We start from the raw sequence: 240,784 nt of genomic DNA, 5'->3' as shown, positions 1-240,784 counted from the left end.
GGAAATTAACTTGCTTTTACAAACTTCTATAGTCGTACGTTATTAACAAACCAAGACAGAGCAGGATCATATTTTACACAAACTTCAGAAACTTAGAATCTGATTTAAATTTTGCTCTCTACCTGCCAGGATATATTAACCCCATATATTTTGACCTATACTAACAAGAGATTAATTGAGATTAATCATGTTAGTTAATAGTTATTGGGTATTTACTATATGGCAGCCCTGTGCTGAGCAGTTTACTTTCATTATTTGGTTAATCCTCACAACAACTCTCTGAGCAAATTACTATTATTATCCCCATTTAACAGATGAAGAGAATAGTTTGAGTAACGGTGTAAATGGTAGGGCTGGGTAAGAGTATGGCCAGTCTGATTCTCCATCTTGTTCTTTTCACTAATATTTCAATACCATTTCCTACACTGAACAGTGAATATTTAAATTTACATTTTTTAAGCACACAAGGCTATACTAGCATTGCTACATGAATTATTCTTTCAAGACTTAGGACCATAAAATTAACCAAAAAAATCAGGGTCCCATGAGGAGGGGGGCAAGAATTAACTGCAAATTAATGAACACAAGACAACTTTTTGAAGCAATGGTTATAAAACTTTATAAATTTAATAAAAATCATTAGATTGCACAATTATAATGGGTGGATTTATGGTATGTAAATTATACCTCAATAAAGCTATTACATAAAAAATCAGGGCACCAATTTTTTAACCAGGCTTAAAAAATGAAGTCTAAAAATATCATACTTGTATATATATCAAAGAACAAGCAAAATCATTATTAATTGCTGCATTTCTCTTCCTTTCCTGACCCATTTCTAAAAGGATGATTCATTTTTAAATATCATTCATTAATTCATTCAGCAATTTTTTTTTAGTACCAACCATGTACCAATCGCTACTCTTAAGGCACTTGGAATATATCAGTGAATAAAACAAAGATCCCTGTCCTCATAGAGCTTGGAGTCTGGTGAGGGGAAAGGGGAAGACAACACAAGTCAGGGAAGCAACTGGCATGTTAGGAAATGGTGTTATGGAAATAGAAAAAGCAGGGCAGGGTGAAGAGAGTGAGAAATGTGGGGATGGTGGAGGGGTGTAATCTGCAGTAAATAGGGTGCTCAGGGAAGGCCTAGTTGAGAACTGAGATTTGAACAAAAGACTAGGGGGTGTGGGAACGTCCGGATGGAAGTAGTAACTACAGCAAAGGCCAATATGTACCTGGTATGTTCCAGGAACTACGGCCCTTGCAGCTTTGGCAAAAGGCTGGGGCTGAGCAGGAGAGGGGAGTGCAGATCACAATGGGCCTTTTAGGATATCCTAAGGCCTTTCACTTTGAGTGAAATGAGGAGACACTGCAAAAGAGTGACACAATCCGACTTATGTTTTCCAAAGACCACTTTGGCTGCTGGTTGAGAACACTCTACACGGGTCAAAGATGAAAAGGGGGCAACTATTTAGCAGGATATTACAATAATTCACTAAGAGATGACAGTGGCTTAGGGAGGATAGTTGCAGTGGAGGTGATGAAAACTGGCTGGGTTCTGGACATTTTGAAGATACAGCCAACGAGATCTGTTGAAACAACCATATGACATGTCAAAGAAAGTCAGAATGACTCCAAGTCTTTTGGCCTGAACAAGAGAAAGGACTGAGTTTCTGTTCATTGAGATGAAGAAGGCTGCAGGTGGAAACTGTTTGAGATAGGCAGAGATCAAGAGCTGTTTTTATACATGTTGGTTTTAAAACATCAGACATCCAAGTGAAGGCATCAAATCACCAGATAAATATTGGAGTCTAGAGTTGGAGAGAAAAGTTTAGCTGGAGGCAGAAATGTGGGAATCACTGGTTACATGGATGGTACATGAAGCCATGAAACAGGTACTCAACATGAATATAACCTCTAAAATTAAGCAAACCCCAAACCTTTACCTCTCACTTAACTAGTTATTCCTAATATATATGTATATATATCTCACATCTATAGTTTTAGACATTATGCATCATTTTCTGTTCTGCTTCTGAATGAGAAGCCACAGCCTCCCAAGTAGCTAGGATTACAGGCACACCATGCCTAGCTAATTTTTGTATTTGTAGTAGAGACGGGATTTCGCCATGTTGGCCAGGCTGGTCTTGAACTTGCAACCTCAGGTGATCTGCCCACTTCGGCCTCCCAAAGTGCTGGGATTACAGCACTTTTCCTACCCAGTAGGAAAGATGTCTGGGCTGGATCTCTAAATTTTAGAGACATATGGTTTGAACATTAAGACATGAGAATGAAAAAGATGATCGAGGTAGATTGTATGGAATAAAAAGTGATTTAAAGATGCAATTCCAACATTTAAGGTATCTGTCAGTTAAGGAAAAGTTGCTTATGGAAGAGCCTGAAAAGAAGTATCCAGAGAAGAGGAATGTCAAGAAAGAAAAAAGTCAGCAAAAGAAAAGGAGAAATTAAAAAGAAGAAGAAGAAGAAGAAGAGTCAATGGTATGCAATGCTACAATGACATAAAATAAGGGCCAAGATGTGCACTGGGTTTGGCAACTAAAAATTCATCTATGACCTTAGTGAGTAGTTTCAGTGGACTGGTGAATATGAAAGCCATGTTGCAGTAGATTGAGGTATTAATGAAGGATAAGCATGTGAAGACAAAAAGTACAAATTATTTTTTCAAGAAGCCTGGCTACAAAGAGAAGGAGAAAGATTGAGTAGGTTCTAGAAATGTCAACAGAATTTAGGTATCTTTATGTCTTATAATGGGAGAGACTTGATCGTCTTCACATCCCACCTCATCCAAATAAGCAAATAAATAAAAAAGAAAGAGAGGGTGATAGGAAGAAACAGGGAGAAAAAAAAAAAACTTTACATGTGACACACTATTGCAATTTCAAGCCTTGCTTTCCCTTGACTGAAACTGTGTCTATTTTTCTGTTTATAATGTGGCACAGTGCCTAGACCATAGGAGGAATTAAAATACACATTGAAAGAGTAAGTGGGTTGACATGGTTTGATGTTGTCCCCACCCAAATCTCATGTTGAAATGTAATCCCCAATGTTGGAGGTTGGGCCTGGTGGGAGGTGATTGGCTCAAGGGGGCAGATTTCTCATGAATGGTTTACCATTCCGTTGGTACTGTACTCGCAATGGTGAGTTTTCACGAGATCTGGTCATTTAAAAGTATGTGGCACCTTCCCCCTCTCGCTTGCTTTTGCCATGTGATGTGCCAGCTCCCCCTTTGCCTTCCACCATGATCGGAAGCTTCCTGAGGCCTCCCCAGAAGCACATGCCACCATGCTTCCTGTATAGCCTGCATAATCATGAGCAAATTAAACCTCTTTTCTTTATAAATTACCCAGTCTCAGGTATTTCTTTATAGCAATGCAAAAACAACCTCATACGTGAGTGTAACAATTAATAGGAGTAAAGAAAGTAATAGTAGGTAACTTTGTAATTGAGAAGGCATAAATTGAGGGAATTGTTTGATGGTTTCTTTCCTCTGTGAAGTAATGTGCAGGTTGTCTGCTGAGGGCAAAGGTAAAAGGCTACAGGAGGGTGACTAAAGGCACAGCCATTGTCGCAAATGTGGAGGAAGCTGATTGAAATACACAGAAGTCATTCCAGGGAGTGCTGATAATTACTCTAAGACTAGAAACCATGCATGCCTAATAGCACCTAGGTCAGTGCAGGAAAAAGTGAGAGAGTTTTAAAATTGGAAACAGGATATCAATTGAATAAAGAATTTAAACAAACAGGAGGGGGCTTTAACTTGAGAGGAAATAGAGGCAACAACTAAGAAAATTTCTCTCCCAGCCAATAACTAATGTGCAGAATAAAATAAAGGAGCTGAGAGCATGGAAAGTTGTGGTCAGAGTGGCATGTTAAATACAACAGAAGGAGCAGCTTTAATGATGACAGATCACAGGACACAGCCCTGGATGTAAGTAGATAAAGCATAAAAGAAGTAAAGGTCATTAGATATGAGGGGGTTAAGGAGCTGTGAAGCCAGACTGACAAGTGGCTTATCCACATGGACTTTGAGGTCACCCAGGATGATGGCAGGACACAGATGATGGTGAGCCAAGTACCAAGATTTTCAGTGATAGATGGTAGATGATAATGCTAGAGGGAGTGGATGGTAGATAACAATGATGAAGTAGGCTGGACCACAGCCAAATGGGAGTGGTCTCAGAAAACAATATTTTGTTTTGAAAAAGGCAGAAACATAATGGTTTGGTTGTGGCAGTAGGGAGCTGTGATAATGCAAATCCATCTTTTTCTACCTGTGGTATGAGGGGCATAGGAGATGAACAACCTCTTATCTACATTGCTTGAAAGTGGCTCATCATTTCTGGGATAAACCCAGACTAAGAAGGAGTCATAAATTCTTCATGCAAGATCATTCAATGGACACATTAATCTTCTAAAATGGCTGTTTTCTTAGGCTGTTTTGTTATTAATGAGAATTAGCAAGCCACACTCACCACTCTATGGTAGACATTCTCCTGCACACTGCTGTACATTTATAATCTCTTTGAAAGAAAACCAACCAGTCATCCCAGATACAAAATCTAAAACCTAATTAAATAGGTCATAATATTTCTAAAATTTAGAGGCTAATCATTAAAACAGAATGAAATAAGCTTTGTCGGCAAACTTCAGAATTCTCTCTCATTCCCCATTCACTGCTAGGGATTTGACAGTAACCTTAAGACTTTCCTGTTACTCCTTCTATCTGTCCCTCAAATCCTTCTCTCATATATTTCTGATAGAGACCTCTATTTTTTGACATATAAAAAGCTAAACAACTTAAGATCAAAAAATAGGATACATAAATTCTGAGATGATTAGAATATGCCTTAAAATGCTATTTCACAATAAGGATATATAAAGAATAATACTCTACAAAAACACTCCCTTCTATTATACAATGGGGTAAAAGGATTTTTGTGATCTCTAAAACATTATTCCTTTGAGATGAGATTTTAACATCCTATTGCCCTTGCTAATGATGTCGCTGGGCTTCATGATAACAATATTCCTTTGGTTATCATGAATCAGCTGTTCTTGTCTTTTATGAGCTACTCTGAGACCTTTAGAAGGTCATTACACCTGGGAGAAGAAGGGTTGCCTGACTCACTCTTGATAGTTCGAGGCAAGAATCTTTGAGCAATCAGCATCCAAGCTGAGACCTGAAGCAACAGAGGCATGGACATTCAGGGGATTGGGGACTGCAAGAAGTTTAATAGATCTAGATCTTGCAGTACACAGTAGGGAATGGAAAAATCAACTGGAGATTTAAGTAGTGGCTTTGTAAACCATGCTAAGGATTGTGGTTTGTACTTTCCCTTGGAGGAATGGAATAGGGATCCACAGGAGTTTCTGCTGATTTCCACTTCTTCCAGACCACTCCGTGGGTGATGTTGACTGTAGAGCCCAGAGAGAGAGGGTACAGCTATAGCTCTACCTCCATAGCATCTGCATCCACATGCACACATATACTTAGTCCACTCACGACCCCCAAACTGCAATACTCAAGTCTTTTAATATTATCAAAATGGAAAAGAAAGGGCTGGGTCTGCCCTTAGCTGGTTGGCTCAATCATATCATCAGTAGAAAAGGTCTGTAGAGAAATTGGTCCCTAAGTTCCGTATATTATTTTCTAGATGGACTACAGATAAGTGATAAAAACCGAGGGGCTACAGAATTGGGTAGCTGGAGAAGGAAAAGTGTAATGTTAAAAATGTAATCTGAGCATTAATAAAAAAAAAAACTAATGATGCTACTTAACAGAGATAACAGGATGTCCTACCTAAGGTTAAATTAGGTCACTGCCACTGATAAATTTAAGACTGAAAGTTTAACATGCTTATTTTGTTACCAGCCTTCTGTGAGCCCAAGGGCTATTTGCTTTATATTTATCCTATTTGGATCCTTCTGCGAAGCTTAAAATGGCCATGAGACACGGGTTAGGTCATGGTGAAAATGGTAAGAAGCCACTTTAGTTTCTTCCTGCCAACCTTCCTTCTTGAATCAGACACTTTAATTTCAATTGCTATGAGATCACATAGTGGAAACATGTATTCCCAGAGGGTGATACAGTGCAATACTATCCTTAACAGGCAAATCCAAGGCATAGCCAGTCCCAAGTTGATCACTAGTGCAAATCATAAAATACCTAAGTAACTTTTAGGTGACTTTCTCATAAACACCAGAATGACATGGGTTTTCTTAACAAAATATCACTGGTTTGAGACCTAGGATGCTTCTAAAACATTGTTATTGCTCCCAGATTTCCTTTCTCAGAGAATTAGGAGAGAAACAAAGGTTTGTTGAGGACCTGTTATCTATAAGTTGTTTCAGGTGGGTGCTTTATGTAATTTGTTCATAAAATATACATATCAGGTATTATTATTGTCTTCATTTTATTGATGAGAAAACTGAGGCTCAGAGAGATTGAGTAAGTAATGTGACGAAGATTCTGCAGAGTAATGTATGTTTAGTCAGCACTGAAACCCAAGTCAATGGGTCTTGTTTCTAAAACACATGTTCTTTTCACTCTACCATACGTTTATTTCAGTGACCAGATACATGTAGTTTTCTGACCTAGAAATAAAGATTGGATTCATTATCCATAGGCTTCTGAGTTCACAAATCACCACAGCCAGTCAACTACCTGAGAGACTGTTGAGTCCTCAGCTTTAAACAAAGTTTTCTACTTCCCTCCAAGTTGAAAGTGTAATAGAGACATAAAAAACCCTTCAAAAAATCAATGAATTCTGGAGCTGGTTTTTTGAAAAGATCAACAAAATTGATGGACCACTAGCAAGACTAATAAAGAAGAAAAGAGAGAAGAATCAAATGGATGCAATAAAAAATGATAAAGGGGATACCACCACCAATCCCACAGAAATACAAACTACCATCAGAGAATACTATAAACACCTCTACGCAAATAAACTAGAAAATCTAGAAGAAATGGATAAATTCCTCGGCACATGCATCCTCCCAAGACTAAACCAGGAAGAAGTTGAATCTCTGAATAGACCAGTAACAGGCTCCTAAATTGAGGCAATAATTAATAGCTTACCAACCAAAAAAAGTCCAGGACCAGATGGATTCACAGCCAAATTCTACCAGAGGTACAAGGAGGAGCTGGTACCATTCCTTCTGAAACTATTCCAAACAATAGAAAAAGAGGGAATCCTCCCTAACTCATTTCATGAGGCCAGCATCATCCTGATACCAAAGCCTGTCAGAGACACAACAAAAAAAGAGATTTTAGACCAATATCCCTGATGAACATCGATGCAAAAATCCTCAATAAAATACTGGCAAACCAACTCCAGCAGCACATCAAAAAGTTTATCCACCATGATCAAGTGGGCTTCATCCCTGGGATGCAAGGCTGGTTCAACATACACAAATCAATAAATGTAATCCAGCATATAAACAGAACCAACAACAAAAACCACATGATTATCTCAATAGATGCAGAAAAGGCCTTTGACAAAATTCAACAACCTTCATGCTAAAAACTCTCAATATATTAGGTATTGATGGGACATATCTCAAAATAATAAGAGCTATCTATGATAAACCCACAGCCAATATCATACTGAATGGGCAAAAACTGGAAGCATTCCCTTTCAAAACTGGCACAAGACAGGGATGCCCTCTCTCACCACTCCTATTCAACATAGTGTTGGAAGTTCTGGCCAGGGCAATCAGGCAGGAGAAGGAAATAAAGGACATTCAACTAGGAAAAGAGGAAGTCAAATTGTCCCTGTTTGCAGATGACATGATTGTATATCTAGAAAACCCCATCGTCTCAGCCCAAAATCTCCTTAAGCTGATAGGCAACTTCAGCAAAGTCTCAGGATACAAAATCAATGTGCAAAAATCACAAACATTCTTATACACCAATAACAGACAAACAGAGAGCCAAATCATGAGTGAAGTCCCATTCACAATTGCTTCAAAGAGAATAAAATACCCAGAAATCCAACTTACATGGGATATGAAGGACGTCTTCAAGGAGAACTACAAACCACTGCTCAATGAAATAAAAGAGGATACAAACAAATGGAAGAACATTCCATGCTCATGGGTAGGAAGAATCAATATCGTGAAAATGGCCATCCTCCCAAAGTAATTTATAGATTCAATGCCATCCCCATCAAGCTACCAATGACTTTCTTCACAGAATTGGAAAAAACTACTTGAAAGTTCATATGGAACCAAAAAAGCCCACATTGCCAAGTCAATCCTAAGCCAAAAGAACAAAGCTGGAGGCATCACGCTACCTGACTTCAAACTATACTACAAGGCTACAGTAACCAAAACAGCATAGTACTGGTACCAAAATAGAGATATAGACCAATGGAACAGAACAGAGCCCTCAGAAATAATGCTGCTTATCTACAACGATCTGATCTTTGACAAACCTGACAAAAACAAGAAATGGAGAAAGGATTCCCTGTTTAATAAATGGTGCTGGGAAAACTGGCTAGCCATATGTAGAAAGCTGAAACTGGATCCCTTCCTTACACCTTATACAAAAATTAATTCAAGATAGATTAAAGACTTAAATGTTAGACCTAAAACCACAAAAACCCTAGAAGAAAACCTAGGCAATACCATTCAGGACATAGGCATGGGCAAGTACTTCATGACTAAAAACACCAAAAGCAATGGCAACAAAAGCCAAAATTGACAAATGAGATCTAATTAAACTAAAGAGCTTCTGCACAGCAAAAGAAACTACCATCAGGGTGAACAGGCAACCTACAGAATGGGCGAAAATTTTTGCAATCTACTCATCTGACAAAGGGCTAATATCCAGAATCTACAATGAACTCAAACAAATTTACAGGAAAAAAATAAACAACCACATCAACAAGTGGGCGAAGGATATGAACAGACACTTCTCAAAAGAAGACATTTATGCAGCCAAAAGACACATGAAAAAATGCTCATCATCACTGGCCATCAGAGAAATGCAAATCAAAACCACAATGAGATACCATCTCACACCAGTTAGAATGGCAATCATTAAAAAGTCAGGAAACAACAGGTGCTGGAGAGGATGTGGAGAAATAGGAACACTTTTACACTGTTGAGGGGACTGTAAACTAGTTCAACCCTTGTGGAAGTCAGTGTGGCGATTCCTCAGGGATCTAGAACTAGAAATACCATTTGACCCAGCCATCCCATTACTGGGTATATAACCAAAGGATTATAAAACATGCTGCTATAAAGACACATGCACACATATGTTTATAGGGGCACTATTCACAATAGCAAAGACTTGGAACCAACCCAAATGTCCAACAATGATAGACTGGATTAAGAAAATGTGGCACATATACACCATGGAATACTATGCAGCCATAAAAAATGATGAGTCCATGTCCTTTGTAGGGACATGGATGAAGCTGGAAGCCATCATTCTCAGCAAACTATCGCAAGGACAAAAAACCAAAGACCGCATGTTCTCACTTATAGGTGGGAATTGAACAATGAGAACACTTAGACACAGGAAGGGGAACATCACACACCGGGGCCTGTTATGGGGTGGGGGGAGGGGGTAGGGATAGCATTAGGAGGTATACCTAATGTTAAATGACGAGTTAATGGGTGCAGCACACCAACATGGCACATGTGTACATATGTAACAAACCTGCACGTTGTGCACATGTGCCCTAAAACTTAAAGTGTAATAAAAAAAGAAAGAAAGTGTATTAGGTTGATAGCTCCCAAGTGATACAGTTTTAATTCTTTGAAAAAAGATTAAAAAATCACAATGTACCTAATTTTGAAAGTAAAGCTAAATTATGAATGTAAAGGACTTCCCATTATGACCTTTGTCCCCAACTCATGAGTGTGTATATGTGTTTTCTTTCCTTTTTTGACATTTAAAAAATTATTTATTTTTTAGAGATGGGATCTCTCTGTTGCCCAGGCTGGAGTGTACTGGCATGATCACAACTCATTGCAATCTCCAACTCCTGGGATCAAGAGATCTTCCCGCCTTAGCCTCCCAAGTAGCTGGGACTACAGGCATGTGCCATTACACCTGGCTAATTTATTTTATTATAATTGTTACAGCCAGGCTCTCCCTATGTTGCTTAGGCTGGCCTCAAACTGCTGGTTTCGAACTCCTGGCCTGAAGTGATTCTCCTGCCTCAGCCTCTCTAATAGCTGGGATTACAGGCAAGAACCACTGCACCAGGCAACTCTTTTTCTTTTTTGTTTTTTTTTGTTTTTTGTTTTTTTGTTTTTTTGTTTTTTTGTTTTTTGAGACGGAGTCTCGCTCTGTCGCCCAGGCTGGAGTGCAGTGGCACGATCTCGGCTCACTGCAAGCTCCGCCTCCCGGGTTCACGCCATTCTCCTGCCTCAGCCTCCCGAGCAGCTGGGACTACAGGCGCCCACCACCACGCCCGGCTAATTTTTTTTGCATTTTTAGTAGAGACGGGGTTTCACCGTGTTAGCCAGGATGGTCTCGATCTCCTGACCTCGTGATCCGCCCGCCTCGGCCTCCCAAAGTGCTGGGATTACAGGCGCGAGCCACCGCGCCCGGCCTCTTTTTCTTTTTTAATGAAATAATAGAGCTAGTAGAAAATAGTTTGCTTTTTAAAGTGCTTACTTAATAAAATAAAAAGTGGGCAACTCGAAATAAAAAATCAAACAATATCTAACATGTTTAAAAGATTTTTAAAAATCAAAATATAAAATAATATCAAAATTTAAAAACTGGGATTCTGTTCCCCAAAGTTCTGTTCAAATCTGTTAGATTTATCTTCCCTTGACCCTAAGTAATATCTTGGGCAAGCCCTAGAGCTTCTTTCCTGACCCTTAGTTAATAAGATGTTATCTGGTCACATTCAGTCACAATAATAGACTCATTTTAGTAATAAACATCTTAAGACTAGTAATTAAAACTCTTTACTTCACACCAAGTTTCCTCCCCAAGCTTGGCCTGTTCCTGGCTGGCAGCCTGAAGTAGGGAAAGGAGAGATATGGTGACCTTTTCTTTGTACCTTTCTAGCTACCCTCTATACCCTGACCCTACATACATAATTGAGCTGTGGCTTCTGACTCTACTGGGTTTGGGGATGAGAGGCATTGAGAGTAAAATGAAGGAGTGGTTTTAATTAATGGCACAGCTAAAACTGGATTTTGTTCTCTCTGCACATGGCAGATGTTTAAAGCTCATTCTTTCTTTTATGCAAGTTTTTACACCATCCAGCCTCATTTGTACCTCTTGAATTTTTGCTCAGTGGCCTATCACCATTCAGGATCAAGACAAAAATCAATGAGCACTTATTGTGTGTCATGCACCCTACAAAGTGCCAGGATATTTATCCAAACTCCTGGCAATGCTAAACACAATGCAAAAAGACATATTAGAAAACGAATCTTATTAACTTTAACTTTTCAACTGTATTTCATCATAAAGTCTTACTTTACAAGATAATTGCTGTTGTGAAAAAGGGAAAGGTCATGGTCTCATTTCCCAGATGTTATTTGATATATGCTATAAATTATATTACCTCCAACATAGTCTGCACTTTGAACTTAGAAAAACAATCTTCAGACGGCATGCATTCTAATTCTTGAAATAAGTATGCCCACAAACTGTAATTTAAGACAGAATAGGTATGCTTCTCATGTTTTAATTCAGTTGAATTTCAGAAGATCTCAGGAATGTACAGAACGAGAATTAAGAATTAATTAATAAGAATTAATTAATTGCTTGACATAGTTAGGTGATTTCCTGAACTTTAAGCTTCCACATCACAGTATGAAGTTGGTTCTAAGATAAGAAATATAATAAATTCTCGCCCAAGGACAGACCTGAATCTCTAGCTGCCTAGAGGCTGACTCAACTGAAATCATGGCGTTTGACAGCACTTGGAAGGTAGACCGGAGTGAAAACTATGACAAGTTCATGGAAAAAATGGGTAAAGACTTTATTTCTTTGTGGCTCATTCTTTGCTTTCTTACAAACATTTTTCTTTCTAACTCCTAAATCTCTAGGAGATTACAGATAGCTTACAGATAGCTCCTGATGTGGTAGAGAGGATCCAGAAGATGTTCAGAGGAGGGAAACCATATTCTCCCTTCTTACATTAGGAAGAATCCACTATCTCACTAATGGAAGAAAAGATTCTTTGAGTGCTGTTCTCTGAAACACACCAAAAAGATCCAGAAATGTTTCCTTCCCTCTTTAACTGAAAAATGACTTTTTTTGTTGTTTACAGTAAGAAAATGGCAGCGTGTAATGATAACTTCCAGATCTGAAAATGTTAAATTCTAGGAGATGGAAAAACAAAGACCATATAAGAAAGTAATGGAAAAGGTTCTCTTAAAATTTATAGCGCTGAATAAGTTAGATTTAATTCTGATTTCTTCTAACTTAAAAAAGTTTTGGAATAATCTTGAGAAGCTGTGTAGTTTTCTCCAGGGCGTTTAATTTAACTGATTTATAATTTGATACCAATACTCTGGCAGCCCATATACTATACAAGATAGGCAAACAAATTTGTGTCATTCCCCTAAAAGAAAAATCTGCATCAATTATAGCTTACAGTTTAGGAACTCTAAGTTTAAATTTATAAAAGTTGTAGATTCTTATAGTGATTTTGGCTTAATATTTGCTAATTTTCTCATTTTTGTGTCAGAAAGAAATGCCACAAGAAGCAAATAGAACTATAAAGTTCAAAATGTTAAAGCCACTAAGAAAAACAAAGGGGCATTTAAGAAAAAAGAATACTGTATATGTGGAATTAAAGATGTGCTTCCTTATAAATATATGAATATACATTTTAATCCTTCATTTGATATTTCTAGAATTTGATTTACTTAACACTGAAATGAACAGTTTGTTAATCTTATTAAGGTTGCTCAGCTCTAAGATTCTATAATTCTGTACTCTACTTAATTTTTCTCAAGTTATGGAAAAACAACTTTAATCAGTTCTCTTGATCTGATTGAACCTGAACTTCTGTAGAAGCAATCTGAATGTTCTTGTGCAAAGGCAATGCTACCGAGTTTTCTTCCCACCCTCAAAATAAACAAACAAAACATAACTTGGAAAAATAAACACTTCCTATGGGATTTGACTTTATTTTCTCCATTGTCTTACCTTTTACAGGTGTTAATATAGTGAAAAGGAAGCTTGCAGCTCATGACAATTTGAAGCTGACAATTACACAAGAAGGAAATAAATTCACAGTCAAAGAATCAAGCACTTTTCGAAACATTGAAGTTGTTTTTGAACTTGGTGTCACCTTTAATTACAATCTAGCAGACGGAACTGAACTCAGGGTAAGAATTTTTTTTTTTATGAGCAATGCATTCTTGATTTTTCTACCCAATATTAAAATGATTTCTGCTCTATTTCATTGGATGGTTTAATTAATGCAGGTCTCCTTCACTAACTGAAGAAGCCAATGAAGTTTGTCTACATTATATATTGCACAAATTGGCAGGATATTTAAATATGTTTTTATTTTTATACGCATCTGTGAAGAATCTGAATTGAACAGTAAGAATTAGAAAACTATCTTTTGAATGACTGAATATAGACCTATTCATAAAGAAATTTAAAACTGTGTTTTTAAACAGTACAGCAAAAGAAGCCTTTAGAGTTAATATGTAACTTAACTGTAATAGCAATTTAACATGTTGAAATAATAAAAGAAATGAATAGATGAACAAATGAGTGAGTTACCAAATGGAAAGATTTGATGTATTGTAGGTCATTGGGAGTGTACCTTTTCATGTTTAAGATAACACATTTTAGGAAGTCATCATTTTCAACAAATTTTTTAAAAACTTTTTTTAGCCTCAACATTTTTCTATTTAAATTACATGTTTGTAATGACAATTTAACTACTGAATGTTTTATCATAAGTTATGTCTTTCTTTAATTAGTACCACAATCACACAAATTAAAACAAGCACAGAGTTGTTAACATCTCCATGAAACTAATTTTAACCATGACTATATTTCTGGACACGTAACATGAAAGATTCAGAAAGAAGTGCTGCTCATCTGCCTTAAAATTCAGCGTATGGAAATTATTGAAGAGAACAAGCATAATGGTTATCAACACATACTCTGTAGCCCAATGGCCTAGGTTCAATCCTCACTCTGTGACTTTAGGTGAATCACTGTGCCATTTTACAGTCTCCTCTTCTGCAAAGTAGAGATAATAGTATCAGTTTCATAGGGTCACCATGAAGATTAAATGAAAAAGTGTGTCTACAGAACTCAGAACAGTGCCTGACATGTGTAAGACCCTAATAAATGCCATTATTATTATTATTATTATTATTATTATTATGTAGGGGACCTGGAGCCTTGAGGGAAATAAACTTATTGGAAAATTCAAACGGACAGACAATGGAAACGAACTGAATACTGTCCGAGAAATTATAGGTGATGAACTAGTCCAGGTGAGTTGTCAAATTTATAGCTATTTTCAAAAGGCAAAAATTACTACAAAACAATAATTTTTGTCACTGCTGAGCCAGATCTTCAGTAAACTGACTACTTCTTTTCTCATAAATCTTACTGATTTTAAAAATATTGTATAGCTATTTTCTGATGCCTATTTACTAAAGACAACTTATATATGTCAAATAATCAATGCCTATTTTAACTGAAAATATAAATGACTACAAACCAACATGTGTTTTAAAATGGCTGTATCCCATATCTGTATAAATCTTGCTATCAAGTACAAGAAAAAATTGTATAAACTCATACTCATATAATATATATGAATATATAATATAAAAATAGTATAAACTCATATAGTATAAAACTATAATACTACTTTTTCTTAACTTAGATGTAAACCTTAAAGATAAATTCTTCTGTTTGTTAACACCTTTCAGACTTATGTATATGAAGGAGTAGAAGCCAAAAGGATCTTTAAAAAGGATTGAGCATTATTCTTGGCGCACAGTCCAAAATACAAATTGGACAGAAGATCTATATTGTACCAGAACTATTTATTTCACCCCATCAAGTATAAGGTTACTGATTGATTGGTCCTTTTATAAACATTGGTATATTTCCATTCATGCCAAAGCAAAAGAAGTAAAAGCTAATTAGGATTTAATTTGTTTTATATTCTCTAAGATATATATTTACTAAAAGAATTTGTGACATTTTAAAAAACAAAAATAAATATTGCGTCCATGTTGCTTTATATGTAGCCTTGCCTTTTAAAAGAAAAAGTATGTGAATATGAATTGACAGACTGTTTTCGTAGAGAGAGGGTCTTACTCTTTCACTCAGGCTGGAATGTAGTGGAGAGATCATAGCTCACTGTAACCTCAAACTCCTGGACTCATGCAATCTTCCTGCCTCAGGCTTCTGAGTAGCTAGGACTATGGGTACATTCCACAGTGCCCAGCTAATTTTTGTTTTGTTTTCTTTTTATTTTTTTTAGAGATGGGGTCTTGCTATATTGCCCAGGCTGGTCTTGAACCCCTGGCCTCAAGCAATCCTCCTGCCTCAGCCTCTCAAGTTGTTTTTTTTCTTTACATTTGATAAACTAAAAGCATAGGCTGCATATGAGTCTTTAACATCTTGAACTGGTTGTGAATAATTTTCTGGCACTGGTTGTAAGTAATATCTATTATTATAAAAATAATATATGCTCAACCAGAAAACTTAGAAATAAGAAACACAAATGTAAAATAAGTATTTCCATAACTCATAATCCAGAGATAATTGCCATTCTGATTTTGATAGATATCCTCTCAGCTCTCTTCCCTGGGGGCAGATATTTCCCAATACATACCACTTTGAATAGGATGATAGGAAATAAATGATGTACTACATTAAATTAAATTATTGTATTACATTTTTGTACACATCAGTCATTCCCACGCTTGGCTGAAAATCAGGATCATCTGAGAAACTTAAACAATTTCTGCATTCTTAATCTCCACTGTTATTCTATTATATCAGAATCGCTAATAGAACCAAGAATTCTAGAAAATTTCCTGGTGATTCTGATGCAGCCTGTCCACTAACTTGTCTTTGAGAACAATGGAGATATCAGTTATCAATGTTATTTTTAACCACCCCCTTCTTTTTTGTTGTTGTGGGTTTTTTCACATAAACACATACATTGCCAATTTTCCAGGGCTCAAAAAGTTTCCTTTTATTCATATTTTCACATGACGTAAAATTTTATGTGCTTCACATAATTGTATTTTAGCAGGGTACATATTAGGGGATGGAGAGGGGGTACAATTTTTAAGCATTTGCAGCTGCAACTCTATAGACTTTTGACAAATTCTTTTTCACACTGATGTAGATAACAGCTTAACATTTACATAGTTCTTACTACTTGCCACACACTGTTCTAAGTGGTATATACATATGACATATATATTAAAATGTAGGAAGAAAAATGTTTGAGTACCTGATGAAAATGAATAGAGAGTATGTAATCTTTGAAAGCTGAATACTGCGTGTTCTCACTTATAAGTGGGAGCTAAATAATGTATACACATGGACACACCAGAGTGTAGAATAATAGACACTGGAGACTTGGAAGAGTTGGAGGGTTGGCAGGGGGCGATGATAATTTACTTAATGGGTACAATGTACATTATTCAGGGGGTGATGGTTACAGCCCAGACTTTACCACTATGCAATATATCAATGTAACAAAACTATACTTGTACTCCTTAAATTTATATAAAAATACCTTAAATCTATGTTCATTTTATAATTTCATAAAAATCTTCACATAGGAAATAGTAATTATTTAGATTTTCACATGCTTCTCTTCATAAAAGCTCAATGTATTTTTATCCCTCTAATCTTATGTGTCTACCATATATGAATCAGGAAAAGGCAGGTATTAATCTCAATACAAAAACTGAGAGAGACAAAGGCACAAAGAAGTTTATTAGCTTGTCTAATATTGTACAAAGTCCATGATGAACAGAAGAATTAAATGTAGGTCTTGACTTTCAGCCTAGATCATTATGATCTATGCTATTACTCAGCCTGTTATAAACAAAAATATATTAAGAAAAAAAATGTCCTTAATTCCTCAGTGGCACCCAAGAATAGCACTCTAAATGAGTCAGGTCAGACTGTAAAATAATGGTGTTGAGTGATTAGACACTTATCTATTTCTAGTCTCATTGCAGGCTGACTTTTTTCACCATTTATATCCTTTCTAGAATTAAATTTCCACTATTTATTAGTATTGGAGAACAGCCTATTATTTGTTAAGTGACTTCCATTTCAACAACCGTTTTTCGGGAAAACCAACCTTGTCATTACACCACCCTGCTTGGCCAAAAGAGGGTCCCTGACCCAAGAGCAGCCAATCTACCACAATTTGGCCAGATCATGAGCTCTGTGTAGAAGGAAAAATGACAACTAACTGAACCTGCAAGAACCTCTTTCTAGGGAGTTTGAATTTGAGAAGTACACAGTTAGTAGTTGATAGCAAGGAAAAAGGCTTAAAGAGGACAAATAGAGCAGACAATAAGTAGAAGTCATGAGTACCTGAAACTATGAACAAGCAGTAACCATAGGGTAGATAGCAGAATGTCGGGGCAGTCAGAAGCAGTTGGAGTAGTAGAAGCTGAAATATTTACACATGCAATATGGTATCTGGGATTTGCTTCAAATTGCTTTCTCCCCAATCTAGGGTTGGGGAGGAAGATTGATACAAGTTGGCAATTCTTGCAGCTGTTGCAAAGTGCCTGACACATAATAACATATGATAGGTTCACTGAATAGGAACACAGGAATTCATTATATTCATCTCTGTACTTCTGTATGTATTTGAGATTTTCCATAACAAGAAGTTAAAAATATAGTACTTACATACACATATAACTCCAGAATCCAACCACTTCCCATCACTTCCACTGCTATCACCTTAGTATGAGCCACCATTATCTTTTTCCTGGATTACTGTTACAACTCTCTAAAAAGCCCAAGAACTTCTACCTTCCCTACTCCACCCCTTTAGTCTCTTTTTCTACACAGCAGCCAGAAGGATCCTTTAAAAATCTAAATCTGATCACATCGCTTATCTGCTCAAACTGCTGCAATGGCTTCCATTTTCACTCAGAGGAAAAAGCCAATGTTCTTACAATGACCTGTAAGACCCTATATGATCAGATGCCCTGTTACCTCTCCAACACGTGGTCCTGTTTTTCATGAAATATCTGGGGGAAGAGTGTTTCAAGCAGAGGAAACACCCTGGAGCAAAGACACCAAGGCAGTAGCAAACCTGGTAAATTTGAAGAACATAGCCTGGAAAGAGTCCCCAAATCACCCAGAGCTGACCAAAAACAAGACCAATGTTCAGGAAACACAGGCTGACTCAGCTTTCCTAAAATTTAGGAATGATGTGGTGAAAAAGAATGGGTTTTAGAATCACAGACTTGCCCAAATTCTTGTCTGCCCATTTACTGACTAAAATTCAAGTTCTGATTCTCTATTTTTCTCATTTGAAAAATGGGGAAAATGTAATGATTTTCTGAGCTTGTTGCAATTGAGGTATTATGTATAAAACATCGAGTGTAATGCCTGGCATATACCTGGTACTCAAATGTAACATAAACATGTACCCTTCTCCTCTAGAGAAAATGGGGCAAAGTATATCCTGAGTAGATGGGAAAACTCTTTTCTTAAAATACCTCTCATGGAGTCTGCGTGAGAGAGTGAGCCTTGGCCTGGTAGATGAGAATACTTAGTTCCAGTCCAGTCTGTGACATAACTAGCTGGGGACTTTGGGAGAGTCTCTTCATCTCTTTGGAATGTAGTTTAATCATCTTTAAAATGAGAGGATTGAACTAGATCTCCAAATTTTCTTTCAGTGCTAAGATTCTATGATGTCTGAATGACATTTAGTGATTCCTTCCTTTCTTAAGCAGCCTTTTTGGTGTGGGTCACAGGGGACAGGACATTAGAACAATGGAAGGTAGGATGGGAAGAGGGAAATATTTACATTATAAAGTATGGCTGGTTTCATGGGTGTATGGCTTGTGTGGGCTCAGAGGGCCCTGTGCTTGGTTTAATGCTCTTTTCTTACTGTCCTAAAATTCTCAATACTTTTTGAACAACTTCTGCATTTTCATTTTACACAGGGCCCTGAAAATTATGTGGCTTGTCCTATTTCTATGGATTGACTATTAATAAGTACAAAAGATATTTTCCTATGAGCAACTAGAGAGAATGGTAGCAAGACATCTCTAGGCACCTAAAGAAGGGTGAATGGATGGATGGAAAAGATAGTTGCCTGGGATAAAATGGAAGTGAGATAAGGTTATGTGGTGATGGGGAAGGGAAAAAGGAGGTAGATGGTCACTTCATCATTAAGAAGTGCTTCTTTACCTTTTGCTACTTGCTTTCTCTAAACTATAGTATAAGAATGCCATCTGCTGGCCAAGGATACAGACTCTTTCGGAGGTTTCCAATGCAGTGTCTTTGCCGCATTTCAGTGTCTAGGGAGTGTTCCAGAAAGGTCTGATATACCGTAGTCTACACTTTAAAATGTTAATTATTAAATGCTTCTTCAGTTCCAAACTCCACACTAAACAAAGCTAATACAAAGACTCCTCTTGAACCGATCCACTAAAACTGCTTTCATTTATTGAACAAAAAATAATTTTAAAAAAGCACTATGTGCCAGACAGCAAGTATTTAATGATGAACACTATTGGTAGAGATATTTAGGTGATTAAGAATTTCCTCAAATGGATACAAACTCTCAGGCTCATCTTGGGTCTGAATCGAAATACCAAGAATAGCATCATCATCTTCAGCATTGGATGGTCATCTAGAGTAGGGTTATACTCTCACTCAGTGGGTGCTAATATGCAGGGTGGTGTATATTGCCTTCAGGCCCGATGACCAACCTTCAAGCTATTGTCTGGAACAGATTTTACTGGAGAATTGACTGGAAAAGAAGAGTATGCAAGACAGTGGCAGAAGATGAAAGTTTGAAGCAAATGGTGGAAATCAATAGTCATGGATAAAGCATAGTGTTCCAGAGGGCTTCTCTCATCCATATATATCCTCATTGAAGATTCCATTAGAATGATGGATTGCGAGAAGTCCTCCCTGCCATGTAATCAAGATTTCCAGGAATGAAAGAGGGAGCTTAAACAATTAGTAGTTAGGACTGCTGTGAAATGAAGGAGTAGTAGAACTCTGAAGGAGGACAGGCAAGGAAGTGCTCCCTAAATGTCAGCCCAGTTTCAAAGCCACATCTCTCAGATTACAGGTAGTGTAACTGTTCTTATCAAATGATTCTGGCACACTCACTATATTCACTGGAGAAAACACCTGAAAGTCAAAGAACAGTACTCTTCCTAAACTTGAAAACAAAATGTCTTTTAGGTAAAGGAGTATATGCTCAATGCCTTCACTGGGTTTTAATTTAGAAACTTTTAAACAAGATTTTTTTTAAAAAAAGGATACTGAAGGGCATCATTGTGACACAGAACTTCCTCTCTTTAACATATACTTGGAACAGAGAAACCTCAGTAAAGATGGAGGTTATTTCACAATCCCAGTCCAGACTGAGTGTTTGTCCTGCATGTTCCCATGGCACAAAGTGTTCAACTCCAGCAATACCATTACTCTATATTCAATCTGCTTGCCTGCCTCCTCTAGTTTGTGAGCTATATGAGGGCAAGGATAGGGTCTTATATCTATACCCCACACTGTATCCCTCTAACACATAGCAAATATTAATGATTGTAATTTGGGGCATGCTGGGCAGCCCCAGCCTCAGAAAGCCAGCTTTCCCCATTCTTTCTTAAACCCAGAAGATCTACTGAGGGAATAAGTCCTTGTTGTTCTTTACAAACAGATAAACTTATTCTGAACCAGATCACCCTAGCCATATCTGATTAGGTCAAAAATGGCCACCTGACCCAAGGGCAGTCAATTTCTATACTTGAGAGCAGCCAATGATAGGAGAACTCTGTCCAAGACCAATAATTCTCATTAATTAAAACCAGGTAGGGTCTCTGTTGAGAATTTGACTTCAATACACAGAGAAAGTCATTAGCTAGTAATGATGGGCAAAAGTTAAGATACAGATGGAAAAGCAAACAACAGATGCCATGAGGTAAAAGCAGTCATGATGAGTTCTAGTAAACAAAAACCGGATAGAAGAAAAGAGGGGTGAGATAACATTTTTAGATGTGGAAGTAATGAATTCTTGCTTCTGGTGGATAAAAAGATAACTTGTTCAGTATAGGCTCCTCGTATTCTGAGTAGCCAAGAATACATATTCCTTTAACCAAATATGAACCAAGCACCTACCATGTGCTAAATATGACATGAGTTTTAGTGGTGAACAAGACAAATCTATTTTGTTCCCATGGAACTTTGAATCTGCTTAGCTTAGAATCTAGACATAGAAGACATATTGAATAAGTAAAAATTATTGCGATAAGTATTATAAAGGAGTAACGGTAGGCTTTCATAGAAATATATGCAATCTTGAATTATACTTTCCATTGAACTATTTTTCATAAGATGCTTAATTGTACAGACTTTCTTGAATTATTAAAGGGCCTAACTCACACATCAGACTCCTGTCATCCTTATTTTCATACAAATTGGCTCCTACACACAAGGGGGATATCATAAAATCTAAATAAATGCTTTATTTATAAAACATAGCACTAACTCAGATACAGTTAAATGCAACTCCTTCTACCACTACAAGTTAACATTTATTAATACATGGTGTTTCCAATGTGCCAGGTATTTTTCAAAGTGCTTTATAATACCAATTCATGTTCATCATCACAACAAAGTCTATATAATAAGAACAATTATTATTAGTCTCATTTTACACATGAGAAAACTGAGGCAGAGAGAGGTTATATAACTTGCCCAAGGTCAACAGCCATAAGTCGCTGAACCAGGATTTGGACCCAAGCAGTTGTCCTAGAGTCCAAATTCAATTTTACTTGATGTGGTTATGTAGGTAAATTTTCATTCGAAATATCGTCCATCAAAATATATATTAAGCATGTCTTATATGCAGGCACTATGTGCCAGGTGCTGATCTAGGTGTTACAGCTACAACAAAGAACAAGACAGACAAAAATCCCTGTCATCATGGAAGGGATACAGATAATAAACAAGAGAATGAAGTAAAATATATAGTACATTAGATGATATAAGCGCTATTGAGAAAAATAAAACCAGAAAGAGGGATGTGGAGTGTCAGAGGTGAGATCATGGGTGCAGTTTTAAATAGGGAGTAAGATAGCACTGAATAGGTAACATTTGAGCAACACTTGAAGGGAGTGAGAGAATGAGCCATTCTAAGTATGTTTTAGTCAGAGGCCTGGATTTGGATCCTTGAGCCAGTGACAGTCTTAAAGAGCCTTGGAATTACACTGAGTGTTTCTGGGCTCTGTAATATAGTGAGCCTAGGGCTGGATACAGTAGCTCACACCTGCAATCCCAGCTACTCAGGAGGTTGAGGCAGGAGGATCCCTTGAGCCCAGGAGGTCAAGGCTGCAGTGAGCCATGATCACGCCACTGCACTCCAGGCTGGAAGAGACTGTGTCTCAAAAAAATAAATAAAGAGCCTAATTAGCATAGCCTATGGGGGCTCAAAGTTGCTAGCTAAGGAAGAACAGAGTAATGTAACAAAATAAGCATTATGAAACAAACAATAGACTCCTTCTATGTTTTGAATTGGAATTTCTGAAGGATTATTTTGTGAGGTAACAATACTGAAAACCTTATGAACTCTATTCTTCCCAGTTTCTAGCTGTTATAAAAACAACACATGATTGATATATTTAGTCGGCCTGGGTTACAAATTGATGAAGTCATTCTCACACCAGGGAGAGTAGCCCTGTCTTCCTGTGGGGGTCATTTTACTCATTCCCTTAGGTTCCTAGGGAGTACCCTTAATCCCCAGGCAAGAGTCACTCTATGAAAATAAAGTTGTTTATGAAATTTAGTGTGCCTGGGAATGATGAAGAAACAGAGAGAAACACCACAGCTGCACTATGCCTACATTCTATAACTCTGACCACTAACAAACCATGAGCCTGTATCCCTCTTAAGTTGATTTAGGTTAGCTTTTTGGTGTCATCTTTTACCTCCTATGCCTCATGCTTTTCAAAATCAAGTAACATTTCCCCAACTTTGAGGTACCTGTTGCAATACTCCAAAAGCTTAAATGAACAGAACTGCACCTTTATGTGGCCCATTTGCCAACATAGAAAATAGGGGGAAAATAAACTTTTTCTTTTGAACTCTGAGAATACTCTAAATTTGTCATTTATTTTTTAAGCAGGGAACATCTTTTCAAAAGAAATCCTCATGGAAGCCTAACAATGCCTACACTGTCAACTCTACTTTCTGCACCTAGAAGAGGGTACACTAGCTCATTCTTAATGCAATACTACTTGAGGTTTTCCACTTTAATATTCCTTTCAGGGAGTAAAGAATGGCACAACCTGAAGTTGTCACAAGAAGCGATTATCTGAAGCACCTGGACTTGTTCAATCAGATCTGAGAACAAAGTACTGGACTAGATGGTGTCCTCAAAGTCTTACCATAGGTCCTGGAATATTGGGGTTTAGCTGGCAGCAGAACCTCCTCCTTTCACATCTATCGCTACCTTTTGGCTATCAGCTGGAACATGGGGGCCAAAAGGGCTTAGGTGTCCTCTACCTCACAGACCCAGTGTCTTCTAAGCTTTTCTACTTTAATTTTCTCAGCACTTGAAAAATTCACCTTTTAAGACCTTAAAGAGCCCCACTTAAGACATAAAGGCAAGGGCCAGGTGTGGTGGCTCACACCTGAAATCCCAGTGCTTTGGGAGGCCAGGTGAAAGGATCACATGAGGCCAAGAGTTTGAGACCAGCCTGGGCAACAGTGAGACTCTGTCTCTCCCTCTCTCTATACATAAAAATACATAAAGAGAATTATTTACTTAAGAACTGCTACCCTGACTGCTTCCAGAGAGTCCAACTTAATAAACTACAGGAATTATCTGTAATTTATTCTACAGATTTAGTCCCCTAATGAAGACCAATGTGACTTTTTGTTGTGGGGAAGGTGAAGACTGTCAAGTATTAATATTCTTTTTGAGGGGGGTTCTTTTAAGGTGGTTAAGATACATATAATATACAATTTGCCATTTTAACTATGTTATATATACAATTCAGTGACTATTAATTATATTCACAATATTGTGTAATCATCACTACCATCTATTTCCAAAACTTTTTCATAACCACAATCAGAAACTTTCCATTAAGCAGTAACACCTAATTCCCCCATCTCCCAAGCCCCTGAAAAATCAAATATTTTCTCCCATTCTATAGATTGTCTTTTTACTTGTGTCTGGCTTATTTCATTTAGTGTTTTTTCAAACATTATTTTAAAACACTTAGCATTATTTCAAGAATCATCATGTTGTAGCACATATCAGAACTTCATTCCTTTTCATAGCTGAGTAATAATTAAAGATATGTATAACTACATTTTGTTTATCCATTTATGGACAATTGAGTTGTTTCTACTTTTTGGCTATGGTTAATAGCGCTACGATGAAACAGCACACTTGGTGTATACTTGGTGTACAAGTATCTGAGTCTTTAAATTATTTGGGATATATACCTAGAAGCAGGATTGCTAGGTCATATGGTTCTTCTTTAACTTTTTGAGGAATCTCTAAACTACCTTCCATAATGGCTCCATTATTTTACATTCCCACTAGCAATGTTAAAGGATTTAAGTTTTTCCATATCCTTGCCAACACTTGTTATTTTCTGTATTATTATTATATTATTATTGCCATCCTAGTAGATGTGAAATGGTATCTCATTGTGATTTTGATTTGCATTTCCCTAATAACTAATGGTGTAGAGCATATTTTCAACTGCATGTTGGCTATTTGTATATCTTCTTTTGAGAAATGTCTGTTCAAGTCCTTTGATCAGTACTTTTTTTAACTGGGTTCTTTTTGTTGTGGGGTTGTAGAAGTTCTTTATATATTCTGTATGTTAAATCTTTATCAGATATATGATTTACAAATATTTTCTTCCATTCTGTAAATTGTCTTTTTACTTTCTTTACAATGTTCTTTGATGCCCAAAAGTTTTTAATTTTGATGAAATCCAATTTATCTATTTTGTTGTTGTTGCTTGATGTTAGCTGTGGGTTTTTCATTATACCCTTTATCAAGTTGAGGAAGTTCCCTTCTATTCCCAGTTTTCTGCTGGTTTTTATTAGGGAATAAAATGCCTATTCTGCTCAATTGAAATGAAATGTTTGTCTTTTTCCCTTGTTTTACTAATGTGGCATATTATACTAATTGACTTTCTTATGTTGAGCTACCCTTGCATTCCTGGGATAAACCTCATGTGGTAATGGTATATAATCCTTTTAATATGCTGTTGGTTTGGGTTTACTAGTAGTTTTTGAGAATTTTTTTTTTTGAGACGGATTCTTTTTTTTTGAGATGGAGTGTCACTTTGTCACCCAGGCTGGAGTGCAGTTGCATGATCTCAATTCACTGCAAACTCTGCTACCCCGGCTCAGGCAATTATCTTGCCTCAGCCTCCCAAGTAGCTGGGATTACAGATGCCTGCCACTGCACCTGGCTAATTTTTGTAGTTTTAGTAGAGACGGGGTTTCACCATCTGGGCCAGGATGGTCTTGAACTCCTGACCTCATGATCCACCCACCTCGGCCTCCCAAAGTGCTGGGATTACAGGCATGAGTCACGGTGCCCGGCCCTTTTTGAGAACTTTTGTATCTATATTCGTAAGGGATACTGGTCTGCAATTTTTTTATAGTGGTAAAAGCATATAACATAAAACTTACCATATTAACCATTTTCAAAAGTACAGTTTAGTAGTGTGAAACATATTCAAATAGTTGTGAAACAGATCTCCAAAACGTTTTCACCTTGCAAAACTATAACTCTATGCCCATTAAACAATTGGCCTTTTCCCTCTGTCCCCAGCCCCTGGTAAACACCACTCTACTTTCTGTTTCTAGGAATTTGACTCCTTAATATACCTCATGTAAGTGGAATCATACAGTATTTGTCTGTCACTGGCTTATTTCATTTAGGATAATGACCTCAAGGTTCATCCACATTGTAGCATTTGACAGGATTTCCTTCCTCTTAAGGCTGAATGATATTCCATTGTATGTAGATAACACATTTTTTTTATCCATTCACCTGTTGATAGATATTTGGGTTGCTTCCACCTCTTGGCTATTGTGAAAAGTGCTGCTATAAACATGGGTGTGCAATATCTGTAATTTGCTTTTCTTGTGATGTCATTATCTGCCTTGGTATCAGAGTACTAGCTTAATAGAATGAGTTAGAGAGTGTTCTCTCAGGTCTATTTATTGAGAGTTTGAAAAGGAACAGTGTTAATTCTTTAAATGTTGGATATTATTCACCAGAGAAGTGATCTACTCCTGGACTTTTCTTTGTTGGAATGTTTTGATTACTGATTGAATCTCTTTACTTGTTATAGGTCTGTTCAGCTTTTCTATTCATCTAAGTTATCTAATTTGTTGACATACAATTGTTCACAGTATTATAATCCTTTTTATTTCTGTAAGTTTGGTGGTAATATGTACACTTTCCTTTATGATTTTAGTTATTTGTGTCTTCTCACCTTTTTCTTCCTGTAGCTAAAGGTTTGCCAATTTGGTTCATCTTTTCAAAGAACCAATTTTGGTTTCATTGATTCCTTCTATGGGTTTTGTATTCAATATTTCATTTATCTCTGCTCTAATCTTTATTATTTCCTGTCTTCTGATAGCTTTGTTATTTTGCTCTCCTTTTTCTATTTCCTCATGTTATAAAGTTAGGTTGATTTGAGATCTTTCTTTGTTAACGTAGGCATTTATAGCTATAGATTGTCTTCACTGCAATCTACAAGTTTTCCTATGTTGCATTTTCATTTTTGTTTGTCTCTAAGTATTTTCTAATTTCCCTTATGATATCCTTTTTGAACCACTGGTGGTTTAAGAGTGTGTTAAATTTCCACATGTTTGTGAATTTTCCAGTTTTCCTTCTGTTATTAACTTCTAACTTCACTTCATTGTTGTCAGAGATCTTTCTGACTTCAATTTTTAAAACTTCACTGAAACTTGTTTTATGCCTTAGTATATAATATATCCTGGAGAATGTTTCATGTATACTTGATAAGACTTGATATTTTGCTGCTGTTGGGTGGAGTTCTGTATGTGTCTGTCAGGTATAGCTGGTTTATACTGTTGTTCAAGTCCCCTATTTTCTTATTGCTCTTCTGTCTAAATGTTCTACCCATTATTAAAAGTAAAGTATTAAAGTTTCCAAAGACTTTTGTAAAACTGTCTATTTCCCCCTTCAATTCTGTCAATGTCTGCTTCATATATTTTGATTCAGTATCTTCTTGGTTGCTGTAAACTTTTGACTGTTTTCCAGCATTCTGAAAAAGTTATTTCAGACAGCTTTTGCTTGTTTTTCAATGCTGCTGTGGAGGGACAGGAACTTGGAGTTGCTATTCCACCATTTTGAACATGGGTCACCCAAGGTGACTTTTTGACACTAGCTTTCACTAGAACAGAAAAACAACAACAACAACAACAACAATAAATCTGTTCTCCAACAGGCATATTTATAGATATGAACAAGAAAGCTGAGCTTTTCCAGTAGATGCCTTAAGCCACATTCCCTGCATCTATCTCTTCCATTCCATGTTGGTCCTTGAGTAAACTCCGAGGAATCATAGCATTCCATGAAATTTAGTTTAAAAAGCACTATTATAAATCATTAAAGCCCCTTGATACTTATGTGTCTACTGTCTGTGATCTGATGCCATAAACAGTTAAATAATAATTTTGGACTAGACTTTGTCTTGTTTATTTTCTAATTTACTTTTTTTCAACAAACTTTCCAACTTCTAGTTAATAAAATGCATTTTCATTGAGAAAATTTGAAAAATATGGAAAAACACAAAGAATGAAACTATCTGTGATCCCATCTTCCAAGAATAACTTCTGTTAACACGGTTACATTTGTCACACTTATAAGTCTAATTCTGGTCAATATTTTATATATAGCAATGATCACCTTAGCATCCATTTATTTATTCTAAATTAACAACTGTTTAATTCCAAGCATAGGTTTTAATTCCAAGCACAGGTTTCCTATGCTTGGAAACCTATAATCTTATGAGATAAAAACATGTCATGTATTGACTAACTTTTGAGACTCCATCCTCAATGACTGCCTCTCTAACACCTTTCAATAAAACAAATAACAGGTTGATTGCTGATGATTAGCTTAATGAAATTTCAAAGTTGTAGGTTTCAACATCTTTGTCATTTGTGCCTACTAAACTCTGCTCTACCGAAGTTTTTAAACTTTTAAAAGCAGAAGGATGCTTTGTTTTGAAATAAAATCTTGTATGAAACTCTAAAATATAAACAAAACTAAGTTTTTATGGTTGAAGTCTGTCTTTACATGTATAAGTACAGACATGTACATGTATAATACATGTACATGTATAAGCAGAAAGAGGTTTAATTGTATCTGACTAGTATGTTCACAGCCAGTTCTGTTCAGCCTTTCAAAACCCAAATCATTATGCAGAACCCCAGGCTCTGTGATACTGTTCGAAAACTTCATTGCTCTGTTATATGTCCTCAGTCAGTATTTTTAATGAATCGGTTGGTATTGCTTCCATAACTCTTATGGCTCCTTGGACAATGCCTGACACACAGCAGGTAATAAAAAGTATTTACTGAAATTAAAGAAGGAAAATCCACAAAGGGGAAAGGATTGGCACATATCCATTACTAGTACTTCAAAACATCTCAGAAAGTATCCCTGCTAAGAGTATAGATCAATAGTGTTAGATCCCACTGGTATCATACACTATTATGTTCTAAAACACACAATTTTACAAGTATTTTTTTGACTAGGATTGTGTTAGTGGTTGCAGAATATAACAAAATATTGTTGAATACATATTAAATTTCTTCCATGAGGAAGACACTGTTTAAAGAGCTGTGGAGATTGCAAAGATGGCAAAAATACTGTCTCTCCTTTAAAGAACACTTAATAATTGCTAGGTTCAGTGGCTCATGCCTGTAATCCTGGCAGTTTGAGAGGCTGAAGCAGGAGGATCACTTGAAAACAGGAGTTTCACTGGGCAACATAGTGAAAACCCATTTCTACAAAAATAAACATTAATAAAAAGCAAGCCTGGCATGGTGGTGTGTGCCTGTAGTCCTAACAACTGGGAAAGCTGAGGTGGAAGGATTGCTTGAGCCCAGGGGTTCAAGGTTGCCATGAGCTCTGATTGCACCACTGCACTCCAGCATGTGTGACAGACCAATACCCTGTCTCAAAACAAATGAACATAACTTAATACTCTAACAGGGGAGAAAATTTACATAAAATTGCTACAAAGCAAGCCAATGTGCCAGACAATATCAAGAAAATTTCAGTGTTTTTTGAGTCAGAGGTAGGGAAATTTTGAAAGATGACCAGTCTAATAAATAGCCCCATTAATAGGAGACCATTACAGAATGTAGAGGGAAATAATAGGTGCCAAAGGAAGGCAAAAAACTATGGAAACAAATACTTCATTCACTGCCTTGATCTTGAGAAAATAACCCTCTCCCCAAGAAGAAAACATGACATAGAAGGTGGAGACAAGTTAAATGTGAAGTTTTCACAATTGGTATGTTAGAAATACCAAGAATGGAGAGATCAATGTGAATTGTAGTGAAGGAAATTTTATGAAGTTGGCACTTAAGTGGGGCCCTGAAGGATGAGTAGGATTTGGACAGGTGAGAAAGCATTCCAGTTTAACAGGAAAAACATGCACCAAAGCCCAGAGGCCAAGAGAATAGTTTCCATGAGGAAGATGGAAGAAAGCACTCTGACTGGAGCAAAGAATGTTTCCTGGGTACCAGGTTGGCTGAGTAGAGTAGAGCCAGATTAATAGTGGGTATAAAGGTGGGAACTGCTAAGGCCAAGATGAAGATAAAAGAGAAGCTGCAACCTAGTTATGATGATAGTACAACTCTTTCTTTGTTAGAGCATGGAGGGAACATGGTCTGGCTCTGTCATCAAGGCTGAAGTGCAGTGGCACAATAACAGTTCACTGCAGCCTCGACCTCAAGTGATCCTCCCAATTCAGCCTCCTGAGTAGCTAGGACTACAGGTGTGTGCCACCACACTTAGCTAACTTTTCTATTTTTTGTAGAGATGGGATTTCGCCATGTTGCTCAGGCTTGTCTCGAACACCTAGGCTCAAGCAATCCACCCACCTTGGCCTCCCGAAGTGCTGGGATTACAGGTGTGAACAACAGCGCCCAGCAGATAGTACAACTCTTAAACAAAGAAAACTATTGAAGATATACAAAGGAGTAAGAATGAAAGAGAACAGCCTGGGTGCAGTGGCTCATGCCTGCAATCCCAGCACTTTGGCAGGCCGAGGCGGGCGGATCACCTGAGGTCAGGAGTTCAAGACCAGCCTGGCCAACATGGCGAAACTCTGTCTCTACTAAAAATACAAAAATTAGCCAGGCGTGCTGGCAGACGCCTGAAATCCCAGCTACTCAGGAGGCTGAGGCAGGGAGAATCGCTTGACCCCATGAGGTGGAGGTTGCAGTGAGCCAAGATCGCACCATTGCACTCCAGCCTGGGCGACAGAGCAAGACTCCGTCTCCAAAAAAAAAAAAAAAAAAAGAATTGAAGAGAACAATAACAACAAAATGAATAAATAAAATGACCCAGAAGATGGAGAAATAACCTGTGGTACCAATCAACAGGGTTGTTGCTAGGACAGGTACTCAACTTGAAAAGGAGGAAAAGACAAAGTTAAGATGAGAAAGAATAATTTAAGATAAACACATATATTTCCAGATGAAAATTACAGTAACCAAATTCTCCACTGTTGGAGAGGTTATTCTATAAAATTAATTTAATTCCTAGGATGATCATGAGGATGCTTTATCACATGGATATACTGGCTTGAGAGCTGCATACGAAAAATTTGCATTATCCCTTAGGTTAAAGCAAAATTCATCATCATCTCCCTCCTGAAAACTTATTGCACTTGAAGTTCAGAAGATCTGTAACGTCTTCTTAAAAACACTTAGCTGTCTTTGGCCTGATGGTTATAGCATTTTCATACACCACCTTCTCCACCCCAGCTCAATCAGATTAATTGTGCTGACAGAATTATGGAAGTGTTGGATCATGGTTGCAGTGCAATGATTCAATCTGTAGTCCCTGGTGCATATTTTTCAGTTGAACATGTGAAGTAGAAAGTTCAAGGTGGTTGGACAAGTGCCGAGGTATTGCATGACTGACAGTGAACCTGGATTTCAGTACAGTACTTTTTAAAATTTAAATTGCTTTGATAATGGCAAATGCCAACTGAGCAAGGTGGCTCATGCCTGTAATCCCAGTACTTTGGGAAGTCGAGGCAGAAGGATCACTTGAGGCCAGTAGTTCAAAATCAGCCATAACACACTCTAAACTCATTTCTGTAATGTGGAATAATCAACAATCAGTGGGACTTTTACAAGGGTAAAGTCGGAAATAGAATCTTTCAACTGAATTTAGTTTAAATAACCCCTCCTTATTTGCACTAGTTGCTCTTCCAAGTCTGGCAGACGTTCCTGACTCTAGAACAGATCATACTGTCAACATCCCCTCATGATGAGCATGTGACTCTGGGCCAAAGACAAGTTTAAAACCATTTCAAGACCTGTTCAGTTTATGTCATGCTTCTTCAACACTAATAATCTCAATAATTTTTTATCAATCCTACTTCAATAACTAGGAGTAATTGATCCTACCTTGTCAGCGAGAAGAATGCTTCCATCTCTGGTAGAGGCAATTGTTTATTTGCCTTTCCTAATTTTTGTAAAGATTCAATGCCACTTAAGCCCAGGGTCTTTTTGTCTACTACCATCAGACAATCTGTATTACAGCACACAATCTAATTAATTCTCAGGTAATGGCCCTCTCATCCCAGAATCTACAAAGCATTTTTCTTGAAAGGTCGTATACTATCTTTGTCTCTAAAACCTGGCAATTGATTTGGAGGCAAATTGGAGCAAGGTTAGGAAGCTATGGAACAGCTTTAAGAGTGCTGGATTTGGAGTTAATTTTAGGCTTTATAATTTTTTTAGTAACCTTAGACAATTCACTCCTTTTGTGTCTCATTTCCTAATTCTATAAGATGGAGTACTGCCCCTTCAAAGAGGTTTTACGACGATTTAATGACTTTGTAAAAACACAACTACAGTCTTATCTCCATTTACTATGCACCAAGAGAACCACTTATATGTCTGGGTGCCCGTTATTTTCTGAACAATTCAGGAATCATAATGTGACAAGAAAGAGAATATTTGAAATTGGACCCACGAGGTAAAATCCAGGCAGTATAGGTCATTTTCTTCCTGCTAGCATTCTGTTCTTGCTGAGGCTCACACTCAAAGTCAAATAACCTTTGGGTTATTCTTCCCACCCCCATTTCCCCCCAGATGGAGTCTCGCTCTGTTGCCCAGGCTGGAGTGCAATAGTGGCACGATCTCAGCTCACTGCAACCTCCGCCTCCCGGGTTCAAGCGATTCTCCTGCCTCAGCCTCCCGAGTAACTGGGATTACAGGCGCCTGCCACCACGCCCGGCTAATTTTTGGATTTTTTTTTTTTTTTTTTTTTTTTTAGTAGAGACGGGATTTCAGCATGTTGGCCAGGCTGGTCTCGAACTCCTTACCTCAGGTGATCCGCCCGCCTCGGCCTCTCAAAGTGCTGGGATTACAGGGGGGCGCGGCCAGGTTATTCTTAAACCCACTCCCTTGAAGTACCTGCAAAATGCTCACGTGCTGCTCTCTGGCCCGTTTGGAAACTCAGTCCCGTGAGTAGGACGTCCACCTCATTGGTGGTGTTTAAATATTAAGTGTCAAATGCTAGAGACAGTACAAAACCCACCAGAGGGGGCCTTCCTAACACGTTGGCATAAGGATCCAAACGGAATACGGGGATAGGAGAGGTGACCTCGTGCAGTTTCAGGGAGGAGTCCATCACCTGACTGGACTGGGCCTTTCAGGGGGACGAGAACGTATTTCTTCCAACGAAACCTGAATAACCAGCTATCTGCCTGGGACGCCGCGAGGCAGAAGTAGGCGGGCCCATTGACTTAGTGTCAAGGCGGAGGCCGCGCTTCATGCCAGCGGTCACGGAGGCAGCGGAAAGCCGAGCCAGGCGCCTGCGCGCTGGGAAGAGTAGGTTCAGAGTGCATTCCGGAACCCGGGGCGCGGCGCACTGCGCAGGCGGCCGGACTCCGCTCAGTTTCCGGTGCGGCGAACACCAAAGTCCGGGAACTTAAGCATTTTCGGTTTCTAGGGTTGTTACGAAGCTGCAGGAGCGAGATGGAGGTGGACGCACCGGGTGTTGATGGTCGAGATGGTCTCCGGGAGCGGCGAGGCTTTAGCGAGGGAGGGAGGCAGAACTTCGATGTGAGGCCTCAGTCTGGGGCAAATGGGCTTCCCAAACACTCCTACTGGTTGGACCTCTGGCTTTTCATCCTTTTCGATGTGGTGGTGTTTCTCTTTGTGTATTTTTTGCCATGGTGAGTATCTCGAATGCAAAATTGGGGTGGTAAGGAGCTTAGAGATCATTTGCTCGCTTTTGGGCGGGGAGGGGACTGAATTCCAGAGAGTTTATATATGTCCAAGATCACACAGCTGGTGAGTGGCGCAGTCGGGTGGGTGGGGGAGAAGGACTAGGAGTAAAATGTCCTTCTTTAGCACGTCCGTGGGAGTCTCCAAAGAAGTGTGGAGAAAACTTGGCGTCATATTTTCTCATGATTTGGAATGAAACCAGCTAGGCTTGAGTTCCTGCAGCACCATGAAGCGACCGGAGAAGTTATTTCGCCTTTTGGAGCTTTATTTTTTCATCTGCCATTTGGGACCATTAGTAACCCAGGTCATAGGGGTGTAGTGAAGATTGAGATCGTAGTGATTTGCATGTTGCCTGGCAGTAGTAAGTGCTCAACGAAAGCTATTTTTACTATACAGCTGTTTAACCATGAGCAGACCACGCAGCTGTCTCAAACTAAACATGTCCAAAACTGAACTCTTAACAGCTTCTTACCCAAATTTACTTGCCTTGCAGCGTTACCATTTCAGTAAACGCCAACTTTATCCACCGTTACCTCCCAGAAACCTGAGACACTTTGCCCTTTTCTTACACACATCCACATATCCTAAAACACCAAGTTACAAAATTCTGTAGAGTTTACTTGTAAAACCCATGCTCTCCATTTTCATCGCCACTCGCTCTGAAAAGACAATTCTGGCAGAGGGTAAAGGAAGGGAACTTAAGAGAATAGGGCAGGAGGAAGCAGACACCAAATGGAGATGGTGTTAAGAGACAAGCTAAGGAGAAGCAGTGAGATGAAACAGGGCTCCTATGGGAGAAGAGCAGTGTAGCCCATCTAGACAGCTCTCCTGGACTTTGGAGTTGATTGTTCACTCACTGTTAACTCCTTAGTCACCATGCCTATGAGTTACTTCTGAAATTCTCACTTCTTGATAGGCAGTCACTTCTTCTACACCCCCAACCCCCATCCTATATTTTCACCAAGATTTGGGTGTCTTAAGCCTCACTGTCTCATTTCTTGGATGGTGTAGTAAGTTAGAGAAGACAGAGAGGGCCAGGCACAGTGGCTCACGCCTGTAGTCCCAGCTACTTGGGAAGCTGAAATAGGAGGATTGCTTGAGCTGGGGAGGTCGAGGCTTCAGTGAGCTGTGAACGTGCCACTATACTCCAGTCTGGGAGACAAAGCAAACCCTGTCTCAAAAAAAGGGGTGGCAGGGGAGCGAGAGGGATTAATGGGAGGATGGCAAAAGGGATAGGGATTTCTATAAAATTCTCTGTCAAGCCATTTGTAAAGGGAGAGTTTTACTCTCCCTCCCTGTTTTGGTAGAGACTGATAATCTCAAATACAGTGGGTTTTGTGTGTGTGTGTGTTTTTATGACCTGAACTTTCAGCTCTGGATAGAAAATAGAGGCCTTACAAGAAATGTTCTAGGCTTTTCTTTTTATCAATATGTAAATAGGCATAAAGTGTTAAAAACTGGGAAGATAAAGCACATATTGCTGACAAATACTTGCTTTTTACAGACTTGTTCGCTGATATCTAAATTAAGAAGTTGGTTCTTGAGTGAATTCTGAAAATGGCTACAAACTTCTTGAATAAAGAAGACAGGACTCTCAATAGAAGAATTTCACATCTCCAAGGGACCCTTCCTTTCATTTTACACTTTGTTACTAATTTGCAGAACTCTATTAATTGGGTAGGATTTCACCCATTCCTAGCTAAGTTCTTAAAATTAAACCCTTTGGTTCGTGTTTAAAAACTTTCAAACATCTGATGGCTTTACAGGGGCTGAATATAAAAGCATTTGTACTTAAAGGTCTTGTGTATTCATTAAGAAATATAGTAATGTCTTTTAATGTTTTAAGAGTTGATCAGGGTTTACTATGATGCAAGTAATAGGATGATTAATAAGGGAAGGTTTTTATGAATTCAAAAGTCAATTATTCAAAAGCAGGGAAAGATTTTGAGAGAGGGAACAAAGTATTCTTAGATTGCGTAGAAGCTGCTAGGTTCCAGTTTTAATTTTTAGGTTTAGTTGGACTCTGTTATGAAAAGATAGGTTATGGGTGGGCGACAGGTTGATACAGTCTTAGAAAAAGCAGGTAATATCAAAGTATTGGAAAGCTAGCATGCATGCCCTCTTACCTGGGTATCTTCCCCCTTTTTTCCTTTTAAACTCTTGAGCCTCCTATAACGAAGGATTATGTGTTTCAAACCTATTTTTTTTTTACTGTTTCATTAAGTGTGCTTGTGCCCAAAATATTTACTTGTATAATATCTGTAACTTGCTTAAATACTTCAGCAAAGTCAGCATATTTACTCATTCAACAAATATTTGAGCCAGGCATTATTTTAGACACAGCAGTGAACAAAACAAAAAGGCATTCTTGCCTTCATGGAGCTTACATTCTTATTGTTATTTAAATCTAAATGTTATAAAACAAGAATTTATATTCTAGGGTTGATCAGCTAGTATTTAATCAAAAAGGCCACACTCCCATAGCAGCTACTCTAAGCTGTAGTAGCTAATAAAAAATATTAATGTTGGCCGGGCACAGTGGCTCACGCCTATAATCCCAGCACTTTGGGAGGCCAAGGGTGGTAGATCACTTGAGGTCAAGAGTTGTGACACCAGCCTGGCCAACCTGGTGAAACCCTATCTCTATTAAAAAATACAAAAAAATACAAAAAAATTAGCTGGGCATGTTGGCATGCACCTGTAGTCCCAGCTATTTGGGAGGCTGAGGCACGAGAATTGCTTGAATCCGGGAGGTGGAGGTTGCAGTGAGCCAAGATGGGGCCACTGCACTCTAACGTGGGCAACAGAGACCCTGTCTCAAAAAGAAAATATTCCTGTTAGCCCTAAAGGCTTTACATGAGGAATGGTAGAAGTGGTCTTTTGTTTAAATTAGTTGCATTCAGCATATATGAATTGTCTTAAATATTTTGGGGATACTCCCCCGCCTTTTAAACAGGGCATAAGATCTGGTAAACTCTCTGTATATCTTCCTACCTTTCAAAATCGTTCTTAGGGTTAGTCAAGTCTGGAATATAATTGCTGACTATAAAGTTAGCAATTATGCTTTTAAGGTGTTGTCACATCAACCTAAAGAGAACCATCTATGGAAGGTATGGTTGAAACATCTGTAGGAACACAGAACTGGGATTTCACTGAGTTTACCAAATCAACTGTGTGAACTGTTTCTGCACTGCTTGCTAATGGTTTCATCTAATAAATGTTTACTTATATAGCTGAGTTTGGTTTTATTCTAACAAATTACCTGGTGGTGTGATTGTGAGGTGATTAACAGTTCTCACATAGTTTACTGTTAGGTCACACACAGACTTCCGATCATAATCCATACTGCCTTTTTGAGCCTAAAATCAGCCTACTACCACAATTACCAAATATTCTGAAAATTTCTAGTATGGTGAAGATGGAGAGATCTTGGTGTGAAGGTTAATTTTATATGTCATCTTGATTATGCTAGGAGATGCCCAGATTTCTGGGTTTGTCCATGAGGGTGTTTCCAGAAGAGATTAGCATTTGAATCAGTAGACTGAATAAAAAAGAGCCACCCACTCCACTGCGGGTGGGCCAACCCCTTGAGGGCCTAGCTGGAATAAAAAGGCAGAGGAAGGGCAAATTCTGTCTTCTCTCTGCTTGAACAGGGACATCCATGTTCTATCCTTGGACATTGGTTCTCCTGATTCTCTGGCTTTCAGACATGGACCAGGGCCCCTGGTTCTCAGACCTTTGGGTTTGGACTGGAACTACACCATTGGCTTTCCTGGGCTTACTGTCTGCGGAAAGCAGATTGTGGGACTTCTCAGCCTCCATAATCACAAGAGCCAATCCCTCATAATAAATTTATTTCTATATATATCCTGTTGATTCTCTTTCTATGGCAAACCCTGACTTAGTAATATGACATGACTGTAATTGGCATTTTCAAAATGGTGGCAGTATGAAGGCTGAATCTTTCCTATAGGTAAGAAATTGTACCTACCATTAAACTGTGCCATAGCAAGTATAGTGACTGCTTACATTGCCCTCAGTTTGAAGGCTTTTAAGAAGTGGATAAATGGAACGCCAAGAAAAGTTGCAAACTTGCTAAGATAACAAAACAAAAAAGACATCAAAAGAAAATGTGACTTTACTCTGATAAATTCTTTTGTAAATTTCACACCATTTTATATAAAGTGAAATGATTGTTTTAGTAGTTCCTTTTGAAATGAACTGGCTTGTTAGCAGTTGCAAGGGATAGTTTTTAGGGAGCTTAACCTGAACGTTTTAGGATGTAAAGAGCTGCAAATACTCAGTCCGTAAGTGGCATGGGAGTACATTTGGAGACTTCAGCCTGTGAGCTAAGAATATTTTTTACATTTTAAAATGGAGAAAAAAAAAACTTTCATGACATGAAAGTTATATGCAATCTGGATTTCTATGTTGACAAAGTTTTACTGGAAAACAGCCATGCTCATTCATTTACATATTGTTTATGGCTGCTTTCACATTACAAAGGCAGAGTTGAGTAGTTATTACAGAAATATTATGGTCCACAAAGCCTAAATTATTTTCTATCTTTATAGAAAGTTTGCCAACTCCTTTTCTAAGGAGCTGTGCTTTAGACCTTGCTGGAGTTTAACTCCTAGGATCTCCTGTGATAACCGTTTATGATCAGTGAAATTCCAAGTACCCGCGACTTAACATGTCCCAAAATAATCCACGTTGGTGGGAGGGTGACACACAGTTCATGAATGCAAAGAGAAGTCCAATCATATAAACTTAAAAATCAGTTTATCTTAAAATTTTTTTGAATTAGAAGAAATTGATTTCACATGAAAATATAACATTCTGAAGGTAAGTATTTTAAACATTACAACTGTTGGCTGAAATATTTACAAAGTTATAATAAGCTTATAACTGGATGAAAGCATCTATAAAAATAAATAGGCACCCTAGATGTAAAACTTTTACATGAAATAAAATGATTAGTATATATGTATCAATCTGTATCTGGAGTGTTGAATCAACAAAAATAAATGGGCATTTTCTAGTTTGTGTAGTAGTACATGAGTCAGGAGGTTTCAACTGGACAGTACTTAAAAGAGGCAAAACTGGACATTTCTATTTGATATCTACAACTCAACTGAGTTGAAAAGACAAATGTCTGAGACTGCTGTTAAATACAAAAATTAGTTTAAATGTTTCAAATAATACATTTCCAACTCACATCTTAACCAAATAGAAAAAAAAAACTACACAAACTGTGAAAGCTATTAAAAAACTTGAAGCCCATTTTTCTAGTATCTTACAATGTTATAAAAGAAGAAAAACTTTGGTATTTTAAATACAGGTTTACAAACTTTACATTATTTACAAACCCTCCACACTAAAAAATTATGTTAAAAATAAGCTTTCTTAAAACAAAATTAATTTGGCATTCAAGTATTTCTAACTTACGAGAATATAAAGTAATGATCACTCACTATTATAGTTTAAAAAGGCTAGTAAAAACTATAGGCAGAAGATAAAATTTGGCCAAGACTTGGTAACTGGGTGAAGTTAGACTTTTATAAGCAATTATTTTCTGTTTAACAGTATTCACATTAAATTAGTTACAACATTTTAGAATGTTTTAACACGATTTACGCAATCAGTCAAGTGGCTACATTTACTAGTTTATTGAATATGAGGTTTATCCATTTAGCAATGTAAGGAAAACTTTAGTTCTGTTTCTCAGTTATCAGGAGTGAACATAAAACTATTCTAAACCACAATTAGTTTACCAGCATAGTACAAAATAAAATGACAACTAACGAAATAAAGCAATTAAAGTAACTTATTTTTACTCATAAGGTTACCATAATAATAAAAATTCCTTTAATTTTCAAAGCACTCTTCATGAAAAGTAGTTGGGGTAAAATTACTATTTGTTCAAAGTAGAATAAAAGGGAAGGATGCTCTAATTAAACATTTTATTAAAATTAAACTCTCTATATGAAAGGTAGAAATTTAATCTGGAAACCTAGATAGATTTTCAAATTCAGATAAAATGGGTTGACAACCTATAAGCAGGTAATATTACAGCAAAGAAAATGTAGGCAATTACAGTGACATTCCCAATAAGAGGGTGCCCTACATTAATTCCTAACACTGGTGGTTAGCAGCCCAAAGTAAACCAAACCAAAATAAAGACCTTTCACATTTCATATAAAATTAGAAAAAAAGTAACGAGATAAATAAATACACTAAAGTTTAAGTATTTTAACTTTTTAACTTACATGGCTAAAGTAGCATTTATGAATACCTATAATAGTCAAAGGCCTAATTTATCTTAACTAGATATTCTGAAGACAAAAATTCTAGGAGCAAAATTAAATTCCATCCGATCTTGAAAACTTACAAATTGTTAATCATATAAGGCTTTTTTTCCCCAAATGCTATCAAATTCATAAGTCATTTTTTTTAAAGACACTTAAAGGGATCATATGCAGTGACTATCATAGAAGTCAAAAACAAATGGGTGAAGCCCTTTTCTGGTTACCCATTAGAAAGTGCTTCTTCATAAAGCAATTCTTTGACAAAAAAGTACCAGGCTATGTATCACCTGGTACTTTTCAATTAGCATAGTTTATAATCTCCATACATGAGTACTGGTTAGTTTAATACTTCCCAGTCTACTGGCCACAAAATAGGGGGACAAATTTAATTTTTATTCAACTGTAGCATATGACAAATGAATTATTATATCTCCCTGATTTTCTATTTTTCACGGCACGCCAAGACTATTCAAAGGGAATTTCTAAAATATCTAAGATATTGATCATAAAATTATATATGTGTATACACATATACACATACATATGTATAGTGATTAACAACTTTAAAAATGCCACAGGCTTTAATTTTATGTATCACTAGGTTTGGTCAGTAGGTTCCTATTATATTTAAATGGCCTCTGAGAAGTAAAAGTTGGTCAGTTTTACCAGTTATCTATTACAATGTATGCTAGGTTTATATCTTTGTTCAGAAGGGCAGCTTGAACCAAGATTATTATGTAACACAGGTCTAGTCCTTTTTCACTCTAAGATAGTGAATTATTACAAAAGCCACTGCTCTCTGGAAAAGAGAGCTTGGGCCTCTGATGGTATTTCAATCTATATGTATCCGTCATGCAGCTATCAACTGAAAAATAGGTAGTTAATGAAACTGTCTCATTTGGACAGGTAGAAATAGAGTCTAGTTCTGGTTGGCAAAATGCATCAATGGCACCTGAGTTTGCCTGAAAATCGTTAGTTGAGGAGCTGGATGGACAGTTTGGTGTGTTGCCAAAACATTCTCTCACTTGAAATGTTTCTTTATGTCTTTCATCATTCATATGTGTACTCACTTCTAAACTTGGTTCTGAAGCTGTACTTAAACTGTGCTTCGGAAGATGAGAGGTAGCTTTAAACACCTCTGTAAGTTTGACATCAGGTGTAGATTCGCTTTTCTCTGACTGTGGCACACTGGTTATAGCATATTTCTTTGGTGGCAAAGGGGGTGGTAGATTCTGGCAAAAAAGTTTTGGCATCTGACACCCATCAGATCTGCTGGCTGACCGAATTATACATTCTGTGGATAGAGAGTTCTCAAAGTAACATTGATCCATGATATTTTGTTGCTGGATGAGAGGAGCAGTTTCTGGCTTTAACCCAACAGTTCTTAGGTGTGAAGACCATAATGAAGATGGTTCATTACTGTTCACTCTCTTCCCAGAAGCAGAGTTATCAACGTGAAAAGGCAAACCTGTTCTCTCAGAATTTTCTATATTAAGCCACTCAGAAAATTTGCATTCATTCGGTTTTTCAAGTTTCTGTTCATCTGACTGGTGGATATGTTCTCTTGCATTATGGTCCTTGGGTATTTGTAGACTGGATGAAGGAAATAACTTTCCATTGTCTTCATGTACATGTGATCTGAAATATGAAAATAAAAACAAAGCTAGAACACCCTATGCAAATATATGAAACTAGGGGAAAATAAACATTTGTTTTGTAGTTTGATTTTCCCAAAATACAGTTTATATTATTTTTACAACAAAACCACAAAAATGGAAAGATATTTGCAACCATTAACATTTTCAACTCTCTCCAAATCCAAACTCTTTATGTCAGAATATGTGAGTGTTTACCAGAAACACCCATCATTACCAGAATCCCATTTCTAATAATTAGAAATATAATTTTAAAAACTCACTTCAACTCAAAACACTAAAATTACATTTATTTGTAACAATATATAGAACTTGAGGAAAGTGTTAACAGTCAAACAGTACTCTAAAACATCTCCCCACCAACATTCCAAACTTTAAAGGCAATAGAGGTAGAAGTACTTAAATTTTGATATATAGCAGTATAGTATATTAATTACTTTATTATATTTTGCAAATATATTTATATTATATTTGAGGGTCTTGCTATGTTGCCTAGGCTGGCTTTAAACTGGCCTCAAGTGATCCTGCTGCCTCAGCCTCCTCAGTAGCTAGGATTACAGACATGTACCACCACATCACACCTGGCTGTATAATAGTTTAAAATAATGTAATCAAGATTATCTTTAGGTAATAGTTATTTTCTAAGGTGAGGGTAAATGATGCCATATTGCAAATTATTTTTCTTATATGAATTATGTGGAATTGAATTAGAATGCAATGGTTAAAGAGAGTTGAGGATTTGCTAGGTAGATGGAGCTATAATCAAATCTCAGCTCGATAGTTTTGGTCACATTACTTAACCTAAGCTTCAAATTTTCTCTTGTAAAATATCACCTACCTCATAAGAATGCTGTGAGGATTGAAACAGACAATCAGATACTGTACCTGGTACTTTGTAAGCTCTCTATCCTTAGATCCACATTGTATTAATGATTCCCAATAAGAAAGGCATCTCAATACTATAGACCCATTGCTTTCAAAGTAATAATATGTATTTATGCCCTTCTGATAAACAACGTGCCTATAATACATGTATTTAGGGAAAAAAAATATGGTTACCTTTTTATCAAATGATTTTTTATTTGTAAATGTGATTCTGGGTGGAATTCATGAGATTTATAGCCTGCTTCCAAATTCCTGAGTTCTTTTCTAAAGCCTAGGGTTGGGTGGGGTGGGGAGAAGAGATGAGGAAAACAAAATTATTTAAATTATGTTACAGAATTTATTTCATTTATACTTTTCTATATTTACATAAAGCTTTCTATAAAAGGTAATCTCTTCCAATTTAAAAAAATGAATTCTTTAAGACCCAACTCAAAATAACAGTTCTTTTTGGAATGCTTTATGCAAAATTTCTTCAGTTTATTATCACTTGAGGGTGTCATCCATGATGGAATAGTGCTGTTCCTGCTGGGTCATGCAGATCTGTGTATGTGTTTTCCCTGTTACTTAAGACAAGATCTTTACTGACCAAGTGTTAACAGTGAAAAAAACCCTGCATTTGAAGATCGCTGGCTTGAGTTGAAGTTTGGACTCACTAATTATGGGTAGGTAAACAAGCCTTTTAACCTCTTAAAATCTCAGTTCCCTCACTTATATAATGGGATAATGATAATCCATTTTACCTACCTCATGGGAATATTAGGAATTTAAACTGAATTAAAATTGGTAGGAGGTTATTATGATAGCATATAAAATATACCACTACTAATTAGCTACCATTTATTGACTGCTTACTCAAGTTGTGAGAAGTGGATATTTCATTTAATCTTTACAATAACCTTATAAAGAAATGACTAGCAACTTGATGTTACAGATGAGAAAACAGTGGCTTAGAAAGGTTAAGTATATATATCGATATACTACAGAATTAGATCTTTATGACTCAAAAGTCCGTGCTCTTAACCATGATGCCATAATGCTTCCTAATAATTGATACTTAACTTCTCTCCTGGTTCTGACATTTAATAGGCACCAAATAGTTTTTTAATTTAATTTTAATGAAGTCTTATGAAAAAAGTTATACTAATTTACAGTGTGACTTTTGTTACTTCCAAGTGTCTTCCAAGCCTGCTACATGAGATTTCAGATACCAAATTAATCATTTTTTCTCTCTCTCTAATTATAGCTAGCTATTGATTAGAACCTAAAGGTCAATATGGCACCACATAAAATACAGCAGGTCTATTTCCCTCTGAACAACGATTCTAGGAGAATTCACTGGAGAGCCTTTAACAATATTAATGTTCAGAGTAAAACATTATCTACATTTGGATTTCTCTCTACAAAACATGACCTTAACTAAAACAGCTCTAATAAAAATGACTATTGCCCTCTAATCTTTAATACAATTAAATTAAATTAATGTCCAGACTACAGATAAAGTAGGCCCAACTGAACAAACAAAACCCTGAAAACTAAAAATTATTTTAAAAGGTAGAGATGAAGAAAAGGGAACTAAGACATTTGGATTTGTACAGGAGTTTACCTAACACCATCTCAGTTTTTGATTCCCCCTTATGGGAGAACAAGTGCTTTATATCTGAGAACCTGAAGGTCTACAGGGAGCTTTTTCCTTTACTAAGGCACAAGGGTCCTGGGGCACCAATATACTGATAGAAAAGTCACAACCACCAATGTATCAACAAAGCACAAAAGTATCTTTAATTACTTTGTGAACATCATCACCCACTTATCGTAGAAATGAGAAGCAGAAAACTGTATAAAATTATTTTAGTCATGTACCACCACAATAATGATAGCTACAGTTTATGGAATACCCAATATGTACCAAGTCTTAAGATTATGCTTGTTCAGCAATTCTCGAAGTGTGGCCTTGGACCCCGGGAGGTCTCCGAGACCCTTTCAGAGGGTCTATGAAGTCAAACTATTTTCATGATAATATTAAGATGTTACTTTACTTTTTGACTGTGTTGCCATTTACACTGATGACGCAAAAACAATAATGGGTAAAAATGTTAGCATAATTCAAGGCAGTAACACTAAACTGTACTAATTGTATTCTTCATTGCCATATACTTGTGTTTTTTAAGCCAGTTTTACTTAAAGAATGCTTGATGAAACAGTAACAATTATTTTATTAATTTACTTCATTTGCACATCTTTTTGTTATTCTATATGAGGAAATGGGAAATATGCATAAAGCACTTTTGCTGTGGTAATACTAAGCATGACACCTGTTTGAAGAAAACTTGTATCCACCACAAGTTTTGCAACTTCCCAATACTTATAAAGACTTTCTGCTAGTATCTATGGTGATAGTAACAAAAATAGTTTTTAGAAAGATATTAGTGAAATGTATCAACACTTGGAAGCCCTGCATAACTCAGCAAACCAGTATTTTTTTTTTTTTTTTTTTTTTGAGACAGAGTTTCGCTCTTGTTGCCCAGGCTGTAGTGCAATGGCACGATCTCGGCTCACTGCAACCTCCGCCTCCCAGGCTCAAGCAATTGTCCTGCCTCAGCCTCCTGAGTAGCTGGGATTTCAGGCATGCGCCACCACGCCTGGCTAATTTTTTATATTTTTAGTAGAGACGGGGTTTCTTCATATTGGTCAGGCTGGTCTCGAACTCCAAACCTCAGGTGATCCGCCAGCGTCGGCCTCCCAAAGTGCTGGGATTACAGGTGTCAGCCACCGTGCCCGGCTGCAAACCAGTATTTTTTAAATGACCCTACATGGATGTTACAAAATCATGCATGAGTAAAGTATCCATTCAAAGTGCAAGACAGACTGATGTATTTTAATGTAATGGAGGACGAAAAGTTAAATACTATGGTTTCAGATTTCACACTGCATTAAAGAAACTACTACTTGGTGTAGTGTCAAAGAATAATATCCACAATTTTTAGGAAAAGCTATTAAAATATTCCTATTTCCAACTGTATTATCTGTGTGTAAATGGGCTTTCTTCATACATGAAAACATCACAACAGTCTGATGCAAAAACAAGAATCCAGCCATCTTACATGAAGCCAAGCATTAACTGAGATTTGAAAGCATAAAACAATGCCATTCATCTCACTAAATTTTTGTTTTCAATAGTTAATTTTCATTTAAAAATGTTATTTGTGTTAGCATGTACTGGGTTTATTTCTTTAAATGAATAAATATTTTGAAAGTTTCAGTTTTAGTGCCTAATCTAGCAAATGTTGATAGACATAACCTATATAAGACATAACCTATATAAGACATAACCATAACAAAAGCTCTTTTAGGTCATAAATCCTTTTCTAAGATTATAAAGATATCTGAGGCCCAAAAGTTTGACAACTACTGTTCTAGTTGGTAATAGTTGTCTTTTAAAACATCAGTCACAACTGTTCTGTGAAACAATTCCCCTTTTTACACTTGAGGAAACTTAGGCTCAGTGAAGTTAAGTGACCTAATCTATATTCTATATATCTGGTAAGTAGGAGCATTTAAACCAATCCAGGGTTCACTCCAAAGCTAGTGCTCATGCCACTGCACTATGCCATTAACATACAAAGACATTATACTAAATCTCCTTCTGATGAAACTAGGCCACTAGTGTGAACATCAAATAACATGCTGATGCCCATAGAAGATAGCAAAATATATGGCATTAGCATGAACTGTCAATTAATCGTCTACACTTCTGTAACATTTCTAGTAAGTTTTTCTGCATTCTCCCGTATTTTTAGTTGACATTTTCATCATGTTCATTTATCTCATTTTCCTCTCATTCTCCTGTTTCTACTTTACTGTACACCAAATCTATGAAGACTGCAAAGAAAACAAAGTTATTAAAGCAGTGATTTTATTTTTTAAACAATAAGTGTTCTTTATCTTAGATATTTTTTAGGTATTGCCCTATAGGGGAAAAATAATCTATATTTGATTATGATCAGGCTCTGCAAGTTAAATCTTGGAAGCAATTTCCAAGAAAGAGTCATGTAATATACATGAGAATTTAATACCCTCTATGCCAACATCGCTCCATATAGTAAATAATAAAAACTTAAGATGGTAGAATGAGAGGAACTATAAATCTGGCATTCATTTAAGATTTAACACGTTTACTTCCACTAAATTGCTGTAAGCGCTCTGATTATATACGTGCCTTTAAAAAAAAAAATTTGCCCAGAAGTTAACACAGTATCTAGCATACAAAAGACATTCAAATGAAGGTCTGCAGAATAAACAATTGCCTCAAAAACACAGTTTTACTTCTTTTAAGTCACCTCCACCCTGCCCATCATGTTCCCAACTCAGTGGTGCAAGACAAGTTAAGTATGAATTGAGACAAATCTTATCTTTCCCTCCCACTTAAGTCTATAAGTGCTATACTCATAACACTTTTAAAAAGCAGTAAAATTTATCCCAGAGTCTCTCTAGAAGGAATATATTATTTTTCATGTTTAAGAAAATCACTGTGGGTAAGCCTGACACACTGCCTGAGGCTCGAAAACTTTGCCAATCTTTTCAACAGCTATTTTATGATTAAAAAAAGATGTGACAAGAAATAAGATGTCAAAAAGAACTTCAATAATTTGTCAATGTTCACAGCTTAATTTTTAAGTTGAAATGTAATTTGCTACCCAGTGTGATTTTTAACTTCATATTATTAGCCAATTCATAATTTATTCACCAATTCATAATTTCAAGTTTAATATTCACAAACAAGAAACAAGTAAATATTTAGTTCTTAAGTAATTCTTTACTTTTATAAATTATTCACACAATGGGCAGCAGGAGGCAGCATAGGTTTTATGAGCATGTTTGAAATTTTAATATCACTGTGGCAGGCATTCAACCAAGTGGTTTGACTTCAGAATTCCAACTAACTTAAAAATAGATATGTTATTTTTCTCTTCTGCTGACATAGACATCCATGTGTCTTTGTGAGGAATTTTGGCTCCAGGTTATTCGCAAATCTAAGTCCAATTTTAACGCTTTGACACAGAAAAAAAAAACTCAGTATCAAGGCAAGAAACTTTAATAATGCCCATTTTGATTCTGTATACAAAAAAACCCAAAGCAGAGTATTCAAGAAATCAAAATATATATTTCATCTAAAAAAAAGACCTATGTTTAAAATAGACATATATATATATTTACAAACCCTAAACATTAAACAGCAATAATCAAATCAATGACTGAATTTACAATAAAAATACATTTGAAATAAATTTGAATATTTTAGAAAAATCAGAAAACTTTAACTAGATAAATATTTATGGATAAATTTACTACATACTAAAAGGAGTAGAGAGATACTTTAATATGTAGTAATAATCTATACTATCTGAAACCTAAATTTGGGGATTTTACAAAATAATAAAGCAGGAGTCAATAAATGCTTTTTGCACTTGGATTATAATTTAAAGGAAAAGCAAATATTGCTATTTTGCTACAAAGCAAATTTCAATCCCAGAAGTTTAGTTTTAAAAAAGTACATAGGTAGCCATTTGGTGGTCCTGGGTAGGCCACAGCAAGAGAAGAGATTATGTGTTACCAGTTTGTGAAATTCTTAGAGAAAAAATGTTTAAAATGCATAGAAAAAAAATCGGCTGACAAAAGTACTTCTCTAAATATACTTTCTAATGTATTTATCTTAAATGAACAAACTTGGTAGTTTGCCAAAAACATCTTAGAGAAAACTTATGTATATGTATAAACACTTCTGACAAAATTTTTTATTGACTTAATTCTAGGATGTAACAACATTAAGGACAGTATATTTCACTTAAGAAAGTGGAGGTACAGACTATTTGTACAAGAAGAAATAAGGGACTTAACAGATTTTTAAACCACTGATTAACTTCTTTCACTCTTATTTGTTATGTCCCAGATCATGACTCTCAGCATTAACTAATCCTGACTTCTAGGATCAACTGAGATTAAGCCAAGTATTGCAGACTCTGGAAGCAAATGGCAAAAGTTCTTGAAAGACCTAATAATTCTTTTGTGATCTGTTACATATGATCTATAAATATCCTAACCTACTATGTACTTACCTCAGTAGATAACCGTACCTCATAAAAAAAAGAAAGTCCATTAGGTATAAACACTTCAGCTGTTCTACCTAACACAAATACACACTAATCAGTATCTGCTCTCATCTTTCTCTCCTTCATCACAGAAAAGCTGCCATCCTTTTCATTCAAATTCTGTCTTTACCTTGTTTCCTTCTCACTCTGCCTAAAGGGTCTTACTCCATCAATTACTGTTCTGTTCTATTCTTCATGCCTTTCTCTCCCTCTGTACAACATTAGTTCCTTATCTTCTGCAATATAAATACCAAGCATGTCCACTTGAAAACAAACAAAACAAAACGCAAACTAAGCATTTAGTTTCATTTTCTCCTCTAGGTATGCTATTCACAGCAAACGTTTGGAAAGACAGACAAAAATTCATTTCTTTACTTCTCTTGCTTCCTGCTGTAAAAACATAAAGTCTTAGAGATTTTCATGGTCAAAAGCACATTGCTCTAAGAACTTTGCAATAGGTGTCCTCAGTTAATATGAAAAAGTACATAATGTACTTCAAGGGTTTTTTATTGTGGTAAAATATACATAACAAAATTTATTATTCTAACTATTTTTAAGTGTACAGTTCAGTGGCATTAAGTACATTCACACTGCTGTGCAACCATTAGTCTACTGTAATCTTTTAACTTTTTACTTGGAAATAAATTTTCAAAATTCAGAAAAGTTGAAAGATTTAAAAAGTATAAAACATACTTTTTATAAGAAGAAATCATTTCTTCTGTCTCGAATGTAATTTAAGGCATGTGAAATCCCTCCGCTACAATTCCATTTTAAAAAGGGGGCTAAAACATTCCAAATGGCATTGTGGCAATTTAAACAATGTTCCCAAATATAATGGCTTTAGGCAGTTTAGGGATGGATATTTGCAGCAGAATTCATCATGACATAGGCAGACAAGCCTATATAATATCTCTATTAATGGAAAAAAAGCAGTATATTATATCCTTTCTCCAGATTCAGCTATTATTAACATTTTAATAATAGGGTTTTTTTTTTTCTGGACCATTTGAGATTAAGTTACAAACATGGCCCTTTACTTCTAAATACCTCAATTCTACTTCAATCTTGCGTCTATGTCTAATGTTCCTCAAACACTGCTTTTACTATACCACTAATAAATGCTAAATCAAACTGGCACTTTTTAATCCTTATTCTGCTTAATCTATGGACACTCTTCCCCTGAAAGATCTACACTTCTCTGTTTTTCCTTTGATAACCCCATCTCCAATATTTTCTCATATCTTTCCAGCTCCCCCTTCTCATTCCTTTCTACAGTTGCTCCTTCTCTCTAGCTTTAGCTCACTTCTCTTCCTCAGCAAAGCCAATGTTCCTTACTTTGTCTATTTCTTGCCCTTCGATCTCCAATTTTCCTGAAGGATCCTGTCTGTGTCTGTGGCATTCAATTCCTATATAGGTGGATGGTTATTAAATATATAATATTTCCTGAGTTTTAGACTTATATTCCTAACTGCCTAATAATGCTGTTTACCTAGATGATAAACTCAACAAATTAAAATATAAACTTGGCATCCTTCCACCCCCAAAATCTGTTCCTTCTTCCTATATTCCCCATTTTGCTAAATAGTAAATCTAGTTGTATACATCCCAAATACATCTATCCCTGCTTCCCTTTCTCTCATTTGGTACGTGTCACAAAAGCTAACTAATTATCCTGCCCACATACGCTTATCATCTCTCAAATATTTCTTGACATTGGTACTGCCCCCAACTTTTCTCTCCTAGGCTATTACAATCATCATCTAACTAATTTTTCTCCCACTGTCCCAAATTTATCCTCTATACTACCACCACCACAGTCTTTTCCAAAATGCAAATTACAGTATACCATTTTTCTTATCCTTTGGTGCCTCTCCATTTCCTCTATGATTAAAAAATAGCACAAATTTTCAGCATAATTTCGCTTCTATCCCTGTTGCCATTATCCCATAATTCCATGCATGCACTTCTGCCCTGCATATACCAAACTACTTGTGTTCTTCAAATATGTGATGCTTTCTCCTGACAATGTTTTAAACATATCATTTCTTCTGTCTTGAATATAATTTAAGGCGTGTGAAATCCCTCCACTACAATTCCATTTTAAAACAGGGGCTAAAACATTACAAATGGCATTGTGGCAATTTAAACAATGTTCCCAAATATAACAACTTTAGGCAGTGTAGGGATGAATTTTTGCAGCAGAATTCATCATGACATAGGCAGACAAGCCTATATAATATCTCTATTAATGGAATAAAAAAAGAAATAACGGTGGCATTATTATAGATTTTGGTCCTCTACCATTAAATATACTTGCATAGACTAATATTAAAAATTGACAAAATGTCAAGAAAATATGAAAGTAAGAAATTTCTAAGGCTCTTTAAATTTTAAGTCTTTTAGCTATTGATATAAAATGATTCTATAGGTCAGTAATGTAAGTGTGCCCTCATTTTATAAATAAGAAATAGGAATGACCAAGAAAATCATATATAGTCACAAAATTATAATAAATTGTCCCTTATTGGGGGAAAAAACCATGCACAGCAAGTTTTTAATTTGGGAAAAAATTCCTATATCACTTTTCCACATATTCTCAGTCCCAGACTGGGGGAAGGGAATACATAATACCACAAGGCACAACACAAACAGATGTTCTGAAGTCAAAGACTGGCTTAGAGAACCGTAGTAGGCTTTGAAGTAGAAAGTTTATGAAATCAGAAATAACTTTAAAATAGTATAATTTATTTAGTTAAATAAAGAGTGGGTTACACAAAACCACAATATGATACCTATTAAAACAGAAAATAACAAGTGCTAGTGAGGATATGGAGAGACTGGAGTCCTTATGCACTGCTGGTGGGAATGTAAAATGGTGCAGCTGCTGTAAAAATAGTACAGCAGTTCTTGAAAACATTAAACATATAACCACCACAGGACCCAGCAACTGCACTTTTGGGTATATATTCAAAAGATTTCAAAGTAGGAACTCAAACAGACATTTGCACACTAATATTCATTGCAGCATTATTCACAATAGCCAAAGGATAATAACAACCCACATGTCCACTTACAGATGAAAGCATAAACAAGATGTGGTATATAATACAATAGAATGTTACTCAGTCTTAAAAAGGAATGAGATTCTGATACATCTACAACATGGAGGAACCCTGAAGTCATCATGCTAAGTGAAATAACTCACACACAAGAGGACAAATATCATATGGTTCCACCTATATGAGGTACCTAAAATAGTCCAATTCACAGAGACAAAAAGTAGAATGGTGATTGCCAAGGGCTGGGAGGAGGGGAGAATGGGGAGCTGTTTAATGGGTAGAGAACTTCAGTTTGAGAAGATAGAAAAGTTCTGGAGATGGATGGTAGTAATCGTTGCACAACAGTGTGAATATACTTAATGCCACTGAACTGTACACTTAAAAATAGTTAGAATGGCAAATTTGGCTATACATATTTTACCACAAAAAAGCATTTTTAAGTGCATCACACACACACTTTCATATTAAATGAGGAAACCTCCTGCAAAGTTCTTACAGCAATGCACTTCTGACCATCAAAATCTCTACGATCTTGTGTTTTTATAACTATCAGGAAGCAAGCATCATTTTGTAACAAGTACTGAACTTGCAGTTATTGTTCAATCTCACTGACTTTTGCTATGATTTCTGGCCAACCCTTTACTGTTTCCTGTAATACTTGGTTACCAAACTTATCAGATTTTATCAGGCGAGACATTCTAATATGGGAAAGGAAGGTTATTTCCTTAATATAAGTGTTTCCTTCTGATAGTATACCATTTGATGAAAACAAAATAATTTAACATTTAATCACATTCTTTGTCTGCAAACTGAAAAATAATCCCCACAAAAGCCTTAAGCATAACAAAGACTAAAAAACTTTAAAATTTGCTGTTCATTGCTCTTTTATATTGTGAAAAATTATATCCCTTCTACTCCTCTGAATTATAAAATTTGAAAACATTGTCTTTGATTGCAACATAATAATCCCTTTGCTAATCATCTTCCTTGACTTCTCTCGCCCAAATTCTTCAGGTATGTACTCCCAATAGGAACCCTGAATCCTGTATACGTTCAAATATCTAACTTTCTTTGCTTCTGGGCTGTTATGTGTTGCTAACAAATCGCCTATAATAATCCCACACCATTGCATAGTTATTGGTGCCAAATTGAACTTTTCCAGAAGGCTCTTTATCAATCTTTCTATGTGTTCTTAACTACTATGGCAGTCATTAGAGTTGTTCACACATACTTCCATTCAATTCCAAGCACCTGTAAAATTGCACTTTTCTACCTTCTCTGAAATCAGGCCTGGTTAGAAGACTAGCTCTGGTCAATGATACAGAAGTGGAAGTGCATGTGTCACTTCGGGTTTGAAGTTTTAAGAGTTGGCACGTGATTCTCCACAATATATCTTCCTTTATGTCCTCCTCACCCATATCCCCTTAGCCTGGGATCCTGAGTGACTCCTAAGAAGAGACTACACTGACCACCTCTGGACTTGTATTGTCAGCAAGAAACAAACTTGAGTTAACACCTTGAGATTTTGAAGATACTACCATTGCATAATCTAAAACCTACCTATCCTGATAGAGTTTCCCCTTTTCTCATAGCTTTCCCATCTTTTAAAAGCCTTCAAGTATGAATGCTCTCAACTTCCCTCATCATTACTCATAAACTTATCAGTAACAGGACCATTCTTATTTTCTTTACGCTTACCTCAATGGACCATTCTCTTTTTATGCCTATTTCCCATAGACATAAAAGGTAGGAGGTAAATAAAGTCAGAAAGACCAACAGTCTACAGCCAGTTTCTAAGCTATCAGAATATGACATTTTTCTTTGCAAATATAGAAATATACCTTCTGTTAAGTAAAAGTAAAGTGTTAACAAGCCACCATAGACAGATACTCCTGCCTATCTGGGTCTCAAATCACAGTTTTAAGGGCTAGTATCAAAAGCAATGTGTTCAAGGGTCCCTAATGTGGACACTTAAAATGCAAACTGCTACCAAAAAAAAAAAAACATTGAAAGACTTCATCATCTAAATCAAAAAAGGAAGCAATCTAATGCTATCTTTAATAAGAGACATATCCAAACAGCACATGAAAAAAGGCTGCAAACGGGGGAGGAGCCAAGATGGCCGAATAGGAACAGCTCCAGTCTACAGCTCCCAGCGTGAGCGACGCAGAAGACGGGTGATTTCTGCATTTCCATCTGAGGTACCGGGTTCATCTCACTAGGGAGTACCAGACAGTGGGCGCAGGCCAGTGGGTGTGCGCACCGTGTGCGAGCCAAAGCAGGGCGAGGCATTGCCTCACCTGGGAAGCACGAGGGGTCAGGGAGTCCCCTTTCCGAGTCAAAGAAAGGGGTGACGGACGCACCTGGAAAATCGGGTCACTCCCACCCGAATATTGCGCTTTTCGGACCGGCTTAAAAAGCGGCGAACCACGAGATTATATCCCACACCTGGCTCAGAGGGTCCTACGCCCATGGAATCTCGCTGACTGCTAGCACAGCAGTCTGAGATCAAACTGCAAGGCGACAGCGAGGCTGGGGGAGGGGCGCCCGCCATTGCCCAGGCTTGCTTAGGTAAACAAAGCAGCCAGGAAGCTCGAACTGGGTGGAGCCCACCACAGCTCAAGGAGGCCTGCCTGCCTCTGTAGGCTCCACCTCTGGGGGCAGGGCACAGACAAACAAAAAGACAGCAGTAACCTCTGCAGACTTAAGTGTCCCTGTCTGACAGCTTTGAAGAGAGCAGTGGTTCTCCCAGCACGCAGCTGGAGATCTGAGAACCGGCAGACTGCCTCCTCAAGTGGGTCCCTGACCCCTGACCCCCGAGCAGCCTAACTGGGAGGCACCCCCCAGCAGGGGCACACTGACACCTCACACGGCAGGGTACTCCAACAGACATGCAGCTGAGGGTCCTGTCTGTTAGAAGGAAAACTAACAAACAGAAAGGACATCCACACCAAAAACCCATCTGTACATCACCATCATCAAAGACCAAAAGTAGATAAAACCACAAAGATGGGGAAAAAACAGAACAGAAAAACTGGAAACTCTAAAACGCAGAGCGCCTCTCCTCCTTCAAAGGAACGCAGTTCCTCACCAGCAACAGAACAAAGCTGGATGGAGAATGACTTTGACGAGCTGAGAGAAGAAGGCTTCAGACGATCAAATTACTCTGAGCTACGGGAGGACATTCAAACCAAAGGCAAAGAAGTTGAAAACTTTGAAAAAAGTTTAGAAGAATGTATAACTAGAATAACCAATACAGAGAAGTGCTTAAAGGAGCTGATGGAGCTGAAAACCAAGGCTCGAGAACTACGTGAAGAATGCAGAAGCCTCAGGAGCCGATGTGATCAACTGGAAGAAAGGGTATCAGCAATGGAAGATGAAATGAATGAAATGAAGCGAGAAGGGAAGGTTAGAGAAAAAAGAATAAAAAGAAATGAGCAAAGCCTCCAAGAAATATGGGACTATGTGAAAAGACCAAATCTACGTCTAATTGGTGTACCTGAAAGTGATGGGGAGAATGGAACCAAGTTGGAAAACACTCTGCAGGATATTATCCAGGAGAACTTCCCCAATCTAGCAAGGCAGGCCAACGTTCAGATTCAGGAAATACAGAGAACGCCACAAAGATACTCCTCAAGAAGAGCAACTCCAAGACACATAATTGTCAGATTCACCAAAGTTGAAATGAAGGAAAAAATGTTAAGGGCAGCCAGAGAGAAAGGTCGGGTTACTCTCAAAGGGAAGCCCATCAGACTAACAGTGGATCTCTCGGCAGAAACCCTACAAGCCAGAAGAGAGTGGGGGCCAATATTCAACATTCTTAAAGAAAAGAATTTTCAACCCAGAATTTCATATCCAGCCAAACTAAGCTTCATAAGTGAAGGAGAAATAAAATACTTCACAGACAAGCAAATGCTGACCGATTTTGTCACCACTAGGCCTGCCCTAAAAGAGCTCCTGAAGGAAGCGCTAAACATGGAAAGGAACAACCGGTACCAGCCGCTGCAAAATCATGCCAAAATGTAAAGACCATCGAGACTAGGAAGAAACTGCATCAACTAACGAGCAAAATCACCAGCTAACATCATAATGACAGGATCAAATTCACACATAACAATAGTAACTTTAAATGTAAATGGACTAAATTCTCCAATTAAAAGACACAGACTGGCAAATTGGATAAAGAGTCAAGACCCATCAGTGTGCTGTATTCAGGAAACCCATCTCACGTGCAGAGACACACATAGGCTCAAAATAAAAGGATGGAGGAAGATCTACCAAGCCAATGGAAAACAAAAAAAGGCAGGGGTTGCAATCCTAGTCTCTGATAAAACAGACTTTAAACCAACAAAGATCAAAAGAGACAAAGAAGGCCATTACATAATGGTAAAGGGATAAATTCAACAAGAAGAGCTAACTATCCTAAATATATATGCACCCAATACAGGAGCACCCAGATTCATAAAGCAAGTCCTGAGTGACCTACAAAGAGACTTAGACTCCCACACATTAATAATGGGAGACTTTAACCCCCCACTGTCAACATTAGACAGATCAACGAGACAGAAAGTCAACCAGGATACCCAGGAATTGAACTCAGCTCTGCACCAAGCAGACCTAATAGACATCTACAGAACTCTCCACCCCAAATCAACAGAATATACATTTTTTTCAGCACCACACCACACCTATTCCAAAATTGACCACATAGTTGGAAGTAAAGCTCTCCTCAGCAAATGTAAAAGAACAGAAATTATAACAAACTATCTCTCAGACCACAGTGCAATCAAACTAGAACTCAGGATTAAGAATCTCACTCAAAGCCGCTCAACTACATGGAAACTGAACAACCTGCTCCTGAATGACTACTGGGTACATAACGAAATGAAGGCAGAAATAAAGATGTTCTTTGAAACCAACGAGAACAAAGACACAACATACCAGAATCTCTGGGACGCATTCAAAGCAGTGTGTAGAGGGAAATTTATAGCACTAAATGCCCACAAGAGAAAGCAGGAAAGATCCAAAATTGACACCCTAACATCACAATTAAAAGAACTAGAAAAGCAAGAGCAAACACATTCAAAAGCTAGCAGAAGGCAAGAAATAACTAAAATCAGAGCAGAACTGAAGGAAATAGAGACACAAAAAAACCTTCAAAAAATCAATGAATCCAGGAGCTGGTTTTTTGAAAGGATCAACAAAATTGATAGACCACTAGCAAGACTAATAAAGAAAAAAAGAGAGAAGAATCAAATAGACACAATAAAAAATGATAAAGGGGATATCACCACCGATCCCACAGAAATACAAACTACCATCAGAGAATACTACAAACACCTCTACGCAAATAAACTAGAAAATCTAGAAGAAATGGATAAATTCCTCAACACATACACTCTCCCAAGACTAAACCAGGAAGAAGTTGAATCTCTGAATAGACCAATAACAGGAGCTGAAATTGTGGCAATAATCGATAGTTTACCAACCAAAAAGAGTCCAGGACCAGATGGATTCACAGCTGAATTCTACCAGAGGTACAAGGAGGAACTGGTACCATTCCTTCTGAAACTATTCCAATCAATAGAAAAAGAGGGAATCCTCCCTAACTCATTTTATGAGGCCAGCATCATTCTGATACCAAAGCCGGGCAGAGACACAACCAAAAAAGAGAATTTTAGACCAATATCCTTGATGAACATTGATGCTAAAATCCTCAATAAAATACTGGCAAAACAAATCCAGCAGCACATCAAAAAGCTTATCCACCATGATCAAGTGGGCTTCATCCCTGGGATGCAAGGCTGGTTCAATACACGCAAATCAATAAATGTAATCCAGCATATAAACAGAGCCAAAGACAAAAACCACATGATTATCTCAATAGATGCAGAAAAAGCCTTTGACAAAATTCAACAATGCTTCATGCTAAAAACTCTCAATAAATTAGGTATTGATGGGACGTATTTCAAAATAATAAGAGCTATCTATGACAAACCCACAGCCAATATCATACTGAATGGGCAAAAACTGGAAGCATTCCCTTTGAAAACTGGCACAAGACAGGGATGCCCTCTCTCACCACTCCTATTCAACATAGTGTTGGAAGTTCTGGCCAGGACAATTAGGCAGGAGAAGGAAATAAAGGGTATTCAATTAGGAAACGAGGAAGTCAAATTGTCCCTGTTTGCAGACGACATGATTGTATATCTAGAAAACCCCATTGTCTCAGCCCAAAATCTCCTTAAGCTGATAAGCAACTTCAGCAAAGTCTCAGGATACAAAATCAATGTACAAAAATCACAAGCATTCTTATACACCAACAACAGACAAACAGAGAGCCAAATCGTGAGTGAACTCCCATTCACAACTGCTTCAAAGAGAATAAAATACCTAGGAATCCAACTTACAAGGGATGTGAAGGACCTCTTCAAGAAGAACTACAAACCGCTGCTCAAGGAAATAAAAGAGGATACAAACAAATGAAAGAACATTCCATGCTCATGGGTAGGAAGAATCAATATCGTGAAAATGGCCATACTGCCCAAGGTAATTTACAGATTCAATGCTATCCCCATCAAGCTACCAATGACTTTCTTCACAGAATTGGAAAAAACTACTTGAAAGTTCATATGGAACCAAAAAAGAGCCCGCATCGCCAAGTCAATCCTAAGCCAAAAGAACAAAGCTGGAGGCATCACACTACCTGACTTCAAACTATACTACAAGGCTACAGTAACCAAAACAGCATGGTACTGGTACCAAAACAGAGATATAGATCAATGGAACAGAACAGAGCCCTCAGAAATAACGCCACATATCTAGAACTATCTGATCTTTGACAAACCTGAGAAAAACAAGCAATGGGGAAAGGATTCCCTATTTAACAAATGGTGCTGGGAAAACTGGCTAGCCATATGGAGAAAGCTGAAACTGGATCCCTTCCTTACACCTTATACAAAAATCAATTCAAGATGGATTAAAGATTTAAACGTTAGACCTAAAACCATAAAAACCCTAGAAGAAAACCTAGGCATTACCATTCAGGACATAGGCATGGGCAAGGACTTCATGTCCAAAACACCAAAAGCAATGGCAACAAAAGCCAAAATTGACAAATGGGATCTAATTAAACTAAAGAGCTTCTGCACAGCAAAAGAAACTACCATCAGAGTGAACAGGCAACCTACAAAATGGGAGAAAATTTTCGCAACCTACTCATCTGACAAAGGGCTAATATCCAGAATCTACAATGAACTCAAACAAATTTACAAGAAAAAAACAAACAACCCCATCAAAAAGTGGGCAAAGGACATGAACAGACACTTCTCAAAAGAAGACATTTATGCAGCCAAAAAACACATGAAAAAATGCTCATCATCACTGGCCATCAGAGAAATGCAAATCAAAACCACAATGAGATACCATCTCACACCAGTTAGAATGGTGATCATTAAAAAGTCAGGAAACAACAGGTGCTGGAGAGGATGTGGAGAAATAGGAACACTTTTACACTGTTGGTGGGACTGTAAACTAGTTCAACCCTTGTGGAAGTCAGTGTGGCGATTCCTCAGGGATCTAGAACTAGAAATACCATTTGACCCAGCCATCCCATTACTGGGTATATACCCAAATGACTATAAATCATGCTGCTATAAAGACACATGTACACGTATGTTTATTGCGGCATTATTCACAATAGCAAAGACTTGGAACCAACCCAATGTCCAACAATGATAGACTGGATTAAGAAAATGTGGCACATATACACCATGGAATACTATGCAGCCATAAAAAATGATGAGTTCGTGTCCTTTGTAGGGACATGGATGAAATTGGAAATCATCATTCTCAGTAAACTATCTCAAGAACAGAAAACCAAACACGGCATATTCTCACTCATAGGTGGGAATTGAACAATGAGATCACATGGACACAGGAAAGGGAATATCACACTCTGGGGACTGCGGTGGGGTGGGGGGAGGGGGGAGGGATAGCACTGGGAGATATACCTAATGCTAGATGACGAGTTAGTGGTGCAGCGCACCAGCATGGCACATGTATACATATGTAACTAACCTGCACAATGTGCACATGTACCCTAAAACTTAAAGTATAATAAAAAAATAAATAAATAAATAAAAAATAATAATAAAAAAATAAAACAAGAGGACCAAGAAAAAAAAAAAAGGCTGCAAACTTCAAAAGCAATAGTTATCCAATCAAATAAAAAGTAAGATACAAAACCATTATTAACACTTTGTGAAGTCAATGTGGAAAGTATAGCATGCTTTCTTTTGTATGACAATACAATACAAAAAAGAATGCTGATTTCCTTCTTTCCACATGTACTTCATTAAAACATATATTAACTTAATAAAACTTGTTTATTGATATTTTAGGGTTATTTAAAAATAATTTTTATAGTCATATAGGATTTTCTCTCAGATACATAATAGCAAACAATAAATTACTATAATTCATTTTTTACAGCAACTATTATATTCAAATAAGTTTTTTACCTTCTAAGTGATGTTGGCTCTGAAGGGAGGTACAGTCCCCACGTTCTTTATTTAGGTTGCTTGTCGTAATCTGGTCACTAGAAAATAAAATACACACTAAACACATCAGGTATTATGGACTGCCTTTGTTTAGTCTAAAAAAAAACAACATTTGTTAAACATTTATTATATGCCATGTGCTGTTCTAGGGCTTAATGTACATTATTTAATACTTAAAAGTAGTTGTTATCTTCATTTTACAGAAGATAAAGACTGTAAAAGTCAAATTAATTTGCCCAATAATTAAAATCTAAGTCTATCTGGTTATAAAGTCCTGATCTTTCTACTACCCTAGGCTACTCCATTCCAAGAAGAATTATAAAATTACCTTGTCAAGTCTTTTTTTTTTTTTTTGAGCCAGGACCTTTTGCTCTTTTGCCCAGGATGGAGTGCAGTGGTACAAACATGGTTCACTGCAGCCTCGACCTCCTGGGCTCAAAAATCCTCCCACCTCAGCCTCCCAAGTAGCTGGGACCACAGGCATATGCCACAATACCTGGCTAATATTTTAAAACTGTTTCCTAGAGATGATGAGATCTTTCCATGTTGCTCAGGCTAGTATTGAACTCCTGGGCTCAAGCAATCCTCCTGCCTCAGCCTCCCAAGGTGCTGTGATTACAGGTGTGTAAACACTACACCTGGCCCTTTCCTTAAGTCTTTATTGAAACAAGCATTTTCATAAAACATGAGCAGTTGATTTTTGCAAATCTACCTTTTAATAACAAATGTGGTCAAATATCAGCTAATATCAAACAAACACATTGTTAGAAGGATTAAACAGTAATATAATAAATGTATTTAGAATTAATCGAACACAAAGTTATTTGGCTGATTTTTTTTATATTTGCTAAAGGGAAAATATCTCTTCCATGAGAATGAGTGTGACAGTAAAAACTAGCTTCAGTTCTGAGTTACAAATGTTAGAGATGGGATTATAAACATTATATAGATTGAAGAATTAAACAACAGCCTGGGCATAGTGGCTCAGGCCTGTAATCCCAGCACTTTGGGAGGCCAAGGCAGGTGGATCACCTGAGGTTGGGAGTTCAAGAGTAGCCTGGGGAAACCCCGTCTCTAAAAATACAAAAATTAGCCAGGCGTGGTGGTGCGTGTCTGTAGTCCCAGCTACTTGGGAAGTTAAGGCAGGAGAATCGCTTGAACCTGGGAGGCGGAGGTTGCAGTGACCCGTAATTGCGCCACTGCACTCCAGCCTGGGCAACAGAGTGAGACTCCTTCCCCTCCCACCAAAAAAAGAAGAATTAAACAACCACCTTAATGACTTAGATGATACCAATTGAAGTCTGTGCTTTAAAACCAATCAATTGTTGACAGTGACACAACAATGATAATAAACTTCTGTACTTTCCAAATTTTCTAAAAATAAAAAGCTGCTATTTTTGGAATCAGGAAATAACTATTCAAAATGGAAATCTAAAATATCAAATAAACTACAATATCCTAGGTTTCTTTACAGAAACATACTTGTGTTTAAAAGAAACAAACTTTTTAAAGCTCTTTAAAACAGCTCATGCTGTTTCTGTTCTATTTAATTGACCCCAAACTTCAAAAATTACTTCATGCAATTAACAAAAAAGAAGAGTGATGGAAAAATGATTCACTCAACTTTTACATTACCTGAAGCATACTGTTTCTTTAACACCACTGATATCCATTACTGTACCATTTCCATCGATAACAGGTGAGTCCAAATTAGTAGAACCATTACTGATGTGATCACTGCTTTCATATCCAGACTCAGTCCTTTGCATCTGCCAATTATCACCATGCACTTTACCCTCTACAAGGCCTTTATTTTTCTCTGCTCCTTTTCCATTAGATTCAAGGGAACTTCTGCTTCCTATTTCCTGCTTCATTTCATCTTCATATATGGTCATTAAACCTTTTTGCTTTGGATTCTCTTTTGGCCAATTACTAAAACTCGGATCCTTGCTAGATTTAGGCTTATTACTGATATTTGGTTTATGTCTTGGACTATGCTGTCTTTTTTCACTTTCACTAAAAATACTATCAACATTTAATGTTTCTCTCATAGGTTTCCAACCTCGGTTCCGGCTTTTACTGCTGCTATCACAGCTGTTTCCTCTATCCCTAGAATCTTGGCTGCTGTCTGTGTCATATCCAGTGCCATTGTCACTCTTAACTTTGCCAGTTATTTTCTCTCCTGGAGCAAGAATCTGGGATTTACTTGAACTTATTATTTGTGCAGAAGCTCGACTCTGAGGTACAACTCGGTCATGTTTATATGATCCTTTTCCTTGACTATGATATAGATGTGGATTCCCATGTTGTTTAAAACCATTTGGGGCAGGAGGTGATCCAGATTGGAAATGTGAAAGGTCTTCATCAACCAAATCTTAAAAAAAAAAATTAAAGATACACATGAATTACTCCTCAGAGCCACCTTGTAGTCACAAGGCAAATACCTGTTAGAGATAAAATGTTAAAGAGTTTTAGGTAAATAGTAATTACAAGTACATATCACATACTGCTTTGAGATTAAAAAGTGATTTTCCAGTCCTTGTGTATGCTTAATGAGGGGTATTTGTAAAAGAAACTTCAAAAAATGATCTCTAAGGTAGATCATAATTGAGGCAGTTTTTAAAAAAATAAGCACTCTATCTCACTCATAACAAAAATCATAAAAATATTTTCCACTTCTTATATTGGTAAAGATTTAAAAGTTTGTTAAACCAATTGTTGCTGAGAGTGTGAACAAACAGACATCCAATCATTGTTGGTGGGAGTGCAGACTAGTTCAGTCTTTCAAGAGGGCAACTGAGCCACATCTGTCAAAATTAAAAGTAAACATATCCTGACCCAGAAATTCCTCTGAAGGAATTTTATGCTATGGCTCTAGGCAAAAACGTATAAAGGTATGTGTGAAAAAAGATGTTGCTGAAGCAAAAATCTTAAATCAGCCTGTAAAGTCTATCACTATCAGTTAAATTATGCTCTGTCCATAAAGAAAAAAGCATAGAACCATAAAGAGACATGCTTATAATGTGGAAATGGAAATACTAAGTAAAGAGGGGGAAGGTCAGGGATTGCCAGAAAAGGAGTCCCTTCACTTAATTTTATAAACTTCCTTATTACTTGAATGTGCCATGAGTGAATTATATCTGTAAGTAAGTTAAAACATCGAAACACATATATACAAGTATCCCAGGTTAGAATTAAGAACAAACCAGGATATTTTGCATATTTAGATTTAGTATAGGTGTATTAAAGAACTCATATTAATAAATATATAAAATATAATAGGTCTGGGTACCCCTGTAATCCCAGCACTTTGGGAGGCTGAGGTAAGAGGATCGTTTGAGGCCAGCAGTTCAAGACCACTCTGAGCAACATGGCAAGACCCTATCTCTACAAATAACTTTTTAAAATTTAGCCAGGTGTGGTGGCATGTGCCTGTAGTCCTAGCTACTCAGGAGGCTAAGACGTGAGGAGAGCTTGAACCCAGGAGTTCAAGACTGCAGAGAGCTATGATTGTGTCACTGCACTCTAGGCTGGACAAGAGTGAACTCTCACCTCTTCAAAATAAAGTTATTAAAAATAACTTTAATATAATTTAATTTCTATATATAAACTATATAAATTATATATAATTTATATATTTATACATATACAGAAATATATGTAATTTATATATTTCTATATTAGATATAGGTATATATATTTAACTTATATATTTATGTATTTTTAATATATATTATTTAACATATACAGAAATTAAAGTTATAAAATTCAGTTTTAAAATAAGATTTTTAGAAGTTCCTTTTAAAATCAATAGTACAAGATCTTAACTTACCTCTATGTCGTCCTAAATCTTTTCTTTGTCCCTTCTCTAAATCTTTCCTTTGTGAAGAAAGTAAGTTTTTCTGTTCAATAGCTTTCAGAGCACATTCTCTGGAAATGTCTTTTATCTTTTCCCTTTGATCAATGTGACTTAACTTAGCTGTAAAAGAAATCATTCTTACTATGATACAGATCATTTTTCAAATTGCCCAATAAAAATAAAAATTGATCTATATAAAAATGTTAAGATATATTTAAAAAGAGCATAGATATGTAGATATATAGTATACAATGGTATTTTTATGATTAAAAACTAGATGTGATTTTTCTTGACACTGGAGATGCATGTTGTATTTTAAAACTCCTTGTATAGCCCCTAAAACAAGTATAAAAAAAGAAAGAGATCTGCCATTAAAATAATAAGAGCTAAAGGTAACTGAATGGTCACTATTTGCCAGTTGTCTTACTCATTTACTTCTTTGAGGTACAATTACTGTCTCTATTTTGGGTAAGGAAACTGAGGCAGAGAGAAATTAGAAATTTGCCCAAGTTCACAAAGTTTGTAAGTCTAGAACCAGGAATATGAACCCAAGTTGTCTTGTTCCAATGCTTCTATTCTTACACACATATATACTATTTCTGGGCTTAAAACTAGGTGTCTTTTGAAAAACATAAAATGTCTGAATCTAAGAGTATCAATAATCTGTGAAAGGAAAAGAGATACAGCTTCATTAAGAATTTTTAAAAAGCCTTTATTTTAGTTTTTTGTGGATAACTGTTAATTCTCAATCTTACTACCCTTGATTAAATGAGTTACTTTTATGATTACACATTATTTCATTAATATGTTTAAAGGTTGCTAACAAAATCATCCTGAACATCCACACAAGAGTTAGATGTATTTCTAAACTGTAATGGTACACAGTATTGTGAGGTTTCATTCTGGACCCAAGTTACAGAACCTGGCTTGTAAAAATTAGTTATGGGATAACAGTAACAAGACAGAGTTGAATAAAAACGAGGTTAAGAACAAACTACAGCAATAGTAACTTTGAACTGCTGTTGCATTCACTACCAGTAAATTTAATTTTGGCATTTATGCCAAATTACTAACTCATGTTTTTCTGCTCCAAGCTGATAATTAACTCCTTGAATGAAATGCCACATTATTGCTTTATTTGGTAACTGTCCAGATTGCCTCAGGCCTACCACAGTCTGAGTGCATGAAGAAACTCAAACAACTCATGGAATCAAACTGGTCAGGTAAAACTACAGCTCTCAGAGAAATGCATAAATCAAAAGACGAATTTTGTTATCTATTTGTTATTATCTTTTCACAGCCAAGGAAAGCTAGGTAAGCATCCTCCGATAAGTGAAGAAAGGAGGACACTCACTTGGAACTATGTAAAAATGACAATTTAAACACATACCTGGTCCTTTCCCTACACCTGTGTGACTGTGGCTCCGATTAGATGATGAAATATTATCAGTTGGAAATTTCTGATTTTCTCTCTGCTTTGCCTGATCACCAAATCCATTTTCTTTTAAATTATCTGACTTATGAATTACAGGCTTTTCACATCCTTAAAAAGAGAAGCAAAAATGTATCATTCCTTTCCTTCCCATGAGAAGAGATGTTTGAATCATTTTTTTCAGATTTTTTTTTTTTTTTTTTTTGAGACGGAGTCTCGCTCTGTCGCCCAGGCCGGACTGCGGACTGCAGTGGCGCAATCTCGGCTCACTGCAAGCTCCGCCTCCCGGGTTCACGCCATTCTGCTGCCTCAGCCTCCCGAGTAGCTGGGACTACAGGCGCCCGCCACCGCGCCCGGCCAATTTTTTGTATTTTTAGTAGAGACGGGGTTTCACCTTGTTAGCCAGGATGGTCTCGATCTCCTGACCTCATGATCCACCCGCCTCGGCCTCCCAAAGCATTGGGATTACAGGCGTGAGCCACCGCGCCCGGCCCAGATTATTTTTAACTGTAAAAAAAGTTACTTAAAACTTAAGCGGATTGACATCATTTAAGAATTTTGAATTGCTTTATAATGCATCCAAAAATGACCTAGCTGTTTCGGACTTTTCCAGTTTACTAAATCACTTAAAATGTACTTCTAGAAAGAGCTACTAATGAAGCCTCTTCTGTGATTGTGTGACCATAATAGTGGGTAACTCCTGAAGGTGCTTCTGAGGCCACCGATGAGAAAAGGTTCATTCCAAAATACTAACAAAAATTACTAAAATTTCCTCAGCTCTACTGAAAGTCAAATTTGAAATTATCCTCTATATTCATTTTATATTCAGAGTACTAGTATTCCTAGTTGACTGTGATAATAGAAAAACATTGAGAATTTTTAAAAGAAAGAATTACCCATATTTTCTGCAACAGATTTGTAATGTGACCAGCTGATGACCTGCCTGAGTGCATCCTCAGTAGAAACTGCTGTGCCATCTGGGTTTGCATAAAACAAAAGTAGTGGCTGAAAGTGGCATCGAATGCATTTGGAGACAACATCTTTCCATCTAGTTCCAATCTTTTAAAAAAACACAATGAATAAAGACAAAACAAAACCTTGTAATCAATGTGTTACATGAAAAGACAGACTCTGAGTTACTTTATATTTTTAAAAAATTTAGATATGCAGCTGCTAGTAGTTCAAGTATGTATCATATAATTAACTGTATTTAGTAACTAGTCTAAATAAAAATATTTTAAACATTATCTTTTAAAAATTTGACGGGCAAAGATTATAAACTTCAAGGTGATTAAATTTTAAAAAGCTTTCCAAATATGTGGTTGACTGACATTTGACAAAGACTTCAAGACAATTCAATGGAGAAATATAAGAGTCAGCTCAACAAATGGTGCTACAACTGGAGAAAAAGAACTTTTACCATGAGAAAAATAACTTTAACCTGACTTCATATAAAACAACAACAAAAAAATGAACTCAGAATGGCTCACACAAAAACTAAAACTTACAGAAGAAAACAAAAGAGAAAATCTTTGCAACCTTGGGGAAGGGCAGATTTCTTAGCATACCAAACCATAGAAGAAAAATATTTTTAAAATGGACTTAATCTAAATTAATTAATAACTTTTGCTCTTGGAAAGACACCATTAAGAAATTGAAAAAAAATAAGCAACATACAGCTAATAAAGGACTGGTATGCAGAATAAAGAATTCCTACAACACATTAATAAGAAGATAATCCAATGCGAAATACTGGCAAAAAATTGGACATTTCACCAAAAGAAAGATGTAAGAATGGTCAAACAAGCACATGAAAAGATGCTCAAAATATTACCAATGACAAGGGAAATGCAAATGAAAACCACAGTGAGATAATATTATACATACACGAGAAGGGCTAACATTAAAAAGAATACCAACACGAAGTGCTGCTGAGAATGTGGAACAACAGGAACTCTCATACATTGCTCTCATAAAATGCAAATTGGTATAACCACTTTGGAAATCAATTTGACAGTTTCTTGTAAAGTTAAACAGACACTTACCACACAACCCAGAAATCCCACTTCAAGGTATTATCTAACAGCAACGGAAAAAAATATGTTCACAGATTACTCATACTTCAACAGGTAAACGGATAAATTGTTGTACAGCCATAAAACACACAATAAAAATAAAGTGTGAATCCAAACAACATGAATGAATCTTAAAGACATTATGCTAAAGGAAGGGAGGCAGATACACAGTAGTACATACTGTAAGAGACCATTTATATAAAATTGTAGAATGAGTGAAACTAATCTATAATGAGACCAGTGATTTCCTCATCCTGGGGTGGTGTGGGGAGTATGACAACAAAGAAGCCTGACAGAATTTTTCTAGCAGATGAACATGTTCTGTGTACTGATTATGGTAGTTACATAGGTAAATACATTTATCAAAACTCCAACTGTACACTTAAAATGGGTGTATTTTAATGTTTGTGCACTATACCTCTATAAAATTGATTTAAAAGCAAAACAAAACCAACCAAACAAAAACACCACAAAGCATTCTAGAATATTTTTGCAGGCAAGGGGACTTTTAAGAACAATTCTGATGAGCTTTTTTGAACTACACATATTCAGCTGTTTACCCTCCTCACTGGGGATTCCAAGAGACTTGAGGAGTCCATTTGTTTTGTTGTTGTTGTTGTTGTTGTTGTTGTTTTGAGAAAAGGTCTCACAGTCGCCCAGGCTGGAGTTCAGTGGCACGGTCTCGGCTCACTGCAACCTCCACCTCCCAGGTTCAGGGGATTCTCATGACTCCATCTCCTGAGTAGCTGGGATTACAGGCATGTGCCACCACACCTGGCTAATTTTGGTATTTTTAGTAGAGACAGAGTTTCACCATGTTGGCCAGGCTTTGAGGAGTCAATGTGAATATAAAATAAAAAACTTCACAGGGTGATTAATACAGCCAGTTCTTCCTCCAAATTTTGAACAATTTAAACTATGTAAAAGCAAAGTAGAAGCTGCAAATGTTGTTACACATCAACTCAAGATGAAACTTAATAAACTCCTACATCAAAGTACTAAGTAATTCAAGCAAAGTGCTGATTTTAAATATAAATACCAAAAAATTTTAATAGCTTTATTGAGTTGTACTATATGAAGTAAAATTATCTAGTTACAGTGTACAAGTCATTGAGTTTTGACAATACAATTGTGTAATCCTCACCCCAAAATCTTACCTTGTACCCCATTTTGCAGTCCCTGGAAATGAGTGATCTACCCTCCACACCTTTGTTTTTCCTTCTAGAATTTCATATAAATGGAATCATAGCATGTAGTCATTTATATCTCACTTCTTAGCATAATGCTTCTGAGATTTTTTCACATTATTGCATGTGTCAGTTCAATAGTTCAGTCCTTCTTGCTGAGTATTATATTCCACTGTATAGCTATACCACAATTTGTTCATCCATTCACCAATTGCTGACATTTGAGTCATTTCTAGTTTGGGCATTATGAAAACTACCATGAACATTCAAGTACACGTTTTACATGGACTTACATTTTCACAGGAGTGGATTTGCTGGGTTATATGGAAAATATATGTTTAAATTTATAAGAAACTGACAGTTTTGAAAGTGAATGTTCAATTTTGTGGTTCCATCAACCTTGTGTGAGAGATCCAGCTGTTCCTATCCTCACCAACTACTGGTCTTTTTAATTTTGGCCATTACAACAGATGAGTACTAGAATCTCATTATGAATTAAATTTGTATTTCCATTGTGGCTAATGATGTACTGAATATCATTTCAAGGGCCATTCATGTATATTCATTGGTGAACTGTCAACATTTTTTGCTGATTTTTTAATTGGATTTTAAGAGTTCTTTCAATATTCTGGATACAGTCTTTATTAGATAAATGCTTCACAAATATTTTCTCTCAGTATACGGTTTGTCATTTTATTCTCCTAATAGTATCTTACTGAAGAACAAAAATTTTAACTTTCAATGAAGTCTAATTTACCAGCTATTTTTATGGTTCATGCTTATTAAATGTTATCTAAGAAATCCCTATATATAAATAGTAGTTTTACTATCCTCCCCTGATAGTCCCATCTCAGTCATTTCTGGTCTGTTTTTATTAATTTTTCTTCAGGTTCTTTGAATATTTGGTAATTTTTTATTGAATGCTATTTTGAAGTGGCATATTGAATTTCATTGAACTTTGTAGTCTTGGGTATTGAATTTTGTTCTGTTATTTTAAAAGTGGGATTAGCTTTGAACTTTCAAGACTTTAAGCTTTTTTTGTTTGTTTGTTTTGAGACGGAGTCTCACTCTGTCACCAGGCTGAAGTGCAGTGGCGCGATCTCGGCTCACTGCAACCTCTGCCTCCTAGGTTCAAGCAATTCTCCTGCCTCAGCCTCCTGAGTAGCTGGGACTACAGGTGGGTGCCACTATGCTAAATTTTGTATTTTTAGAAGAGACGGGGTTTCACCATGTTGGGCAGGATGCTCTTGATCTCTTGACCTCGTGATCTGCCCACTTTGGCCTCCCAAAGTGCTGGGATTATAGGCATGAGCCCCCGTGACCAGCCCGGCCTTGTTTTAAGCTTTTTAATATCAGGTCCAGAGCAACCTTCAGCCTAGGAATAACTTAGCCCCATTATCAAGGTAATACTTTTCTGAAGGTTCCAGCTAATGCCTACATGTTATATCATCTCTCCACTCTTTATGGTGGGGATACAAACTATTACTAACCTTGTATGATTTTTGAGAATTGTTTTACCTTTTGTTTTCCAGTGATGCTTCCCATCTTTCCCAACTAACCCCAAACTTGTGTGGGTTCACCCCTCACATGCACAAATCACAATTTAGCCAAAAATTCCAAGGAACCCTTCTGTCAATTTCCAGAACTTTTTCCCTGTACAGTTTTCTTTCTAGTATTCTGTCCTGCAAATTTTAGCCATCTAGGCCTCCCTGAACTCCAGTTTCAGTCTCCAGAACTCAGTGACACTACTAGGCTTTGTTTGGGCTCCCACTGCCTGCACTGCAACCCAGAAACTACCTCTAGGCAGTAAGCAGGGGGTAATTATAGAGCTGAACTCATTTGTTTCCCTTTTCTCTGTTCAACTGCATGTTGTTCAATGTCTTGAGTTGTTTCACCTATGTCCTAGTTTTAAACAGTGAAATGGCTATTTCTATAGCAGTTAATCCTTCATGGGTAGAATCAGAAGTCCACTAAATACCAAACATTTGAATTTGTATTGTCTTAATCACAGTGCTGATAAATGGCCTTTTGTTATATATTAATAAAATGGAACTAAATAGAATTCTACATCATTTGCTTATAACAACCAAAGAACTTGTATTTTTAAATGAGTTTACTACTTAATAAAGATTGCCAAAGCCAGTAAGCCTTGACAAGACCAATAATTTTCAACTGTGTTATGTCTGAATTTCCTGTAGAACTTAAAATTTCAGATACCTGGCTTTACACCACTGAATCAAAACTTTAGGAATCCAGGAATATATGTTTTTTTAAAAGCTCCTCGTGATTCCAATACTCCTTATTAAGAACTACTATTCACTACTTTTCTAGACAATATTATTACTATTTGAGTAAACAAATTACAGTTGGCCCTTGAACAACACAGGTTTGAACTGCACAGGTTCACTTATATGTGAATTTTCTTCTGCCTCTGTCACCCAAGACAGCAAAAGCAATCTTCCTTTTCCTCCTCTTCAGTCTACTCAGCGTGAAGACAGCAAGGATGAAGACCTTTATGATGATCCATTTCCACTTAGTGAGTGGTAAATATATTTTCTTTTGCTTATAATTTTCTAAGTAACTTTTTTTCTTGCTTACTTTACTGTAAGAGTACAGTATATAATATATAGAACATACAGAATATGTGTTAATTGACTGTTTATGTTTTTGGTAAGGCTGCCTGTCAATAGTAGGCTGTTGGCAGTTAAGTTTTGAGGGAGTCGAAAGTGGTATGTGGGTTTTCAACTGCACAGAGGGCTTGGCACTCCTATGTTGTTCAAGGGTCAACTGTAATTACCAAAAGATATAACTGATATATCTATTTCTGTATTCTACACACAAAATTTGAAAAAAATTGTCATAATAAAAATAAAGGCAAGCATATTTTCATCACTAGTTATACAAAACTACTGTGAATCATCCACAAAAAAGTAAATATAGCAAGTATGCGTCAGGCAAAAAGGATCATCACTGACACACAGATCACTGATAGTTACATATTTGTATACTAATATTCATTAGTTTACTTATTATTATTCTGGAAATGGACTGGTTTAAAAGCTGGCTTCAAAATAAGCCAATTTCAAGAATAACAAAAGAAAGTTTGAACTTACTGATGCTATCATCATGTTCATTTATTACTATTTTACATATTAATTATATCATCCTTTTGAATATTAATATCAATATATCATTTATTAACAAAAAGTAAAAATCACAGTAATTATTTCAATTAAAGAAAGTGTCACTTACCTCTTTCACATTTGCATCATCAAAAAATACCCATTTGGAACTTTTGGTGTGAAATGCAAAGGCACAATAATGTTGGCTGGTGTAGCAGATCATACCAACAAGGTTAAGTTCACTATTTTTGGCATTTTCATCAGTAACTCTATAAAAAAGCTGTTTAAAAAAATTGGTAATGTACACTTAACACTACATCTTTTGTAAAATGAGGAATAATTAGATGAATCATGTCTTTGACACATAATGAAATATTTCTCATGCATACTGCCCCAATCTAATATTATATTATTACTTGAAGGCACCACTGACATCACATTGTTAACAGAATTACCACTTTTAATTCATTCATAAAACTTTAAGTCCAATAAAACGAATTCACTACAAATTAGTTTAGCAATAATAGAGTATCTCTAATGACACATGACTGACACTTTTCATAAAGAAATTCAAAATATGAGATAAATTCCACATTTCTGGTAATTCTTGACTGAATCACATATTTGAATGTTCATTAAACATATTATCTAAAAGATAATTATCCAAAACTTTAATTGTAACATGAACCAAATCAAAATATACCAAGAAAGTAACAAGCATAACAAGAGATCATGGCGGGGTGTGGTGGCTCACGCCTGTAATCCCAGCACTTTGGGAAGCCAAGGCAGGTGGATCTACTTGAGGCCAGGAGTTCGAGAGCAGCCTGGCTAACATGGTGAAACCCATCTCTACTAAAAATACAAAAAATTAGCTGGGTATGGTGGTGCATGCCTGTAATCCCAGCTACTAGGGAGGCTGAAGCATGAAAATTGCTTGAGCCTGGGAGGCAGAGGTTGTAGTGAGCCAAGATTGCACCACTGCACTGCAGCCTGAGTGACAGAGCAAGACTCTGCCGCAAAAAAAAAAAAAAAAAAAAAAAAAAAGAGAGAGATCAGTGCTTTAGATGAATTTTAAATATTAAACCTTTCTAAGTTAACAATATTTATATTTACAATCATGGCCATACATAAAAAATCATCAATCATCATGATTTTAGAGTGAAAGAAGCAAAAGCCATGAGACAGTTTAGTTTGTAATTGAAAGCCATTCCTAGTCTATGTAGTAAAGGCATTCCAGTTAGCCTGATTTGATTAAACTTGTCGTTATCAGATAAAACATCAGGATGATGTTTTAGAAGAATTTGAAAATAAAAGGGAAGGGAATGAAAATAGATAAGATACCCCAGGAAGATAAAGATGTGTTGCTAGATTCCGAACAACAGCTTCGGTCAAGTCAGAATGCTCGGAGTCCCAGACTAAACCAATTGTAACAATCTCTGGGCAATTCATTAAAACACGGCGAATTTTTATTTTTTGGCCACAGTTACTCTACAGAAAAACATAAAAGTTTTAAAATTATGAAAACAGATAAACCAGGCAGCCTTACACAGTTTGCATTATATAATGACAATTTTAACACATATCTGCAATTTATTCAGTATACTAAAAATTGACTTCTAACAAGCTGTTTGTCTTAATTATTGATTAAAAAAGAAGTTTATTTTAAATAAAAGTATTCTTTGATAATTTTGTAAATCTGTTAAAGTAAGAATTCAACCTAAAAAAAAGCAGAAATAAAACTCTTGAAGTCAGTAACAAATATATTAGATGAGAAAAGAGTATCATTCATCATTCATCAAGTTTACTGAAAAGAAACTTTCTCTGTAATCAAATGATAAATTTCAGAACTTTGAAAAAATTTAATCAATATATGCTTCACAAACTTAGGAGTTTTTAAACAATTTATGCTAAGATAAATGATACACATGGTATAATCTAAAATAATATTTTTTAAAAATTCTTAAAGCTAATTCTAGATATAGAATCAATATTTACATGATAATATCTGAATGCCTATTTTCAAATCTACAAAACAAGAAGCATACTAATATTCTCCAAACTATACTTACAGGACATTTCCTATAGTCATCTGTTGTATTTGCTGCTTGTAGCAATTCTGCAAACATTTCAGGTTTAAAGCGTTCATGCCTTTCCAACATTCTTTCAACCTCATTGCTACAAAAAAAGAAGCAATCCCAAATCTGGCCTATGAACTTAAAACTTTAATAAATTACACATGAAAAATATTGTCAGTTTAGATGTGCATCACTTTTTCTATCTAAAACATGACCATGACTGAAAAATTAACCATAAAGTACATTTCCATAAAGTGAAAAATTATTAAATTTGGCAAGTATATAATGAAAAAAATTAGCTCAAATAAAGAAAACAAAGTAACACAAAATTATATGTTTGGAACTAGATAAATGAGGCTAACATGCTCTGTCTGGAGGTAATTCTAAGGCAAATGTTTTATTTGTATTATTACTTAATGAGTAGAAACTTAAGTTTAAACCCTACCCTAACAAGAACAACAAACTGTAGGAAAGGCTCCCTCTCTAGCCCAAAGTTCCTAGGAGCAATGTTATCAATTTCAGCTAGGAGAAGGTCCTTTGCTGATTAAATGCAGAAGTCACAACCAAAGATTTTAAAGCCAGACTTACTCCTTTTGTTCTTATTTTGAATATTACTCCCCCCCCTTTTTTTTTTTTTTTGAGATGGGGTCTCACTCTATCGCCCAGGCTGGAGTGCAATGGTGCAATCTTGGCTCACCGCAACCTCCACCTCCCAGGTTAAAGTGATTCTCATGCCTCAGCCTCTTGAGGAGCTGGGATTACAGGCACGTGCCACCACATCTGGCTAATTTTTGTATTTCTAGTAGAGATGGAGTTTCACCATGTTCCTCAGGCTGGTCTTGAACTCCTGACCTCAAGTGATCCAACCACCTCGGACTCTCAAAGTGCTGGGATTACAGGCGTGAGCCACTGAGCTCAGCCAGGATACTAATCATTTTATTAGAGCCCAGGCAGGCCTTTTAATACACTACAGGGTAACTGTGATACTTTTTATTCAACCTCCTTAAAAGACATATTTTTATGTATCAGGGTATTAAGTAACTAATATGGTTTGGCTGTGTCCCCACTCAAATCTCATCTTGAATTGTAGCTCCCAAAATTCCTTCGTGTTGTGGGAGGGACCCAGCTGGAGACAACTGAATCATGGGAGCAGTTTCCCCGATACTGTTCTGGTGGTAGTGAATAAGTCTCACAAGATCTGATGGTTTCATAAGGATAAACACCTTTTGCTTGACTCTCATTCTCTTCTCTTGCCTGCCACCATGTAAGATGTGACTTTGCTCCTCCTTGCCTTCTGCCATGACTGTGAGGCCTACTTAGCCACATAGAACTGTGAGTCAATTAAACCTCTCTGTTTTATAAATTACCCAGTCTTGAGTATGTCTTTATTAGCAGCATGAGAACAGACTAATACTTAAACAACTATTTAAATATTTCCAAAAAGGAATGTAATGTAAGCTGAAACACTAACTAGTTTCCATTCTAGATGTTCTGATTGTACTTAACAGTAATATAACTATTCTAGAGCTGGATATATTTTACAGTTCAATAGTTTAAATAATCTCCAAGTATTTGGTAACAACTAAATGTACCCATCCAAACACTTCAAGAGTACACTAGAAAGCCCTAAATCTGATAAGCTCATTCAAATTGCATATACTGCTTTTACAAAACTGACAGCATTAGAGTAGTGGTTAGCCAGAAAAATTTTGAAGTCAGACCGATCTGGGTTTCAATCTTAATTCATCCACTTACTAGATTAACCTCATTAAACCTATTTCTTCATCAACAAAATAGAATTTTGGTTAAGATTAAAAGCAACAACTTAACATAAAGCCTGGAACATGGTAAGCATTCAGTAACTGGTATTCAACACTGATTACCAATACAAATAAGGATATTATAATTAGAATTCAAAGCGTGCACTCCTGCAACTTGCAGTGTTTACCAAGCAGAGAATGATGGGGCTGTAATTCTTATTATCTAACATTCTGCCTCAGAACACTGTCATTTCATTCAAGAGTTTTAAAGTAGAATTAAAATTTTAGTTTTTAACTTATTGTCTATCTTTGAACACCATCCTACTTTTCATAGAAATTTAAAAAAATGACTGACGACTGACTACAATTTGACTGAAGTTTAGGAATGTTTCTCTAAATCAGTGTTTTTCACTTGTCTGTAAATGTAAGAAAGATAGTAAACACACCCAAATAACGAAATTGTTATTATTCAATAATCTTTATGAAATAACATTTTATACTCAATAAAGCCAGGAAGATAAATAATATGAAATGAATAAACATGATATTTACTTTGCACACTGACACAAATATTGGCAGCATTTATCAACTGTTGCACTAACATATTCTGACTGATAATTATTGATCCATATTATGTATTTTGTATTAAAATGTATGCAAATGTTTATGATCTTACTCAATGTTTACCACATGCCAACTTTTTTGTTGTTGCTGTTTTGTGAGACGTAATCTTGCTCTATCACCCAGGCTGGAGTGCAGTGGCGCAATCTCAGCTCACTGCAACCTCCACCTCCCAGGATCAAGCAATTCTCTGCCTCAGCCTCCGGAAGAGCTGGGATTACAGGTGCCCGCCACCACACCCAGCTAATTTTTTATTTTTAGTAGAGACGGGGTTACACCATCTTGGCCAGGCTGGTCTTGAACTCCTGACCTCAGGTGATCCACCTGCCTTGGCCTCCCAATGTACTAGGATTACAGGCATGAGCCACTGTGCCCAGCCACATGCCAAATATTTATACTTTCAAATACCTGTTGGAAAATATTCAAAGAACATTATGTAAGGTCTAGGGATAACTTTTAGATCCTTAACGAGCTAATCTTTCATGGACAGAAAGGGAGAGAGTGAGTGGGCAGCTGAGCAGGCAAGCATGGCAAATTTTTTATTTAAAGTGAATGATGAGTCCTCAAATGCAATAACCTGAGAATTACGCTCACATTTTTCTTTCTTCTCCGCTTACCCTAGCTTTTATCACCAGAAAGGGACATAGTGGAGCTGACTGAAAATATGGCCATTACAAACAGAACATCTCATAAATGAAGCAACCATGTATAGTTCCATTTAACATTCAGTTTATCATTTCATGCTCCCCTTCACAGTTCTAAAATTTGTTATAAATTAAATAGATATAAAATTTAACTAGTATTATGTACACTTCACTAAGTAACACATATATTAGGCCAAATTACAAACATCCAACTTTGATAGACATCACTTAATACATCTCACAGCAGCATACTTGGTAGCCTCAGACAGAGAGGGGAAATTCATGTATGCTATGATTTTATAAAATAAGTGCTCAATGTGCTTAAATATGTTATTAATATCGTTGATAATTAAGCTTTAATAGGTTCTTACCATAAGGCTGTTGTAGAAATGTACCGCACAAATTCTGTAAAAGGTAGAGGATCTGACGATGCTCCACAGCTACGACACACACACTATATAGGTAAAAACATATGTTTAATCTATCAATCATAAAACAGAACTACAATATCTAAATAATAATCAAGCCATCTCACCTGTTCATACAGAGTCATAGCAAACTTCTGGTGAGTGATACAAGATTTAGAGGTACACATGTCTGCATCTCTGCTTGGCACTATGTGAAAATGAATCCTCTCCAACATATTTTCCTAATTTAAAAATAAAATAGATAAATGAGTTGTTGATCTTGCAGGGAACACAGCAAAATATAACTCTTTACCTGCAGATTATCCAAAGTATAAATTTAAGAGTGTCATACATATTGTTAGCTTTTCAGCTTTCCTCTCTAATCAACACTTTGATCGAATGTTCAATTATTCACCTTTTATAGCACTAGCTTGAAAGAAAATGTTGTTTAATTAAACAAACATTATAACATGATCTTTAATAAAGTTATTTTTAATCCTTCTAAAAACCCATGGTGACTGACATCTACAATTTAATATTAGAAAACAGTTTCCTGTGTTCCCAACATTCTCAAATGAAGAAAAAACAGATAGCTTTAAAAAAAATCCTGGATGGCTGAATAGGAACAGCTCCGGTCTACAGCTCCCAGTGAGACTGACACAGAACACAGGTAATTTCTGCATTTCCAATTGAGGTACCTGGTTCATCTCATTGGGACTGGTTGGACAGTGAGTGCAGCCCACGGAGGGCGAGCCAAAGCAGGGCAGGACATCACCTCACCCAGGAAGCACAAGGGGTCAGGGGATTTCCCTTTCCTAGCCAAGGGAAGCTGTGAGTGAATGTACCTGGAGGAGCCATACACTCCTGCCGAAATACTGAGCTTCTCCCACGGTCTTACCAACCAGCAGACCAGGAGTTCCCCTCCCGTGCCTGGCTCAGCGGGTCCGACACCCACGGAGCCTTGCTCACTGCTAGCACAGCAGTCTGAGATCAACCTGGGATGCGGGAGGTTGGTTGAGGGGAGGGGTGTCTGCCCTTGCTGAGGAGTGAGTAGCTGGTTCTCTGCTCACGGTGTAAACAAAGCAGCAGGGAAGCTTGAACTGGGCAGAGCCCACCACAGCTCAGCAAGGCCTACTGCCTCCCTAGATTCCACCTCTAGGGGCAGGGCGTATCTGAACAAAAGGCAGCAGACAGCTTCTGCAGACTTAAATGTCCCTGCCTGACAGCTCTGAAGAGAGCAGTGGTTCTCCTAGCATGGCGTTTGAGCTCCGATAACGAACAGACTGCCTCCTCAAGTGGATTCCTGACCCCTGTGTAGCCTGACTGGGAGACACCTCCCATTAGGGGCCAACAGACACCTCATACAGGCGGGTGCCCCTCTGGGACAAAGCTTCCAGAGGAAGGATCAGGCAGCAATATTTGCTGTTGTGCAGCCTCCACTGGTGAAAACCAGGCAAACAGGGTCTGGAGTGGACCTCCAGCAAACCCCAACAGACCTGCAGCTGAGGGGCCTGTCTGTTAGAAGGAAAACTAACAAACAGAAAGGAATAGCATCAACATCAACAAAAAGGACATCCACACCAAAACACCATCTGTAGGTCACCAACATCAAATACCAAAGGTAGATAAAACCACAAAGATGGGGAGAAAGCAGAGCAGAAAGGCTGAAAATTACAAAAACCAGAATGTCTCTTCTCCTTCAAGGAATACAACCCCTCACCTGCAAGGTAACAAAACTGGTCGGAGAACGAGTTTGAAGAGTTGACAGAAGTAGGCTTCAGAAGGTCAGTAATAACAAACTTCTCCGAGCTAAAGGAGCATGTTCTAACCCATCGCAAGGGAGCTAAAAACCTTGAAAAAAGGTTAGACAAATGGCTAACTAGAATAAACAGTGTAGAGAAGACCTTAAATAACCTGATGGAGCTGAAAAACATAGTACGAGAACTTCGTGAAGCATACACAAGCTTCAGTAGCCGATTCAATCATGCAGAAGAAAGTATATCAGTGATTGGAGATCTAATTAATGAAATAAAGCAAGAAGACAAGATTAGACAAAAAAGACTGAAAAGAAACTAACGAAGCCTCCAAGAAATATGGGACTATGTGAAAAGACCAAATCTATGTTTGATTGGTGTACCTGAAAGTGATGGGGAGAATGGAACCAAGTTAGAAAACACTCTGCAGGATATTATCCAGGAGAACTTCCCCAACCTCTAACAAGGCAGGCCAACATTCAAATTCAGGAAATACAGAGAACACCACAAAGATACTCCTTGAGAAGAGCAACCAAAAGACACATAATTGTCAGATTCACCAAGATTGAAATGCAGGAAAAAATGTTAAGGGCAGCCAGAGAGGAAGGTCAGGTTACCCACAAAGAGAAGCCCATCAGACTAACGGTGGATTTCTCTGCAGAAACTCTACAAGCCAGAAGAGAGTGGGGGCCAATATTCAACATTCTTAAAGAAAAGAATTTTCAACCCAGAATTTTATATCCAGCCAAACTAAGCTTCCTAAGTGAAGGAGAAATAAAATCCTTTACAGACAAGCAAATGCTGAGATACTTTGTCACCACCAGGCCTGCCTTTCAAGAGCTCCTGAAGGAAGCACTAAACATGGATAGGAACAACCGGTACCTGCCACTGTAAAAACATGCCAAATTTAAAGACCATTGACGCTATGAAGAAACTGCATCAACTAACAGGCAAATTAACCAGCTAACATCATAATGACAGGATCAAATTCACACATAACAATATTAACCTTAAATGTAAATGGGCTAAAGGCCCCAATTAAAAGACATAGACTGGCAAATTGGATAAAGAGTCAAGACCCATCAGTGTGCTGTATTCAGGAGACCCATCTCATGTGCAGAGACACACATAGACTCAAAATAAAGGGATGGAGGAAGATCTACCAAGCAAATGGAAAGCAAAAAAAAAGCAGGGGTTGCAATCCTGGTCTCTGATAAAACAGGCTTTAAACCAACAAAGATCAAAAGAGACAAAGAAGACCATTACATAATGGTAAAGGGATCAATTCAATAAGAAGAGCTAACTATCCTAAATATACATGCACCCAATACAGGAGCACCCAGATTCATGAAGCAAGTCCTTAGATTTCTACAAAGGGACTTAGACTCCCACGCAATAATAATGGGAGACTTTAACACCCCACTGTCAATATTAGGCAGATCAACAAGACAGAAAATTAACAAGGATATCCAGGACTTGAACCCAGTTCTGGACCAAGCAGACCTAATAGACATCTACAGAACTCTACACCCCAAATCAACAGAATATATATTCTTCGCAGCACCTAATCTAAAACCGACCACATAATTGGAAGTAAAACGCTCCCGAGCAAATGTAAAAGAACAGAAATAACTGCCTCTCAGACCACAGTGCAACCAAATTAGAAATCAGGATTAAGAATCTCATTCAAATACGCACAACTAGATGGAAAATGAACAACCTGCTCAAGAATGACTACTGGGTAACTAACAAAATGAAGGCAGAAATAAAGATGTTCTTTAAAACCAATGAGAACAAAGACACAATGTACCCAAATCTCTGGGACACATTTAAGGCAGTGTGTGGAAGGAAATTTATAGCATGAAATGCCCACGAGAGAAAGCAGGAGATACCTAAAATTGACACCCTAACATCATAATTAAAGGAACAAGAGAAGCAAGAGCAAATAAATTCAAAAACTAGCAGAAGACAAGAAATAACTAGGTTCAGAGCAAAACTGAAGGAGATAGAGACACAAAAAAACCCTTCAAAACAATCACTGGTTCCAGGAGCTGGTTTTTGAAAAGATCAAGAAAATAGACAGACCACTAGCAAAACTAATAAAGAAGAAAAGAGAGCAGAATCAAATAAATGCAATAAAAAATCATAAAGGGATATCACCACCGATCCCACAGGAATATAAACTACCATCACAGAATACTATAAATACCTCTACACAAATAAACTAGAAAACGTAGAAGAAATGGATAAATTTCTGGACACATACACCCTCCCAAGACTAAACCAGAAAGAAGTTGAATCTCTGAGTAGACCAATAACAGGTTCTGAAATTGAGGCAATAATCAATAGCCTACCAACCAAAAAAAGTCCAGGACCAGATGGATTCACAGCCAAATTCTACCAGAGGTACAAAGAGGAGCTGGTACCATTCCTTCTGAAACTATTCCAATCAATAGAAAAAGAGGGAATCCTCCCTAACTCATTTTATGAGGCCAGCATCATCCTGATACCAAAGCCTCGCAGAGACACAACAAAAAAAGAGAATTTTAGGCCAATATCCCTGATGAACATTAAAGTGAAAATCCTCAATAAAATTCTGGCAAACCGAATCCAGCAGCACATCAAAAAGCTTATCCGCCATGATCAAGTGGGCTTCATCCCTCTGATGCAAGGCTGGTTCAACATACACAAATCAATAAATGTAATCCATCACATAAACAGAACCAATGACAAAAACCACATGATTATTTCAATAGATACAGAAAAGGCCTTCAACAAAATTCAACAGCCTTTCATGCTAAAAACTCTCAATAAACTAGGTATCAATAGAATGTATCTCAACATAATAAGAGAGATTTATGACAAACTCACAGCCAATATTATACTGAATGGACAAAAACTGGAAGCATTCCCTTTGAAAACCGGCACAAGACAAGGATGCCCTCTCTCACCACTCCTACTCAACATAGTATTGGAAGTTCTGGCCAGGGCAATCAGGCAAGAGAAAGCAATAAAGGGTATTCAAATAGGAAGAGATGAAGTCAAATCAGGCAAGAGAAAGTGATGAAGGGTATTCAAAATGGAAGAGACGAAGTCAAATTGTCTCTGTTTGCAGATGACATGATTGTATATTTAGAAAACTCTATCATTAAAAAGTCAAGAAACAACAGATGCTGGAGAGGTTGCAGAAAAATAGGAATGCTTTTACACTGTCGATGGGAGTGTAAATTAGTTCAACCATTGTGGAAGACAGTGTGGAGATTCCTCAAGGACCTAGAACTGGAAATACCATTTGACCCACCAATCCCATTACTGGGTATATACCCAAAGGATTATAAATCATTCTAGGATAAAGACACATACACAGGTATGTTTATTGTGGCACTATTCACAATAGCAAAGACGTGGAACCAACCCAAATGTTCATCGATGATAGACTGGATTAAGAAAATGTGGCACATATACACCTTGGAATACTATGCAGCCACAAAAAAGGATGAGTTCATGTCCTTTGCAGTGACATGGATGAAGCTGGAAACCATCATTCTCAGCAAACTGTCACAAGATCAGAAAACCAAACACCACATGTTCTCACTCATAAGTGGGAGTTGAACAATGAGAACACATGGACACAGGGAGGGGAATATCACACACTGAGGCCTGTGGGGGGTGGGGGGCTAGGGGAGGGATAACATTAGGAGAAATACCTAATGTAGGTGACAGGTTGATGGGTGCAGCAAACCATCATGCCACGTGTATACCTATGTAACAAAACTGCAAGTTCTGCACATGTAACCCAGAACTTAAAGTATAATTAAAAAAAAAAATCCTACTTGAATCATCTAGGTAGTCTGTATAAATAACAGCAAAACAAAGGCTCTATATCTACACTAACACCATAATGCAGGCAATGCAATCTGCAGTGAATTTCATATAAATATTGATTTACAATATAGATCAATAAGGGGCATTTATTTCTTTAACATAATTCTTTTTACCAAAGCTTAACCAATGGATTCTATTCATTAGCTAACTTCTCTCTCCTCTGCCCCAGGATATTTAAGACCATTTAATAATTTAAGCCTAGACTTCTAGACATTTTGTGAATTATCATATCATGTATTAGAATAATTCATTTAAGTGAAAGTAAAACTATAAAGTTTAGCATTGTTCAAAATATATTTGTTTTAAGCAAAAAATCAATTATAAACAGAAGAAATATGGAAAGTATATTTCATTACTGTGTGTGCCATTATTGACATTTTAATCAACATGCAAGTGTGCTAGGCAAGATGCTAGTCAATGAGCTTTCCATCTAAGGAAACCATGAAGATGCTCATTTTTAAAAAGGTGATTAATAATATAAAAATGCCAAATGAATTCTACAGAGTAAATTCTACAGAGAATGGATTGGGTGGTTTGGTCATGTGTTATCTGGTAGGCATAGACTTAGTCTGAACCTTGACAAAATGATAGATTTTTAAAGTTTTGAGTATTTCAGGAACTTGAGCAAAGGCTGCTAGTAGAACAGCCTTATAAATAAGGACTATAAACAAGAATATAAAAATATATGTGAGGAACAGAATGGAATAATCTCACTAGGAAGAAAAATCTAGGGATGAAGCACTGAGGGAAGGTGGAGTTTAATCTAAAGGGCCTTAAATATCAGAATAAAAAGTCTAGATTTAAATCACAGAAATATTTGAAGAGTAAGCGTTAACCTGAATAAAATCATATTGATATGGTGGTTATTTAAAAAATAGGACATAAGGCCAGTCGCAGTGGCTCACGCCTGTAATCCCAGCACTTTGGGAGGCTGAGGCAGGCAGATCACGAGGTCAGGAGATCGAGACCATCCTGGCTAACACAGTGAAACCCTGTCTCCACTAAAAATACAAAAAATTAGCCGGGCATGGTGGCGGGCACCTGTAGTCCCAGCTACTCAGGAGGCTAAGGCAGGAGAATGGTGTGAACCCAGGAGGTGGAGCTTGCAGTGAGCCGAGATCACACCACTGCACCCCAGCCTGGGTGACAGACCGAGACTCTGTCTCAAAAAAAAAAAAAAAAAAAAAATAGGACATAAATAAACAGGTTGAATGGACACCAATAGGAGGCTTAAATATACTGAACTGGAAGAAGTTGTGGTAGGGAATTAATACGGAAAGAAAAAACTTCTGAAAGGGTTTCTGATGAAAGAATTTACAAACTTTGCTGACTAGAAACAGAAAGAAGAGAGAAGAAATGGTTACAACTTAATTATAGGTGACATCAATATTAATGAGACATTTAATAATTAACATACCTATTTTACATGTATAAAGTATGTACCTGATCAAAGGAATGCTCTACTTACTAATATGGTGGTAACACAGAGCCTGAGAACATCAACCTCAGTGATTTTCAACCTGGAATGTGTGTAACAGGCTGTTGCCCCTGTTACCCACCAAAATCCCACCAAAATCCCCTTCTCTCCCAGTGAGAATCATTGCATGCAATGATAACTATTACTGCTGGGAATGTGCTGCATATGTGGTCCCTATAGTGGCAGAACACTGATTTAAGTGATATCATTTATATTCAGCAAAGCTTATTGCTCCAACTAAGTTTTAAAACATTTTAGTAGCCTAAGAGTAAAAATTAGAGCAACAAAAATAATCAAAACCAAAAGTACAACACAAAACACAGATGGATTGAAGTTGAGGCTTGAAGGATGGGTAAGATATGGATCTACTGGACAGTTTTGACATTTTTCTATTGTTCTAAATTTTTGTTTCATTTGTCTCAACACTTGTACCATCTAAGGAATGAAAACTACTATCCTGACTTCTTAAGGAATATCAGAAACACTTACAAAGCACTCCGCAGCATCATCCATAAGGCCAAGTTGAAATCGCTGCTCATCTTTGAAACTTTCTGCAAGAGCATGCCTTATGTTATCTGAGGGAAGTGCTTTTTCTCGACTGTGTTGGAACTGTGCAAATATCGTCTGGGAATCGACAAGAAAATCAGTAAGTTTAATGCCAGCTTTAACGACATTTCAGTAATTTCATTACAACACAGAGAAACTCAAAACACTATACTTGGAAAATAATACAGAAGTCTTTTGCTCTAAAATTTCATACAAAAATTAATTATTTGTATCATCAAGTGTAGAAATGTTTGCACCAGCCTCTAAATCAAATGTTAGCAGACACAAGAATTAAACATGTAGGGTTCCCAGGTCCCACCCTCAGAGGACACTGCTGGTCCTGAGCATTTCAGACAAGAGATACCCAACCTGTATTTCGGAAAATAATACAGAAGTCTTTTGCTCTAAAATTTCATACAAAAATTAATTATTTGTATCATCAAGTGTAGAAATGTTTGCACCAGCCTCTAAATCAAATGTTAGCAGACACAAGAATTAAACATATAGGGTTCCCAGGTCCCACCCTCAGAGGACACTGCTGGTCCTGAGCATTTCAGACAAGAGATACCCAACCTGTATTTCTAATCTAAATTAAGAAACTGGAAACATCATTCAGTTTCTAATCTAAACCTAAGAAACTGGAAATATGAGATTATAGTTGTTAATATGATTTTCAATTTTCCTTATTAAACTTAAGCAAGAAAAAACATTTTAATAAATTCCAATTTTATGACAATCATCTTACATGGAAGAAAGAAAAGTTTTCAATGACAGCCCACCAAAGTAGTATTGGTCACATTCAGTCCCATGTTAGCTCAAAGGGTCATGTCATCTCAAAAAAAAAATATTTTTTTAAGATCAACATACAAAGAAAACATTTCACAAATCTGTTTCACTACAGCAAAAAAATACAATTTATAAATAAAATAAGAAATAAAAAAACAGATGTCATCTGATATTAGATACCCAGAACTATAATTATTTTAGCCATTATAGTAGCTAAAATTATGAATAGTAAAAGATGAAAAATAACTTTCAGATTTTATCTCTTATTTAGGCAATTAACTTCCAGGTAATGTTTAAGATTTTTAATCCTATGCGAGACTGTCACTCATTGATTCAACATATATTTTTTGCCTCCCTCGTATATGTTAGGCATTGTTCTACCCTAGAAAAATGGATGACAACCCTGCCCACATGGAGCCTATATTCTAGTTATAGTAATGAGAAGGCAAAGAAGTAATTATATAACATCAGAATGTGATAAGTACAGTAGAGAAAAATAGATACAAGAGAGAAAAATAAAGCAGTGTAACGGGGATAGGAATGCCAGGGATATTACAGATGGAAGCAGCTTACCTTTTACCTAGGGTAGTCGGGGAAGGCCTCACTAATGGAAAAGTAACATTTGAGGAGAGGCATAAAGGAAATAAGGGTGTTAGCCATGAGGACATCTGGAAGAAAAGCATTCCAGACAAAAGGAATAACAATGAGAAGACTTTGAGGTGGGGATCAGCTCTGAGAAATAGAGCCCAGTTTGGCTAAAATGCAATGTGTTTATGTGTGTTTTTGACAGGGGAGGAGAGGAAGGCAAGCACAGGAAAGAGGCAGGTGACTGTGCAGGGCTACAAGAGAGTTGGTCTAGGAAATTAATAATCCTAGGTTTTACAATTAGACAAAACATTCAAAATTTACTGTGGAATAAATAAAATGTGATACTGTAATGTGATCTAGGTTCATTCTTCATGTCCTAACAATAACCCTATTTGGCCATGTTCTTAAAAAAAGAGAATATAAAATTTCTTCCTTTGGTGATTTACTCAAACAGCCTTTTCAGGAACATAATGAAATTAAGGCACATACATTAAAAAAAAAAAATTCTGTGTGTCTATGTGTATGTGTTCATTATGAATATTCAAGAATGTAAAAAAATGAAACATTTATCTCTAAAATGTATAACAAAATCTTAAGTTCTCTGGCAAAACATTTCAGTGACACGAATGAGTTGCTAATATATACTGGATGCTCTGTTTCTTTGTCTTCCTTCTATTTTCCTCAGCAGAGCAGCCACAGGGATCTAGTTCAAATATTATATCTGGTTAAAACAGACTGTATCACTCTTCCACTCAAAACAATGCCCCATCTCCCTAAATCACTCAGAGAAAAAGCCACGATCCTTACAGAGGCCTATAAGGCCCTACACAATCTAAACCCCTGTTATAGTTATTTATTGCTCTGTAAATAAACCACCCCCAAAATTTAGTTACATAAATCTGCAATTTGGGTGGGGACAGCATGTCTCTGCTCCACTCGAAGTCATTTTGGACAGTTTGAATGCTGGGACCTGGAATATCTGAGGGTCGCTCTTTCATGTCTGGCAGTTGATGCTGGCTGTGGGCTGGGAACTCAGCTCTAGCTGTGTCCAGAATGTCTCCACGTGGTCTTGCCGCATGGCCACCTGGCTTCCTCATCATGGTGGCTCACTTCCAAGAATGAGCAACTCAAGAGACAGAGGTGGGTGAGAGTTATATCACCTTTTCTAAACTAACCTAACCTCAGATATCTTGCTTGCAGCCTCAGTTCTGCCATAGTCTATTTGACAGAAATCAGTCATTAAGGCCAGCCTATATTCAAGGAATTAGATTTTGGATAAGGAAGCATGCAAAAGCATCCACAGACATGTTTTAAAGCCACCTCGGCTACCCTCACCTCAGAGCTCACCTTCTACCACTCTCTTCCTTGCTCATAAAGCTCCTGCCATCGCCACCCATATTTCCTTGGTGTTCCTTAAATATATCAGGTATACTCATACCTCAAGGCCTTTGCAGTTGCTGTTTCTTTGTCTACCTGGAAGGCTCTTCAAGGTGTCATTTCAAATATCAGTTTCTCAGTGAGGCTTTCCTGCCTATACAACACTCCCTATTTTCTTTCCCTGATGTATTTTTCCAATGTTACAACTATTACCATCTAACATACTCTATAATATTTTGCTTTCTTATTATTGTCTCCTCCTCTATAAGAATACAAGCTCTATGAGAAGAGGGATTTTTATCAGTTTTGTTCACTGCTGTATCCTCAGTAACTACACTGGTACCCAGAACTCAGTAGTAGCTCCAAAAACATTTGTTAAAATGAATAAGAATAATTGCAAAATAATGAAAAAGATAATGTTCCTAACAATTTTATACTACTTAGAATATTAATTTTTAACTGTCCTTATATAAAAGAGGAAAATGAAAACACAAACCTGAATAAGTCATACTGTTAAGAATTCATCTTCAAAACTGTTAATCACCTGACAGTGAACTTTAGTTACAACAAACTGACCCAATATATCAAACTTAAATTTTTGAAGGAACAATTGATAGTAGTTTTTCAGAGCTATTAAAAGGTTACCTTCAATGCACAAAATATACAGGCATCTCCCTGACAAACATGTCCAGTCAAAACCCGCAAGCTTCGTCGGAATATATCCAATTGCCATAAAACCTAAAAAACAGGGAGATGTTAAGGAAAAAGAAATAAACAAATTTTTCTTACTGTAACAAAAGACAGATTTAGATATTTTACAAATTGCAAAAGGCGAACAAGTAACTTCTTTTAATTGCCTGTACATAATCAGACACACATAACCACTGGAAATAACAGCAAGTATAAAATTGCTACATGCATGTTGTGCATATATAAAAGTTGGATTCAGAAGATACTCTTAATGGTGCACATGAAAAACTATGACAAGCATGGAGCAGGGAAAAACCAACTCCTCATTAAGGATTTGGTCTGAACAGGAAACAAGGAATACTAAATAGAGAAGTTGGCAGAGACATGAAAGAGGAAGTGATTATAATACTTGGAACAAACTGAAATTTTGAAAGGAAATATAATTAGACTTTAAAGCCAGAGTGTACTAAATTGGGGTCTGCACATTATGGCAAGAAAAAGGGGTGAGCAGAGGTGTATGTGGTCACTGTACATGGAACAAGAAAGGGGGCCTGTGTGGTAATGGGGGTACAGCATAGTAAGCAGCAGCCATTAATAAATTACCTAAGTATATACTTGATGCAATTATCCACTTATCTTCTGCTACTAAAAGACAAAGACAAAGCAAAGACAAAGACAAACCAAACCCAAAGACGGCAACTGTCAAAACAAATCAGTCCAATACTTAAAATCATTCTGAAAAACCTGAATTCTAGACAATGAGGATAAGAATAGTACTTGTGTCTCATAGAGTTCTTGTAAGGATTAAATAATATGTAATGTTTCTAGAGCAGGGTATGGTACTCAACTGGCATGCAATGAGTACCAGCTGCTATTTGTGGCTGTTACTACTATTACAACAAACAAATAAGATCTTCAAATTTCTCTTTTAGTCGTGTCCTCAGATAACGTAACTAAGAAAATCTATTCATGATCTCTCCTTTCTCCCAAATAAAAACAAAAAGTTAATAAAAACAAACTGGCTTTAATATTTCCTATATTTTCAACTACTCCACAACTAAAGGTCATTTCAAAATTTCTCTTTAAACGTTGCCTTTTATTAAAGCATAATGAATAGGATCCATTTTTCTGTCACAGATAACTCAGTGTTTTTGCAAAGCACTTGATGATGTTTAATAACTTTCTTGAGTATCATATCCTAGCATATTTTAAAAAATACACGGAAATCCATTTTACCAAGAAAGAAGATGATTAATGACAGCACAACTTTAGAAGCAATGTACCACTGAGGTTAATAAAAAACATCTGAAGGCAGGTGTCTGGTTTCTAATTCTGGGTTTACTATTTACCAAATCCTGGACTGACTCAGGCAAAATATTTTCTGGGACTCAGTTTTCTCAACAGTAAAATAAAGACAAATGTAGTACTTACCTCTTAGGGCTGTTGTAAGGATTAAATTAGGTGACATATGCAATGTTGAAACAAGCAGTAAGAACACAATAAATGTGAGCTATTAAATAGTATAGTATTAAATAACTTTCCTTCTCAGACATTAAAATCACACTAATGTTATACCTAATTGTACTGTTTTTGCATTAGGTAAAAGTTTAAAATATTCAGCTAAAATACCCTCTATAATCTGTTTATAAAGTTTAGTGAAGTCTTCCAAATGTAACCAGAATGTTTTCTATGATTACGAAAACTCTGAGTTACACTGGATCAAACTACAGATAAAATGTTTTATGTGATTTATTTCAAGTTCCCTGTACATTATTGTCTTTAACACAATACTGTAAAGGCTACTTTAACAAATCGCTATCACAAAATAATTATCCTAATTATAGTTAATCTTCATCCATTTTATTTTATTTTTATTTATTTATTTTTTAGATGGAGTCTTGCTTTGTTGCCCAAGCTGGAGTGTGATGGTGCTATCTTGGCTCACTGCAACCTCCACCTCCTGGGTTCAAGCAATTCTTGTGTCTCAGCCTCCTGAGTAGCTGGAACTACAGGTGCCTGCCACCACGCCCAGCTAATTTTTTTATTTTTGGTAGAGACGGGGTTTCACCATGTTCGCTAAGCTGGTCTCAAACTCCTGGCCTCAAGTGATCCACCCACCTTGGCCTCCCAAAGTGCTAGGATTACAGGTGTAAGCCACTGTTCCTGGTCCCATTTCATTTTAAAATGTTGATTATATTCTATCACTTATTTTAAAAAATTAAGGTTTAAGATAGTTATTGAACTAATTAGTTTCTAGCAATATACACTTTTTCGTTATTTGCATGTAGCAATTTAAATGGTGCCTAACAAAATTAATGTAGTTATTTTTGAATATTTATACATATTTCTTATATTATTCCCAAAAGATCAATACATATCTATACACACATTAAATACAAACCTTTCATCATACATTCTTTACTTGAAAATAATGTAAGAAATAGCTTAAATATTAATAAGAAATGGCATGTAAATTCATTTTTGTGTCTTATATCAGATCTAAACATTTTAATGTCTGTGTTTAGTAAATTCTTACAAGACATATTCTACAATTTATTTCTCAGCATTTTTGAAAATGTATTCATCGAATTGCAAATCAACATTTGTATTCTGAATTTTCAAAAAGAAAGGTCTTATCTCATAGAAAATCTATTTGAATAGTTGTTTTGTCAGGGAGAATTAGCCATGTAAATGAGTTTATATGGCAGACAACAGAGACCAACAGATCCCCCAAAGCTGCTAGAGTTGGCAGGGCAGAGTACTGCAGAGAGCTGCACAGAGAGTTAACATCAGGGATCAGTAGAGGATCCTCCTCCAGTATTTGGGGGTGTACTATGAGGAAACTGTCTGAGGCCTGGGAAAGAAACACCCAAAAGGATTAGAGGGAATAGTGCCCAGAGCTCACAGGCCCAAGATGGTGCCTATTCCTGCAGCCAAAGTAGAAAACTTCATAATTCACAGAGCAATGGTTGAAAAAGGAGTCTCAATAGCAGAGAAATTAACCAAAGAATAAGCATAGCTCTGTCCCGCCTAACAAAGTTTAAAAGTAAAATGATCAAACTGCTTCCAAATAAATAAACTCTGTCCCAGAACAAACTTCTAGATTATTTTTAGGGAATATAAAAATATCCATAACCTGACAAGGTAAACCTTGTCTGACATCCAACAACAACAACAAAAAAAGTAACTGAAATGTACCCAGTATTTATACAAATAACAGAATTAGCAGACAAGTACATAAAAACAATTATTACAACTATACTTCACATGTTCAACAGACTAGCAAATGCTAAGTAAAGACATGAAAGAGATTTTAAGAAGACCAAGATAAAACTTCTCAAAGTGAAAACTACAATGTCTAAGACAAAAAATACACTGGATGGGATTAATAGCAGATAGGCAATGCAAAGGAAAAGATTAATGAACTTGAAAATGGAGTAACAGAAACCACACAAAGTAAAACACAAAGAGAAAAAAAGACTGAGAAAGAAAATAAAGAGAGCATCAGTAAGCTGTGGAACAACTGGAAAACTTCAGGCAACTCACTACATATGTAACTGGAAAACCCCAAAGGAGGGAAGAGACAGAAAAATTATTTGAAGAAATAACAAAGTGTTTCCAAATTTGATTTAAATCCAAAACGCACAGACCCAAGACACTCAACAAACCCAAACACAAGAAACATGAAGAAACCTATATCAAGAAACATCATTAAATTGCTTCAAGCCAATGATAAGGAGAAAATCTTAAAAGCACCCAGAGAAAAAGAACAAATTACATACAGAGAAACAAAGATCAGAATATTAGATTTTTCATTAGAATAATGCAAGCTAAAACAGAGAAGCAAAATCTTTAAAGTACTGAAAGAAAAAATGTCAACTTGGACCATCTTTAATGAGTGAAAATATCTTTCAAAAATAAAGGTGAAATACAGATCTTTTTCAGACATACAAAAGCTGAAAGAATTCATCACCAATAAACCTGTATTACAAGAAAGATCCTTCAAGCAATAGAAAAGGATATCAGATGGAATGTGGATCTATGCAAAAAAGTGATGAGCACCAGAAATGGCAAATATGCAGATATGTATAAGTAAACAGTCTTCATGGTAAATGTCAGCAGAATGTTCATTCTTAAAAAAAATACATCACCATAGGAATACTTCTCAATGTTTTGATCCATGTAAGTTTCCTTACTCAAAATTTTCACCCGTTCTAATATGCGTTTTGTTTCTCTGAACTATACATAGTATTTTGGGTGCTAATGAAAAGGACAGAAACAGAGGGGAAAACATAAAAGGTAAAAAGAATAGGAAAAAGGGTAAACAGAAAAATATCTGAAATGCCAGAAACGCTTTCTCACAGCCTGATTCTATCAAAAGCATTTAATTCCAGGTCTTTTGGTATCTAATATTTCACTATATCCAGTGCCACTGAATAAATATTTTTCTGCATTTGTCACAGTAATGTCAGTGGGATCTTTGAGCCAGGGCAGAACACTAGCATTTAAGTGTCCTAAAGTAAATTAGAATAAATGCTTTCTTAATACCAACTGCTTCTCTTTCGCTGGGTGAGTTAGAGAACGTTCAAGTTTGGCATCTGTCTCAGGTAGAAGGCAACTGAGAATACAGCTCTGAGTCAGATATCTGTGCACTTGACACATTCTACATGTGTTTATTTGTCAGATGAGCTAATCAACACAATATTTTTCTCTATTAGTTTTCAAAAGAAAAAACAATGCATATGAAAAGTGAATCATTATATATGAATTCTTTTAAGGTATATTCTAAGGTCAATAGAAAAAGTTATCAGTATTCTAAATCTTCCTCATCTTTAGTACTCTACAATGGTCAGAAGGACACAGGATCTATAAAATCTATAACTGCTGAATAAAAACTTTATTAAGCATAAGAAAGTATAGTTATCTAAGGCAGAAAAGCAGGTTAATTAAGATTTTCAACAAGGATTGAGGCAAAATGGATTATCCTTCAATTTAACCAAAACAGTGGAGCCCAAATGATGATTCCGCAGAGGTAATTTAAACACCACAGTGGGAGGTGAAGGGAGTTTGAGTACTGAAATCAAAAACTCTGCATTCTTATCTCAATACAAGCAGCTTATGTCTTTTTATTCTATCTACAGGGATCCATATACTGGATGTTTTTTCAAAGGGAGGGGTGTTAGCTGATTAAAACCAAAACATTTGTGTATGTTAGAAAAATGTCCTTAATTTACTAAATAAACCTTTTAAATAAGATTATTTATATCATAGTGATACATCAGTCTGTTGAAAAAAACCATTTTCATTTATTATAAAAACCAAAATGACCAGCCAAAACACTTTTGCTCCCATTTAAAGTTATATTAAAAAGTCATTCTAGTCTATAGTAACTTTATTTTTAATTTATGAGCTAAAGAAGCATTAAACAAAGGATTTTCTGAAAAGTATTTTTTTTAATGTAATAAGTAATTATGGTCTCACCTGTACAGCGCTATTAAGAAAGCAGCTGTTTTGTCCTGGTTCATTTAACAAGCCTTTGGTAGGGGCTAGTGATAGCATACTTCCAGGCTGATAAACTTTTCCAAGATTGCCACCAGGTTTCCGTAAGAATTTTACCCATGCCATTTTCAAGCAACTTTGTTTGCATTTAGGCTAAAAACTGTACACTTTTATGTAATATTTTGGACAATAAAATGGATGTCTTGAATTGTCCAATTAAATCCACTGCAGTCTATTTTAATAATGTAAGTTTCCAAGTCCATATCTTTCCTGATGTTATAAACTCTTAAAGACTCTGACAAGTAACAATAGGGTGCATAAACATTGAAGTTCTAAGCACTAAAAAAGAAAGCTATTTTAAACAAGGCGTTAAAGATGTTTATATGTGTTAAATTTTATGGGAGCTGTATAAGGTTAATATGAAAACGATTTTTTTTAATGGCTAAAAATACTGATGAACGAATCATCCCCTTTAATGCATAAGCCATTTGTCTTGATGCATAAAATATGTTAATAATACAAAAAGATGTAGAGTTGGCATTTGGCATGATTCCTTTGGTTGTTTGTTTTCCTTATGTTTTTTTAACAAGAAAGTTTTCTCTCTCTTTCCCAGGTGAAGTTATAAAAGGTGACTCCATATTTCATATCAATGTGACCTCAAAGCAAATCTACAAAAAAGAAAAAAAAGTTTAAATAAAAGCAAATGCAAATAAGAAAATTCTTAACTTTACCATTTGAACACAAATATTGAATATAGAATTAAAACTCGTCATAAAAAGGATTAGAACTGATAGCATTCTAATATAAATTTTTAAAAATTTCATCATTTACATTTTTAAAATATCAATGTGACATCAATCCCTACCTACCTTAAGCTCAATGTTCAAAAGATGGTTTCCTAAGGAAAATATTATCCAAAAATCTAGAATAAATTATATTTCAGCTGGTATGCTGTATCTGTCAACACTAAATTGCTCTAGAATATATTGTTATCCTTCTTACATAGAATCATATTTTTCCAAAAAAAGACAGATTTTATGTAAATGGATATGTATAATTATTCAAAAGAAACCTTTAAGTCATAAATAAATCTTGGTGAATTAAATTTCCATGGTATCAACAAACGCACACTCCTGATTAAAAGGACTTTAAATGTTAAACCTATGAATTAAAAACAAACAAATGCAAGAATACTTTGTTTTATAGCATTTTACTTTATCGCTCTTTGCAGATATACTGCCTTTTTAACAAACTGAAGGTGTGTGTCAACCCTGTAGCAAGCCAATCTACCAGCACCATTTTCCCAACAGCATATGCCCACTTCATGTCTATGTCACACTTCAGTAATTCTTTTTCATTATTACTGTATCTGTTATGCTGATCTGTGATAAGTTATCTTTGATGTTTCCATTGTAATTGTTTTCAGGCAATATGAACCACTCCCATATACGATAGCAAGCATAATCCATGAATGTGTGTATTCTGACTGCTCCACTGACCATCTGTTTCCCCAACTCTCTCTTTTCCTCAGGCCTCCCTACTCCCTGAGATGCAGCAGTACTGAAATGACGTCAGTTCATAACCCTACAATGGCCCCTAGGTGTTCAAGTAAAAGGAGTCGCATGTCTCTCATTTTCAGTCAAAAGCTGGAAATGACTAAGCTTGGTGAGGAAGGCATGTTGAAAGTTGAGACAGGCAGAAAGGTAGGCTTCCTACATCAAGCAGTAAGTAACCCAAGTTGTGAATGCAAAGGGAAAGCTCTTGAAGGAAATTAAAAGTGTTACTCAAATAAACACCTGAATGATAAGAAAGTGAAACTCCCTTATTGCTGATAGTGAGAAAATTTGAGTGGTCTGGATAGAAGATCCAACCAGTTACAACATTCCTTTAAGCCAAAGCCCAATCCAGAGCAAGGCCCTAACGCTCTTTAATTCTACGAAAGCTGAGAAAAAGAGGGTGAGGAAGCTAAAGAAAAGTAGGAAGCTAGCAGAGGTTGATTCAGGAGGTTTAAGGAAAGATGCCATCTCCATAACATAAAAATACAAGGTGAGTCAGCAAATGCTGATGGAGAAGCTACAGCAAATTATCCAGAAATCTAGCTAAGATAACTAATGAAAGTGGCTACACTAATTAACAGATTTTCAGTGTTGAAGAAACAGTCATCAACTGTTTGACAGATGAAGACTGTCATCTGTGGAAGAAACAGTTGAAGACTGACAGTGATATTGACAGATGGAAGAAGATGCCATCTAGGACATTCACAGTCAGAAAGAAGTCAATGCCTGGCTTCAAAGCTTCAAAGGACAGGCTGATTCTGTCTTTTTTTTTTTTAATTATTTTTTAATTTTTTCAAACACTTGTGTCGAGGGCTGACTTTCAATAGATAGCAGCGAGGGAGCCGCTCTGCTACATACAAAACCCCGACCCAGAAGCAGGTCATCTATGAATAGTTTAGCACCAGGTTCCCCACGAACATGCATTGCGTGACGGGCGAGGGGGCGGCCACCTTTCTGGCCACAGGCTGACTCTCTTATTAGGACATAATGCAGTTGTTGACTTCAAGTTGAAGCCAATGCTCACTTACCATTCTGAAAATTCTAGGGCCTTAAAAATCATGATAAATCTAGACTGACTGTATTCTACAAATGGAACAACAAAGCCTGGATGACAGCACATCTGTTTACAGCATGGTTTACTGAATATTTTAAGCTCACAGTTGAAGACCTACTGCTCAGAAAATATTCCTTTCAAAATATTACTGTTTATTGACAATGCCCCTGGTTACCCAAGATTTCTGATGGTGATGTACAAAGAGATTAATGTTGCTTTCATCCCTGCAATAACCATTCTGCAGCTCATGAATCAAGGAGTAATTTTGACTTTAAAGTCCCATTATTTAAGAAACACATTTCATAAGGCCACAGCTGCCACAGAAAGAGATTCCTCTGATGGAACTGGGCAAAGTAAACTGAAAACCTTCTGAAAAGGATTCACCATTCTAGATGCCATAAAGAACAATCAGGATTCACAAGAGGAGGGCAAAATATCAACATTACCAGGATATTTGGTTAATGATTCCAACACTTATGAATGACTCTGAGGGGCTCAAGACTTCAGTGGAGAAAGTAACTGGATGTAAACAGCAAGAGAACTAAAATTATAAGTGGAGTGTGAAGATGTGACTGAATTGCTGCAATCTCATGATAAAACTTGAACAGGGGAATTGCTTCTTACGGCTGAGCAAAGAAAGTGGTTTCTTGAGATGAAATCAACTTCTGGTGAAGATGCTGTGCACATTGTTGAAATGACAACAAAGGGTTTAGAACCATTACTGCAGTGCCAGGGTTCCACCCCAGTTCTGAAAGAAGATCTGTGGTGGGGAATATGCTATCAAACAGTGTCACATGCTACAGAGGAATCTTTGGTGAAAGGAAGAGTCAATGTGGCAAACTTCATTGTTGCCTTATTTTAATAGCCACAGCCACCTCAACCTTCAGCAACCATCACCCTGATTCAGTCAGCAGCCATCAACATCAAGGCGAGACCCTCTACCACCAAAAAGATTACAACTTACTGAAAGCTCAAATGATCATTAGCATTTTCTAACAATAGTTTTTAAATAAGATATATACATTGTCTTTTTAGAAATAATGCTATTTTGCACACTTAATAGACTGTGGTATAGTGTATACATAACTTTTATATGCACTGGGAAACAAAAAAATTCCTGCAACTTGCTTTATTGCAGTGGTCTGGAATCAAACCTGCAATACCTCAGTGGTATACCTGTATTACTAACAGTTTTGTCTAATCAACTGAATTTCGTTGATGAATTATTTCATTCAACATTTTTTGAGCCATGTATTGAACCAGTCACTGAAACTAACATTATAATGACGAAAGGCAGACAATACCTTAAGGAATAATAAATTGTAGAGTGTACCAGAAGGGTTACATGATAAGTAGTAACAAAAGCAATCTAAGAAAAGGGGATAGGAAGTATATATAATGTGGGATGGTTTGTGCTTTTAGATAGGATAATGAACGATGGTCTCATTGAGGTTACATTTGCACAAAGATTGGAAAGGGATGAAGAAGCCACCTAAGAGAAGGAATTCCAAGCACAGTGAACAGAAACCTCAAAGATACTGAGGGTTGGAGCATATCTGGTATAGCGGAGAAATAGTAATATAAAGTCTAGTGTGGCAGGAGAAATGTGAACAAAGAGAAAAGTAAATGGGAAAAAGACAGATCATGTGGGATCTCACAAGCCCTTTTTAAGAACTCTGGCTTTAAACTCTGGGTGATGGCTGGGCAGGGTGGTCCACGTGTGTAATCCCAGCACTTCTGGAGGTCAAGTGCGGAAGATCACTTGAAACCAGGGGTTCAAGCCTAGCCTGGGCAACATAGCAAGACCTTGTCTCTACAAAAAATCAAAAAAAATAAAAAATTAGCCAAGCACAGTTGTACACACCTGTAATCTCAGCTACTCAGGAAGCTGAGGCGGGAGGATTACTTGAGCCCAGAAGTTTGAGGCTGCAGTAAGCTAAGACTGCACCACTGCACTCCAGCCTGGGTGGCAGCAAGATGCTGTCTCTAAAAACAAACAACAACAACAAAAACTCTGGGTAACAGTCACTGAGTTCCACAGTACAAAAAGATGGGAGACAGAATGACACAGATTAGTTCAATGTCATTAATCAAATAGCCATTACAGAAGCGCTGAAAAACAAAGAAGCATCAGTCTCTAAAAGAATCCAAGTCAGGAGACTTTGTTTCCATGCCTATTTATTGGCTGCTTAGTCTTAGATACATTCTTGTCATCTCTGATTCATGGTTTCTTCACTTTTAAGATGGGGATAACAATAACAGCCCTGCTTTAACATAGGTTAAATGTTTTGAGAATTATAAAACACTATACAGTCAGCCGTCCATATCCACGAGTTCTGCATCTGTGGATTCAAGAACCAGGGATCAAAAATACAGTGTTTGTGGGATGCGGAACCTCAGCTGTGGAGGACCAACTTTTAGGTCCACTGAATGATCTAAGTATCCATGGATTGTGGTATCTGTTGTAGGTCCTGGAACCAATCCACTGAGGGATAAATGTATTATGTTAGTTGTTTTCTTCTTTTTATTTTACTCTACAGTTTATAACCTCTTCTAAAGTGATCTAAATGATCCTGAAACCTTGCATACAAATTAAGGTTTTAATAAATTTAATCATGTTTGTAGAATGTTAAGGAAGTTCTATATTGGTAGTACATTTTTATTTTTAATGAAAGAATCTTTTTGAAATAATATTTTCAATAAACTTTATTAGACACCAAGTCTGCCCCATGAACTATTTTTATATACACTTTAGCGTATATGTAAAAATCACTACCCTTAAGGGGCTTAGTTTGCTGAGGGGCACAGACACAAACAGATAATTTAAAAATATTATGGCTTCCATTCCAGCACAAGATTTCAAATTCCTGCTTCCCTCCCTCCATCTCAACCCTATAGATTACACAAAAGCAAAAAGCAGTCTAATAAATGAAAAACCTTGGGGACACTAAAAGCAATGGCTTCTAGAGTGTTAAGGAAATGGCAACCAAGAGATGGAGCAGGCCAAATGCTACCAAATGGAAAAGACCTAGTTGTGACCTTTTCCAGTCCTTACATTGCTCTGGGCAGAGAATTTCTACCCTACAGGATGCAATGAGACAGAAAAGCTCTGCTACCACTCCAGTGCCATCTGAAGAGTACAGGAGATTATTATATCAGGAAAGCACCAGAGCACAAACAGTTTGGGAAATGGTAACAAGTTTAGGTGACCTGCAAGGCCCCTGTGTGTTCTGTTCTCACCGGCACTGCATAAATACAATAAGGATAGCAGGTCCTGGAGAAGATCATGCCTCTAAGCAGGTCAACAGGAAGTTCCTTTTTGGCACCAACTGTCGAACTGCATCACCCCGAATCAGCCCACACACTCCCACCTCTACTCCATGAAATTACACAAAGACACATGTTAAAGCCTAGTCTTTCACCCTGCTCCCCAGGCAAATATTACTAGCTCATAACTTGGAACTTCTAAGAAAAATATAACCAGACACTTGGAGAGTATGAGCACAATGAAAGAAAGGCAACAAATGAACAATCAATACCATAAGAAAAAAGACTAAAGAGACCACAAATTTAAAACAAACATAATATTCACCAATTGAAGATATGTATAGATTTTTTAAACTGCTGAAATAAAAAATCCGATGGGTTAACTAGCAAATTGAATATAGGGCAAGAATATACTAGTGAGCAACAAGTTCAGGTCAAGCAATTCTACAAAGCATTAAAAAAGGAATAAGGAAGTAGAAAATATAAACACTTCTCAAAAGCTATGAGACATGGTTAAAATATTTAAATGTCAATATCTAATAAGATTCTCAGAAAGGGAAATAAATAAATATCTCTAGAAATGATTAAGAATTTGCCAGAATTAGAGACTGAGAAACTCAGATAAAAACAGGATGTGTAACTCAAAGAATCCAAACATGATGTAGGAAAAAAGAGAAGTAAGATGAAAACTGTGAAACCTTATACTAAAAAGAAGAAAGGAGATTTCCAAGTCAATTTATAGTCAAACAATAGAAAAAATAAATCCCAAACTAAAATTTTACAAAAACTGACAAAATCTTTACAAAAAGCCTGATTAAGATTAAAAAAAAAAAAGAGAGAGAGAAACATAAACACTAACGAAATTGTTAAAGGAGAAATAACCAAACACATAAGCAATGGTAAGAATATTACTTTATTTCTTATGGCAATAACTAAAAAGGAACAGGTAATTTCCTAGCAAAATACAAATTACCAAAATTAATACAAGAAAAAATGAAAAGCTTAAAAAGGCTAGTTTAGAAGAAAATGGAAAAGAGAGAAAAGTTCTCCCATTTTAAATGGCATCTGGATTAGACAAATTCAAAGTTAAATTTTTATCTAAACTTCAAATAACAGTTAATTCTAGTGTTAGATCACTGCAGGCCAAAGGGAAAATGAAATAGAAAGTAACCCCAAATCATTTCATAAAGCTAACATACCCTTAATATCAAAACATGATAAACCTCATACAAATGTGACATGATTATAGGTACAAAAATTATAAATAAAATGCTAGCAAACAGAATCTACCAATATGTCAAAGGAATAACATACTATTGAAAAGAATACTGCAGTTTATTACGAGAATGCAAATGTGAGTCTGTATTTATTCTCTCAATAAATATTTGGGAGGCTGTGAAGAAAATAGCTAACAGAGCATTATTCATAACAGTCAAAAAGTGGAAACAACCCAAACAAATGTCCATCAACCAATCAATGGATAAACAAAATGTGTTATGTATATTCATACAGTGGAATACTATTCAGCCATAAAAAGGAAGTAGTGACACATACTATGACATGAATGAACATTTAAAAAACTAAGCAAAGTGTAAGAAGTCAGTCACAAAAGACCACATATTACATGATTCCATTCATATGAAATGTCCACAACTAGGAAATCTACTAAGATAGATAGTAGATTAATGTTTGTTTAGGACTGGAGAAGTGGGGGCTATAGGAGAATGAGGGGTGATCGTTAAAGATAGAGTTTCTTTCTGAGGTAGTAAGAATATTCCAAAATTGACTGTGGTAATGTACATATATTTCTGTGAATATACTAAAAATCACTGAATTTTACACTTTTAAAGGGTGAATTGCATGGCATGTGATTATATTTCAATAAAGCTGTTTTTTAAAAAGAGCAAAAGAAAAGACTTTACATAGCATTCCTGAGACTGCCATCCTTACAGTGGTCTGCTTGCAGGGCTGACCTTTGGGAGTTCAAGATTTGGGGAGGCTTTCTACCACACTGATAAGAGTGGGTCACTGCACCTAAACTGCACAAACAAAATGTTTATCCTGAACACCTGTTTTCCTTCTGGAAATCTGGAATTTTGGTACGTCCCAGGCAGAGGATGCATAGTGACCACCCCACAATAAAATGTTAAGCACTGAGTCTCTAATGAGCTTCCTGGTACACAACATTTTACACGTCATCACAAAATCTATTGCTGGAGAAATCAGTGTGCCCTGTGTGACTCCACTGGCAGAGGACAATTGGAAGTTTGTGCCTGGTTTCCTCCTGACTTCACCTCCGGCTCCTTCTCTGTTTGCTGATCCTGCTTTATATCCTTTCACTGTAATAAATCACAGCAATGCATACAACTATATGCTGAGCCCTGTGAGTCCTGCTAGAGAATCAACAAATCTGTCAGGTGGGAGGGATCTTGGGGACCTCCAACCCAGAGGCATTATAGTACAGTACTTGAAAGCTGCTTCGTTTCTATCAGACTGGCAAAAATATTAAAATACTGTTGGTGAGGATAAAAGGGAAGAGGTACCTTCTTTCACTGCTAATAATGTAATCATACTATTATACCCTCTGGCAATATTAGATCAACATGGCAACAACTATTAAAAATTAAAACACACTTCAACCTCCGAAACCCAATACTGAGAATCTATACTCCAGAAATAAAAGTACATTTTTATTGAGATATATTAGGTTCTACCAGTAAATAATGAAGGAAATAAAGTAAATATCCATCAGTAGGAACATAATTGCTACAGGGTGTTCGCTGTGAATTCCTATAATTTTATGTTACCTCTGCATCCACTTTGAACATAAGTTGGACTTTCTGATTCCAGAAGCAGTACTCAGTTACCCCTGACAGTTTCCAGTTTTCTACCTCTTCCTAGTTCCTCAATATGGTCAATCCAGATATCTACTTTATATAACTGCTTCCTAGTTACCACCTCTTTATAGGTGGTCAGTGAAATACAACCCACTTGACTTGACCTACTGACTCACACAGCCTGCATGGGCTGTGCAGATATGCCACAGTGACCACCTTTCAGTCACAGTGACTTCATGGAACATGTACCCACTTACTCTAAACCCACCAATTAGACCTACCTGCAGGAAACCCACCTAGGTAATACCCTGGACCCCAATAAAGGCTTTGGCCTACAGGTTCCCCTCACTCTCTGTCTCTTGCTCCCCACCCAGTGGTTGAATATGCATATCTCGTTGGCTCCCCACTTCCAGTTGGCCATAGGAGGTGTGCTGCCCTCTTCTCTCTCGATTTGTAAGTAATACTGCTTCTGTTATTTCATGTGTTTTGGTGAGTTGTATCCTGTGTGTTTTGCCCAGTTACACCTGAATCCAACTTCTTTTCTGGTCAGGACTCTCCTAGAGAATGGCTATCTTGATAGGAATAAACTCAACACAGGTAAGACAAGAGCTACAAGGGCATCTGCCAGTATAAACAAGTTTCCTGTGAGAGGGACACCTATCAAGGGTCATGGACACTAAGGCATTAGGTCATATGCCAGGACAAAGAAGTATCCTGTGAAAGGCACATTGTAAACACTCATGACCAGATCTCCCGAAGCCCTGGCAGGGAAGGGGTAGTGTTTATAGCCACTCTCCAAAGACAGACCACAAGACCACATTAGAGGAAAACACAAGTGTTTTTGAGTGACAAAGGCAAAATACAGGAATTTAATATGATCTCACTTTGGTAAAACAATGTATGTGTGAAAACATATATGTTTTATATGATCACTTGAGCAAGGAGGTGTATATATGTATAATTGAAACAGGGCTAGACAGCCAACTTAGAAAACAAAAAAGATTAACTCAGTTATGTGCAGTTGAAGCCCAAAGAAAAAAAGAACAAAACATGTAAATATGCAAAACCAGAGATATGCATATTATAGCATAAGATCCATGTGGAAGCAGAATAGGCTTCTTGGAGAGGTTACATTTTATTATATATTGAAAAACGAGCACAAGTTTCATGCGTATGTTGGGAGGATGAGATGCATTTCAAAGAAATGCTATGAACCAAGTAATCAAGTAATATACACAATAAAGTACGAAGTAGACAGAACCAGGGGTCAGATCATGGCTGGTCTTGAAGGTCACATAAGAAATTTGGACTTTATCTAATAGGTGGCAAAAAGCTTTTGTTGGTTTTAAGCAGAGAAATTACAATCAGACTTGTGGTATAAATAGACCATGGCAATGAATAAGATGAATTTGAGGTAAATTAATCTGCAAGTAGAAGGGGTAAATTGGGAGGCTGGTGAAGGAATGCACAGGAGAGATGACATAGGCCTGCACAAGGGCAGTGGTAGCATAAACAGGGGATGAATATGACACTCTTTCAGAAGTAAAGTCCACAAAACCTATGAAGCAGAGAGGAAAGTAAAGAAAGTTCCCAGGTTTCTAGAGTGAATGGTAGTAGGACTGTTATACCAACTCAAATAGTATTTATAGGAAAATGAGCTTGTTTGAGAGAAAATATTGAGTTCCATTTGGGATAAAATGAATGAGTTTCTACAGAACATTCAAGGGGAGAGACCCAGTAAATATTTAGATTCAAAAGGTAATCCTGGGGAAGAGTTTAGGGTTGGACATAATGGATTTTCAAGTCATGAACATATAAACATAAGAAACCATAAGAATAGATGAAATGGTAAAGAAAGGACATGCGAGTGAGAAAAGTGGCAGCCTGAAAGAATATCAGAAACACCAGGTTTATGGTAGTAATTATTATACTGGAGCCAAAAGGACAATATTTTAGTCTTTATTTCACATAATAGCACCATATATAGATGGCTGGATGGATGACAACAGATAGCCACTACAGTCTATGTTGCACGCAATTGCTATTGTATCTGACAGAGGTCTAGAGCTGATGTTGCTAAGACCATTCAGATTTATAATCCCCAGGCTGAATACCTGGGTAGCAAAAAGGAAGGCAGAGTAGAGGGAATCTAACTCTAACAGAAGGTCTATAGGAACAGCCAGTAATTAACTCCTTCCTCCCTTTTATTCATCTAAATCTACTTACACACGCAACTGTAGTTTTCCTTACTCTTCCTTCTATTTTATATTACTTTTTCTATTTATATTTTAGTCTATTTTCTGTTCAGTAAGATCCAAATTAAACAATTCAGAGGTCACTAGTATCTCAGTGACAGCTAATTTTCCTACGTACAATATTTTTGTACATAGGATGTTTAAGTTAACCAGCTTTGGAGGTGTAAGTTGTAATCAATAAAATTCATCCCATTAGTGTACAGTTCAGTAAGTTTTGACAAACCTACAGTCATGTAACCATTACCACAATCAAGCTATAGAACATTTCCATCACCCTGAGAAGCTCTCCTGTGCCCCTTCACAGTCAATAACCTTCCTCACTGTGGTAGGCAGAATTCTACCACAGTGCACCCACACCCCCATCCCCAGATTTCATACCCTATAGAAACCTGTAAATATGACAAGATATGTATTCCATTATCTCATTATGTTATATGGCGCAGTTGACCTAAAAATATGGCGATTATCTGGTTGGGCCTAATGTAATCACATGAATCCTTAAAAGCAGAGTGCTTTCTCTGGCTGGTGACAGAAAAAGAGAGATTTGAAGCATGAGAAAGACTTGATGTGCCATTGCTGCTTTAAAGGTGGAGGGGGCCTCAACATGAGAGAACAGATCCTGGTTGACAGCTAACAAAGAAACAGGAACCTCGCTCCTACAAGGAAATACTTCTGCCAACAACCTGAATGAACCCAGAAGCAGATTCTTCTTCCTTAGGGCCTCCAGATAAAAGGCCAGCCCATTTGATGCTTTGACCACTCTTGTAAGATCCAGAGCACAGAATCCAGTTAAAAACGACCTAGACTTCTGACCTACTAACACTGTGAAATAATAAATGTGCATTGTTTTAAGCTGTTGTGGTAATTTGTTACATAGTAATAGAAAATTAATACATTCAACCTGCAAGAAAACACTGATACACTTTCTGTCCTAGTTTCAACTTCTCTAGAATTTCTCATAAATGGACTCATACTTTTGAGTTTCATCTGTATTGCTGCACAAATCAGAAGTTGTACATTCCTTATTACTGAGTAATATTCTTTTGCTTATCTCTTTACTACTGGTAAAGGGAGATTAATTGCAGTTGTTTCCATTTTGGGGTTATTATGAATAAAGTAACTATACACATTCAAGTACAAGTCTTTCTGTGGATACATTTCTCTTGTAAATACCTAGCAGTGGGACTGCTAGGTTGTATTGTAAATGCATGTTTAACTTTATAGAAAATTGCCAAAGTGCCTTCCTAAGTTTTTGAATACTATGCAATTTTTTTTCTTTCTTTTTTGAGACGGAGTCTCGCTCTGTCTCCCAAGCTGGAGTGCAGTGGCGCGATCTCGGCTCACTGCAAGCTCCGCCTCCCGGGTTTACGCCACTTCTCCTGGCTCAGCTTCCCGAGTAGCTGGGACTACAGGCGCCCGCCACCACGCCCGGCTAATTTTTTGTACTTGTAGTAGAGTCGGGGTTTCACCCAGTTAGCCAGGATGGTCGCAATCTCGTGATCTGCCCGCTTCGGCCTCCCAAAGTGCTGGGATTACAGGCGTGAGCCACAGCGCCCGGCCCTGTAGAGGTTTTAAAGTTTTGGCTCTTATGGTTAGCTCTATGATTCATTTCAAGTTTGTGTGTGTGTGTGTGTGTGTGTGTGTGTGTGTGTGTGTGTGTAGTGTTAGACAAGGCTTTGGATTAATTTTGTCCAAACAAAATCTAATTTTCCAGCACCATTTTTTAAAATGAGTATGCTTTCCCTAAATTGCTTTGGAATACTTTGTCAAAAATTAATTGATTATAGCCAGGCACAGTGGCTCATGCCTGCAATCCTAGTACTTTGAGAGGCTGAGGTGGGAGGATCACTTGAGCCCAGGAGTTTGAGAGCACCTTGGGCAACACAGTAAGAACCATCTACAAAAGTACAAAAATTAGCTGGGCATGGTGGCACATGCCTATATAGTCCCAGCTCCTCAGGAGGCTGAGGTGGGAGGATCGAGTGAGCCTGGAAGGTAGAGGTTGCAGTGAGCTGTGATTGTGCCACTACACTTCAGCTTGGGTGACAGAGTGTGAGACCTTGTTTCAAAACAAAAACAAAAAATTAACTGATTACTTACATAGTAGATATATTTCTGGTCTCTCTATTCTACTAGGTTGGTCCAAAAGTAATTGTGCTTTTTGCCATTACTTTAAATGAATTATAAATATTTCAGGTATGTCTAGAATTATACCAAAACCACACTCTTTCAAAAAAAATAAATAACGTCTTAACAATATTGAGACCTCCAATCTAGGAATATTATGTCTTTCTACATTTTTTTAGGTCTTCTTTCTCTTAGAAATGTTTTGCTAATTTAGGTGTACAGGTTATACATATATATTTTTAAATTTATCTCTAAGTTTTTCATCTTTTTTTGACATTATAGTAAATGATGTTTTCAATTTTGGTTTCCAATTTTTCATTACTAACATGCAGAAATATAATTGATTTTTTGTACTGACAATAAAAACTGCAACCTTAGTTCTAGGAGCTATTGTATAGATTTCTTAGATACTTTTACTTCTTGCTTTCTAATCTGTAAGCCTCTTTCATCTTGTTCTTGCCCTACTTAACTGGGTAGGTAGGACGTCCTGTACAATGCCAAAAGGAAGAAGTAAGAACAGAAATACTAATCTTGCTTCCAATCTGAGATGAAATCATTCAGTCTTTAACCTTATGTGTAGGGTTAGCTGTAGATTTTTACAGGTATCTGTATCAGGTTGGGTAAGTTCCCCTTTATTCCTACTTTGTTGAAACTTTTATATTAAACAGTTGTTGAATTTTGTCAAAATTTTTTAAATTTTGTAAATACTGAGATGATTATATGATTCTATTTGTTGACAGTTTAAATGGTTGTTGAATTTTGTCAAAACTTTTAAATTTTGTAAATACTAAGATGATTATATGATTCTGAGTCTTAATGCAGTATATTACAATGATTTTCAAGTGTTAAATCAACCTTGTATTCCTGTCGATGATGCCAATTTATCAAAACCTATTCTTTTTATGCATTTTGGACTTAATTTGCTAATAAATTTTAAATAACTTTTACATCTGTATTCATGAGGGATTTTCAGTCTGTAGTTTTCTTGTGATATCTTTGTCTGATTTTGTTACTGAATTTTTTTTTCTTTGTTTGTTTTGTTTTTGTTTTTGAGACAGTGTCTCGCTGTGTCGCCCAGGCTGGAGTGCAGTGGCGCAATCTCAGCTCACTCCACCTCCCGGGTTCACGCCATTCTCCTGCCTCAGCCTCCTGAGCAGCTGGGACTACAGGCGCCCGCCACCACGCCCGGCTAATTTTTTGTATTTTTAGTAGAGATGGGGTTTCACCGTGTTAGCCAGGATGGTCTTGATCTCTGGACCTCGTGATCTGCCCGCCTCGGCCTCCCAAAGTGCTGGGATTACAGGCGTGAGCCACCACGCCTGGCTGTTATTAGAGTTATAATCATCTCATAAAGTGAACTTGGAAGTGTTTTCTCCTCTTTAATTTTCTGGAAGAGTTTATGTAGACCTGCTATTATTTCTTCTTAAAAGGCTGGTGGAATTCATCAGTAGCACTATCTGGGCCTAGAATTTTCTTTATGGGAATATTTTAAATCACAAATTAAATCTCTTTGATAGAAAGGGCTACTTAGGTTTTCTTTTCTTCTTGAGTGAGCTTTCATAGTTTGTGTCTTTAAAGGACTTTTCCCATTTCACCTAGTTGTCAAATTTATTGGCAAAAAAATTCACAATACTCTGTATTATCCCCTTAATGTTGGTAAGGTTTGCAATGATGTCCATTCTTTCACTCCTGATACTGTTAATTTGTATCTTCTCTTTTATTGATCAGTCTTGGCTAGGGATTTTATCAACTTTATTGATAATTTCAAAGAATCAGCTTTTCATTTCACTGATTTTTTTTCTATTGCTTTCCTGTTTTCACTTTCATTGGTTTCCAGAACTCTATTATTTTCTTTCTCTGCTTACTTTGGGCTTAATTTGCTCTTCTTTTTCCAGTTTTCTGATAAAAGCTTAGAGCTTTCTTCTTTTCTAATATAAGCATTTTGTTATAAATTTCCCTCCACACTGCCTTAGTTTAAATCCCACACAGTCTGCTATACTGTTTTCAATTTTATTCTGTTCAACATAGTTTCAAATTTCCCTTGTTCAACTTTCAAGTACTCCTTTCCCCAGCCTCCTGGAGTTTCTCCCTGTACCCAGTTCCCAGCCAGAGATTCAAGGGCACTCTTATGCAGATTGCCAGAGTTTCCTCTCTGTGAAATTATTTCCCTTCTAGCATTCTGCTCCACAAATTCTAGTCACTTCAGCCTCCCTGATCATAGCTTTAAATCAGATCTATAAAGATATTTAGAACTAACCTCCCTCCCTAACTCCACAACATTTAAATGCACTGAGTTACATTGTTAAATAATTCTAAACCTCATACATGCTAAGAAACACAAGTTTAAAATGTGATAGTTGTGATATTCTTTTGGCTAGTATACAGTAATTTGCATTCTGACAATTCATTATTAACACTGTGTAATATAATAAAACATGGCTGCTTTGGGCTTAATGTAGCATTTATACATCGGTTCTGTTTAAAGAAATTCAAGCCAGATGTGGTGGCTCACGCCTGTAATCCCAACACTTTGGGAGGCCAAGGTGGGCAGATCACGAGGTCAGGAGTTCAAGACCAGCCTGGCCAAAATGGTGAAACCCCGTCTCTACTAAAAATACAAAAATCAGCCGGGTGTGGTGGCACACGCCTGTAATCCCAGCTACTCAGGAGGCTGAGGCAGGACAATTGCTTGAACTCAGAAAATGATGGTTGCAGTGAGCCAAGATAGCACCATTGCACTCCAGCCTGTGCAACACAGCAAGACTCCATCTCAAAAAATAAAATAAAATACATAAAAAATATTTAAAAAGAAATTCAGGTCTCCAATAAAATAATATGTAGATATAGGTACTTAGACTGTGATGCAAATCATCTTCCTTACCTTGAGTCATGGTCAAAAAAGTATGAAAACCACTAAACTAAACTAACTTTTTTCCTTCTTTTGACAGTGTAAGAAATATCAGGTCAGGAGAAGTTTAGTAATGGACTCGTTTTTAGAGACTGTAAGTAGTAGAGCTAAAATTAGGAATTATATACCTTAAAGGCCAATTTAACACTTTTACTTCTAACCAAACCACCTATGATGATCAGACCTGTTTTAAGATTACCCTGGTAGCAATAAGAAAAATAATGTGGATGGTAAAGATTCTAGAAGCACATCAGGAAGATCACAAACACAGAAGTACCAGGGAGGAAACTCTTAGTCGGGATTTCTAACTTGTCCTCTATCAAGTCACCTTCTCCTTTTTTGACTTTTCACCAATCCTACAATCTTGGTTCTCTTATATTTAAAGGCAGCGATCTTCAAATTGGGATATGCACATCCAAGAAAACATAATGATTTTCCCAGAGATTAAAGGTATGGTTAGATTTAAAGGAATTAATTTACAGATCTGCCACTTCCAAATGTACACTTTCCTAGAATTGATCTGGCTAACGATTCGTCTGTAGTTCTTTCCCAGTTCTGCTTTCACAATTGCTTTCCTCCTACTTTACAAAATAATGACATATACCCCTCACCCATCCTACATCTTACAGTATTCTATTTTCTAGGTTTACTACAAAAATCTCCAGGTGCCAAATAAAGGAACAACTCAAAATATTGGTGTAATTTAAGCTTCCTTTAATTGGGCACCTTAACTCATGCTCAGCTTATCTCACTAAAAGATACATTTGTAATAAACTTTTAACTTCTTAGGTTTTAGTTATTTCTCAAAATTTATTATGTGCATATAGATACTGAAAATAGAGACAGTGAAAATTCAGATTTACTGGTTCCCAAAGTAACTGTATGTATAACATAATCCACAAGGGAAAAATATACATCTGTTATTTTATTACAAAGAAGTGTAATAAAGTGATTGAAATGATTTAAATCATAAAAATAATTATAAAAATAGTGGGAATATATTTATTATTTTTTGTATTACATGTGTTCCAGGAGAAAAAAGAGCAATGCAAAATCCAGCAATCCCTAGTGGTATATACCCAAAAGAAAGAAAATCAAAGAGATGTCTATACTCCCATGTTTATTGTGGCATTATTCACAATAGCCAAGATATGGAATCACCCTAAGTGTCTTAAGTCCGCCAATGGATGAATGGATAAAGAAAATGTGGTATGTATACATAATGGAATATTATTCAGCCATAAAAAAGAATGAAATCCAGTCAGTTGCAACGACATGGATGGAAGTGAAGGATATTAAGTGATATAAGACAGGCACGGAAAGACAAATATCCCATGTACTCACTCATATGTGGGAGCTAAAAAATAAATAAATAATCTCATGGATATAGAGAGTAAAATAACAATTACTAGAGGCTGGGAAAGGAAGTGGAGAGAAGGGATAAAGAGAGGTTGGTCAATGTACAAAAATACAATTAGAAGGAATAAGTTCTCGTGTTCAGTAGCACAACACAGTGACTAAACAGTAATGTATTGTATATTTCAAAATAACTACAAGGGTAGTATTAGAATGTTACTAACTCAAAGAAACAAACGCTTAAGGCGATGGACATCCCAACAACCCTGATTTGATCATTATACACTGTATGCTTATATCACAATATCACATGTACCCCATAAAGATGTGCAACTATTACATATCCATAAAATTTAAAATTAAAAAAAGATACAATTCTATTGCAAGAATAAGGAAGAAAATAAAAAAACTAAACCTATATCCACCATCATAGAAAATTAATGTTAATTTAAGCTTGAAAAATCACCAAATAGCAATACAGAATTCATATTTAGAAATATAAATAAAACTATAGAATAATCAGCTGAAAGACTTGAAAGTGTTTGCTTCTTCAGGGTGGCACTAGAAGGAAAGAGAAGCACAAGGTGCTATTGTATATTGTGGTAAGTTTTCAGTGCAATGCAGTTTATGTCCATGTTTGATTTCAAAATCATCCCCCTCTCTCCTTTGCTCTGCTGTGTATGGGACAACCATACAGAGCTGATCTCTGCAAACAGCATTTCCCAGGATCCCTTGTGAATCCATTTCTGGCCCATTTCGGCCAATCAGAGGCACTGCCAGAAAATCGAAGACAAAGGAGAGAAGCCAAGGTATTTCTCCCCTTCTCTCTCTGCCCTGTTGCTATCTCTGGCATATTCTCCTCGAAGGCTCAAGTTCCCCGTTTACAGCAAGGCCTCTAAAGTTCTAGGTCAGGCTTGGTGGTTCCAGCTCTTGGGCTCCTGTCTTTGGAACTTAAGCCTAGGGACAGTGGCAACTTACAACACCAGATAATTTATCTTCCCCTGGTGGCTCCTTAAGGTCTTCTAACAGCTTTTTAAATTTTTTTCTTATATTAAATTTTCTAATTCAATACTAGTACTAATTTTTTTTTTTGAGCTGGGGTCTCACTCTGTCACCCAGGCTGGAGTGTAGTGGCCTGATCATGACTCACTGCAACCTTGACCTCCTGGGCTCAAGCGATCCTCCTGCCTCAGCCTCTCAAAGTGCTGATATTACAGGTATGAGCCACTGTGCCCCTGCCACTAATACTAATTCTAATGTAATACAACAGTTTTGATTTTCTAAATGGGCCTAATATAAGTAACTATTTGATATTTTCAGATACAGGTGTCAGAAAATATTGACAAAGATTCTCTCATTGATCAAACTCCACTCGAGCTATTCCATGTTCTTTTTCAACTATTCCTCAACTTTTGGACTTCCTTGTTTGTCTCTACGTTGTCCAATTTTAGCAAGAGTCCTACTAAGTCAAGTCAGCCATTCTCCTTATCTGATCATCCTCATATCTGATTAGGTTCCTCATCCTTCACCATCCTCCAGGTGATGTCTGATCACCCTGGCCTGCCTTCAACAAGAATCCTGTTAGGTCAGTTTGGCCAGAATCCTCTCTTATTCCTAATGTTGCCCCCTAGTAATTTTCCATCCACCAACCACACCCACATCCTTGTCTATAAATTCCCGCTTTTACTTGTAGTATATAGAGTAGAGCCCAATCTCTCTCCCCAACTGCAAGACTCCATTGCAGTGCTCCCTGTACCTATCTGTAACAAGTGTCTTCCTTACCATCTTTAACAATTGTCATGAATAATTTTTTCCTTAACAGCATAAATTTCTAAAAGTTTAAATACATAAATATATTTCACAATGCTTAAGAAATTCTTAAAGAAAAAAATTAGAAAACTGGCAGAATCACTTCAAAGGATCTTATATTCTCCTAACTGTTTACTTTGAATGAAATTCTCAGAAGTTCACTTATGGCTTGTTAAAAGCAACTGCATTACCCTACAACACTGCAAATATGAAATAAGTAAAATATTATATCCCCAAATAAAAGAGTAGAACTTACTTTTTCTAAGAATTTATATTTGTCAAACTGCATTTGTGTTTTTAACTCCAATGTAAATAAGTACTTCAGTAGCAGATCTACTGAATATCTCAATACAATTTGATAGATCACTGCTTTTTCCTAAAAGAGTTAATAGTGCAGCTAAAAGGAAAAACTCAGCAATTTCCCTCTTTTTTAGTATATATTTAATTTTCATAAATAATTTTTTAAACCATATAGAAGAGCATACAAGGAAAACCAAGTCTCCCCCATATCAATTATATTCCCCATAGGCAACCAATACCAATGTCTTATGCGTCCCTTCAGAATTCATTTGTGCAGTTATAAACATATATCCACATTTGCCTGTAAAATAAGGATAATTACAACATTTACTGTTATTAAAATTTCTGTAAGGCTTAAATAAGAAAAAACAAAATGTTTAACTTTATTAAGTGCTTAATATCAGTTATTAATACTTTCCAATAAAATATTTTAAAATAAAAAACTTAAATTTGAACTTTAAAATGAACCAGAAGTTTTGAGAAAGAGAGAGAGACAGAAAGAAAAGAAAAGAAAGGAAATAAGTCACTGCTGTTTTCTTATGAGTCAGTGCTTTACCAGCAATAATTTTATCCTAAAAGGCAAGATTCCAGGGCCACTCTCCTTCATTACCCTAGACAAGACTATCAAACTATCTTTTCTCCTTCCAAAACTTAAGCCCAATACATAATTAGTTAGGTAATCTTCACCATGCTATATAAATTATTTAACAGGTGTTTTCCCCCAAAAGGGGATGACACTATATGGAATTTGTTCAAATTCTAACATCCAATAACTTTATCAGGCTACTAGAATGGTCTGGGTAAATGATAATGGCATCTTAAACCTGATTCATTATACCTATTATGGGTTGAATTGTGTCTCCCAAAAACATATGTCCAAGTCCCAGACCTATGAATGTCAATGTATTTGGCAACAGGGTATTTGAAAATGTTATCAGATTAAGATGAGGTCACTGGGGTGGACCCTAATCCAATGTGACTGGTAGCAGTCATTATAAGAAGAGAAAGAGAGAGAATGATGACAGAGGCAGAGGCTGGAAGGATGAAGCTGCAAGTCAAGGAACACCAAAGATGAACAGCCACTGCCAGAAGTTAGGAAGGGGCAAGGAAAGATTCTATTCAGAGCCCTCAGTTGGAACCAATCCTGCTGACACCTGGATTTTGGACTTCTAGTTCCAGAACTGTGAGAGAATAAATTTCTGTCATTTAAGCCACCCAGTTTGTGGTTCTTTGTTACAACAGCCCTAGGAAACTAATATAATAGTTGATAAAGCCATGAGACTCTTTGTTCTTTTATGTGTATGGATTTTTTTGATTATCAAACAGTACTTGTTCATTAGATTTCTGAAATACCACAGAAATACTACATAAAGAAAATTAGAAATATCCATAATTCCATATTAGCACAGAATCACTGCAAATATGTTCTTAATAGTACACAGTCCTAGCCATCAAACTGTAAAGTAAAACTTCATATTAACATCTTTTCACTAACAATATAGCACCTCAAAGATACACTGAGGACTTTCTGATGATATGCTACAACTGCTCATCTTACTAGAAGTATTTAAGATTTTATTTTAGATAACTAGATAGCAAACAGAAGAGTTATACCAAGTTGAAGTAATACAAAAAAACTCTTCATCTTCAAGTAGATAGTGTCAGAAAAAAGAAAAAATATATCTTTCATTACAGAAGTAACTGTGTTTATAAAGCTAAAGGATTATAGTAAGGAAGGTATAATTGAAGAATAAATATTCTTTGATGTGTAAAACCATTGTCACTCTAGAAATGGAGGAATTAGAGAAGACTACAGTAGAAAATTTATAAAACACAGAAAATAAAATTAATAAGAAAAAAGACTATAATACTGCCAACAAAAAAACAGTAAGTTTTAAGTAATTTTCAATGTTTCCACTTTTTTGCTCTATTTCTTTGTGTCTAACAAAAAACCGTGCTATATTTCATGTTGCTTTTACCTATTCACTAGTTTCCACTAGTAACTAACTAGCAAAAGACAAGCATACACATGTATCCAGAATATAGGACATGGTCATTAAAGAAAATGGCTTACAGCAGTCTACTTTTAAGACATGATCTCCAGAAGAAAATTATGTCAAGCCAGCAATAACCTAACATTTATTTGCCTTGACAAAGCCCCAGACTGAACTCTTACTTTATCTATACCTTCCTCCCCATCTCAGCCAATGGCAACTTTATCTTTCCAGTTGCTGAGAACAAATATCTTGATGTCATCTTTGACTCCTTTTTCTGTCATATTTCAGGATCTGACCACTTTTCACCACCTCCACTTCAACAATTCTAGTCTTGGCCATCATCACATCTTGTGTGGATTAAAAAAATAGCAGCTTGTCTCCTGGCTTCTACCCTTTACACAGTAACATATAAGTCTATTCTGGAGAGCAGACAGAGATCTTTCTAAAATTAAATCATAATGTCACTATCTGCCCAGCCCCTCATCTAACTACTTGACCTTTGGCTTTCCCATTCCAGCCACATCAGCCTCCTTCTCATTCCTGCACACTATACAAACTTCTGTTCTCTATATTGTTTGCACTGGCCATTCCCCTGCCTGGAATACATTCCCCCCATAACGCCCACATGGCTTTGCCCTCCCTCCCTTCATAATTGCTTTGCCAAAAAAGTCACTTAAATGAGGCCTACACTTATTTAAAATTGCAAACCATCACAATCTCTACCACGCTTTCCAAATTCCTCTTACCTTGTTCTACTTTTTCATTCCTCCTTGGCACTTTTCTCCTTCTAAATATATTATAGAATTGACTGCTTATTCTTTATTGTCTCTTCTCCAAATCCACTTAGAATGTAAAGCAAATCCCAAGCATCTAGAACAGAACACAGTGCATGGTTAAGTTTTCATCAAATATTTATTAAAGGAAGCTCAGGAAACAAAGTAAAATCTCAAACAACAAACCCTTTGGAAAAAACAGTGTTCCTAACAAAGACAACCTAGGCACTAAAGTATAGGACAATTTCCTACCATCTGGCAGGTAGGTCAGTGTCAGTACTACACTGACAAAGGAGGAGCATTATCTCATGCCTATATGGTAGCATCATATAGGAGGAAAAATTTAGGGCTCAATCTGCTCACCTAAGTATGGGGAGGGGCACCATGAGAGGGGCAACAGTTTATTATGCAGGCTGAGGAGTTAAGAAAAAGCCAAAGAATGAGGTATCTGATGGGCAAAGAATACCCTGATGGCTTCTTGACAAGGATGGAATCCATACCCTGATAGTGACCTTATAATTCCCATAGATATTTTATTCCTCCTCTGATATAAAGTTTACAACACATTGCTCAACTACTCAATCATTAAAAATCTATCAGTTTCATCATCTATAATCAAAATCATAGGGCTACTGTGAGAATCATAAACCATGTATAAAATACCTAATAAATGGCCAAAACATAGGCATTCAACGAATGCAGGCTAATTATAATAACATTATCTTCCACGTAAAATGATTTTTAACAATGTCAACAAGGATTTAGAAAAAAGCAGACGCTGTATTATATATTTTATACTCCATTTTGCTATCTTTAAGGAAATACCTTAAACTGATATATTAAACTTAACCATTGCTTTAATTCAGATTAATGAGATCAGATAAATTGTTCAATGAAATATCAATTTCTTAATTTTAAAATTTTAGTAGCTGTTCTTAGTAAATCATAAGCAATTTTGTTACGGAGCTATCCTAGTTTAAGAATATCTAGCATATGAAAAACCTAATTTATAAAATGAATGTTTGGGAATACTTCACATTATAAGTGGATTTTCACCACAGAATTGTTGTAAATATTCATTTACAAAACCTTTCTGGACTAGAAAGGAGAGAAGGAGAAAATGAGTTAAAATGTTAACAGCCAATGGATCAGAAAGAAAGATAAAGTGACTGAAGTAAGTGTCAGCAACAGAGACTTGATTTAGAAATTTTCAACCAAAGTATAAGTTTTCAGAAAAATAACTACTTAATGATTTTTTTTTTTTTTTAGACAGAGTCTCACTCGGTCGCCCAGGATGTAGAGCAACGGCACAATCTCAGCTAACTGCAACCTCCGCCTCTTGGGTTCAAGTGATTCTCCTGCCTCAGCCTCCTTAGTAGCTGGGACCACAGGTGTGCACCACCACGCCTGGCTAATTTTTGTATTTTTTAGTACAGATAGGGTTTCACCATGTTGGCCAGGGTGGTCTCAATCTCCTGGCCTCAAGTGATCCGCCTGCCTCAGCCTCCCAAAGTGCTAGGATTACAGGCGTGAGCCACAGCACCCAGCCAACATTGTCTAATTAACTTTTGACTTTCTAGTGTTTAGCACTATGCCTAGCATACAATAGGAGGTCAATAATGTTTATTCAATACTTCTAACTCAGAAAAGCGCAGCAGTAAAAAACTTCCAAAGGAAGGGTATTTCTTAAAACTTCTTTTTTGTAATATGTGTAAAATTGAAAACTAATGTTATCTTCAAATTAATTCAAAAATACCATGACACCTCAAATAACTGATTTTGTTCATAAAAATAGCTAAGATATTGGAATAAGGTTTATTTTGCAGAAAAAATTCTGATGAACTGCAGAGTATATGAAGCAACTCTTCTGAAGTCTCATGTAAAATCATAATTCTTTAGCCAGATGCAATGGTTTGTAGCCTTTTCTTGTATCATGGACATCTTTGGTGGCCTAATGAAGCCCCCTATGAATAATGTTTGTAAATGAACAAAATAAAATTCATAGCATAAAAAAAAGAAAAAGAAAAAAAAATACTAAGATCACAAAGAAAACCAATTATATTAAAACTCAATTCTAACCACAGACCACAGTTCTAATCATGGGCTTTTGGTTCAACAATTCCTGATAGAGGATATGAGTTAACCTGGAAGAGCACAGAATATTATTTGCCTAAATATTCTATATACTGTACATGGTATCTATGGTATTCTTATTATTAATTTTAAAAAATGTATAACCTGCAAAGATTACAATATTACATAAAGCTATTTAAAATTTAACCTTTGAGGATTTTTACTTGTAGTAGAGCAGGTTGCATCCGTTTCTTGTTCCTATCATGTGCAAATACCATAATGCAAAATTTTCTAAAATCATCAGTATAAAATTAACAATATAATAATACTATATTTGTAACATCATTAATTTCTACCTAGCTCTGCAAAGATAACATAAATCAGCATACTTCCCTCCTTAAAACAAGAGCTCATGAGCAGAGTAAGCGAAACTGGCAATCATTTTGGCCCTAGCACACCTAGCACACTGTGTTAAAAATGCTTCCAGATGCAATATATAAACTACCCAACTTTCTACAGGTTGTTTTTGAGTTCTACAAGAAATACCTTACAGTTAAAGCTGTCAAAAAGGATCTTCTAAGTATTTTAGTAACCAAACATCTTTGTAGGATAGTTTATTCCATCACTTTATAAAGATCAACTGTGTTTTCGGAAAGTTGTAGGGTAAAGCAATGTACCCCCTCCTACCCCAGTAAGTAAGAGAGTTCCAAACAATTCCAGGAGGGAAAATAATTCTGATTTTGGCTTTTAAAGCTACATATAACCTTAAATGAGATAAAATTTTCATTTTTAAACTTTGTCTTGCTAAAACAAACTTGTAAACCATATGGTACCAAAGTTGTATTTCTTGATACTGCACAGTTTAAAATAAACATCTAACATTAAACAATATAAAAGAACTTGAATCACAGCACATATGGCAGGTCTTAAGAGTATTGTGATTTTTCTTTTTTTTTTTTTTAAGGAAAAGAATACACTAGTTGGAAAAGTCTACCTTCCCATTAAAATATCTTTTTTAAAACTATCTTATGCATTGTTTAGTGAAAATATTAACGAATTGATTATTAGTATCAAATTCCATGAACTTACACAATCTACATACATTTTTAAAAATATTTGTTAAAATTCTTAGGAAAAAGGAAAGGCCAGTTCTTAGTCTCTTTTTTACACGTTAGGAAGAAATACACAAACCTCCCAGTTTCATTAATGAAAAAATCTTAATAAATCACTTTCATGGTTTATCACCAGTAAACACGAACCTGCACAAATTGTATCAAGGAGCTTATTTTAAAAGCCTTTGAGATACAAAACAAAAACCTTATTTCTCAGACTATAATTAACTCCTACTTACACCGAGTTTGTCTATTTGGAATTCTTATGACAACAGCAGGTAAATCATATATTACTTTTGCAGAGTAAGTTTTGTTCCCTTTGGTTTTTTTTTTTTTTTTTTAATTTATCTTTAACAGGACGAAGGGTCTTTGCTTAGACCATCATCACGGAACTGAAAAGAACAGAAAATAACAATTATCAATGTAACTAAAAGTTCATTTCCAACAGACATTTTGTGTTAGCACTTGCTACTCATTTTAAATAGTGAAAATCAGCAAGCCTTTTCTTTTAATAACTAAAAGTGAATCAGATCTTAATCACAAAAACCTTCCTAAGTGTACTGCGTTTTTTTGTTTGTTTGTTTGTTTTTTGGAGACGGAGTCTGGCTCTGTCGCCCCTGCTGGAATGCAGTGGCGCGATCTCGGCTCACTGCAACCTCCGGTTCAAGCAATTCTCCTGCCTCAGCCTCCCGAGTAGCTGGGACTACAGGTTAAGTTTACTATTAAACCTACCTCAAAAATAGCCTTAGATATTCTTTGCAAATATATATATTTATACATACATACATACACACACACACATATATATATATATATATATCTATTTCCAGATAAGGAAACTTTCGGAAAACTTTGCTGTCCAACTGGTAATTCCCTGCATACTTTGCATTGATAAAGAAAACCTTGTAGCAGGGTTACAAACCTCAAAACATCCTCAGATTGCAGGTTTTAGAAACCCTCCCTATTACACCTGTGCAAGTACTTCCTGTTCTCCAACACTGTTTAAAAATAGTTTGGTAAATGCCCCGTAAGCCGCCCTTTAGAAGCTAAACATTAACTTTATATACATCACCACTACCACTGAGAAACCACCACCCCAAGAATCTCACGAGTCCAGTCATCTCTCTTCTCCAAGGAGGGAGCATAACCATCCTGGACCCCTTTAAGTAAAAAACTGTGTGCTCAGGCGAGGCAATGTGGCTTGGACAGCCAGGGGCAGGAGCCAAGTAAGGGTATTACTCACAATCCCAGCAGGACTCCAGCTTGTCGCCGCCCTCAAACACGGCAGCAATAACATCCAGGACCCAACAAGTACAGCACCTCCTCCCGCCTCGCGAGCGCCTCCAGCCTGGCCAGAGGCATCTCCGCCAGACGCGGCGAGAAGGGGCGAAAGGGCTGCGTGACCTCTGGCGTCTGAACCGCCCAGCAAAGAGAGTGTGTGTGTGCCCAGAGGGCCGGGGCCATAGGAGGTCGCCGGGCTGCGAGGGGAGAGACGAGCTCTGGGGCTAGAATGAGAGTGTCCCGGTCAGGCCCGCGGGGGTCGCAGGTCTCTGGATCTCCAACCAGAGGGCTAGTTTCGGAGACTTACCTTGAGCTCTACCCTCCTTGCGCGAGGAGCGTGCGGTCCAGGTAGAGAAATACAGGCCTTCCACTCCCACAGAGCTACCTCCCGCTGGCCCAGCCCCGCTTCACGCCGACACCCGCCAGACACACTGACTGCTGCCACAGTACCGAGGCTCACCGGGAACTGGAGCACAGGCGGCTGGTCTCCGCCGCCCAGAGCCCGACCCTGTGAGCGGAGCATGCGCATACGCCCCAATACCCAGGGACCAGTCAGGCCAGTGACACCTGCGATCAACAGGTCCCTGGAGCCCCGCCCCTCTCCCCGCCTCGAGCCCGCCCCTCGGAGCGGGCTCCGCCTTCACGCTCACCGAGGTAACTCCGCCTCCGCTCGCGATTTCCCGGCTTTCTGGACCTGCGGAATTCTATTCCCGCGGGGATTTGATGGCGTGCGCGATACAGTTGGCTTCCTCGGAGGCGCGAGATCGCGCGAGACCAAGAGATAGAACATTTCTGCAAAAGCGGCAGCTTGGCGCTGGAGTTTGGTTGTTGGGGGAAAGGTGGTTGTAGGACGTGCTGTCTGGTGTGGTGAGAAAGAGGCTAGTTCTTCAGGAGGAGGCGATTATTCTGGTGCTCTTGGTAGTTCATTCGGTATTTTCTAAGCTCAAGAACGCGGATCCACCAAGGACTTCACTTAGGTTAGGTGTTACCTGAGAGAACAATCCGTAGTTTGGCATCAGAACCCCATGCGGACACGCAGTTTCCTTTAGATTTCCGTGAGTCGTTAGACGATCTATTTGCAGTTAAATGGCTTCCTGTGGCGTGAATGTGTATTCCCCAAGCAGTTGTTTCTTGCCTTTAATTAGATAGCTTTAATAAGTCTGTTGACCTGGTTAATGATTGTCAGAAAAGTCTGTCCGCCTCTTTGCCGTGCTTTCGAACAGGTTTTAAGTTAAAAGGTACTGCTGGGAATTGGGCTAAACTTTGATTTTGAATAAACCTTTCTTAGGAATAGTAGTAAAGGAAAAACCCATCGTCACTGATACCGAATATCTCTCAAGTAAATAAAGAAGGTTTTGGAACTCATTCCAAAGCTGGTGTAAGTTGAACATACTAATTGTAAAAATGGATTTCAGTAAACCCAGAGGCACTTCTAAAAGTTTATTTGAAGAAAGAGGGGGAAGAAATATTGGTCGTTGATACAGGAGACAAATAGGACCCGTTTGTAATGTCTGAGGCTGAATCATTAAGAATTTATTGAGCATTTACTATGTTCCCTTTACTGAACTAGGCACTGTCAGAAATAGGATGAAATAAAGCCGTGGTTTCTGCCCTCAAAATATTAAAAACTTTGGGAGGGGTGGGGGAAAAAAAGATCCTACTCTGCATTTTTAAAACAATAAGAGCACACCATTAACTCTTCCCTCCGTTTCTCTAATGTCATTTTCTCCTCATTCTGCAGCTACTTTTCTGGTGCACTTTAAATACTGTTTTTCCGCTGCGTGGTCTCTGTTCGCCAGCACTCCATTTTCTTTTGCTGTTTCTGTTTAATGTTAATCCATGTCTCCTTGAGCAGTCTCTTTCCCATCATGGATTTACCTACCACGTGTCCTGTGCACCAAGAACTCTCAGGTGTATATCTATACGTCGGACATTTTTAAGCAACATCCTTTGGATTTCACACAGTATCTTAAATATGTCCCAAATTGACATGGACATCTTTACTATAATCTGTTCCTGATGCCATGTCCCTCTTCACCCATCTGGAACCTACACCATTTCCATTCCCTGTTTCAGAAAATGACACGCAACTGCCCAAGTCAGAAATCTATGAGTACCCCTGTTACTTTTCCTTCATTTCCTCTTTTCTAATATCAAATTTTGACTCTTATTTCCTTAAGTATCTCTCAGGTCCACCCCTCCACTCTCACTGTCTTAGTCCTTCAAGTAATCACCATCTCTTATGACTCATCTTCCTTGTACTATTGCAATATTCACAAGATATCCTCTAGTTATTTCCCACACCAGTCCAACCTCCATTCTATTAATAATTTTTCTAACGTGAAAATACGATCATTATACTTCTCTGCTAAGAATTTTTCATTACCCACCGGCAGGGCCTTTCATGATCACACTGTTAAACTCATCGCCATTCTTCCTCCAGTTCCTCCACATTAATCTTTCTAAAGTCCTTGCTTTCTATGTTCTTGGTTCTCTCAAGATCCTTTGGTTCTCTCTCGAATGCTTATCTCCATGGATCTTTTCATAACTTTCTGAGACAAAATTGTCATCCCTTTTGGGACTTATTTTTATAACAATTATGTTGTACTATATTTATTTCTCTGCAAATGTACCTGACAGAGTAACCCCCACCTCCACCCTTGAGAAATAATTTGAACTGTGGATAATAATGGCTTATACTACCTCCCTTCCTTATTTAGCAATTACAGAAGAATACCCTTCAGTTCACCCTGCTCAAGAATTTGACTAAACCCTGACTATACACTTTTAAAATTATATAATTTCATACTTTCTACCAGTTTTTAGCATATCTATGTACCGATCCTTAAATGGTAGAGTTGTAATAGGACCCAATTTAAGCATCAAGAGGGCAGAGTCTGAAGCAAACATGAAAAAATGGAAAATTGACATTGCAGGACAGCTGTTGCTCCCAGAAAATTTGTAATTGGGAAAGTCACAACAAGGATTTAAAATATTTTAATTCTTACTATTTGTCCTTGAGGGACGTGTGTGGGTTTGATTCCCTAGTTTCTGATTGGCTGGACCCAAATTTGTGAAGACCAATCTCTGCACCTCACACAGGCAAAGAGATCATGAAAGGGAGCAGGCTTGGCATGCCAAAGAATACCCTAGATCATTCAGCTGAGGCTTAGCCAAAGTTCACACCACCAGCACATATACACACCTCTTAGTGTTATTCTGGATTGATTATAACTCAGACTTTGAGAAATGTGCTACCCTGTGGCTAGATGCACCCTGCCACTAATGTCTGGTAGGAATAGCAACATTGTGTCCTGCGGAGCTGTAACCCAGTAGTTCCAGGAGGTAATCAACAGCTTAACCATGACTGAGCTGGGTGGGGTAGAGTGAAATATAGCATAGGGAAGTAGTAGATCAATGACTGACTCAGGGTTAGATACTAGACAGAATCCTTTTTTTCCTAAATGCATCCATAAGGACTGACAAGTGAATTTCCTTACTACCTAAGCTCTCTGTTTTTTCATGTTTCCAAGGCATAGCACAGTGCCTAGCACAGATGCTTAACAAGCAGTGTTTATTGGATGGAGTAAAAATTGGAAGTTTTGTTGATTTTTTTGAATAGAGTCATCTGTGTGGGCTAAAGTTGGAGAGGGCTTCTGTGGGAGATCAAATATGAACTTCAGCTTGGAAGGATTATAAGCAAGTGTATTTGAAGGCATTGAGGAAGATATGTAACTTAAAAGAGCAAAGTTTTAGAAACAGGATTGAACAAGGCCAGTACAGGACTACAATGGGAAGCCTTTGTAAGTTCTGGGGCAGAATGATTCATTTGGAATAAGGTACAGAAGAACTGTAGGGGAAACTATAGCTAGGCAAGAAGAGAAATCTCTAGGCTGTGACTCAGGGATGAGTCAACCAGAAAAATCTAGTCACAATTGACCACTCCCTCCTTGACATCTTCATCTCAATTCTTGTGACATCATTCCTTTATGGCTTTCATCCTGCCTCATGGGCTTCTCTTTCTCAGCCTCCTTTTCTCTTGTACTTTTCAATCTGCTTTAAATGTTGATGTGCCTTAGTGCCTGATCCTGAGATGTCATTTATCCTCATGGTTTTAAATCTATTTCCCACACAGCAGCCAATTAGTCTTTTAAAAATATTGACATGTTACTCCCCAACTTAAATTGTTCAATGACTTTTCATTCACATAGAATAAAATCCAAAATTCTTGCCAAGGCCTATAGACCCCTGAATGATCTGTTCCTGCTTCCGCAACAACATCTCATGCTGTTCAAGGCTTTGCATTCTCTATTCTCTATGTCTGGAAGACTAGTTCTAAACTGGGGGTGGTTTTCTCTCCCATGGACATTTGGCAATGGTTGGAAACATTTTTGGTTGTCACAGTTGCGGGCAGGGATGCTGCTAAACATCCTACAATGGACAAGACAGTCTCCCACAACAAAGAATTATCTAGTCCCCAATGTCAGTAGGATCAAGGTTGAGAATTACTGGCCTAGAACATTCTTCCCATGGGTCTCTAAGTGATTGCTATAGTAATGTGCCTTGTCATTGAAAGTAGCTGGTCTGAACGAGTAAGGCACAGATGAAGTGGGAAGGAGAGAGAGAGTTCCTGAGGATCCTCTCTCCTCTTACAAGGAATTCTGGACTTCAGTATTTACTGGATTCCTAAAGCTCTGCAGCATGACATTTTGTTAAACACTGGAAGTTCAAATTCAATATCCATGATATCTTAGCTAGCTCTTACTTGGCTGAAACTTTTCTGGCCATCCATCCCAGACCTTCTAAGGCTCTGCCATAACAAGGTCAACATTTGCTAGTAAATCACTGCTAGTGGTTTAACTAGTGGCCTCTTTAATTTTTGCTGACTTAGGGTCAGCGTAGGCAATTTCATTACCCTTGTATGTTATTTCACATTGAAACATTCTAATTTTCTTATCATTAAAATTGGGGTGAGAAGAAATACTTATACAAATATCTTTTTATAAGGCCCTAGATAAAAGCAACTGTAAAGTCCCACACTAGGTTATGATGGCCATTAGTGCCATTATTATGATTACTAATGCTGATTACTAAAAAAAAAAAAAATGTTCTTATAGAATCCCATTATCATTGATGACAATGATATGTATTTAATTAAAATCTCAAAAGTACAGAAAGCTTTAGATTTCATCTGGTCCAGCCTCCCACTCAATGGAGGATCATCCTCACCAGTGGGCTATCAGCTTCTGTTCAAATATGGTAACAGTGATAGAAAACCTAATGCTTTGCAGGGCAGCCTATTATTGCCCTTTTAAGACTAACTCAAAAAAATGTTCATCACAATGAGTTGGAATCTATCTCCTAGTAATTTCCACATACTAGCCTTATTTCTGTCCTTTGAAACAACAGAAATCTATATTCTCCTTTTTCATAAGATAGTAGTTAACACTGAAAATATCTTTTGTGTTTTTAAGCTAAAATACTCCACTCTAGCAACGATTTTTGAAAGCCTAGTAAATATTACACTAATCCACATATTCATTCATTTATTATACAGTACTTCACCTCATCCTACAAATGATTTAAATGATTTTAAATAAATTCTGGCATATAATAAAAAATGGAGGTCAAACATAAATAAGAAAAAACAATCAGAGCTATCAGGAATTAAAATAAGAGTAAAAGGTAAAGAGCGAGAGCAAAAGAACAGATATATGCATGAGCCTGTAACTTAAACTTCAGTTTGGCTATGTTCTAAAACCAAAAGTGAATGAGATATTTAAGTTATCAGTAACAGGAAAACATTTTTCTGTCATCGTTTAAAATGCTTTTCTCCCCCATGTGAGCCTGTATCTAAGGAGACTCTTATCTATGTTCACTGACAATGGCTTCATCAACATGTTCCTGGCAAATGCAGTAACAAGCCTCACATACCATCCATGTGACTGAATTCAAGATGCTGTCTTGTCAACTTCAGAAAAATATGTGGTGCCCAAAAATAAAAACAGATTTTTGCAATTACCCCAATTGTGGTTTGGAGAAATTACTTCCTCCCATAGTTCAGACACTGTTTTCTTATCAGGATAGTTTAAATAAGATTGTTTTGCAATTGTGTCACTTTGTTAACCAATATTAGTTTATGTTCAAAATACTTGATTTTTAATTTATTTCTCTTTTATAAAGTGATAGGAAGCCAGGTTTTCCAAATCTTAATGCCATTATTCTTTTTTGGACACAAATATTTATGCTGTCTCAGAGCACAAGCAACCCCATCATTGGTTTTCTTCATTTCTTTTAAGTATCTTATTTTGCTTTGAAGTTTCATGCCAGTAAGTTTCATCTTATCTCATAAGATTCACTATTCTTCCTCTATTTTTGTATTGCAAAAATTAGTAATATCTTCTTTGTCTTCAGCTATGTCATTAAGGAAAATGTTGACGAAGACTGGATTCCTGACCTTCTGCCCCAGCTGCAGCCTAAATTAATCCTAATGGCAGAACTAAAAGTGTTAGAAAGCCAAGAAAAGAAATGTTTAAGGGCAACATGGTGTCATAAAATAGTATGGTTTTTGTACCTGGACAGAAACAGATTTAAATCCTGACATTGCCATTTATTGTTTGTGTGATCTTGAAAAGCTATTAACTTCCATAAATCTCAGTTTCTTCATCTGTGTGTAGCAGGGTATCCTAGCTAACTGGATTGCTGTTAACAGGATTAAGTAGGACTGCCAGCCCCTCTGGACACTTATTTGCCTAGTTTTGTAATTTTTTTTTTCTGGCAATGTTTTGTAATCTGAGCAAAAGAATGAAAAAAAAAACAAATTGTGGAATTATTTGTGCTCAGAAGCAACGTGGATATGATAGAAACAACACTGAATGTTCTTTGCTCTCAACAAGTAGTTGTATGACTGTGGGCAGATCAGTTTTAACCTCTTTTAACCTCTCTTTCCTCATGCTTAAATGGAAGAATTAGAGTACAGTGTTCTAAATATGTGAAAGTGCCTTTTCTCAATTGTTATTTAATCCCTAAATATGTGTTAGAAACTAACTGCTTTATGCAGACTATTTTATTTAACTTTTTCAATGACCCTAAATATTAATATTTAGATATTACTAATATCCTTATTTTAGAAATAATGAAAATGAGGTACCTAGCATAGTGTCTAGAACATAGGAAGCACTCAATAAACAGAAGATGAATGACTAAATAAAAGACCATATAAGTTAAATATGCTGTCAAGTTACAGCCATGGAAATGCAGTAGAGTAAGTAGAAATGAACAAAGCCAGTATGTACTGCACTAATAATAGGTCCAGAAGTATTGGCCAAAAATATCTGGAGGTTTAATTGTCATAAAGTTATTCACTAGCATTCCTTTCTATGAACATCAATTCTCTTCAACTTTTTATAAAACTAGTTTTATAAAATTATTTTATATATAAGATGCCTTAGAATCTTAGTATCTTAGTGATGGAAAGGACCTCAGAGATTAGTTTGTTAAAATCCCTCACTGTACATATGAGAAAACTTAAGCCCAGGGAAGAAAAATTACCCAAGGTCATTCTAGACTCTGGCAGAACCAGAACTGAAATCCAATTCCTTAACATTTGGAATTTGCCTAGTGTGAACAATTTTCCATGAAGTATTCTGAAGTTTCATGGAAGATGGAACTCTTTTCTTTCTTAAAGTACAGTAAAATTTCTTATATATTCAAATATTAGAATATTGATAAACATACGTGGCACTTTTGTACCTTTTTATAAGACAAAGGAAAGAGAACATAAGGAGGTCAAGAGTATTTCAAAGGCGAATATTTTCTTTTTTCTGAATTGTGATATCCATGGTAGTTCTCTGACTGTACAAAAAACAACCATCGTGTTTGCAAATTTATCAAACTTATTTTCCCACTCCTTGGAAATATAACAAATCCAAGCCTGTGTGACTTGCACGTACGCACAAACACACACACACTCACTCACTTTACACCTTGGACTGACTTGTTTTTAAAGTAATTCTTTAAGAAATACAATAGTAAAGTAACACAGTGTCTTTTGCTCATAGCATATTGGCTGAAATACTAGACCCAAAGGAAGTTGCCCCGGAGAGCACTTTTCTTGTAAAGATGACAAAAATATTCAGGGCACAGTGTTTTCAAGTTGAACTTCCTTGTTGAAATTCACTTCACAGTCAAAAGAAAAAAGTAAAATAACACTTAATTTTAAATAATGTAAAAAAATTGTTGGAAAATATTCAGTGGCAAAAGCATTTTCAAGACTTGTAAGTATATATAAAGGCAGAAATACTAGAGTACTGAATTTTTTTCCAATTCTTAACTGTTTGTGCTCTTGAATCTTTCATTTTCTTATCTGTAAAACAAGCCCTAAACCCTAAATTGTGCTGAGGAAAAACGCAAACCAACTCTTAGCAGGTAAAATCCATTGTATGTGTGTTAAAGCCTTTTTAGACATTATTAAATGAAAGTGTTTTGATTAAATTGCTTTCTACAAGTTTTATTCTGCTAATGTTTCAAATACTTTTAACTCTAAAGAACTCTTTATCAAGTTTTAATAGTGTTAATGTGATAGAAGGAAGCCAGTTCAGTTGCTAAAAACAGTGCTGACATTTAAATTGCAAGCAGCAACTAGCACAAGAAAGAACAGCAGCTTTCTTTTTTTTTTTTTTTTTTTTCTGAGACAGTTTCTCCCTCGTTGCCCAGGGTGGAGTGCAATGGCCCAATCTCGGCTCACTGCAACCTCCGCCTCCCAGATTCAAGCGTTTCTCCTGCCTCAGCCTCCTTAGTAGCTGGGACTACAGGCACATGCCACCACGCCCAGCTAATTTTTTTGTAGTTTTAGTAGAGAAGCAGTTTTGCCATGTTGGCGAGGCTGGTCTCCCAACACCCGACTTCAGGTAATCCACCCACCTCGGCCTCCCAAAGTGCTGGGATTACAGGCATGAGCCACTGCATTGGCCTTCATCATGCTGTTAATATAGTACTAGTTGGTTGTACCTAGCAAAATAATAACTTGTTCTTGTTTATTCTTTTTTTTTTATACTTTAAGTTCTAGGGTACATGTGCACATCGTGCAGGTTTGATACATAGGTATACATATGCCATGTTGGTTTGCTGCACCCATCAACTCATCATTTACATTAGGTATTTCTCCTAATGCTATCCCTCCCCCAGCCCCCCACCCCCTGACAGGCCCCAATGTGTGATGTTCCCCGCCCTGTGTCCAAGTGATCTCATTGTTCAGTTCCTACCTGTGAGTAAGAACATGCAGTGTTTGGTTTTCTGTCCTTGTGATAGTTTGCTGAGAATAATGGTTTTCAGATTCATCCACGTCCCTACAAAGGACATGAACTCATCCTTTTTTTATGGCTACGTAGTATTCCATGGTGTATATGTGCCACATTTTCTTAATCCAGTCTACCACTGATGGACATTTGGGTTAGTTCCAAGTCTTTGCTATTACGAATAATGCCACAATAAACATATGTGTGCATGTGTCTTTATAATAGCATGATTTATAATCCTTTGGGTATATACCCAGTAATGGGATTGCTAGGTCAAATAGTAATTCTAGTTCTAGATCCTTGAGGAATTGCCACCCTGTCTTCCACAATGGTTGAACTAATTTACACTCCTACCAACAGTGTAAAAGCGTTCCTATTTCTCCATATCCTCTCCAGCATCTGTTGCTTCCTGACTTTTTGTTTGTTTGTTTTTTTGAGACAGAGTCTCACTCTGTTGCCCAGGTTGGAGTGCAGTGGTGCAATTTTGGCTCACTGCAAACTCCGCCTCCTAGGTTCACACCATTCTCCTGCCTCAGCCTCCCAAGTAGCTGGAACTACAGGCACCCGCCACCACGCCAGGCTAATTTTTTTTTTTTTTTTTTTTTTTTTTTAGTAGAGACAGGGTTTCACCATGTTAGCCAGGATGGTCTCTATCTCCTGACCTCATGATCTGCCCACCTTGGCCTCCCAAAAGTGCCGGGATTACAGGCTGGAGCCACCACGCCCAGCCGTTTTGTGACTTTTTAATGATTGCCATTCTAACCGGCGTGAGATGGTATCTGTTTGTGGTTTTGATTTGCATTTCTCTGATGACCAGTGATGATGAGCATTTTTTCATGTGTCTGTTGGCTGCATAGATGTCTTCTTTTGAGAAGTGTCTGTTCATATCCTTTGCCTACTTCTTGATGGGATTGTTTGTTTTTTTCTTGTAATTTTGTTCAAGTTCTTTGTAGATTCTGGATATTACCCTTTGTCATATGGATAGGTTGCTAAAATTTTTTCCCATTCTGTAGGTTGCCTGTTCACTCTGATGGTAGTTTCTTTTGCTGTGCAGAAGCTCTTTACTTCAATTAGATCCCATTTATCTATTCTGGCTTTTGTTACCATTGCTTTTGGTGTTTTAGTGATGAAGTCTTTGCCCATGCCTATGTCCTGAATGGTATTGCCCAGGTTTTCTTCTAGGGTTTTTATGGTTTTAGGTCTAACATTTAAGTCTTTTAATCCATCTCGTATTAATTTTTGTATAAGGTGTAAGGAAGGGACCCAGTTTCAGCTTTATACCTATTGTGAGCCAGTTTTCCCAGCACCATTTATTAAATAGGAAATCCTTTCCCCATTTCTTGTTTTTGTCGGGTTTCTCAAAGATCAGATGGTTGTAGATGTGTGGTGTTATTTCTGAGGCCTCTGTTCTGTTCCATTGGTCTATATCTCTGTTTTGGTACCAGTACCATGCTGTTTTGGTTACTGTAGCCTTGTAGTATAGTTTGAAGTCAGGTAGCGTGATGCCTCCAGCTTTGTTCTTTGTGCTTAGGATTGTCTTGGCAATGCGGGCTCTTTTTTGGGTTTCATATGAACTTTCAAGTAGTTTTTTCCAATTCTGTGAAGAAAGTCATTGGTAGCTTGATGGGGATAGCATTGAATCTATAAATTACTATGGGCAGTATGGCCATTTTCATGATATTGATTCTTCCTATCCGTGAGCGTGGAATATTCTTCCATTTGTTTGTGTCCTCTTTTATTTCATTGAGCAGTGGTTTGTAGTTCTCCTTGAAGACGTCTTTCATATCCCTTGTAAGGTAGATTTCTAGGTATTTTATTCTCTTTGTAGCAATTGTGAATAGGAGTTCACTCATGATTTGGCTGTTTGTCTGTTAATGCTGTATAGGAATGCTTGTGATTTTTGCACATTGATTTTGTATCAATTTTGTATTGATTTTGCTGAAGTTGCTTGTCAGCTTAAGGAGATTTGGGCTGAGATGATGGGGTTTTCTAAATATACAATCATGTCATCTGCAAACAGGAACAATTTGACTTCCTCATTTCCTAATTGAATACCCTTTATTTCTTTCTCTTGCCTGATTGCCCTGAACTTCCAACACTATATTGAATAGGAGTGGTGAGAGAGGGCATCCCTGTCTTGTGCCAGTTTTCAAAGGAATGGTTTGAGTTTTTGCCCATTCAGTATGATATTGGCTGTGTGTTTGTCATAAATAGCTCTTATTATTTTGAGATATATTCCATCAATACCTAGTTTATTGAGAGTTTTTAGCATGAAGGGCTGTTGAATTTTGTTGAAGGCCTTTTCTGCATCTATTGAGATAATCATGTGGTTTTTGTCATTGGTTCTGTTTATGTGATGGATTATGTTTATTGATTTGTGTATATTGAACCAGCCTTGCATCCCAGGGTTGAAGCCGACTTGATCGTGGTGGATAAGCTTTTGGATGTGCTGCTGGATTCTGTTTGCCAGTATTTTATTGAGGATTTTCACTTTAATGTTCATCAGGGATATTGGCCTAAAATTCTCTTTTTTTGTTGTGTCTCTGCCAGGCTTTAGTATCAGGATGATGCTGGCCTCATAAAATGAGTTACGGAGGATTCCCTCTTTTTCTATTGATTGGAATAGTTTCAGAAGGAATGGTACCAGCTCCACTTTGTACCTCTGGTAGAATTTAGCTGTGAATCTGTCTGGTCCTGGACCTTTTTTGGTTGGTAGGCTATTAATTCTTGCCTCAATTTCAGAGCCTGGGATTGGTCTCTTCAGAAATTCAACTTCTTTCTGGTTTAGTCTTGGGAGGGTGTTATGTGTCCAGGAATTTATCCATTTCGTCTAGATTTTCTAGTTTATTTGCGTAGAGGTGTTTATAGTATTCTGTGATAGTAGTTTGTATTTCTGTGGGATTGGTGATATACCATTTATCATTTTTTATTGTGTCTATTTGATTCTTCTCACTTTTCTTCTTTATTAGTCTTGCTAGCGGTCTATCAATTTTGTTGATCTTTTCAAAAAACCAGCTCCTGGATTCATTGATTTTTTCAAGGGCTTTTTGTGTCTCTGTCTCTTTCAATTCTGCTCTGATCTTAGTTATTTCTTGCCTTCTGCTAGCTTTTGAATTTCATTGCTCTTGCTTGTCTAGATCTTTTAATTGTGATGTTAGGGGGTCGATCTTATATCTTTCCTGCTTTCTCTTGTGGGCATTTAGTGCTATCAATTTCCCTCTACACAGTGCTTTAAATGTGTCCCAGAGATTCTGGTACATTGTGTCTTTGTTCTCATTGGTTTCAAAGAACATCTTTATTTCTGCCTTCATTTCATTCTTTACCCAGTAGTCATTCAGGAGCAAGTTGTTCAGATTCCATGTAGTTGTGCAGTTTTGAGTGAGTTTCTTAATCCTGAGTTCTAACTTGATTGCACTGTGGTCTGAAAGACAGTTTGTTGTGATTTCTGTCCTTTTACATTTGCTGAGGAGTGATTTACTTCCAATTATGTGGTCAATTTTAGTGTGTGATGTGGTGCTGAGAAGAATGTATATTCTGTTGATTTGGGGTGGAGAGTTCTGTAGATGCCTATGAGGTCCGCTTGTTGCAGAGGTGAATTCAAGTCCTGGATATCCTTGTTAACCTTCTGTCTCATTGATCTGTCTAATATTGACAATGGGGTGTTAAGTCTTCCATTATTATTGTGTGGGAGTCTAAGTCTCTTTGTAGGTCTTTAAGTACTTGCTTTATGAATCTGGGTGCTCCTGTATTGGGTGCATATATATTTAGGATAGTTAGCTCTTCTTGTTGAATTGATCTCTTTACAATTATGTAATGGCCTTCTTTGTCTCTTTTGATCTTTGTTGGTTTAAAGTCTGTTTTATCAGAGACTAGGATTGCAACCCCTGCCTTTTTTTGTTTTCCATTTGCTTGGTAGATCTTCCTCCATCCCTTTATTTTGAGCCTATGTGTGTCTCTGCACGTGAGATGGGTCTCCTGAAAACAGCACACTGAGGGTCTTGACTTTTTATCCAATTTGCCAGTCTGTGTCTTTTAATTGGGGCATTTAGGCCATTTACATTTGAGGTTAATATTGTTATGTGTGAATTTGATCCTGTCATTATGATGTTTGCTGGTTATTTTGCCCATTAATTGATGCAATTTCTTTATAGCATTGATGGTCTTTACAATTTGGCATGTTTTTGCAGTGGCTGGTCCCAGTTGTTTCTTTCCATCTTGAGTGCTTCCTTCAGGAGCTCTTGTAGGGCAGGCCTGGTGGTGACAAAATCTCTCAGCATTTGCTTGTGTGTAAAGGATTTTATTTCTCCTTCACTTAGGAAGCTTAGTTTGGCTGGATATGAAATTCTGGGTTGAAAATTCTTTTCTTTAAGCATGTTGAATATTGGCCCCCACTCTCTTCTGGCTTGTAGAGTTTCTGCAGAGAGATCCACTGTTAGTCTGATGGGCTTCCCTTTGTGGGTAACCTGACCTATCTCTCTGGCTGCCCTTAACATTTTTTCCTTCATTTCAACCTTGATGAATCTGACAATTATGTGTCTTGGAGTTGCTCTTCTCGAGGAGTATCTTTGTGGTGTTCTCTGTATTTCTTGAATTTGAATGTTGGCCTGCCTTGCTAGGTTGGAGAAGTTCTCCTGTATAATATCCTGCAGAGTGTTTTCCAACTTGGTTCCATTTTCCCCATCACTTTCAGGTACACCAATCAAACGTAGATTTGGTCTTTTCACATAGTCCCATATTTCTTGGAGGCTTTGTTCATTTCTTTTTACTCTTTTTTCTCTCACCTTGTCTTCTCACTTTATTTCATTAATTTGATCTTCAATCACTGATAACCTTTCTTCCACTTGTTTGAATCACCTATTGAAGCTTGTGCATATGTCACGAAGTTCTCATGCCATGGTTTTCAGCTCTATCAGGTCATTTAAGGTCTTCTGTACACTGTTTATTCTAGTTACCTATTTGTCTAATCTTTTTTCAAGGTTTTTAGCTTCCTTGTGATGGTTTCAAACATCCTCCTTTAGCTCAGAGAAGTTTGTTATTACTGACCTTCTGAAGCCTACTTCCATCAACTTGTCAAAGTCATTCTCTGTCCAGCTTGGTTCTGTTGCTGGCAAGGAGCTGTGATGCTTTGGAGGAGAAGAGGTGCTCTGATTTTTAGCATTTTCAGCTTTTCTGCTCTGATTTCTCCCCGTCTTTGTGGTTTTATCTACCTTTGGTCTTTGATTTTGGTAACCTACAGATGGGGTTTTGGTGTAGATGACCTTTTTGTTGATGTTGATGCTATTCCTTTCTGTTAGTTAGTTTTCCTTCTAACAGTCAGGTCCCTCAGCTGCAGGTCTGTTGGAATTTGCTGGAGGTTCACTCCAGACCCTGTTTGCCTGGGTATCACCAGCAGAGGCTGCACAACAGCATATATTGCAGAACAGCAAGTATTTCTGCCTGATCCTTCCTCTGGAAGCTTCATCCCAGAGGGGCAGCTGCCTATATGAGGTGTCTGTCGGCCCCTCCTGGGAGGTGTCTCTCAGGCTACACGGGGGGTCAGGGACCCACTTGAGGAGGCAGTCTGTCCGTTCTCAGAGCTCAAACACCGTGCTGGGAGAACCACTGCTCTCTTAAGAGCTATCAGACAGGGACATTTAAGTCTATAGAAGTTATCTGCTGCCTTTTGTTCAGCTATGCCCTGCCTACAGAGGTGGAGTGTCGAGGCAGTAGGCCTTGTTGAGCTGCGGTGGGCTCCGCCCAGTTCAAGCTTCCAGGCCTCTTTGTTTACCTACTCAAGCCTCAGCAATGGTGGACGCCCCTTCCCAGCCAGGCTGCCGCCTCACAGTTCAATCTCAGACTGCTGTGCTAGCAGTGAGCAAGGCTCCATGGGCGTGAGACCTGTGGAGCCAGGCACAGGAGAGAGTCTCCTTGTCTGCTGGTTGCTAAGACCTTGGGAAAAGGGCAGTATTTGGGCGGAAGTGTCCCGTTTTTCCAGGTAGTCTGTCATGGCTTCCCTTGGCACTTCCTCCTTGCACTTCCCGGGTGAGGCAACACCCCGCCCTCCTGCAGCTCGCCCTCCTTGGGCTGCACCCACTGTCCATTCAGTCCCAATGAGATGAACCATGTACCTCAGTTGGAAATGCAGAAATCACCCATCTTCTGTGTCGATCACAGTGGGAGCTGCAGACCAGAGCTGTTCCTATTCGGCCATCTTGGAACTCTGTTCTTTGTTTATTCTTATTACTATTTGTAAAATATTAATATCTTTTTGCTGTGCTAGCAAGAGGACACTTAAGTAAACAAAGTATGGAGTTGTACAAGTAGCATAGCCTAATATATTCTGATAATTGTGGTCATTATAATATATACATTTATACATGTATTCATCTGAAAACATATTTTTTTCTGTGTAACCATAATGACCAGTACTTTAATACGAAGTTAAAAGTTTTGAGTTTTTAAGAATTTTTAATAGGTTTCAATGAGTTTGTGAGGAAATGTATTGTGATTAATCATATACTATCTTCACATCTCTTTCTGTATATCAAAAGTAAAGAATATATTTCTTTAAACAAGATGGTGGTCTCACAGTGAGGAGCTGTCAAGGAATGCAATTTGATATGCCTAGAAGCAGATTTTATTTTATTTTATTTTTTTAATTTTTATTTTAAGTTCTGGGGTACATGTGCAGGATGTGCAGGTTTGTTACATAGGTAAATGTGTGCCATGGTGGTTTGCTGCACAGATCATTCCATCACCTAGTACCACGGTGAGATGGTTATCCCATTGTGGTTTTGATTTGCATTTCTCTAATGATTAGTAATGTTGAGCTATTTTTCATATGATTGTTGGCCGGATGTATGTCTTCTTTTGAAAAGTCTGTTCATGTCCTTTACCCACTTTGTAATGGAATTGTCTGTTTTTGTCTTCTTGTAAATTTGTTTAAGTTCCTTATAGATGTTGGATATTAGACCTTTGTCAGTAGGATGGATTGCAAAAATTTTCTCTGATTTTGTAGGTTTTCTATTCAATCTGATAATAGTTTCTTTTGCTGTGTAGAAGCTCTTTAGTTTAATTAGATCCCATTTGTCAATTTTTGCTTTTGTTGCAATTGCTTTTGGTGTTTTCGTCATGAAATCTTTGCCCATGCCTATGTCCTGAATGGTATTGCTTAGATTTTCTTCTAGGGTTCTTATAGTTTTGGGTTTTACATTTAAGTCTTTAATTCATCTTGAGTTTTGATTTTTGTATATGGTATAAGGAAGGGGTTCAGTTTCATTTTTCTGCATATGGCTAGCCAGTTCTCCTAGAACCAATTTTTAAATAGGAAATCCTTTCCCCATTGCTTGTTTTTGTCAGGTTTGTCAAAAAACAGATGGTTGTAGGTGTGTGGTCTCATTTCTAGATTCTCTATTCTGTTCCATTGGTCTATGTGTCTGTTCTTGTACCTGTACCATGCTCTTTTGGTTACTGTAGCCTTGTAGTATAGTTTGAAGTCAGGTAGCTTGATGCCTCCAGCTTTGTTCTTTTTGCTTAGGATTGTCTTGGCTATGTGTGCTCTTTTTCAGTTCCATATGAATTTTAAAATAGTTTTTCTCTAATTCTGCGAAGAATGTCAATGGTAGGTAGTGTAATGGGAATATTTTTCACGATATTGATGCTTCCTATCCATGAACATGGAATGTTTTTCCATCTGCTTGTGTCCTCTTTGATTTCCTTGCGCAGTGGTTTGTAATTCTCCTTGAAGAGATCTTTCACTTCTGTTGTTAGCTGTGTTCTTAGTTGTTTTATTCTCTTTGTGGCAATTGTGAATGGGAGTTCATTCATGATGTGGGTTTCTGCTTGTCTGTTGTTAGTGAATATGAATGCTAATGATTTTTGCACATTGATTTTGTATCCTGAGACTTTGCTGAAGTTGCTTATCAGCCTAAGAAGCTTTTGGGCTGAAATGATGGGGTTTTCTATATATAGGATCATGTCATCTGCAAACAAAGACAGTTTGACTTCCTCTGTTCCTATTCGAATACACTTTTTTTCTTTCTCTTGCCTGATTGACCTGGCCAGAACTTCCAATACTATGTTGAATTGGAATGGAGAGAGAGGGCATCCTTGTCTTGTGCTGGTTTTCAAACGAAATATAGAAGCAGATTTTAAAAGCAGTTTCTCTTCAGAACATTTTTTTTTCATACCACTTGGTAAGCATCTTGAAACACCATGGCTGTAGCAGCAGCAAAATGGGTGCTATCAAAAAGAACTATCTTGAATAGTTCCAATATTACCAATCCAAAACAGAGTTTTATATTGTTTGTCATAAATCTCCATATTCTTCTCTACCAGATGACTGTAATTGCAAAGAAGAGCTTGCTGTGATATCTGATGGCAGAACAATAGTGTGCTACCACCATTCTGTGGACATTTCATATGAGCATACAAAACAAACCCTCAATCAGATTCTGTGCATGATAATGAAGAAACATATGTTCAAGTGCTGAAAACTAGATTGGAAGATAAAGGTAAGCATCTTGAGAAACCCATGATAGAACAACTCGGCAAAATGTTCTTTCCTACTAAACACCACTGGTATCCTCATGGACAGTATCACGATGTCTTAAGAAACTAGACCCTCCAAACGACAGATTTTTAAATTGCCTTTGAGGATCAATTCATGAGATCTACCCAGAAAATAAATGTTACAGTGTTTCTATTGGCTTCTAGGAAATAATTAAATTAGTTATATTTTAATCAGTTTCTTCTATCTGTTAGGCCCCTTTCATCCGTTCTATTTTTTTTTTTTTTTGGTGAGACGGTATCTTGCTCTGTCTCCCAGGCTGGAGTGCAGTGGTGTGCGATCTCGGTTCACTGCAACCTCCACTTCCCAGGCTCAGGTGATTCTCCTGTCTCAATCTCCTGAGAACCTGGGACTGCAGGTGCACCACTACTATCTTATATATGATCCTTAATAGCATTGTTTCCCCTGCGATTTCTATTTAGGAGGTGAGGAATCTTTTAAGAAGGTGGAAAGGTACTTTATTTAAACTTGTAAAATAAATTTGTGTTACACTATTTGTAAAATTAATGTGAAAAATAATTTCATATTCAAAGTCTATTGTTTGATCTAGTTCTTTTAATAAAGGAACTCTAACTAAGTTTCAAATGGCCAGTAAAGTGTGAGGAATAGTGACTAGGAGAGAGTAACGAAATAGTTAATAATGGTGACCCTCTGTTTCCCAAAAGAAAAGTGGTTTGCTTTTGTCATTAATGTAAATTTCATTTGGGAAGATCAAAGAAAAAACAAGTTGATTGAACTTGATAAACCAGAAATATTTAGCAGTTTTGTTGATGATGTATCCTTGAAAAATGGTTAGTTTTCTTTCAGGTTGATTTATATCCAATATTTTACAAATTTTTAGGTATGTTAAAAATGTAAACAATAAAAAAAATCAAAATATTATATATGTGTATTTCTTAAATAAATGTGGCTCATGTTCATATTTGACTTTATGTTTTAAAATAGATACTGATCCTGGAGTGCTACAGGACCTAGAAGAGGTCTTTTCCAAGAGGCCTGGGACCCGAGGCCAGTTAGCTATGTTGTAGAACTTTCATGAACCCTTATATTTTACATAGGTAGGATTAAGGAAAAATGAATGTTAGAAACAGAGTTTAAAAATTAAGTTTGAGAATGGAATATATGTAGAAATTGATCAGTATTCCTGCTTGCTTTTTCAAGGTAACATGGGGAAGAAAAAAACATTATTTCAGGTTGATTAAATAATGCATTTGTCATTATTTCAGCTGACAGAGGAGTCACCTTCTTTCATTGGTTATAACTTCCAGGTGCCTACTTTCCTTAAGCAAGGTGGAAACACCCTAAAGCAAGGGACTTGGAGATTATTGTTTTTATTCACTATATGCTTGTTTTGTTGTGTCGAGGAATCAGAATCCAGGTGCAATATTTTTCTTGATTCAAAACATTCCAAACAGGTATTTACATGAAAAACCATTTTAGGTATTAAAAAAAGAGGCAGTACTGTACTACATGTCAATCCCATGGGAACTCCCTTCTGATTATGTAATACACTTCCCAAAGAGTTACAGTATACTGATCAAGGAAAGTATCCACCATTATTGATTTTTAAAAATTCTTACATAACGTACAAAATGTGAATGCTCACAAGAAATAAGACCATTTTAGCAAGCTCCTAAATAGGCTACCTTTTTTTGTTTTTGAGACAGGGTCTCACTCTGTCACCCAGGATGGAGTGCCGTGGTGCAATCTCGGCTCTACAACCTCCACCTCCCAGGTTCGAGGGATTCTTGCACCTCAGCCACCCAAGTAGTTGGGATTACAGGTGCACCCCACCACACTCAGCTAATTTTTGTATTTTTAGTAGAGACTGGGTTTCACCATTTTGGCCAGGGTGGTCTGGAACTCCTGGCCTCGTGTGATCCGTCTGCCTCAGCCTCCCAAAGTGCTGGGATTACAGGCGTGAGCCACCATGCCTGATCTGTAAATAGGCTATCTTAATGACAATTTTGAGTCTGGAGAATGGAGCTAATGCTAATGTTTATCCTAAAAATTAGGCTACTTTCGTGTTTCTGATTCTCTGTGTATGTTTAATATAATCATTGTTCCAACATATATTCCAAATCCAGGCTAGGTATATGAATTAGTTCGTTCACGCTGCTATAAAGATACTACCTGAGACTGGGTAATTTATAAAGAAAGGAGAGTTAATTGACTCACAGTTCTGCATGGCTGGGGAGGCCTCAGGAAACTTACAATCATGGCAGAAGGCAAAGGGGAAGCAAGTACCTTGTTCACAAAGTGGGAGGAGAGAGAGAGAGCAAAGTGGGAACTGGGAAACACGTTTAAACCATCAGATTTTGTGAGAACTCCCTGACTATCATGAGAACAGCATGGGATAAATCATCCCTTTGATCCAATTACCTCCCACCAGGTCCCTCCCTTGATTTGGGTGGGAACATAGAGCCAAATCATATTGGTATATTTATCCCAAAGTAATTCCAGTGTCATCTCTAATCTAACTTAGTTCTGAATACCATTGCTTTTTTACTGTGTGATCTGAATAATTTTTCATTTTTTTAAATAAAAATACCTTCCATTTATTGAACACTTAACCAAGTATTGGGTAATGTGTTTTATAATGCATTATTTTAAATATAGAAGCTTATGTTATTGCCATAATTCAGATATGTTTATTTCACAAATAGATATTGTTCTTTTTTTTTTTTTTTGAGATGGAGTCTTGCTCTGTCACCCAGGCTGGAGTGCAGTGGCACCGTGTCAGCTCACTGCAACCTCTGTCTCCTGGGTCCAAGCAATCCTCCTGCCTCAGCCTCCTGAGTAGCTGGGATTACAGGTGCCCACCACCACGCCCGGCTAATTTTTGTATTTTTTAGTGGAGAAAGGGCTTCACCGTGTTGGCCAGGCTGGTCTCGAACTCCTGACCTCAGGTGATCCACCTGCCTCGGCCTCCCAAAGTGCTGGGATTACAGGCATGAGCCACTGCACCCGGCCAATATTATTATTTAGAATGGACCGGGCATACAGGATATAGCAGTTAATACAAGTGATCTCGCTTATATGCAAAATCTAAAAAAGTTGAACTCACAGAAGTAGAGAGTAGAATGGTAGTTCTGGGAAGTGGGCAGTGGTTGGGAAGATATTGATCAAAGGATTCAAAATTTCAGTTACAAAGGAGGAAGTTCAGAAAATCTAGTGTACAACATGATGACTATAGTTAATAATAACATTGTATTTTGAAAATCATGGAGATTTTCAGTGTTCTCACCACAAAAAATGATCAGTATATAAGGTAATGCCTATGTTAATTGTTGAAATAGCTCAATTGAACTATTCCCACAATGTATACATATTTCAAAGCATCATGTTATACATGATTAACATACAATTTTATATTTGTCAATTAAATAAATAAATAAGGCAAATCCTTGCCCTCAGAGAGCATTCATTCTGGTGAAAGAATTAAACAATAAAGAAATAAATACATATAAAAATATGTGTGGCGGTCATTGGAATGCTCCTTGTAGAACACCAGCAACATAATTGGCCAGGGGCCCCAGTTCTGCTGTATTCTGAACTCCACGATGCATTGGTGCAGAGGCTGCCTGCACAGGCCACTCATAGCTAATGACTGTGACAGTGCCACTAAGGTAGGCTGTTTCTAGGAAACACAGGACCCCTCTGAGGATGGCTGACTGGCTCAGGATCTCCCAACAGCCTTGCTGAATCTTCCTGAAATTGCATGACAGCCTAGAACACTTGTACGCATTTCCATTTTAGGCCTGCTGGCTCTCCCAGGCTTTCTTTTTTTTTAATTTTTAATTGTTGTGGGTACATAGTGGATATATATATCTCCAAGACATTCTTGATTCCCTCCCCATTTTCTTTCACACATGCATTTCTCCTAATAAAATTCTTGCATGTTTAATCCCATCTTGACATCTGCTTCTCAGAGGATCTGAACTAACACACATTAGGGAGTAATAAGTGCTGTAAAGAAAAATAAAAGCCCAATAAGGTATTAGAAGTGTGCTCTTTTAAATAAGGGTGGTCAGGAAAGGTCTTAGGAGGAGGTGATGTTTGAGCCATATAAGTAGTTGGAGAAAACTGTGATTTACAGAGTGAAGTAAATTGCTTGAGATTATTCATTGATTTGTGGTAAATCAGCATGTAAATTTGTTACTGTGAAGCTAGACTCTTTAAATAAAATTGCTTTAATATATTATTTGTGAGTGATGATAAATGTAATGAGAGTATCTATTTAGATAACAATCCACATCAAACAATTGTGTCTATGTAGACCAAAATTACTTTAAAAGAAGTGAATAAAAGGCTTCAGAAACCATAAAATAACGCAGTTAGCTTTTGTACAGCCTGAATTGTATTTCCTTCCAGCCTACTTCACTCTGGCCTTCCTTTCCCCCCTATCCACACCCCTTCTTTTATATTTATTTTGTTAGTGATGCAGCTTCTTTAATGAGCAATTTCAAAATAGGGAATGACATTTACTTTATATTTTTTTCCTTCTAACTTTCCAGTCCTGTTTCCTGAAACATCTCCACTGCCCTGAGTTGTCATTAAAATGTTTTTCAAAATATCACACAATGCAGGCTGGGCTTGGTGGTGCATGCCCGTAATCCCAACGCTTTGGGAAGCCTAGGTGGGAGGATCACTTGACCAGGCTGTGCAACATAGCAAGACCCTACCTTTAAAAAAAATTTTTAAATTAGCCAAGTGTGGTAGTGCATGCCTATAGTCCCAACTACTCAAGAGGCTGAGGCAAAAGGGTCACTTGAGCCTAGGAGTTTGAGCCTGCAGTGGTAAGCTATAACTGGGCCAGTGCACTCCATTCCAGCCTGAGTGACAGAATAAGAAACTGTCTCTTAAAAAAAAATTACATAATACAAAATGGCAAGCACATTCTTATTTTGATCTGAACTATAAGCTCTTTCAAATAGCTTTTTTTCTCTCTTTGCCCTTATGTACCAAATCTTCCCACTGAAATCACATTACATTGAGAAGTCAGGGTAAATTTATATCCAGGGTTGCAATCTAGCTCCTCCATTTAAGAAATTCAAATAAGAACCCCTACTTTTATTTAATAACATTTTAGTTTAAGCTGTTAAAATTCTTATACACTTTTACTTCCTTTTTTGTTAGTTCTGGAAAGTTTAACTTGTAAAAGGCATTATAATTTTTAAAAAATTATTTTATATATTTGCAGTGTGCTTTGATCAGTTAGTTTGAAATGGATTCCCTTTGCTTGTCTTTTGGTAAAAGCATGGCACTTTTCTGCCTTTCATAGAAAGTGAATGGCCCTTCTTCCTACAGAATAGAGTGTGGAGGGCAAAATTATTTTTCATAAGAAAAGGGACAAAGTAATACTTTTCTAAGCTTAATAAAAGACAGTTGTGGCTGAAAAACTGCAATTATGTCATGTAAGTTTTATCTTGCATAAGCAGCAGAGTGAAGAAATTCCAGAATTAATAAGCCTGCTGGTACAGCTGTGCCCTTAGTTGAAAAGTTCAGGGTGTTCTTTTCATACTCACGACTGGACATTTTGCTCCATATTAGCCTTTGCAAGATTAATTGGCTCCCTCCACTTCCAAGCTGCTAAAATATTTATAAATGGGTCTATTTATAGGATGTAAAATTTAAAGTAGATGCAATAAATGATCATTTTGACTAAAAATTTTGTCTATATTTGGCTTGATTTTGTAATAACCAATAATTAGTTATTTTTAATTGTCAAGTCCTCTTAAATATTGAGTTACGAGATGAAAAATAAAACGTTTGAGAAATGATGAAAGGAAGTGGAGAGTTAAAAGCCAAAGACAGTCTTTCTAACCATAGCTTTGGTTATTAATGTAGCTGTAGTTATCATCCAGGGGGCAGTTGGCAAGTTGATCATCAGTCCTGCCAATGATATTAGAAGAAATTGGCTTAAAATAGAAGATATAATTTCATGACCCAGAAGTCTATCGAACAGTATAATGAAATCTGAGAGAATTTCCTCTAATGTTTTAAAAAGTAGAAAATGTTTTCTTTTGAAGGAGTGGTTTTGGTATGTTATTAACTAGATGATTTCTTTCAGCCTTATGTCATGCATTTCTTAACTCTCTTTCTCCTGCTTTCCCACTCTTTCTCCTTAGAAAAGGAAGATTACATAGATCAAACAGGTGTACAATACTGAGCAGAAATGAGCAGGTTTAATCAGAGTGCACTTTTGTGTTTCTCCAATTTCAAAGTTAAATCTGCATACTGCTGTTTTATTTAGTTTGCTTTCAACACAGTCTGAAAGTTCAGTTTCTTTATGAATGCCTGTATAACTTTGGATAGTGACTCTAAAATTACTCAGTGAATAGATGTATTTGCTCAAAATTAAAATAACAGAGAATTTTTATTATTTTGTCTAAATACTTTAAGGCTGAACTCTATTCTTAGGAAAAGTTATGAACCATGTGTTCTTAGAGCATGTACTTTAGAGCCAGACTCACCAAGTTCTTCTAATTATGAGCTAAGCTTATTTCAAGTCACGTTAGTTCTCTGAGGCTCAGTCTTTTCAATATAAAATTGAGATTATTTGTAATGCCATCCTTACAGAATAATTATGAAAATGCAATATTAAATATATTAAATTGCCTTTATAAGGAAATGACTACAGTGTCTGACATTTAGTACTCCAGCAACAAATTTTTATTCTTTTACCTTTTTAAAAAATATTTTTTCTCCTTTTTTCCATATCTTATTTATACAAAAGCAGGTGGAAAAAATGTCGCGGTCTTTCTGTTGTTCTAAAGAGACTATCATATTTCTTTTGACTTTGAAAGATTTAGCTGTTTTTCAGGTTAATGGAAAACCCATTCAAAATTCCTTTTGAATTCTGAATTATGTAACAACCAGAGTGAAATGCTGGCCTTTCTAAAGGTGTCAGCTGAGCTAGAATTAATAGACACTTCCCAGAAAGAAAGAAATAAAATAGTGAACAGAGGGTTATTTTTTCTTTTTCTACCTAATCTTTTTAAAAAAATAAGTATCACTTAGGATTTTCCTTTTTTTCTTTTGAGACGGAGTCTTGCTCTGTCGCCCAGGCTGGAGTGCTGTGGCGTGATCTCAGCTCACTGCAAGCTCCGCCTCCCGGGTTCATGCCATTCTCCTGCGTCAGCCTCCAGAGTAGCTGGAACTACAGGCCTCGACCACCACGCCTGGCTAATTTTTTTGTATTTTTAGTAGAGACAGGGTTTCACCGTGCTAGCCAGGATGGTCTCAATCTCCTGACCTCGTGATCCGCCCACCTCGGCCTCCCAAAGTGCTGGGATTACAGGCGGAGCCACCGCACCTGGCCAGGATTTTCCTTTTTAAATTATCTTTTATGATACTGGGGAGTACTGTTCTGTAGCTAACATACTTAATTGCTGGCCTCTACTTTCAGTGGTTGGCAGAATAGGGACAGTGATCATATAGTTTATATTTGGAAATGGTTGAAATAATGCAAAAAGATTTCATTTTCATTAAAAATAATGACTCATTTCATGATGTTAATAAAGAATTAAACCATTTCATCAAAATGCATAATTAATATGCCTAATTTTTATTTTTTAAAGATTAAAATGAACAAAAAATGGCATGATGGGAGCCTCATTGATAGTTTATCACAGATGCCAACATTATCATTTTAAAACAGGTAAACACCAAAACTTATAAATAAAATTAAGATATCTTAAGACATCTTTAAAAATATACAAATTCTCTACAATAATATATATAAATATAATACTTTGTCATTGTTACTTTCTGGGGGTTATATTTTCATAAGCAAATTTTTAAAATTTTTCTACTTAACAAGTCTAGATGATGATTAAAACAGTCACCAACTTCCACACTACAAACACAGATTTTTTTTTGTAAACATGTAATGTTGCAACTTGGTATTTTCATTACTACACACAGTCCTTCTTCCTATCTCCTAAACTTTATCTGATAGTTTTCTATTGATGAGACATTTCTTCTCTGCTATAAACATCTATCACAGAAGTCTTAACTGAATTGAAATGGGAGGAATTGATACTGATTTCTATAAGTTATATGTCATATGCTTCTTCAATTATATTTTAAGATATAACTATAACTTTATATTAGTTTGTGTCTTTTATGTCAATATATTACATATATTACGATAGATATGTGCTACATTGCTTTCAGATACTTTCATGCCCTTTGTTTTTGTTTGTGTCCTAAAGCATGTACTCCCCAGTTACTTGAGGATCTTAACAGAATTTAAAGATTTAGCAAAGAAAGCTGCCAATTCAAATTACTTACTCTTTCCTTCTCTCACAAACATGAATGTATTTATATGTATATTACGGTGTACTTTATTTGTTCTTACTCTTCTAAGAATGCACACATAAAGTTGAACATAATCAATGCACAGCATTGGGATTTGTGAAACTTGAATTCTGGGCACACCTTGGTCCTTAAAACTATGGTACTATGACGTCCCTTGAGTCATTCTCAGTCTCCTTGACTTAATGCTAAATGAATATAATAACTGAATTGAATTTTGGAGAATATCATCCAGAATAAATTACCTAATGATTCAAAACATATTGAAAAGTGCAAAGCACTTTAGAATTCTAAGAGTGACTAATGAAAAGACTTCATCAAGACATATTATTTTCTCATGGTCACCAGAAAGGACACACCCAACCATTTTCTCCATCAATAACATTTGTACATCATCTTCCATAGCTTTCATCCCCAGATGAAACTCTGAATAGGTCTTCATATCTCTCCCTGTATTTTGATTCTAGATTCCACTTGAAAAACTTACACTGTAATAAATCATATAAAATGAGACAAAGGTGAAACTGTCAATTACTTTTCCATCTGAACTTTTGCAGTAAAATATCTGGATTCTTTAAACCAGGTGAAAACAAAATTATGAATGAAGACAAGTGAGTTATAAGTTTTTTAAAGTAAGATTTCTAATTGTTTATTAGTATTTGATCTGAGATTGAAATTGAATGTCAGAAAAGGAAAATCACTAAATTGCTATTGTTGCTACTAATGAAAAATGCAAGTGGCTTTGCCAGTAGTTAAAATAGTAGAACAGCAACTTTTATATTCAGAGTTTTATGTGGCACATACAACTTTCTTTTCATAGGTCTTCTGATTCTGGTACAGTGGTATCATCTGTAGGTTCGGTTGTTATCACTATAGGAATATTCTCAGATATCCATCCCTTAGGAGTCCTATTAAAGGACCGTCTGCCAGAAAGGGGATTGACAAAGGACATAAACCTGGGATCTGTTAGCAATAGTAGCTCAAAATCTGGAACTTTAAATTTAACCATTCTTGATGCTTTTTCAAAACCTCCAAATGGTGTGGCAACCCTGTGGGAAATTAAAAAAAAAACAGATCTCAATTAATATTCAAATTTGTCAAAATAGAAAACAATTTCATAATTTTATAGGCATGATTTTATGGGTGTATTTAATTCATTATTTTATGGGCTTACTTATATTCTATGAATGACTGTCATTTTGTGACCTCTGAGGCAAGCATTTCTACTTTAAAGACCATGTTTTTATGAAAAACCAAATATTGATAACAAATTCATTGAAGTTCATTTGTATATACTATTAGTTTTGGACTAATCTATTCCCTGTACACTGAGCTCATTACAGACATGTCTTGCCTTTGTACTTTTACCAACAATATTTCCCCTATTCAAGATATTTCTAGGCCGGGCGTGGTGGCTCATGCCCATAATCCCAGCACTTTGGGAGGCCGAGGCAGGAGGATCACCTGAGGTCAGGAGTTCAAGATCAGCCTGGCCAACATGGCAAAATCCTGTCTCTACTAAAATTACAAAAATTAGCCGGGCATGGTGGCGGGCACCTGAAATCCCAGCTACTCAGGAGGCTGAGGCAGGAGAATGACTTGAACCCAGGAGGCGGAGGTTGCAGTGAACCAAGATCATGCCACTGCACTCTAGCCTGGGTGACAGAGTGAAACCTGTCTAAAAAGAAAAAAAAAAGATATTCCCTGCTGGGTGCATTGGCTTACACCTGTAATCCCAAGTACCTGGGATGCTGAAGCAGGAGAATCACTTGAGCCCAGGCGTTTGAGACCAGCGTGGGTGATATAGCAAGACCTCATCTCAGAAAAAAAGAAAGAAAGAAGGAAAGGAGAAGGGAAAGGAAACGAAAGGAAAAAAAGAAAAGGAAAGGGAAGGGGAGGGGAGGGGAAGGGAAGGGAGAGGGGAGAAGAGGAAAGAAAAGGAAAATAAAAGAGAGGCAGTTTCCTCCCTGACTTCTCCACTTGTGTATGTCCTATAGTCTTGCAGTTCTAACTTCCTTCAAACTATCCCTGCCCACTTTCTTAGCCACATTCCTGCAGCATCAATTGTTCTATGTCAGTCATTTGCTACTAATGAAATGGTGCTTTGTATTGAGCTTCTCCTTTTAAGAATGTGGATTATCTGTTTGGGTTATCTGTGAATTATAAACTCTTTTAGGTCAAGCAGTATGTCTGTTGCATCTTTCTACCTCAAAAACCTTAGCATTCTTCCACTTGTCTTCTGAATAAAGCCCAACTTCTATATCTTGTCATTCAAGATCCCACATAACTTTTTTGCTTTGTTTGATTTAAGCATTTGATTACTCATTCAGTGCCAGACAGAGTTTCAAGTGTGCAGTATAATCAAAGTCTTAGTTCTTACATTCTAGTGAAAGAGACCCTAAACATAAACATATACAAAAATATCTGATGGTGATAGCAGCTATGCATAAAGTTAAAATAGGGTGTTATAATATTGAATAACTGAATTACTAAAAAGTTATTTCAGATAGAATCACCAGGGAAGACTTCTCTGAAGAGGCGACATTTAAACAGCCATCTGAAGGTCAGAAGTTAGACATGTACAGTATGGCTAAAGTACATCAGCACTTCCAGTAGACAGGATAGCTAATGCCAAGAACCCTAAGGCAGAAATAATGTTGGCGTGTTCAAGGAAACAAAGAAGGCTTATGTTCCTAGGCTAGCAGGTGAGGGTGGGGCAGAGGGAACAGGGGACAGAGAGGTAAACTTGTGTGGGACTTTTTCTAAATAAGGAATATGGATTTCCTTCTAAATGTGAAGGGCAACCATTGTAGGATGGTAAGCAGGAGATTATATAACCTAATTACATTTTATAAGGGTCATTCTGGCTGCTATTGCTGTGTGAACAGATTATAAGAAGACAACAGTGCCAGTGGTTCGCACCTGTAATCCCAGCACTTTGGGAGGAGAAGGTGGATGGATCACCTGAGGTCGGGAGTTCGAGACCAGCCTGACCAACATGGAGAAACCCATCTCTACTAAAAATACAAAAAATTAGCAGGGCATGGTGGCGCATGCCTGTAATCCCAGCTACTCAGGAGGCTGAGGCAGGAGAATCCCTTGAACCCAGGAGGTGGAGGTTTCAGTGAGCCGAGATCGTGCCATTGTACTCCAGCCTGGACAATAAGAGGGAAACTCAGTCTCGGAAAAAAAAAAAAAAAGACAACAGTGGAAGGAGGGAAGCTATTGCAGTAACTCAAGCAAGAAATGATGACTTGTATTTCAGGTGTTTTATGTAAAGATGGAAAAAAGTGGGTGGGTCAGGATGTGCTTTACAGGTAGAGTCAACAGGATTTGCTGATAAATTGGATTAAAACCATGAAGAAAATAGAAAAATCAATGAAAACTCCTACCTTTAGAGTTTTAGCAACTGGCTGGTGGAAGACAGAAAAGAACAGAGTTGGTGTGTGGGTGGAAAACACGATTAGACATCCCAGTGGAGAGGTCAATCATGCAGGTTTTGCCCTATTCACTTTCACGCATCCTTTAACTGCTTGCTCTTTGCATTTATGCTCTCCTACCTCACTGCCTCTAATCATACTCTTTTTTTTTTCTCTCTCTGCTTGGAGTACTCTGATATTTACAACTGCGTTTCTAAATCCCCTTTAAGCCCTAATTCATACTTAACTTTCTTCTTGAAGCTTTCCCAATTTCCCACAGCCAGAAGTAAGCTTTCCACTCCGAAGTTTCCATGACTTCTATTTTCACCTCCCCTGCGATCCTATTTTATATCTTTCATTATATCCATTTGTATGTCTGCCTTTTTTCTTACCAGACTGTACTCTAAGAAGATTGGAATTCTCTCTGATGTATCTTTGTAATTCGTTACAATATACTTATATAATGCATTGTACCATAGGACCTGGCAAGACTATATAGATTCTCTAATATTGTGATTATTTAAAACCTGGAAGAGATCTTATTTTCTTTATAGTTCAATCACTCTGCTATCTTTCTTGACTACCTTAATTTCTGTGTGTTTTTTTATTAAAGAATTAATTAAAACATAAATATGTATAGTCTGCTACAAATTTGATTCTATTACTTTCGTTTCAATTAAATTTTTCCCTCCCCAAACAGATTTTAGTCTGTAAAAAGGAAAGTCATATTCAATTTCATTTGTATATTCCCATTGCATCTGTTACAGCAAGGGTCCCCAACCCTCAGGCTGCAGACCAACCATCTATGGCCTGTTAGGAACCAGGTCACACAGCAGAAGGTGAGCGGAGGGTGAGTGAGCATTTCCACCTGAGCTCCACCTCCTGTCAGGTCATCAGGGGCATTAGATTCTCATAGGAGTGCAAACCCTCTTGTGAACTTTGCATGTGAGGGATCAAGGTTGCAGGCTCCTTACGAGAATCTAACTAATGCCTGATGATCTGAAGTGGAATAGTTTCATCCCGAAACCATCTCCCCCCACCCTGCCACCCCTACACCCCTTCCCCCATTCTTGGAAACATTGTCTTCCACGAAACTGGTCCCTGGTGCCAGAAAGGTTGGGGACCATTGTATTACAGTGTCATGCAACTTCCTTATTAGAAGTTGCCTTTTTGTGACTGATAACTACTCTGTCCTTCCTGAGGTACCATGATCCAGGTTGAGGATGCAGAAGGAGACTTAATTCACTAGAAAGGCCTGTGTAAGAAGCAATCAGACTGCTGGAAGTAGAGTAAAGCCAACTATACTTCAAGCATCAGGCATTACATCCTTTATCCAGCCAATTTGCTAGAAGCTAAATATGTTTGTTGCTGACAATAGTTACCATAGCCAGTGAGAACTGCAGGTGAACTGTGTCACATTTTGTTTCAAAATTATTTCAGTGGCATGAGAAATGTTTTCTGTTGCTTTTAACTTGCAATATAATTTGACACTTTCCTCTTTTAAGAAGTTTTTATTATGCACAGTGGAGAAAATAATCCCAAAAGCTTCTGAATACTGTATTAGGTTAGGTCAGAAGCCTAAAATTTGAAATTTTATAATGTTGATTTGAAAATTTACTATCAAACTTCTAAAACAATAAAGTCGTGTTTTATAATATTTACTAGATACTCTGTTCTTCAGTGTACTGTTTGAACTCTGCAATATTTACAGTTTTATAATAATACATTCCTAAAATTCAGTTTATATAAATTAAATCAGATTCCAAATTTGCTAAATTTATGTTCTTTTTTTCATGTATGTAACTTATAGTTGTTCATTCTTTTCTGTATGTATTAAATTCTGGGCTCTTGCCTGCAGAATGTTTAATACATATATACTCCTCAAGATAGCCTCCAAATTCCACCTCTTCAGTACTATGCCATAGTTTTTGTAGTAAGTTGATATGCCTCCATCACATATATTTTATCCATCTAAGGAAACCAAATGGCTATTTTGAGTAGCCACTATTTTCCAGGAATATGCTGGAAGCAAGTAAGTGGAAATGAAAGTCATGGTTTTTACTCTCAAAGAACTTGTAATCTACTGAGAAGACAATAAAATGTTATGTTATTTTTCATAAGAAAGGCATACTAAATTATGTAGAATAACTCTCCCAGAATGCACAGGGAGCAGACAATATGATGAAAAGTAAAATAAACTAGAGTCCAGATGAGGATATTCAAGCTTCCAGAGGAAGAAAACAGAGCATTATGATCACAATCATGAACCAAAGATATGGAAAACAACTCTCCTGAGTTGAAGGAAGAAGAGATTATAGAGGAAAAGGAGTTACCAAGTACTAGACAAAGTTAACAAGAAAAAATAAAAAGATGCTACCTGGACATTCCTTGTCAGAATTTTAATGTTTTTAATATAATGAGCCATACAGGGAGGGAAGCCAGAAGGAATGTATAAAAGGAATGAATATGAGGCTGTCCATAATCTTTTCCAAAACATTACATACCAAAAAAGAGTATTGAATAGGTGTTGTGGAGAAAAGACTGTGACCAGGTAATTATTCATGTACCAATGTAAAAAATATATATGTATTATAGATATGCATGGACTTATATTGGTGTTCCCTTCCTAAGAGAATTACTTGAAGACATATTCCAGATAACTTTTGGATAAATAACTCAAGTAGCATAATATAAAAAGTACTGGCAATAAGAATAAAGCCACTTTAAAAATGTGGTCATAGGCTGGGCACAATGGCTCATGCCTATAATCCCAGCACTTTGGGAGGCCGAGGCAAGCAGATCACCTGAGGTCAGCAGTTCGAAACCAGCCTGGCCAACATGGTGAAACCCCGTCTCTACTAAAAAAATACAAAAATTAGCTGGGTGTGGAGACAGGCGCCTGTAATCCCAGCTACTCAGGAGGCTGAGGCAAGAGAATCGCTTGAACCCAGGAAGCAGAGGTTGCAGTGAGCTGAAATCGCACCACCGCACTCCAGCATGGGTGACGAGCAAAATTCCATCTCAAAAAAATATATGTGATCATGAAAATTAAATACAAATGCAAGCTGCTATTCCTGGAAAAGAATATTTATCTAGTTTAAAATATTTATATGACAGAAAGGCGAATAGCAGTATGCAGATTAAATTAACAAGTATTAGCTGGCAGGCAGGGGATGAGAGTGGAGTAAAGAGTACATATTTCTCATCCTCCCATGCATAGGTGGGAATCAGGAGTTATTGCTTTGTTCTTGAATTTAATTATTAGGTATATCATTCATATATACAGTTGACTGATCTAACAACAATGATGGGTAGAAGTTAAAACAGGATTTCTTCCCTCCAGATCACCACAGGCAATAAAAGCAAACAAGGTAGAATTTATAGAGCACTGGAGAAAAAATAAAATAGAGCAGTCTAAGAGATGCGATTCAGGAGTCAGACTAGCTAGCCTGAAACACCACCTTGATCAAAGGTAAATTACTTGACATACACAGCACATGATTCCCCAATCATTAAGTAAAATCCATTCCCCTTTTAATATACATATTTAATGTGTGCCTACTATGTGCCAGGTACTGTTTCAGATTTTGCTATGATCTGAATGTCTTCCAAAAATTATGTGTTGAAACTTAATCCTTACTGTGGTGGTATTAAGAGGTGGAGACCTTTGGGAAATTACCAAGTCATGAGGGCGCTGCCCTCATGAATGGATTAGTGCCCTATAAAGGGGCTAGAAGGAACTAGCTTAAGCCTTTTTTTGCCCTTCTTGCATCCATCATGTGAGAACACAGTGTTCACTTCTTTTGCCATGTGAGGACACAGCAAGAAGACCCTCACCAGACACCAAATGCTGGCAGTTTGATCTTGGACTTCCCAAGCTCCAGAACTGTGAGGAAATAAATTTCTGTTCTTTATGAATTATCCAGTCTCAGATATTTTGTTACAGCTGCACAAACTAAGACAAACACTAAGATCATAATGTTGAATAAAACAGATAAAGTTGCAGCTCTCTGTGGGTGCCTACCCTGTAGATAGGGACACTCACTTTTAGGAAAGGAATAGATAAATTCATAATATTATAAGGTAATGAAAAAAAAGAGCTATGAAGAAAAATAAAGGAGAATGAGTAGATGAGAGTTTGTTCTATGTGTCCATATCACTGTTGAATTTTAGTCCAGGAGAAAGAGTACTATTTAAATAAATTTTCAGGAAGTGCTCTGTAAGATGACATTTTAGCAAAACTCTGAAAGATGTGAAGGAATGATCTGCTGAAAATCTGAGGAAAGCATTTCAGGCCTAAGGAAACAAGGGCAAAGGCCTCAAGGTGAGAAGGAGTCTATTATGTAAGAAACAGTAGAAGCCCAGTGTGGATACAGCTGGGTGAGCTTGAGGAAAGCCTTGCAAGATGTAGCTGGAGACAGACAGGAGCCAGCACTGTGAGGTCTTCCAGGCCATGATAACAAGTTTGGATTGTATTTTATGTGTAACAGTTACAAAGTTTTTAGTTGGAAGGGGACACGACCTGATTTGCATTTCTAAATTATTTCTTTCTGGCTGTTCTATGGAGAACAGCTTAAAGGAGGGCAAGAGTGAAAGCACCAAGTCCAGTCTGAAAGCTTTTGCAGTAATCAAAATAAGAAATGATGGCAGTTTGTACTAGGGTGAATGTATTTTGAAAATAGACTGAATAGCCGGGCACGGTGGCTCATGCCTATAATCCCAGCACTTTGGGAGGCCGAGGCAGGTGGATCACCTGAGGTCTGAAGTTGGAGACCAGCCTGGCCAACATGACAAAATGCTGTTTCTACTAAAAACACAAAAATTAGCCGGGTGAGGTGGTGGATGCCTGTAGTCCCACCTACTCGGGAGGCTGAGGCAGCAGAATCACTTGAATCCAGGAGGCAGAGATTGCAGTGAGCTGAGATTGCACCACTGCACTCCAGCCTGGGCGACAGAGCGAGACTCCAACTCAAATAAATAAATAAATAAATAATAGACCTAATAGGATGTTGCTGATGGTATAGAGTATAAGGTGAAAATGGAATTAAGGGTAAGCCGTAGATTGTTTATGTGAGCAACAGGGAATATAAATATGCAATTTACTGAGATGGGGCAGATTGGAAAAGGAGCCCATTTGGAGCTAGAGATCAAGTTTCATTTGACATGTTAATTTTTGTATGTTTGTTACCCATCCTATGGGTGATGTCCAGTGGCAGAGTGAAGCTCAGGGAAGAGTTCAGGCTGAGTATATCATTGGCATTATCAGCACACAGGTGATATTAGAACCTTGGAACTGCATACCATCACAGCCTGGAATGGGTGTAAATAAAGAGAAGTTGGTTCCTAACATACGGAGTTTGGAAAGGGAGGAGCCAGCAATGAAGGCTGAGAAGGAGAAAGATCTGGGGAGTTTGATGATCAAAAAGCCAAGGAACAAAATTATTTCTTGGAAGGGGGAATGATCAGCCATTTCACATACTGCTGTGAAGCTGAGTACATTGATCACTGAGAATTCACCATTGGATGTGACAACATGGGGATTAGCTCTTTAAGTGTAATGGTGGGATGCAGTCCTGATTAAAATGAATTCAAGAGAGAATGTGCCATTAGGAAATAGAGACAATAAATATAGACAATATTTAAGAACTTTTTACTGTCAAGAAAAAGCATAGAAATTTGAGGTAATTGGAAGAGAGCCTGGGGAAAAGATATTTTTATTAAAGATGGGAGGCATTTTAATATGTTTGTATGCTGATAGGAATAACCCAATAGAGAGAAAAACAAATGATGCTGCAAGAGAAGGAATAATTGCAGGATAACCCTAGAGTGGATGAGAGGGATTGGGAATCAGTATGCAATTAGAGAGGCTGACTTTAGGAACAAGGCAGGCAACTCATCAGCTCTTTTAAGAGAAAAGGCAGGCTATGTGGTTCCGAATGTACTCAACTGGCAAATTTGATAATGAGAAGGTAAGGTAGGTGTCTTCCAATTTGCTTCCACTTTTTTTTGAAAAATAAAAAGTGATCCCATTGGTTGACAGTGAGGAGTAGGGTGAGGTATAGGATGTTTGTGGAAACATCCCATGTTGAGAAGAAAGTGTGAATTGTCTTCTAGGACAATTCAAATTGTCCTAGAAAATTTGAATTGTCCTAGAAAATTGTCTTCACAGACCGAATTTGCTAGAGAATGTTGTTGGATTGTCTGGCAGTGCTGAGATTTGTGGTAATCACTTTAAGGGGAGACAGCAAAACTATGTCTTTTTATCCAGCCACATTCAGCTGCTTAAATATGAGTGCAAAGTAGATGGATTCTGGACTTAATCAGAATTGGAGCTTTAAAAGTTGGGTAAAACATTTGGAGAGAGACGAGAGGAAGATGAGATGTGTGTAAAATGGAATGATCATAATGGCGAACTACAAAATCTGTCTAGGTAGAAATAGTGAGCAAAGGGATTGATGGACTTTAAAAAATGGCGTCATTTTGGTATGTGGAACTGAAGCATTATTGAAATAAAGAATAAACTTTGTTTTTTTTGAGACAGAGTCTCGCTCTTGTCACCCAGACTGGAGTGCAATGGCACAATCTCGGCTCACTGCAACCTCCGCCTCCCAGTACTCAGTGTGTGGTCACAGATAGCAGCACTGGCTTCATCTGGGAACTAGTTAGAACTACAGAATCTTAGAGCACAACCTAAACTTACTGAATTGGCGTCTGCACTTTGACAAGAGCTCAAGATAATTCCCATACTAATAGAGTTTGAAAAGCACTTAAAACCGTGCCTGATACATAGTACTCACTCAATAAATTAGTTTCCATCATTACTATGCCTTATGAAGTTTAATAATCACAAGGTACCTGAATGATAATGTAAGTTCTTAAAGTTCTTTTTCAAATTAATCTCTCTTACACAGTAGATGATTCAGGGTCCCATATTTTGTTATCTGGTTTAGTGACTGAGGAGTCTTTATGTCTCAAATTTGATTCAGTACAAAAGAACACTTCTTATCTCAGATGTTCAAGATGATATTTTATCATTTTAAAATCTTGCCATTGTATATCAATAGTTTGTTCAGGGCCAGGCACAGTGGCTCATGCCTGTAATCCCAGTACTTTCGGAGGCCGAAGTGGGCAGATCACCCAAGGTAGGGAGCTCAAGACCAGCCTGGCCAACATGGCGAAACCCTGTCTCTACTAAAAATACAAAAAAATTAGCTGGGTGTGGTGGCAGGCGCTTGTAATCCCAGCTACTCCGGAGTCTGAAGCAGGAGAATCGTTTGAACTGGGGAGGTGGAGGTTGCAGTGAGCCGAGATCACACCACTGCACTCCAGCCTGAGCCACAAGAGTGAGACTGTTTTAAAAAAAAAAGTTTGTTCAATGGTTGATTCACCCATGTATTCATGCAACAAATTACTGATTTCTTAGCATGTCTAGATACAATGCTGCATGCTAGGGAATCAAACACGAAAAAATTGTAGATCTTAACCTCAATGAACTCAAAGACGGTGAAACATGAGGAAAAAATACAACATGGAATAAGCTAGTTACTCTAAGAGAAGAATGTCCTGAGTGCAGAGGAGCCTAGGGTAAAAAACACCTTAGCCTACCTGGCGGGTCAGAACACATTGCTTCACTTTTGAGCTCAAGATCCAGACAAGCTACCTAATTTTTAGAACCCAGTGCAAAATGAAAACACAATGCCCCTTGTTCAGAAATTATTAGGAATTTGAAGAAAGAAACAGCAGAGGATCAAACCAAACATGGCCCTTTGAAATAAATAAATGTGGGGCCCCATGCAATTGCACAGGTCACACAACCACTACTTCAAAATTTTTTTTTTTTTTTTAAGATGGAGCCTCACGCTGTCACCCAGGCTGGAGTGCAGTGGGACAATCTCTACTCACAGCAACCTCTGTCTCCTGGGTTCAAACCAGTCTCCTGCCTCAGCCTCCCAAGTAGCTAGGATTACAGACGCCCGCCACCACACCTGGCTAATTTTTGTATTTTTAGTAGAAACAGAGTTTCACCATGTTGGCCAGGGTGGTCTCGAACTCCTAACCCCACCCGCCCCAGCCTCCCAAAGTGCTGGGATTATAGGTGTGACCCACTGCACCTGGCCCATTGTTTTTTAAGAATGAATAGTTATCCATTAGATGCAATAGATTACAATTGAACATTTCTAGATTTAAGCAAAAATTGATCAATTAACCTTGTATTTATTTATTCCAGAAATGAATTTATTCAGTTATTTTGTTTTCTGAATTACATCAAAGAAGACACATCCCTCTGCACTAAAATACAGTATTTGGGTTGGCAATTAGTGGATTGCTTTTCCCCTTTTTATCCAGCTCTATTTTGTTTTTTTCCTACCGATTTGTAGATCATTTTCTTCTCTTATAAATGAAAACATTTCCTTCTGTTTTATCATCCACCTCCCATCTCCTACTGTGTCGGGAATTGGTGGGTTCTTGGTCTCACTGACTTCAAGAATGAAGCCGCGGACCCTCTCGGTGAGTGTTACAGCTCTTAAAGTGGCGTGTCTGGAGTTTGTTCCTTCTGATGTTCGGATGTGTTCGGAGTTTCTTCCTTCTGGTGGGTTCATGGTCTCACTGGCTCAGGAGTGAAGCTGCAGACCTTCACGGTGAGTGTTACAGCTCTTAAGGCAGCACGTCTGGAGTTGTTCGTTCCTCCTGGTGGGCTCGTGGTCTCACTGCTTCAGGAGTGAAGCTGCAGATCTTTGCGGTGACTGTTACAGCTCATAAAAGCAGCGTGGACCCAAAAAGTGAGCAGTAGCAAGATTTATTGCAAAGAGTGAAAGAACAAAGCTTCCACTGTGTGGAAGGGGACCCGAGCGGGTTGCCACTGCTGGCTTGGGCAGCCTGCTTTTATTCTCTTGTCTGGCCCCACCCACATCCTGCTGATTGGTAGAGCCCGGTGGTCTATTTTGACAGGGCGCTGATTGGTGCATTTACAATCCCTGAGCTAGATACAAAGGTTCTCCACCTCCCCATCAGATTAGTTAGATACAGAGTATGGACACAAAGGTTCTCCAAGGCCCCACCAGAGCAGCTAGATACAGAGTGTGGATTGGTGCACTCACAAACCCTAAGCTAAACACAGGGTGCTGATTGGTGTATTTACAATCCCTGAACTAGACATAAAGGTTCTCCAAGGCCCCACCAGAGCAGCTAGATACAGAGTGTCCATTGGTGCATTCACAAACCCTGAGCTAGACACAGGGTGCTGACTGGTGTGTTTACAAACCTTGAGCTAGATACAGAGTGCTGATTGGTGCATTTACAATCCCTGAGCTAGACATAAAGGTTCTCCAAGGCCCCACCAGACTCAGGAGCCCAGCTGGCTTCACCTAGAGGATCCCGCACCAGGGCTGCAGGTGGAGCTGCCTGCCAGTCCTGCGCCGTGCGCTTGCACTCCTCAGCCCCTGGGTGGTCGATGGGACTGGGCGCAGTGGAGCAGGAGGTGGCACTCGTCGGGGAGGCTCAGGCGGCCCACGAGCCCATGGAGGGGGTGGGAGGCTCAGGCATGGCGGGCTGCAGGTCCCAAGCCCTGCCCTGCGGGAAGGCAGCTAAGGCCCGGTGAGAAATCAAGTGCAGCGCCGGTGGGCTGGCACTGCTGGGGGACCCAGTACACCCCCCACCGCCGCTGGCCCGAGTGCTAAGTCCCTCATTGCCCCGGGCCGGCAGGGCTGGCTGGCTGCTCCGAGTGCGGGGCCCGCCAAGCCCATGCCCACCCAGAACTCCAGCTGGCCAGCAAGCGTCCCACGCAGCCCCGGTTCCCGCTCGGGCCTCTCCCTCCACAGCTCCCTGCAAGCTGAGGTGAGGGAGTGGGCGCCGGCCTTGTCCAGCCCAGAAAGGGGCTCCCACAGTGCAGCGGTGGGCTGAAGGGCTCCTCAAGTGCCGCCAAAGTGGGAGCCCAGGCAGAGGAGGTGCCGAGAGCGAGCGAGGGCTGTGAGGACTGCCAGCACGCTGTCACCTCTCACTACCACAGATACAATGAAGAGCTGCTGTTTGGAAAGCAGTTTTCTTTTCTTTGGCGTCATTGAGGCTACATCCTGTTTGTTTGAATTTGATTGCCCTCAACACACAAATTAAAAGAGAGTCCATTAATAGAGATGTTAAGTTTTCAAAGCGAGAGACTACTCATAAGATTTTTAAGGTCCCTGAAAATAGTTTCAAGTTTAAGTCAAAGTTAGTGAAGCAAACGTTTCCAATGAAAGATTTAAAATAGTCTACTGAAAAATACCTGTGCATCTATCTCCCCAGTTCCCATAACATAGAAATTCTTCAAACATAGGTCTGACTTAAAATGATTTTTCTATTTCATCCTCTACGTAGTGAAGAATAAGCCTGTTTCATTCAGATTCACAGTTAGTAGATACTTTCTTGTTTATTTTGATGGGTCAGTGATGGATTACATTTGTGAAAACTAATAGTACTGGATATATAATACGCCTATAATAATTACTAATTATTCTATAAGGTGAAGAAGTAGGTAAAATGATTGTATAAAAGTTAAAATATTCTACTAAGTAGCTAATGAATGTACTATATTTAAAGGTACTTAATCATATCATTATAGAATTTATTTTGCAGATGGGGAAATTAAGATAAGAGGTTAAGTGACATACCCGAAGTCATACAGCTTTTTGAAGCAGAACTGGGAATCTGAAACTGCCTTTGCAAAATTATAACTGAGAAAATTATAACAGTGAGAGATCTTACCTGACTCCATCTTGCTTCTAACCTCCAAGCTGTTCCTCTTCCTTTCCTAGGAATAGGCCAAACTAACTTTGGGAGAAATTTATGGTTTAACTTCGAAACAATGGCGGTAACAGCCCTTTCCCAAAACAAATCCCCTTCCTGCCTGGGGACTAGATTGCTCTTGCAGAACTAACAAATCAGCCACAAGATCAGAAGTTATGGTTTAGGTGTCTTGCAACTGGAAGCTGCAAGATTCTGAACCTCCCCAAATTTTTCCTTGGGGATAACATCACTATGGTAAAACCTTAGAACAGTGTTTGAGATATTTTGTAAACCCTGTACTCGATGGATCAGCTGGCACCACTCAGATCAATAAACTGGTTCATCTGATCTTGTGGCCCCCACCCAGGAACTGACTCAGCGCAAGAGGACAGCTTCGACTCACTCTGATTTCATCTTCCACCTGACCAATCAGCACTCGTGACTCACTGTCCCCACTACCCACCAAATTTTCCTTAAAAAGCCTGATCCCCAGGGAGACTGGTTTCAGTAATAATAAAACTCTGGTCTCCCGTCATGCAGCCAGCTCTGCGTGAATTAAACTCTATCGCAATTCTCCTGTCTTGATAAATCAGCTCTGTCTAGGCAGGGGGCAAGGAGAACCCTTTGGGGGGTTACAAGCCTCCTTGCTCCTGGTTTACTTTTTCTCATGGGTTTAATGAAATATTATTTGAATGTAACATAAAATTTGAATACACTCAGAGGAACTACAAAAATTCAAAGTTGAACTAAACTCTGGGCCATTTTGAAATTGTGATTAGACTTAGAAGCCGATTTTCATCCACTCATTATCATTGCTGAATGCCATTTGACTATATCTTACCTCTCTAGGCTTCATCAGCAATATCTAATAATTACATATCATAATGTAAACTACCAAACAATATTATTTTACTCTTTGCAAGGACTTTGGAAATAACTGGAAATTGCTTGCTTCTTTCTCTTTGTCTCTTTCTTCTGTTTTTTTGTTTTGTTTTGTTTTGTGTGTGTGTGTGTGTGTTTGTGTGTTTGGAAAAAATGTGAAAAATAGATATATCAGAATAAAGTCTTCGTGTAATATTATGTTAAATTATTTAATAATCAGAAAATAAAATAAAATATTTTATTAAAAATATATATGTATAATAGTTGTATGACAAAATAAATCTTTGGCCAAATGGCTTTCTTATAATTTTGAGTAGTTTGATAAAATAAAATCATGTTAACCTACAATAGGGAAAATAATAAATTGAAAATAATAACTTGAAAATTATTTTATACCTGAAAATTATTTTAGCCTCTATTTTAAATGACTAGATTTTGTTCTGGACTAATTCAAAGAATGGCTTTTGTCACATTTAGTTTATAAAGACCCAGATACCTATTGAGATTATTTTGCCTATGTGATTTTTTTGAAATAAAAATTTTATTGAAGTGTAAGATACAGAAAGTGCACAAAACATAAGGTAAAAGTTAATTAATACTATTTATTTTCTAATTATTGCTGGTGTATAAAAATAACTATTAACGATGACCTTTTATTCTGTGCTCTCACTAAATTCACTTATTAATCCTAATGATTTACTGGTAGCTTCTTTTAAATTTTCTATGGACATAATCATGTCATTTGTGAATAATGACATCTTTATTTTTCTTTTCCTATACTTACCCCTTTTATTTATTACTCTTGTATTATTGTTTGGCAGGGGTAAACAAACAGCATCTTTCTCTGAAAACATTTATGTAAGTATGTCTTAACTTTTACCTTTAAATAATATTTTCACTGGATATAGAATTACAGGTTTGCTGTTATTTATTTCATTATTTTAAAAGTGTTAATCCACTCTCTCCCATCATTTCAGTTGGAAAATCAACTGTCTTATTTTTACTCATTTTAAGATAATGTGTCTATTATTCCTTCGCTTTAAGATTTTCTTAATTGTCTTTATTTTACAATCATGTGCCTTTTGTGTGGTTTACTTTGCATTTACCCTTCTTGGGTGCTGTAGTACTTCTTGAACTTGAAGCTTGATGTCTTTTGTCAATTTTGAAAAATCTTACGCCATGAATTCTTTCAATATTGCTTCTCTCTCTTATTCCCTTCTGAGGCTCCAACCATACACATATATTGGCATTTTTATTACTGCTCCAAGTATGTCTTCTGCTGTTTTTCTGCATCTTAAATCCTATTTTCTCCACGTTGCAGCTTGAACACTTTCTGCCTCAATTTAGCAATTCTCTCTTCAGCTATGTCTAATCTGCTATTAATTCCATTTATGGAATTTTAAAAACATTTATATTATTTAATATAACACAAGTACAGAAAACTTAAGAAAGTATACATAATGTCTATGAAATGAATAATCTTGGAAAGGACTACACATATCAAGAGCCACTCCAGAGCTCTATCCATGGTCCCTGCCCAATCACAATACCCTCTAGCCCCTAGTGGTAGTCAATATTTTGACTTTTATAGTAATATAAACTTATGAAAATTTTTTTTAGCATGAGGACATTATACTAAGTGAAATAAGCCAGCCACAAAAAAAAAAAACAACAAATACTGTAGGATTCTATTTATACAAGGCCCTTAAAGTGGTAAAAATCATAGAGACAGAAAGTAGAATGGTGGTTGTCAGGAATTGATGGTGGCAGAGAGGGAATGGGGAGTTATTGTTTAATGGGTACAGAGTTTCAGTTTTACCAGATGGAGAGTTATGGAGAGGAATGGTGGTGATGGTGGCACGACATTATGAAGTATTGTACTGAATACCACTGAACTGTATGCTTAAAGTGATTAAGATAGTTCATTTTATGTTATGTGTATATCACCACCACCATGACAACAACAACAAAAAATATTTTTTTAAAAAAACCTGTAGGATGATTTAAGTCTTTAAGAGATGTCATCTTCTTTCTAGAAGGGATTCATTTTTGTCAGAGCGGGCAGTTTGATTTAGGGGAGATAGCCTTTATCCAATCTAAGATTTTGTTGGTTGAGAGCAATATTTAGTTTTATGAAGGCTGAAGTATTACTTGTTCACCTTTATTCCAATGGTATAGCCCTTTAGGGCTTCCAGCTGAAAGTATGGAATATTTACCAAGACCCCTCCTCCCTGGAAGACCCTATACTCCTATTTGGTGTTCCCAGACTTGAAGCTGCCAAAAGGTTTACTCAGCTTTTTAGCCTTTTAGTGCTGCTGATGAATCAACAGGTGCCTCAAGGAGAAACGTGGTACCACATGTTGGGTTAAAATCTCTAAATTTCCCTCATCTCCAGAGCCCTGGCCTCAAGTACTCACTTCCTTGGTAGATTTTAAACCATTTTTAAAACTCATTTTTTAAAACTAGCTTTTCTGGTTATTTTTATGAAGTTGTTCTGATATAAAGTAGTCTGCCATAGCTGGATGTGAAAATCTTACTTATGTCCTTTGGTCTTATTCACTTAGCAAGCATTTAAGCCAAAGATATAATTACAGGCGTACTTTGGAGATATTGTAGGTTTGGTTCCAGACCACTGCAATAGAGTATCACAAGAGAGCAAGTTGCATGAAATTTTTTATTTCCCAGCGTATATAAAAGTTATGTTTACACTGTATTGTAGTCCATCAACTATCTATAGCATTGTGTCCTTAAGAACAATATGTCTGAAAAACAAAGTACATACTTTAGTTTCAAATATTTTATTGCTAATAAATGCTAATGGTCATCTGAGCCTTCAGTAAGTTGAAATTTTTTGTTGGTGGAGTGATTGCCATATTGTTGATAGCTGCCGACTGATCAGGGTAGTGATTGCTGAATGTTGGATTGATTGTGGCAATTTATTAAAATAAGGCAACAGTGATTTTTGCTGCATCAATTGATTCTTCCTTTCATGAAAAATTTCTTTGTAGCATATGATACTGTTTGGTAGCATTTTACCCACAGTAGAACTTATTTCAAAATTGGAGTCAATCCTCTCCAATCCTGCTACTGCCTTATCAACTAAGTTTAGGGAATATTCTCAATATTTGTTGTCATGTCAACAATATTCACAGCATCCTCAGCAGGGGTAGATACCATCTCAAGAAACCACTTTCTTGGCTTATTCATAAGAAGCAACTCCTGATCTGCTCAGGTGGTTTTTTGTTGTTGTTGTTGTTGTTGTTGTTGTTTTGTTGTTGTTTTTTTTAGATTGCAGCAATTCAGTCACATCTCCACACTCCACTTCTAGCTTTAGTTGTCTTGCTATTTCCACCAGATCTTTATTTACTTCCTCCAATGAAGTCTTGAACCCCTTAAAGTTAACCATGAGAGTTGGAATGAACTTTTTCCAAAGTCCTGTTAATGTTATTATTTTGCTTTCCTTCCATGAATCACAAATAATCTTCATGGCATCTAGAATGGTGAATTCTTTTCAGAAGGTTTTCAATTTACTTTGCCCAGATCAATCAGAGGAATCCCTTTCTATGGCAGCTATAGCCTTATGAAATGTGTTGCTTAAATAATAAGGCTTGATAGTCAAAATTACTCCTTGATCCATGGGCTACAGAATGGATGTTGTGTCAACAGGCATAAAAAGTATTAGGCTGGGCGCAGTGGCTCACGCCCATAATCCCAGCACTTTGGGAGACCGAGGCGGGCAGATCACGAGGTCAGGAGATAGAGACCATCCTGGCTAACACAGTGAAACCCTGTCTCTACTAAAAATACAAAAAATTAGCTGAGCATGATGGCAGGCACCTGTAGTCCCAGCTACTCAGGAGGCTGAGGCAGGAGAATGGCATGAACCCAGGAGGCGGAGCTTGCAGTGAGCCGAGATCACACCACTGCACTCCAGCCTGGGTGACAGAGCGAGACTCCGTCTCAAAACAAAACAAAACAAAACATTAATCTCCGTGTACATTGCCATCAGAGCTCTTGGGTGACCAGGTTCGTTGTCAATAAAGAGTAATAAATTGAAAAGAATATTCTTTTCTGAGCAATAGGTCTCAAGAGTAGGCTTAAAATATTCAGTAAGCCATGCTGTAAACAGATGTGCTGTCATTCAGGCTTTGCTTTTCCATTTATAAAGCACAGACAGAGATTTAGCATGATTCTCAAGGGCCCTGGAATTCTCAGAATGGTAAATGAGCATTGGCTTCAACTCAACTCAAATTCACCAGCTACATTAGTTTCTAGTGAGATAGTTAGCTTGTTCTTTGAAGCTTCAAAGCCAAGCATTGACTTCTCTCTAGCTATGGAAGCCATAGATGGTATCTTCTTCCAATAGAAGGTTGTTTCACCTACATTGAAAATCTGTTATTTACTGTAGCCACTTTCATCAATCCTCTTAGCTAGATCTTCTGGATAATTTGCTGCAGCTTCTACATCTGCACTTGCTGCTTCACCTTGCGCTATAAAAGTTAAGAAGATGGCGTCTTTCCTCAGCCTTCATGAACCAACAACTACTAGCTTCCAACTTTTCTTCTGCAACTCCCTTGCCTCTCTCTAAGCCTTCATAAAGTTGAAGAAAGTTAGGGCCTTGCTCTGGATTGGGTTTTGGCTAAATTATGGAAATGTTGTTCCTGGTTTGATCTTCCATCCAGACTACTCAAACTTTCTTGATATCAGCACTAAGGCTGTTTTACTATTTTATCATTCATGTGTTCACTGGAGTAGCACTTATCATTTTCTTCCTGAATTTTTCCTTTGCATTCACACCTTGGCTAACTGGCACAAGAGGCCTAGCTTTCAGCTTATCTCTGCTTTTGACATGTCTTCCTCACTGTCTAATCATTTCTAGCTTTTGATTTAAAATGAGAGACTTGTGACTCTTCCTTTCACTTGAACACTTAGAGGCTACTATAGGGTTATTAATTGGCTTAATTTCAATATTGTTGTGTCTCAGGGAATAGGGAGGCCCAGGAAAGGGAGAGAGATGGGGGAGTGGCTGGTCATTGGAGCACTCAGAACACACACAACATGTATTGATTAAGTTTGCCTTTTTACATGGGCATGGTTCATGACATCCCAAAAACAGTTACAATAGTAACATCTAAGATTGCTGATCACAGGTCACCATAACAGATATAATAATAATGAAATCAGAATATTGTGACAATTACCAAAGTGAGCACATGATGTTGGAAAAATGGCACCAATAGACTTGCTTGACACAGGGTTGCCACAAACCTTCAATTTGTGAGAAAATGCAGTATCTGCCAAGAAGAGTAAAGTGAAGTGCAATAAAACGAGGTATGCCTGTATACTGTTTAGTTGTTTTTTAAGTGGACTTCTAAAGCAATGCACGTACTAGACAATGTCTTAAACTTTGTGTATCCCTGTGCATATACTTTTTTTTTTTTTTGAGACAGGGTCTCTCTCCCATTGCCCAGGTGGGAGTACAGTGGTGTGATTATAGCTCATTGCAGCAGCCTCAACCTCCTGGGCTCAAGCGACCCTCTCGCCTCACTTTTTGAGTTCTTACTATGTTGTGCTGGCAGGTCTCAAACTCCTGGGCTCAGCTCACCTTGGCTTCTCAAAGTGCTGGGATTACAGGCATGTACCCCAGCCTGTACATACGCACCTGGCCTACATACGCTTCAAGGTTAGAAAGGATCTTACAGCTATCTGTTTGGGCTGTCTATGTATCATATCATGTTTTGTTTCATCCATTAATGTTATTTAATAATAAGAAGTCTAAGAATATACTATCATGTTGAAAGAATTTAATTCCTAAGTTTTTATTTCTACGTTGATGTAGATATGCAAAGGAATAAAATGTTCTAAAGTAAAAGAGAAGTATTAGCAGATTAAGTTTTCACACACACACACACACGCACACACACACAGCATGTAATATTTGCAAAAGCTTTGATTAACACAGGGAGCTACATTTCCTGTTGAATGGTATTGTGCTCACTGATATAGTACTCACCTGGTATTTATACAGTCAATAGGCATCTCTTTATAACTAACCCAAATATTACCACACCAGTGTGTGTAGAACTACAGGCAAGCTGCTCAGCAGGTACAGGGCACCAAAGCCACAAGATACAGAGAAGTCTTACAGCATGTCTTAAGCACTTAATCTCAAAAACAAATCCGAGTTATTCCATTAATTTCCATTTTCCCCTAATGTTTTACTTGTTATAATTTTCTACACTCTCATTTTGAAAAAAAAATTATAACATTGATCAGAATGGGCCTCCAACTTTCTTTCCCTGCCACTCCTCAACCCCTCTTTAAATTCTATGGTACACCTCTTTCATGCAAGGGATGCATTACTAATAATGGTAGTGTGCAAAAACTAAAATCTTAATAGTACAATATTTATTTTTATTTATTTTATTTATTTATTATTTTTTGAGACAAGGTCTCACTATTTGCCCAGGCTAGAGTGAAGTTACATGATTTCAGCTCACTGCAACTTCCACCTCCTGGGCTCCAGTGATCCTCCCACTTCAGCCTGCCAAGTAGCTGGGACTACAGGTACATGCCACCACTCTTGGCTAATTTTTGTATTTTTTGTAGAGACAGGGTTCTTGCTATGTTGCCCAGGGTAGTCTTGAACTCCTGGGTTCAAGTGATCCACCCACCTCAGCCTCCCAAAGTGCTGGGATGACAGGCATGAGCCACCACATCCGATCACTTAAGAAGATCACTGTTTAAATGCAGTCTATTTGGCATTCTTTTTTTAAATAAAAAAATTTACTCATTAATTTATTCATTTTTAAATGAATGGTTATTAAGCTGCCTATAAATTGAGTCTAACTTTTTTTGAGTGTGAGACAGCATACTAGATATTAGATATTTTAATATTTTACTCTAAAATGAAGGTCAAGTGATCAAATAATGGATTATGAGACTATTAAAAATTCAAAATATCCATGGAAATTATAAAAACTGAATAACAGAGAAAAATGGATGCCCATTCTATAAACTATACTACAGATATCATTTGGTGATATTTTTGATAGCATAAGTTTTGGGTTGTACCTCTTCTGGAATCTTGGGCCATTAAGTCTCTAAATTACTTTTAATCTGTCCTAAAGCCTGCAAAAATGTAAGATAGAATCTGGAGTTACACAGTAATTCTCATAGCCTTGCATGTGAATTATTTATTAAATTCTTGAACAGTATTGCCATTTGAAACAATGCATAAACCCAGATCAATCTTTGGATTTGAAACTATTATTAAAATAACATTTTTAAAGTATCAAGGGATAATCTTGATGTTATACCAATGATAGTTTCTGAATCATTTCCTTCATTTTTATACTAAAAATGACCAAGTTTGAAAATAATAGTAATATTACAAAAATGAGTCTTTGCCTAGGCTTAGAAGATATCCTATATTGCTATTTAGATTCTTTTCTCAAAAGAAAAAATTGCTTTCTACCAGGGAATTCAGTTATCTGTACCATGATGAAAAAATTTTGGTATTGCATGCCAACAGTGTCACCCAGGACCATTGAATTACCTGTTAAAGCTCCTGTAATCAGGCAGTTCTGCCTTTCCTTCAGGCTTGAAAAGTTTAGGATATAAAGCCTCTAAAAGCTCCGGATCATTGCTAATGGCTTGTTCCCAGGGAGATTGATAGTACTTAGGGACAGCTGTGGTGTTGAATTTTTCAGGAGGAATTTCCTTCAGTGGTCCAGAATATCCTTTGGAAAAATATAGCAAAAGTAAGTAAATACTGTGCCCGAGAGTTACTAACCTCCACCTAACATTTTACCATGTTTGATTTTTCATGCTGGGATAAATTTATGAAGCATGCATCCTTTTCATGATCCCTTAGAAAACAGCAGTCTGCAAGTGTTAGACATTTTAGAGCTCCTGTAAGCTTATGGAACTTTAAAAAGAAACCATTTTTCTTAATGTTTAATTTTTCCAAATTATACAGTTTTTTCTTGACTGTCTTAGTATATATATTTTTCCAGTAAAACTGTTCATTTAGTTTTCTAAAAATTGTGCTCCTTGCATTAATTCACACTAGACTTTAGATACCACAATTAATTAATTTAAAAATGTTAATATTGAGTGCCTATTGTAGTCTAAGGTAGGGGAAATCGCAATGCAGACAAAATCTCCCTCCTCCCAGAGCTGATTCTTTAGAGGTGATGTTTGGGTCTTGTCTGTCTTCAATTGCTGAGTGCTCTGTAAAATGTTTGAGCTTCAAGAAGATGAAGTAACTTGTTCCCACGGCCTTATTCAGGCCCAGCTCTTCTTATCTCCCAATGTACCCATCCCCTTTTTATTTTGTTCCTCAAGATTTCTTACCTAGCTTTTCTGCTTCTGATCTCACCTCCCCAGTTTATTCTTCCCATAACAGCTGGGAATTTTCTGTAAATACTGTTTAAAAGTCACGGAAATTCTTGGCATAGATCTTTAAACCTTTTTCACATGCATAGAGTGACACTCTTCCAGTTTTCTAAGGCACAGTTATCTACTTTCTGTTTACACTGCCATATTACCTAGTTATATCCCTGCAATTCTCTCTTCCACCATGTCAAATCCCTTTACCACTTGATGACTTCTACTTTTAGATTTCTCTGATGCTCTTTCCCATCTCTGCAATAATTTTGATTTTCTTCTGTCAAAGCATGCCTATCTCCTCTTTACACTAAAATGTTTGTCTCCTCCAAAAAAAAAGCCCCTTCCTGATAATTCCATGTCTAAACAGTTATTTGTGATTATTTAATTTTCTTCAGATTGCCTCCAGTATCTAATACAAATCTTTTTGTGTAGGCTCCTTTTCTCTGCTTACCACTTAAATACTGTTGTTCCTCAAAGCTCTTTTCTTACACAATGCACTCTACCTAGAAAATTCCATTTATATTCATAGCTTCAATTGTGACCTATGTATTGATAATTCTGACTTTTTAAAAAAATAATCAAGCCCTCTACTGAATTATTTACTATATTTATCAAAATAAATGATCCACTGGCACCCTTTATAACCTGTCTAGACCTAAATGTAGCCATTTTCTAATATATTCTGCTTCTTTTTCTATTTTGGTCATTTTAGCAAATGTTATCACTTTACTCTCAGATGCCCAAGACAGAGCATTATCCGAAAGTCTCCCTCATCCCCACAACAAATCACAAAGTGTTACCAACTATACTACCTAAGGATTTCTAAAATAGTGGCTCTCATATTATTGTTTGTCTGAATTATCTTGGATACGTATTTAAAATGTAGATAATAGGATCCTCCCTCCAGGAGTCTGGCTTCAGTGAGTCTCAGGTATTACCTAAAACTCCAATGTTTAACAAACTCTCATACAAATCTTATGCAGGTGGTCTACAAACAGAACAACGAGGAACACTGCTCTAAAAAATTCTCTTTACATTTCCGTTACTCCTGCCCTGGGTCAGGTCCAGGTGTCTCTTGCCTGGGTGTTTGCCACAGCTTCAACACTAATCCTTTAGCTCTAACCCTCTCCCAGCCAGCCTCCACACTGCTGCCCCAGGAGACCTTCCTAACTGGCCAGCTCTTCCCCTGCTCAGGGGACCCTAATGCCTCCCAGGACAAAATCGCAACCACTCAGCATGACCCATGTGGCCCTTAAGCCCGTCCAGCCTCACCGCCTGCTTTCTCCTTTCACACTCTTTGCTCCAGGACTATGGATCTAGTTACTTGCTGCTTGGGGTGCCCCTTATGCCCCTCTACTTGGTCCATTCATTTCCTGTGCCTGGACTGTTCTCCCTACTTCTTGTCATGTGCGAATTTCTACTGTAAGCCTTGGCTTCAGGTCACCCTTCTATGCAGCCATTCCTACCTCCCCGAGGAAAGAGTTCTCTTTCCTGTGTCTTGTCTTTGTATATTATACGTAATTCTATAACCATAACTACCACATTTTATTTCCTATTCCTTTCCTGGAGTTGAACAGAGGTAAGACCTTTAAAAACTGGACAATTTTAAGTTTTATAAAATTTGTTTAAAATTCCTCAAAATCTCACCACCCTAACACAAGTATTTAGTTTTGTGTATTTTCTTCCAGTTTTTCTTCACCCATAAACGTAATGATCACATAACTAGAACATCTAGTGTAATATTATGTTTTTCCCCCAAATTTGTTTAAAATACTTTTAAATGTTTCTGTATCATGTTCATAATTATTTTAAGGGTTTCACAATAATCTATTAAATTAAGGAACCATGGTTATGTAATCTTTTCCCATTTTTGAACATTCAAGGTTTTCTAATTTCTTTTTATAGATATCATTAAATAACAACTTTTTTCTTTTTTGATAATGCTGAGTTATCTACAGAAAAGAATGTGCTTATATTTAACCTCACAGAAATATTACAATTCAGCAATGCAATATGTCTACATTTCTTGTTTGATTTTTAAATATGTTTTAATATAACTGAAATTTAGATAAATTTTATTTTTACAGTATTATGGCATTTTCATACTCTTATTTATTCATGTATGAAAAAAGTTGGCTTTTTGATACATAGTTGGCTAATCACTATAACAAATTAATTTGCTAAATTGGAATAATTATAGTTTGTTTACTGAGCTTATTGTACTTTTCAACTTATCTACTCAGAAGGAAGAATCCATTTGTACTCTTGCCTCATAGTAAAGTACATAATAATACCCCAACTCCCCATTTTCTTACTCTATATTGCATAGACATTTTCTAATATTTAATAACTGGATACTAGCTCTAAATAGGTACATAAATTAGTGCTTTAAAAATTTCTCTTAAGTTAAACATTGCATGTCCTCATTCATATGTGGAAGCTAAAAAAGGTTGATCTCCTAGGCGTGAAAAGTAGGACAGAGGATACTAGAGGCTGGGAACAGTAGAGAGAAGTGGGGACAAGAGAGATTTGTTAAAGAATGCAAAATTATAGCTAGACAGGAGGAATAAGTTATAGTCTTCTATAACACTGTAGGGTGTTATAAGAATAATACAGTTATTTATATATAAATTTATATACAAATAAGAATAATATATAGTTCAGATAGCTAGAAGGAGGATATTGAATACTTCCAACACAAAGAAATAATAAATATTTGAGATGATGGATATGTATCAAAACATCACTATGTACCCCAAGAATATGTACAATTATTACACGTCAATTTAAACGATATTAATTAGGGCTATAACAGTTGCGTTGGAGGTACATCTTTGAGGTTCCGTTAAATGAGAAAATTAAGATACAGAAAAGTGTGTTGAATATACCATTTAATAAAGCATGCAGTTTTCCCCCCACAAAGTCTCTCTCTGAATATATATAAACATACATATACAACCACACACATATTTACTCCTGATGGTCAATAAAATGCACATATGATGTTGAATTATATACACAGAAAGTGAAAATATAGATATTCTTTGGACATCTGCTCTATCTCTCTATGTCTATTAATTCTTTGAAGATAGAGATTAATTCTTCTATTCATTTTGTGATTCCATAGTGTACAGTAAAGACTACATAATAAAAGTTCTAAGTGAATGACAGCACTAAATTGTATCAACATTCACTTTTCCATATGTCCTCTCTCTTTCCTATTTAATAAAAAAAAAAAAACTCCAAAAAGTAAGCAGGGATTGTAGTACAGTGGTTGGAGCTCAGATAGTATCTGTGTATTCTATTGCATAAGAAGGATGTAAAGGTGGATGGGGAAAGAATTAACTTTAACTGAGTGCTTATTATATGTTAGGGACTATTCGCATACCATCACACTTACTTTGCACAGTGACCCTGTAAAGCGAGATTTCTTTCTCTATTTTACAGATTGAGGAAACTAGGGCCCAAAGAGATGTATTTTCTTTCCCAGCATGGTAGTAAAATGGGAAGAGCCATAGGGTTGAACCCAGATCTGTCTGATTCTAAACCTTATTTCTTTTCTCATGTGGTTGATGATGTAGATACAGACCCTATTACCTGCTTTTCTGCCATAACTTTTGTTGAAAGCTACCAGAGAACTTCATTAAAATAATCCATTTCAGAATTGTATGCATTTTAATTGTGCCTAATTGGTTTCCTTCGGTATTATTTTGCTAAGTCTATCCACAGTTTTTCTCATCGTGCTCATTAAGAATGCTCTAATACCTTATTTTTAAATAATATTTAATGTTGTACAGGTGCTGTACCTGTATAACATTATCTCAAAATATTTACATATTTTCAAAAATAGTATTACATTTGAGAAGAATGCTAGGAGTACTTTTGCTAAATTTACTGTTTATTTTACAAAAATTAGACATATATCTTTAGTTTCAAGATATAACTATTTTAAATTTTTGAAATCTATACACTACTCTTGAGGAAATGCTTGAATTTTCAAAGACACTATAGGTTACTTTGAAAAGTTGTCTAATTAGATAATGTAATTTTTTGAAAGATGTCCTATTTTAATGCCCAACATTATTTATAAAGACTATAAACTGACTGAATAAGGAGTTGATTCTCTTTTAAAATGATAAACAAATGTATACTCTTTAGGAGCTGCATTGAAAGTCCTTTGAGGGAACAGAGAAAACAAAAACAATCTCCATAAGGTCTGTTGACATGAGGCAGTTGTAAATTTGGTACCAGATCTGGGCTTAATTCTTTTTTGTTTTATTTATTTATTTTTTGTAGAGATAGGGTCTTGTTATGTTGCCCAGGCTGGTCTCGAGCTCCTGGCCTAAAGTGATCCTCAGCCTCCCAAAATGCTGGTATTATAGCTGTGAGCCACTGTGCCTGGCCCTAATTCTTTTTTCTCTTGTAATTTTAATTTAAAAGATTTTTATTTTTGACTTTTGTGGGTACATAATAGGTGTATATATTTATGGGGTTCATTAGATATTTTGATAACAGCATGCAATGTGCAATAACCACATCAGGATAAATGGGGTATCCATCATCTTAAGCATTTATTCTTTATGTTATAAACAATCCAGTTATACTCTTTTAGTTATTGTAAAATGTACAATTAGGTTACTATTGACTATGGTCACCCTGTTGTGCTGTCAAATACTAGGTCTTATTCATTCTTTGTTGCTTCATAGACATTCATAACCTCAACGTCTTAATTTATAAAATGAGGATTGTAATTAATATGTCATAGAGTTACTGCGAAATTAAAGAAGACAATATATATCACAGCACTTTATAAATTGTACAGTCCTATACAAATAGGATTTCAATATAATTACAAATTACTTATTATAATTTTCAATATAGCAGGTGATTAACAGACCATCTAAAACAAAGAACGTATGGCTACTATAAATGTTTTATGTGATTCCTTTAGGTTTGAATTTTTGCATTTGTCTTCTATTTATCCAAAAAAGAAACTTTTTTTTGAGTCAGGGTCTTACTCTGTTACCCAGGCTGGATGGAGTGCAGTGGTGTGATCATGGCTCACTGCAGCCCCTCCTGGGCTCAAATGATCCTCCTACCCCAGCCCCCCAAGTAGCTGGGACTACAAGTGTGCACCACCATACCCAGCTAAATTTTGTATTTATTGTAGAAACTAGGTTTCACCATGTGATCCAGGCTGGTCTCAAACTTGTGGGCTCAGGTGATCCACCCACCTCAGTCTCCCAAAGTGCTGGGATTGGGAGCCACCGTGCCTGGGGCCCAAAAACATACTTAATGAGAAAAGATATATTATTTAAATACTATTCAATAAAGGCTTTAAATGCCTTGAGTCATATCATTAGGTACACAGAAATTTTATTGCTCTGTTGGTAAGGGGATTGGTTACCTGGAGCAATGTTGTCTGGATTTGGAGGGCTTCGTGGATCTGGGGTGTTGGGAGGAGTCAAGGGGGCTTGCTGCGAACCACCTTCCAAGTTACTTCCATCCACTTTCCCATTCTGCATAGCAATACTGTGCTGTATTTAATCAAAAGTAAACTCTGCTGAAAACTCAAAAATGTAAGCACAATAATAGGAGCTATATATGCAAAACTTCAATTGTATATTTATAATTTAAATGCAATGTCGCTTCATTACTTCCTGGGACCTCAATAATTTTTTTCATAGTAAGATGGTTGCGCACTTGAATGAGAAGATTTACTGATATCAGTCTAAGATCTATTTTATGATGACAGTCCACTTAATAATGATTAGAGCTGAAATTGAGACTTACTGTGTGCCAGGCACTGTGTGTAGTGGTTCATACCAATCATTTCATTTTCTGTTCAGACCATCCCTATGAGATAAATGTATTTAATTTTTGAATCCTTACTAATCTAATAATGTAGAGCATACTGGCTAAGCATTTGGCCTAGTAAATCTTATCTTCCATTGTATTTATATTTGGGCTTTAATTAGATTTTTTAACGTCTAGAAAGTTTAAAAATCTAACCTGAAATTTCAACGGCAATCATATGTACTCCAAAAAAACACAAAAATCATTTATATTTTAAGTTGCATAGACTTGCAAAAGGAAAAATTTTTGATTTTTAGAAAATAAAATGCTGAAAAAATACATTTGTCTTTTAAATTTTGATAAATTTGTTTTCCTATTACAGGATTTATTCTATGGCAATAATATAGCACCTTAAAAATGTTCAGTTTGCATTTTAAGAAAAAAATAGACATCGTAGTAGGTTATGTCCTCAAAAGTATAGCCAAGTTTTATTCTCATAATAAATCATTGTTTTAATTGCATATAGGAAATATGTGTATTTTAAAAAGAAGCGATTAGGTCAAATCATCTTTTAACTTCAAAAATAAAAATTTAGTAAAAAGCATAGCAATTAGACACTGATTTTGACTCTTTTGTGTGTGACATACAGAAAATCTTTCATTTTTTAATTTCTATATTTGTTTGTAAGATTCTGTGATGAAATATACCTTTACATTTTAACACTTATTTAACTTTATAGCAATTTCAGGATAGAATACAATTTTGTTTTAAAATTTAAATACTTACCATAACTAAAGGCCATAAATTAAGATCCTCACTTAATAAAATTATGAAGGAAATAAAGTTTATCTCCATTTTTATGCTTCACCCACACAGCCCCTCCCCAAGGGCTTTTGCATTCATGTTAATCTCTGCAGCATTCCAAAAAAGCCTACTTTCAAAGCAGTAGTCCAAATTTGAGCCTTTGTTCTTTCGTCTGCTTCATCAAAGCCCACATTTGGACAGGGCAGAAAATGACAATGATAAAATAAAATCTTCATGAATAAATTATACTTATAAAATATTGATAGTCTGATGATATACTAACTTCCCAGGAACATATATATATTTTCAACGAATAGCTTTTTAAACAAAAATACTTAATCTCTATTAGAATTTTAAAAGATCTATTTTGGGAAGGAATTCTCTTAGAGCTGTCTCTGCCTGAGGTTAAAACTTATAGCAAAAATATTATGACTTTAAACATTTTTACAACTTTAAACATCGCATGCCTAATTGCAAACTCATCATCATGTTCACACTTTATTGCATACTGAATAAGCCTAAATGTTTTAGCCTTGCACTGAGACCTGCCTACCTAGTCTCATCAGTTTTTAAAGATGTACCCTAAGCTTAAAACCAAACCACTTATAATTCCCCGATTATCTTGTATGCTTTTCTACCTTTGATCATAGATCAAGATTCCCCCATTATCTTGTATGTTTCTCCACCTTTCTACCTTTGATCTTTGATCATAGGAGTTCCCCTAGCAAGAGGACCCCTCTCCGTCATTACCATGGTCGGCTCTGTCGTGATTTAAAAAACACCCCTTCCCTTATTCTTCCTCCCCTTCCAATAAAAAGTTTTTTGTCTTTCTTCTCGCCGCTCCCGTATCATTTACTATAATTCGCCTTTAAAATAATATTTTGTGTCCTGTTTCATTTACTAGCTTGTTAGCTACTTGAGAACAGGGAATTTCATTTTGCCCATATGTCTTTTACAAAGCCTAAGATGGTGTCTTATATAGCACAAGCAGTCAGCGAATATTAGCTGAATTTTTAGTGAATAAATAGCCAAACCCAGCTGATTCTTTTTCACTATGACATTTTTTAAAATGCCATCTTCCTTTTTCACTTTAGTCTTCATGCTCCTGTTATCCTCATTGCTCATACTTTATCATGTCATCATCTATCTTCTGTTCATTTTCCACCAAGCATTTTCCTTCCAGTCAGACCGAATACAAATGCTGGTATGGCATTACTCCAATCTTTAGAAATTGTTCCTAATTGCCTAGTGAATAAAATGCAAACTCTTTTGCTTGGTAATGTAGATGTCATACTCACCTCATAAACATTACCTCTCATTCCTTGCAAACTTCCACAAGCCAGTTCCCCACTACTACCCTCTGCCCTCCTCAGCCCCACAAGCTGTTTCACCTGCTTTGAATGCCCTCTTTTCTGTTCTTTACTAAACCAAATCCTAGGTTTCCTCTAAGACCCATCTTAGAATTTCCGTCTTCTTTCTAACTAACTTAATCTACCGGAAATGTCTCCATATTCTGTATTATCCCAATACTTCAATAAAACCTATGCCACCTTCTCGTGCTCTTTCTTTATTTGTTCCTGTTACCTGGGTTTTGGTATTGCATTTATGTCATTTGGAGTCCCCATCCTATTTATAATCTGGCTGAAGTCTAGTTGGCCACTGATGTGATTTGGATATTTGTCCCCTCTAAATCTCATGCTGAAATTTCATTTCCAGTGTTGGAGTTGGGGCCTAATGGGAGGCGTTTGGTCATGGAGGTGGATTCCTCATGAATGACTTGGTGCCATCCTCGCAGTAATTAGTTCCTATGAGAATTGATTGTTAAAAGGAACTTGGCACCTCCTCCCTCCTCTCTCTTCCTTCCTTCCTCTCTCACCATGTGATGCCAACTCCCCTTTCCCTTCTGCCATGAGTGGAAGTTTCCAGGGGCCCTTACCAGAAGCAGGTGCTGATGCCATGCTTCTTGTACAGCTCACAGAACCATGAGTCAAATAAACCTCTTTTCTTTATAAAGTACCTGGTCTCAGCTATTACTTTATAACAACATGGATGGACTAAGAAAGGCATTGTGTGTGTGTGTGTGTGTGCGTGTGTGTGTGTGTAATATAACATTTTTGCATTTTGAACTCAGCTCCTATCTTGAGTGTTGGACTTAATAATTGACTAGGTTAGTATCTTTATGTTTTTACTTCTAAACCTATACTAATTCTTTAAAAAGTATAAAGTTCCTGATAACTTTAATTATAAATAAAAAGGCATTTGAGATAAATTTAGGAAGTTTAAATGTATAATGCACAAAGAGTAATGTTTTCTAAGTTCCTAGAATGTGTTCATTAAATGAATTTCACCTAAACTTACAAATAATTCTACCTACATTAATTTCCAGGAATTGTAATACCTTCTGTAACCTCTTCCTGGGGATTAATGATGAGCAGGAAAATCAACTCTTTCTCATTAGTCATTAATTATCAGGAGACACCCAGTACCTCTACATCATCGTTAAGAAAATAAGCAGAGCCTTATAATAGTTAGATAGTAACCTATATAATTATAAGCTTTACATCATAGCATTCCATCATCTGCAATTCCTTTCAGAAAAGTTGGAAAGACAAATGAAGATATGTCTCTTCTTACCTCAGTTAAGTTGACCCTAAAGAAAACAAAACTAGAGCCATATCCTATAGATTATGTAAATTAAAAACATGCATAGAAGATGCTTTACATGATTTCTGTTAAAATATCAATAGATATAAAAAGAAGGCTTCTTTGCTCTATGCTTTGTGCCACATACATGGTAGAAGTTATTTTTTGAACAAAGCAAATATATATTTAGAGTTCCAATTATTTAGTGTGGTCTTATTTCAGAATTACTTTTAATAGTATAATTCCCCTTTTCCCAGTAGTATTTAAGATTTCTAGTGATTCAAAAAATATAATATCCTTTTGCAGTAACTGATAAGAAGAGAATTTTAATTATCATGAGGCATTCTTCCATTTTACTTTATTTTTGGTGGCCTATTTTCTTCACCCATCTCCATTTTGCCATTTTGGTTAAAAAATAGTTTATGAACTAGGGCTTCAAAATTGGCTCATGTAGCAAGCAATGTTCATTTCTTTTTAGGAACACATATTTACTGTTATTACTGTTTGTGTCATAGAAAGTATATGTAGCTTGAATTTGCCAGTGTCCCTCACCAGTAGAATTCAAAGCTACACTTATTTTTTCTGTTTTTAAAATGGTAGTATTTGAACAAATGGCATTAATTACCAGGGGGGTGGTTTATATTTTCATTTATATGAGGTCTTCAACATTATACTAGAATAAGAAATATATAAAGCTGAGTTAAATTATTACTTTGACAACATCTATTGCTCAAGGGAAGCAGTAAAAGTAAAAGCTTGTTCCAGAAAATGTAGTCAATAAATCAGATTAATGTGGTATAAAAATCATATAAGGATCATTCAAGAACTAGATTATAAGTAAATAAAAGCTCTCTTATCTTTCAATGTCATTTGGTCTCTCTATCACTAGATGAAACCTGTATTTATTTATCTTTGAGCTTGCAGCATAGTATCAAGAACATAATAGGCACCCAATAAATATTTGCCAAAAGTATAAATGAATATGAATGGAAATAGACCTGAGTCTAATAATATTTTTGAATTCCTGTCATATTAACCTTTCAAGTTGCAATCTACAGTCTTGACAAAGTAAAAGTATCATTGTACAACGTGGCTCACTATCTTCCTTAATGACTTATTGTGCAGGTAATTTTTTGAATTAAGATCGGGCAACACACAGATCATTAAAGACAGAAGGCACCTGAGAGCATTGGAGTGCGTATCTTTATTTTTAAAATGAGGGGGAAAATTCAGAAAGGCAAAAAAAAAAAAAAGGCAACGCTTTTTGAGTTAACACTAAATCACATGGCTGGTGGGAGAGCCAGGACCAAACCTTGGTCTCCTGATTCCCAGGCAAGATTTTCCTTTAATTACACCATGAGAGAAATTGGTGCCAAGAACTCTAGGATTCTGACAGCTGAGTATCAATCTTCTTTATTATGGTGTTGCTTAAGTCAAATGAACATACTTCCTTGAATACTACTTTCCTTATTTTGAAAGAAGAGTAAAATTCATCACACTTTAGAGTATGTTATGTAACTCAATAAAATATGACTTTATTGCATATATTATTATTGCTTATTGCTTTGTGTTATTTATCAATATTTAATTATTTATTTCAATAAACCTGTTTGGGGTCATTTTATTTATTCAGCGCCCAGTCTTCAGGGAATAGTGAAAAATTGTCAAGACATGTTCTTATATATATTATGTGTAACCAGAACACATTCGAACACAGGTGTATAAAATTATAATCAATAATTTGAAATACTGGTGGTAAGAGAATATGTTGTGTTCATAGGGACATTTTAAATCTTATTGTACCTTTCTTCAGAATTGTAGTTAAAGCATTATTCCTAGAGATGTAAGTGGAAGTTATAAAAACTGACATTATTCATTTATTCAAATGTCTAAACTTGTAGATGACTTTTCAAAGACTTCCGTAAGCCACCTTATTTTGTACTACTCCATAGAGAGCCTTCTCTATTGTCATTATTGAAAGAATATGATTACATAGACTCCAGCAGATGGGGTAGGGATTATTTTTGACTCATACTTACAAGATATTTTTGATAAGAGGTTACTGGGCATACTTATAGGGTACATGGACTTCAATTAAAAAATCATTCTTCACAAGTATAAATACTATAGTTGAGTAAGATTTGATGGCTAACTGAATTCACAATTAAAACTAGATTTAATCAATGGATGGCTGAAGAATGCTCACAAATATGAAAATAAATTTGTTAAGTGTCCTCTCAACATTTTCTGTTAACAAAAAACATAACAAGGAAAATAGAAATATAGGGAACAAAATTTTGGTGTTTGTGGATGTAGATATTAGTTTCTATAGTGTGTTTTAGTAATTATGATAAAATAAATCAGGGAAATTAGTCTGTTTGCTGTAAAGAAGGGAGCTGTCCATTCAAAACAACTTATTAGTGATGGGAGCTGGTAAGTTTTCAGGCTTAAATCTGTAAGTAAATCTTTCATAGCTCTAGGAAGAAACTCTCAGTAAATAAAACATATTTGTTGAAGTCATCATGATCTTTTCAAATTTAGGACGAATGCACTATTCCTTTTTGATTCTTCACGCCAGCCATTTGAATTTTAAAGCCATTTTCCCAAAGCTGGTTGCCTTTCTACTATCAACTTTTTCCTCTACAGTCTCTTTAAATGACAGTTTAAGTGAATGTAATATTAATACAATATGTAAAATGTAGTTTAATTTTTGTTTGTTTATTAGCTTTGAGTTGGGGAAATCTCTGTCCAAAGAGTTATATCCAAACTAGTTTTTGTCATTAGTGAGTACCAGACTTCCCTACACAATGTGGAATAAATGCTTTGAGAGGGCATTGAATGTGTCTGTAGTTCCCAGGCATGTTTCAGTTCCAAGGTTTACTCAGTGAATAAAATGCTTATCCTCGCCTGTGGAGCGCTATGTGCTTTGGAAGTGTTTCCATCTCAAACATGTAACTGGTTGTGATAAGACCATGGAAACTTTTAGTACCATTTCTCTCCACTCCCTCTCCCTCCTCTTAGTGGAACAGACAAGTTCCTCAGTGCCAAATCTACAAGCTTACAATGTCCCTATTGAACTAAAAGCATACTCATATCATACATAATGCTTCTTTTGTTTACCCACCTAAACTATTCATTATGATAAAAAAAAAATAGCCTAACAGAATAAATTGAAAGAAAATATATAGAATACTTCCTTCAGAAACTAGTCATAAATACAAATTTAGAAATATTGCGCATTCATTTGGATACTACCTGTTCAAGTTATACCTACATTTATTTGTGCTCTAGATTGATACTGGAAATTTTCAAATGTGTATTTGTCAGATCTTCTTTGACGCATCTTAAATAGCCTGGCACCACGGTTACTGAGATGGGATAATTCTTCCAACATGATGTCTCTGGGGATGCTGACCTTTTTGCCCAGGTCCATGCCATCAACATCTGTAAAACAATATTCATATGAGTAAAAATCCCAAGGTAAGCATTTTTAATGCTTTTATAAATTTCTTAATTCTAAAATTCCACCACTTTCTAATTGCATAATCATAAGTATGTCATTTATTTTCTCTAAACCTCAGTTCCTTCATCTCTAAAGTGGAGCTAATAATACTAATACCTATTGCAAAGCATTAATATGAGAATGAAATAAAAATGCTTCATGTAAAGCATGTAGCCTGGTACCTGGCACATAGTGTGAATTAAAAAGTTAGCTGTAATTACTACTAGTACAATTTAGTCTTTCCATATAGAATGAGCTTGCAAATAGCATGGCTTCATAGTTACATTCATAAACTCTGTTTTGCTCCCCACATTTTTATGTGTCAGCTTTAGCTATCCCCCTACTGAAATGCCTACCCTCCCACTCCACCCCACCCCATTTCCCAGACTCGGTCAAAATACTATTTATTCTGCATCTAGCACTGAGTAACCTCCATAAAGTAGGCAGATGATAAGTATTGAGTGAACTTTTTCCCCAATCCAGCTCAAATGCCATTTATATTAATTTCTTACCTAAAATTTTTATTCATAATTACTCATTCATTCTCTATATTTCCATAACACTGAATCACATATATTTGATTTTGTTTTATTTGTTTTATGGTTTGCATTTTCTTTAGGTTTTACTTTCTGTGTCTCCCATACCTTAAATATATCAGATATTCAGTAAATGAGTGTTATTTCCTATTTCTTTTACTAAACAGTTTTTCCAAAATCCAAAAGAGATACAATCTTTCCACTTGCTTCTTTAATCACTAATATATTTCTGTAATACCCACAGAGTCTTTTTGCCACAGTTGACTACCGTTAAATGCATAGGAAGAAAAATTGGGCCATTAGGAAAATAAATAATTATTTTGATTGGGGCAACATTCTTTGATGATATATTAACCATAACAATTAAGCTTTTGGGATAAAACAACAGAATTACTTGTTAAATTTTCTCCCCACTTTTCTTTTGAGAGAAAAATTAGTTTACCTGTTTTGTTTTTACAGGTAAAATTAGAGGAGTCCACTAATTATAAAAGTCACAATATCAAGATTTTTGCTTCTGGGAAGATGAAGTAGATGTGTTTTTTCCTGTAAAGCTATTAAATACAACCTCACATGTTGGACATTATAAGTAAATAAATAAAAGACTCTGAAAGTGTAAAGAAATAGGCAGACAAGCTAGGGACCCCAGGACCCAAGGAACAACATGGTGATTAATACTCTGGGTGTTCTTTTAGCCCCTAAATCTCAGACTTGAAGCTGAAGATGATGGCAACCCAGAAACACCAAGAGGTCCAGACAGACAAAGCACCAACGAAAGGCTGTTCTCTCCAGCTAAAGGACCAGGAAAGGAGCTGCCTCTGCAAGACAGAAAATGTTTAGACAATGGCTGCGCTACTTTAGCCAACCACCACAGAAAACACTTTGACTTCGCTCTCACCCACGTTAAGATCTTGTGGGGAGCCCAGAATTTCACCCTGTGAGGCTGTAACAAGTTTCTCCAATACTCCCACTAGGGTGGTGTCAGAGAGACCGAGTGGGAAGTTGGGACTTTCATTCCTTTTGGCCAGTAACTAGCTCCTTGTCTCCGCAGTCTTAGTGAAGACTACGTGGGAGTCTGAACTCCTGTCCTCTCCCAGCAATAACAAAGAGGCTCCCCTCAAGTTTCAGTGGAGCCAAATAGGGAACCCAGACTTCTACATTCACCTGCAGTAATGAGTTGGCACTCCTGCTGGAGCAGTGTCAGATAAGAACAGATGAAAAAGAAGGTTTATTTAAAGAGCAAGCATCTCAGAACATAATGTGAAAATGTCCAGGCTTAAATTGAAAATCACTTATATATATTATGAAAATCACTTATACAAAGAACTAGAAAAATCTCAAACTGAATGAAAAATTAAAAAAAAAATCAAATGCCAACACTGGGATGACTGAGATATTAAAACTATCTGACAAATATTTTAAAGTACCCATAATTTAAAACAATGCTTCAGAAAGCAGTTAGGAAACCACTTGAAACAAATTCTTTAAATGGAAAGGTTTTTTTTTTTTTTGCCAATGACTCCATCAGCAGCAGCAAAAAAAAAAAAAAAAAAAATCTCAGTCGAGAAATAAAAGATATAAAGAACAAAACAAAAATTTTAGAACTCAAAATATAATAACCTGAGTAAAAAGCTCAGTGAATGGGCTCAATAGTAAAATAGAGGGGGCAAATGAGAAAAATCACTTAGCTGTTAGAATAGAATTTCCCCAATAAGACCAACACAGAGAAAAATAGACTTGAAAACAAATGAACGAGGTATTCTTAGGGATTCATGGGACTCTAATAAAAGATATAGCATTCATGTCATTGAAGTTCCAGAAGGAGAGGAAAAATAAGGGGAGGCTGGAAAAGTACTTAAAGAAATCACGGCTGAAAAATGTCCTAAAGTTGACAAGAGATATAAACTTACAGATTCGAGAAGCTAAGAGAACCCTAAACATAATAAACCTGAATAACTCACAACAAGACTTATAATTAAGCTTCTGAAAACTAAAGACAAAGAGAAAATATTGAAAGCCACCAGAGGAAAACAACTTACTTATATAAGGGGAAAATAACTAGAATAATAGTGGATTTCTCATCAGAAACCATGGAGGCCAAAAGGAAGTTGTACCATATTTTTCTAGGTGCTGCAAGAAAAGAATTGTCAACCCAGAATCCCATACCCAGTGAAATATATCCTGCAAGAAATAAAGGGGAACTTGAGACATCCTCAGATGAAGGAAAACTAAGAGAATTTGTTGCCTGAAAGCCTACCCTAAAAGAATGACTAAATGAAGTTTTCTTAAAACAGAAAGGAAACAATAAAAGAAGGAAGCCTGGAACATCAGAGATAAAGAAGGTATATAGTAAGCAGAAATATAGCTATATACAATAGGCTTCCCTTCTCCTCTTGGGCTTTCTAAATTATATTTTATTGTAGAAGCCAAAATTATAATACTGACTGATGTAAATGTATGTAGAAGAAATACTTAAGACAATTATTTTATAAACAGGAGAGGATAAAAAGACATCAAAGTAGATTTTTTTTTTTTTTGAGACAGAGTCTTACTCTGTCACCCAGGCTGGAGTGCAGTGACCCGATCTTGGCTCACTGCAACCTTCGCCTCCCAGGTTCAAGTGATTCTCCTGCCTCAGCCTCCCGAGTAGCTGGGATTACAAGTGCCTGCCACCACCACACCCAGCCAATTTTTGTTTTTTTAGTAGGGACGGGGTTTCTCCACGTTGGCCAGGCTGGTCTCGAACTCCTGACCTCAAGTGATCCGCCCACCTCGGTCTCCCAAAGTGCTGGGATTACAGGCATGAGCCACCGTGCCTGGCCAAAAGTAGATAAATTTTCTATACTTGCACTGGTAAAATGACAACATCAGTAGACTGTGATAAGTTATGCATATATAATGCAATACTTAGAGCAACTCCTGAAAGCTATATGAACAGATACATTTGAAAACACTATACCAAAATGAAACTCTGAAGTAATCTCCAGGAAGGCAGAAAAAAAAAACAGGAATGTAAAACAGAGATGACAAATAGAAAACTAAAAATAAAATTACATACTTAAGCTCTAAGACATTAATAAATTAAATGTAAATAATCTAAATACATCAATTGATGTCAGATTGGATTAAAGGTGAACCAACTATGGTTTGTTGGACGATGCTGCCTACATGAAACTCACTGCCTATGATAACATTATAAGCAAGTGAAAGTAACAGATTGGAAAAATATATATCAAGCAACATCAACCAAATATTACCTGATATTAATATCAGATAAAATCACAGCAACAAAGATTACCAGAAACAGAGGAGGGCATTATATAATGATTAAAGTGCGAATCCACAAAGATTGCCTAGAAATCCCAAATGTACATGCACCAAAAACAGAGCTATAAAATATTTAAAGTAAAAAAGTAGAACTAAAAGGAGAAATAGACAAATCTACAATTATAGTTGGAAACTTCAATCCCCCCATCTCAGCAGATGATAGAACAACTAGGCAGAAGAGCAGTAAGAATATAAAATTCTACAATATTAGCAACGAATAGGACTTAATTGACATTTATATTTTATTCAACAACAATAGAACACACATTTCTTTCAAGTGCCAGTGGAATATATATCAAGATAGACCATATCCTGGGCTATAAAATAAACCTCAACAAATTAAAATGGTTAAATTATTCAGATTGTTAGCGCTGATCACAATAAAACCGAACTAGAAATTAGTAACAGAATGATAACAGGAAAATCTCCAAACACTTGGAAACTAATCAACATACTTCTAAATAGTTCATGGGACAAAAAGGAAGTCTCAAAGGAAATTAAAAATTCAGTGAACTAAACGAATTTGAAAATACAGCATATCAAAATTTATGGGAAACAGTCAACACAGTGCTGAGAGGAATATTTATAGCACTAAATGCACAGTTAAAAAAGAAAAAAGTATCAAATCAATAAATAAGTGTCTACCCCAAAAAATCTAAAAAAAAAAGATGAACAAAATAAACTCAAAGCAAGCAGAACGAAAGAAATAGTAAAGATAAGAGCAGAAACCAGTGAAATAAAAAACAGAAAAACAACAGAGAAAATCAATGAAGTATGGAGCTGGTTTTTAAAAGATCAGTAAAATTGATAAATCTCTAGTAAGATTAACATGGAAAATATAGAGAAGACACAAATTAACAATATTAGGAACAAAATCAGAGATATCATTACAGACACTGCAGATAGCAAACAGATAATAAGAATATTAATACTACAAACAATTCTACATATAAATTCACATAAACTTGAGCACTTAGAAAAAATTGACCAGTTCCTCAAAAAGCACAAATTACCTCAGTTCACCCAACATGAAATGAGTACTTGATTAATTATATAACTATTCAGGCAATTCAATTTATAGTCTAAAAATCTCCTCACCCCACAAAAGGCTTCAGACTTAAATCATTTCACTGGAGAATTCTACCAAATATTTAAAGAACAATTATCACCAATGTCACATAATCTCTGCCCCAAAATAGAAGAGAGTTCTTCCTAGTTCATTTCATTAAGGTAATAATACACTGATACCAAAGCCAGAGAAAGACAACACACACAGACAGGCCAGGTGGGATGGCTCACGCCTGTAATCCTAGCAGTTTGGGAGGCCTGAGGCAGGTGTATTGCTTGAGCTCAAGAGTTCAAGACCAGCCTGAGCAACATGGTGAAACCAAGTCTCTACCAAAAACACACACACACACACACACACACACACACACACACACACACAGTTTTAGCTGGGCATGGTGGTGGGTTGGTCCCAGCTACTTGGGAGGCTGAGGTGGAAGGATCAGTTGAGCCTGGGAGGTGGTTGCAGTGAGCTGAGATCAGGCCACTGCACTCCAACATGGGAGACAGAGTGAGACCCTATCTCAAAAAAAAAAAAAAAAAAAAAAAACCACACACGCACACAGAAAAAATTACAAAACAATATCCCATATCCCACATACACGTAGAAGCAAAATCCTTAACATATTATTAGCAAATATAATTAAGCAATATATGAAAAGAATTTTATATCATGAGCCAGTGGGGTTTAATCCAGGGAGGCAAGGCTGTTTCACTATTCAAAGATCAATCAATGTAATTCACTATGTTAATAGGCTAAGGAAGAAAAATCACATTACTGTATCTTTGAGATCTAGAGCTAGGCAAAGATTCACCATGTTAATGGGCTAAGGAAGAAAAATCACTTTAGTATATCTTTGGGACCTAGGGCTAGGCAAAGAGTTGCTAAACAACACCAAAATCATGATCCATAAAAGGAATAATTGATAAACTGGACATCATCAAAATGAAAAACTTTTGCTCTGAGACAGACCCTACTAAGAGGATGAAAAGACAAGCTACAGAATGGGAAACAATATTTTCAAAACATGTAACCTTGAAAACAGTCTAGCATAAATACAGAACTATCAAAATTCACTATTAAAAAAGCAAACAATCCAATTAGAATGTGGGCCAAAACATGAAGAGGCATTTCAACTGAAGAAGATATACAGATGGCAAATAAGCATTTGAAAAGATGGTAAACATCATCAGTCACTAGGGAAATGCAAATTAAAATCACAATGATATATCACTATACACCTATCAGAATGTCTTTAATGAAAAATGATGACAGCACCATTTGCTGGTGAGGATGTGGAGAAACTGGGTCACTCATACATAGCTGCTGAAGATATAAAATGGTACAGACACTCTAGAAAACAATTTAATAAATTCTGTTATAAACTGAATGCAGAACTACCCTGCAATACTGGACATTTATCCCAGTGAAATGAAAACTTGTGTTCTTGAAAAATCATATACCCAAATGTTCATAGCATCTTCCTTCTTGATAATCAAAAACTGAAAACAACCCAGATGTACTTCAATGGGTAAACTATTAAAAACACTGTGGTCCATCCACAGCATGGTATTCAGCAACAAAAGGGAACAAATCATTGAGAACAAGACCCGGGTGAATCTCTAGAGAATTACACTGAATGAAAAAGCCATTCCCAAAAGGTTATATGCTGTATGATTCCATTTGTATATCATTCTTGAAATTACAGAAAAATTATAGAAATGGAGAGCAGAATAGTGATTGGTCAGGGTTTAAGGAGAGATGGGGCCTAGAGAGAAGTGGGTATGGCTATGAAAGGGCAACATGAGGGACCCTTATGGGAATGGAAATATTATGTCTCTTGACTGTATCAATGTCAATATTCTGGTTGTGATATTGTACTATAGTTTTGCTCGATGTTACCACTGGGAAAGGGCACATGGGATAGCCCTGTATTACATCTTAACAACTGCAGGTGAAACTATGATTATCTAAAAAAAACTCAAAATAAAAAATTTAATTAAGAGCTATCAAGCCATGAAAAGACATGAAGGATTCTTAAATGTATATTTCTAAGTAAAAGAAGCCAGTCGGAAAAATCTACTTACTGTATGATTCCAGCTATTTGACATTCTGGAAAAGACAAAACTAGAAGGTAGCATAAAGATCAGTAGTTGCCAGGGACTTGGAAGGAGGTAGAGAGAGACGGATGAATAAGTGGAGCATAGAGGATTTTTAGGGCCGAGAAACTATCCTGTGTGATGCTGTAATGGCAGATATACGACACTGCATTTGTGAAAGCCCGTAGAACTGCGTAACACAAAGAGTGAATCCTAATGTAAACTATGGACTTTAGTTAATGCTGTGGTTTGAATGTCTGTCCTTTCCAAAGCTCATGTTGAAATTTAATTGCCAGGCCAGGCGCGGTGGCTCACGCCTATAATCCCAGCACTTTGGGAGGCCCAGGTGGGCAGATCATGAGGTCAGGAGTTCGAGACCAGCCTGGCCAATGTGGTGAAACCGCATCTCTACTAAAAATACAAAAATTAGCCATGTGTGGTGGTGTGCACCTGTAATCCCAGCTACTCGGGAGGCTGAAGCAGGAGAATCGCTTGAACCTGGGAGGCAGAGGTTGCAGTGAGCTGAGATCAGGCCACTGCACTCCAGCCTAGGTGACAGAGCAAGACTCCATCTCAAAAAAAAAAAGAAAAAAGAAAGAAAGAAATTTAATTGCCATTGTAACAGTATTAAGAGCTCAGACCTTTAAAAGGTAATTAAGCCATGAGTACCCCACCCTCATGGGTGGGATTTGTGACCTTATAAAAAGATGAATTCAGCCCCCTTTTCTCTCTTGTCCTCTGCCATTTGATGACTCAGCAAAAAGACCCTCCCTTGATGCTGGCACCTTAATATTGGACTCCCTGGCCTCTGGAACCATGAACAATGTCTTTCATTATAAACTACCCAATCTCAGGTATTCTGTTATAGCAGCACAAAATGGAGTGCAACAGTTATCAATATTGGTTCATCAGTTGTTACAAATACACACTGATGCAAGATGCTAATAATAGAGGAAACAGCAGCGGGGAAGAAGTTTATACAGCAACTCATCGTACTTTCTCCCTCACTTTCCTGCAAGTCTAAAACTCTAAAAAATAAAGTCTATTATTAAAATGTTTAAAAATTTTTATACTTCTTCCTAATGCAATGCAGAACAGCTTTGTCTGGCTCTCTAGTATCCCCAAACAAAACAAAGCAAAATGCTGCACTTCACAGTCCCCAGGAATGGTAGAAATAGCCTATGGAAAAGGCATAAGAAAAACAGAGCAGAGTACATGAGGGTATTTTGCAACAATTTCCCGGGAGTTGCTCGTCAGCTTTGCTGAGTTCTACAGGGAATATTCACCCTTGCTTATTTGCAAGTGTTTGGAGTCTCTGTCACTATGTGTTTGGACCATGGAAGGATGAGCAAGTTTATTTTTTAGTGTGTCTATGAATATCCCTCAACATACTAGACAATGTGATGGGGATGCGATATTTCAACTTTTTGATTCTGGATTCAAAATAGCAAGTTCAATTTAGATTATAAAAGATAGAAGAGACGTTACGCTCTTGAGGTTATTTATATCCATTGTAACTGTATAGGGAAAATATGTAATGTTCTACTACTGCATATCTGTTTCCAGCTCTGCATTTAGTGCTTCCATGGTGGTAGCTTGAATTTGGCCATGGTGGAAGCATTTATACCACAGAAATTTGCAAATTCTACAAATCAAAACATCCCTACTGCTGCCCCATTCAAGAAGCAATTGTTAAATATATAATAGCATACTAATGGGCACATCCATCAGTGTCAGGGATGTATTGCATAAACAAATAAAACACACAAACAAAATTTTCCAAGGTTTTCTTCCCTTCCCTTCCCTTCTAATAGTTAAATTTATGATGTCACTGGAGCAAGGGTTTCAGAACCATTTGTGAGTTAAGGAATCTAATGCATGATCACTCTCATTACTTAAACTTTCAGAGTCAAGAACGCTGTCAGCTGAGCACACAGATTCTAAGTTCAGCTGTTGCCTGCCCTTCGCTGCAAACCCTTGCACAGGTTCTTAACGGTGTGTTTAATCTTGATGCTTGATAAATGATATGTTTTATTTAGAATACATATCCTTGCCTTCATGGCTTAGAAGGTTGTCTTTGTGGCATTAGATCATCTATTAAAAATAAGGCCGGGCATGGTGGTTCATGCCTGTAATCCCAGCACTTTGGGAGGCTGAGGCAGGTGGATCACCTGAGGTCAGGAGTTTGAGATCAGCCCTGCCAACATGGCAAAATGTCTCTACTAAAAAAATACAAAAATTAGCCAAGCGTAGTGGCAGGCACCTGTAATTCCAGCTACTCGGGAGGCTGAGGCAGGAGAATCACTTGAACTCAGGAAGTGGAGGTTGCAGTGAGCGGAGATTGCACCACTGCACTCCAGCCTGGGCAACAGAGCAAGACTCCATCTCAAAAAAAAGAAAGAAAGAAAGAAAGAAAATAATATGGTTAGGTGTACTTTCTTATTGGTGTCATTTATACTGAGAACTTCAGTTAGATGAGTTAATCTAATCCATAGTTTGCAAAGACACTCACTTACAAATAATTGTAGTACGACAAAAGACCTTTTGAAACTGTTCTACCATGATTGGCAACTGCAATTACTAGAGGGTAGCTAGCTGAAGCTTATTTGCTTTAGGGTGGGCTTATTGATTATCTGCATTTGCACAGAACTCTTCCTCCTGTCCCTGGACAGTTGGCCTATGTAATTGAATAATAGTCCATAAAATATGTTCTTCTATAAAGTAACATGTATGTACATATTACATATAACATGTAAGATCATAGTCCAGACTGTGATTTTGGATAATGCCTTAAAACTCCAATTGATAAAAAGTTCTGTGATAATTATCTCTACATAAAAAAGTTGATTTTGAATACCATCTGTGATTCTTTATTTTCTTATTTCATATGTCTCTGTCTTGATTTGAGTTCTAAGGCTATTTTATAAAGTTTTCAAAAATTTGTCATTAATAAAAATATTATTTAAAAACTGTATAAATCTATAAACATTCAAAAAATGACATTACCAATGTATTGAATTATACAAACAGAATAATCTAGTTCTGTTTATAGGATGTATGTCTAAAACATATTTGAGTGAAAAAGCCTTCAAAGAAAGTTAGGATGATGGAATAACATAGCTAGAATTGAACTCTGCAATTTCAACTTCAGTGTAAAATACAATTTAGCCTAGTTCTCTTGTACTCATTTTCTGGAGTGCCTTATTAGGGGTTAGATGCTCAGAAAACTTATGAATTCACAAGATATGACTGCACACCAGTTTTCAAAATAAAACATGCAAACCTTTCTAGCTCTTATTTTTCTTGGGGCTATGAGAATGCTAATGTGAAAATTAAAACAAACCACAGAAAATTACCAAACTTGTACACTGAATCATTAAGTTCTTCTTCTATAAACTTTATATATTTGATAGGAGGTATGAAAGGCCTTTTTGGCATCTTCATTTTGATTTTGAAGATTTGATTAGTTACAGTTTAAGATACACTCCTACAAGAGAAGTAAAAGCGGTCTTCATGTAATCTTTCATCTGAAATTCTAGACTTTGTACTTTTTCAAGGAGTCCTTGCAATTTATGTCAATATTATCATTTCCTTTGTTACTGATAGAGAAACTCAAACACACTGATGTTTGGTTTCTGCACATAGCTCAGTAAATTAGAATCATGGAATTTTATAATTAGATGTATCAGCAAATCCAGCCTTCCTCATTTTCTGTGTGAAATCTGATGTCTCGTCTGGAACCCAGGACCCCTGGTACCACATTAACAACAGCACTCCATTTAGAACCTGGGCTTCCTGTTTTTAGACCACAAAGCTAAGCTCTCTTCCTGAAGTTAAAAAAACAACCTGCCCAGTTCTCTTCAGTGTGCTGGGGAAAGCTGTTGCCCAGTCATGAGGAGAAAAAAACAAACAAACAAAAAACGTACCAAAAAAAGCCCTCCTGGAACCCAGGTGAGAGGACTGTAGGGTGACTGAAGCTTACTTAGGAGGCACTGTGGTCTTCTCTATTTATGAAGCTCTTATTCTAAACTGTCAGCAATATCCATGCTTAAAGTCAGGGAACATCATACTCCCAGTTCTTCTTATGGTTTTTAAAATTCCAATTCCTTTCCCCCAGCATTTCTAAACAGATGCCAGTTTCTCTAGAGTGCCTCTCCTTATTTCATTCTGATTGCCCCATCTCTTTATCAGTTTAATACTTCCTATCCTTTTATCCTTTCCTACCTCTCTCTCTTCATTCAGTCTTCAAGTTTCACATGAGATACTGAACAAGAGAAAAATATGATTAATACTGGAAAATATGTACAGATTTAGGGGTAAATTGCACAAGGCTCATGGGTGGGGACTATCAGAGGCCATCTTTTCTTGTCTCCACAACTAATTCATGCATAGATAATGGCAAATTATCTTTTGTCTTTTACAATAGCACTTGTTAGATGGTAACAACTGTGGCTGAGATACTTTTATATAAAGCACAGAGGTTTGTCTCACAAGAGTAACCAGGACAGCTTTACCATTAGCTCTGCTTCCGGCCAAGGTGATGATGATGGTAATCATAACTATGATATAATGAGGAAGGTAAATCTAAAAGCAGGCAGCCTGCATGTTTGGGATGCTTTTTATTAGTCAATTGTTGGGAGTGTAGTATATTTGCTTCTAGTACATAATTTGAAACCAAATCACAATGGATTCAAAATGAGCAACAATTTGGGGTTGTGATTAGTGGAGGCTGGGAGTTATCCACCTCTCACTCATTCTATGCAGTTAGCATTATAATCTATATGAAGAGAATTTTTTAATAATTCTTTGAGGTTATCACTCCTGATGGAATGAGGGCTCTGATGTAAAACTCCCCATTTCTGGTTCTTATATTTTTCTAGTGATTTATCTCAAAGACTCACCGGCTGCAATCTCTTTCCCCTACAAGAATGGGATTGAATTTCCACCTCATGTTAAGAGGACAACAAGTGATTTAGCCAACTCATTGTCACATTTTATACTCCTCCAAGCTAAATGTTTTGGTAAGTAGTAATAAAAATTAAATGAGTTATGAGGCTGAAAAAAAATTCTGATGCACAAGGGGAAAGGAGAGAAGGCAGGAGAAGGGGATTTCGACTGGAACATCCTTTTCAATTTATCTTTATAAAGGACAATCCAGGCAAAATTTGATTTATTTAGTCTTACAATTAAGATCAAAGCAGTTGCATGTTTTATCTTAAATTATCCAGATTTTTACTCCTGTAAAATGTTTGAAAGTTTGGAGGATCATTCCCAAAAAAGTTTCTCTGAAGTCCATTTTATTATGCATCCTGAGAAAAAATTATACTCCCCTAGCTCCAGATCTCTAAACATCATGCTATACACAAATAGTAAAGTTCCATATAAAATGTCAGAGGAAATAAGAGAAGAAAAATATTTGAGCGGTTTCATAAAGTACTGAAGTTATTTCATCTGGGATGAGCTTGGAAAGAGTCTGATTATCCCCATGTTATCTGAAATACTTGACATTCCAACAAAGACAGAGCATGTGACTCCTCTTAAGGGAGCTGGTACTCATCCAGTGACATGGGAGGGAGGGCTTCAGCTGACTTTACGTGGCTAGGATTTACTGGTGGTGAGATAGTGGTTTTGAGGGTTTCCCCCACTTTGATATATAATTGTGTGTTTTCTCCCACATATTTTTTATAAAAACAATAGTTATGTTTATAAAAAAAAGGAAAAAAAACTTCTTACCCTTATAGATCTATGTCAGAGCTAACAGTAGATTCCAACACATGATTTAGGCTAGAATACATTAAATGGACTGACTGTTTTATGATTAGGATGTCATTAGAAAATAATAACATGAAAGGTCTATTTTAAGGTAAACAATTTTGTCACAAACTCCAGTGATCATCTGATTTTTGCCACATTGATCAGAAAAGCTAAAAAATAATTTCAAGTAAACTACTTGAATCTGGAAACACAAAGATGCATGAAATTTTAAATAAGGCATGAATTTTGGAACTTTGGATTGGTATGAATTCAGTTCTGGTATCTGACTCAGAATTATTCTCATTTTATTCCAAGCTAATTTGACATTACAGTAAAACATGAGAACCAAGTTGAATCCAGTACAGTGGTTCTGTATTGCAGAAAATAGAAAACAACAACGGACCTCTTAGTTATGATTACATTGCGTGGGGAGCATCTAAAAGTCTTTGATTCTGTTCCTCTTGCTTTATGGAAGGTGTAATATGAAAACATTATGCTCAATACTCTTCCCGGGTCTCAAGCTTCTAGGTCTCAATATTGTAGTGGTGAAAGGCTGCATTCCTTGTCAATACAGGGGAAATAAGGAGGCATTCTGAAAATGCCACTAATATATCTGGAATGGCTCAAATCAGCTCCTAAGAGGACCTGAATATTTTTCTTAACATTTAAAACTGATGCTATACGTTGCTTATAAACAAAGTTGAATTTCCTTTATAAGAATCAAAATGCAAGTTATAAAGCATTGCTTTCTCAAGTTAGTTGCTAGAATTTAAAGAAAAGGAGAGAGTGAAATATTACCTTGCACGTAATATATATTAAAATTTTTTTGAGTCATATGCTTTGAGACTACAATAACTTTATATTTTCTCAGAAGTTACAAATAAAAGTAGACTTTGCACACAAAATATGTTAGTAAATCAATTAACAAATATGAAGGGTTAAATAAATAAGCAATAGAAATGGAGTTAAATAATAAGCAATAAATATGAATTCCAACTTAATAGCTTGATAAAAAAGATGATAGAACTTATTTTGAGTGATTTATATAATGTAAGGTAAAAGAAATCAAGCTAAACCATGTGGGATGGACAATAAAGACAAGATTGTATGAGACTTGTCCAGAAAAAAAAAAGAATCGAGAGTGATCTTAACTTATAATGTGGAAGGCAAGCCAAGCAGAATGTACATCAGCTGTCAGATTGCTTCATGCCTTTTACAGCAGTTGTTCCTCTGAAAATAGCTTCCAAATGAGAAAGGATGACTACAAAAGGATTAGTTACCATAGGCTTTTCTACACCCCCTAGAGCTCCAGGTTTGTTATGACAGAACAGCAAGAATCTAAAGGAAGTAAACTATGGAATATTAAACAACGTCAGGATGGAGCCACATTCATGCTGTGCTATATTAATGCTACGAAGGATTTTTATTGATACCATTTCCATGGACTTCCTTCATGATGGCTGTTGCTTGCTGTTTTCTCTGCTTCATCATAGTATTATGTGATAGCATGGTTTTTTTGTTCCCTGTTAAAAACAAAGGGACATTATTGAGGCAATGTGAAGAACTCATTTGGAGTGTCTTATAATCACTGTTTTGAAAGACAACATCTTTGTTCTTTATTAAAAAGTTATTATCGCTTGCTACTGAAAGACTTCAATACGCATTCCTTATCTGGTGACAGAGTATGTTATTCATTGACAGGCAATGTCACAGTGAACAGAGACCCAGTCTGGACATTAATACAATGATCATCAGGCAGTGAGAAACAATGAAATTGCTGGTCTCCTTTCCCCTCCCTCTCTTTTCTCCACAGTATTTTAGTCTGTCATTGTCTCCTCACTGGCCTTCATTTGTACCAGCATCACACTCCATCAATTCCAGCAAACTGTAAGAATGAAGAAGACACTAGACTAAACCAGAATTCTTTGGTGGTAGCATTTTAATATTGGCAACAGCTGCCCTTTAAAGCAGAGAATGCCCATTTATGAGTCACAACTCTGAATATCCTTGGACAACTGACTAATGAAACATTTTAGGAAACAACATACTCACCTTGCTGTTAGATTGTGCTTTTTCAGCGGGGATGAATCCCAGTTTGTGGAGGAAGACTCTGGAGATGGACTATGGATGGCACTTGGGCCTGATGGTTTTTATCCTTGAACCTGGGACAGCATGGTCCCTACTCTGACTCAAACTGGGGACTGAGCTTTTCTGAAGAGACTGGCATTCAGCTGACATCAACTGGCTATATATAGCACCAAATACTTTAGCTACTCATATCTTCCTGGCGAAAGGGAGGAACAGGGAAAGATTAGGCTCTCTCCATTGTGTTTCTAGTTTGTGAGATGGTTAAATGAAACGTTCATTGGACATGCAGAAAGTTTTTAGTGAGCACTTTCTGTTGAACAGATAGTAGCCAAAAGGGATTTTAAACACTTTTAAACATCTAGCTCTTATGTTACATGTTAATTGAGGTGGCAAGAGACACATGCATGAATCAGAACAGAATGATAGATTTTTCATAATTAAAATGAACAATATAGGCAGTAATATCTATGTAGACTCAAGAAGAAAGGAAGTAATGTGGGGTGGATCAATAGAGCCAGTTCTTAAGCTGTAGTGAGAACTCATGCTAGGTTGAGAAAAGTATGTAGTATTTGAATAGTGAACTCAGGAAGCATTTTGAAATGAACCATTAGAGGATAAGCCATGAAGCTGGGTAAAAGCTGAGACTCATAACTGGGTCATGCTTTTTGAAGGGCCTACAGAGACCAGTCCCTGCAAAGTTGACCAGTCTTTACAATGTCTAGGGTCAAGGATTTTCATTTGCAGGCCTGACAAGATTTGAAAGGTTTGCCTGTCAAAAGGTTTGGCCTCCTTGATGGTCCCTGGACACAAAAACGTGCTCTCATCTCTGGGCTTTTCCTTTTACTGTTTCCCCCTTTCCTTTTACTATTTCCCCCTTTCCCTGGTTGAAATGGTGTCCTCAACAGATAATCATTATGTTAATTTTGGTTTCCAAAATGAAAATAGATACTGTATTCCTTTTACTATTTCCCCCTTCCATACTTTCCCTCTACTCACATGGCACAGTCATGCATTCAGGACTCTGCTCAGATAACAATCCCTCATAAAATCCTTCCCTTATCACCTTGTCTAAAATATCACACTGTGCCACTCTCTAGTCCCTTACTCTGCTTCATTTTCTTTATATTTTTCTATTAGTTAAGATAAAAGTCAAATGGGAGTGACAGAAACCCCCCCAAAACAGAACTGTAAAAAGATGGAAGATGTTTCTCTCACAGGTAAGCTTAGTCTAGAAGTAAGTAATTGAGGGTTTGCATGACTGACATAATTATCAAGGGCTCAGTTACCCTCTAACTTTTTGCTCCACTATCCCTAAAATGCAGACCCCTTGGGCCTAATTGGCTGCCCCAGCTCCAGTCAGCATGCATATATTTCAACCAGCAGGAAAAAGAAAAAAAAATGAGAAGGGAACACTGTCTTCTTTTCAGAACATGTCTGATATTTTGTTCATACTTCTGTTTACATCCCATTGGGCAGAACTTAGCCATATAGCCGTACATAACTCAAGAAAGGTTGGGAAGTGTAGCTTCTATTCTAGGTGGTCATGAGCCCAATTAAAATTCATACATAACTTACTAACAAAGAAATAATTGTTGCTGAGTGACAACTCAGTTTTTTCACTAAGAACATGCCAACATTATTCTATCTATCTATCTATCTATCTATCTATCTATCTATCTATCTATCTATCTATCTAGCAAAAGTTTATGTTATGTACAATTCTAAAGGTTGAAATGGCGTCCTCAACAGTTTTACTAGCACCTGTAATCCCAGCTACTCTGAAGGCTGGGGTGGGAAGATTGCTTGAGTCCAGGAGGTAGAGGTTGCATCTATTTATGTGATATCTCTTTTTTCTACTAAACTATGAATCCTATAATGGCTTGGGCTTTGTATCTTCAGCAGTTGGAATTGTATCTGGCATATGGTAAGCACTCAATATTCATTGAATGAATGAATAAATGAGTAGGTTGGAGATTAACTGCAGAATGCATTAAAGGTTTGGCATGAGTTTGGAATTCAAATGAACAGTCGCTTGAATGTACAAAGGTGGTGGCTATTTGTGGGAGGAATTGTATTTTATAAGATTGAAATCGGTTATACATTTTGGTGCCTGATCATAGGATTGAAAGTTTAAGGTTGTAAATCACAGCACTTTGGGAGGCCAAGGTGGGTGGATCGCTTGAGCCCAGGAGTTTGAGACCAGCCTAGGCCAGCTAGCAAAACTCTGCCTCTACCAAAAAAGCAAAAACAAAAACAAAAAACCCAAAAATTAGCCAGGTGAGTGGCATGCACCTATAATCTCAGCTACTCCAAAGGCTGGGGTGGGAAGATTGCTTGAGTCCAGGAGGTAGAGTTTGCAGTAATCCATGATCAAGCCACCGCACTCCAGCCCGGGCAAGACCAGACCTTGTTTAAAAAAAAAAAAAAAGAGAAAGCTAAAGGTTGTAGATAGCAGGTTTAAGCTAATCTAGCTAACCTATTGCAATTGTTTCTAAACAAACCATTTGCATTGAAAGTATAATTAGGTATCAAATGAGAAACAATTTTGCCAAAGCAAATAAATTTAAATTCCCTCTCAAAATCCCTTGAGTGCCCGTATGTTCCTGGCTGTAGCCTTTACCATAGTATGCTATTAGACAAGTCTTTTAAACTCTGTTTTCTCATCTGTAAAATGGTGATTACAGTATCTATCACATAAAGTCATGGACATTTTACATGGGACAATTTAGAAATTCCTTATACTTAGTAAAAATTTAATAAATGATTTTTTTCCTTTTGCTATTATTATTTCTGCAATATGGTAGGATTTAGAATTTTAGAGTAATCAACTGCATTATTCAGTTAAAAAAACCAAAGATTAAGAGAGTTCTGGTTTTCCTATTTGATCATCTTCATATGTTTCCAACTTTATGTTACATACAGTTCTAAAGGTTGAAATGGTGTCCTCAACAGATAATCATTGTTATATTAATTTTGGTTTCCAAAATGAAAATAGATACTGTATTTTAAAAGATTGTAAAAGTTTTAGTGAATATAAGGTCTTACACCTTTTTGTCTATTTTTCAAATAGATTGTACTTAAAATTCTCTTGCCTTATTTTATAAGTTCATTCTGGTCTCTGAGTTATTATCTGTTCTGAAAAAGAAGAAAGAACAAGTCACTGATGTTGCAGTCTTAAGATGGGATATGCTATCCATGTGCTTCACAGCACAAATGGTGAACTTTAAACAGAACTTTAATGGTTATTTACAAAGCATTTTCAGGTGGTCCATACTGAAAGCCAATGCCTTTTAATTTTAAATCAAGTCACAGTTAATCGATTTCTATTTCATCTGCACAGAGATCTGGTACTAGACAAAATTAAAATTCAGCCCAAATTCGTCATACTGAGATCATCGTTTGTCCTCAGCTCACACCCTCCCACCCCATGACCACACACACACACTATAGACTAGAAAAGGATGTCTCCTACCCCCAGAGACTCGATTCCTACCCTTGCCCTACTACTCATTCCTTCCCTTGAAGCTTCTCCTTCACCCCAGTTTAAGCAGAGTAGTACTTTATCTTTCTTTCAAGGCCCGAAGTATTTTAAAATAACTGGTGCTAAAGACAGAAGATACAATCTTTTCTTACAGGCAAAATAATAGGATTCTAATGGCAGAAACTTGTGCCTTAGGAGGCTAGTGAGAAAGAAGTTTTTGACAGAGATTTTCAACACCTCTATAACCAAACTATTTCCACTGCCGGGGCTGGCCACAGTTGCATTTCCAACTCCTTCACCACTTGCCAAAAGAGAAAAAAAGATTAAATAAAGTGACTTTTATTGCTATATTGCTACCTAACAAAAATCCACATCATGAGGACTCATGAAAGGCAACCTTATTCAGCCAGTGGTAAACATGAGCACTTTAGCCAACTGGTAAACAAAGTCTACATCGACCTTCCTCTAATTGAGCACTTGTTTTTTAATTCTGTGTTTCTCTTGTCCCATTGACAGTCTATATTAGGTGGCTGTGGGCAGTTAGAGATTAGGGGAGGATTGGGGAGGTAGGCAGAATGTGGGAACTCACCGTTTGCTAGGTGGGCAGACAAAACATTGCCATTATTGAGGCTCGGCTCTGGACTGAGGCACACATAACCCAAACAGGACAGCTGCCAGACCAGTGTTGAGTGACCAGTCTGAGGGGACAATCAGTTCTTTACCAGCCTTCAGGGCCTCAGTTACAGTGCTAACTCTGGGAGGAAGGAATCTGTTTGAAAATATAACAAAGGTGGTGTAAACAACTCACCTTTGGTGAGATTGTCTATGGAAGCATGGCCTTCGGTTTGTGCAAAATACTCTGTGCTTCATTCTTGATGCATAATTGGCCTGCTGTGTCTTCCATGGTTTCTATTTTCCTACACTGAGGAGGATCCAGCCTATAACTGACCTCCTTAGCAGGCCATAGCAAGGGCAGAATAGGAATAGGCATTGACGGGGTAATCATTCTACCAGCTAATGTGGGACAGCACAAAAAAGACAGATGAGTTTTCAACTGGTCTCATTACCATAAAGGCCTAAGGGTAACAAGAGTGTTAAGAGGAAAAATTCCAACCACTATTCAGTTAATGTTTGCTAGGCACGGTTAGCCCTGTTTTACAGATAAGAAAACTGAAGTTCTGAGAGAGTAAGTAAAACCCCCAAAGCGTCATACTTGTATGTTACAGAGACGGAATTACAAATTGGTTCTGTCTGATCTGAAGGCTTTTGTTTTTTTCACCATATTGTGCAGACATCTCTGTTTCCTTCATCTTCTCTAAATACCTCTGCATTGATATCTATATAACAAAAATGAAGCAGAGTTGAGAATTGTCAGAAAATTCTCCTTACTAATTTCCTCTGGAATTTAACATCCTAATATTAGGTTTATTTGGGGTGAGGTGCTTTTTACTTATAATATTTGTGGCTCTTTTCCAACTCATGTTTTTCTTGTTTGCAAACTTCTAGAGTTCCTCATGATGTCTATTCTCAGGGTGCTTTCCTTTCCTTCAGCTGTGCAAATACTAAAGTGATTAAAATGCCTAACATAAACAAATGGAAGCCATTTGCTGTGCAGACCTCTCCTTCCTTTCCTGGCCCATGTACCACACCATCACAAACACACTTACCACCTTCACTGCCAACAATGAGAATTAAATCTAACTCCATCCAAATAATTTGTTCATATGAAAGCCCCATGTTATACCTGTCTTTCTTTGTAAATTTATTTCTTTTACCGAAGTATTTCCTTCTAAGCTCTTAAATCGAGCCTTAAGATAAGCTGGGAAGAAGAAGGGATAAGCAGAGGCTGATGACCAGCTTGTCGAGGACATGAGCTAATGTAATAGGGTTGGGAACTTGGAAAGAAAGTTTCAAATACAGGAATATTAAGAAACAAGCTGCCAAAGCAAACCGCAAGTCACTTTTTTCCTTTGCTTGCATAATCCCAACACTTATCCAGAACTTTGTCACATTTCCTTTCACAATTAGAGCCAGGCTATAGTTTTCCTATATAGTACAGATTCAAAATACTGAAACTTTTTAAGTTTTCTCACCTGCAAGAAAATCTCGTCCTTCTCTTACATACAAATTTAGCATGACCTAATTAAGTTAAAAAGTTCAATAAAGAAAACATGAAGCTGTTTGTTCAAAAAAGAGTATATACAGGCCAGGCGCGGTGGCTCACGCCTGTAATCCCAGTACTTTGGGAGGCCGAGATGGGCGGATCACGAGGTCAGGAGATTGAGACCATCGTGGCTAACACGATGAAACCCCGTCTCTACTGAAAATACAAAAAAATTATCCGGGCATGGTGGCGGGCGCCTGTAATTCCAGCAGCTACTCGGGAGGCTGAGGCAGGAGAATGGCGTGAACCCGGGAGGCGGAGCTTGCAGTGAGCCAAGATTGCGCCACTGCACTCCAGCCTGGGCGACAGAGCAAGACTCCGTCTCCAAAAAAACAAAAAACAGAAAACAAACAAACAAAAACGTATATACAGCTGGGTGCAGTGGCTCACACCTGTAATCCCAACACTTTGGGAGGCTGAGGAGGGTGGATCATTTGAGGTCAGGAGTTTAAGACCAGCCTGACCAACATGGTGAAACCCTGTCTCCACTAAAATACCAAAATTAGCTGGTCATGGTGGTGGGTGCCATAATCTTAGCTACCCGGGAGGCTGAGGCAGGAGAATCGCTTGAACCCAGGAGTCCGAGGTTGCAGTGAGCCAAGATTGCACCACAGCACTCTAGCCTAGGTGACACAGTGAGACTCCCTCTCAAAAAAATAAAAATAAAAAAGAGTATATAGTCAAGAAATTTAGTGACAGAGCCTAGATCTCACAGCAATGTATCACATGCCAGAGCATCTGCAGCATGACTATAAAAGACGAACAAGCACATTATTAACAGTCCAAGGCTGTTGCATTGCTTAGTACTTATCATAATGCCTGGTATATATTGAGTAACAAATGTTAGCCATTATTGTTATTAGCATGAAAAACTTTAACTTTCATATAAAATTATGAAAAGATGTTATCAAAATATGTAAAGTCACTGTATTAGTCTATTCTCATGCTGCTGATAAAGACATACCAGAGACTGGGTAATTTATAAAGAAAAAGAGGTTTAACGGACTCACAGTTCCACGTGGCTGGGGAGACCTCACACTCATGGTAGAAGAGCAAGGGATGTCTTACATGGTGGCAGGTAAGAGAGAATGGGAGCCACACAGAAGGGGAAGCCTCTTATAAAATCATTAGATCTCATGAGATTTATTCACTACCATGAGAACAGTATGGGGGAAGCTGTCCCCATGATTCAATTATTTCCACCGGGTCCCTCCCACAACACATGGGAATTATGGGAGCTACAATTCAAGATGAGATTTGGGTGGGGACACAGCCAAACAATATCAGTCACCTTAAATAAAAATGGCTTAAACCCCATTTGCAGATGAGGCAGTGAGAGATTAAGTCACATGTTAAAGGTCACACACAGAGAAAAAATAGAATGGTTCCTTAACTGAGAAAGATATTGATGTAACTTGATTTGTGATATTATTAATATAAATAAAGCTTGTGTAGCTCAGAGGAGAGATTGCTGAGAAATAAGGCACCCAGCAATAAACAGTGAAGAACCTGGAATATTTGATAAGCGTATACTAATATGGACATGATATATTGATGAATTAGAACCTGATATCATTTACAAAATATGAGTTGTATAAATCTCTTTATTCTAATTTTATGCTTACCATCCAAACTTCCACTAATCCATTGGTTTTCCATGTAGTTTGCTAGAATCCAAATCCACCTGCTTTTTCTCATTAAAGTATGCTGCAATTTGAGAGTAAAACATTCAGCGCCTAGTAAGTTTGTTGAATAAATGAATGAATGAATAAGAAAAAGAAAGACACTGGAACAGAAACGGAAGAGCAAAGTTCAAAAGAAAAGAGAATTTTTAGGCACTGCCAAGATCTGCACAAAAGTCACAGAGAAAGACACATGAGAAAAGGTCACTTGATTTGGCAAGAAGTAGGTCATCGGCAGAATTTAGAGACACTTCTGTAATGTGGTGGTAACAGAATCCAAATAGAAGGGATTTAAGATAAGAATGAGTGGATGGGAAGTGCATGCGGCAAATGGCAACTATGTATTTGAAAGGACTGGCTGTGAACTGAGGAGAGAGAGAGAGTTCAATTTCTAGAAGGGAAAGCAAGTTCTACAAGCATATGTGAGTTTGTGTGTGTGTGTGTATGTGTGTGTGTGTTTCAGAAGCAGAAACTTGAACATACTTAGAGATAAAAGAGAAACAAACACTGGTGTATAAAACAGTAATAATTCTGACGATGCGAGATTTGGGGTAGTTCACTTCCAAGGCTATGATGGTTGATTAGTGGAGAGAACCAGTGCTCTAATGTTTTATTCTTTAGTAGATGGAGTCACTTTGTAACCCCAGTGTTTAAAATAGTTCTGGCATATGGTAGGCATGTGGCAATATTTGTTGGATAATGCAGCATAACGCTTGGCATATAGCAGGAATGCAATGTATATTAGTTTTTTCTCTCACTCTTGGCTCAATCATCCATTCTTCATTCTTATCACCTGATTCCCTGATCTGCAGTGGTAGGGCAAGAAGGGATGGTGGTTTTGAGACCTTTAGCTCCGTTATTTTATATTAGTCCTCTTGAAACTGAAATGGTGTACATGCTCCAAAAACAAAGCTTCATTGCCTCTCAAAATAAACATGAACATTTTAAGTTAAAAATGCATCATCAATATTTCATTTTACTTGAAACATTTTATTCCTTGAGTCCAAAAGAATATATACTCCTGGTTTTCCTCCTCTACTTTTTCTCAGTGTATTCATTCAATAAGTATTTATTAAGCAACTGTCATATACCAGGTATATGACAGCTCTAGGTGTTGAGAGGTAAGTACAGTTTTGGGCCGGGCACGGTGGCTCACGCCTGTAATCCAAGCACTTTGGGAGGCTGAGGGGGGCGGATCACCTGAGATCGGGAGTTTAAGACCAGCCTGACTAACATAGAGAAACCCTGCCTCTGCTAAAAGTACAAAATTAGCCGGGCGTGGTGGCACATGCCTGTAATCCCAGGCAGGAGAATCGCTTAAACCCAGGAAGCGGATGTTGCGGTGAGCCAAGATCGTGCCATTGCACTCCAGCCTGGGCAACAAGAGCGAAACGCGAAACTCCATCTCAAAAAAAAAAAAAAGTAAGTACAATTTTAAAACTTTCCATTCCAATGGAGCTTATCTTCTAGTGGGAGAAACAGGCACTGGACAAGAAAAACTAGTGAAGTGTACTGTATGTTAGAGAATAAGAAGTATTATACTAAGAAAAAATAGTAGAGAAGCCAGGCAGCATTGTTTGGGGAGAAATTGTGATTTAGATAGGATGACCAAGGAAGGCCTCACTTAGAAGGTGGCATGTAAGTAAAGACCTGAAGGAAATGCAGAAGCAAGCCATGAGGATTTATTAAGGGAAGAATATCTCAGGCAGAATGAGCAGTTACAAAGGCCTTGAGGTGGGGATATAGTTAGGTATATTTGAAGGAAGTGAAGAGGCTAGTGTAACTAGAGCCATGTAAGGGAGAGAGAAGTTAGGAGGTAGCACAGGCCCATCAGCCATAGTACTTTGCTTTTGCTCTACCTGAGATAGGAAGCTGTGAGAGAGTTTTGCACAGAGAAAAGACAATACAACTTCCTGTCCTAACAGGACCACTGTGTTTGCTTTGTGGAGAATGGATCACAGTAAGACAAGGAGAGAAGCAAGGAGACCATTTAGAAAGCTATGTGATAATCTAGGAAAGATAGAGGGTGGCTTGGTTCTACGTGCACTGATGCATGTGTAGGTGGTGAGATGTGGTCAGATTCTGGAAGGCAGAACCAATAGGATTTGCTGATGGATTGGATATTAGGATGTGAGAGGGAGAATGACTGCAAGTTTGGGGACCTGAGCAATGGGAAGGACAGAGTTGCTATTCTCTGAGATTTGGAAGACTCTAAAAAGATTGAGTTTTGAAGAGAATGTCAGAAATTCAAATTTGAACATTAATTTTGAGATGTCTAAATGGGACATCATTGAGAAATGAATAAATGGAAAAACAATATAAGAGAACATAGTCTGCTTGCTATATGAGTACTGCTTCAAGACTTGTTTCCAAGTGGAGACATAAAGTAACCAACTGGATTTTAGAACTTGAATTTTAGAGAAGTCTGGGATACAAATATAAATTTGAGAGTGTTCAGCACTTGTATTTAAAGCCTTGAGATGGTTCCTATTCTGCAATTCAAGCTCTTAATGTTGAAATACTGCAGGGCTCAGTCTTTGAACCTTTTCTCTTTTCTGCCTACACTCTGTTATCTCTTGTTCTTTCCTCTTTTTCTATATTCCTTATCAAATCTGGTCAGCAAATCTGGAATATATTTGCAACTGAAATGCTCTCATGAAGTTTACTGTTATCACCCTGATCCATCTCTCTTGCCTAGATTATTGCAATAACCTAATAACTGATGACCTACTTCCATGCATATCTTACTTCAGTCTCTTCTCACAAGGTAGCCAGAACCTTTTAAAATTTTAAATCAGACAGTTCAACTCCTCTGCTCAAAATGCTCCAGTGGTTTCCTATTTTAGGCAGAGTAAATGCCAGTTCTCATCATGACCTAAAAATGCCAGTCCTTATATTGGCCTAAAAATGCCCTATGCAATCTTATATTCTGATAACTCTCTGGCTACACCTATTCTTAACTCTCTTGCTCTTACTGCAGTAGCCCCAGCTTCTTTGCTTTTCTCAGACATCCCAGGTTATTTTCTCTGCCTGAAGCGCTGTCCGCATATCTGCACCACTTTCTCTCAAACCACTTTGAGGTTTTCACTCAATGCCACCTTCTCCGTGGTGCATTTCTTGACTTTCCACTTTAAAAAATCAAAACCCTCCACCCCAGAACTCACTATTCTTCCCTGAATTATTTTTCTTCATAATGCTTATCACTATCTAACATATTAATGTCATATTAATGAAAGTATGGATCATTGCCTGTTTTGTTCTCTGGTTAATTCCCTAGCACCAAGAATAGTGTCTGACACATAGTTGACATGTAATTGACTTTTTGTCTTGTTTTGTTTTGTTTTTGAGATAGAGTCTCGCTCTGTTGTCAGGCTGGAGTGCAGTGGTGCAATCTTGGCTCACTGCAACCTCCGCCTCCTGGATTCAAGTGATTCTCCTGCCTCAGCCTCCCGAGTAGCTAGGACTACAGGCGTGCACCACCACGCCCAGCTAATTTTTATATTTTTAGTAGAGACGGGGTTTCACCATGTTGGCCAGGATGGTCTCGGTCTCTTGACCTCGTGATCTGCCCACCTCAGCCTCCCAAACTGCTGGGATTACAGGCGTGAGCCACCACACCCGGGCAATATTTTTTATAAATGGAAGAATGAATAAATGGAATAAACATGCAATCTAAGAGAACATAGTCTCCTTGCCATATGAGTGTTGCTTCAGGACTAGTTTCCCACCTAGACCCTCTTCCCTCAAATTTCCTTCTAGGCTCCTTCTAAATAAAATGCTGAAATGCCCATAGATGGTACATGCAGTAGGGAGTACATGCAGTTGGGGCTCAAGAGGCCTCTTTAGGGCATACCTATGGCAGGCATTTATAAAAATGAGGAAAATATGGTTCCTGTTTTCAAGAAATTCATAGTCCAATTGAGAATACAGTTGTGTAAGAGCATGTGACTTGCATTAAAAGAAAACATTTTAAATATTCACAACTTTCCCTTTGACTGCCAGTTCTTAAAGAGCTTGGAGTTTTGTGAGCCTTGGGCAGCTGACAAAAAAGCCTGTGGTTTTTGTTGATCTGATAAGGGTAATGAGGAGAACTGCAGATTTCAAAGAAGCTGGGCAAGTTTGATTGATTTACATTAAAAAGGGGGAGGAGTGTCTCAAGAAAGTTTTTCTTCTTGAAGAAGCAAGGCCAGATGGGAAAGGAAGGAATTGGGTGGTATTAGTAAGAGGAAGGAGTATGATTAACAAATAAGTATGCACTGACATTTTGGCAATAAGGTGCATGGGGTGGCGGGGGAGTGGGGAAGAAAACAAGCTTCTATAAGGATTAGAGAAAACGGAGTGAGGCAAAGGAAATGTCCTGGTTTTCTTCTTAAAATATCTCAGTTTTAAGATCACTTTTTTCCTTTGAAAGCATCTAAATGACTTGATTGCAAATGTACCTCTGAGAACCTGAATGAATTTAGTGTTGCTATTTGACTGTTGGAAAATGTCTTCTTTCAAAAGGATTATTTCAGTTTTGCCTATTTACTATACAGTAGTCCATTCTATTAAAAGAAAAACTTTGGACAGATTACATTTAACAGAGTTTAATTGAACAAAGAACAATTCTCTAATAGGAAAACACTCAGAACCAGAAGAGGTTCAGAGAACTCTGCTCGACAATGTGGACAGGCAATATTTACAGATAGAGAAAAAGAAGTGAGGTACAGAAATAGCTAGATTAGTTACAGCTCTCAGTTTGCTGTATTTGTGCATGGTCTGATCAGGTATCAATCTGAGATTGGCTGAAGCTCAGCTTCTGTGATGGCTGAGACTCAGCCATTTGTTACAAAAGAATATACTACTAAATCAGGCTTTCAGTTTATTTAGGTACCAAGCTAGGTTGCAATTCCTTATGACTATAAGCAGCAAAGATCATGGGGCTAAAAACTGTTCCTGGTTTTAATCAAACTGTGTCATGAGCTAGAGGAGAATGTTTGTGAAGGGATCAATTGTATCCAGCACTTTTACAAATGAAATCTGTGAATCTATCTATACATGAAACTTCTGTCTCGTAGGTATTGCATTTGTACTTTCATTAATTACTCTAATACTTTCTTCCCTCTTTTTCTCTTTTGCTGTTTTCCTTTTTGTTTTATTTTTTGGCTTAAATTTGATGTTATGATATTTTTATACCATAACAATTGTAAAATGTTATTAATATCTCCTGTTTTTCCCTTTTTACTTTTCATCCTTTTGTGCACGGACCCATTAGCTAACTGATGAGACAGCTCAAGGGAATTCTGAGTTTGGGATTTCTGGAACAAATTGGTGGGTGAGGATATGTTATAAAAAATCTCCACAGTTCATTCTGATAATTTATTGACTAGAATACTGGGGCTCTGGGACTATTGTGCAAATAATCAGAAGATCCCGGTTGATTCTAAGGACAGGGAAATATGTATGCAGTTGGCTCTCTGAATTTGTGGGTTCAGTATCCACAAATCCACAACCAACCCTGGATCAAAAATACATTTAAAAAATAAAAAAAGGCAATATAACGATTTAAAAAAACACAAAACCAATACAACTGTTTTTAAGTATTAACATTGTATTAGGTATTATAAGTAATCTAGAGATAATTTAAAGTATACAAGAGAATGTGCATAGGTAATATGCAAATAGTACACCATAAGAGACTTGAACATATATGGATTTATTATACAAGTGGGGGAAGGAGTCCTGGAATCATCCCTGTGGATACTGAAGGATGACTATCTATAGAGGGAAGCATCATCATCACCACCATCATCATCACCACCATCACCATTCCCATCAAGCTGTTTTCTTCATTGTAGCAGCTATGATTTCTATACCACTTATGATGTGTCATGGACTGTTCTTGGTGTTTCTTGTACATTGACTCTTTCGTTTTCACAACACTCCAGATAAACACTGTTATCATCTACATTGTATAGGTAAGGAAACAGAGACAAACAAAACAAAGTAATTTTCCTTGCCTTCGGTTACACAGCTCATGAGCGATGTTGCCACAACTCAAACCCAGACAGTCTGGCATTACAGTATCTGCCCTTTACATGAGGGTCTTTAAATGAGGGTCTAAACTTCATATTAATATTAATGGGGAATTAATATTTCTCCATTAAATTTAAAACTCCTTGAAGGCCGACATGTCTCTTATTCCTACTGGCGTGCCTGTTACCTTATGCACACTGGGTGCGAAGTTTGTACTTGCTGTGAAAACAAATGAATATGTTTTAGGAATGAAGCCATTAGCAAAGGAAAGAGAAAGACCTGAATAACAAATTTAGCTGATTCTGAGGCAGATTCTACTTCCTGTGTGCAGAAAATTTACGAAGAAGCCATGAATCTCTGGAAACATTCTGGAAACCTAGGATTGAAGTATAAAATCTGTAAGTACTGTCTCTCAACTCCTCTAGACAAAAATCCTTTACATACTCTGTGCCAGACACTATACACACTGGGCACACAAAAGTGAATAACATCCAGTCTCTGATCTCTTGCAAATCAGGGATACGGATTAATTTTAGAAAACAATACAGATCAGTTATCTCATAATTACAATATCCTGTAATTGGAGCTATGGTAAAGTAAGCACAGATACCATCAACCATTAGTCGAAAGGCCTCTCTCAGGGCAGGTGAGCTTCAAAGAGGTGCTCTTTGCTTTGGGATGATGCAGCCTGAACCATCTAATCTTCAGGATTTTTATTCAAGGCACATACTGCGCAGCATATGCAGGAACTTTGCCAATGTGGGAGATTTTGCACCAAAACCTGGCCTACTCAGCTAGGGGGTAGGAGGGAGCTCCAGGAGAGACAGGAAAGTAAAGCTAAGGATTCTTCCTAAGGTGTAAGACACGCCCCTCCCAACAGCCAAGTCTTTCCTTATGCATGCCCCCGCCTGCAATAAGGTACAGCAACTGAAAATGCCCTCTGTGGCCGGGCGCCGTGGCTCACGCCTGTAATCCCAGCACTTTGGGAGGCCGAGGAGGGCGGATCACGAGGTCAGGAGACAGAGACCATCCTGGCTAACACGGTGAAACCCCGTCTCTACTAAAAATACAAAAAGATAGCCGGGCGTGGTGGCGGGTGCCTTTAGTCCCAGCTACTCGGGAGGCTGAGGCAAGAGAATGGCATGAACCCAGGAGGCGGAGTTTCCAGTGAGCCAAGATTGCGCCACTGCACTCCAGCCTGGGCGACAGAGCGAGACTCCGTCTCAAAAAAAAAGAAAAGAGAAAAAAGAAAATGCCCTCTGTGTGAAGAAAGGCCCAGATAAATTTAACTCTGTCCCTCAGACAACAGAAATAGAAGAATTTTTCACTTAAGAGTTTGTCCTTTACCAAGTTTACTAAGAAATTACAGAAGTTAAAAACTTGCTTATTTAGTAAATAGCCTATGTATTTAGAAATAGTTTTCTTTTCTAATGGTCTCTTTTCCCCATTTTATTATGAAAATATGAGAGTTATATGTAAGTTACAAAGTATAATTTTAAAATGAATACTTTTGAAAGCATTGCTCAACTTAAGAAATAGAATATTATTATGCTATTGAAGATCATTATCTGTCCCATTGCATCTACTGCTGTTTCCTTGTCTCTCCCCAGAAATACCCACTGATACATATTTTAAGTATTCTTCAGCAACTTTTTTTCACTGAAAAAAAAAATTTAAAATCCATCCATGTAATATGTAGCTGTAGTTTACTCATTTTTCACTACAGTTTAGTTCTCCATTCTATGAATATGCTCTATCACATTTAACAATCCAATATCTTATTGACAGACATTTGGTCTTTGACTTTGCAAGCAATGCTGCTACCAACACTCTTGTACATGTTTCTTGGAAACTTGTGCAAAAGCTTTTCTAGAGAATTAACCTAGGAGTTAAAATCATAGATAGTAATGATTGTACCAATTTATTTTCTCACCTGGAGAGTAGGTTAGACTCTAGTGTTGTTACCATCCATGTGGGCATGAACTGGTATATTGTGGTTTCATTTGTATCTCTCTGGTTACTAAAATGACATCATGTTCTTTTCCAATGTTTATTGGGACATTCATTCATATTTTCTCTTCCAAAATATATCTGTTCCTATTTTTGTCTATTTTTCTATTGGGTTATTTGCCATCTTCATCTTGATTTTTTAAGGAATTGATAAATAGTCTGGTTACTGATCCTTTGTTAGCTATTTGTGTGGCAAAAATCTTCGTTCAGATTCTGGTTTGCCTTTTCAACTTTGTTTTAACAGTTAAAAAAATTCCTGGGTGAAACAAAAGTTTAACCTTTTATGTGTTTGAGTATATCAATCTTTTACTTTATGGTTGATGCTTTTTCTGTCTTTCCTAACCTGAAGTCATAGACATATTCTATTCTATTTTCTTCCAAAACTTACAAAATTTTCCTCTTTCACATTCAAGACTGTACTCCATCTGAAATTAATTTCTTATGGGGTATGAAGTAGCAATCCAATTTCATTTAATTTTTTTTTTTTTTTAAGATGGAGTTTCCTTCTGTCGCTGGCTGGAGTGCAATGGCATGATCTTGGCTCACCACAACCTCCAGCTCCCGGATTCAAGAGATTCTCCTGCCTCAGCCTCCCAAGTAGCTGGGACTACAGGTGCCTGCCACCACGCCCAGCTAATTTTTGTATTTTTAGTAGAGACCGGGTTTCACCATATTGGCCAGGATGGTCTTGATCTCTTGGCCTCGTGATCCACCCACCTCGGCCTCCCAAAATGCTGGGATTACAGGCGTGAGCCACCACGCCAGTCAATCCAATTTAATTTTATACTCACATGGATAACACTTGTCCTAGCTTAATTATTGAATTGTCCATCTTTTCTAGCACTTGTTCTTCCTCTATAAGAAGATCTTGGTTTATCTTGGCTCTTCCATATACATTTTAGAATCATGTTGTGAAGGTCAAGAACCGTGAAGATGCTGAAATTTTTACCCTACTTACGAAACCAACATGTTAGTTCCGTGGATGGAGTTCCACGATGCTGGAAGAAGACATGAACTCCTGGGTCAGAGATAAAGGACTTTACTTAAGGAAGAGCAAGCAGCGTGAGTTTTGTATTAGCATCAGTTCTTGTCTCTTAAGTCCCATGGGGGTGATGCAGATGGGCTCAGATGGATGCCTGCATATACACTGTAATGGGTTGCATTATAGGAGAACCCTGAACTTGGGGAAACTGAATTGTTTATATTGGGCAGTAAGTAAACCTGCCTTTTCCTCTGAAAGAGACACTACCTTCTTTATATTAGACAATAAATTAAACTGCTCTTTGCTGCAGAGGAGGATACCATATTGTCTAAGGCTGTTCACTATACAGACATCCCTGATAAGACAGTCCAGAACAAAGGGCAATCAGTGTCTCTCTTATCTTTTAATTTTTAAAGCATTCACTTATTAATTTAAAAATCTCTGTTATACCTGCAGTACTCCCACTTCTCATTCCTAGTAGCTTATTTTTACTTCATCACTTTTTCCCTTATTCAATCTTACCAGAGGTTTGTTCAGTTTGTCAATGTTTCCAAATACCAACACTTCATTTTATTGCTTCTGTACTTGACTTTTTTTTTTTATTTCATAGCTTTCTGTTCTTTTTGATATTATTTTCCTTTTCCAACTTTCATCGGGTTCATTTATTATTTAGTTATGGTAGTTAAAATTTTTTATGATACCTTTCTCTTTAACTCCTGAATCACCAGAATTGTGTTTAAAAATTTGCAAACAGAAATAATTATTTTTAGCTATTATTTTAATTTATGTGTTTTCATGATAAGCTCTCAGCTGTAAAAAAAAAAAAAAACAAATTTGAGAGGGCTGAACACAATACAAGTTTATTTCTTATTCATTCGAAGTCCAACATAAATGTTTCTATATATGACACAGAAAGCAAGTTCCTTCCCTTTGAGATTGCCAACATTCTCAACAAGTATCCCTGTGTGCTTTTGATGAAGAGGAAGGAACAGTATGGAAGATTTCACAGGATATTCTGTGGTCAGGCCTGCAAGTACATGCGTCACTTCTGCCCACATTCATAAGGACAGAGCTAAGTCTCATAAATACAAGGAAGGTGAAAATGTGATTTAACTGTATGCCTAGCACAGAAAGGAGAATCAGAATCCCTGCCACATTTTCTAATGTAACTACATTATGGTCATAACATGTGTTCTGTATGATATCAGTTCTTTGAAAAATTTAAGACACAGCCCATTTTTGCAAGTGTTTTTTTGTGTGTGTTGGAAAATAATGTATATTTTCCAATTACTAAATGCAAGTGTCTGTATATGTATATCAACTAAATCAAAGTTGTTGATTTTATTGTTCAAATTATTTGCATCCTATTGGTTTTCCTTACCTACTTTATGCATTAATAGCTAAGAGATATGTATTAAAAATTTCCCACAGTGTTGGTGGATTTGTCAATTTCTCCATAGGTTTTAAAATTTATATGCAATTTATTTTGAGGCTATGATATTAAACAATGTAAATTTGCAAATGTGATCTCTTTTTATTATATTCTTTATTTTTATAGAGTTCTCTTATTAGTATTTTTTTCCTTTAAAGAATATTTTGACTGATATTAATTATGGTCATATTACTTTTTTTTTTTGGTTAAATTTGCCGGGTTCTCCTTCTGAAACTTTGATTAGATATTTTGGACTTTCTCACTCTATTCTTCTTGTGTCTTCAACTCTTTTAAAATATTTTGCATCTTTTTATCTCTATTGCTTTATTCTTTTTCTTCTTTTGCAGAAGAACATTCCATTTTATTAATTCTCTACTCCATTGTATCCAAGTTATTTAACCTTTACATTGAATTTTTACTTTTAATTATTATACTTTTTACTTCTAGGAGAACTTTGCCCTCAAATTCTGCCTGATTTCTTGCTGATTAGTCATATTTTTACCTCTTTCTTGTTTAAAAAATTTTTTTCCTTAAACACATAATTTTTCTAAAAAATTTATAATATATTCCCTATATTTGTACATTTCCAATATTCAAGTTTCTGTTGTTTATTATTTCTGTGACACTTGCATGCAATGGCTTAGTTCAAATGTATTTTGTGATTTTTTAAAATTGATTCTGAAGTTGTATTCGCAATAAAACACAATCCTTTGCACTTTTCTAATAAATACCAAGGTTGTGGATTCATTTCTCTAGGGAAAATCTGTGTTTCTTTTTGCCACATGTCTGCAGACATTACAGGTCTGGAACTAGTTTAAAATGAGTCCAGAAAGGAAAACTTTCAGCTTGTAATTTTCCTTACCATGTAAACAGTGCAAATTTTGATCCTAAATTCATGTCTGGACTTTCCAGTGGTACAGATTCTCAGGAGAGCCTTTTCTCCCACAGTCAAATCTTTGCCAGACACTTTTGCTTGCTGCCTTCCTGTGTGAGGGGTCATTTGTTTACTTATGTTGTTCTAGTGAACTCTTTTCCATGTGCTGACCTTCCTGCGCATGGCTTCTGTGCTGGTGGTCACTAATGAAACTCTCTGCTCTCTGAAAATGCAAAGTTCCCGGCAGCCTGGATGTGTGGGTACTCCCAGGGAACCCAGTTGCTGCAGTGCTCACTTATTTCCCTAAATTTAGATTCTTACTTAATTCCTGAGAGCCTCTTCCATTCATTTTAAAAGAGCTTTTAATATTTTATCTAACTTTTTTTCAATGACCTAAGACATGAATTTTTCTTTTATTTTTCCAACTTGCATTTAAATACAGTTGGAAAATAGTACAGATATTTGTAGGAGATACCATTTTTTTCAGTTTGTTACCAATGCTGAGTGCCTTAATGAATTGTGGATCTCTTGAAATGATTCCAACAATTGTCAGAATGGATGAACTTTCAATGGCAGATTGATTGGCATCACTGTTAAGAGGCACGTGAAAACCCAAAGCTAGCACTTCGACTAAGTGACGCTGTTAGCCTCTGGGGTGTCATGCCACTCTGTAGGGCTTGCTTTTTCTCATCTCGAATTGCATTAGTTTATCAATTATATCTTCCCAAGTAATATGTATTATAGATGTTCTAGGATGTATTAATCTTTTTGATCCCTAGGTGTTGTCTGGGACTACTTGAGCTCCTGCTAGTCACTTTTTTGAGTTTCTAGCAGTCTCATGTCATTACCCCAATATGCCATACTAATATCATTTTTCCACATGTACTCTTATAAAAAAGATTAAGAAGAATGGTCTAGCAGATCTTTTAACAGTCTTTCTGTCTCTAAAGCTGTTCATTCTAAAGATTCTATTAATGCACTTTTCTTCTCTGGGCACTTACTCATTGAATGAGCATATTGTATCCAAGAGAGAAGCGGATGGATTTTAGAGTTGCTTTGAACTGAAATCTTCAAAAGGAGTCACATATCTTTGTTAATGGGAAAAATCTTAAGAATTTGGTTCAAAATGACTTGGTTAGAACTACTGACGCCATTCTAGGAAAACAGTTGTGATGATTGGGACCAGCCAAGGCCCTTTATGGCTCCAAATTATATTCGCTCATAACTACTTCCATTGTGTTAGTTTACCTCCTCACTTGTTTTCCATGAGCGCAATATTCTAGAGGCAACTTAGAGGTCAACTTACGTGCCACATGTCCTTTCCTTTCTTTTTTTGTTTATATTTAACAGTGTGCTTTTGTCTTGCTTTATGTTTTCCATCCCTCTGTTTCCCTGCTAGTTTGAACAACGTGAAGAAGCAGAGCTTGATTTTACTTCCCCAGGATGCATACCTATAGAACATATCAAAAACAATGATTGGCTTTGCTAATACCTGAAAGTATGGAGCCCAACATGCTCTACTTCTGATTGTTACTAGCATGATTCTGAGTCAGGCTTTAAGGAGAATGCTTAATGCTCAACAACCCAGAGTTCAGTCTGGCTCTGAAGTAGCATTGCTTAGGCTGGGATGTTGTGTGCTGCTCAAAAAGCAGATTTCTGTCTCCACCTGAGTCCTACTGAATCTGAATCTCTATGAGCAAGAGGTCAGGGGATCTGCAGTTTTACAAAACTGTAGTTGTAACTGTAGGGACTATTTCTCTGGAAATGCAAGAAAGAGCAATTAATTTGTCTGGAAAATAGGGAAAGGGTTTGAAGAAGACATTACAGAAGAGTTTTTGTTTTTGTTTAGTTTGTCTTTGAAGGATGAATCAAATAATTGGCTGATGGGGAAGACCGGGACAGGATATTTCAGTCCGAAGGAGGGGCATGAGTAGAGGTGCAAGAGTGAGGCTCCGTGGCGTATTTTGAGAGCTGTAAGTGGTCTAATGTGACTAGGTTGATGCCTGAAACAGGATGAGGGTGGAGATAGGAATCACAGAAGGCGGGTCTGAAAAGCAGATTAGGACTGAATTGGAAAAACTCTTGAGTGGTGAGGAATTGCATTTTATTTCATAGGCAATAAAAGCCATCAAAGATTCATGATTAAAATGTAGGAAGATTTTCATTTTATAATATAACTGTGGGCCAGGCGCGGTGGCTCACTCCTGTAATCCCAGCACTTTGGGAGGCCGAGGCGGGCGGATCACGAGGTCGGGAGATCGAGACCATCCTGGCTAACACGATGAAATCCCGTCTCTACTAAAAATACAAAAAATTAGCCTGGCATGGTGGCAGGCGCCTGTAGTCCCAGCTACTCGGGAGGCTGAGGCAGGAGAATGGCGTGAAGCCGGGAGACCGAGCTTGCAGTGAGCGGAGATCATGCCACTGCACTCCTGCCTGGGCGACAGAGCGAGACTCCATCTCGAAAAATAATAATAATAATAATAATAATAATATAACTGTGACAGCAATTCAGGGAATGAATTCAAGGGAAATGAAACTAGAGGCAATGGGACCACCTGAAGATTATTAGAATAGCATGGAAGAATGATTTTAACATGGTAGCTGGGGAAATGGAGGAAAAGGGGATAGATTTGGGATCATTCATTGACTCAACAAATATTTGTTACTGTTTCATACATACTGAGCCCTATGCTAGCTACTAGAAAATAAGAAAAACAAATCATGAACTTCCTAAGATGAATACAATTATGTAGTGTGTGTGTGTGTACGCATTCATACGTATGAGTACAAGAAATATTTTTTACATAATGGTGTTCTCTTTGTGGAAGAAATAAATAATTTTGCTTTTCTTTATTAGACATTATTACTTTTTAAAAGTGTCTTTAAATAAATAGAATATGTTTTTAAATTTTTATAATTAAAAAATTTATATGATTTTTCCTCCAGGACCCTAGCTAGAAGACAGATTAATAGTTCTTGATTTAACCACTCTGTTACGTAGCTGTTCAATAATTTATTACATGTTCAAGGTCAAACTGATTATTTCACTCTTTTCTAAACTTTCCCTTATTCTTCATCTTTTATTTGAATGTTTCATAGCTACCCCTCCAACCACATCTAAGCAGTCACCAAGCCTTATTGATTTTTTTTAGCTCTTTATCTCTTTCATGAGGTTCATACTCATGTATACATCGGCATGAACTCTTAATCTAGATTACCTGGGCTCAAATCCCAGCTTTCACATTTGCTGAGTGCATCCCCACGAGCAAATTATTAAACATCTATGATTCTCAGTTTTCTCATCTGTATAATAGAATTAATATCAGTTCTTGACCCATAGGGTTGTTGTGAGGATTAAATGAGATAGTTTATGAAGGACACTAAAAGTAATACCCAGAGAGTAATTAGTGTTAGTTATTATTTGGATTATTTAGGAAAAAGAAAGGATTTTAGTCTTAAAAGATAAAAAATGTAACTTCATGAAACCCTTAAGAAGAAAAAAAAATGTCTTTGTTGCTTAGTTACCATAGAGAAGGTAACTTTTTACTGTGTTTTGATACAGGGATAAAAATGGTGCAAAACAATTAGAGTTTTCAATAAGAAGCATAACTAATATCCCAGTCATGTCTTCAGAATTTAGCTGACAGTTGTTGAAACACAGGTTGATAAGATAAAGAGCAAACCTAAGATGTTTCTTAAGACAGGGCTCTATTGTGTCCATGAGGACCATGAGGCTATTTTGCTCTTTTCCAGGCATAATAAATTATTTTGGATCTCTGGACTAGGAACTATGAGGACACATTCTCATTTAATGTCTTTAACCACTGCTTCCATTTTCTTATGACTAAGCATTGTGAAATCAAAAAGTTAACCACCTACAGGAAGTAGAAGCCTGGAATATGGAGTTTGGCTACATCCTCTCACTTGCTAGTGAGTCATATTGTTTATATCCTTTTTCTTTCTTGAGAACAATTGCAAAAAAAAAAGGTAGTTAGGATTTCCAGGTTTTTGTGATCTTTTCTTTTTGGATAGAATATATAAGTGGATTTAAGAGAAACAGGTGACTACATCCCCCCCACTGTCCCCACTGAGAGAGTAAATGTATCACATGGTCTGATATGTAAATCTAACTCCTCTGGTGATAAAGATGCCAGCTGATTCACATATCTTTTCAGATTCTTATTATTCTTAGAAAAACTAATTTTTCAGTATTTACTGTACAACAGTCCTTGTTCCAGGTACCTTACAGATTTTAATGTATTTAATATGCACAACAGTCCGATTAGTCCTAACAGGAGGTACTAGTATTATATACCCTTTTATAGATTAAGAAACTGAGAAGTAGACTAAGAGGTTTGCCCTAGTAAGCAGCAGTTTGACTCAAAAGTCCATGAGCTTAACCTGCTTTAGTGTATGCTGGTTACTTTAAAAGAATTGATAAAATAGTATATTGTGATAATTAAGCATATGTATGTGTTTTAAAATAGCTTGAAAAAAATATGAATAAAATATAGTAAGTGCCTCATTACATGTCTTTAGTAAAGAGTGTACAAAAACATTATACTTTTTAAAAGCACTTTATATATGTTATCTCATTTGATACTCATGAAAACCTTACAAGTAAAGCAAGGAAAAATCCTTTTGTCCCCATTTTAAAATGAGAAAATTAGATTCAACAAGATTAAATTACTAGTTTAAGTTTGCAGAGTAAAGTCGGGATAAAAATCTAGATCTGTCCAGTGTTCTTTCCATAAGACCATCTTCCTACTTCTATAAATAGTAACTCTACAGTGCCTTCACAGGGTAGAGGAGGCAAGAAACGAAATGTGACATTTTTAAAAAAGAGTTTTTACTGAATCATGGAAAAGTGCAAACTAAGGTGGACACTTACTATTCGTATTGTATATGATCCCAAACCTGACTTTTGAGAGAGGAGTTGTTGGATCATTTGATTTTATTTTTAGGTGGGAACTAAAAGATCCAGTCTTACCTGTTACTGTTGTTGTTGTTAATTTTCTTGAATAAATTTAAATGTAATTCAGAGAAGAATAGAAAATTGTGTTTGATTTTATTAGGGGCCTTTCCAGAAACTGACCCCTAGTTGTTTGTATCTGTTATTATTCAATGAGACTAGTTTTAATTTTCATAATACTATAACTGCTTGTGATAATATCATAAACTAGGACAATTTATCCCTTCTGCTTTGTTTTTTCCAAATTCACAATATCTTTTAGAAGTTCATCACTTTGCTCTGCTACACATGGTGTACTAATCAAATTCTAGATTTACTCTATTCCAGAACCAGGCTTTCCAAGTTGCTATTTAGGTTCAGTGGGCCACGTTCCCTCTAGGCATGGTGCTTTTCCATAGGTTACTCTGAATGAGAGGACAATAGATATGTTCGAGGTTGTTTTAGAAATCTGAAAAATAAGTATCGGAGAAAATGCATAAATGAGATATACAGAAAGGCAAACAAGTGAAGGTGGGGACTGGAGAGTAGATACAAAACTAGAACTATTTTGCTGATTTTCTCTTTCTGAAGAAAGTCAAATCATTACACTCTCACAGGGCTTGAAAACATGGCTCTGGCTGGCAACCAGGGGTAGACACACTGTGAAAACATTTGCTGCTCTTTATTCTTGAGTTGAATTTTGCCTACAGTGAAGCAGACCACAAAATGAAGGGAAGGTTGGTTCATGAAATTACATAAACTTGGTCTATTTATTTTTTACCTTAATTATCTTGGAGCTATTCCAAGCATAATGAGAACCTCAATGGTCTTATAGAAAATAAAGTTTGGGCCTTGAGTTTGGGACCACATTCATTCATGTGGTAAGAGGTGGGCACTGGAGCATAAAGGTGACAGTGGATTTTCTGGTTGGTGTTATGGTCCCATGTACACAATCACCCTGTAAAATCCTTCACTTTGTAAAGTGAATGGGCCAATCCTCTTTTTCACATGTGCTTCTCAGCATGCTGCCTTTTGTAAATTTTTTGGTTATTCTAATGGCTTTCTTTGATATTTACTATATCTCCTATACAAAAATTGTGGTTGTTAAGGAGGGGGAGAGAAGAGGACTTTTAGCTGAGTGTGATGGGAAACTCAATCTTCCTAATCCGTATCCTCCCATTAGTAGTCCTATGTATGTCTTCCTTAAAACCAAGGAAATTCTCCATTTTCCCATATTTTATTTAATTTTCTCTTTCTTCTCTGTGTTTTTATAGCTCTTAATTCATACTTCTGATGTGGAATTTGGTATCTAATATATGTTTTATGTCTCTACTGCTTGATAATCAGTACTGTATTATATTCATCTTTTTCTTTTTGTCTAATGCCTAACAAAATCCCTCCTTGTATACAGTAGATATCCAATCAGTGTAAAATGAATTAATGAGATCACTATTTCCATATATTTTTCTTTACCTCTTTTTACAATGTACTTTTTTTATATGTTACTTTTTTAATTAAAAAATGAGATCAAAGGCCGGGCGCGGTGGCTCACGCCTGTAATCCCAGCACTTTGGGAGGCTGAGGCGGGCGGATCACGAGGTCAGGAGATTGAGACCATCCTGGCTAACACAGTGAAACCCCGTCTCTACTAAAAATACAAAAAAAAAAAAAAAAAAAAATTAGCAGGGTGTGGTGGTGGGCGCCTGTAGTCCCAGCTACTAAGGAGGCTGAGGCAGGAGAATGGCGTGAACCCGGGAGGCGGAGCTTGCAGTGAGCCGAGATCGCGCCACTGCACTCCAGCCTGGGCCACAAAGCGAGACTCCGTCTCAAAAAAAAAAAACCGAGATCATATTATTTGAAGAAGAATGTGCTAATTTCTGGATAATTCCTTTTTTGACAATGGGTATAGTAATCAACTATGAGCAAGCTCCTGAGAGACTTTTAAAACCATGCCAGAAGCAGATAATAATGAGCCTCAGATGCGCATCTGGAAGGAAGCTGATATTTATTGGTCATCATTCTCAGTGGTAAGCTCTGGCTAGATCCAGAAACCCTGTCCTTGACTGGTATGTTGGTTAACCTCTATGCAGTGGCTAGTGGGTAGGGTTGGTTATTTATGATGATGATAATGATGATGATGATGGTGATAGTTATGGACATGCTGGACACTATGCTTTCCACATGCTTTGTTTCTTCTAATTGTGTGGTGTAGGCACAGAGAAGGTAAGTGACTTTCCCAAGGTCACACAGCAAGGAGAGGGAGTCTGGCATTCAAACCTCCACAGTTTGACTCTATCCCTCACTCTTAACCACAACATATTCTGTTATTATCAAGTTGTTTCCCTTTCTGGAAAAATTAATGAGTTGACGTGTTAAACATGAAATTGAACTTTTTCATGGAAATAAGATTAGTATGAGGGTTATTTTATATGTATTTTTAATGACCCTTTGCCTAACTTTTAGTAGGAGTGACCACTAACAACATATTTAACCTATTGATTAGTATATAAAGCAAGTACGAGTAAATGAAGTAAGCGGGGCAACACAGTAATGAACCATTTTAAATTATAAGAAACATACTCTATTTTATTATACTATTTGAAAGTTCCTGTCTTCTTATTCTGTGCCTTAATTTTCTACAAATCAGAGTAGGAGGTAACAGTTGTTATCAGGAATATGGAATTCATAAATGTTTTTAGGAGGATATTTATAGGCATTCATCTGGAGAATTTTGTGAAAGATTGGATCACTTCACAGCTTTGTGTAATGTCCCTTTTCTTACAATAAACCTTCCTATACAAAGAACAAATAGAGAAGATCAAACTCTTGATCATTATGTTATCTTTCAAAATGAAGGTCTTTCTATGCTCAATCTGCTATTTCATTATCGCTCATAACTTTATCTTAGACCCCTAGCTGAATTTTTAATCATTTGATTCTTTACCACAATTTCACCATGTAGTATATTTTTGACCCTTAAAGTTTTATTGTTAATGGCATTCAAACTCAAAAACACAATTCAGGTTGATTCTGTATCCAGATACCTAAAGCCTCTGATCTTGCTCTCAAATCCTACATTTTGCTTTCTAATTGCTTATAATAGTGGTTCTCAGTTAATCAGGAGTAATTTTGCCCCCCAACGGACATTTGACAATGTCTGGAGACATTTTTGGTTGTTACAACCTGAGGAGTATGGTGCTACTGGCATCTAGTGAATAGAGACTAGAGATGCTACATGCACAGGACAGCTCCCCACAACCCACCCTGGCTTCCCCATTATCCCTTACAAAATGTCAATGGTGCTGAGGTGGAGAAACTATGGTTTATAAAAACCTTTACTGGGAACATTGCTTTGTTACCTTCTCAACTACTACAGAGAATTTTTAGGTACTATATGAAAAGTTAATAGGTCTGATTTATAAGGAACTTATACATTCAAATAACAGTTGTGTTTCAAAGCCAGAGACAGAGGGAGGGAATGGGATCCAGAACTAAGGTTGGGAGCTTAATTTTTTTCCAGCAGAGGAGAGACATTTTCCATAATGAAAATAGGAAATAAGGACACAATAGGTATAGGGGCAGATAATTTTGAAGATGTACAGATATAAATTTGAGGATGTTTGTACCTAATGTCTTCTATTTATTCTACATGATGGAAGTTGAGATCATCTCTTGAGAGAGAGGTGGCAGTGGTGACCCAGGAGGCTTAGGAATAATGGACATTGAAATGGCCACTGTAGACAATGGGTGGGGCTGTGTTGATGTTCAATGGGTAGAGGCATCATGGTTCAGGTGGCTCATAACACTTATGCTAGACACAGCCCCTAGGAGAAGGAGACTATCAAGAAATAAGCAAAAGCTCTTTTCTTGCCAAGTGGATTAGGGTGCAGAATTGTAGCTGTAAACAAACGCTTAAAGAACTAGTAGAAAATTTCAGAAAGGCCCAGTTATAATGGCTGGACAAGAACAGTGGAGGTTAATGGAAGCTATTATAACCTGATGGGCCTGGGAGAGCCCAAACTTATGGTATATGACTGGTTCCTAATCCCATCTGCAGATGGAATTGGGAATCTTATTCATTCATTCATGTTTCAAGTATCAACTTCTACAACTACTAGAATAAAGCCTGATATATTGTGGATGCCCAATAAATATTCGTTGATTAATAAATAGTACGCACATTGTTAGGCACTGAAGATACATACATGCTGAAGAAAATAGACAAGGGACAAGCCCAGTGTACTTTGAGACCCAAAGGAGGATCATCTGACCAGGCTTGAGAGTTCATAGAGGCCATCCCAGGGGAGATGAGATTGGAGTTTGTGTTTAGTGTGCCAAGGATGAGGCAGGGTTGCTTTATTTTCTTAAGAATAGCTTCAGGTGGGATAAAGTAGGTGGGATTGACACTGAGAAATTCAGTGTCAACCCTGACCTTCTCCCACCAGAGAAAAGTTGCTTGAGGCAGGGAAATACAACAGAAGCTAGTAGTTTAAGGAGGCCTTACACACATGGAGAGCTACCTGCCTGCTTTATGAACTGCATCGAATACCACATATTTCAATTCCAAAGTCAAATGCTATGGAATTAAGAACAGTCAATTAATTCAAGAAATAGTGAAAGTCCTGAATTTGGGGATGGAAGAGAAGGATTTTTCACTTGGTGTCATTACTTGAGTGATGTCACTAACCACTGTAGGTGAGCTGCTAAATATTTCCACCTTCGTTTCCTTTTCAACAGCATGGAATTTGTGTTGCCAGCCTCCCACATAGGTAAATCAGTATTAAGGAAAGGAATGCTTCGAGTAAGGAACACAAAGTAAAATTTACTTTCCTATTCTAGATAAGTATTCAGCTACATTCTCTGGAAAACACATTTCTTTGGAATAGTTCATAATTTAGATATCACATTATGGAGTAGAAATGGCTGTTTTTCTGATGAGATAGAATAAACTCTTGCTCTTTTAGGCTTGATATTTTAAATTGCTAGACCTAATTATTGCTAACATATCGTTTTACATTTGATCTGGTATATTTGCTACAAATAACCTGCTAATTATTAGAACCTTTCCCAAAGAATTATTAACTGATAAATTCACTGGCCAGCATCTAATGCTTAAAATGAGGCTGAGGGAAAGGCAGTTCTTCACTGGCTCACACCAGATTCCAGAAATATATCTGAATCTAATCTGAGGAAAAAACTGAAAATGTATTCGTTTGTAAGCATTTTGTGTTTTTAAGGTACTTTATCATGTATTAATTTAATAACTCCTCACAATAATTCTGAGTTAAATATTACAATTTACCAATTGTATACTTTAGGAAACTAAGGAGGTTAAAGTAACTTGGCCTCAGGCCAGCAGCTACTATAGCAGAGTCAAATCACCGGGGCTGCCTTGCTCACAGAAATATTATCTGTGATAACCCCTTTGTTGTAGGAAACTGCTCCCCAATCCCAACCTCCAGCATTTGGACTGACTGGAAACCGCCTCATGTTATGTGACCTTAATCTCCTGGGCTACACTGACTGACCTCAGAGTGGCCATCTGACAGAAGCTGGACTAATTACGGCAACCCTCCTGACCCAGGACTTGAATGCAAGAGGAGAGTCTAGTCATTTGGAATCTTTCCTCATGTTTTCACTAGGAGGAGAAGGATGGAGGACTTTGATGTAGGGAGAGACTCCTCTTTGCTGGTTGGGAAGTTGTTCACAGGGGAGGCAGGGGCCACTGAAAGTTGTTGTGATAGGTACCTTGAGAACTCTGGTCCTAGAGAAGGAAGCTGACATACGGACAAAAATGGCAATGAAAGAGAGGAACCCAGCAGCATTCCTACCCTGGGGCCAGTTGTCCTTGGTGACAACTGTATTTTTGTCCTTCTGCCAGTTTGCTTTCCTGAGCCAATAAATGTCTCATTTTCCTATGCCTAGGCTAGTTCTGGTTGGATTTCTGCAACTTCCTTCAGGAGTCATGACTAACACAACTGGAAAGAGGCAGAAACTGAATTCAAGTGAATTCTCTTACCTGAGTTTCCATGCTATTTCCACCAAAGCACAATTTCCATCACACCTCTACTCTGGGGGCCTCAGGTCCTACTGGAATCAACATGTCATGGTCATTTATACTGACAAGACCAGATCAGTTGTGCCAGCTGCAAATTTCTGGCTTTCCCTCTTGGCTCTCATGATTTATGCTTCCTGATTATTCTAGACCAGTATTTCTGGTTAAAAAAAATAAAATTAAAAAGGGCAAATGTCCAGGTAGACTCAGGATTAGCTAAGTTTGGAATTAAGTTGCTCAGATTTGAACATTTGGAATTTGTTTTTTATCTGCTTTTAGATCTCAGATACCAGCTTTTCTTTCTTTGAGTAATCAAAGCAAAATAAGTGAAAATATGAAGGATTTTTTTTCAAACATGGATTTTGATGGTCTCATAGAAGAGCTAATTTTAGAAATATAGCCAGTTCACTTTGGTTTAACTACATCCTTTGCTCACTTTATGCACTAGAATAAGATGACCCCTTCTTCCTGAATGACAGGAAATGGTTTTTCATTTTTCTGAATACACACATAAGCTACTATTGCATAATCTATTCCAACCTCTTTCAAAATCTTTCTCTAATTCATCTATTTGTTTCATAGAACATTTTGGTTATTTCAATATTATAGAATCCTTGACCTTAACTCTTTATTCCTAAATAACAGTATTTAAGAGTAGATTTCCACTGCGAAAGTATTTGTGTGTTTATATACGTGCAATGTGTATATTATATGTAATTTAATATAAACTTTGTCTTTAATAAGTTGTGAGGCTTTTTGCATAGAAATAAGACACTGAATTAAATGACTTTCTTCAAGCTGGGTAATTCTGATTATCTTCTTCATAACAACTTTGTAATTGATAAGTTTTTAACTCTATTCAAATTGAAAGTGAAGAAATTCATTTATAAGAGGTTATATAATGCACTCAACAGTTGCATATCATTATCATATTATTAGGATATATAATTTATGACAAGCAATATTTCTGCATAGTTATTCTTGGCCATTTGGCTATGGCCATTTTCATTGAACAAACTGGCAAAACAGCAATAAAAATAATGACAGCAACAAACACCCATTTGATGTAAATATTCAGTAAAGAATAGTAAAGACAAAACCAACCTGAGATCCGTAAATTCAGTTAAGAAAGTGACAAGGTTATAGTGAAGATATGTAAAAGGGCAAGTCAAATTCTGCTTGTGTGCTCACAGACCTGTAATGCTGTGTGACGGGATTCAGTGCCAAGCCAGTTTTAGCAGTCTTTCTTTTTTTCCTTACCATGTTCACAGCCTCGATCGCTACCAACAGAGGTAATACAAGGCAATAGAGGCAAGAGGCACAACCAATAAAAGGGTAGTAGGCCCTTGGTTGGGTTTTCAAGTTACATATCTGCTCTGGTTTATGGGCTTTCTATGAGTATATGCTATTTCTTTTTCTTTGCCAAGTCACCTGTTTCTCAAGTCTTGGCTTAGGACATGTGGTAGGCAGGGAAGCATGCCACTGGCTCACAGGGAACTGTGTTTGTTACCCTTGTTCTCTGTTATTTTTACTGTATAAAGCATAAAGAACCCTGCAATTATGATGCTTAATCATTTATACTCTAGGGCTGAGGAAGGGAAGGATTATTCCCTCTGTTTTTTTATTACTATTTTTCCTATGGTCTTTCTACTTTGCTAAACAGTTAGATTTCAAGATACTACTTAACAAAGCAATGATCTACATGTTGATGTCTGACATGCAAATAATCCCCAAGAATAACTGGAAGTTTTAAGTAATATTTGAAATATTAAATTACTTAAATATCTGAAATAACACAGAGATAAGAAATAGAATTTGTTGTAGAAGTCACATTGGTCACCAAAGAGAAGCAAAACATTGTGTGTAATGTCTGCTCTAAACCTGGTGGATGATTTTGAAGAATTTGAGAAATTACTTCTTTCTAAAGAAGAACTTAATAAAGGCTCTGAATAGCTGAAAACTAAATGAATAAAATTAAACTACTGTATTACACAGGTCAACTTTTTCCTCACTTATAAAACCCAATTATTAATTATGCATCAGACTGCATTAATTGCTACATATATACCTTATGCATAACTTTTATATGTATATTTTTTCTTGCTTAATGTTCACAGCAATATGCATGGATCAGGCATTACTATCCACATTTTGCAAATGAAAAGTCTAAAACTTAGAGCAATTAAGAAGCTTTCCCTCAACCTAGAGCTAGTAAACAGACCCAAGATTTGAAGCTAGGTGTGTTGGCTAAATCTACATACCTAACCCCCATATTATAGTTTTTCCTTTGTGGGTTTTTTTGAAAAAAAAAAATTTAATCTGCATTTTATATTGTACAAAAGTGAACTGGCTAAAGCCTTCATTCTTTCTAATTACTATTTGCTTCTGAACTAAAGCTATAAACTTTTATTATATTTGGTGAGCATTTTTGAATTAAACTAGAAGATTAGGATACAAGTTCATGGACACACAGTATAAAACACTTTTTAAAAGACACTGGCACACTCGTTCTCACCTAGACAACAGATCATAGTTTGAAAATCTGTTTTTGTGAAAAAAGCTGAACCCTAGCTCTTGAATTAGCTATCCCAGTACCCATGTTGAAATAGCTCAAAAACATTCCTAGGAAAAATACTCCTAACTTAGTGGGAGTGGTTTTATAATAAAGGGTGAATTACTTTTGCTTTATGGATCATTCCTTTTTTTTTTTTTCCTTAGTCATCTGTTACTCTTAGCTGCTGGTAATGGAGAGGAAATGGTCTTACATCATTTTTCAAGCATGTTTAGTATTAGGTCATTGTTAGTGGATGGAAGGAAGTTGAATGCTTGGAATTTAAGTGACTTACTCAAGATTACAACAGTGAGTCATTTACTCAGCCAAAAAGAGAGCAAGGAACTTCCTGGATACAAGTGTGGTGTGCGCTGGCAGCTCCATCTGCCCCTTCTTTATTGATGCCTTTTCAAAACTATGGGCTTTTTGTGAAGGCCAGATGGGTTTGCCCTTGAGTGTGACCACCACTCTGCTCCGAGATACATCAACTTGAATGAGGATTTGTTTTGATGGTTGGCATATAAGCCTCAGAGTTTTATTTTGAGATGTTAAATCTAAAAGCGAAGATTACATGTTGATTGCTAATTTCTTTGAACAAATTTTGCCCTAAGAGTTTATTGTAAAAATTAACTGGGCATGGTGGTGGGCGCCTGTAATCCCAGCTACTCAGGAGGCTGAGGCAGGAGAATCGCTTGAACCTGGGAGGCGGAGGTTGCAGTGAGCCGAGATTGCGCCACTGCACTCCAGCCTGGGTGGCAGAGCCAGACTCCATCTCAAAAAACAAACAAAGTTTATTGTTCCTGAAGGACGAAGTCTTTGAACTTCAGGTAGTCATGAGTTGAGGTGTGGGTATAAGGAATGGGGACAATGTGCCCCACTGCCCTCTTGTTTTGAAACATAGCTTACAACCATTACCCATTCACTTGGTATAATGTAGTATTTCAGGATAGGCACGGTTAGTTCTGACTCACACAGGTATCACTGTTGTCTGGACATGAATGATTTCTAGAGTTCATTTCTCATGAAACATGTTTTTATTTGCAGGGCTTTAGAGCTTTGAAATTAATTCTACATTATACATTGATGATTCTTTTGTCAACTTTGTTTTTCTCTGTCTATTCCTAATTCTATCTACCATATAATTTCTGTATAGTAGTTGTTTCCATCACAATTTTTTTCTGTGAGCTGTGATTACATAAAATTAGCCTTGTTGACTTATACTTTGATATCTTTCTTGAGACAAGCCAGCGATGACCCCAGTTGGACTGGAACAACAGACCACTTTGTTGGTGTCTTTTAATACAGCCAATACTAATAGGAAGCTTTATCTTTCTTAAGTATCTTCTTTCGCTTCCCCTTCACAGAACCTTACAGGGGCCCCATGGATCAGCAATATTGCTTATTAAATATAATTTCAACTTTTAATAAGATTTTCTAAATTCTTCTGATCACTTCCTACTTTCCTTACATAATGACAGTCATTGCACATCAGAATACAGGCCCTCAGTCCAGCAATGTGATTTTCGTTCTTATGCTCAGGTCATATGATATTCGTCAAAGTGGTTGCTCCCTCTACTAGTCACTCTTGGAATGTACTCCCACCCCCACTCCAATGACATCTCTCACCTCCTCTAAAAATCATTTTCTGCTGTGGTGTTCTTATCTGCCCATGATAGTTATTATATTTATTGTCTTCAGAGAGTAGAAAACAGAAAAAGACCAAGAGGGTAACTGTAGTCAGTTTAATTCTGTCTCATCATCACTTCCCGTCAGCAATCCACATTCCCCCAACCATACATGACAACTTACTTGCATCTGTAACTTTATGTTTTGCCCTCTTTCCTATTACAAGAGGTGAATTGTCCATTTTTTTTTCTTTTTTTTGAGACAGGGTCTCACTCTGTCACCCAGGCAGGAATGAAATGGCACAATTACGGCTCACTGCAGCCACTATCTCCTGGGCTCAAGTGATCCTCCCACCTCAGCCTCCTAAGTAGCTGGGACTACAGGCATGTGCCACCATGCCTGGCTAATTTTTGTATTTTTTGTAGAGACAGAGTCTCCCTATGTTGCCCAGGCTGGTCTCAAACTCCTGGGTTCAAGAAGTCTGGCCACCTAGGCCTTCCAAAGCGCCAGGATTATAGGTGTGAGCCACTGCTCTAGGTCCATGGACTTTCTTCCTGCAGTTATCCTCTCTTTTTCTCCATTGCTGTTGTTTTTTCCTTCCTTTCTTCCTTCCTTCCTTCTTTTTTTTCTTTCTTTTCTTTTCTTTCTTTCTCTTTCTTTCTTTCTTTCTTTCTTTCTTTCTTTCTTTCTTTCCTCTCTCTCTCTTTCTTTCTTTCTTTTCTTTCTTTCTTCCTGATGGAGTCTCGCTGTGTAGCCCTGGCTGCAACCTCCGCCTACTGGGTAAGTGATTCTCCTGTCTCAAACCCCCGAGTAGCTGAGACTACAGGCGCCCACCACCATGCCGGGCTAATTTGTGTATTTTTAGTAGTAGAGACAGGGATTTCACCATGTTAGCCAGGCTGGTCTTGAACTCCTGACCTCAGGTGATCCGCCTGCCTCGTCCTCCCAAAGTGTTAGGATTACAGGCATGAACCACTGCACCCAGCCCTGTTTTCTACTGGAGTTTTTCCATCATCATAGAAACATGCTATGCTTTTTTTCTCACATCAAACAAAAGCAAAATACCTTGCAAATAGAGACAAGCACAATAAAACACCTTCTGTGGTCCTTTTCTTTGCTCCCTTTTAACATAAAAATTTGTCTACACTTGCTTTCTTCAGTTTCTCTGTACTGCTCCATGGAAACTGTTTATTGTCATGGTCACTAAGTTGCTTAAGCAAGAATCTTTGAAGTCATCCTGGACTTCCTTCTTTCCTTTGCACTCCACAAACTATGGCTTACAGGACAAATTGGCCTGTCATGTGTTTCAGTAAATAAAGTTTTATTGGAACACAGTCATGGCCACATGTTTGTCTTTCTGTGACAACTTTTGCATTACAATGGCAGAGTTCAGACGTCCTAATGGGGACTGCATGGCCCTCAAAGCCTAAAATACTTACTATTTGGCTTGTTATAGAAAAAGTTGGCCAGCCCCTACACTAAAATATAAATCTTACAAAGGAAAGTGCTTTGTTTTGTTCCCTGCTATATCTCCAGTGCCTAGAAGAATACCTGGCACTTAGCAAAGCTTAACAAATACTTGCGGCAGAAAGGAAAAAAGAAAGAATGAATAAGTAGTCTACGTCACCATCTTGTTCTTTACTCTCTCTTATTCAATCTTTGTCGGTTCTCATTGTCCTTTCTCCATTTTCCATAAACTCTCTCCTCGGATTTGTTTCTTCCATTAAGCTTTTTCTTCATGCTCATCAAATTTCCAACAGGAGGAAAAGTCCTAAAAATTGCTAAACAAATTTTGGAAATACGAAGCTTAAGTTAGAGAAATTTTTCCTTTGGCAATAGTATTAAAAATGTGTTCATCAATGGGAACACATGGACATAGGGAGGGGAACATCACACACAGGGGCCTGTCGGGGGAGGGGGCTAGGGGAGGGATAGCATTAGGAGAAATACCTAATGTAGATGATGGGTTGATGGGTGCAGCAAACCACCATGGCGCGTGTATACCTGTGTAACAGACCTGCACGTTCTGCACATGTATCCCAGAACTTAAAGCATGATTTTTAAAGAAGTGTTCATTTTTTCTTTGCTAGTGTCTGCATTGTTGAGTTCATTTTGGAGAGAAGACTGTCAAGAGAGAAATGATATTTCTTTTAATAGGTACTCTTGGCAATTTTTGCTAATAATTTTAACATTTCTTTTACCACATGAAGTTTGATTTCTATAGAGTAATCCCCTTTTATGTTGTGTTGATGGGCATTTTTTATTATTGATATATAATATGTTTACCCTGTCTTCAGTTTTTGCTCATGAGACTTTATCCAAAAACTAAACTCAACTGGCACATGCAGTTCTTTTGATTTCACAACTTACCCATGCCGGAGATACTTCCCATACTAACTTTGATCTCTTGCAGATGTGAAACAAAACCCTATACTAGATAAGTGAACTTTCAGTGTCCTTACTTAAAACAAAAGAAAATAAATAAAAATCTCATCTGGATCTGATTATTCCCAGGTGACTAAAAATTCTGTGAACCTGTGGAGACTGGAATGTACTGGCAAGAGAGAGCCTGGGTTATCTATTGGAATCTTGGATTCTGTTTTTAAAATAGGAGGTTAAAGCTCTAATGTGTCCAAAAATAATCTCAAGTGTGGGTTATTACTGCTCCCTTTGAGGGAAATTCAAAATTGCATAATATCAGATAAAAATAAAAACATGTGGCTCTGAATAAACAGTTATTCCTGTGCTATTAGTGGATGCATCAACACTGACCTGTCAGAGATGTCCTGATAAGGTCATTTTTGTGAGTGGTTTTAATACCAAGAGAACTTCATGGTTCCTAGGTCAGTGTGATTTGCTGCTGCCTTATCATGAGTAATGAAGAGGATATTTGATGCTTCTCTCTGTCTCTAGTTCTGACTTCATTTATTTCACTGAATTCTGAGGTTTACTCCTAGCAGGTTTCCAGTTCACTTTCAACCTTCAGCCTCACTGAGAGAGTGCTATATAGCTCCTTAGTGATAATGTACTTGGGTCTTATAATTAGTGATGATGGCAGAGAAGACATTCCTGATGAGGATATTTATTTCTAAATGTCTAAACAAATTTCTTAGTTTATTTCAAAATGCAATATATGTAAATAATAAAAGTTTTATCTTTACTAATTATGGCAGCCCTAAGTGCCATCGATGTATCTTAGTTTTCTAATTACCGAGCTGGCAAAGACAACTAAGATAGTGGAGAGTTAAAAGATTAATCCTACACTGCATAATGGAAAGGATTAATTTTCACAGTTGCTTTTGTTTCATTTTTGAGTTCCAATAAATTCTTTATTCTTATTTCACATAAATTTCTGTATACTACAAAAGATAAACTAAATTTACTAAATCTACTAACTTTATTAAATATATTCATTATTTTTTGGTGAAATGGAACCTGCATTTTACATGAGAGCATGCTATCTTTGAAAGAAATCAGTTCCTTGGAATCAGGAGATCCAGTCCTGAAAAATGGTTCTATTTTGCGATGTTAAACAAGTCATGTAACTTCTCTGAGACTTGGTTTCCTCATCACTAAGAGGACAGGGTTGAATTGGGGAATCTCTTTTCCCTTCCAGCATTAATTGTCTCAGACTCTATTTTAGGCCTCTGGAGTGTGTGTATGGAAACAAATTCACATGCTGAAATCCAGGTATAAATTTCTACTTCTCTTTTGTATTGCTTTCTTTCAACATTTCCTTCAAAAGAAGGATAAAATTACATCTATTTAGCTTGTTCATCTTTTGTTATCCCAAAGGCACACCCAACCATGGGGTCAGTGAGAAAATGTTCAAACATTTGTAAATAATCAATTTTCCTAATGTGAAGGCCAACTCAGCAGAGTCCTAATCAGGGAAAGGCAAAGAAAACAGTCCAGCCTTTAAGAGATCCAAATTTGGATTCTTTGTTAACTTTATCTTCTTTATTTCTCTTTCTTCTACAGCAGTGTTTACAACGTTATGATGTACAGCAATGTTACAGAAAAAAAGTGGAGAAAGATAATGCAACTACCTCATTGACATATACATCTCAGCATAATGATTTAAATACTGTGACTTTGTAGTAGGCTGATCACCAAGCAAGGTGATCCGGCAACTTGACCCAATATCAGACTGCACAAACTACAAAGGGTAACCTGGTGTATTGGGTGCTCAAACTAAGCCTATTGCTAAAACAACTTAAAATGCAAATTGAAAAAAAATGAATTGTGTCCATGAGCTAGAACATGCAGGCTATAAATTAAATGAAGGTGGGGACCTAGAGAGGTAAGCCAAATATCAGAATACATCTTCTGAGAGTATTTCCTGCCGCAGAATGAACTTGAACTTTAGTTTGTATATCTTTGCAGTTTTATGGGGATGGAAAACAAAGTCTAGGGCTTGCCTAGTATGGGAAGCTTAATAAGATACACACCCTCTATAAAGTAAAGACACTAGAGAACTATATCCTTAGTGATATACAAGGTGAACTACCAATAAACATGCATGTCCTGTGCACATTGCCCCTCTCTAGGTATTTCAAGGAAAACTGCCTGTATTAAACCTTAGTAATAAGCAGAGTTGAGAAAAAAATCCCCTGAGAATGTCTAACCATAAACTAACTTTCATATGTATTTGAAGACAGAATTACCATTACCTGTGGTGGCTTGAAAAATCTTAAGCCAAGAGTTAGTTTCAAGTGATCTTAGGCTGATAATGTAAAGACACGTGACAGAAACAAATGAAAATCCCTTCTATTGGAACCCATCTTTTCCCCAGGTCTTAAAGAGTTTTCATTAACAGAGCCCTCCCAAAATGAGCAGCTCATTGCATATATATATATATATATATATATATATAGATAGATAGATAGATAGATAGATAGATAGATACATACACACACACACACACACACATACATACACACACACATGCACACACACACAATACATGTATGGATTGAATAGTGGATTAGACACAGCTCACAAAAGAATATAGTAGCTCTGAAGATACTATCCAAAATGAAGTTCAATGAATAAAAGAAAAGAAAAGGAAAGAATAAAGGAGAGGTTAAGAGACTTGGAGACTAGTATGAAGAGTCACTAACATAAATCTAATCAGTGTTGCAGAAGACAGAGACAATAGACAGCAGCAGTTTCTAAAAAGATAATGGCTGATCTAATAAAAGACACCAACCTACAAAATCAGGATGCTTGCAGAAGCCCAAACAGGATGAATAAATCTATAGAACAAATCTATACCTAACTATATCATTGTGAAACTGTAGAATACCAAGATAAAAAGAAAATATGAGAAGCAGCTCGTGTACTGAATAATCAGGTGGTAAGCATTTTGAGGCTGTAATAATGGGAGTTATGAGAAAGGGGTAAGAGAAAAAAGAGATTTAATAGGTTTCATATTTACCAACATCCTACTATGTACCAGGAGGCCTTGATATGTACCAGTTAATTCTTTGACAATCCTATGATATGGATGTAAGTATTATAGGTAAGAAACTGAAACTAAAAGACTAATTTTTCACGATCATAAAGCTAGCAGTGGTGAAATTGGGTTTCACATCCGTGTCTATTTGCCACCAGAGCTTGTGCTTTTGTTTTGTTTTGTTTGTTCGTTTTATGTAGAAGGAATAAGAATAATAAGCAAGCAAATGAAATAAAGAAAGAAATTCATTGCAGCATCTTTTTTTTTTTTTTTTTTTTTTTTTGAGACGGAGTCTCGCTCTGTCGCCCAGGCTGGAGTGCAGTGGCGGGATCTCGGCTCACTGCAAGCTCCGCCTCCCGGGTTCACGCCATTCTCCTGCCTCAGCCTCCCAAGTAGCTGGGACGACAGGCGCCCGCCACCACGCCCGGCTAATTTTTTTGTATTTTTAGTAGAGACGGGGTTTCACCGTTTTAGCCGGGATGGTCTCGATCTCCTGACCTCGTGATCCGCCCGCCTCGGCCTCCCAAAGTGCTGGGGTTACAGGCGTGAGCCACCGCGCCCGGCCTCATTGCAGCATCTTTTATAAGGCCCTCGCAGTCACTGGAAAGGAGAGAATTCTGAAGTTAACCATAGCCTGGATAAACTTAACAAAAGCACAGAGGATCCTTAGTATGACAGATTTAGCATTGTAGGTTTGTGACATCTGAGGTTAGCCGCAAAGGCAATGACATATATTAGTTTATAGTGAGGATAGTTAATAGTAAAGCGTATGCTTTTCCTTCATCTGTTAATTCAACAAATGTATACTAAAATTCCAGTTGGGTTAAGAACTACATGCCTCCTTTCATAGACAGTCTACTAGGGGAAATGGATTAGCAAATAAGAAATTACAAGATGTTGAATGTTAGGTAGAAGCAAGTAGGGGTACTGTGGAAAACATGTAGAAAGCAGACAGTTTTGTTCGGGGTGGGAGGTGGGAAGGCACGTTCAGAGAAGGCTGGAAGCCTGAAGGACAGTGGTGAAAATTAAATGCTCTTGGCACAGCTTTGTGTTGCAAGGCTGCTTTGAAGAGATAAGATGGAAGAAAATGGAACATGTTACCCAGCATCTTTATTTCAACCAGGGCATAGCTTGCTCGCCACTAGTGTTCAGGTAACATTTGGTGGGAAGAGGACTGGCCTCACTGGAGACTAATTACACGAAATGCCAAGAGTGTCTTAGTGAAGGATGGATCCTAAGGGAACAGGTAGACAAGGTTTTCCCAGTTTTAAAGCTTTGAGGATGATGGGCTGGTGGGTTTTTTGAATATGGGGAAGCATCTGTTACTTGTCTACTTGAAATTTTTTTTGGTGTTTGTAACCCCCACTGCCTTCTAAGGAGGCTGGCCTTTGGGAACAGGAGGAGAGGAGCAATGAAGCAGGGCACCCTTGAAGGGAAAGAGGGAGACCACTGGTAGTAACGTGGCAGGAAAGAGGAGTCTGGAGAAGAGAAATGGTGAAACGTCCAACAGGAATTTTCAAGTGGTCATCTGTGGGATATGGGTTGTTAACTGTCTTGTCTTTTGTTTCCATAAAATCTTATGTAAATCGACATTTCTTGGTAATATCTTTTTGTGAAGTGGATTAATTATTTTGAGGGAAAAGCAGATGTTGGGAAGCTCAAAGAGAAGGATGAGAGGACAGGAAAAATCTGGATCACCCTCGACCACGACCTGCTGGGTCTCCAGTAGCCCCCAAGGATCTCTTAAGTCACCAAGGATATTTTTACAAATCTGGGGAGAAGATGGTAAAGTTAAAATGGCCCTTGAGTTAAAACTGAAAAGGGTTTTTTCTCTAAAATCTCAATAGGACATCAGGATAGAACTGCTTAACCTAGATGCCAAATTAAGACACACAATGGGGAGAGAATCATTCTTCCCTCTTTGGCCAAACGCTAGGCATGCATTGTGGAGCAAACTCACCATTGTCCCTTGCATAGCAAGCCGTAGCACAAGTTCTGGCAGAAGAGTTGTGCCTCTAACCTGAGTATGTCAGGACATCTACTTTGGGCATTTGGATTTGCCATTTTTAGCTTGGTTTTAAAAAACAAGAAAATATCAGTACAGAGAGGTTAAGAAAGTTGCTCAGGGTCACTAAGGAAGGAAGTGACACAACTGAGATTTGAACCCAGGCTGCCTAACTGCAGAGTCAGGCTCTTCACCACCATCTTAGATTGTGACTAAGAGGGTAGCTTCTAGAATCAGACACCTGGGCTGATCTCAGGCTCCACCATTACAGTTAATAGACTGCAAGCTCCACTGAAGTATTCTACTGGGCAAGGCGAGGAGAATTTCTGCTTCATTCATCACCGTACACTCAGCAGCTGTTACCTGGTAGGTATTCAGTGAACATTTGTAGAATAAGTAAAATCAGATGTATCACCACATACATAGGATGTCCTCACTAATCTGGACTAGAATTCTCAACTCTGTACATGTCAGTAGAATGTACAAGCCAGAGCAGGGGTATTTAAAATTGTTTTGCTTTAGAAGATGAAACCGAATGATCACTAATAGACTCACGGAGATTAAAGAATCATGACACACCACCTTTATAGATGAGCAAACAGACTCATAGTGATAAGGGACTCTCCTAAGGTCACAGCATCAGTAAGGGCCAGAAAGGTGTTAGTGTAGAGAGAGAGAGAAAGTTGGAAGTTCAGTTCCAATCGGCTTTTTTAAAATGTCAAAATCACAAAACCCAGAAAAACAATTATCCTAATTTCAGCATATATGTATGGGAATATGGTGGCTCCATAGTCTTTTCTTTGCTTGAAGCCCTGAAAATCTGAATTCTGCCCTGGCCAGAACCAGGAACTGGACTCAGCCCCGCCTCTGACTGCCTGTTGTCTTCCTCCCTTTTTGCCACATAGAGCTATTGGACCAGAGCCTGACATACTGAGGAAATGCTGAGGAAGGGGTGGGGTAGGGAGAAGGAATGTGGATGACCGGATCCCAGCCCATTATTTCTTTTTTGATGCTCAGGGAGGCCACAGGTGACATAAGGAAGAATTGGACTCATTAATCATATTCACTGCCTTTGTCACATGTCCTTCCTCCCTTTTTCTCTTGCTTCTAACTTCCCTCTTCCTCCCACTTCTGACTGCTACAGACATTTTACCCTGGAATTTCAATCATGTTGCAGGATCACTGTGACCCTGATGACGTAGAGTAAGCCAATGCAATGCATTTTCTGTTGGTAGCTCAGAATCATGATATTCTGCTACCATGAAGTATTTGTCATCTTTATTTTCCTTCCTTCCTTGATAATTTACTTCTCTTTTTAGGGGATGTGAAGGACAGCGGAGAGACAGAGAACACTTGTATTTTACTTTAGGGGACCACTGAGGGAGTAGTGTTGACCCACCCCCACTCAACACTCAGTCCAGCCAGGCC

The 240,784-nt window shown here is 37.0% G+C and overlaps 4 protein-coding genes, 4 long non-coding RNA genes and 1 pseudogene across 46 annotated transcripts, besides 10 other annotated features; 6 read left to right on the top strand and 3 right to left on the bottom strand.

The window, feature by feature from the left end:
- FABP2 (fatty acid binding protein 2) lies at positions 11,876-16,764 on the top strand. The gene is made up of 4 exons (NM_000134.4): positions 11,876-11,978; positions 13,172-13,344; positions 14,371-14,478; positions 14,923-16,764. Exons 1-4 carry the CDS (start codon positions 11,912-11,914, stop codon positions 14,971-14,973), a joined length of 399 nt encoding a protein of 132 aa, NP_000125.2. The 5' UTR covers positions 11,876-11,911; the 3' UTR covers positions 14,974-16,764.
- Positions 29,569-37,595, top strand: ARLN (allregulin). Of its 2 annotated transcripts, NM_001170330.1 has the most exons (3): positions 29,569-29,769; positions 33,281-33,678; positions 35,235-37,595. In NM_001170330.1, coding segments are annotated over exons 1-3 (600 nt in total). In that variant the 3' UTR covers positions 35,236-37,595. The 2 variants fall into 2 exon arrangements, with proteins under 2 accessions (NP_001163801.1, NP_001001701.2); NM_001001701.4 differs by lacking the exon at positions 29,569-29,769 and having other exon boundaries at positions 33,369-33,678.
- Positions 33,396-33,625: an enhancer, noted in NCBI's record as "active region_21855". NCBI's record gives its function as "activates an Ori minimal core promoter by ATAC-STARR-seq in GM12878 lymphoblastoid cells {active_cell/tissue: GM12878}" and the evidence as "EXISTENCE:reporter gene assay evidence [ECO:0000049][PMID:35858748]".
- Positions 33,726-33,775: an enhancer, noted in NCBI's record as "active region_21854". NCBI's record gives its function as "activates an Ori minimal core promoter by ATAC-STARR-seq in GM12878 lymphoblastoid cells {active_cell/tissue: GM12878}" and the evidence as "EXISTENCE:reporter gene assay evidence [ECO:0000049][PMID:35858748]".
- Positions 37,596-38,495: 900 nt separating the features above from the next.
- Positions 38,496-121,413, bottom strand: USP53 (ubiquitin specific peptidase 53). 33 transcript variants are annotated; one of them, XM_047415829.1, is made up of 19 exons: positions 121,294-121,391; positions 119,792-119,944; positions 116,341-116,464; positions 98,603-98,724; positions 94,111-94,796; positions 88,585-88,677; positions 85,132-85,266; positions 77,655-77,768; positions 77,491-77,573; positions 74,089-74,194; positions 73,361-73,507; positions 72,150-72,299; positions 66,532-66,694; positions 65,594-65,746; positions 64,177-64,323; positions 61,980-62,718; positions 60,306-60,382; positions 42,753-42,849; positions 38,496-41,676 (listed from the first exon to the last, which is right to left on the bottom strand). In XM_047415829.1, the coding sequence occupies exons 5-19, from the start codon at positions 94,252-94,254 to the stop codon at positions 40,803-40,805; spliced, it is 3,222 nt and encodes a 1,073-aa protein (XP_047271785.1). In that variant the 5' UTR covers positions 94,255-94,796; positions 98,603-98,724; positions 116,341-116,464; positions 119,792-119,944; positions 121,294-121,391; the 3' UTR covers positions 38,496-40,802. The 33 variants fall into 33 exon arrangements, with proteins under 33 accessions (XP_047271785.1, XP_047271784.1, NP_001358324.1 ...); XM_047415828.1 differs by having other exon boundaries at positions 120,796-121,301; NM_001371395.1 differs by having other exon boundaries at positions 121,141-121,301.
- Positions 120,662-121,235: an enhancer, noted in NCBI's record as "H3K27ac hESC enhancer chr4:120133934-120134507 (GRCh37/hg19 assembly coordinates)". NCBI's record gives its function as "activates a minimal SCP1, AML or CMV promoter by ChIP-STARR-seq in naive H9 embryonic stem cells {active_cell/tissue: H9 hESC(naive)}" and the evidence as "EXISTENCE:reporter gene assay evidence [ECO:0000049][PMID:30033119]".
- Positions 120,907-120,956: an enhancer, noted in NCBI's record as "active region_21853". NCBI's record gives its function as "activates an Ori minimal core promoter by ATAC-STARR-seq in GM12878 lymphoblastoid cells {active_cell/tissue: GM12878}" and the evidence as "EXISTENCE:reporter gene assay evidence [ECO:0000049][PMID:35858748]".
- Positions 121,307-121,436: a silencer, noted in NCBI's record as "silent region_15654". NCBI's record gives its function as "represses an Ori minimal core promoter by ATAC-STARR-seq in GM12878 lymphoblastoid cells {active_cell/tissue: GM12878}" and the evidence as "EXISTENCE:reporter gene assay evidence [ECO:0000049][PMID:35858748]".
- On the top strand, positions 121,370-141,241 carry LOC101929762 (uncharacterized). Its single transcript, NR_125931.1, has 3 exons — positions 121,370-121,487; positions 138,446-138,621; positions 139,623-141,241. It is a non-coding gene; the product is annotated as an uncharacterized LOC101929762 (long non-coding RNA).
- Positions 121,567-121,686: an enhancer, noted in NCBI's record as "active region_21852". NCBI's record gives its function as "activates an Ori minimal core promoter by ATAC-STARR-seq in GM12878 lymphoblastoid cells {active_cell/tissue: GM12878}" and the evidence as "EXISTENCE:reporter gene assay evidence [ECO:0000049][PMID:35858748]".
- Positions 121,809-122,383: an enhancer, noted in NCBI's record as "OCT4-NANOG-H3K27ac hESC enhancer chr4:120132786-120133360 (GRCh37/hg19 assembly coordinates)". NCBI's record gives its function as "activates a minimal SCP1, AML or CMV promoter by ChIP-STARR-seq in naive H9 embryonic stem cells {active_cell/tissue: H9 hESC(naive)}" and the evidence as "EXISTENCE:reporter gene assay evidence [ECO:0000049][PMID:30033119]".
- Positions 123,539-124,738: an enhancer, noted in NCBI's record as "P300/CBP strongly-dependent group 1 enhancer chr4:120130431-120131630 (GRCh37/hg19 assembly coordinates)". NCBI's record gives its function as "activates an origin of replication core promoter dependent on BRD2, BRD4, P300/CBP, MED14 and CDK7 cofactors, with strong dependence on P300/CBP, by STARR-seq in HCT116 cells {active_cell/tissue: HCT116}" and the evidence as "EXISTENCE:reporter gene assay evidence [ECO:0000049][PMID:35650434]".
- Positions 138,247-138,889, top strand: MRPL42P1 (mitochondrial ribosomal protein L42 pseudogene 1; annotated as a pseudogene).
- MYOZ2 (myozenin 2) lies at positions 146,225-198,182 on the bottom strand. 3 transcript variants are annotated; one of them, NM_001440645.1, is made up of 7 exons: positions 198,032-198,182; positions 197,413-197,502; positions 182,973-183,142; positions 175,863-175,992; positions 169,620-169,803; positions 161,159-161,204; positions 146,225-148,048 (listed from the first exon to the last, which is right to left on the bottom strand). In NM_001440645.1, exons 2-7 carry the CDS (start codon positions 197,486-197,488, stop codon positions 148,022-148,024), a joined length of 633 nt encoding a protein of 210 aa, NP_001427574.1. In that variant the 5' UTR covers positions 197,489-197,502; positions 198,032-198,182; the 3' UTR covers positions 146,225-148,021. The 3 variants fall into 3 exon arrangements, with proteins under 3 accessions (NP_001427574.1, NP_057683.1, NP_001427575.1); NM_016599.5 differs by lacking the exon at positions 161,159-161,204; NM_001440646.1 differs by lacking the exons at positions 146,225-148,048; positions 161,159-161,204 and adding an exon at positions 164,722-165,452.
- On the top strand, positions 183,055-187,763 carry LOC105379404 (uncharacterized). The gene is made up of 2 exons (XR_001741421.2): positions 183,055-183,178; positions 184,196-187,763. It is a non-coding gene; the product is annotated as an uncharacterized LOC105379404 (long non-coding RNA).
- Positions 200,460-233,882, bottom strand: LOC102723967 (uncharacterized). Its single transcript, XR_001741422.1, has 3 exons — positions 233,844-233,882; positions 233,521-233,674; positions 200,460-201,202 (listed from the first exon to the last, which is right to left on the bottom strand). It is a non-coding gene; the product is annotated as an uncharacterized LOC102723967 (long non-coding RNA).
- LOC105377395 (uncharacterized) lies at positions 205,412-215,901 on the top strand. Of its 4 annotated transcripts, XR_007058251.1 has the most exons (5): positions 205,412-205,816; positions 211,656-211,807; positions 213,913-214,032; positions 214,322-214,481; positions 215,314-215,901. It is a non-coding gene; the product is annotated as an uncharacterized LOC105377395 (long non-coding RNA). The 4 variants fall into 4 exon arrangements; XR_007058249.1 differs by lacking the exon at positions 215,314-215,901 and having other exon boundaries at positions 211,741-211,807; positions 214,322-215,123; XR_007058250.1 differs by lacking the exon at positions 215,314-215,901 and having other exon boundaries at positions 214,322-215,123.
- Positions 211,945-212,444: an enhancer, noted in NCBI's record as "H3K4me1 hESC enhancer chr4:120042725-120043224 (GRCh37/hg19 assembly coordinates)". NCBI's record gives its function as "activates a minimal SCP1, AML or CMV promoter by ChIP-STARR-seq in primed H9 embryonic stem cells {active_cell/tissue: H9 hESC(primed)}" and the evidence as "EXISTENCE:reporter gene assay evidence [ECO:0000049][PMID:30033119]".
- Positions 230,386-230,680: an enhancer, noted in NCBI's record as "tiled region #3409; HepG2 Activating DNase matched - State 9:DNaseU, and K562 Activating non-DNase unmatched - State 24:Quies". NCBI's record gives its function as "activates a minimal TATA promoter and a strong SV40 promoter by Sharpr-MPRA in HepG2 and K562 cells {active_cell/tissue: HepG2 | K562}" and the evidence as "EXISTENCE:reporter gene assay evidence [ECO:0000049][PMID:27701403]".
- Positions 233,883-240,784: the final 6,902 nt, after the last annotated feature.

This window comes from Homo sapiens, chromosome 4, assembly GCF_000001405.40.
Source record: "Homo sapiens chromosome 4, GRCh38.p14 Primary Assembly".
Lineage (NCBI taxonomy): Eukaryota > Metazoa > Chordata > Mammalia > Primates > Hominidae > Homo > Homo sapiens.
The sequence above is the reverse complement of the archived record's forward strand: the minus strand, read 5'-3'. Positions and strand labels throughout refer to the sequence as shown.

What these genes read in the sequence shown, in the direction of transcription:
- FABP2 (NM_000134.4), top strand. Translation starts at nt 11,912, where the DNA reads ATGGCGTTTGACAGCACTTGGAAGGTAGACCGGAGTGAAAACTATGAC. An exon ending in CAGACGGAACTGAACTCAGG is followed by an intron (nt 13,345 to 14,370) that starts GTAAGAATTTTT and finishes ATTATTATGTAG; the next exon opens with GGGACCTGGAGCCTTGAGGG. An exon ending in TAGGTGATGAACTAGTCCAG is followed by an intron (nt 14,479 to 14,922) that starts GTGAGTTGTCAA and finishes AACACCTTTCAG; the next exon opens with ACTTATGTATATGAAGGAGT.
- ARLN (NM_001170330.1), top strand. Translation starts at nt 29,569, where the DNA reads ATGACCAGTCTAATAAATAGCCCCATTAATAGGAGACCATTACAGAAT. An exon ending in ATGTGAAGTTTTCACAATTG is followed by an intron (nt 29,770 to 33,280) that starts GTATGTTAGAAA and finishes GCTTCATGCCAG; the next exon opens with CGGTCACGGAGGCAGCGGAA.
- USP53 (XM_017008313.2), bottom strand. Translation starts at nt 94,254, where the DNA reads ATGGCATGGGTAAAATTCTTACGGAAACCTGGTGGCAATCTTGGAAAA. An exon ending in CTATGACTCTGTATGAACAG is followed by an intron (nt 77,574 to 77,654) that starts GTGAGATGGCTT and finishes TTACCTATATAG; the next exon opens with TGTGTGTGTCGTAGCTGTGG. An exon ending in ATGACTATAGGAAATGTCCT is followed by an intron (nt 73,508 to 74,088) that starts GTAAGTATAGTT and finishes GTTTTTCTGTAG; the next exon opens with AGTAACTGTGGCCAAAAAAT.
- MYOZ2 (NM_016599.5), bottom strand. Translation starts at nt 197,488, where the DNA reads ATGCTATCACATAATACTATGATGAAGCAGAGAAAACAGCAAGCAACA. An exon ending in TCCAGACAACATTGCTCCAG is followed by an intron (nt 169,804 to 175,862) that starts GTAACCAATCCC and finishes ATTTTTCCAAAG; the next exon opens with GATATTCTGGACCACTGAAG. An exon ending in GATTACAGGAGCTTTAACAG is followed by an intron (nt 148,049 to 169,619) that starts GTAATTCAATGG and finishes AATTTCCCACAG; the next exon opens with GGTTGCCACACCATTTGGAG.